The sequence below is a fragment of the Aphidius gifuensis genome, linkage group LG2 (genome assembly GCF_014905175.1).
Source record: "Aphidius gifuensis isolate YNYX2018 linkage group LG2, ASM1490517v1, whole genome shotgun sequence".
Lineage (NCBI taxonomy): Eukaryota > Metazoa > Arthropoda > Insecta > Hymenoptera > Braconidae > Aphidius > Aphidius gifuensis.
Window position 1 is genome coordinate 3,578,804 of NC_057789.1, and position 270,954 is coordinate 3,849,757.

Consider the following 270,954-nt stretch of genomic DNA (forward strand, 5'->3'; position numbering starts at 1 on the left):
CACGAATTTTTTTTTGTTTTCTTCATGAATATATTCGCGACTATAATTTGAAATTAAAATTCAACAGTAAAAATTTTAAAAAACTGTGTTAACATATAAATATAAACAAAATTAAATAAAAAATTACAAAATAAATTAGATAAACATATTAGAATATAAAATGAAATCACGAAAAAAAAAAAAAAAAAATTCATACAGGGAAATATTAAAATGTTAATTGAAAAAAAAATATATATATATATGCTAATCATTATTAAGACAAGTAGAATAAACAAATGAACTATATATTAAAAAATACATAAAAAAATATCTAGTGATTTTCAGAAAAATAAATAAACCAAAAATAAGGGTATTTTTTTTTTTTTTTGTAGAAAAAATTAATGAATAATTTTGTTTCATACGGAAACTAATAAACTTACTAATTATTATAAATAATATAAAATAATGTAAAACGAATTATAATGTAATTTATAGTCAGTGTTCAATGTTGAGATTATTTATCTTAAATAAAAAATGCATAACGTTGTTTACACGAAATAAAAATAATCTTTGTTGTCTTTTATTAAACAATTCATTATTAATAAATCCAAAAAAATATTTCTATCATAATTTTCATTTATCATTTGAATTGTTATGTATTATTTTATTATTTTTTTTCATTCATTTTTACAGTAGAAAAAAATTAAAAATAAAATCCACATGGGTTTATTTATATTTCCATTTTTTTCTAAAAATAAACTAAGAATAATGATAATAGTAATATGTAAATAAATAAAATATGCATACAACATATTTTTCTATTCAGTAAACAGAAAAAAAATTTTTTATCACTCAATATTGTGTCTATAAAAATTTTATTGAAGCAAAAAGACAGCATACTTTTATCGTTTGTAAAAAAAAAAAGAAAAAAAAAGTATTCCAGACAAAACAAATATCTTTTATAAATTCATAAAAAAAAGTAATAATAAACTTTATTTTTATTGTTATAAAAATATATACATATATTTTTTTTTTAGCTAAGGTAAAACTTGATGAAAAATTTTTTGATAATTGAAATTTAACTAAAACTTAAATAATTTTCTTTTATTATTTTATTTACAAGTATTTTTGTGTGTAAATATAATGATAAGCATTGAGCAAGGTCTGTCAATATTTGTTTGTTTATTAATTACATGTGCAATGCGTCATTTTGGTTTGGTGAGTAAATTAATTAATTTTTATTTACAGTTGAAGGACCAATAGATATTCATTTTATAATTCAAGTGTTCAAGTAGAGCTTAAATAATGAAAAACACAACTGATTGCACAATTTGTGGAGGACGACCCTTTATTTTTACTCGTATTCAAAATATATATACTCATTGGATTAATAACAATATGAAAAAATAAAAAAAATTATGTAATACATAGTGCATATGTTATTTTTATTATAAGTTATTTATAACATGTGCAAATTATAACTTATAATAAAAATCTTTGAATAAATTAATTGTACTTGTGTTATTGTGGTAAATTGAAATATTAAATTTTGAAATATTGTATACAGAATTTTAATGGGTATGTGCATTTCATTGACTCAATGTGATCTAATTATACAAGAATATTATTGTGAAGTGTATTTATGTAAATATCTGTATTCATGAATTATATAATGAAATTTATTCATTATAATTTCAGCAAATAACAAACAAGTATTATTTTAACAAGTGTATATTCTATAAATCAGAAATTAAATTTTTGCAATATTATTTTTAAATTATACTGAAAAATTAATAATTAAATTTTTTTTTAAATATTATTCATACACGTGGAGGAATATTTAAATACCCCGATAAATAATTTATTATAAAACACCATAAAATGAATAATTTTAAAATACATTTTCAAGATAATTTGTTTCTAAAAAAAACGTAACGATTTGACTTTAATTTGACGATTATAAAAATTTGGAAAACAAGAATAAAAATTGGCAATAGAATTTATTTATTCACATGAAAAATTAATTGAATTATTTATTTATAATAATTCTATTACAAATCGCTACGAGGCTAACTGCGATTATCTAAAACAAGTGAATTTTTGTTTTTATAAAATGAGCTTTTTTTAAAATAAACCAAGTTCCATGATGATAAAGTTTTTGCTCGGATTATTACAGAGATACTGTCTTAATACTTGAAAAATTAAATATGATGAAGTTTAATTTAAGTTTGTATGTGTTCGACACTTATTACATTTAACTTTTCTTATAATAGCTTGTAAAGCGATATGAATAGAAAAAAAAAGCTTTTGATGAAAATTTGCTTATAATCTTTAAAAGAGAATATGTGAAGCGTATAAAGTTGAAAGACAGTAATAAATAATAATAAATGGTAGTGAATTCACCAACCTATTTTGCATAACTATTTTATATTCTTTGTGTGACAAAAACATTTTTTTAAATATTATAAAACAGCTTGCATAAATGACAGATATAATACTTGTCTCTCATCGTCAAGTAGATTTTTTTCTCCTTCTTTTTTTTTACCTACATATTTTTTTTTAATCGTTGTCTTTTATTTTTTGTTATATTTGTAGATATAAAGCTTCAAAAAAAATATATAACAATAATTAAACGACAATTTAAATGTCAAAAAAATTGCTGTATCATTTTTTTTTACTTTGCAAAAAATAAAAAGGTAAATGAAATGCACAGATAAATCCATTTTTATTATTTTTATGGTTTATCTACTTTTCAAATAAAATGATTCAACAAAATATAATTCAAGTGGATTTATTCAATTCTGTTTTTATTTTCTATCTAGATACTTAAAATGATAATAATTTTTCTTTATTTTTTTTCTTTTTATAACGGATAGAAAAAATTTAAAAAAAAACAACTTTTTTTTTCTTATAAATGTCAGATATTGATGCTAGATAATTTTCGGTTAACATAAATTTCACTGAATATGTATCAATGAATTTTCCAACCTGTCAAATTCAGTTTATTTATTTATTGATGTCCAAAAAAAAAAAAAAATATAATCATTTTGTTTTTTCATTTATTTTTGATTGACTTTGCCACAAAAAAGCCGACTTGTTTGCTTTCTCCTTTTTTAAATTTGCATTTACAATAAAAGAGTTTGATTATTTTTTTTTTTTTATGTCTCGATTGTTTTATTTTTGGCATACCGCCCTTCTGACAGCGATAATATATTCAAAGTAATGTTTAGCTTTTTTTTTCTTGTATATATAAAAACTTGGTTACAGTGTCCCTGATTGAAATTGAATTGTCTATTGAGTATTTATGTTTGCTGAGCAACTGCCTCGAGCACTAGGCTAAATGGGCTTTTTATTTTTCTCCGCTCATTTCTCAAACTAGAAAAAAAAATACGACAAAAATCGAACCCACGATATTTTTTTACCAGATTGAACAATTTAGGAAATTTAGATGAAATTTTTTAAAGAATTCAAAAATTAATTTCAGAATTATCAGTATTTTTTGAAACTACAAAATATTTCAAAGAGAATTTACAGTATTTTCGAAAATTTCAGTCGTCATGTACACCAGAATTTATGAATGATTAAGTCCTCCACATGAAAAATTCAATTTTTTCCATTTATTTTCAACAAAAAAATTTCTGTAGGTACCTATACAAAATATTGAAAGAAAAAAAAAGAAAAAAATAATTATATTGCTCGAGCTTGAGTGCATCACTGTGCTTTTATTTTTTTTTCCGTCTCGTTAATTTGAATGTCAATAATAAGGTTCACTCATAATCATAACATAAAAAGCTTACACATTAAAGAACATGTAAATATAGTTTTTCAAAACATCAAGAAGAATAAAAAAAAAAATATAAAATTACATCTTGGATATCATTTTTTATCTTGAACTTTTTAATAAAGATCAAAGTCTTTATTATTTTTATACTTGGTGAAAAAAAGGATACATTTATTGATTAAAAAAAAAATATATATTTATAATTTATATAGAGCTCTACTCGTGATTCATTTTTATTATTATTATATTTTTTTTTTCTATTATAAATGTATTGTTAAATAAATTTTAATTTTAATGCTGACAATATTTTTTTTTTTATCAAATTGCGCGAATTTTTTTCTGTCGAATTCAACTAAATTTTTGTTTAAAAAATTAAATTTTTTCTTGAAATTTAAATTAAAAATAATGACAATTTATGAATAAACTATTTAATAAATAATAAAATAATAAATATAATAATTGAATGATGAGAGTTTATTAATCAGCATTGATTTTTGCATTTAGATAATTTTTTTTTTCGTTTTTTCTTTTTATTATGACAAGATGATGTAGTGGTTTTTTCAACCAAGCCTATACAGGCTAACGAGTACGATTAAGACTGGTATCGCAAATTTAAATTGAAATCAGTTGTATAACATAAATTCTCGTGTATTATATTTTTTTAATAAATATCGATTAATAGATGTCCTGATTTTCAATTTCTGATAGTTGATGATGATGATGATGATTATATTAATTTTTTTTTCGCCTGAAATTAATTAAAAAATAATAAATTAGTATTAGTTGATAAATTAAAAAAAAAAAAAACAGAAATAAATACATACCATTTACGGTCAAAAGTTGGAAAATCTTTTGGTGTTTTATTTGGATTAATACCTGAATATGCAAGTCCAATTTTTGCAATATTTCTGGCAGCGTTTATATCACGATGCCAGGTAATTTTACAATGTGGACAAAATGTGTATCTGTGTCCAGCTTGGCTTACAATTGCTTGTTGAAAACATAAACTACAATTTTGTGTTGTATAGTATTCATCAACACGTATTACAATAACATTTTCAAGCATTAATAATTTTTTTTCCAGTTGTCTCAATGGTGGTTTACGATAACCTTTCATTTTTTTCATTATTTTTGTTTGACCAATAAATACAATTGTCCATATTTTATTATTATTGGTATTGTCTTGTAGTTGTTGTTGTTGATAATTTGGATTTTCTTGATAAAATAATTTTTTTTGTTCCCTTGCTTCTCGATCTTCAAGCTGTTTTTTTAAGAATTCTTTTGATTTTTCAGCATATTTTTCAGCTCTCAATTTTTTATACATTTTTTTTTTAAGTTGTTCTTGTTTTCGATTTTCTGATCGTTGAAGTAATTCTTCTGGAGTAAATTTTTTTTTATATTCTTCAGCCAACTTTTGTTGTTTTATCACTTTATTTTCTTTTTTTTGTTGATGTTTTGTTATTTTAATTTTATTATTATCACTTTCACCAACAACAGCAGGAGCAAGAGGAGCAGGAACAGCAGAAACAACAAGAGCACCACCACCACCACCACCACCACCAGCACTATCACCACTAGCATCATTAGCATTAGCATCACCAACAGCAACATTTTTATTTTTTTTCATTTTTTTAATCTCTTTTTTTTTGATATTTTTAGATTTTTTTTCTTCATCCATAATTTTTCCTTTTTTAAAATGTTTTCTTGAACCAACTCCATATGCAACAAAATTTGCTTGACGATCAAGTGTTTTTCTTTTTTGAATTTTGATATTCCATCCAAGTTGAACTTTTTTTGATTGACCATAAATATGTTGCATATCATAATAACACAAAAGACGAAATTTTAAATTCATTTCATAGTTTAATGGATTTTTTAAATTTAGATTTTTAAATTCCTCCATTTTAACAATATTTTCAACACGTTTATCTGCAATTGATGTAATTTTTTTTCGTTTTTTTTCATTACGAAAGAAACTACATTTATAATTATATGTTGAATTTTTTTGACAATATCGTCTTTCTTCATTTTTATCATCAAGTTTATTAAAATCTTCAAATATTATTGCAGCTATTGGAGTACGTAATCCTGGATCAATAGATATATACCTTGAAGGTTTAATTTTTTTAATATCATTTATTTTGTAATTTGATAAAATAGTAATTTTTTCCAATTTATCTTCACTAATTTCTTGTTCAAAATTTTTATCAATTTCCATTACTGATATTTGCTGTGGTTTTTTTTTTTTATAACATAACAATGAAATTTCAGCTCCATTAGTGGTTGCTGATAACCCAAACTTTTTTCCTAATATTGTATTGGGATTTATATTAAACATTTCATGCCATAAATTGTCATTACTAATATTTGAAATTTCTTTTTTTGTCTTTTTATCTAATTTTTCTTTTATTTCACGAAGTGCTGAAGTACTCAATCGTATATGTTGCCACCCATAATTATACGTTGGAACAACAACAAAATCTAAAATTTTCTTTTGTATTTCAACAAAAAATTTTATAAATAAATACCATTCTTTTTTATTATTTAATAATTTATAGTTTAAATCATTAAATTTTTGGAATAATGGATCATCTGGAATTATTCCATTATTAATTAAATCATCCAAAATAATTTTACTTTCAGCATATGTTTTGTCCATCATAATTTTGATATATTTAATTAATCGTTGATACCAATGTGTTGTAATATTAGTTTGAAATATTGTACAATATGATTTACAAACATTAGCCACAATCCTAGATAAACCTTTTGTATCATGTTTACATGGTATTTTTTCAGTGTCTGCATTGATTGGAGTTGGTCGTAAGTTTGTATATTCTTTATGTAATTGTTTTAAATTTTCATCAAATTTAATCTTACAATCACTTCTCATTATATTGAAAGCATTTGTTAGACTTGTTAATGCTCCATTTTTAATTATATCATTTACCATCCAACCACCTTTATGGTTAATTAAAAATTCAATAAAATGACTCGAGGCAACACTCCAATTTGAAATTTTTCTAACACTATCAATTAATCTATTATAAAATTCTAATTTATAATTATTTTCTGGTGTTTTATTAATACCCAGTAAAGATTTCAGTCCCATTTGAATAACTTGTTCTTTCATATTTTTGATATCTGGAAATTTTAATTCAGCTGCTGACTTTTGTCTACCTCTTCTTGTAGTACTTGCAGTACTTGCAGTGCTTGCATTACTTTGAGAAAATTTAGATGAAGCAACTGATGAAGATCTTGTTGATGATGATGATGATGAATGTCGTGATGACGATGAACATTGTGATTTAGATCTTGAATGTGAAGGTGCACGTGGTTGTACTGGTACAACTGGTATTTTAAATGATTCATCAATACTATTTGCATCTGTTGTTGTCGTTGTTGTATTACAAGCAATCACATTAACATTTGAATCACTTGTTGTTAAATTTGTTGTGTTGTTTGCTTGTGTAGTATTTTCTTGTGATAAACAGACTTCAACCCATGATGTTTTACTAAAAAAATTTATTTTATTATTATAAAAAATTTATTATTATTTTTTTAATTATTTTATTATTATTATTATTATTATTATTATTATTATTATTATTATTTACCTTGCTTGACTTAATGATGTTGACAATTCACTTCTTTGTTTTTTGACAATAACATTATCAGCTGTACCAGTATCTTGTCTTTTTTCAATTTCATCAATTTCATGATATAATAATTCTATATCATCTTCATCATCACAATCCATTTTATTGGCAACTTCATCAGATTGACTGAGTTTTTTTAATTCTTGTGATAATTTATTGATTGTATGATTATCATGTAAATTTTGAGATAAAGCAGGACTTGTGATGGTATTATCATTTTCATCATCAGTATCTGGATCTACGATGTCCAAATATCTGGGTCGTTTTAGTGGTGGTGGTGGTGGTGATGGTGATGGCGATGATTTTCGTCTTGGTACTTTTTGTTGTTGCATACGACTTGATTGTCTGGTTGATCTTCTATTATTTGATTCTGACATTTTTAATGATTTTCTGATTTCCAGAAAAATTAATCTTTGGAATCTGTAATAACACAAAAAAAAAAAATTAATTTGAAAAATAATAATAATAATAAAAAGATAAAACAATTGTATATTTTAATTATCATATTTAAAATATAAAAAAAAAATTAAAATATTAATTGATTTGTGTAATAAAAATTAAAATGTTTTATCTTTTATTTTTTTATATTTTTTTTATTTTATAAATATTTGTATTAATAATTTTTTTTTTTTCAGTAATTAATTTCATTATTGATGCTTGTTGTGCATACAGAATGTAAAAAAAATAGGGAAAATTCCGACATTATATTCAGGTTTATTAAAAAAATTTATTCACCAAAAAAAAAAAAAAAATAAAATAGATAATAATTTTAATTTATTATGATGTTTTTGATTTTTAATTTCTTCAATTGTTTGCAATTTTATAAATTTAATGATTTAATTATTTTCTGAGGCAAAAAAATTAAAATATATATTACATTAATTATATTTTTTCTGCATAAGAGTGTTAGAAAAATGAGAAAAAAAAAATTAAGATAAAATAGAAAAAATCATTCAAACGTTTATAAAAAGAATAAAAAAAAAAAAAAAAAGAGTAAAATCAAGACATGTTCGTTGAAAAAAATGAGCATAAAAAACAAGTCACAATTCTTGGAATCTATAGGCAACGTTCGATAGTATATGAAATGAACAATGATAAAAAATCTAAAAAAAAAAAAAAAAAAAATTGCACTACCGAGTGTACAAAATATATTTATTTAAATTTATTTCACCGACATAAATAATATTTATCGCGAAACGAATCTTAATTTGTTTATGTTATCAAAAATAAAATTATAAATAAAACAGATAAAGACAGAGAATAATAAATACATACGTAGAAGCAGGACAAAAGATCAGATAAAAATTGCTCAATCACTTACTCAAAAAAAAAACAATTAATTGACTGAAACTCTTCACTTTTTACGCACTAAAATAATGTTTATGAATAAAAGTATCAGTTAATTATGTTTTTACAATATATTACGACTATAGTTATTGATAAATAACAGGATAAACACGGAGTAACTTTATACACGACTAACCCTTGCTTCATTAATTATTGCAATAATGATAAAATGGCGACTCAACCGTTGGCTGTTGTTTTTTTTTTTTTTTTTTTTTTTCGGAGCATTTTCAAGAAATGAGAAGAGAGAGAAAAAATATCAATATAAAGATTGACAAAAATATTAATAATTGATAGGTATATACCTATAAAATCAATTTATTCTTATATTATTATTTTTTTTTCAATTATTATTACTTACTCAATTAATTTTCAGCTTCATTTCAATAATAATGAGATAATAATAATGAGATGCACGGACGCTCAACTTTTTTTTTAAAACTAATGTCGCTATTGTCACCCTGTTGTTTTTTTTCTCAACTGATTTCGCGAATTTAGCAGGGCACAAGAGAGGGGAGGCCGAAAAATTCGTAAATTATCATTACATGAAAATAAAATTAATAATATAATTTAAGGAGTGTCGCGACAGTTTTCATGTAAACCATGATTACAATATAATTAAGCTAAACTGTCGCGGCGCTCTCCTGTCATGTGGGATTCCCAGAGACCTCAAAAAAAACAAAAAAATATAAACAGAGCCAGCAGATAAATGTAATCAAAACACGTGTTAGTAAACAAATGAGCCTTTGTTTGTATAAAAAAAAAAAAAAATACATATTGTTTATAATTATTGTTGAACAATAATTGTGTATAAAAAAAAATTTATTTATAAATTAAATTATTTTTATAGTGATATTTTTTGTGGATTAAAAATAACTGTTTATTGAAAATAAAAGACAGCAAGATGACACCAGAAATAAAAAAAATAAAGCTTCAGGTAAATTAAATTTCTAATTTTAATTGTAATTATTGTTGTTAAATTAAAATTAATTATTTTAATTGGTCCTTTGGCGTGTTGTTTAAATCGTGTATCTTGACTTGCATAAAACGCGACAAGAATAATGTTCATTTTGAAGATGAATAAATACCAAAAAATATATTTAATCTAACTTCAAAAATTAATTTATATTTTCATTAGTAAATACAGAAAATAGTGTCAATGAATAATTGAAAAATTGATTGCAATTTTGTTGACCCATTTAAAAATCAAAAAAAGAATTTATTTAAGAAAATTTACATAATGCAGATTTTTGAATGCACTTAATTGTCAATTTATTTTTAGAAAATAAATTTTTATAATAGTATTTTGATCGGTAGATAAATAAAAAATGAAAAAAATTGATTGACGCTGATTACTAAATTATACAAAGGTGGTTGTGTGTCAAGTCATTTTAAGCTCTGGCTTTGCCTTAATTTATATAAAATAATATTATATCAAAGATTTGGTAAATTTACAGTGTTGTTGTTTACTCTGTATGTTTATGTAAATAGAACAATTGTAAATTAATTTCACAATTAATCTCTTGGAAAAATAAATAAGTATATTAAAAATAAACAACGAAAAAAATAAATCTAAAATAAATATATTTAGATGCTTTACACAAATCAAAAAATGTTAGAAATGGTTAATAATTTCAAAAGGTTGAATATAAAGAATTTCAGAGGTCAAAAAACTTTAAAATTGTATTTTAAAATTTTTAATTTAGAAATAAGATTTTATTTTTTTTCATAAACACAATCTGCCACTCAAAGTCCATCACTTGTAACTGAAGGCAAAGATGTAGTGGTCAAACAATGTGGTCGGAAATGTGATACTGAATTTTTGATATAGTGTTGAGAATTTAACAATGTGAATAGATGGACAAGATGCTTTTCAAGGTATTTGAATGTATTGTGTATTGTTATGTATTGTATTCGAGCATTGATATACACAATGTAGCCTAACACTTACCAGCTAATTTAAACAACCATCAGTATGACAATTCTCCACTACTGTTTGCGAAGGGTTAAAGGTAAATACAAGCTTCAAAATAACAATCTTCAATAATGACCTATAGAAAATTGTCATATTTACATTTTATAATGATCAATTTTTAAATACACATATCGATAAATCATTTAAGAAATTTTTATAAATAATATAAAAATTTTACAAAGAACAAAGAAAAAAGAAAAAAAGAAATCATTGTTTTAACAATTCCAATTATTATTAATTTTAACTTTAATTACTAATTTTAATTTTAATTATTAATAAAAATTTTTTATATTACAAAAAACAAAAAAAAAGTGAAATATTAATTTTTTTTTTTTTTTCATTTTTGTCACCCTCGGAAAATTTACTCATGAATTATCGTTTGTTCTAAAAACTTTTTATTTTTAACAATATTCAATAACTCGAAAATATTGATGAAAAAATAAAAAAAAAATTCAAGAAGCACTCAACGTTATTTCCGTCAATATCCATCGACAAAATTGTTATTATTATTATTTTTTTTTTAAATGTTATATTTTTTTATTCACTCTGATATGTAAATTTACATTTTTTATTTTCGTTGATTTTAGCCCAAAGCATACACGAGGGACAAATATTTTTTTTATCCTGTAAAAGTAAAAATATATTTTTTTTCTTCAAAAAACATGAATATTCTTTTTTTTTTTTTTCTAAATTTCATTTTATTTGATATTTTTTTAATTTTATGAAGTTTATCGAGCGGTGTGTTTCGTATTTTAATGAGGTTTAAAAATTCCCTAGTAGAACGAAAAAAAAAATATATAAAAATGACAAGACAACGAGTCTTATCAGATACCATTATAATAAATTCTGGCTGGGTGATAACGATAAGTGACAAAAGATAAGCACAGCATAGAACTACAAAATAACCTTGACTTATTTCTATTTTTTGTTTATTTATTTTTTTTATTGTACTATTTATAAAAAAAGTAGTCAAAAAAATATCCACAAAGTTAAAAAAAGTCACAACGTTATCAATCGTTATCACTGTTGAACTTTTGTTCTTGATTTTATTTTTAACTTGTTTTTTTAACTTTCCATCATCAAAATTTATATATGTATATTTCTAAACAAAATCATAAACACAAAGCCATGTTTAGATTATTTTTCATATTATTTTTATTACAAATAAGTATTAATTTATCAGCTGCAAGATACTTGAACTGTGAAGATGAAAAATATTGGTGTCTCAATGAGAAAACTGCTCGACAATGTGAGGTAAATTATATTATTTTCTATATTTATTGAAGAGAAATTTATCAAAGATGTATTGAGTGAAATTTGTAAGAAGAAAATGATATAAAAAAGACAAAAATATTGAGTCTAACTAGTCGAATAAAATATAAGAATAAAAAAAATCCATCTATTATTTTTTATATTTCATTTTAACAGAAAATTGTATGCATATTTTTTATTTCTAGAAAATTAACTACTGTATGACAAAATGGCAGCTTTATCAGTCAGAGAATAATGTTGTTTTACTTGCTGAAGATGATAGTGTCACATTTACCGAAATGGAAGATGAACAATTGATAGAAAAAAGTGAATCTGGTTTTTTTTCTTATTATTTTTATTTGAGCTTGAATTATCTCTGTGATATTTAACTGAATATTTTTTTATTTATAGATTTTTCAATATATTTTAAATTAAATAAAAATGTATTTTAAAATTTTACATTAATTCTGTTTTTATTTGTTTGATTTAAAATTATAAAATTTATATTTTATCAATTTATTATTCGAATTTTTTATTGTTTAAATTATAAACCTTGAAAATATTCAACTACGTCATATGATAATTTTTGTTTTTTTTTTTTCAAGACAGCTTTATCAACTTGTCGAATATTTTTTTTTTTCAATGTCAAGTTTATCATGGCTGAATAGATAATCATATTTTTACGAAGGTAAGAAAGTCATAATATTAAAATAAAAAAAAAAAAAAGTTCTTTAACCTCAACAAAAAAGTTTTTCTCTGGTGATTGTGATGAGCTATAATTTTTTTTTTTTCTATACTAATTTTCGACTAGTCAATAGAAAAAATATGATAACATTATTTTTTTTTTTGCTTTGCTCTTTTGAAGGTCAATAACTTTTGAACTTTGACCCCAGACAAATTCATCGACTAATTTATTCTTCAGAATATCCTTCATAAAGCTCATATATGTTTTTTTTTTTATATAAACAATTTATTTTCTTATATTCATTTTTTTTTTTTTTTTCATTTTTGTCATTAAGATAATATTATACAGAATAGAAAAATTCTGGCGATAACCTTTTTCACTGTGATAAAAATATTTAATAATAGAGAAATTTGCATTGAGATATTTCAAGACTTTGATCGTGGATCAATTCTTTGTCACATCACTCATGTGAAAAAAAATCAAGCCCTTTATTTTTCATATTTTTTCATCTCATGTTTGATAATATTTTAAATAAATACAGTTTCCAATAAATAAATACAATAAATAAAATAAATGCAATACATACAATAAATACAATACATACAATAAATACAGTTGTCAAGGAAATTTCATTTTTTGTCTTACATATTATAAAATCATAAATAAATAATTATTTTCTTAATTCTACGTGGGGTGTGTCTTTTCCAAGCCACCCAGGAGGTAAGACGTTTGACTCGTTTTTTTTAAAGTGGTTTCTCCAATAGACCTATTCCACTATAAAATTACGCATTTCGCAAGTCCTAGCTGCAGCTATAACTATTTCGATTCGGTTTTTAAATATCTAGATTGCGCTCGTAGCAGCAAATCCTCGCACTGCGCTCTCAGCTGCAAGTATTCGTACTGCGCTTTTAGCTGCAAGTACACGCATGAAAAAATACGGGGAAAATAATACGGAATGTTTTTTTGAAGTAATCGTTTATATTATTTGATAGGACATTTTTTTTTCACTTTTAATTCACCATGCCACTATCAGTCACTACGATTACTTCACGCTAATTACGCACGTAGCTGCAAGTATTCAAACTGCGCTTATCACCGGAATTATTTGTACTGCGCTTATAGCTGCAAGTACTAAGGGTTTAAAAAAAAAAAAAAAAACGAAAAAATAAAAAAAACAAAAAAACAAAAAAATAATAATTAAACACAGCCACAGTTACCAATATTATCATTACCATATTACCAATCATCCAATGTACAACCTAGTCCCTCTGCACCTTCATCACTGACTGTCTGCTTCAGCAATCTGGTAGAAATCGTCCAGTGTCCTTCCTGCTCCTCCTTCATCGCCCATCTGCTTCAGCAATCATCTAGGAATTGTCCAATGTCCTCCCTGCATTTCCTACGTGAACCATTAGCTTCAGCAATCTCTAGAATCAGTTTTTGGAGCAGTATTTAAAAACTAAACAAAACAAATTTTTTTTTTTTGGAAAAGTGCGTAGAATGTCAAATAAAAAAATCTTAAATACTAACATACATCGCGATTGGAAAAGGGTAATAATTTATCTATTATAAATTATCACGATAGTTTATAATACATCCTAATCACCCTCGTCTACTCTGTTTGAGAAGACAAGGTTGATTCATTTTGACTTTCACACTACTACCATTTAAATATCTGGCATCAAAATTGAATATTGATCAGTCAAAATGAATCTAAAAAAAAATAATTTGGGAACGACGAGAAGTTTCAAAAAATATAAAAAACAATTTTTTGAAACTTCAAGGACATTAGAGCACTTTTCCGGGATGGGTTAATAATTACAACTAGTCAGTCGTGATCCTGGCTTTTATTCACACTTTGTGGATCCTGACTAGAGGGACTTAACTTATTACAGCAAACAGCAAATATATCCAGGTAACCTCCAATAATCCAATTAAAATATCCAGGTAATCTCCGATAATCCAAATGAAAATGTCCAGGTAAATTTCTCAGCAATAATCCATGAAGATACAACTCGTTCTAATCCAAAAAGGCACTTTTTACACTTAACACTTTTTTGAAGTAATCAATCACTATCGCGCACTATGATTACTTCACACTTGCAATTTTATTTTTTATAATTTTTTTTTAACCAACACTTTCACTATTCAATTTTTTACACACTTTTTTTTTCCTCTAATAAAAAACCACGAGGTTGTCTGCACGTGGCGGTTTCAAAAAAATTCTAACCCAACGAACGACCGGAAAAATTTAGAACGATTTCACTATGCAAAAATCAGACAAACTAACCAAAACCGGAAAAATTATTTTAAATACTTTTTATTTTTTTATATTGAAAAAACACGAGGTCATTTTAAAAACTTTTAAAAAAATTTAACCAACAAAACAATTTAAAACAATTGCAAAAACCAAGACAAACCGACGTAATAACTACGAATTTATTCTATTAATTGAACTCTTAAATTTTTTTTTCATCCCGAGCAACCACGAGGTAGTTTCCAAAAATTCTAACCAAACTCGACTAACCAAAACGTTTTAAAAGATGATCACACGACACGAACAGAAGAAAAACTGACTAGAAATCGTCTAGGACTGGCCTTTATATACCATAGACGAAGACTAGAAATTTCTATTTTCTATGTGCTTTACTGCGCCCTCTGCAGATGAGTCATAGGTTGCGAACATCAGGTAAAAACACGTTTGGCGAATCATGATGTCCAGATGGAAAAGCAAATTTGGAAAACACATGACATCCAAGTGAAAAAAAAATGTTCAGGACAACTTTCTTGTCCTTGAAAAATAAAATTATTTAATTCATATTTATTTTTTAAATAAAACAAAAAAACTACCCTTGGATTTTAGATTTCTTCATGATAGAATGATATTAATATTTTATTTAAATACCCAAACTTTAGCCATGAAAAATATTAAAATTTTATAAATTTGATAATAAATAAATTGCTTATTAATTATTAAATTTATATAATAAATACCTAAATGAAATAAAAAATAGTACTGGATATTATTTTTATTTTGAAAATTTTTTGATAATTGTTTAAAAAAAATTTGAAGAATTTAAAGATCACTTTCCTATTCTTTTGTTTTTTTGATAATTTTCATTTATTTATTTAACAACAAATGCAAAGCTAAAAAATTTGTGAATATATAAAACAAAACCCCCTGAATATTTTGTTGTTAAATAAATAAATATAGTACAGTTATTATTATCAATATATTATCATTGATAATAATAAAAAATTTTTCAATTAACCTTTACATTTTATTAATATTATTATCTGATCTACATTGAATAAAGAATGAAAAAAAAATTATTATCCGTTGGGTTATCAATAAAAAAAAAAAGATAAACTTGAAAATAAAAAAATGATGTGATAAGATTATTTTTGAAATTCAATTTTCCCTAAAAAAATATTCAATGGGTTATTTATGTTTTTTTTTTTTTTTGTTTATCACAATGTTAATATAACTATAATGATAAAAATATTGAATAATAAATAATAATTTGATAAAAAAATAATATCGAAATGATTAAAATATTTTTATTATAATTAATGTAACGAATATACAGAGAAAATAGAGTGTTCATTTATTTAATTTTATTCAAGTGTTTTTGGATTGAAAAGAGAAGAAAGGTAATAATAATAATAATAAAAATAATATCCGATAATTCGAGTAGAAGAAAATTTCAAGTGAGGGTGGCCAATTAATTGCTCGACATGAAGACGTGGTCGAGTGAGAATGGTTTTAGTATAGATTTGGCTTAAGGCCATCAATATTATTCACAAGAAATTTTCTCCATTAAACGTGACCTATTAATAATTTATTTTAACTTATTACCTAAGGGCTTGATTCATCTTAAACATTGTCAAGTACTTGGTAATAAAAACAAAATTAATATTTAATAAACTGTAATAATAAATTGATTTGAAATAATTTTAATTGACAAAAAAATTCCAATATAGATTTAAGATGAAATTTTTTTAAATAAGATAAATAAATATTAATAATATTTCAAGAAAATTATAGAAAAATAAAATATATATGAAAATCATTCAAGTGAAAAGTTATGAGAAAAAAAATGTTTTTCTTATTTTTATAATTAGATTGTTTTTTTTTATTTTTTATCTCATTTCACAAGTCATAAAAATGTTTCTTCACCTGTAAGATCAAATAATATGTAATATAGCTTCGAGATAAAATCTATAAAAATGGTAAGTTGGATATTATTATATCGATAGAATATAGAATAAAAATACCCCACAGCACAAGGCACTAGGGTGCAAATTATTTTATTTTTTTTTTTCATTTTGCCCTTCACAATCTACCCACCAATTTTTACTTTTTTTTATTCTTCTATTTTCTTGGAATATATACATATATAGATATTTTTTTTTTCATTGCAAAAGAAAAGTTTTCTCATTTATTTAACAAGAGTATAATACTCTTATATATATTTCGATCATAATAGTCGAGCTGTTTGATTTTCATTCACTCTGACGTAGCTATAAATAAGTAAAAAAAAAAAAGTATTTTTCCAATAAGAAAAATCAGTTTGCCTTGTTGAATGGTTTTTTAATCTAAAACTTTTTTTGAATAGACAAATTTTGCCAAATTTTCATAGTTATTGATTATGCAAATGGTAAGTGGTTAATAGATAAAATATATAATTTGAACGACATGGTTTAATTTGAATTTCATAGTTAATAGCAATGGGTCTTCAGGGACAAAACCACAGTGTGTGCCCAGTTTTACTTGAATAGAAATTAGAAATGGTCAAGTCATTTTAAGCTCTGGCTTTGCCTTAATTTATATAAAATAATATTATATCAAAGATTTGGTAAATTTACAGTGTTGTTGTTTACTCTGTATGTTTATGTAAATAGAACAATTGTAAATTAATTTTACAATTAATCTCTTGGAAAAATAAATAAGTATATTAAAAATAAACAACGAGAAAAATAAATCTAAAATAAATATATTTAGATGCTTTACACAAATCAAAAAATGTTAGAAATGGTTAATAATTTCAAAAGGTTGAATATAGAGAATTTCAGAGGTCAAAAGACTTTAAAATTGTATTTTAAAATTTTTAATTTAGAAATAAGATTTTATTTTTTTTCATAAACACAATCTGCCACTCAAAGTCCATCACTTGTAACTGAAGGCAAAAAAGTAATTATAAATTTTAAATTTACATCATTTCACTGATTTCAAATGATTTGAAATGGCGCAAGTAGAGTATCTCGGTTTTTGGTCAGACATGGAAATAGTATATTTCAAAATATGCGATTGAAAAAAGATCTAAAATTTAAAGTTGCATATTTAAATAATTTACACAAACTAAATAATATTCAGAAGTAATTATTAATAATTTTACTAGTTAATTACATAGCTAAATATAAAAATAACTAAGTGTGTCAAAAATAAATAAATAAATAACTGCTAGTAATTTTTATTATTTTTTTTTTAATAAAACTTTTTTTACGATGGATAAAAAAAGTTTCACTGATTATCATGATTTTTTTCTTAGTTGGCAATCTTGAATAATGCCTTGATTGGACAATTTTCGGGACTTGTCGAATCAAGAAAATAAGCTCGATAAAGTGATGAAAAAGAACCATCAAAAAGTCCAGAAAAAAAATGAAAAATAATAGACGACATGAGAAGATGAGATTCCAGTGGTATAATCAACTTTGATCAAAAAGTTTTTTTTTTTTTTTTTGATCTTTGGTTGAGTCAAATCTTTGATGTATAAAAAAAAAAAAATTGTAATGAAATATTATTGTAAACAAGCGCATTCATAACTCAATAATAAACTATTTTAAATTTCATAAAATTTGATTCAATATATTCTCATAATAATTTATTGAAAATAAAAAATAAACATATTACACAATAAAAAATTTGAAATGATGTAAAATTAATTTTTATTTTATTCAACAACAATTTCATATATAAACATTGAAAACAAAGTTAAAACAAATATACGAATAAATTTAAAATTGAGAAAAAAAAATACAATGAAAAAAACAAGTACAGAAAAGAAGACCTTTAAATTTCATGTGAATAAAAAATTTGAAATTGAGCTAAAAGACATGAAAAAAATTTTTAAAAATAAAAAGTAAAATAAATAAATAAAAGTTGATTAAATAATGAAAAATCTCAAACAGAATTATGTACACATAATTGCAATCAATTCAAAGAAACTTATAAAAACAAGTTAAATTTAAATAAATATTATCTTGCATTTGCTTGCATTGAAAATTGCAGATAAATAAATTATCAGAAATATAAGTTTTATATAAAACTTACGTATCTAAATATATAATTTAAATAAAAATCAATATTTGTTAAATGTTGAAGAGAAATTGAACAAATAATTCGTAACCCTAGATCATCAAAAGAAATTAATTAAAATTATTAAAACTATACTTTCAGAAGAAATAAAAAAACAAAAAAATTATTAATAATTTTTATAAATTACTATAAATAAATTTATTCAATGAAAACTTATTACTACTTTAGTTTGTCCAATATTGATGTATCAAAAAATTAATAAATAAATATAAGCATTTTTTTTCTTCATAGAAATATGATAAATAATATTTTGGATTTATGTTTTATCGCTTTTCGAATTATCAAGAAGTAAGAACAAGTTTAAAGTTCCTTTAACTAAGTGTATACATTAATCCAGGCTATATTTCTACTTTCCTGGCTAGTCCATCGAGGTAAATAAATCATAAATAAATATTAATTTATTAAAATAAAATAAAATATTAAATTAAAAATTTAATACATCCACTTTTATAATTTTAAATTGAAATAATTCATAAAAATACTTGATTATTATTTGTTTAGTGAATAGCGATATTTATTTTTTAAATATAATAAATATTTAATAATAAATGTTACTTTACACTTGGATGATAAAATTGAATTAAGCTCTCTTCATGTACTTTGTAACTTCTAAAAAGCGTTGTCAAGTTGAGTTTTACTTTACGACACGAATGTATATATTCAATGTAAAATGTTATGGGCATTTTTATTCATGTAAAAAAATGCGTTTACTAATTTTTTTAATTTACTTTTGTCAATAATATGTATAATAGCAGACATCAATATTAGTTTAGTAGTTACATAATTAATTGATAAATGACCAAGTAATAATTTGATTGACGCTGATTACTAAATTATACAAAGGTGGTTGTGTGTCAAGTTTGTTGTTTACTTTGCTTACGAGATTAACTGTATCTGCTTAATGTAAAATAGTGAAAGCTCTTTACAATAAAGTCAACCCCCTGAGACACACTGAGAGACTCACAGGTACTCATTTCCCCTTGGATATAAAATATATTTTTTTGTAAATAAAAAATCATTTTTTCGTAAATGAAAAATCATTTTTCCATGTAATAATAATTGAAAATTTTATATTAAATTTTTAAGTAATTCTTCAATTTCCGAGAATAACTGATGAAAATAATTTTTTTTTTTCAAAAATGAGATTGACTCAAATGAAATTGTGAAAAGCATCGGAAATAATTTCATGTAAATTACATTTTCATCGGAAATGTTTTGTTAAAAAAAAATAAATTAAAAATATTTTCATTTGATTTTATTATACTGACAACACATTTTGCCCTTTAGAATTTTTTTAAAAAATATTCTGCACATAGAATTTAAAGATTTAAAAAAAAAAATCAAAATACAAAAAAAAAGAGATAAATGGTTGTCGTTTGACAAGAAGCTTTTGCACGTTTATAAAATTTTTTTTACAGGGTTATTTTATTTTTTTATTTTTATTTTCATCTCAGCAAACGGATTCTTTTATATATTCCAACCATCTTACTCGATTTGCCGATGAGATATTGTCAATTCGTGAATCGCAGCCAAAAATCCGTTGATAATTTTTATTTTTTTTATTTAGTTTAAAAATTTTCACTCGATTTTATTTAGTACTACTTGATTTTTATTTTTTCACAAAGAAATTTTATATGTAAATTTATTTTTCATTGATGACATTTAAATAAATTATAAATATGATAAATATTCAATCAAATTGTGATTTATTTTCTATATTATTTTTACTTTTTTAAATTCACTGATGAAAATTTGATTTGGGAATTACATCGAGAATATTAAGAAAATTCACAGTAATTTTCATTAACATAATTTAGATGTAAAAGAAAAAAGTTTTAAGCCTTGTCATGATAAAAATTTTACTGAGAAAAATCAGCATCAAAAGGACGACTACCTGGAAGCTGAACTTATTCACCTTGATCTAATTAATTAATTTAATTATGATTTTTTTTTTTGAAAATAAAATGAGAAAAATTGTATGAATAAAATATGTGAATATTTTTTTTTACAATGAAAATATTTTCAAGATAAAAAGGAAAAAAAAAAAAAAAGAAAAATGGAGAAAATAATAGACTGACATGAGTCTTTTAAGGTTCGTTGATTTTCAAGGATCTTCGGTCTTATCCGCGAGAAATAAAATAATAAAAATCCCAAGAGGCATTCATGGCTATTCTTGAAATATTTCAAGATGTCCATGTCTATCTCAATATATAGCTATACAATCTTTCACTTTTATATATTTTTTTTTTCTTTAAATTTAAACATTTTTTTCTCGCAATTTTTTCATTTATAATAACTTTTTTTTTACATTGTATTTTATGATGGATTAATATCTGATATTGTTAAGACTTTGCTATATTAAATTTTAAATATTAAGAGTTTAAATTTTAACGTTGAAGAATGTTAAATTAACATTTCTCCTTAATGTTAAAATAAAAATATGAATTGAGAAAAATTTAGATTATCATTTTAAATTGTTATTTAAAGATGAAAAAAAATGGTAAATATTACTAGCTATTTGATAATTATTCTCTATGTTTTTTATATTAGTAATTTTATTTTAAATAACAGACATGAATAACCCTCGATAATATTAATAAATCGCCTAACTTTTTCAAATTATTCAAGACTTTTTCGAGCAATAATAAACAGAAATAAAAATTAGCTTAAATATTCAACGTTTAAATATTTCTACAGTTATAAATAAAGGTATTTTATTCAAAATTAGATAATGTAGTAATAGATTTGGAAATTAAAAAGAAAATGAGACTAATAAAAACGAAATCATGAGTTTCCGAATAAATATTTGTTTTGGCATTTTGCCAATTTAAAAATCCAAACTATGTTTCAATATTAAATCTGAATAAATTATAGAATTAAAATTAATGATATATATAAAATACAGATTTTAATTTTAAATATAGAACAAGTTAAATAGAGAGCCATGACCTGTGTCTATATCCTTTTTTTTTTTTTTATTTTTCTATTTACCTATTTTCTCAGTGTATAAGTGAAAAAAATTTATGATACATATGTCGTAAAAAAAAGTCACAGTGTGTTTGACATACACAACAAACAACCTATCAAACAAAAAAACAAAAAAAAAACCTACATAAATTTTTTAATAATGATTTTTTAAATATAATAAATATAAAATGTCAATTACAGGAGTAAAAAATATACAAAATTAATTGATAAATAATTTTTACACTCTATTGAAATATAAAAATGAAAAATTTACATCTACACTGAGAGAAATTTTAACTAAAAATTAAAATCATGGTTGAATAGAAATTACTATAGTACTTTGTAATTTTTGTTTTAATTCTGGGACTGGCCGCGAGAGTCGGAATTCTACAATAAAATTATGTAAAATGTGTAAAATGTCAAAAAATTGTTGGGTTACTTCAAGCCTCTATACATCGTTATCTATTGCAGATGGACATATTGAGTAGTTTATTATTGAAAATTCAATTCTAAACAATTTATAAAGAATTACTTTTGATTATTCTCTTAGATAATGAGTTATGAGTTAATTAAAATAAAGACATACATGTTTTGTGAAAAGAATAAAATTATTATATGGTTGAATAAAAATACTACAATTTAATATTCTTATATATATAATAAAATTTCATGTAGACATATAAAAGTTAGATAGACTTAAATTTTTTTACTATATAGCTTTGTAAAAATTCTGTTTGTGGGACGAAATAACACAAAGATGGCCGACCGATTGAACAAATGATTGAACTGTCATGTAATTTCAAGCATTTCTACAGCCTTATCTGTTGAAGCTAGATATGGGGTTAAGCGAGGTTTATTGTTGTTATTTATTTCTAAACAATTTATCAAGAATAACTTTTCTATTTAACAAATAGTTTCGAGTTTTGAGCGTGTAAACAGAAAAGAAAAAAATGTTGCCGGGAATTGATTGCTATTCTCCGTGAATCTAGCACAAACTGCCCAACTTAACACAAAATGTCCAACTTTTAAATAAAATTTGTAATAAAATTTAGTAAATTTAAAACTGGTAGTGGGTAAATTCTCAGTCTGCTAGAATTTACTTGTGAGTGAATTTAGTCATTTTTTAAACAGAAATTACAATAAAATTGTGTAAATTTTATGGCTTAGTAGTGTATATAGTCAATGGCCAGATTTTTTACATAATTTTATTGTAAAAATTATCTATCAATATACGAATAATTCTTATAAATGACGGGGGAACGCAGTTTTTACTATTTATTTTGTATTTTTTTCTTTTACGTTTGTAATTCTTAGTTAATATTTCTCTCAGTGTAATGAAATTAAAATTTCATAATAATAATATATCTATATTTTTTAATTATTATTTTCAAAGAAAGAAAATTAATTTTTGCTGATTGACTTTGTCCAAGTGTCATTAGAAAAGCATGAAAAAAAAAAAAAAATAGGAGATTTTTAAAAATTGTCAAGTGATGTATAAAAAATGCCAAGTGTTCTCCAATGTGTTTCACCTCAACTTTTCCCTACCCATTTTAATTTCTCCTCAAAAGATGGATCAGAACAAGCAACGCATGCGTTCCAAACATAAACTACTTGGATATTGTACTGAAAGCAACGAGCAATGATATTCTCATCGTCATTCTCCGTTAACATGCGGAGTTAGAAACAATGTTAACGAAAAAAAAAAAAAATACAATTAACATAATTTGTTCACCATTAAACACTAAACATCAAAATTAGTATTACATTTCAATTTTAAAAAACCACAAGTTACATTTAATTTAAAATTTTAAAATATATCCAACAAATAATTAGTGTTATGAGAAAAAAAAAAGAAAAATTCCTATTTTTAATAAATCATCATAAATATCAAAAAATAAATTTCCAAAAATAATAATTATTCAATCATTAAAGTGTTATGCATTTAAATAAAAGAAAAAAAAAAAATTCCACGCAACAGTTTGTTTTTACATGAAAAAAAAAAGGAAAAATAAAAGTGAAAAAATCGAATAAAATAAGTGTAATTTGTGTCAATAAAAAGTAAATATAATTTTTTTAAAATAACTAAAATTAAATAGAAAAAAAAAGTAGCAAGTAGTTGATGAAATACTAAATGTTTAAATATATATTTTCATCAAAATGAATATGACATGTGGTCCAGGTTTGGATTCATTCCATCAAGAATATGCAAAAGTTCATGGATATGCAAGTATTCTTGTTTGTATATTTGGTTCAATAGCAAATACTTTAAATATTGCTGTGTTATCACGTCGTGAAATGTCATCTCCAACAAATGCAATACTAACTGGTCTAGCTGTTGCTGATTTGCTTGTAATGCTTGAATACATGCCATATGCAAGTCACATGTATTTATATCATCGTTCAAGACGTGATACATATACATACGGTTGGTCAGTATTTGTTTTGGTACATTCATTGTTTACACAAGTATGTCATACAATATCAATATGCCTAACAGTAACACTTGCAATATGGCGTTATATTGCAATAGCACATCCACAAAAAAATCGTGAATGGTGTAGTTTTAATAGAACAATATTTGCAATAATTGGTGCATATGTTATATGTCCATTAATATGTTTACCAGTTTATTTTACAACAGCTGTTACATCAAAAACAGAATTATTAAATAGCCATGGTAATAGTATTAATTTAACAATATATAATGATACAATATATAATGAAACACTGTGGTTTGTTGATTTAAGTGAAACAATGAAAGATAATAATTTATTAGAACAATTAAATATATGGATGTACAGTGTTGTTATTAAATTAATTCCATGTTTTGCATTAACAATATTAAGTTTAAGATTAATACTTGCATTACTGGAAGCTAAAAAAAGACGTAAATTATTAACAGCATCAACTGTTATTAAATTATCAAATAATAAAACAATTGATAATGGATGTGATTTAAAAAAAAATTTAAATAAAAAAAAAACAACGAGATTATTGGATAAAGAAAGACAAACTGATAGAACAACGAGAATGTTACTTGCTGTATTATTACTATTTTTACTTACGGAATTTCCACAAGGTGTTCTTGGTTTACTTAGTGTTATTCTTGGTCCAAGTTTTTTCAGGACTTGTTACGTCAAGCTTGGTAAGATTATTTATTTAAATTTATATTATTTAATTATTGAAAGCTTATTTGATTATTTTTTTAAATTGAATTTAGTGGAAGGTGGTTTTTTTTTTTTTATTTTTTTGCTGTGTAAAAAATAAGTGATCAAGTATTTTTTGAGAAAAGAAAATAATAAAATATACATGTTAAATTTATGTGTATATTATAGATAAATATGAAAATTGCCTACGATGAATTTTAGTTTATCGTAGAGATATGTGGCTTGATAATGTTCGATTTTGACTTTATAAAAATAGGGTAGAATAATGTAATACTCAAGGTATACGTAAAATAGATCGTAAAAATTTGAAATAAAAAAAAATAGATGTGGGGAAGAATTGAGGGTCAGATATAAAACTTTGGATTTTCTTGGTTGTCTTTATTTCTTCATTTTCAGGTGATGCATGATCCAAGTTATATAACAGTAAAAAAATATAATACAAAAAAAACGTTGGTAAAGTTTTTTACTTTAGCAATGATCACGAATTATATATTCGATGAAAAAACTTTATCTGGTTTAGACAACTTCTTCAATATAGATATGTCATTATATCTACTTTTAACAAGAAAAAAAAAAAAAATACAGCAACTTTTAACCAAGGGTGAAGAGTATTTCTTATGAATAAATAATATCGTCAATTTTTTTTAGTTTAACACTATATTTTTATGTCGTTTGAATTTTAATTTATACATTTTCTTCTCAATATTTGTATAATTTTTTTTTCATTTAAATAAAATAGCTTAGTTTGAAAATTAAAAAAAAAATAAAAATAAAAATTCAGAGGTATTAAACCAATGCAACCATGAACAAAACAAAAAATAAAAAAAATATTTTCATAACAAGTACTGGTATATTTTCAATATTATTTGTATTGAAAAAAAAAAATTCTAAATTATTTATTTGGTGGCTTTTTCATCTTGAATTTATCCACAATATATTTACATGTATATTTTCAAGTTTATTGTGTTTTTTTTTTTTTTTGTTGTTTACAATTTTTACGAGTATTTGTTCCGACTAGTAAATACGAGAAGATACATGAGTTTACTTGAAAAAGAAAACACCCACAGCACAATTCTTATTATGAACAAACAAAAATGTGTAGAAAGACAAACCCAGTCATGAATATTTAAAAGCATTTAAATTTTTAATGCTCAATATCATTATTATTATTTGAAGTAAAAAATTGAATAAGTACACATAAAAATTTATTATACGTTTATAAATTTCATGAAAAATTTCAATGTTGTTTTAAATTATTATTTTGTTGTAATTAATTTTTTTTATTACAATATATGTAATATTATTTAAAAAATATATTATTTGACTCAATATTGAGAATGCAATTTAAAAAGTTGAACAATATACTAAAGGTAAAAAAAAAAAAAAATTAAATTAAGTTCTTGTAACTTGTTGAAGACAGCAAGTTGACAGGTTGAAAATAAAAAAATAAAATAAATATATATCTATAAATAAAAAGTGGTGGTATCCATCAGGGATTAACAAGTTATATTTTCAAAAACTTTATCCAGACGACACAGCAATCTACTGTAGAAAAATTTGAAATGAAAAAAAATTAAATTAAATAATTAAAAAAATAAAAAACTTTCAAAATGTAATAATAAATACATGATGAAATGAAAATATAAAACAAAAACCAGACATTTCCATTGGGACACAAACAGATATATATATTAAATAAATATACACACTGATAAACACAAACAAATGTTTTTCAATTATCCCCAGGGTTAAAAAAGGTAAAATAAGTTGAATTTTGTGTGCAACAAAGCTTGAAAGATGTCATCATTGAGTATAATATCCGGAAAATTCAAATATCACTGGGGAATATTAAACCACACCTATTTTTACTTGAAAAAAAGTACATAAATTTGATGAGATATTAAATTTCATATTTTCATTTGAATAAATAAATTATATATGTTTATTATTTAAATAAATTTAAGACAGCTTTTTTTTTTTAAATAAAAATATATGAATATTTGTTTAAATAATATGAAATATTTAAATGGAAAATTTCTTATTTTTTTTTCTCTTATTTTATGATATGTTATTTAATTTAAAATTAATTTTATTTTATTTTTTATTTTAATATCCATTTTTATGAATAATATAATAAATGTGATTTTTTTTTTTAAATGTGTCGTGTAAATATTTATTTTAAGTATAAAAATAATCAATTGGAAAATGTAGTTTATTTTTTCTCTTTTTGTTAATGGATTTCTGATATTTTTTATTAATTTATTTTACAATTATTTATTGAATTATATTTTTATTTGAATGTAAAATAAAACGAGGTGTATTTATAAATTGGATTGATTTTTATTGTACTTTGGCAAAATATGTTTTTAATATTTTATTAATTATTATATTTATTTTTCTTTTGAGCTAGACATGGATACTGTTGTGCTGAAAGATTTTGAGAATAATTTGCTTTGAATTTAATCTAAAACAACCACAAAATCTACCTCACGAGATATCGATTTTACCAATATATACAAGAGTATATTTTCATTAATACATCAACGACAAATATCCATAACCACCGGAAATATTGATAACAAGTATAATCGTATAAATTTTAAAAATATTAAATTTAAAATATATGATTTGAAAATTAATACATTACAATGAATTTTATCTTTTACAAGTTTATTGTTCACACTGCAAATTTCAATGATTTTTCATTTTGATTTATGATTCTTTTATTGTCAATAATTTATTATCAATAAAAATTAAAATTCAACAATTTTCGAGTTGTTATCTATAATTCATAGTACAAATTTTATTTGCATGTTTTTTTTTTTTAATTCTATTGAAGCTTTTTTATTTTATTCAGTGCACGAGTTTGAAAAAAATTCAAAAAATCTCTTGAAAAAGTTTGTTGGAAAATCAAGGACAAGTACACTTCTTGACATTTATATTATCTCGATATAAGTGGAGATAAATTTTCAAATCCCCAAACTTAATCTTCTTAAGAAGATTTTTTTTTTTTATGAGATATTAAAAGGCATTTGGAAAACTGCAGTAATTCAATATATATTATCTGTTTTTTATTTATTTTTTTTATATTTTTATTTCAAGTTTAATGTGTATTTTAAAAAAAATTTATTACCCAGTTTAATTATAGAAAAATTGCTGAACATAATCCTCTCTCATCATAACTCAAGTATGTTTTTAATTTTCATCAGTGAAAAATTCAGATAATAATAAAGAAAAAAAATAAAATTATTTAAAATTATTTGATAGTGTTATTCACATTTGATGTATTATAATAATTATTTAATTAAATTTATATTTTTATAAAAAATAGTTTGCGTGACAAATTTTAATAATCAATTATCTTAACAAGCAACAAAAAAATGAAAATAATACTAAAATATTTTTAAAAGTGACATAATTTATTAATGCTATCCGGGGATCTTAATTTTTGTTGTTTAAAATAATTACTAATGTGAAAAACATGAAGAATAATTATCTAAAAAAAAATGTAATTATTAATTTGTAATTTGTAATTAAGATTAGAAAACAAAAAAAATAATAATTGGCCTGAATTTACAGGAGATAATTAGGCGATTAGAATATTCATGTGAAGTAGATTTATAATAATTTACATTTGTTAATTAAACAGGAAAAAAAGTGTGTAATTTTGCTGAAAAATTAATACTAAAAAATGTTGAATTAACAAAATTTCAACTGTTCATTTTTTATTTTTAAATGAACAACATTTTTTTGTGTTAATTTCAAAATTAAATACAAAAAATGGTGAACATTGCTGTGCACATGGTTTTTTTTTTTTTCATTTATCATTATTATTTATTTATTTTATTTCACCTTATTTCTGTCACATTCAATTATTTGTGTATAACCCGGATGTTATTCTGTATCTCTAATTTCATTTGCTCGCTTAAGTCGAAGAAAAAAAAAATAAAACAACATTGTCTTAATGTCTTAAACATGTCAATTATCGTTATATCATAAAGTGAAATTACATATACAATAATATTTTTTATTTTTCCAAAAATACATCAATATAATTTAGAAAAATACCAGCTTTTTTTATCATTATTTTTTCTATATAACTGTCGTTGTAATTGTCGAATAATTGTATGTTATTTATCAAGCCAAATGTTGACTTATTAAATACCCTATAGTTTGTCGAAAAAAAAAAAAATGTTAATATCAAAAAAATTAACTATATAATTTGTTTTTTTTTAAATATAATTATTCATAAAAATTTTAATATATTTTTTCATATAAATTGATGATAAATTTTTTATTAAAATATTTGTTGAAAAAGTTTATTTTTTTATTTTCTTTTCTCTGTTTTTTGTGTGTTTATTCTTGGATAAATAATGATTAGATTTTCCACCCTTTTACCAAAGTACAATAAAGTATAAACCCTAATCTTGTAGTCAACTCTCATATACAAAAGCCAAGTTTTTTTTTTTTTATTTATTTTGATGTATATATAAAGTATTACACCACGAGAAAATCTAAAGAATTTACCAAGTAAATTAATCGATTTGATGTGAGTAAGACAAAAGAGAATAATAACAGTATTGAATTGACACGTGGTAAGAATTTCAAGTCACATGTTTTTCCATTTTATTTATTTTTTTTTATATTTTCTTATTTTTGTATATACCACTGGGACTACAACGTAAATAAGAAAATCGATATCCTTTTTTTTTTTCCCTGCATCAAGTATTATTATTGTGATAAATAATACATTTTAATAAAAAAAAAATAAAGTAATATCCAAGTTTTTAATTTAAAAATTGAAAATAATAAATATATTTTTCTTAAAACAATACTACATAAAATGATGATTCAACTGAATATTTAAATGTAAAAAGAAATATATAAATTCAATAAAATGAGTAAATTTTATTTAATCAAATTGAAAAAGCAACGAGAAATATTTTTTTCGATGACGATGCATAATTTTTTTATTTGAAAAGATGGCTCAAATAATAAAGGCTTGAATATATGACAAAGTGTTTGAAAAAAAGGGGTTAAATAAAAAAATAAAAATGTGGTAAAGTGATTTAAAAAATCTGTGACTCAATATAAATATAACTTTTTTTTTTTTTTCAAATATAATATAATAAAGTAATTAATTTTTTTATATAGATTCAATTTGTGATAAATTTGAAATATAAATTTTAATTTTTATAGGGTTAGTTCGTAATGGCTTACAAGGATGTTACGTGACCAGTGGTCAACTCATATATATAAGAAAATTATTTTCTTTATGGATGTGTGTGTGTGATAAATTAGATTTTTGTATGAGTGAATTTCCTAGTGTTTCGTTCACATGACAACCCACTGATGGCTCATTGAAATAGTCTTGGCAGTAGAGGAAACTTGTGAAATAAAAAATTATAAAGAAAAAAGTTTTAAAGAGAATATAACAGGAAAAAAAAAGGGTACTTTGGCACACTTGAGACGACGATCGATGTTTCCATTTGTCAATTTATATATTTTTTTTTTTTTTTTTTACCTTGAGTCTTTGTGGGATTTGAAAAATAAAAAAAAAAAAAAGACTACTTAAAACGATTAACGTGTTTCTACCATTTTTTAATGCTACAAAAAAACTTTTTTATTTAAAAAAGTAAAAAACTTTAAATCTTTGATTCTTTGAGGAACTTTAAATCTCAAAGTTTTAATAAAGTAAAATTATTAAATACAGTATAGAAAAATTAAATTTTCATTTTAAAATTAAAGTTGGAAAATATAATTTTTTGGCTGACAATGATTGACTTGTACTACTTAAATATGTAGCTTTATGATGAAGATTCTTGGATTTTTTTAAAGTTAAAATTATCATATTATATTGTGAAAAAACTGAGAGACGTATATGTATTTTTTGACTTTATTTTTTGGATTTGTTTGAGCATCTGTGAGTTGGTGAATTTTGAAAATATTTATGCATTTGTGAATGTCAAAAAGTAGGAATATAAATTTGAAAACATGAAGAATAAAAATATAAAATTTCACGTCTGACCCTGTCATTTACTCGTACTACTGACATATTCAAATCAAGAGTAGAATGAATTTTTGTTTTGCATGATTTTATTCAATTTCAAACAATTGGTATTATTGAGAATAAAAAATAAACGACCCTCGTTTTTATTTAAAACAAAAATAAAATTCTCCGGTGTTTAAAAATTTAAAATATTCAATAAAATTTTTTGTTTTTTCTCTATAAATCAAAGTACTTTTATAAATATATTGTAATTTTTTTTTACAAATAAAAATTCCTGTTATTTAAATGATTATTTTTAAAATACAAAATGATAAATATCTTTTTTTTGTTTCTATTGTTATCAGGCATAGAAAAATAAAAACAATATGGCAAATTTCCAAAATATTTGCTGAATGATATTTTTCATTATTTTGTATTTCACTTGGCATTTATAAATTATTTTTAAAAGCGTAAATTATTTTTCTCACTCCAAAATATTCAATACAAAAGTGTTTTTTTTTTTCCTTTTATAAATGTCAATTTAAATTAAAAATCAAAAATATAAATTTTATTTACATCAAATATTTTCAACAAAAGAAAAAAAAAAAAAAAATTTGAAGGATTTATATTTTAATCTTGTAAAATTGAATTGAGTTTTCCTGTTTTCATTAGTTAAACTTCCCCTCGTTCACACTGTCGACAAATAAAAAAATCCATATTATACATTGTTACGTCAAATACACATGACTATTTAAAAAAAAAAAAATATATAAAAGCATAATTCAAAATGAAAATAATAATTAAATATGATCAAGGTTATTTTTAAAATTTTATTTGAATATTTTTTCAAATATTTAAATAGTCCAATTATAAATTACAAATTAATAATTACATCAACCTAATTTTCTAATAATTATTACCTCTCGATCCTGTAAATTATTCATATTTTTGTGTTGATATTTATCGAAATAAAATAAATTGATCAAAAGTTAATTGACCATTTGAATGTTTAAAATTTACATTTTTAATATTTTCTAACTGTGTAATGGTTATCTGATTACAGGTGAGGTTATGGATATATTGGCCTTGATTAATTCAGCGATAAATTTTATACTCTACTGTGCAATGAGTCGACAATTTCGAACAACATTTCAACAACTATTTTGTAATTGGATGCCGATATCACATCATGATAATAATGGTCATACTATGACAGCAACTCACACAATGACACAAGTAACACAAGTCTAGCAAAGGAGAAACCGGCGTGAACATTGCTTTCCACTTTAAATTTTTTATCTATTATTACTTAATTAAATAATATATATTTATAAAGTGGAGTACAGTGGCCCATGACAAACAATAATATTATTATCATATACACGTTTACATGTCTTTTCCTTAATTAAATATATTTAAAATTTATTTAATTAATTGAATGCAGTGTCAATTGAAATATTTAACAACATAAATTTAATTTAAATAATATTTTATTAATTTATACTGCAATTGAAAAGCTAACTAATTTTTTTTACATTATAATTTTTATTTTAAACTTTTTTTCGGTAAAAAGTTTTTATATATTTTTTGTTTTTTTGACTAATTGGATATTCGATAGAATTAAAATGTCAAATTTAAAAATATCATGTTTTTTAACAATTAAATTTGTAATATTCAAAAATGAATTTTTTTTTTTTAACTAATAAATCAACACGAAATAAGTGCAAATAAATTTCGAAAAAATACAAGATTATATTAAATATTTTAATAAATCTGATAAAAAAATGAAAAATAATAATAAATTTATGATTATTAAGATCAAAATAATCAGCTTGATGTATTTATTCATTTTTTTCTTTTATTAAAGTCAGTTTTGATATCGTGCAATAAGCAAATCACAAGAAAAATTTACTTGCACGCAAGATTAAATGATTTATATCAGTAGAAAAAAAAAAAAAAAAAAAAAATGAAAACTCAATCGATTAAAATTTACTTCTGATGCTTTGATTAATATTACTTTTAAAAATAATAATAATCAATGAATAAAAAAATAAAAAGTAAATTTTTTAATTATTAAAAATTGCATTATTAATTTTAATTTTTTTCTTCAATCACAAAAATAAATAAAAAATATTATTTCAATCGATTGAATTTTTTTTTTTTCAATTAATTTATTATTATTATTATTTTAATTAATTATAAAAAAAAATATAATTTATAAAGCACTGTAAAATAGAGTTGAATTTTAATGTGAACAATGTCGCCTGCTACAGCCGAGTGGTGGGTGTTGATGAAGAAAATCGATTTGATATAATATATGTCAGAGAAAATGGTACAAGTGGAAAACGACAATGACATAATATAATACAGAAACAATAATACAAAGAAAATTTGATATTAACCTTAAATTAAATTGCACATACAATATGTTGAAAATTATTTCCATTTTGAATATTCACTTGTTAAATATCCAATGAATTGTAAATCACTGTATTCGAAACAGTGCATTTCATTTTTTTTAACAATCAATAATCAATTTACAAATTCAAAACCACATATTCATCATCTAACAATTCGATTAAATAATTTAATTTTATATTCAATTAAAATAATTAAACAATATTAAATTAAATATTTTTTTCTCAAATCAATGTCAATTGCAATAGAAAAACAAAACAAAAAAAATCGTGTTTAAAAATTACTTATTATTATTCTCTAATTAACCTACAAAATCTATTATTAAATTTTTTTTTATACATGAAAATAAAGTAAATTGGCACTGCAAAATTTTCCACAATATAAAAAAGTAATTTATAATTTTATAAAAATATACAACTGTGTAAATCATACACAAAAAAACAAAAAAAAAAAAAATATATCTGCAAATTGTTATTGACCTTGCGTGAGGGTGAATAACTGACAACCTAAATAAAAATTGATGTTTAGAAATAAATATGTACAACTAGATATATATGGAAAAGGAAAAGGAAAAAAAAAAAAACCAAAGTTAAGTGAAAAGACGTAAAATTCGTGACTGCCATAATACGTTCATGGTGTGTGTTGTTTGACCGGGGCAAATAGCAAACCGATCGCCGGTCTGCCTTAATTTGTGTGTTATATAAAAAATAAATAATAAAAATAAATAATCTATGAGGATAAATGATAAAGAAAAAACAGTTAGGTAATTTTTTTTTTTTTTATAAAATTCATGTTAAAAAATAACAATGAATTTACTGATAAAATGTAAAAAATAAGATATATATTTGTTTAATTTTAAATCATAAAATTTATGTATAAAAAAAAAAAAAAATTGTGAAGAGTTTTTATATAAAATTCATGTGTGAAAGATTTTATCAAACTCGATGTATATAAACTATATAGCAAAGTCAATTTTTCTTGCTCGTAGCTATCAACTAGAAATATATAGCAGTTCACAAGTCAGCCATTTCTATATGAGAGTTTGAACAGGTAATCCGAGAACGCTCCAACGAGGCGAGATCCTTTATTCAACTCGACGTATATAACGAGCTCTACTTGACTATGAAACAAAGAATTTAAAAATAGCCAAAAAAAAAGTATATTTTTTTTCAAAATTTAAAAAGAATTAAAAGTAAAAAAAAAACCAATAAAAATTACAGATGGATTATTCTTTTTTTTCTATTTCACTGAACAAAAAAACAAGTTTAATTCAATTTTTCATAACAAATATTATTACTAAACGAAAAAAAAAAAAAAGAAGAAAATGTTTGATAATTTGTAAACATTTTTATTTTTTTTTTTAATAATAATTTTGATTTATTGCATAAATGTATAGTTGTATAACATTAAGGATTATGTTTCTTTTTTTTTGTTTTTTAGGGGTTGTAATAGCGGGGGTGGTTTAGTGGCACATGGGGTGATAGACAGGTTTTGTGATTAAGGTTAACATTTCAGTAGGAAGTGCTTCAAACACCCTCTTGCACATATTTTTTTTTTCTCTCGATTATTATCCCAGTTGTGTTTGTTTATTTCGCTTCTTTTTTTTTCATATTTTTATTATATTTTTTTTGTCATGGATTTTGTTGAAACATTGAGGAAAAAGATAAAGTAAATGAAAGTTATTGAAGTTCAATCGTGTCAAAAACGTGACGTGTCCCATGTGACTATAATATATACACTGTATTATTTTTATGTCAATGATGGAGAAGACAATAATTCCCCTTTGATAGTTATTTATAACTTGATTTACCAACGACTCAATTTTGTTTATTTTTTTTATTTTTTTCCATTATTATTATATCACACTATTATTTTTATTTATAATAATAATTTATATATATATAGTTCTATTAAATACTCAATTTTTAAATTGATTCATTGCTTCATAAACATCAAATGAAAAAAAAGAAGAATTTATTCGATTGTCCAGGCAATTTGCTGATTGAATTTTTTACGATTAATTTAATATTGAATGTACAATATTTATTGACACATAAAAAAATTGTTTATTCAACAATGCTCGTATTTATTTGACATTTATGTAATATTTAATATTTTTTTTCATGAATATTTATCAACATTGTTTTGAAATTTCAGTAGAAACAGTCAGTCTTTAGTCGGACATGAAAGATTTTTATTTATTTTTTCCTTTTTTTTTTTCTCTAATGGTGTTGTCCGTTGATTCAAGGGTATTGCATTCAAAACAACTACAAACAAATTTTTATTCTCTTTATATATATAACAAAATAAGTAAATATATAAAAAAAAATATAGTATCACTCCACTTGAGGTTAATAGCACAGAGTGAAACCACATACTGCGAAAATTTCCTAAGGGATCTATTGAGTGTTGAGTAAATAGAAAGAATAAATAAATAAATAAATGAAATACAGTAGATGATAATAAATAATAAATAATAAATCAGTGTATAATTTGTAAAATTTATCAACGTTATGGTTATGAATATTTATTTGAAATTAAAAAGATAAATAATATTTAAATTGTTGGAAATAATAATGATATATGAGTATAATTTCTTCTTTTATTTTTTTAATTTATTTATTTATTAAAAAATAAAAATATTTATAGGATAATTTTAATTGAAATATAATAGATGAGTAGTTTATAAATTGAAATATACTAATAGATAAATAAAGAAATTAAAAACAAATAGAATAATTAAATTTTATAATCTAAAATTATAATAATAATTTTACGAGTTTTGATTATTTTATATCGTAAAGAACTTTATTATTTTATCAAGTTAAATAAACAACATTTGTTTTATAATTGTTTTGTAAAAGTAACTCTATTCAAATAAATTTAAAAAAAAAAAAAAAGTTTTGTAAGAATTTCTCGAGTTGAAATTACTTAAATCTTGTGTAAATTAAAGCTTTTGTGATTGGAGGTTACATTTTGTGTTTGAAATCGTGACAAGTTGCTTAATGGGTGTCTTTTAATTTTCATCAAGCCTTTTTTTTAAAAAAAATATTATAAAATAAACAAAAAAATAAATTACAAATCAAACTTCCCATATACATTTATATTATTTTTTCATTTTAAAATAAAAATATTCATCCTACTCAAACTTGGTATGTATTATACACTTGAAAATTTTAAAATTATATTAATTAATTTGTATAACAATTTAATAATCATAATATTTTCATTTTTCCTTGTTTCAGTTTAACAAGTACACAAAATTCTAGAAACTTGTTGACTGATTTTAATAGGAGGCTCAAAAAGAAATAAACTTGGAAAATAAATTTCAAAATATTTCACATAAATTTCATTAATTAATTCAATTTTAGAATATAAAAAAAATATGCAAAATACATGTTCATCAAAGCCCAAAGATGTAAAATCGAAATATTAATTTTATTGTTAATATTAAATACTAAAAATTAGCTTGATAAATATTACAATTTTATTTTATCACTGCATCCTCTAAAAATTAAAAACAAATTAATTTATAAATCATTGAATAACAGCAAATCATTACGCTAATTTTTCATAATATTATTAATAAAAGGTAAATGTGACATGAGTCATTTAACATACATAAAACCAATATTCAATAATGCTTACATCATCATTTGCTTAAACACAACCGTAAGCATCTTATTATACAACCGAGCTTTATCAAAGCGAAATGCGAATAACAATTATAATTATATAAAAGCTTGTTTATTTATGTACGCTAAGCTGGTCAATGCTTAGGCATGTTTAATATTTTATATATATTTATTAAATATCCATACAAATCTCAACTAATATTTGAGCAATAATAATTATTAATTTCACGAGATTAAACATTACTCCGCTAAAAGCTCACATGATGAATTATCACACGTATCAAAAAACTCTCTGGACAAATTGATTTGATTTATTTTTTTTTCTACTTGTAATTTTATTTTCAATAAATAATAATGATACACTTTTTTTTATTTCATATTATTCACGTTAATTATAATTAAATTCAAGTTGAAATTTTTAATTGCATTTAAGTTTAGTTGTTCTTTTAAATTTTCAATTAAAATACATCTCTAAATTTAAATCAAATTTAAGCAATTAAAATTTCGAAAGATACTTGTTGAAAGAAAAAAATTTAAACAAGAAAAACAAAAATTTTTTTGAACATAATTTTGCTATTTTACATTGATGCATATTTATTAAAATTCAAAATTAATTATTATTATGATATATAGCTTATAATAATAATTAAAATTTTTTGATTAATGTTATTCAAATGAATTTTTTATTTAATGAGTATCTTTCGAACGTAAAATACATTTTTCATTTGTGTTTACCTGACAGCATAAAGTCGAGGATAAAAAAAGAAAATAAATAAATGTACATAAAGAGAAAACATGAATATGTATCATCAGTTTTGCTTGTCATATTTTTTTTTTTGTTGCTGTCTTTTTTTATTTTTTTGTCTTTGTATTTTTTTTGTATTCATTTGCTAATTGCAGGAGGTCGTGTACACGCGAGTATCTCAACCACTTAAATATAATCTCCAGAGAAAAAGAAATAAAAAATTATTATTATTATACTGATAGAAAATTAGTTAAGAAATTTCTATTATATGCAACAAGGACAATGACAAATGATATCGTATCATTTTTCTATGATAAAAAATAGTTTGTCATTTTTCATTGTTGTAATATTTTTTTCTGAATTTCTGATAAAGTGTACATCATCTGATATGGCTTTAAATAAACCCCAAGAATAGACATCAAATATTTAATATAGTAAAATTATTTTTTTTTAAATTATACTCTAATTAATTTTTCATAAATCAATAATTATTATTATTGCTATTTATATTTATAATTGATTTATGAATTTTCTTGAAATTTAATTATTAGTTTATTTATTTATTGAAATTAATTTCGAAAAATTATTTAAAATTTAAGAATAATATTTTCTACATTTTAAATTATCCAATATAATTGAAAATTTTTAAAATAATTTTCTTAGATGTAAAACAATGAGAGTTGAATTTAGAAAGAATTTTTTTTTCTTTTTTTATTTTGTGTTAATAATTTATCATAATAGACAAGTACTAAAAAAATAGAAAAAGTTTAAATAAGGTCAAAAAATAAAATAGAATGAACAAGACAATTTTTTTTATAATATTTTTTTGTAAAAAATAAATAAAAAACATACGAGTTGTTCATGATGAAAATCAAAGTTGTCAGTGGTTTTTTTGGTGCATGTACATCTGCTATGAAAATTAAAAAGTCTCTTTACACTTGCAGAGACAATATTTTTATTTAATTTTTTATTTGTTTAAATGTATTTTATAAAATATATTTAAAATACATTTGCAATTAAAATACATGGTAAATGTTATTTTACATTAATCCAATAACATGGGTAACCCTCTTGAAAACTAACACGCACTGAGAATTAACAATAAATAAAAAACAATAAAAAAAACATAGTAGAATAACTTATCGATTTACATCGTCATTCGTCATATGCATTAAAAACTTTATATTATTTTTTTGAATTTTTTTTAATTACTCAAAGTTCAGTGAAACAGAAAAGAAAAAAAAAAAAAAAAAAAACTATAATGAAAAAATAAACAATTAAAAAAATTTTCATAATGTAAACTTTTTTTTAAAATAAAAATATACGAGGTCTCGTTGTTGGAAAAACATAGCGAAAAAAAAAATATATAAATATTTAAATATTATTATTAATTTATTAGTAATAGTAAAAAAAAATATATCGAGGAATGTGTTGATGTTTTTGCGTTATTAAAAAAATAATTAAATATAAAATTGATGTGAATGAAATTATTTTCTACTCGTCATATATAAAATAATAAATTAAAAAATATGAATAAATTTACATTAAAATTTTCATTTGTTAAAAAAAAAAAATAATGTAATTTTAATTTTTTTTATATTATAAAAATAAAATGTCAATAAAAATAAATAAACAATATTAATTAATAATGATAATAATTTTAAGGATTAAAAATAATTAATAAATAAAAAATTTCAAGTAAATAGGACCACAAATTATTTCAAATATGAAAAATATTTTTTTTTTTTATTTTCCATATTTTTTAATAAAAAATAGGGAATAACAAAATATAATTTCTTTAATTTGAAAATTTTCTTTATTCAATTTATATTTTTATAGAAAAAAATAAAATAATAATAATAATAAACGGTTTAATATAATTGAAAATAAAAATTATTAATTTTTAAATCGATCGATAAATATATTGACGATTATAGAACTAGTATTTAATAGTACAAAATAAATAAATAAATGTTTGAATTAATATAAATGATAAAGTAACAATGTACATAATGAAAAATAAAAATTTATAATATCGTTATCGAATGTAATAATATTTATAGTTAAAAATTATGCTGCGAAAATTAAAAAGTTTAATGAAAAATAAAAAAATTAAATTTAAAAATTATAGCATAGATTATATAAATATTTCAAATTTTGTTAAATGAAGAACATCAAAAATTAATTATGTAGATGTTCTTAGCATTTTAAATTTAATTATAAAAACATGTAACGTAAATATGACAAAAAAAAAAAAAGGAAATATACATATAAAATTTATGTTTTTTATGAAATTAGATATTATTTATATCAACGTCTTTTTTTAATTTCAAGATATTATTTATATCAACGTATAAGTTTTTGACAATGATTTGAAAAGTCAATATTTATTTATAAATTTCAAAAGACTTTTATCATTTTTTTAAAATTGTTTTGTCATATCTTTTGACCTACTAAAATTATTCTGTCTAGACAGTCCTAGATATTTATTTACAAATTTACAAAGACTGTTATCATTTTTTTAAAATAATTTTTTAGAAAATGATAACATTTTTTGTAGATTTTGTTTTGTCATTTTTTTTCTCCCACTAAAGCTGTCTAGACTGCAGTTCTAGATATTTATTAAATAAAAAGAGACTTATTATTTTTTAGAAAATTGTTTTGTCATATCTCTCCCTCCCCACTAAAGCTATTCTGTCTAATCAGTTCTAGATATTCATTAGTCAGTAAATGATCTTTCGATTCAAACGACGTAAAAAATATTCATCAATTTAGAAAAAAAAAAAAAATATTAAAACATGATTTGTAAGATTGTTTGTTCTACATTGTTGGTTTTCATATTTATTCAGGTAAATTATAAATTATTATTATTATTCAATTATTATATCATTAGTTATTATCAACAAATTTTATTCTTTTTTTTTTTTTTTATAGATAATTGTGGAGGCGAGGGTGCCTCTTAAAAATCTTTATGAACAACATGTAGACTTTTTAACAGAACATGAGAACAGAGCTATGTTAGACCTTGATGAGATTTATTTTAATGCTGTCGCACTGTCTGATATAAAATTGAACACTTTGAATATGAGTCGAGATGTTCTTTATCGTTGTGAAGATACAATTATGACAAGATTGATAGGTCTATATATTGAAGTTAGAGAAAACTCCATCGACTGCAAGGAGCCGGCACTGGATCATATTAATAGAAGATCTATCAAATACTGGCAGGTAAATAATTATTTTATTTAAAAAACCAACTAAATTTTTTTCTAATTTATTGAAAATATTTAAAATTATTTTATTTTTTCAGTATGAAGAAAGAAGAAGACAGTTCATGCTTTGTGTTGAAAGATTACGTGACAATTACAATACATCTTCGATTTCATCAATTCCAACCAACAGCCAATGTGACAATTTATAAAAATAGATCAACTTTTTATTTCGACAAATTAAAATCAAGCTGCCAATCATCATTTCTTTTTTTTTTTTTATTTTCGTAAATAACAATATATATTTCTGATAAAAATCAGGTTTATAATTATTGTCATTATTTTTCAATAATTAAAAATAAAAATTAATAAGTAAAAATTAAGTGGTTTTAACAAATCAAAAATTTAAAATTTAAAATAATATGTAAAATGTAACGAGGCATAAAAAAAAATATACAAATACAATTTATGCCTTTTATGAAATGAGATATTGTTTTTTTTTTTTTTTCAAATGAAATTTGAGATGTTTACACACTTACACACGAAAATAATAAAATATGTAAAAAAAAAAAAAACATTTTATTACTAAATTATTTCTAATCATCGTAGTTATTTATTTTTTTTTTGGTGCTTTCATAATAAATTAAATATTTTATTATAAATTCTTCAAATGTTATAAATTTATTATTAAATGAAAAATATTGTTTAATAAAAAAGAAAATTTACGAATTACAACAAAAAATATATAAATTCTTTAATAATAAATATATTAATCGACTTTAAATTTAAAAAAATAACATATCAAGATTGTGAACAACAAAAAATATACATATAAAATTCATTAGTGTTTTTAGATTATATAAATAATCACATTGACACAATTTCTTGGGTTTTACCCAGTCAAGTATCACGTGCATCAATTTTTTCAAAATTTATTTCTCGGATGATGAACATGTGGAGTATAAATTAGAAACTAATATTCGTCAGTCATTAAACAATCTTTCTATCTAAAAGACGTAAAAATTATTGGGTTAAAAAAACAATATATAAATAAAGACATCATGATTTATAAAATTGGATTTTTTATAATCCTAGTTGTCGTTTTGATCCAGGTAAAAAATTATTAAATAATTATAAATTATTAATTTAACTATTATCGTCTTACTTTATTTTACATAGACATTTGGTGAGACGCAAGGGGCACAGAAGAATATGTATGATGACTATGAAAAATTTGTGATGCAAGAAGAAAACAGAACTTTGTCAAAGATTAATGAAACTCGCTCCAATACTTATCGTAGACTTTACTTGGAATTGAATACTCGGGTTACAAGTGCGATAAACCGAAATAATTGTCTAAAAAGAATTGTAGAATTATTGGCAGAACAATATGTTTATGCTAAAAAAAATTCAAGCAATTGCATCTATCAGGCATTTAAAAATATGGACATAAAAAACACCCAAAATATGGAGGTAAAAATTAATCTATTTTTATTTTATTAATAAATATATATTCCCGGAAGTATTTATTAATAATTTTGTTTTTTTTTTCAGTATAAAAAAAGGACAGTACATGTAACAACTTGTATTGAAACCACTATCAATGATTTCAATAAATCCATGAATAGTTTAGTGCCAAACGACAACGAATGTAAATTTTAATGAAGCAAATAATTCGACACATTTATTTTCAACGTATCACCATTAAAATAAACTCAGTTAATATAAAAACAAATTAAATTTTGTTCAAATAATGATAGAACAGATTAAATATAAATATGTGAAAAGATATTTTTTTTTTTAATTATTTAAATGTGTATTTTTTATACAATGAAAGTTACAAAAGTTGTAATAGAAATTTCAAATAGCAACTTATTGTTTAAATAATTTCAAGTTATTTTTTTTTTTAAAGTCAAAAATGATAATTTCCAAAACAAAAAAATTGATTGATTAATGTGTATGTGTGTTAGCTCAAGTAACACTTAAACAACGTCATTGAAAAAAAATAAAATAATATAAAAAAAAAGGAGATTATGAAATAGTGTTTGTCACAGGTTGTCAACCAGCAATTTTTTTTTTAAATGCCAGATCCACCACGACCTTGTTAAAAAAATAAAAAAAGAATTAATTAATTAATTGTCAAAATTTATGTAGATTTTCTTTTTTAAATAATAAATGTTTTACCTCGTCCAATTGGTGACAATAGTTTCTTGTCTTTTGGAATAATACGTCCTCTTCCACCACCTCCTAAATTTTCAAATTTTATTTATTATAATAAATATTATTTTAAATTGACAATAATGAATAATACTCACCACCAATTGAAGGAAAATTTGCTTCATCAAGTGATGGAGAATTTAATGACATTCCACTCATTGTCTTTGACAATGAATTTGGTAGACGATGTGTTTTCTTCATCTATAAAATAAATTAATTAATCACAAACTAAATTTTTAATCAATCTTTTTCAATTCTTTTTATAACCAAGAGGTTTTTTTTTTTTTTTTTTCTTTTTTTTATTCTATGCTTTTATTCTTTAGATAAAGGATGATAAAAAAAAAAGATATGGCTAACCTGGATAAGATGTGGTAATTAATGATAAAATATCAACTTAAATATTACGAAGCTTAAAAAACCTTGGTACATTATCTTCAACGACTCAAAGTGATAATAAAAAATTTACACAAGCCAGAAATTTATAAAACATTCAATTATTAATAAATTTTAATAAAAAAAAATAATTTAAAATTCAATAACTCTATTGTTAATTCAACACAAAAAATTAAGTTGATAAAAAAATTTCGAATGAAAAAAATAATTAAAAGAATTTACAAAAATAAGTAGTTAAAAAAATAAATAAATTTAACTTACCATTTGTTCACCATGATCAATGATGGTTAATGGTGTTTTTGCTTCTCTTCGACGTCTGTCTTCCTCTGGTGTCAAATTGTAAGCTGGCTTGTAAGATTTCGAAACCTTGGGTAAACAAAAAAATTAAAATTATGTACAACCTTAAAAAAAATAAATAACATAATTAAAATATGTTATGTAATACCCCTGTTGCTGATTTACAACTCAATGAATGCATGCTTGATGTAATTGATGCCATTGATGAAGATCTTGACAATGGAGCTGTAGTTTGATTTTTATCTTTGGTATCTGGCAAATGAATACCAGGTTTCATGGTGATTTTAAATTCACCACAGCAAAAATCACAAACAGCAAAAACCCATTGACGAACAATTGACAAACTACAATGAATACTTGAATCAGCAATGGTCTTATGAAACTGTAATAAAATTCAAAAAGAAATAATTAATCAACAAATTCATTAATAAAAAAAGAAAGATTAAAATTATTTATTTTTAACTTACATCACACTCGAGATCTGGTGAGTATGAAAATGCACCTTTTTCAAGTTCACTTGAAGCAATGAGATGTGGATTAGTAATACCAGCAAATTTTGAACTAACATAAGTCATCATTGTACCAAAAAGATATTCAAGAGAATAAAGTGTAAGTGTATCTTCAGGAACACCTTCAAAAAAAATATATAAAAATGTATTGAGCATAAAATTAAATATTTCGTTTAGTGTAAATTATTTATTTTGTTTAATTAAATTACCTGCAGCTTGTGTCAGTCTTTCCAAAAGACATGGTACAATGTTAGCCATTTCTTTTGTTGTATAAATTGCTGGCAATTTACCACTCTTTTTATCATCATTACGTAAAAATTTAACAAGTTTATCATACATAACAGTAAAATCATCTTCACCTTGTTTCATATTTTCAGTTAATTTGTGTGATGCATCACTTATTTCAAGAGCTTCTCTTGTATAACCAAGCTCAAATTTGGTACGTATTATTTGATGAAAATAACGTATTTGACCTTCTTTTAATGAAAATTCAATAACAGCAAATTCTGCTGGAATATAATCAATGACTGAATCATCAGATGTCTTGGTGTAAAAGTAATTTGTATGAATCAAATAAAATGATAAGTCTGGAATTGCTGTAATTTAAAATATTCATTATTAATTAATTTACTGTTTTTACTGATTTTTTTTTTTTACATTTATATTATTTATTAACTTACTATTATGAGTATGAGCAATACTTAATTTTTCTTTTATTTCAATTCTCATGTTTTCTTCAAATTCTTTAATTTTTTGCAATTTTTCTTCCATCACTGATATTGGATCACCAAGTGACGTAAGTTTTACAGATGATCCTGAACCATTATATTTTTTAGCACGAGATTGATAATCCTGTTTCTTTTCTTCAGTTAATTCCTGAATAAATTAAAAAATTAAAACATTTTTATTCAACAATTTTGGCAGAAAATAAAATAAAATTAATTGACAATTTATGGCATTAAATCAGTTTGGAAAAAAAAAATAATCAACACAAACTGTTGATAAAAATTATCGCCAGTATAAAATAATAATCATGATAATAATAATCGAATGAAAGAAAAAAAAAAAAAAAAAGAACAAAGGGCCCACAATTTTCAAGGAAAAAAATTATCTTTTTGTTTACTTTGTTGGACGTTAAAAAAAATTTATTGAATAATTAGATTAATTTTTAATTGTTATTTAATTATTTATTATTATTTACTTACTTTCCACTCTTTTGAGCATCGTGGGTTTGCCATAATTTCCTTCAAACCTCCTGGAAATTGTACGCCTTTGGATTCTTCACGTTTTTGAAAATCACGCGAGAAATACCAAAATCCATTTCTTTTTTGATTTTTTGGTGGCATTGTTAATGGTTTATATTAATTTAATTTAATTAAACGATATGAATTATATGAATTAACGCAATGATAATTCGTTGCAACACGTGAAAAGAAAAAATATATAATATCACTTTGTATAAAAACGATCAACAAGATACACAACACGAGTCACGACTGGCCAAGAAAACACCCAACAACACTCAGACTTCTGAGGAAAAGAATAAAAGAAAAAAAAAAAAACATAAAACAACAACAAAGACAAACACACAGGCGAGAAAAAAAAAACGGTTTATTTTTTTTCTTTCTTTTTGTTCTCTCTTTCTCTCTCTATTTTTTCTTGGCGACAGAAAACTAATAAATACAAATTCAAAAACCACAAAATAATAAACATTATTAATTATTTGATAAACAAAAATTCTCAATATTAAAAATATTTTTAATATAAAAAATATATAATAATTAATTGACTAATTAAAAATTTAAAAATATTTTTGACAAGTAAATTTAATAATTATCTAAAATGTCACAATTAAATTCCAAAAAAATATAAATTTAAAAAATAGAATTAAATTGACACTTAAATAAACAAATGTTGATAAGATAAAAAATTTAAAAAAAAAAAATACTAACTGCAATTAAAACATCGTGAATTAAACAATTAATTTTTACCTAAAACCCTTTGTCTAAAAAAAAATTACAAAAATGAAAAAAAAAAATTAATAAAATAATCATAATAATATGTTTACATATATTTTATTATTACCAATTAATTGTTTACAATATAATTAAATTACAAAAATTTTTAAAATGTATAAAAAGCCTAAATATTCAATTGATTAATTTTTTTTTTTTTGGATTGGAATAATTTATAATTTCAATTTATCGACTTTGTAATAAATTAAAAAATACATTATTCATTAAGATAAATTATGACATGCAATAAAAAATAGTTTATCTAAAGACAATATATATTAAAAAAAAAAACTAAAAAAATCCATATAATTATTATATATTATTTAAGAATATTTCATCCAACGAAAAATCAAGATATACATATAATAATAAAAAAGCTTTTTAACAATGAAAAATTAGTGATTAGAATCTGGTGAAGAATCATGATAAAGATCCTGAAGTTCATCAAATAATTTACTTGATATTGAACGTCTGAGTGTTCTTTGTTTCAAAGGTGTATCATCAACAATAAGTGTTTTAAAACGATTAGCATCTGGTGTTTCTAAGAAATTCATACTTGCTTTCATTGCCAAATATTCACGAAGTGGTTTATCACTTTTAGCTGATGATTTACGTAAATTCATTTTAACTGGTGTCACTTGATTGACATTCTCATTAACATTTGTATTATCATCTTTTTTTGTATGTTGAATATTTAATTGTTTTTCTAAATTTGAAAAACTATCATTTTTCATTGATAAACGCAATGATCTACGTCTTTCACCAGTTGGATTAATTGATTTTGATCTTGATCGTCTATTTGAATTATCATTTTCCTTATTATTATCATTTATTTTAATTGTTGAATCATTTTTTTTGTCATTGTCAATTGATGCTTCATCTTTTGACTCTGTTGTCTTTGAATCTTCATCATTTGAAATTTTATTACCATCTGTTGAATTAATATTTATTGATGAAGCTTGACATAGTTTTACTAATAAATTTTCTATTATTTGAAATTTTGATAAAATTAAGTCTTGATTAGATTCAAGTTTCTTTTGATTTATTTTAATTTCATCCAAGTCATTTTCTACTTTTCGTAGCTGTTCAGTAACAACACACTTTATAACTGTTGGACGATTTAAATTATATTGATGATTAATCATATCACGTGGTGTACAAACATCAACAACATTTATTAACTCAATTTCTTTTTCATTTTGTGATTTATTTTGTTTTTCAAGTGTTGATTCATTATCTTCAGCTGGATCTTCAGTAACAATTGACATTTTTTTAGTTGATTTTAATTGTTCTTCTTGTTTTTTAATTAATTTATTGACAATTGTATTTGGCTGAGTAAGAAGACTTTTTCTTGGCAATTGTGTTTTTGTATTTTTTTTTATAATTTCAGATATTTTTGGTGGACATATTGATGTTTTTGATGTTGCTTGGTATACTGATTGACGTGTTGATGCTGTTGGATGATATGAATAACGTGATTCTTGTGCTGGTGAACCATCATACAATTGTCTACGAACTTTACGATTTGGTGGAATAAATTTTGTCTTTCTTAAACGTTCTAAAAAACAAAATAAATCATTTGTAAAATTTATATTTTTAATTTAATATTATATATATTTATTACCTCCAGTACGTGAACAAGATTTTGTGTTTGATTCCAATAAATCCTTAACTCTCAATGGTTGTAAATATTTTTTTTCAGACTCTGTAAAATTTGTTTATTTAAATTAGTAAATTTATTATTTTTTAAAAAAATAACAAATGTAAATTAATTACCAGGTTTTCTGCCACCACTTCTGGTGATTCCCATCATTTCAGATACCCTGATGGGCTGCATGACTGTAAAATTAAATAAACAATTTATTATAATAAATCAACAATTAACCTTCAACAAATTAACCATCAAATAAAACTTGAAATAATATTTAAGATCAAAAAAATACTTACGTTCTCTTGTTGCCATTTTGATAATTAATCAGAATCTTAATCAAAATTCAACAATAATTTATAATTATTGTATTATTTTTATATTAAATAAATAATTGTATTAAATATCTGGTATCCCGCCAAATTTTGTAAACAATATTTACTCAATTTTTTTTACATCAAAAGTTAAGTAAAACCTTTTTGTTTTTAAACTTGAAAGTCACTTTAATTCACGCAAATAATTATAGCTAATTATTTAATTAATAATAATAATATATTGTCTTAATATTTAATAAACAAAATAGCTTTTTAATGCTTTGCTCTAGCCTGACAATAATAAATAATAGTTGTTATTATTATTCAACGGATTTTTCAACAGTCAATTATTAAGTAATAGATGGCGTTATTAATATTTTGTTTGCTCGATTGATAAAATCATCTCTACTTTATCAACAAAGTAAAAAAAAAATCGCACATGGCTTGTTGACATTTTTTTTTTTTATTTATAAAAATGTTCTTTGTTGTGTTTAAACTATTTTTGTTATTTAAATAATGTAATTTATATTAATTATAAATGTCTTACGTGTTGTTTAACATACTTTAAATATTTTTAATTAGTGAAAGTTCATTAAGAACAATCTAAAAGTGGATTTATTTTTGGTTGTGTTGTTTTTTTTTTACAGAGGAATCAAGTTTCTGTTTATATATGAGACACCAATGACAGACAAAGAAAAACAAAGGTATTTTTAATATTATTTCAAGCATAATAGAGTAAATATAAAATAAAAAAATAAAATATTTAACATTAACAATAAATAAACAATTTGTAAACCTATCAAATGTCATAATAAATTATTTAAGTTTTTTTAAACAAGTGGTTTTTATTCAATTTACAATAATTATTTAATATTTAATTAAAAAATTAAATTTATATCCAGCAAAAACAATTAAATTTAATTGAAAAAATGATCAAGTATTGAAATAATAATATTTTTTTGTTCAGTAAAAATATATTGCAAATAGAATTGACAATTAAGAGTCAATAGAAAAATCCTTCAAAAGAAGGCGGGACCTGTTTTGTATGCATACATTATTTTTTTAAAAAAAGTATAAAAAAAAACCACGAGAAATTAATAAATAAATGTAAAAAAAAGAAATTAAAAAAAAATGATCTATAGATCAATTTCAAGGCTCAGTATCTATTTTTAATAAACATTTTCCTACAACTAAAATATTGTTAAAAATAATTTTACCTAACTCTCTTTCTCTTTTTCCATCGAGTTGAATTTTAGAAAGGATTTTATAATAATTTTTTTTTTTATTTTTTTATATATTCTTTTAATATAACACTTGCTCGATCCCTCCCTCCCACCCACCTCCCTTTTTCCACGATATCTTTCAGGAAGCCATCGAAGAAATACACACAGTGTGTGTTTGTTCGAGCAATCGTGAATTTCGAGCTAAAAAAAAATGTATTTTTGATATCACAATCTATATTTAAAAAATAATATATAAAATAAATTATTTAAACATTTATTAAAACAAAAGAACAATGCAAAAGTAATTTAAATCGTTTTTATATAAATTTTTTTAACCAATTAATTAAGTTATTTTTTGTCAAGTGGATTATTTAATTTTTTTTCCTCAAAATTATTGACTGTGGTTTATAGTGAATATATTTTTTTTCATGGATATTTAAAGTATGTGTTTGTATCAATTTATAAATTAATGACGCGTAAATCACAATGATAGAGGGGATTAAAATAGTAGGAGGTCAATTTTGATTAATTTAAGTCGGAGCAAGTCAGAGTGAGGTCGAGACCAAGATGACCCTTTTTGTTGTAATTTTTGTAAATGGATTAATCACTTTGCAGCTTGTTTTATAATTTTTTTTTGTAACTATAAATATGAAAAACATTTTTAAAATCAAAAAATGAAAATTGAATGCATAAAAAATAATAATATTTTATTCTATAAATAAATAAAAATATAAATTGATATTAAAAATATAAATAATTCTTGATAATTTATAAAATTTTTCAAGTACATTTAGAAATTATAAAAATGATTATCATAAATGTGAGTAATATTTGTGTTTAATTGGTTTTTAGTTGATGATTAAATTCGATGTTGGTGACATTTATTTGTGGCAACTTTAATTGACACGTTTTAATTAAACTCTCAACTGTTGTATACAAAAATATACATGCAGTTTTTTTTTTTTTTTTTTAATTGTTATTTAACAAATGGATAACACGTTGTTATTGGCTGAATTAAATTACTGACTAATCATTTTATGTGACCTTCCAAGATATTTTTAAAAATTTGAAAAATAAAGTCGAGGAAAGATAATACTTTTAAATATATAAAAAAAAAAATAAACGATAAGCAAGTTTTATAAAAATGCTTGATGATCAATTCTCACTGTGATAAATAAAAATAAATTTTATTTATAAAGTATTTTTTTTTTTATTTTAAAAACAAAACTTTCACACGTAGAGTGTTGAAAGATAAAAAAATAGTCTCCAAGCATTATGTCCTTGGGAATAGAAAAAAAAAATTATAAAAATATTTCTATGACACCAGTTGATATAGTGACAAATACCTTAATCATTAAAAATAATTAAAAACTAATTAATAATAATATATTGTCTTGGAAAAAATTTTAAAATCATGTATTTGAAATAAAAAAAAATAAAATATTTATTTTTATTATTCGAAGGAAATAAAAATGTAAATAGGTCGACTGTTTATGATAAGGCTTATCACTTGTAAAACTTGTCTTTATAAAAATACAAAAATTAAGTAAACTACATGATTTTTTAATTTAATTTTAGATGAAGTGGTTGATTGTAATCCTCTGCTTTTATGCAGGATTTGCAAGTGGACGAACTGAAGAAGATCAAACATTGTCAATACCACAAATTGTAAATCAAACAATTCTAGCACCAGATCAATGTTTTTACAAAACAAAAGATGAATGTCCAAAAGTCATTAATCCAGATGATTGTCCATGTAAAAGAATACCAATTTATTCACAAGATTCACCAGATGAACAAGCTGTTTATTGTTGTAATCTTGATTCAAAAAATTTTGAAAGTAGTCTTGCTTGTGCCAGTAAGTTAAAATTATTTTATTTGTGTTTTATTGACACTAATAATACTATTTTTTCTTTGTAGATTATTCAAACCATGTATCATATTTACACATTAGAAATGCAACACTTGAATCATTCAATGTAACTGGTGTAAAATGGAGAAGACTAAAGTCACTTGCGTTAACAGATGGTAAAATAAAACGTATAAAAGATCAATTTTTCATGATGACACCAACACATTGTTTAAATTTATCAAACAATGGACTATTAGAAATTGAAAATAATTCATTTACAAGATTAGCGTTATTAAAAAGTCTTGATCTTTCATATAACAATATAACACATTTACCAGCAATTAGTGGACGTGAATTGTGGATTGATATTTCAGGTAAATTAATCATTAATAAATAAATAAAATTAATTTTTAATATATTTTTATTATTTAAAGGTACTAATACATTGTGGTGTCATGATATTTCTGAATATATTAATAAAACTGGTGAAAAACAAATTAAATTTAACAGAGAAAATGAAACAGTTTGTTCAGCAAGCAAAACTTGGCATTGGTTTAATACAACTGAACGAGTACCATTAAAACAAGTACAATATTTAAGTCGAGTAAGTAAAAAATAATTTTTATATTTTTTTGTAATAGTAAAAATATATTTTTTTTATCAGTGATAAATTAAAAATCTAAATGATCTTTATCAAAATGTAAATATAACAAATTTATTTACACAAATGAAAAAATAAAACATTTTTTAAAATCTTTTTTGTTTTTTGAATTGAATATTAAATTTGTATTTTTTTTTTTCAGCTTGAAACTGAATGCCCAAGAGGTTTAAATTGGCAATGTCATTGTAAATTTCGTCGTATGGATATTGTTGAAGGAAAACAACCAACATTAGCTGTTGAAGTTGACTGCACTGGTAATCAATTAACTGAATTACCACAAACTCTACCACACCATACAATTGCTTTAAATGTTTCAAACAACAATGTAACTAGATCAATGATATTTATTAATTTCCAAGAATTAAATAACATCAGTTGACTTAAAAAAAAATTTAATTATTTACTTTCTTTTCTATTTTTAGATAACAATTCTTGATGATCTCAGCACAAACCCAACATACGCTGATATGAGAGAATTTTATGCAGATTATAATAATATTTCATCGATAAATAAATTAGAAGGTTCAAAATTTTTAGAAAATTATGCTATTTTGAGTCTTCGTTATAATAAAATAAGCACTGTGAGTTATTTTTTTTTTTGTTCATTTTTAATTTAATTAAGATATTAATTGGCATGTATTTTAATTTAATTAGCTACCAACTTATATTTTATCACCAACAATACAAGAAAATACAAGTTCATCAGCACGATCCATCAAAATTGGTGGAAATGAATTACACTGTGATTGTAATACTGCAAAATTTCTCAAAGTAAAAATAAAAAAATTAATTATAATAATTAAAATTTAGTATTATAGGAATTTTGATAATTAAATATTAATTAATTAAAGGTTTGGCTTCAATCAAGAATAATGGATGCTGATGAAGTACTATGTGAAAATGTTAAAGAAAAAGTTGTTGAACTTGAGCCACTTAAAATGTGTGTTTATCCTGGTGATTGGACTGATTATATTTATTATATTATTGCTGGTGAAATTATATTACTTGTTAGTTTAATAACAAAAGTAACATATGATTATTGGGTATTTAAATCAAAAGGATACTTGCCTTGGCCAGCAAATAAAATGCCAAAATTACCTTGTGATTGGCTGTGTGAAATGGATTAATTTACGTTAATTAAATCATTTTTTTTTTATACGTAACTATTAATTAATTTGACTGATTTTTTTAAATGTATACTCTGATAAAAAATAATCAAAAATTATTTTAATAATATAATAGTATAAATTTCATAAATAAAATTAATTTTTTGTTTTTATTATTCAAAATGTGTACATTTTTTTTTTTTTTCATCAGCTAAATTATAATTATAAAAAAAAATTTAAGATTTTTCAGTAGATGATTTAATTTTTTTATCTACTGTTTTTTTAATTTTTTTTGTTTTTTGAACCGATTCATTAGCTGTTTTTGTTTTACGATTTTTATCATTTAATTTATTTTTTAGTTTATTGCTTTTAACTTTATCTGTTTCACTTTTTTGTTTCCTGCAAATCAAAAATAATATTTAGTATTAAAAAAAAATATTTAATTAATTAATTTTTATATTGTAAAAGTACTTACATTGCATCAGCTATTCTTTGTCTTTTATTTTTGAACTTTACAATAGTAGATATTGAAGCACGTTTTGGTGTTTCAAGTTCTTTCTTTTTACGATCACGTTTATTCCATTTTTTCATTGCCAACATGTACTCTGGTACTTCACAGCCAGATGCCTTCATAATTGCAGCAATACTATTATTAGAAAAAATAAATAAATAAAATTATTATCATAAAAGAAACTATTACTATTTTATTATTTTTAAATTAATTTACCTTCGAAGATTAATAGTATCTTGTTCAGTAAAAAACGTTATAGCTTTTCCTTTGTGACCAGCTCTTCCAGTTCTACCAATTCTATGAACATACGAAATAGCTGATGGTGGAAAATCATAATTAATAACAAGATTAACACCTTTAAAATCAATACCACGAGCCATAACTTCAGAGCAAATTAAAACCCATATTTTTCCTTCACGAAAACATCGTACAACATTGTCTCTCTGTAAAGAAAATTTAAAATTAAAAAATATTACACAATAATTATTTAATAATTAATTTTTAAAAAATAAAAATATAAACTAACTTGAGTTGGTGTTCTTTCAGAATGAATAGTATCAACATTAATACCATCATAAATAAGTTCTTTAAATAATTCTTCAGCTCTTTCTGTGCTTTGTACAAATATTAAAACTGGTGGTGCCATTCCTTCATTAATAATATTTCTCATTGCAACCAATTTACCTCTTTCACTACCAACAAATAATATTTGTTGATCAACATCTTCAGCAGCAGCATTTCTCTGTCCAATTGTAACATTTATTAAACTTTTAAGGTTATGTCTACACCATTTAGCAACAACAGCTGTATTTGTTGCACTAAACATAACAGTACAAAGTTTTTCATTTGTACAAGCATTTATTATTTCATTAATTTGTTCACGAAAACTTCTTTTACCATCTTCAAAAAGTTTATCAGCTTCATCAATAACTAACCATTCAATATTTTTTAATGATATTGCTGGTGGATCATGATTTAATAAATCCAATAAACGTTTTGGTGGTGTTATTAATATATCAAATTTTTGTGAACTATTTGGTCCATATTTTGTCATTGCTTGATTTGGTTTACTTATTGTGTGAACACGAAAATCACGACCTTCTGATAAACGTATACATTCATGATATGTTTGTTTAGCAAGTTCACGACTTGGTGATATTATTAATGCACGAAAACCAAGTTTTTTTGGTTCTTTTAAATGATGAATTATTGGAATTAAAAATGATGCTGTTTTTCCTGATCCAGTTGGTGCACATGCCAGTGTTTGTCGTTTCTAAAAATAGACAAAAATATATCATTTGCTTGGAAATTGTTTAAGCTATTTTATTATTTTGTTTGTTTATTTACCTCTAATAAAATTGGAATTGCTTGCATTTGAATTGGAGTTGGTACTTTATATCCACAATTTTTTATATTTTCAATTAAATCATTTGAAACATTATAAGATTCTGACAATTTATCAAAACTATCAATTGGCTTTGGAACTTGTCTTCCAACAACAGATATTCTATTTTTATTTCTAAATTCATTTATCTAAAAAATTTAATAAACAAATTATTAATTATATTACAATTGTATTTCTACTTAAATTAAAAATATACCTTTTCTTTTTCTTGTTGAAGTATTTTAACTTCATTCATAATTTTTTTCTTTTTCTTTTTAATTTTACTTCCATCACTTGGTACTGTCATTCCATCAAGTAAAGTCAGGGTTGTTTGTTTATTTTTATTAAATGATTTATCATCATTTTCATCATTCGACTCATCTTCAACTTCTTGAATTTTTCTTTTTTTTGATGAAACAACATTTTCATTATCTGTTTTTTCAATTTTTATTTTAACATCATCAGTTGATTGTTTTTTTGATCCTAACTAAAATATAATCAATTAATTAATAACATTAATTAATATGATTTTTAATTAATAAATAAACATTTATTTTCAGGTTAATTATTTTTACAACTCACGTGAAATCTATCAGCATCTTTTTTATATTTATTTTTGTTAAATTTCACACCAGCTGATAGTGTGGCAAATATATCAAAACTATCCATGGCTAATTTTTTTAACAAACTGTTATTTAATCAACAAATAAATTAAATATTTATATATATTTTTGTTGAAAGACCAAAAGCACGTGTTAAATCTCTCTTCAACTTGTCAACAACTGCTCGAGAGAGAAAAACGACCAAATCCAAAGAAAATTAGGGCTTTTTTTATCCGATAGACGGCGACACGATATTTAACAATAACAAAAACAATTAAACAATAATTAATTTAATTAACAATTGTCTCTTATTTATACGAAATTTTAGGATTATCTATTTTTACATTGGATCGATAGAAATACAGTTAATTATCTGAATGATTAACTCTAATAGTTGACCTTGAAAATTAGCATAAAAAAGAAACGACTGCACCAGGTCCAATTTGCAGCTGATAAAAATACTTGATGATTGTTTTGATAAAGGAATCAACTTAAAATTTTTTTTTTTATGGAGAAAATAATCTAGAGGTTTTGAGTAATAATAAACAAAATAATCATGTAAATTGTAAAAATTGTTTTTACTTTTTTCAGTTATTGCAATTGTTTACAAAAGCAGATTGTTTTTTAATAAAGTAATATTTTTTATAAATACAAAAAATGATGAATTTTAAAGAACAAGTGTTTCTTGCATTTTCATTTGTTTAGTGCTCTTGGCTTTGACCTGAGCAGCAATACGATCAAGATCACGACGTCCAGCAGCAGTGAGTACACGTCCACCACCATGTTGTTCATCTTTTTCAATGAGTTTTACTGCTTCAAGACTTTGAAGTACTCTACGTGCAATACCACCTGATGATCTGCAAAAATGACTTGGTTGTGTTCCATTACGTTTACGACCACCAAATATTTTTGTTATTGCACCAACACCAACTGGACTGCGTAAGTAAATATGACGAATAACAGCAGCACAACGTGTGTAATACCAGTCTTGATCATATGGTGCCAATTCCTTGAAACGTGCTGTCTTGACAATGTCAGCCCATTCTGGGACAGGCATCTTACCAGTCCTACAAAACAATTATTATTATTATTATTATTATTTATGAATGATTAATTTTTCAAGTCAATTTAACAAATACATAAATTGTTCATCATTTTTTTTAATGAAAAAAAATGTATGCATTTCATGATTTTGCCTTGATTGAACACAATTTTTGAGGTTAAAAATTAATTAATTACTTACTTTTTCAAGAAGGCAGCAAATGCTACCACAAATTTTTGTTGATCAACGTCTTTAAGTGTTACTGAAGGCATCTAGAATAATACAAAATAATTATATTGATTAATATGAAATAAAAGTAATTGTTATTTATTATTAATCTTTGTTTAATTAAACTCACTGTTGATGTCCAATGGAAAGCAATGGGAAAGAACAATATTTTCTTTTTTTTTTTTTGATCTCACACCGGTAATCAGAGCTGTGTAAATTGAGCAATTTTTAAGTTTTTTACGAGACACTCAGTAAGCTACTTGTAAGTTACTGTAAATTCAAAAAAGTTATTTATTGTTTTTAATGATAAAAAACATAAATAATAACTATCCTGAATTAAAATTATTTAAATTAAATTTATCAAATAATTAGCAGCTATTAATTTAGTGGATTTATGAAGAAAATCAAAGAAAATTAGAGGCAAAATGTATTTTGATTTTTGATTGGTTATATTTAAAACTAGAACATCTAGTGTTTTTTTAGTTACAATTATAATTTGAGCTAGGGAAAATGGCTGCGTACTTATTAATCATGATTTAATGTTGTGTTGCAATATTGAGTATTTTTTTAATAAATTATAACAAACACTATTATTTATAAATATTTAAATTAAATTTTAAAAAATGGCTAAGCATCATCCTGATCTTATTTTCTGCAGGAAACAACCAGGTGTTGGTGAGTAATTAATAGCCTTAAAATTTTTGTTTTTATAATAATTGTACTTGTCAATTATTTGATATGTTGTATTTTTGTTTATGTATTATTAAATAATTTTTTGTTTATGCAGCAATTGGAAGACTATGTGAAAAATGCGATGGAAAATGTGTAATTTGTGATTCATATGTGAGACCTTGTACATTGGTGAGAATTTGTGATGAATGTAATTATGGATCTTATCAAGGAAGATGTGTAATTTGTGGTGGACCAGGTGTATCAGATGCTTATTACTGCAAAGAATGCACAATCCAAGAAAAAGACGTAAATATTATTACTAAATTAATACTAACAATTATAAAAAACAAATATTAAATGTTTATTTTATTTTTCAGAGAGATGGTTGTCCAAAGATTGTAAATCTTGGCAGCTCAAAAACTGATCTCTTTTACGAAAGAAAAAAATATGGTTTCAAAAGAAGATAAATATTTTATTTTATTAACTAAATAAAAAAAAAAAAACAATTGTATCAACACACACACAGACAAATAAATAAATAAATATAAGATTTCCAATTTTGTAATTTGAAGTTTAAGAGCAGATAGAATATTAGAAAAATAAAATAATTAAATTTAACGTGAGTATTATTTTATTTTAAATTTATTAACATAATTTTTATTATTAATAAAAATTAATTTAAACAGCTAAAGGAATGTAAAACAATTTTTTGACAGTATTTCTATTGAACTGTTTATACATATAATATATTTTCTCTTTTAATTTTAACATTTAATAAAGTTTCTAAAAAATATCATTTAAATGGAATACAGTGATAAACATTGATTTTAAAAATTTTCACAGCTACTCAACTATTTATTTATTTTTAAATTAATAAATGCATAGCTGTTTTTATTATTGTAATAATTTTAAACTGAGCATTAAATTTTTTTTCTTTTTTTTTCTTTTCGTTTAATTGAATCACTTGGTTTATTCCGATTGTAACATATTTGGTCGGCGTTATATTTTTTTTATTTTATTATTATTCAATAAAAGAAAAATTGATTTATTTTTATCGAGGGTTTTTTTAAAAAAATCTAATATAATTTTTGTCTTAATTCTATAATTCTAGTAATTTATTTAATTGAACTTGTTTCGAATATTAATTAACTATTTATTTGAATATATTTATCGTTGATATTTTATATTGACCAGAGATAAATTCTACAATAATTGAGTGAAAAGAAAATTTATCTAGTCATCTATTTGATTAATTAACAAAACATTACGTATATTTAAAAAATTTTAAAAACATGGAACAATCTACAAATTATTACGATAATAATTAATGCTATTAATTTATTATTAATTATTTTTTTGTTTACTTTCTAGACACAGGTTTTCGACTAACTCGACTAATTAATTCTATCATATGTATTTTTTTTTTGTCATCTTCTTTTATCTCAGAAAAAAAAAAGAAAACTTGACATTCTTATTGTTAAAAATTACGTTTGTTATTGAAAAAAGTATTTCATGATAAAAATTATATTTGTTAACATACCATCTACTGTTAAAAACATTTAAATAATTTTTTTTTTATTACTGGTTTATATTGTCACTGTGTCAATGTTATATTTGCATAAAAATTTAAATAAAAAAAATATTGCTTTTATGAAGAGAGCAAAATAAAATAATATATTTACAAATATTAATCACCCTCGATGGAAGAAATAATTGATCAACTTTTTAATTAATCTTTTTTTAAAATCTGTTTCAAAATAAAAATATATACTATATTTGTTTTCATCGTTTAAAACATGCACGGAATATTTTTTAATCTTTTCACTTTTTTTCTATCATTCAATGTTTTTTTTTTTTTTATGAAAATAACTTGTCACTCAATTGTGATGAAACATCTCAATAACAATTGTAAATCAATAATTAAATAACACTTGATATCTTTTTCATTTTAAATAAATTTTTCTCTCTCCTTTTCTTTTGATATATTTTTCATTAAATTCTGATAATTGACGAAATTAATATTGAAATTCAAAAATTATATTATCTTGCTGCCTATGATTGAGTTTTAATTTTGGTTCTTGTGTTCAAATATTTTTAAAATAATTTATCATTCAGTATTTTCTTGAAAGAATATTAAACTTGGATCGATACTGAAATTTTTTTTGGACCACTCTGCATCTCATCTGGACAGTGAAGAGCTTGCAAATGATTTTGAACTAACTGCTGATTGTAAACTCATCATTGATCCTCTAAATATAAACATCGAATCATTATTCTCATCTTGAAAATTTTTTTATTATTAATTTAAGTAAATAAATACCTATAGTGTGCAGATGGTAATACTTCATGGAAATACATAAGCTGTGCTTTATGTGCACTTATTGATGGAAGAAATTCACCCTCATCTGGATTTTTCCATTGAAGTACATAAGTACCTGGTTCTTGTACAATATGTGTTCCCTTTAAAAAATAAAAAAATAGTTAAATATCATCAACATCTCCTTAGCAATGTTACAAATAATATTTACCTGAATACTTTCACCATCATGACAAACAACACTTGGCTCAACTTTGACACAATTGACACCCTCTTTCCATTCTTTCAATAAAGTTTCTTTTCCATCAAAATCATTTATAGAAACTTCTGATGTTGTTGCTAGAAAAAATAACAATTATATTACTAAATTTATAAACAGATTGTTTTTTTGTTACATGGAATGTATATTTACCTTTTTCAGTGTCAATATTGTCTGTATTTTTTTCATGTAAAACAGTAAATATAACATTGTGTCTCATGACATCAAAATCCCAAGTTAAAACAGCTCCAACATCGTTTGTATTTATTGCAACATGATGCACCTGACCATGACTCAGACTAATTGAATTGTAAAGACTATGACCATTGTCACTTGTTGGATTTTCAAAGTCAATTTTATAAAGATTTTTTGGTACTGTTCCATTCTCTGTTAAATTTGTCTGAAAAATATAAATACATTATTAAATATATATTTTTTTTAATTAATTGTTTTAAAAACATCAATTTTTTTTCAAGTTTATTCAATTTTTATATGTTTTTTTTTTCATTAAAACATAAGACACATTGATTGTTTTGTGCCAACACACAGATAATGCTCATATCAATCACTAAAATACATAAAAAAAAATTAATCCAAATAAGTACAAATATAAATTATTATTATTATATTATTTTTGCTTTGGGTTAAGTGCAGTTAATTTTGTTATCAATGTGTTTATGATTAAAGTGGATTGTCACATAACATCACGATATACAATAAACATTAAATAATAATACGTCAAAAAATAATGATTTTTTTTCTACATTTGACTTGAATAAAATGCCAAATTAATTAACGATTTTTTATCTTTTTTTGTTCGTTCAAATTTTGCTCTTACACTGGTTATTGATACGTTGTCAGAATAAAATCTCGGCGGTACTGTTAGTTGTTCAACTGATATAATTTCCTATTTACCCAAAATTAATATTTTTAAAATTTTAAAATTAAAACTTATAAAATTGGGTAAATTATTTTAATTACTTGTTTTTTTTTTTTTTTGTTAAATTAATATTTATTTATGATTTATTTACCTCTGATGGACCACCCAAAAAATCAGGAATATATTCTGGATCAATGTAGTCAGTTAGACCACCTTCAACTTGTTCTTGATAATCCGTACCACAGTAAAATATAAATTTATTTCTTGTATTTTCATCTGAAATAGTAAAAATATTATCAAGTTAAAAATTAATTATTTAAATAATTTATCAGTAATTTTAATTTAATTAATTTATCTTACGAATAAAAGTACTGATAAGTGTCCAGAGAATTGGAAAACATCTTGGTGCTCTGATAATCAATACTCTGCCCATTGTTTCTGGATAATTTGCCTCGACAATTTCGATAATTCTCAACAGAGCCTAGTAAATAGAAAAAAAAATAAACAACAAATCAATACACTGAGATTCCATTTATACAAAAGATAAAAAAAAAAAAAAATAGTATTGACAAATGTACCTTGATACCAGGTCTCCACAAGTGTCTCATGTTAAGTCCCTCTAAATCAATAAGAAGACACCACTGTGATACAGGATGTCCCAACAAAGTTGTGGCTTCTTCCATCAGCAACAGGCCCTCCTCACAAATATGTAAAGCCTATAAATTTTTTAAATTAAAATAAAACACTCCTTTCCAATTTAGCCAATTATTTTCTATGCTTTTTTTTCTTTTGATAAATAATTAATTTGTACATACTAGTAGCAATAACTCATCCTCTCCAATCGATTTAAGTAGGCCTTTAACGTCCATTTGACCCAATCTTAAAATATAAAGTGGTCTACCATCTAAAATTAAAAAAATAATTAGTTTAGGATAATAAAGATGTTTATTATTTATTTTATTAAGACAAACCTTTATCAGAATGATGCCAACCACCAGGAAAATAATCTTTAACAACTTGTGGTGCTTCATATTCATCAAGCAATTTATCAATTTGATACTTTTTACGCCAATGTAATGACTGTGTTAACATATCTTTAGCTTTTTCAACAATAAATTCACGTCCACGTAAAAAACGTAATAATGTTGAATCATTTGGTACTGATGAACCACGTAATTCTTGCATACTTTGACGTAGCTGTACAAGTCTACTTTCTTGCATTAAATCAAGTTTTCCAAGATATCTTTCAATATAGTCTGATGATAATTGTTGAATTTTATTTATACTTGGTAATTTTGTTGTTGCTGATTCACTTTTAACATCTTTTGTTGTTTCATCTTTTTCCATTCTTTAAAATTAAAAATTAAATGTTTATCATAAAAAAAAAAATAAATGACGAATAAAGAAAAATTTTATTCAAGAACTAAAATGAATTTAAAAACTTTTAGCTTAATCTTTTGAAATATTTTTAATATTAAACAAGAGTATTTTAATAATCAAGCTTTTAAAAAAAATAAAAACTTTTAAAGTAGTAAATTTTATTATTTAAAAATAAAAAGAAAAAAATTATTAAAATATTTAAATAACTTACGTTTTTTCATCAACTGGGGATTGTGCTTTTTCTGGGTCAACCCAGGGAGCCACGTGTGTCACCCCTTCTTTTTTCAATTCATTAATAAAATACTCAATGATTTCCTTTCCCTGATGACCAGAAAAAAAAAAAACGTGTTAAATAAATAATCAACTCGTAATACAAGTCATTATTTTTAAATTAAAAAATTAATATTAATAGTAATTATTAAAATAGCAAATGAAATTTAAGACACTGCAGGTTGTTATTGATTTATTTAAATACCTTGGCGATATTTTGAGCATACTGTTTCATTGCTAACTTTTCCATTGAATTTTCGAAACCAAAAAAATTTTTAATATCAAGACTTGCTGTTTGTTCGAAACAAGTCCATTCTGGATTTTCTGGGTGAACCTGAAATATATTTTTTTATCATCATCATTATCATAGCTTATAAAATTTAATTTTATATTTTTTATTTATAATTTTTTACTTACAAAATATCGACATTTTTCTATGACAGAAACACGAGTTGCAAAACTTTCGTTCCATGCTTCAATTTCTAATTTACTATTGCGTCTATCCAGAATATTTTTTTGAATAAAATAAACATAATCAACTCCAATTATCTAAAAAAAAATTATAAAATTTTATATTAACGTAACAAAAAAATGATATTTAAATTTATAAATAAATATATAATTTTATTAATTTCGTAGATATTTTTTTAAATTAAATAATAAAAAATTACGAATAATACAAGCAAAGTAAATTAATAATTTATATCAAGATTGATTTATCAAAATTCACGATAACAACTGATATTTACACGAAAAAATTATGATAACATCGAGTATTTATTTTTATTTTTTACTCTGTTGCAAGTTTTGTGTGTTTACATGCTAAAAAAAAATGAATTATTTACAATAATTTAAAAGATGATTTACAAAGTCTAATATTCTGTATTCTTTGAGTCGTAAATTGAGATAAAAATTGAATAAACAAATAAACTCGTGATAAAAACAAATAAAATTATTGCGTAGACATTATTGTGTTATAAATTTTAATCTTTTCTTTTAATTTTTCTATCAAAAACCAGAATAATTTTGCAATAAAATTACATATATTATTTAAATAATTAAATGATAATGATTATTACTTTTTTGAGAATATAAGGTGCTTCAACATTTAGTTTACATTTACGTTCAGTTGTTCTTATTGATCCATCTTGTGATTCTTCATCAAGTGTCACATCACATCCAACAAAAACAGGTATTTGTGGACAAGTTGGAAATCGTCTTTCATAAGCCTGTAATAAAAAAATAAATAAATTCAATAACAATACTTGAGGTAAAAAAAAAAAACGAAATTTAAATAATAAAAGACTCGAATAAAAATAGACATTCAATAAAATACTTTTCCTTGAATTATTAATTAGTACTCATAAAACTTTTTTTATTTTTTATTTACCTTTTTTATCAATCAAATAAATAAATATATGTCTACATGTAAAACTAAGTTGAAGGTCTGTAATTGTAACTTCAATGACAAGGTATATTTTTTTTTTTTAAATTTAATATTTGACCATGAGACATATGTTATTTTCATAATTATCTATAATCACGTGATACACTAAAAATATCATCATTATCATCATCATCATTTGTCTGATTGATAAAAAAATAAACAAATAAATTTTAAAATAAAAAAATAGTTGTTTGTTAATAAATAAAATGAAAGCCTTAAATTAATTAATCATGATTTTTTTTCAAGTTTAATGTCCTTCATGAAAATTGAGGTAAAAAAAATAAAAAAAAATAATAAAATAAAAGTTCATTTAACATATTTTAATTGGTCCATAAATTATGAGTCATTTTTTTTTTATTATTAAATAACAATAGTTGATGTTTTTTGGAATAAAAATATATTTTTTTAAACTCGATTATTTTGTTGACAAGTTTTTTTTACTTCGTTATTTAATTAACGATTAATTGTTATTATTTTTCAATTGGATATAACATTTGTTTGACTTAGAAAATAACAATGTTAAAAAAAATAAAATATAGTTGATAGTGTAACTAGTGTAACGAGTGACATAGTAATTATTTTTTATTGGATGTTATGTGCATCCGGAGGGTTTCATACAATTTATTTTCCCCCTACAACATTCTGAGCTTTCATTAGCGTTTCAAAATATTTAAAAAAAAAAAAAAAAGATAAATCTAAAAACTATTTAATTGTTATTATAAATAATTATAAATAATTATAAATAATTATAAATAATTATAAATACTTTTTATTGGGTTGAATGAAGAAAAAAAAAAAGCTTTAAATTTTAAAAGGACAACTCACGTGCACGTCATTCATTAATAATGACGTATAAAATATTTATTTATTTTCTTGCAATAAAAAGAGAAAGAGAGAGAATACTTTGAATAACGCACAAGAGAAAGAAAAAAAAAATATTGAGCCTCTGTATGGCATACAAAAGGTTGTGCTATTTTTATTTTTACACTTGACTCCAAAAATATTCCAGTTGGAAATTTTTTTTTTAATCGATTATTATTTATGACGACAATGATGATAATGAATTAAAAGTTGAATGAAATTATTATTATCATTTATTAATTTATTAATAATTTATTTATCATTATTATTAAACTCAAATAATTATTTATTTAATGAATAATCTACAAAATATAAATGAAAATAATTATTTATAAAAAAGTGAAAGGAAACTTTACATTAATTTTGTTGCTAAGTTCAGTTTATTTAAATAAATTAATGAAAAAAAAATTAAAAAATGCGTCCTATTTGTTGTAGGTGAATATAAACTTTAAAAATTTATAATCAATTATTAATTTTATTGATAATTTGATTGTTAAACAAATTACTCCAAAAAAAAAATTTTTTTTGAGTAATCTCAATTTATTTCTTTGTCTCTAAGTGTGTACTTGCAGCTATTTAATTGTTTTTTTTTTCTAATGTAGACTATAACAATGACAATAAATAAAACAAATTTATATATCTATTAAGATAGTATTATATAAAAAATTAGTATTAAAATAACAAACCAGCATAACGAGTGCAAAAGGATGCTTGTAAACTCGAACTGGTGATTGATATTGTTGAACCATTTTGTCACTTTTTTTTTTTTAAATAATGATTATTATTTGTATATAAATATATTATTGTAAAATCGTATATTTTTTATTTTTTTGATAAACCACAATTTTCTACGTATTTTTATTAAAATTATTGCTCACTTTCACTAGGAAGTTTATTCACTAAAAAAAAAACAGTTTAAATTATCATTTAGAATTGTTTGTTTATTTTTTTTTTTGGAGTATCAGGGGTTTGTTATTTTTTTTTTGTTTATGGCTATTTGAGACGATTAAAATAATATTATTAATTTCTTGAATGAAATGTCAACTCGCGACGTCACGGAACTATGTAGTACGTGAGAACCCCAGCGAGAACTGCTGCTGAGAAAGGCGTCTCTTTTTTTTTTCTCCTTTTTTTTTGCCTGGGTCTTTAAACGTCAGGCCTTGTTTACAATTAATGACAAAACCTAGTCAAACCTGACAATTAATAACAATAAAAAAATCATCTTTGAAAAGTCATTTTTTATCAATAATAATTGTTATTATTTTTTTTTGTTATATACTATTTATTTTAATCATATTTTGATTAATTAAAAATACTCAAAGATGGCTTCTAAAAAAAATTGGACTCTTTCAACAATTAAAAAACTCAAATAATTTATTATTATTGCTATTTTTATTTATTTATTTATATCTTTAAAATGAATAAATTAATATGGTTTTTTTTATTAATATTTATTCATTTTTCAATTGCTTCAACTGGTGATAGATCACAATTTTATAGACAATGTCTTGTCGAGTGTTATTATGAATCCTGCAAACACAGTAAGAAATTATAGAAATAAAATTAATTAAATTTATAAAATTATGAATTAATTGTTTAATTATAATTATAGATGTTGAATTTGAGATATCAGTGTTCACTGAAGATGATAGTTTTTCATGGACATGTGAAGAAAATTGTAGATACTCTTGTATGTGGGATACTGTTGATTTTTTTACAAAACGTGGTTATCCAGTTCCACAATTTCATGGAAAGGTATTAATAATTCATAAATATATTTATTTATTTATTTATAAATTTATTAGATAATTTGTTAAATTTTTTATTTATTTATTTTTTCAGTGGCCTTTCTTGAGATTATTTGGTTTACAAGAACCAGCATCAGTGATATTTTCAATTTTTAATTTCTATGCACATTTTATGATGTATAGAAAATTTCGAAAAGAAATAAGACCATCATTTCCATTGTCATTTTTATGGAACTATTGTACACTAGTAAGATTTTAAAAAATTTTAAGTATTAATAATTATTAATTAGTTTTTTTGTTCTCTCATTTATCTATTTAAAAAATTGACAAACGTTTATCTAATTTATCCCATTAATTTATTTGTTATTAATTAATTCTTTTAGTAATTTTTATTTCAAGTATTGTCAAGATAACACTCAAGCTAACTATTTATTATAATTTGTTTAAATAATTAAAAACTCATTCAAGGTTTGTTTAAATGGCTGGTTTTGGTCAGCAATATTTCATGCAAGAGACAAACCATTTACAGAAAAAATGGACTATTCATGTGCATTTACAATTGTTGTAACATTATTATACTGCATATTGATAAGAATTTTTTATAAAAATAATAAAGTATATATTGTTACAACTTGTGGATATATTAGCATACTTTATACACATTTATCACATCTATGGTCGGGAAAAATTAATTATGGCTACAATATGAAGTTGAATATTTTTTTTGGTAAGTTTTTATAAAATTTTAGTTGATTAAAGTGATTATAATGTGTAAATAATTAATGTAACTTTTTTTTAATTAGGATTTTTAACTTTTATTATAACGTTAATATGGTGGTATAAAAATTTCAAGAGAATTAAACACGTTTATTTAATTGGATGGTTTAATGTGTTGACTGTTGTTGTAACTTTACTTGAAGTTGCTGATTTTCCACCTTTATTTTGGATTTTTGATGCTCATTCACTGTGGCATGCATCAACTGCTCCATTGACATATTTTTTATACAGGTATTTTTTTATATTTAATAACATTTATTAACTAAAAATTAAATTAAATGAATAATAATTTGATTGATTATTTTTTTTGTAGATTTATGATTTTAGATTGTCATTATTTGAGGAAAAAATATAGCCAGGTAATCATTGAAAATGGACACTTTGAGTAGAAATGAAAATTTTAGATTTTTTTTTCATTAAAATCATTCTTTATTTAACTAATTAATAGGCAATAGAAATTGAATTTCTTTTTTAGCTAGAACAAATTATAAAAATAAATTAGACATAGATTGTTTTTTTATTTTTCCTTTTTTATTTATTTAAAATTTATTAAATATCATGACAAAAAAACATGTAAAGAAAATAAAAATATATTTTCTGTTTATAATTAATCACCAGGTAATTTTCTAAAAACAATTTTTATATTTAAAAAAAAATTGTGGACATTTTCGACAAGTTACAAGTGAGTCAAATTAAAATTTTATTTATCAACTAATAAAATAGTTTTTAAAATTTTTCTATTGAATAGAATTTTTTTTTAAATTGTTGACAATAATAATTATTATAAAAATGATTTATATGATTTTTAATTTTATTTTTTTCTTTTATAATTTAATAAGTGAAACTGAAAGGAATGTATGACAATAATTATTATATTATTTAAATTTGTGATTTTAATAGTTTAATAATTTCAAAAAAAATATATATAATATGTAAATATATTTTTCATTTTAATATTATTTGACAGTAATTAAATAAGTACTTAATTTTTTTTTATCTTCATTTTTAAATTTCCTTATTAATATTTTAAGTAATTAATATATATTTTTTTTTGTTAACAAAGGCAATAATTAAGCCGACAATTATCAATAATCACAAAACTTAATTCGTATAAATTTAAAATTTAAATAATGTATAAGTTAAGAAAGAAAAAATAAGGCCTCTAATATATCATTAAAAATTGATAAAATTGTATGATTAAAAATAAAATAAATTTCATCAATTTAAATTAAATAATAAATATTAAAATGACATTATGATTTTTGTACAAAATTTTCTTTAAATAACTGTTTGTAGTTAAATAAATAAAAACCATAAGAATTTTCTAATAAATTGATTATTAAATAATCAAACAATTTTAAAATCAATGCCGATAATATACTTAAATTGCAAAAATTCTAATTTAAAAAAAGATAAATATTTCTATATAAATATATATTTTTAAAGTACCTTGAAATTGACTGTTAACGATGGTGCATTAATTTTTAGTGAATCAGTCTTGGATCGACATGGGTGCAATATTTTTTTTTTTAATTAAAAAATAACAATGAAAAAAATTTATCAAAAAATTAAGTCTCTTTAAATGGAAGCACCTTTTTTTTTTATCATTTTTGTAATTTAACAAATTTTTATATATGCCAAGACTAAACACTGATCCGACCAGCACACCAATTTAATAAAATACTGTAATTATTTATCTACCGATTATTATTCAATTTATTATTAAATTTTATAAATTTAATAAATGAGCTATTCACGTTTTAAATGCAATTCATCGTTGTCCATAATTGATAAAAAAAAAAAAACAATTTATCAATTATTATTTGTTAAAAAATAAAACCGAATTTTCATTTAAAAAAAAAAAACAATCTCAGTCTCAACTGATAGTTTAAGTAAATAATTTCTTTTTTTTTTATATAAATTAATTCTAAATAAATATAAATATAAAATTTTCTTTAAGCTGCTGATATAAAAATTAATAAAATTTTAAAAGCTCTAAAAGAAAAAGAAAAAAAAAAGCACTCTTGGAGTTAAAAAAAATTTTTTCTATAAAAAAGTTTCGATGTTTACCGAAATGATTTCGTTTGTCATTATTTAGTGTTTGAAGAGAGCCTCACTTTCAGGATTATCATCCCGATGTTTTTCTAAATTACCAGACAATGTTGGATCCGGTCTGCGTCGTTTGAAAAATCCAAGTTTCCATAATATTAATGTTAAAAGTATCAAAAGTAATAAGCCAGCAACAATAGCAACAATTATAATCCATATTGATACAGTCTCAACATCCTGTAGATAACTAGGATCTGGATAAGCAATTGTTTCAGCCTGAATAAAAAAATTATAATATAAAATTAATACAAAAATTAATGAATTATATAATAAAATCAATATACTTACAATTGAATAATCATTTTTTAAATTTTCTTGTTGAATTTCAATTGCTGATGGAATAACAATTCGTGCATTTGATCCAATTCTGACTTTATCAACTGTCGGATAATCTTCAGCGAGGGTAGAATTCCAAAGTCTAATAAAACATAAAAGAAAAGATAAAGATAAAAAAAAATATTCTCCATGAAAGAAATAAAATGATAAAATTATTTTTTTACCTTGCTTTTACTGTTATCGTAGCTTCCTGTTTTTTTTGTAGATTATAAATAATACATCTAATATCAAAACACTTGGCAGTTCCAGCTTTACAGTTCTATAAAAATAATAATAAAATTTATAATTAAAATAAATAAATAAATATTATAAATGTTTAAAAAATAATTTTGTTTTTTACCATAGAAACAACTTGACGTCGTGTACCATCTTTTTCAATAATTGTTTTGGTATTAACAACTTTTTCAGTATCTCTTCTTTCTCTGATATGATTAAAAGTTGTTGAATTTTTTTTATTATCAATAATTGTTGATGGTGATAAAGTTGTACTACCAAAAATTGGATCTAAATCATCATAATTAATACTTCCTAATAATTTTAATGGATTTGGTGTCTGTCCAGCTGGTAGATAACACTCACCACCACCAGAATGATTTATAATTGGCATATCTTCAAGATACAATAACCATTTACCATGTAATTTATCATTAGCAACTTCATAAGGCCATGATATAATAACTTCAATTTGTCGTACTTTCCATGGACCATCATTAAATATTTCATAAATATGTGATACTTTTGGTCCAATTTCATTTAAATTTTTAATAGCAGATTCACCAACAGTATCACCACCATAATATGCCCATTGTGTTTTGGCACTACCATTTATTGACAACTCAGCTCTTTTAACAACAATAACTTGTAAATTAATTTGTTTATTATTATTAATTTCATTTGATGTTGTATTACCAAATATAATAAATTTTAATTGTGGCTCATTATCTTCAACGTCTTTTGGATCAAATCTAATATTAATTTTAGCACTATTATTTGATCTTAATGGATTACCAATTGAACAAATAACCATTGTTGTATTAAATAAATTACATATTGCTGTATCATTACTTTTACTACCAATGTAACTTAAACTTTTTGCATGTATTATAAATAATTGTGCTTCATATGCTGATTCACCATTATTTTTAACATTAATTTCAATAATAATTTCATTAATTTCACCAAGTAATAATTCATAATAATTTTTATCAACACTTGATACAGATAAATTTAATTTAGTATCAATTATTAAATTACTTTCACATATATCATTATCACCACAATCTTTTTGAAATGTTGCATCAAATATTTTAGCTGATTCTTGTTGATTTAGAATTGGATAATTTTTAATATCAGTTAAATCATCACCCTCATTTGGCATTATTGGTGTATCTTGTATTAATGTATAATTTAATTTAAATTTAATTGGTGATTGTATATCACGTGTATTTTCTTTAACATATACAATTTCATTTTGACAATGACGTAATTTTTTATTATCAAGAATTATTGTTCTATTAATAATATTTGATTTATTTGCATCATTTAAAAACCATACACGTGAAAATTTTTTAATACCACTAAATGTTTCAGCTTCAATGTGATAATTTAGTTTTAAATTTTCATTATTTTCAAGTTTATCTGTTTGACAACATGCCTCAAATGAAAAGCATGTATAATTTGAATAAATATCATCAATACAACCATTTTTATTTGGATCAATTGATTCAATATTAAATTGATATTTATTATCTTTATTTTTAGATTGTATAAATGTTGTTATATCAATAATTTTACGTGAACGTAATAATACAACAGCATTATCATCATATGCACCAATTAATAAATCTGGATAACCATTTTTATCCATATCAATACCACCAGATAATGAATAACCAAATGTATTTAATGGCATTGGTAAATCATCAGAATGTATTATTTGACTTGGATTTATAATAATACCATTTTTAGAACCTAAATAAATATAAACACTACCTTTACCTTCATACGGTGCACCAATTGCAATATCCTCATAACCATCATGATTAATATCACCAATATTTGCTAATGAAAAACCAAAACGTGATTCTTCTTTACCAAATAACTTAATTGGTTTACATTTATTATTATCATGATCATTAATATTATTATCAGATAATTTACATAATTTTTTATAAATATAAACAGCACCACCTTTGTCTTTATCAAAATAAAATGGTGCTGATACAATAAGATCAGTTATATTATCACCATTAATATCAGCAGCAGCAATTTCATAACCAAATGATGATGCAAATTGTTCACCTTCAAGTGATAATACAACATTCATATCTGGTTGTTGTTTTTTACGTGAAAATATAATAACATTACCAGAACCATTTGATCTTGGTGCACCAGATGCATATAATATATCATTACCACCAAAAAATTTACCAGCAGTTACAGACATACCTAAATAACTATATTTTTCAACTGGTGATAATGAATCTTGTAATGGTGGACTATATATTGTACTATCTTGAGTTAAAAATGCATCTGATATTGATGATATATAAAATGTACCACGCCATGTATGTGGTCCAGGTGTACCAATAACAACATCATCATCTGATGTTAAGTAGCCACTTGTACCAGCTTGACAATAGCCATATTGTTCATGTGCTTTTTCTGTACGTTTTCCTGAACATGGTTTTTTTAAACCATCAAATTCTAAATTATTTGTCAGTATGTAACATTGACCTTGACCCCATTGGGAATTATCTGTTCTAACAATATGACGATGTGCACATACCATTACTTTTCCAGAACTATTTTGTGTTTGACTTTGGCTACGTACTGTTACACCCAACCATTGACCATTTTTTATTTCATCTAATCCTGGTGGTAATAAATCTTTCGTGTCAACCCCTGTCAATTGTTTTATTTATTATTAATTAAAAGATTCATTTTATTTTTGTTGCTATTACATTCAACAAATAAATATTTTAAAAATGTTATTAAAATTATTGCTTTGTTTTTTTTTTGTAAAGAATAAGTTGCAGATTTTTTTTTTTATTGTGGGATTAGTCAAGAAGCAGAAGCATTTTTTTTAATTATTCATTTCGAACACTTGACTCACACCAAGGAAATTTTTTTTCTTGATGATTTATCAAGCTTTATCTAGATGAATCATATTTAAAAAAAAAAATATATTTTGATAGTTTAAATATTGTTAATTAAATATACGTGCTATTAAGCAATATTGCAACATACACAGTTTTTTTTTTTTTGTTTTTTTACATGCCACATTGCATATGATTAATAAATTAAGAAAAAAATTAATAGTTATTTTTTTCATTCAATAATTATTATTTCTTTTACCTCAATAATTGATAAACTTACTTTTTTTGTCTTGACTCATATTTTTAACTGTTAAAGACAATAAAAGTTTTTTTTTATTTTTTATTATTATTTCTAATAATACATTTTATAAATAAATTTTAAATTAAATAATATTACACAATTAACATTTAAATTTTTATGTATCTTTTTTTTTTTTTTTTTGTCAACTCAATTAATTTATATTAATTTGTCATTTATCTACTTAAATATTTATTACGTAATATATTTGTTAAAATACCAATCATTCATAATTAAAGCCAATGTATTTTTTTATCTCTCCACCAGAATAAAATGTTACTTGAAAAAAAAATTGTTTTATATTTTTAAGAAAACTGTAGAGATCATTTTTTTATTTTTTTTTTAACAGATGAATAATATTTTGTTTTAAATTATCAATTTATTTATATATATGGGAGGATATATTGAGGGCTATTGTAAAATTTTTGAGATGTTTAATTTTAGTATGTATTACTTACGTGGACGACCATCAGTGATAACTTGTGTGCAGTCACGTGTTGATGTAGTCAGTGGACACTTCCATAAAGCGCCTGATCTGTTGGTACCTGGTTGTCTATTTTGATCCAGTGGTGCACCCACCAATATCCTAAAAAAAAAAACAAATTTTATATATTAAAATTGCTTTAAATATAATTCCCTGTATCTTTAAATAATTTTAGATAAATTATTTAGTAATACTTGAGTAATAAAATTGATAAATTTTTTTATTTCGCTTCCTGAATGATAATGAAAAACAGATGATCATCATCATCATCATCAAAAATAGATTATTTATATAATTTATTCATTTCTTTTTTTTTTTTCTCTGAAATACAGAAGATTAATTGTACCATGTGAAATAATTTTATGATTCAATCATGAGTAATACGAGAAGCTTAATATAAAAAAAAATATAAATTAAAAAAAAAAATTAAAATGTGGTGGTGAATAGTGTCGAGGTAGACGTGTTGTTTTTCTCAAGTAAATAAAAGGTCATAGTAAAATGATAAGAAAATAAATTTTTTAAAAATGATAAATTTTTTTTAATAGAAAACAGACTTGGGTGTGTACACACACAGGCATTTATCTTTTTCCCCTTTTTTGCATACATAAAATATATAAATAATAATAAAAAAAATATAATCGAAATGGAATTTCGAAAAAAGAAAAACTCATTTATTCAAGTGTTTTTATAGATTATTATTTTTTTGTTTAAATAAAAAAATATACAGTTAAATTTAGAGATTTTTAAATAATTAATTTTGTTAATTTAATTAATTTATTTATTAAAATTATTTACCAATTTTTATTATTAATTGATGATTCATCAATTTCCTCATGTTCAGCAACAGAATATCCAAAATATGATCCAACTTGTCCACGTTTAATAATTGGTATTCTTGCATCAAGATTAAAACAATTAATTTCACAAATAAATAATAAATAAATAAATAATTTATAATTTATATTCATTTTAATTATCAACATTTTTTTAAATAATTATAATTTTTTTAAATATTTATATATTCATAATGATTATTTATTTAATTTTTTTATAAACTTAATTATTATTTGCACTGTTTTATAATATTTATTTTTAATAAAAGACGCCAAGTATTATTATGATAATAAATTGTAAAAGATGCTGGATGCTGCCCACACAACAATTCGGCGTCAACTGACTTGTCTCTTTTTTACACGCCCACACCATGAAAGAGTTCATTCCTTTCGCCTTTGTTAAAAAAATTTATTAAAAAAATAAAATGTTCATTAATAAAAGGAATTTAATACATGTATTTGTTTTTATTTCATACAATCATCTAGTATTTAACAAATTAAAAATAATAATATCAAGTGTTATTATTTATTTTAATTGTTTTTTAACCTTTAACAATATATTGTTTACAAAAAAAATAAATATATACATTGACACATATATGTATATATTACAGGTATAAACAGGTAATTAATAATAACAACAAACAATTAAGTATGGCAATAAAGATATTTGTTTTATCGACTGATGATAATACAAAGTTTTAGCGGTGAATTTTAAAAAACAGAAGGTATTTTATATTTATAATTTTGTTTTTTTACAATAATTTTATTTTCTAAATTTATTTATCCCTCATTTAAATAGTTTAAAAAAAAACAAATGTGTACATTTGGTTTGGAAATTTTTTTTTGTTTCGATTACTTTGAAATAACACCTTGAATTTTTTTTTTTTTTTTTTAAATAAATGTTTGAAACAATGAAAAACCTTGATGATAAAAAAAAATAGCCGTTTTTAATTACTTTGTTTACTTGAGGATATTTTTTATAATATCGCAACAATTTAACAATAATTATTGTGATAAAAATAAAAATATCGCTGAAATATAGACAATAAAAAAAATTTTTTTATCAGTTTTTTATTTTTTATCACGAATAATTATCGAAATACGTGTATAAAAAAAAGCCATATAAACAAATATTATTCAAATAATTTATTTATTTTTGAGCAAGTATTATTATAAAATAAAATAATAAAAATTGAATTTTAAAAAAAGTTGTGTTAAAAAAATAAAATAAAAAAGTCATGTATTTATATGGTTTAAATATAATTTTGGTATTATTAACAATATGCCAAAATTCAATTGGTCAAAATTCGTCAATTGAAACAATGATATTAATTGATATAAATGCTGTTCATGAGTTGGCTGGTGAAATAATGATTGTAGATCGACTACATGATGATGATAATAACGAACTATATAAAAAATTACGAGAAAATTTTCTAACTTTGTCAGGTCGTTTGGAAAATATGGATCAAGACTTTACTGAAAAGCTAAAATTTATGAAAGAAGAAATGAATAAATATATTGTAGACAGTGTAGTTGATATAAATGCTTTTGGTGATTTTAGTGATGATGGAAATGATGATGACGATGATGATGATGATGATGACGATGATGATGATGGTGATAGCCTTGAGTATCATGATGATAACAGAAAACAATTTAAAAGAGCATCAGATGATGATGATGATGATGATGATGATGATGATGATGATGATGATGATGACGATGATGATGATGATGATGATAATGATGATGATGATGATGAAGATGATGATGAAGATGATGATGATGAAGACGATGATAAAGATAATGATGATGATGATGAGTTTAATTACGATGATGAAGATGATGAAAAAAGAGAAACAGCAATTGATAAAATGGTAGGATCGATTGAAACAATTCGTGAAATTTACAAAAAACTTAAAGAACTATTTAACAATGAAGAACTTGATGAAGATGAAGTTGAAAAATATCAAGAAAAATATGCGTCTGACGAAAGTGATGATACAGCTGATAATAAATTAATTTTATTCCATGAAATGATAATGGAATCTGATGAAGATATAGTAGCTATGATTGATAGAGCAACTAATGTAAGTAATTAAATTTTTATTATTGTATTAATTATATGTTTTTATTAATCTTACAAATTTAATTATTAACAATTATCATAGATTCTTTCAAAAGATCTTTGTACATATTCGGCTCAAGAAGCACTACTACAGATGTATTTAGTAATTGAATTGGCTGAAATATTTGGTTTTATAACATCAGTTTATGGTACTGTACTTCATAAAATTGTTGATTCAGGTAAATTATAAAAAAAAAATAATGATACTTCTATTTATTTTTATTATGCAAAATAATATGTTATTTTATTTAATTTTTTTTTTTTTTATATATTTAAGGATATGATGCCAGAACTGCATCGATTGGATTTGGAAGAAAATTTGCCGTTAGAACTAATGATTATGCTAAAAAAATTAATGAAGCTATGATTGGAAAATCACTTTCATTTCGTAATTGTGATCCAGTAGAAGGCGAGGAACATGTAAGAGGTAATTTTTCCAAATTATTTATATCTAATAAATATTAAAGATTTTATTATATAAAAAAATTAAATATTATAACAGTAAGTTTATACTTATATCATGCTAAAAAATAATAAGCTATATGTATATATAAAAAAAAAAATTTTTCAGATGAAACATATTTAGAAATGACTGGTCTATTTCAAAAAATATTATTAAATGCATGGCAATTAAAAGGTCCATCAACAACTTGTACTCGATGTGAAGATGGTTTTAGAACTTTTGTTCATAATGAAGCATGTCATGCATCATATCTTACAAATACCCCATGGGTTGAAGGTGGTAGACCAGCAAATTTTTCACTATGTACAACACCAAAAAATTGTTATGGTAGATTAGCTAATTGTCGTACAATGTTACGACCAGAATATTGCATGATGGTATAAATATAAATGAAAAAATTCAGTATATATTATTAAAAACTATTTTAAATTATTATTATTATTATTATTATTATTTTAAATTTAGACATCTGGTCCAAAACGTTATAAATGGATTAAAGAACGAGGAAAAAATATAACACTTGGAAAAGAAGATGATTGTCAAGATGGACTTCTTGATCATTGGGAATGGAGATGGGGTGATCCAAAAAAAAAGTATATAATTAATATTATATTATAATATTGATAAATAATAATTCATTAATAATATTATTAACTATTTTATTAATTTAAAAATAGGAGAGATTTATGCGCAAATTGTTTATGTGATTGTATAGATAATTCACGACTTTCAAATTCTGTTAATGTCATAAGTTTGATGCCAGTTAAAAGCAATACTAATGAAAACAAGTAACATTATTACCATTTAATTATTATTTAAAATAAGTATATTAATTAATTTATATTTTATATAGGGCTATTGTTGGTGTTAAATTTGTTGTTAAGGGTAATACACTTTTTATGCAAGCTAAAGAAGCTAAAATGAAACAACATTATGCTATTGATACTGAAAGTCAAGCATGGATTGATATACCTGACGACATAACAGATAAATTTAATGAATCACGTTACGAAACAAATGAGGAACTAAAAGAAAATAAAGATTATGTTATATGGCGAGAAGACGCAAATGCATTTAATTTAGATGATTTGGTTTTACCAAGTGGACGTGTTATGACTGGTAATATATAAAAATTTAAAAAACAAAAATTTAAATATATATAAATGAATGTATTTATTGTTTAACAGGTTTTCAATTCAAAATGAGTAATCTAGACGAAATTCCGAATAAGAAACGTCTTAATCTTCTTATATATTCAATGAAATATGATAGTGATAAAGGTGAATTAAATAAAGATAGTGAAGAAGAAATGACATCTCCTGATTTACATGAGTAAGTTTATTTATTTGCATAAATTAGTATATAAACATTTGATAAACATGTTGTTTTTATAGAGAAGAATTAGTATCTGGGAACAAAGTATCAACTGAAGTTTATGAAAAAACAATTGTTGATTCAACTAAAAATCAGTTTTCATTACTGAAAATTAGTGAAGCATGTAGTGATGCAGGACAAACCACTGTACCATTATTTGATGCACAACCAGTTCAATCAAAAAGTAACACTCCATTAGTTGGGCTTGGTTTGCATCATCGTTCAACTCCAGGATATTCTGGATTTTTTGGTTTAAATGGATACACAACTGATCTTCATGAAGTCTTCAGGAAAAGTTACGAATAATATATTCATTTATGAATATCCAATAATATTTTTTTCTTTTTATTTTTATTTTTTTTTTCGTTCTATTATATGTTATATAAAAGCATTGAAAAAAAAAGTATATTAATTTATCAAAGTATATTGCACACTTTTATTGTGAATAAAGAAAAATAATAATCATTAATAATTTGTTTGTTTATTCTATTTTTTTTTTTTTTCTTTTTGTTATCGAATTTTAATTATTGATAATTGTAGCGTAATTAAAAATATTCATAACGCTGTATATTACCTTGAAATAGAAAAAAAAAAAATAGAAATAATTTTGTTTTTTAAACAAAGAAAAAGTAGTTTATCTATCAATGTTTAAAAAAATTATTATTTTGTTATCACCAACAAGGCAACAGTTTAATTATTATCTTTACTTTTTTTTATTTGTTATCAATATTCAAATTTCAAAATAATAATGCCAATTGGGCAATTATATTTCTAGGGAATTTTCATTTTGTATACAGTTACTAGGCAGCCATATTTTTTTTTTTCTCTCATCTTTCTCTCTCTCTCAGCTGTTGGAATTGGTTGGAATTCCAGAAAGGAAAAAAAAAAAAAAAGAACATATAAAACAGGTTTTATGCACGCAGCAAGTGTTACATTAGATCTAATAAATTCTAACATGCAAATATTTTTTATAATTTTAATGATAAAAAAAATTTTAAAAAAATGTGAAGTTTAAGATTTTAGTGATCGTCAGTAAGACGTATCAAAATTTAATTAAAAACTATCAATTCAATGTAAACATAAATATTTTTTTTATTGTCATGTAAGTGTGTATATTGTATGTACATATAGAAATAATTATATAAAATTTATTTTTATTATTTGGGGTGATTTTTATATAAATAAAAATTACAATGACTCATTTATTTCATATATATTTTTCTAATGATTATTATTACATTTGGATCTAGGCCTTACAACATGATGAGAATTAATTTCAAAACAATTTTGTTAATATTAATGGTTGCTGTTGCTAGTTCAATATTAACATACTGGGGCAATTGTACTCGTTTATTATTTGTCAACAAGCCTGAAGTCCAATTACAACAAAAGGTAATTTATTTTATTTATTTTTCTATCTACTCTCTCCCTTTTTTTATCAACAAGATTATTGATTTTATTTAATCTTTATTTCAAATAACAAAAATAGATTAAATTAATTATTAGGGTAATTGTATTTTTCCTTTTTTTTAATTTTTTTTTAAATTGGATTTATTCAATATTTATTCTAAATAAAAAAAAAATTCTAAATTAAACATATCAAGCAGATATTGATGCTGCACTTGAAATTTAAAAATAAAATAAACATCTGGAGATGATAGCTGATAATTAGCATAGAAATTAAGCTGAATATTTATTTATAAATAATGTAAATTTAATTTTTTCATCAGCAGGAACAACATTTGGTTAATATCGAGCCAACTTATCAAGATATTGATTGTAATATAAATGGTGGTTATTTGATAAGTTGTAGAAAAGAAGGAGATGAAGTTTACATACCATTTTCATTTATCCACAAATATTTTGAGGTAGCTATAGATAATATATAGATTTTAATACATAACAGTAATTTTATTTTATGAAATTTCATTACAGATTTATGGTAAATTAGCAACATATGATGGTGTTGAACGTTTTGAATGGTTACACAGTTATTCAAAAATTTTATCACCAAAAAGTAAATATGATTCACGTGGTGTATTTATGACATTTGAAAATTATAATGTTGAAATACGTGAACGTGTTAAATGTATAACTGGTTATGATGGTGTACCAATGTCAACACAATGGGAAACACAAGGTTATTATTATCCAACTCAAATTGCACAATTTGGATTATCACATTATAGTAAAAATTTAACTGAACCAGAACCACATCGTAAAATAATTGAAGATGCTGAAAATTTAAAAAAAAATTGGCAAATATCACAAGGTTCAACATTAACACGTACATTTGATGAATATAAAAATACATATATTTATGAATTTACAACACCAGAATTAAGTAAACAAGGAATTTATTTACAACTCAATCATATACTATCATTTGTTATAAAATTTGATTTATATATTATTGATAATACAACAATAACAATAGTACTACAAAATCGTGAAAAAAAAGATTTATATTATCTTCATTATTCAACAATTGATACAGTATTAAGTACAAATAATAATCATATTTATTATGGTATTGGAAAACGTAAAAATACATGGCATCGTTTAACACGTGATTTAATAATTGATTTACAAAAAGGCATTAATATTAATGATAATACAAATAAAGTTAAAAAAATTAAATTAACAAAATTAAAATTGAAAATTATTAAAATAATATTAATTGGTAATGGTAAAATTGATAATATAACATTATCAACAAGTGAACATATTGAACAATTTTATGATTCAGCACGTTGGTTTGTTAATAATCAAAATAAAACAACTGGTGGCTGGTCAAATAATGTCAAAAGAAAATTAGCAATTGGTATGAATATTTTAGAGCCTGGATGGTATTCTGGTATGGGACAAGGACATGCATTATCTGTATTATCACGTGCATATTATCATTCTGGTGATGATAATTATTTAATTGCTGCAATAAATGGTCTTAAGCCATTTAAAACATTGTCAGAAAATGGTGGTGTATTGGCAAAATTTTTAGATAAATTTATATGGTATGAAGAGTATCCAACACAACCAGCAAGTTTTATATTAAATGGTTTTATATATGCTCTTATTGGATTGTATGATTTAAAGACAATTGCACATGGTTATGATGATGCTAATGATGCTGGTAAATTATTTGATGATGGTATGATATCATTGAAAAATATGCTCACACTTTTTGATACTGGATATCGTACAACTTATGATTTACGACATTTTACATTAAAAATTGCACCTAATATTGCTAGATGGGATTATCATGCCACACATATTAATCAATTATTACTCATCAATACCATTGATGATGATCCAATATTTAGTTTAACTGCTGAAAGATGGATTGGATATATGAACGGTAAAAGAGCAGCTCATAATTAAGGTTTTTTTTTTATAATTTTTAATCATTTTATTTATTTTTATTTTACTAACGCTGATAAGTCTATCGAGAACCAAAATTTTTTAATTAACAATTTTGTTTTGTATTATATTATGAATGAAAAAATTTTTAATCAACGACAATTTTTAAATTTTCTACTTCAATAATAATTTTAGTATTAGTTTTTTAGTTTTTTTAGATTTTTTTTTTTTTTTTTTTTTGTATCTACTAAATTAGAAACTACCTCTGAGCCTTTTCTATTCTTCTGATAATATTTTTATCAAGTCAATATTTTAAAAAATATTTAACATTGACATTTGGTATGATGAAAATAAATAGTTAGTGTAAATACATGTAAATCATAGTGCCAGATATAAAATATTGATTTGAAAAAAAAGAAAAAATAGATTGAAATATTTAGATAAAATTAAGCAAGTATTTTTATCTTAAAATACATATATAAATATATATAGTAACATTTTATTTTAAAATTTCATTCGAAAAAAAGATGAAAAAAAAATATATATGCTCACATTTATCATTTTTATCGAATGAAATTAATTGACATATTTTTAATATTTCGAATTGATAATTCAATAAAAGCTCAGTATATAATCGAAACTATTATTCAAAAGAAATTGATGAAATATTTTTTTATCAATCATCAATAAATGAGCTAAATTTTATCATTTAATTTATAATTTATTTCGAACTGATTTTTTTATACATTCCATTTATTTTAATTAATTATATTATTCATAATTTTTTTTGTTATTATAATTTAAATGTAAATAATATTTATAATAGTTAATAAGTAATATTAAAATATATATTTTCTCTCAGGATTTTATTGGTCTTTCGCTGAAATAAAAATAGTTTTTAAAAATAGATAACAACAGAAGAAAAACTGGTAGAAAAAAATCCTGAGAGAATTTTAAAAAAATATGTAGATTCATCTGCTTTTTAGAATCTGAACAAAAAAAAAAAAAATATTAGTGAATGGTGTACCTAATTGTGAATGACGTCAAATACTTTTCGTGAAAAAAATTTTTTATTTAAAAACAAAATGAGCTTCCCATCTATAAACTTATACATTTTGTAAGAAAAAAAAACGAAAAAGAATTGTATAATTGTTTATGTATTTTTAAGTTATTGAAAAAAAATTTTTATTTTTATTTTATCAAGTGTGAAAGTCCTGTAGAAAACGAGCTAAATTACGACTAGATTTAGATTAAATTAAAAAAAAAAAGGCGTTAGTGCTATCATATAAATATTATAAAATAAAAAATAACAATAATCAAGCCTTGTGAGAAATAATAAAAAATACGCTTAGAAAATATATTAAGAAAAAAAATGATCCATCGTGATGAAATGCCAATTAGTCGGATAATAAAAATGACACATTTTCAATCATAATTAATAATTATTATTATAATTTAGCTAAATATTATTTTACTTACTGGATAAATGTAAAATCACCGAGTAAATTGAAAAGTGTACTTCATAGGAAAAGAAAAAAAAATAATTGTAAAGAAAATGTATTGTGCAATCATAATGAAATTTGATTGTTATCTATTTAAAAAAAAAAAAAAAAAAATAGTCAATCGAATGTTATTAGTTTTTTAAATAAAAATTTATGAAAAATCATTTTTTTTTTCATCGAATTTATTTATTAACTATTGTTGTTTAATTCTAGCATTAATCTATTATATAAAAAAATTATTTTCAAGTAAGTTCAACTATAAAAATTATTTGTTATTTTTTTTTTTTTGATTGTACAGTTAAAATTTGACTATTTAAAAAATTATTTTAAATTGTATCAGTTATATTAAATATATCAATGATGATCTAGAAAATTATAATCTATTATCTTTTATTTGAATCATCAATTATTTTGTTATTAATGTTATCTAATTAAATTATTTCCATCTAAAATTTCATTTATCTAATTTATCTGACATTATCTTTTTCTCATTTTAAAATCCTAATTATTTTACATAATCTTACATTAAAAAAAATTATTTTAACGTAAAACGAAAAGTACTCAATTGAACCGAGTATCATGCCTCCATAGAAATCTTATTTTATAAATTTTAATTTTAAATTTATTTTAACATTTAATTCAATTTAAATCATCTTAATGATTTAAAAAAAAAATATTTTTGTTGATTAATAAATTAATAATGTAGTTTATTAATATATGATTTAAAATTTTATATAAATAGATTATTTTTTGCTTTTTATATTTCTAAAAATTTTAGATTTTTAATTCGATTTCAACTCTGGAGATAATTTTTCTTATTAATAAAGAATATAATAAAACAGAATAAAATTTTATTTACCATTTTTTACATTGTACAACTTACAGCAGTAGTGTGATAAATTTCTCTACAATAAATTAAATAAATTTTAATTTGTACATTTATGTTTTTTTTAAATTATTTTATTGTATCACATTGTTTGTCTATAGTCTATATTTTTTCTATGACCTTTTTCGTTATTAGTAATCATTTAATTACATCCTTTATATTGTCATTTAATTATCTAGTTTTAAATTTTATATTAGACCTCAATTTTAAGTTTTTAATTTCTATTTTAAAATATTAATCATTTACTAGACAGTAACTTGATTTATATATTTACAAATTAGATTTATTTTGAATTAATTAATTCAAATTATTAAAATAAATAATCACATTAAGACATCTGTCGTAAAATTATTATTTACAAATAATTTATTGTATAACTGAGAAAAAATACAGACATAAATGTTATTTTTGAATTTAAAAAAAAAAATCTGAATTGCTCAACCGTTTTGAAGTCATTAAATTTTATTACATTATTATTTGAATTATTTGACATATTTTCTATCTTTCAAGTCTAACTGTTTTAATACATGGACGTCCAAAACGTCTTTCTGTTTCATCAATAAACGCTTTTTCCATTTGTCTAACAATTTCATTGAAAAAAAAATTGGATAAACTTGAATGTAACAATGATTTAAATTCAAATGACAATGAAAAATCAATAACACATGTTTGTAAATTATTTTTAAGACCTGGACTAAATATCCATAGAGTATTTAAATGATTGAATAATTTACCATCAGTACATTCAGCTTTGACAAAATATGGCTTATGCATTGTTACATTTGATGTATAAGATTCATTTAATGGTGGAAAACCAATGCTCAAATTTGCACGTAAATTTTCATCTGTTTTTTTTAATATTTCTGATTTCTTACAGAATGGTACAAAATTTTTGTAATTACCAACATCAGCAACAACACCATAAATTTGTTCCATTGAAAATCTATCAAAATAATTATCTAAATTAACACTTTCTCAAATTGACAGGATTTTTTTATTTATATATTCTTTTAATAAACATACCCTATTAATTTTCGACCTTCATATTCTTTCATTTTGCTTTTATCAACAATTGAAGAAGTCAATAGCTTTCTTGAATTATTTCTAACGAAAGAAAAAATAAATAAATTGACAATATATTTAAAAAAATGATTAAAAAAAATTTGTATTACCTAATAGAATTTATTGATGGGTTTAAATTAATATCATTTTGTCCATGTTGATATCTAAAATTATTAAAAAATAAATATAATAATAATAAAGTAAAAAAATATAAAAATAAAATTGTCTAATTGATTTTTAATTACTATACCTGTTTATTTTTTGGCTTTCAATAATAAATTCCTGAATTGATGACACATGAAGACGTCGAAAATTCATGCAATAAGATTTTCCAGTTTGTAAATTTGTGCTTTTCAATAAATAAATAAATCTGTAACAATAAAACTTGAAAATTAAAAAAGATACATTCAAATTTCCCGCGCAAGTTGTACCTCTCAAAAAAAATTTATAACAAAATTATTTTAATACATAATTGACTTTAAATAAAAATAAAACAACACTTAATTTATATGACTAATTAATATATAAAAAATCACTATTTAATTTACCTGTACATTTTTAATAGAATCTAAAAATAGTTAATAAAAAAAAAAATAATCTTGTCATCTAAAAATCAAGTGACAAAATGTCAAATAATTAATTGAATTATTTATTCTCATACCAAGACAGTATAAACTTTTAAAAATATTCACAACTAAACATACAATTTTGACAAATATTGACAATAACAATTTAATAATAATATTATTATTTATTTATTTTAAACGACATACATTTATGAAAATATGACAATGAGAATAATAAGTCAACCATTATTTATTATTTATATTATGACATTTGTCTTTGCAGACGAGTTTCTGAAGTCTGCATAAAATGAGAATCCATTTTTCTTTTTGTTTCGCCAGGTTTCGCAGTTGGCAGCAGTTGATAATTCTTACTAAAAAAAAAAAAAAAAATTCCATTATATAACATTGAATCGTTTTTTTTTTTTTTTTTATAAAACATTAGGTGATCACGTAAATTGTTGGTTTATTATTTTATAAAAAATAATAATTAATTAATCATGGCTAGCATTGCTCCAGCTTGTAGAAATGCTCTTAAGCAGGTAAATACCATTTTCATAGTAATTTTTCTAAAAAAACAATTATCAAAATTACATAAACAAATTTGATTACTAAAATTAAACTCATTGTTGTCTGACAGGTGTATTGTTATCACCTTTAATCATTAAAAATAATCAATAACATTGTCACACATTTTAATAATTAAACAAAAATATTAAACATTTAATAAATAAATTTCTACTATTTTTCATTCATAAATATTTAATTTGAAATATACTTTTTTTTTGTTTGTTTAAAAATGATAATTTTATACATGTATTTTTTTTGTTTACATAATAATTAGATTGCAAAAATTCATGCAATGTTTGTTTAAAAAAAAAAAAAAGAAATTACGAAAAATTCTATTATTTTTCTTTTAAAAAATTTAAATTAATTTTAATATTTATAATTAATTATATAATAAAAATTTAGAAAATTAATGTATTTTTATTTTATTTTCAACAGGTAAGATCATTTCATGTATCTGCTGCACAAAATGCTGAAGCAAGATTAAAAACATTTTCAATTTATCGTTGGAATCCTGATAAACCAGATGACAAACCAACAATGCAAGAATATAAAGTTGATTTAAATAAATGTGGTCCAATGGTACTTGATGCATTGATTAAAATTAAAAATGAAATTGATCCATCATTAACATTTAGACGTTCATGTCGTGAAGGTATCTGTGGTTCTTGTGCAATGAATATTGGTGGTACAAATACACTTGCTTGTATTAGTAAAATTGATAATAATACATCTAAAAAAAGTAAAATATATCCATTACCACATATGTATATTGTCAAAGATCTTGTTCCTGATATGAGTAATTTTTATGCACAATATAAAAACATTCAGCCATGGTTACAACGTGATGATAATAAGAAAGTTGGTACTCAGCAGTACTTGCAAAGTGTTGAAGATCGTAAAAAATTGGTAAATTAATTATTTAAAAATATGAAATTTAATTTTCTTGATACTTTAAGTTATTGTTTAATTAATTTCTAAATGTTTTGTCAACTTAGGATGGTCTCTATGAGTGCATTCTATGTGCTTGCTGCAGTACATCTTGTCCATCATACTGGTGGAATGGTGACAAGTATCTTGGACCAGCTGTTCTCATGCAGGTAAATTACAAAATAAAATTATAAAGTTAATCTATTTAACAAAAGAATTCAATAATGTTAATAATAATCATTTAAAAATCTAGGCTTATAGATGGATCATTGATTCACGTGATACCAAAACAGCTGATCGTTTGGATAAATTACGTGATCCATTTTCAGTTTATCGTTGTCATACTATTATGAATTGTACACGTACATGTCCAAAAGGTCTAAATCCAGGTAAAGCTATTGCTGAAATTAAAAAATTACTTGGAAATGTTATTAATAAAGGTGAACCAGGACTTGATACAACAGCATTACACAAGTAAAATAATTAAAAATATTTTAAATTGATATTTCGATATAAAAATATTAATATTACAAGTTTTAATCTGATAGATGAGTTTTAAAATTATTGATAAAATTACAAGTTAAATTTAACTTAAAATTTTGGAGAAATAATCGTGATGTTTAATATGTTATGAGGTAATTGAATAAAATTTTGTAGACTATATTACAAATATTATCTGACTAATTTTTATTTATACTCAAAAATTCATTTCATTTTTATGTCAACAAGTTTATTGTATTGGTTTTCGTTTTTTATTTATTTATTTTTTTATTTATGCAATGGTTAAAGTGATATTTTATTTGATTCATATGCAATTCAAATAAATATTTTGCTTCATTTATACAATCATTATACAAAACATTGGTTCTTGCCTGAATTTTAATTTTTTCTTTTGTCTGAAAAATAATATTATTAGGTTATTTTGTTAATTAATATTTGTTATTATTTATTATCATTTATTACCTGTATATTTGAGTGTTTTTCTAATTCTATTTTCTTGCTCATCTCACAAGTTTCATAGTATATTTTAGCCTCACCTGTAATATCTTCTAATTTTTCAATTGATTCATCAAAACATTTTTTCTTTTTATTGTTGTTAATATTATTAAACGCATTTTTAAAACTTTCAGTTGTTTTATTTTTTGCAGCTATAATATTATCAATGTCTTGTGAGATTATTGAATCAATTGAATGACCCTGAAAGTAATTTATTTATTTATATTTTTAAATTTTATAATAACTAGAAAACAATTTCTTTTGCTTACATTGACAATTAAATATATTAATAAATTAAAAATTATTATATAATAATTCATCTTTGATAAGATAAGATAAACTGAATTAAATTGAACTGATGAATTTTTTTTTTTTCTAAATTCAAAGTAAATTATTTTTTAATTAATTTATAACAGCAAGTAATTTATTTAATATTTATTTTGTAAATTAATTTTATCAATGAACAATTAATTACAAGTGTGTAAAAATTATATAACATTTTAAATATTTATTTAATATATTTTTAAACATTTTTTTATTATCCTAAAATTCGAGGAATTTTTCTTGTACATATAACAAAATTTCTAATAGAATTTTTTAAATTTTCATTTGAGTTATTTTCAATTTCTCCAATGCAGTTAAGATATTTCATGTCAATTATTAATCTGGCTTTATAATATTGATAATAATCTTCATTCTAAAAGAAAAGAAAAATATATTTCATTAGATTAATTTGTTTATAATAATTTCTATAGAAAATATTACCTCAATATTTGATTTAGTCAATTCTTCATTTTCTTTAATGTCCACATCATCACAAATTTGATAAACCTTTTTAAATTTATCTAAGATATTTTCTATATTTTGGATCGTTTCCATCAAACATATATTTCTATTAACTGTAAACGTTACAGCAAAAATATTTTTAACTCTTAAAATCATTTCATTTTTTTTAATTTCAAATATATCAACTGGACTCTCATATGTATTTACCTAACATTGAAAAACAAATTTTAATTATTATTATCAACTGAATATTTAAAAAGTATACTAATTTAATATTACCTTGATGAAAAAATAGGTCGATAAAATGCAAATTAATAAAATTAAATTCTTCATTAATGACTGATTTTTAAAATTGAATATATATTTTATTTTTTTTGCTTCTTATTTTATACACATTTGAATAATCACTATGGATCATTTAACAATTTATTTTTCAATAAAATAATAATTATAATAAATATTATTGACAAATAAAAAAATTGGCTTAATCTGTTAAATAAATTAATTTAATTATAAATATATGATAATGAATCAACAAACATTGACAAACATCTTTTTTTTTTTTATTTTTTAATTTATTTATATATTTTTAATACACTCTTCAAATATATTTTCATTTACATTTAATTTTTTATCTGAATCTAGGATACTTTGCATCAGACAATTTTCCTGTTTATCACGAATATAAACAGAAAAATTGATAAAATCAATTGAATCGAAATTATCCTTTGTTTCAGTTAAATCGAAATTTATATCGTGACTTGATGATAATAAAATTCCTCTCTTCTCTTGGTTCTTAAATTGAAAAAAAGGTTAAAACATTAAATAAACAATTGATAATTTGATTTTTTTAAAATTTAAATATAAATAAAATTATTTAATACTTACTATTATATGCTCATCTCTGCAATTGTAATATTCATCAACATTTTCTCGAGTACATTTTGCAATTGTTTCAATACTTTCTTCAATAGTTCTCAATGTTTTATCAAAAAATATACTATAACAGTCTAATTGCAATTGTGAATCATTTGTTTTTTTAATTTCATATTCTTCTTTCGCACGTAACATATCATCATACAATTTATTTTGTAATTCAAATGATTCAATAACTAGCTTTTCAACATAGTGCTCAAAAAACTTATCAACTTTTTCAGTTATTATTATTTTTTCATTATCAAGATCTGGACATTTTATTTTATTTTCTCCATCAATAACATATGCCTGTGTAAAGAAAAAAAAAGCTTATAATTCAATAATAATATTATTAATATATATAAATTACCTTAACTGTAATAATTGTTGTTAAAATTATAAAATTACATAATAAACTCATTTTTAATATTTTTTTTTCAACTAAATTAACGTTGGATTTCTCTTGACTTATATACAAAATTAATTCTATCTTGTTTGACTTGAATTATCAAAAACAAATATTGAAAAAAATAAAATATATTTATATCTGTGTATTTCGATATAAAAGTTAAAAATTTAATTTAAAATATTTTTCAAGTTTTAATTTAAATCATCGTTCAATAAATTATGTAAGACAGGTGATTAAAAAAAAAAAAATTTTAATTTTTTTCACTGTTTCTTAACAGTTACAATCCTCTTTCAATAAATTATAATAATTTTAATTTTTACACATTTATGCTTTATTGTTTTCTACATTTATATTTAATTAAATTTTTAAATTTTAATTAAAAAAAATATATGAAACAAATTTAATTACATGTTAAATTTTTAAAATAATAATTCAATAAAATACAAGTATATTAATTATAATAATTTAATGTGGTATATCAGCATATGGTGGATTCCAGTGTGATAATGTTTTGATACAATCATTTAATATATTTTTTGCTAAATTAATTTTTTCATTAAAATTAGCAACAGCTTTAGTGAGACAATTTGTTTGGCTTTGGCTAACATCAGCACAAAAATTAACAAATTCTATTATTTTTTTATTCCATCCAGTTTTGTTAAATAATTTTTCTTCAATTATTGATATCTCAACTGATCTTGTTTGTCTTTTATCCTTACAAAAAATTAAATGATTATTATTTTTTCATAAATTAATAATTAATTTATATAGTACTTACAGGAAAATTAGTATTTTTGCAATGATGATATTTATTAAAATTCTTTTGAGTACAAATTTTGATAGTTGATTGACATTCTTCATGAATTGTTGTAATTTTATTTTCAAATGAATTGTAACAAATTAATTGTTTACTTTCAACATTATTATTTTCATTTTCATAACTTTTTTTTGTATTATTAATGTCGATTTCAACTGCTCTTTGTACAGTCATTGAATAATTAGCCATGTTCTCAAAAGACCAATCGAAAAATGTTAAAAAATCTTTAGTTATATTAATTTTATTGTTGTCTCCAATTTCTGGACATGGTATTTCTTCTCCAGTAACAATATTTGTCTTGAAAAAAAATGTTTTTTAGCTTACAATTTTTAATTTTATTATAATATTTTAATAGATCGATAATTACCTGAGAAATAATAATTAATTGAGCTAATAAATACAATTTTAAATTCATTTTGTCGAAAGGTTTAAATTTTTTTGTTTTGAAATAATACAGAATAGGTGTGGTGGACTTGTTTATATACGAAATTTTAAATCCCCTCTTTGAGATGGATTTGAAACAATAAAAATAAAATCTTATCATAAATTTAATTATCTGTAAGATTTAAATATTGAATTATGGAAAAAAAAAGATGGTAAACAATTTATAATCCAAGGTAAAATATATTTATTTAGAATTTATTTCATTGTTTGGGAAAAAAAACAAAAAAAATAAATGAAAAATTTAAAAATATTCCATAATTTTAGAAAAAAAAAATTATATTTGTTGAAATTTTTACATCAAATACATGTTTAATTAATTTTTAATAATAATTAACATTTAATTATGATTTTGAATAATGACGTTGTTTAAATTTTATAATTTTTAAATTATTAATTTTTTTTTCAACACATGTAATGCATATCACAATTTTTCTAAATGTTTTTAAATTTTTTTTCTACTTAAATTTTGTGCGATTGACATGAATAATAAATATTTGTAAATATGTATTATTTAAATAACAATACCATATAAAATATAGTGCAATAAAATTATTAATTATATAATATTTATCATTGAATAAATTGATATTATAATTTTTTTTTATTAAAGAAGATAAAAGTTTTATTAATTTATTATTTTGATTTAGAAGATATGTTTTTTTTTTTTAAATTTCAAGTTCAATCAGAAAAATAAAATAATTGTAATAATTTTTTTTTTTAATGATGAACAAGTAGATTAATTAATTTTAAAATATTTAATTTAAATTTGGCTCAATTGCAAGACGATTTCTTGCTGTTTCTCTGGAACGATTATGAACCTCTGCAGTTCTAAATGTTATTCCAAAAATATCTTCATGATATCGATTTTGATCCTGGGGATATAAATAATTTTTATAAGAAAAAATTACATCAATTTTTAATGTTTTAATAGACAGAAGTTTACCCGAAGTGATAACATGTATGCCTCAACCTCCTTATCATTCATTTGGCCATGTGTTTGAATAATTTGCTTTAATGTTTGATAAACATCTTCAGCCATCGTACAATCACCACAAACATAAAAATGTCCCATTTCATAAACCAGCATGTTAAATATTTGTGATGCCTCAGCGAGTATTAAATCTTGTACATACGTCTGGCAAAAAATAAAAAACAAATAAACACACAATTATTCACTTGAAAAAAATTAAAAACTAAATTTTATAAATTTATTTTGTTAATAATTAATAAGCTCACTTTTTTATGACCAACTTCACGTGATAACGCAAGAAATACTTTATCCAAAACACCAGCATCCATCATATCTTGTTTCTCTTTTCTATAAAGATCTAAATTTTTTTGTCGACATCCAAAAAATAGCCATATTTTACCAAACTCTTGAGCTGAAATAAAAATTTATTCATCAAAATTAAATTAATATAAATTAAAGATAAATATATATATATTTTAAAATAAATTACGTACAATTATCAAGTTGTTTTTGGGCATATCGATGATGCCAAAAGCCTCTAAATGGAGCAATACCAGTACCAGGTCCAACGAGTATCATTGGTGATGATAAATTTGGTGGCATATAAAAGCTCGATGCACTAGAAATAATTAATAATTTAATAAATAAATATTTAAACTAATTAAATTAATTTTAATTACCTGCGAACGAAAACATAAAGTGGCTCTCCATCATTAATTTCATTAAGATAATTTGAACAAACACCATAATGAATTGGCCCAGTTCCATCTGATAGAAAAAACAAATGAATTATTAAAATCAATTGTAATTTAAAGGCGAGTATAAATTAAATTAAATTAAATTTAAAATTAAACCTTGTGATTTATATTGAACAATGGCAACTGTTAGATGAATTTGTCCTTTGTGAATAAGTGGTGATGATGATATACTGTAAAATCTTGGTTGAAGTGTTGTTAAATGTAAAACGAAAAGTGGAGCAAATGGTTGAACTGATGGAAATTCTTGTAATACCTCCAATACATTTGGATATTTCCAGTGTTTCCAATCTTCATATGCTGCTGAGTCCTATTTTGAAAAAAGAAAAATAATTAAATAAAATGTAATAACTAATTTATGTATTTATTATTATTTACTGTTGCTAATAAATTAAGTTGAGCTTTTTCTTTTTGATTTGTTGCTATTGATGCAAAATAACGTAATAAATTTGGTGTTGGTGGTGTTGTTATGTCCAAAAATCTTGTCAACAACATTCTCAATGAATTTGGTGAAAATTTTTCATGTGGTACCCATGTTTTAACAGTTCCTTTAATTAAAAAAATATACATATAATTTTATTGTTGAAATGAAATAACTAGCTTTATTTACCATTTGGTGTGTGTGATTGTTTTTGAGTTTGAAGTTCCATTGGAGTATCAAAATTCATTGTTGGCTCAAGTCTTTCAAGAATACCCTCGACTAATTCAATTTTATTACAAGCAAATACTCCAAGATGATCACCAGGTTTGTATGGTATTTCCATACCTGCAAGATCATCCAATTCAAGCAATAAAGTTGTTGCTCTGTAAATTAAAAACATTAATACATATTAAGAGAAAAAAAAAATCAATTGCTTAAATATTTATTTACCCAGAATCATCACCACTTAGATCAGTTTTTTTCAGCATGTTGCATGTTGTAACATTTCTATTGTGACATTTATTCAAAGCTAAATGACAAATAGAATAAAATAAATATTATTTACAATTTTCATTGATGATGAATTTAAATAAAATAAAAAATACAATACATTTGGCAATTGGTTGTGGATCAGCTTCAATAAATCTAACAGTTGATGGTGTCAATGCTTCAGATCCAAGTGATAATGCAACTTCAAGTAATGTATCATCATCATCAAGACAAAATGTTTCACATGCAACAGTAAATGTATCAGCAGCCCATTTTCTAAATGCCTGTTCTTGACCACACATTTCATCACCCTGTGATAATCTTAATAATCTTTCACCACCCAATTCACCAAGTAAATTATCAACATAATGACCAAATGCACAAAAATTTGGATACGCTGATGAACCAAGTGCAAATACAGCAAATCTTTAATACAATATAAATTTATTTGAATATTTTTTTTTTTAAATTCAAATATAAATTTAATTACCTGACATTACTGAGTGGTCCAAATGTATCTTCATTTTGTGATTCAGTTGTTGAACCTCTCAATGAATCTAGTCTATCTAATTTTCTTGAATTACCAACTTCAGTTTGACTGTTTGCTTTGATGAATGATTTCGATGTTGCCAAACTTTTTTTGTAAAAAAAAAAATAATAATTTTTTATTATTTATAGTGTTTATTATAATGTATAATTAATTACCTTATTTTATTTTCATTATTAGTATATGTTTCATTCATTTTCATTGCATAAAGATTTTGTGCAAATGCTTCACCATTTTCTGGTGGATCACCATTACCAAATGTTGATGTTATTACAAGTAGTAATGCTTCATGTTCAATATTACTAATATCATATTCAGCCATACTTAATACTTGTGAATGAAATGCATGACCAAGTAATTCACCTAATTTTTCAGCATACATTTGTGATGTACCAGTTTCAGTTGCAAATAATACTGTTGCTTTTATTCTACGTGATAATGCACGTCCAAATAATTTTGATGTAAATTTAACTGCTCTAAAATAATAATTTAATTTTATTATTTATATATATTTTTTTATGATTATATTTATTTTGAATGTCATGATTAAAATCATAAATTTATAATAAAAAATCAAATGATCTTGAAATTAATTTTTCAATAATTTCGAAATTTAATATATAAATTTATATTAATTATTTATTTACCTTGCAATTTGTTTAAAATGAAATTTTCTTCTTGGTTTTTTACTTGTTGATTTTTTATCTCTCCCTTTTTTCCATATATGAGTTCGCCATGCTGGATCCTGTGCATCATATGATGGTTTTAAATGATAAAGTGCCATTTCTTGATGAAATACTGGTGTTGCTGAACCAGATAATGGTGGTACAATCCATAACCAATCAGCTGGACAACCTTTTCTAAGACGCATTTCATTTTCATAATGTTTCATAAATGATTCTGATGCTGTATGATGATCAACAATTGTCACATTTTTTATCTATGAATAAAATTAACATAAATGAATATAAATATATAAATTTTAATTATGTATATTATTAATTTAATAGTTTAAACGTGATAAAACCTGAAAGCTATACAATACAGCAACATTTGCTTCAATCATTGCTTTGTCTTTCCAAAGAGTCATTGATGTTCTTGTATCAAGACCCATTCTCGTTGCAATTTCCTGGATAATTAAAACACACATATTAACCCTCACATAATGGCTAATTTTAATAACAATAAAATTTTAATTTACTTGAAGTAGATTGTAACGATTAACATCACACAAATCACGTGCACCAATTTCAGTGCTCATGTACCATCCGTTAAATGGTGCTGCTGTAAATTCAATACCACCACAATCAAATACCATTGATGATACAGCTGGTACAGCAAACCATTTCAACTGCATACTTTCAAACCATTCATATCTAAAAATTAAATAATTAAATATATTAATTATAAACAGTTAATTGGTATTTCTATTTAACAACTTACGTTGGATGTTTTATTGGTATTTCAAGAACAAGCTCAGCTGGTATATCGAAATAATCTGGATCATGTCCATTTGCTGATAATACAAGTGGTAATATATCAAAACGTGTACGAATACCAGAACGTGGTCCTCGCCATCCCAATTTAAAACACATCTAAATTAAAAAATATCAAAATAACATTTTTATAAATCAAATTATACAAATTAATTTAATGATAGTAATAAAAAATTAATAGTTTATTAATTAGTAATAAATTGCTATATATTAAAATGTGTTTTTTTTTATTTTTAACTGACCTCGGTAAATTCAACACTTGCTGGATCACCAAGTATACTACCATCTTTATTTTTATATCCAGCATAGCCAATTAATTGTGTATTCCAAATTCTATAATCATGTTTACCATCAATACGTTGAGGAAATACAGTTATTGCTGATCTAAAATTAATAATATTAACATAAATAATTAAATTAAATTTATTAGTTATTTTTTTAGGGTTTTTATATACCTTATATTTCCTTTGTTTGTACCATATTTAATATGATTACATATTGCCTCAAACATTCCACTTGTTGTTGTTACATAACGACAATCAAATACTTGAAGTTTTGACCATTGTATACGACCAATACAACGTGCTGCATTTCTCCATGCTAATTTTGCACCAAATACTAATTCAGTTTCACTCAATTGATATGTACCAGTTGCTATAACTTCTTTTTGTACACTATCCCAACGTGATTGATGAGCTTCACTATTTAATCTTGTTTTTTTTTTTTTTTTTCATTAAAAAAAAAAGTATTATGATTAATTTTAGTCAAATAAATTATTATTATTTATTATATTTATTATTACCTTCGTATTGATGTAAAATATTGCTCCAAAAAATCTTTAGCATGAATTAGTAATTCTTCTTTTTTACGTGGCTCTGAACCGTGAAATGGAAGGGTCATTATACTTCCAAGACAAACTTGACTGGAACATTGTGTTTTCTGTATATATTTAAAAATAAAAAATTTATTCACATTAATAAAAATCAATAGATAAATTTTAAATAAAATTAAAAAATACATACCTCAGTACCCCTGGGATTTAATGAATCAAATGCCTCTGTTTTGTGAATTAAATTTCGCAATTTTGTTGGTTTTTTTTGTACAACTGTTGTCTCTTGTTGGTCCTTCATTATAATATTGAAATAATTAAGAAGACTATTTTAATAATTATATAAAAAAAAATACAATCAAAGAAAAATATTATATTTTTTTTTTTTTCTAATCAATAAATTATTATCTTTCTGGTTTTTCCATTCCGTTTTCATTGGAGTTTCGAAGATGACTGCGTTATTGTACAAGCTGTACAATAAAAGCTCCGGAAAATATATAATAATAAAATAAAGAATTTTCACACTGACAGATATTTCAAGTAACCAATAAGAAAATTATTCTCTGTATTGTTAAACCAATGATGGATTTTTCCGTGAGTATTTTCCACCAATTGGAAAATAATTCATCCCTACTGTTGCAAATTTCAACATTGGAAAAGCTTTGATTACTTCAAGTGGGGGTTGGATTATGTAAAAAAATATGTAAAAAAGATAAAATAAAAAAAAATTACAACCAAGAGGGAGAAGAAGAATACACAACTGAATCTCACATGCGCCAGATTGTCTCATTGATTTACTCTCCAGGATTGTAATACATTTTAGCCGGAAAAAAAAATAAAAAAAAATATATTTACATATAAAAATAAATAAATAAACATATGAAAGAAACTACATAATTATTTAATATTATTTAAATTTTTTAAAAACAATTAAGATAAAATTAAATAGAAAAAAAATTTTTAACTATTCAAATTTAAATGAATAATTAATTTCTGTTTCTTTTTTTTTTCATTTTTAAATCCTTTGTTATTTTATTTCTATTGTTTTATTTATATATTTTTTTTTTTCTATTATAAGCTTTTGAATGTAAATTGAAAAAAATAAATGAAACTATTATTATTTCTTTGTTTAAATAAAAAAAAATATTATGGATAATTTAAAGGAAAAAAAAATTCTGCTTGTGGATTAAAAAGGAAAAAAAAAATGAGATATAAATGTTTTAAAATAATCAAATATTTACTCTGTATTATCTTGGATGAATTTTAATATGATTATAATTAATTTTTAAGTAAATTATCAATATAAAAGATGTCATATAATTAGGTCATGTTAATTGAATAATCGTATTAAAAAATTAAATTTTTTAAATTAAATTTATCATATGTCAAGTGTGTCAAAATATAGTTTAAATTTATTTTTTCTTTCATCTAAAAAATAATGATATTATTCAAATTAATAATCATGCTATTATTAATTTATTGTGAGTTAATAATTAATTATTGCATTACCTAAAAATCCAAGCAAAAAAAAAATTCTATTTAATTTGAAAATTTTAATTAAACCTTTTTAATTTAAAGAAATTATTTTATTTTTTTGTTTTCAAACTAGCAAGTATTTGTAAATTACCAAAAAAAATAATCGGCGGTGAAAATGCACAAATTGGTGAATTTAAATTCATGGTATCAATTCGTTATAATAACATTCACATTTGCGGTGGAACAATAATCGAAAAAAATTATATTCTCACAGCAGCCCACTGTGTAAGATTAGACAACATAGAAATGAATCATAACATAAAAATATTAAGTGGTACAATTGATTCCATAAATGAAAATACAGGTGTTATTCATGAAATATCACTAATTATTTATCATTCAAAATTTGATTTGCATAAATCAAATACCAACGATATAGCTATTATCAAGGTAAAAAAATAAAACCAACAATATTTACTGAAAAAAAATTACAAGCTTTTATTTTATTTCAGTTAAAAAAACCAATAATTTTTAATTCATATGAAAAGCCAATAAATTTACCATCAAAAAATGATGCTCATCATTTGGATAAGCTAACTGTTGCTGGTTGGGGATTGACAAGTCATCCTTCAAATTATAATCATCCTCGTTATCTACAAAAATTAACAATGACCATTGTCGATAATAATTTATGTCAAATAAATCATACTAAAAAAATATATGATGATCATATTTGTGTTATTGGTGATGATAAACAAGGTCTTTGTATTGTAAGCTGTTTTATTAATTTTCATTTTGGCTGTGTCATTTAATCAGATTATTTTTTTTTTTGGCAGTACGACAGTGGTGGTCCATTGATACTTGATAATAAAATAATTGGAATTATATCTTGGGGTCGACCTTGTGCTCTTCATGGAGTTCCAGATGTTGGTGTATCATGTTGGTATCATTTATCATGGATTAATAATGTTCTTAAAAAATTTTCAAATAATTATTAACAAGCTCAACGAATAATTATTTTATTATAATTTAATTAATTGTAAAAAAAATTTTTACAAATTTAGGTAAAAGAAAAAAATTGTATAATTTAATGTTACCAAGAAAATATAAAATAGTTTTATATATACATGATGTAATATAGTAAATGTTTTTTTTTTTTTTTTCTATTAATTATTATTATTATTTTGTATATTTCCAAAAATCAAAGGAATGAATGAATTTATAAAAAGTTCATTCGCCTATTTTTTTATTTCCCACAATATCAATCTCATCATTAAATAGAAAAAAAAAAAATAAATAAAACTTGAAAAGGCGGTTTTTAAAAAATTCAAATGTATAATATAACTGGATCTTCCGGGCCCAATGAATCACTTTATTTTATTATCAAAAACTTATTCATTTTATTGACCTTGACTTTGTACATAGTGAATCTTCAAATAAAGCCTCCCATGAATATTATATATTTTCATAAATTATTATTCAAATATTACCATAAATTTGACATCATCTTGAAAAATAAAAATAAAAAAAATTAAATAATAAAAATTGTATCTGTTTTTTTGTTAAAATTTCAATTAATTAGAACAGTAATTAATAAAAAAAAAAAAAAAAAAATACATATATATTATTTTAGTTAAAAAAACAAAATCATTTTACTATACTGACAAACGATGATTTGTTTTTTTTACCATAAAAATTATCATGATAGTAAAAAAAAAAAAAAAAATAAATAAATTTACATTAGTCAACATGGAGAATGGTCAGGTATATAAGACGTCTTGAATGATCATTCACACCATCACACCATCACGATAACTACCTTTGGAAAGATCAAAATAATTGTTTTTTTTTTTTTAATTTTTTTTTCTAACATATTTAAAATGAATTTTTTAATTAAATTTTTAACTATAATTTTAGCACTGGTATTAATTGGTAAGTTAATCATTTTTTTTTTTTTTAATTTTCAATTAATGTATAGTATTGTAAATTAATTATTTTTTTTGATATTTAACAGTTGATTGTAAATCACCGAGAAAAATAAAATCAGGTTTAAGAGCTGGTTATAATGAATTTCCACATCAAGTGTCACTTCGTTTAAATGGTAAACATATTTGTGGTGGAAGTATAATTGATACATGGCATATATTAACAGCAGCACATTGTGTTGTTGGTGAACAATATACTGGTGATATTAAAATATTAAGTGGTACTGTTGATCAAGTCAATGCACATACTGGTCAAGTTCATGATGTCGCCAGGATTGTTTATCACAAGGATTTTAATGCAGCTTTTTATGAAAATGATATTGCTATTATAACGGTAATTAAAAAAAATTAAATTACATTTAATTGATAATTTAGTAAAAATTCAAACATATAATTGAATGATAAATTAAATTTACAGTTTAAAAGAAAATTTTTTTAATTAGTAAATTTACAGTTCAAAAGAAAATTAAATTAACTATTGAATGAAAAATTAAATTAAAAATTAATTAAAAAAATTAAGTTCACAATTGAATATAAATAATTAAATAAAAATCATTAATTCAATTAATGATAAATTATTTTTAATTAAATAAAAATTATTAATTTAATTTTTTTCATTTAATTTTAGTTGAAATCACGAATGGTATTTAATCAATATCAAAAACCAATAACATTATCACGTTATGATGTACCAATTGGTACACCAGTTGTTGTTAGTGGATGGGGTTCACAAAAAATAAATTCAGGTTTAAATTCTCAATATTTACAAAAATTACATACTAAAATAATAAGTAATGAAGAGTGTCAAAAACGTGATGGAAAATTTACAATTGGACATGAAATTATTTGTGCAAGAAAGAGTCAAGGTTACAGTATTTGTCAAGTAAGTTAAATTTATAAAAAATCAATTAATAAATAAAGAAATATATTTTTAAAATTATTAATTAAAATTTAATTAAAAATTAAAGGGTGACAGTGGAGGTCCATTAATTTACAAAGGAGTTCTCATTGGAATTGCAGCTAGAAGTTTTTGTGATGGTGTACATCCTGATATATTTACACGTGTTTCAAGTTATATCAAATGGATCTCATGGAATACATCAACACGTTAAATAAATAAATAAATAATAATAATAAATATTCATATAAAAATTGTATTTTCATATTAAATAAATGTAATTAACAAAAAAATTTTATTTTTATTTCACTCGAAAAATTATTTAAACTTTTTTCATTTCGAAATTTCTTTTTTTCTAATGACCAATGATGGTTGAGATAAAATTATTGTAATATTTTTATTGGTTAATTATATCACGTGACAAAAACAAATGATCTAATTCGGCTGTTTAAAAAAACGGACACATTACTGCCCCCCTTTGTTGTGAAAAAAAAAAAAAAAAAATACATGACCAACGGGCATTTTGCTCCAGTTTGCTCCATTTTTTATTAGCTGTTTTGGCAACACCATATACAGCTCTCATTATTGTTTATAAAATTAATATATTATCAATTAAAATTCATATTAAAATCATTGTCTTTAAGCATAGTAATCATCACGGATTCATCAGGGATCATAAAAAATAAATAACATACTGAAAAAATAATAAAAAAAAAGGTGAGTAAAATTGTTTTTTTTTTCTTGTCATTTTGAGTAATTAATTTGTTAATTATTATTATACAAATAAATGAATAATTGATTAACATTGATATTTATTATTAAAATTGTGTGGCCATTATTTATTTATGTGGGTTTTTCTTTGTTGACAAATATATCCAGATTCATCAACATCAACAGTCATGAATAAGACAACAGATGTTGATTCAGGAAAAAGAAAAGCATCACAAGAACAGCCTGAAGGCTTGAAAGATCCAAAACAACGTAAAAAAAATTCACAAGTATTATCTGCCAACCGTAACACAAGTAATACAATCGAAAAACTTGTGTCATTTTGGACAGCTGGTGGTAATGTTCATCCATTGTTAACCCAAGAGGTAAATATATATTTTTTTTAAATCTTTAATTATTATCAGGTTTTATTTTGGTTATTAATAAAATTATACAAATTACCAGGGAACAGATAATATGAAATTAAAAGAAGCTGAAGATAAATTTCGTGAAGCTGATAAAATTGTAAATGATCTTCAAAAAAAATTAGTTGCATCTGCTGGAAATGTTACTAATCTTCAAATTGCATTGAAGCAAGAAGAAACTGAAAAAGAAACACTTGTTCAAAAGTAATTTAATTTCATATTAATTTGATTGATAATTATAATATTAATGATTAATTTTATTTAATTAATTTTCTAGAATGAATTCAACATGGGAATTAATCAGAACAATTACTCAACATGTTACATATGCAACAGATACACTTCATGAATGTCAAAAACACACGACATATTTGACAACAACTTACAATGATGTTATATTAAAATTACGTGGTGATAATGAAGTTTTAAATAAAAAATTAACATCAATTGCATCTGATCGTAATGCAAATGGTATTGTATTTATTTTTATATTTTTAAAAAACAAATTAATTAATGTAATTGTTTGTTTATTTGTTGATTTTTAATTACAGCTGAAAATGCACTTAAAAAATTGGCAATAAGAGAAACTGAAATTGAAGAATTAAAAGCTAAATGTGAAATGATTGAATGTCATCTTTTAAGTCAAAAAGAATTAGCTCAAAATGCTATTAATGATACTGAAAAATATAAAAAAAAAATATATGAACTTGAAAATTCAGAAGAATTATTAAAACAAAAAGTTCAAGATCTTGAAATTAAAATATTAAATGAACAGAATAAAGTTGAATCAATTTGTGCATCACAAAAACAAAAATGGAGTCAAGTAATTATATAATACTTTTTTTTTAATTATAAATTTTATAGTATTGTTTTTAATTTTTATTATTTATTGTTTAGACACGACACAATTATGAATCTGAATTATCAGCATTGAAAGCTGAACTTGAAGAGACAAGATGTACCATCAGTAATGTTAGAGGAGAAAGAGAAGAAGTTTTTCATATTTTAGCTGAAAAAGAAAAAGAAATTGATTCATTGGAAAAGAAAAATAAAACATATAGGTATGTTGAATTTAAAATTAAGGGAAATTAATTATTTTTTTTGTATTTAAAAGTACTATTTTAATCAAATACATATTATTTTTTTAAACAGTAAAAAAATTGAGGAACTTCAGAGCAACATGAATGATACATGTAGCAATTTGGAACTTTTTAATAATCAAAAAAGTATATGGGAAGCACAATTGAAAGAGAAAAACGATGAGGTAAAAAAAAATATATACATTATAGATAAAAAATTAATTTTCTAAATGGCAAAACTTATTTATAAATTACAGATTTGTAAATTAATAAAAGATTTAAACTCAGCAACTGCTGAAAAAACAGAGCTACAAAATCAAATGACAAAATTGAATGAAAAATTTAAAAATCAAGCTGAAGAAAAATTAAATTTACAAACAACATTATCACAAAATTCAAATTTATTAAATGAATCATCAAAACGTGTTGAGGAATTAACAAAAAGTCTTGAAGAAAATGAAAAATTAAAAAAACAAACTGAAAATGCATTGACACAAAAAGAGACAATAATAATGGTAAAAAAAAAACTTTACAAATTAAAATTTGATATTAAAACGAAATAATTTTTGATTATAGGAATTGGAAAGAAAATTAAGTCGTTTAGAAGTTCAACATGAAGAACAACTTCACAAAGAAACAGTAAAATACGAAAAATGTATGAATGAATTGAAAAAGCTAAAATCAACATTAAAAACATCAGAGAAAACTGACACAACAATTCGTACTGAGAATGAAAAATTAAAAGAAAAAGTTGAAGAATATGAAGAAATATTAAAAAAAGAAAGATATGATATGGCTGAGCTGATTAAAGAATTGAAAAATTTACGATCAGAGTGTGATTCATACAAAATAATAGAAAAAGAAAATAATGTAACTGTTAATAAGACAAATGAATTACAAAGAAAAGTAAACGACATGATGAATTTATTAACAGAAGATAAAATTAAAACAAGATCTTCTGTCAAGGTAAATAAATAAAATTTCATCATCAAAATTAATTTACTAATAATATTTTAATTTTACAGATTCCATCGAGTCCAAATCCAAGTATTAAAAATACTCAAAACAAAACTTCATCTCCATCACGTGTTTTTCTTTCAGAGGTAAACTAAAATTAAATTTAAATTATATCAGTAACTAAATTTAAGGCAATTAATATTTTGATTGTTTAATTTTATTATTTAGGTGAAAAAAAATAGTCAAGAAGTTCAAGAAAAAAAATACAAGAAAAATGCTGAAGTAACAAAGGTAAATTATTATTTATGAATAGGTTTTTTTATATTTCATTTAACAATTATTTAATTTTTCAATAATAGAATCGATCAGCAGCTTCAAAACCAAAAGTGGTATCTGTTGAGGTAATTATCTGATTGAATATTAATTATATATTCAATTTGTTTACTTAATTTTTTTTGTTTCCATAGACTGTTACGACAAAGCCAATTTTAAGAAGTTATAAAAATTCAAAGTCACCAAAGTCACCTAAAAAAGCTAGCGTCACATGGAAAACACCAAAAGAAGATAAATCAATTGTTATTATTAAATTCATTTTTTATAATTATTATTGTATTTTTAGTCTTTAAATTTAATTAATCATTCGATTTTTTTTTTTGCAAATTTAGGCTTTGAACGATAGTGAAGATGAATTTGATAAAATTGTCACCTCAGTCAATATGGAATTGCCAAATTCTCAAATGGTATAAATAATTTTGTTAATTAATTAATTTTTTAATCAAATAATTTTGTTTAAAACATTTAAAATTTTTTTTTTTAAAGGGTACACCTGGAAGAAAGTTTTTCAAAAATCGTCTCTCCCAACATTAATATTTCGAAAAAAAAATATATTTTTCATTTACTATTTTCAACTTTTTATTTTTAATATTATTAATTCAATTTGAACAATTTAGAATAAATTCATAATTTTATTTTTAAATAATTAATTTTATCACAACTATGTGAATTGAAAAAGAAAAAAAAAAATTTTTAAATATTATTAAATTACTAATTTTAATATCATTTCCAAAATAAAATGTTAACAATTAATGTTATTAATAATTTAATATATCAACATTTGATGGATAAAATTTTCTGTTATCTAAGTACATTGTTAACTTTTTAAATATAATTATAATATATTGTTTTTATAAATTTATTTAACGTCTTTTTAACTTTCCAAATTTATCAATAAGTAACCTTAGTCAAATTGTCAATTGACTTGTATAATTATTCAAAAAAAAAAATAATTATCCTTCTAAACTTGATGATAAATCCCATTTCATGGATCTTTCCACAGCCATTTTCCATTTTGAATAACGAAGATCTTTTTCTGCAAAAAAAGAAAAGACAAATATTAAAAATTGATTATAAATTTTATTTATCAAATCAATTTACCATCTTCATTAATTTGAGGTGAAAATTTAGTCATTTGTGATGGTTCAACATCACTAATATCAATAAGACCAGCACCAACACCAGCAAGTATAGCAGCACCAAGAGCCGTTGATTCAACCATATATGGTCTCACTAAAATATAAAATGATTAAATTATTAAATCAAACTAACATAATTTCGTATTCAAAATTAAATACATACCAACATTAATACCAGTAAGATCAGCTTGAAGTTGCATTAATAAATCATTAATAGTCATTCCACCATCAACAAGAAGTGTTGATAACTTTGTACCAGAATCTTTAACCATTGCATCTAAAATATCTCTTGTTTGAAAACAAACAGCTTCAAGTGCTGCTCTAATAATATGATACTGTTGTGTATCCTCAGTTATACCACAAATAACACTAGAAAAAAAAAAAAAGATAGAAAAATCATAGACATATTATATTAATAGCCATAAGAAAGATCAAGATTTTAATATTGATTTATTTATGTTACGTACCCACGAGCATCTTGTTGCCAGTATGGTGCATAAAGACCAGAAAATGCTGGTACAAAATAAACATCACCAGAATTTTTAACACGTTCAGCAAGTTCTTGTGTCTGTGATATATTACTCATCATTTGCATATTGTCTCTCAGCCAACCAAGCGCTGCACCAGCAACAGCAACTGATCCTTCTAATGCATATACTGCTGGATTTTTACCAAATTTATATGCAACTGTTGTTATTAAACCATGAGTTGAATCAACTTTCTAAATGATATCAAATATTATTAATTCATATTTAATAATAAAATAATAGTAGAATCAATAAAATGATGTTATCTTACATTACTTCCAGTATTGTAAAGTAAAAAACAACCAGTTCCATATGTTGCTTTAGCTTGTCCAGGTTTTAAACATAACTGTCCTAATAATGCACCTTGTTGATCACCAACACAACCAGATATTGGAATTCCAGCTAAACAATTTGGTTGTTCAATATGACCATATACTTCAGAACTTGATTTAATATCTGGTAATATTGTTTGTGGTATTTTAAAAAATTTAAGTAATACTGGATCCCATTTAAGTGTTTCAATATTCATTAACATTGTTCTTGATGCATTTGATACATCAGTAATATGTAATTTTTTATTTGATAAATTATAAATAATCCATGTATCAATTGTACCAAATAAACATGTACCAGCATCAACTGATTGTTTTATTTTTGGTACATTATCAATTAACCAACGTATTTTAAGTGCACTAAAATATGGTGACAATGGAAGACCACAAAGTGGCTTTAAATAATTTTTATTACGTGTTTTATTTGGTACAGAATCTAGTACTTCATCCATTGTTGTTGTTGTTCTCATATCCAACCATACTATATACATTTAATTAATATTAATATTATTTTATTTATTTATTTAGGTAATTTTTTTTTTTATTTACCAATTGCATTGTGAAGTGGTTCACCAGTTTTTTTATCCCACATAATTGTTGTTTCACGTTGATTTGTAACACCAACAGCTTTAATATCTGAACTATCAATATTAAGTTCTTTTAATTTTTCAATAACTTTATTTATACATTCATAAACTGCTGTTAATATTTCCATTGGATCCTGTTCAACCCATCCTTCTTGTGGATATTTTTGTTTTATTTCAATTTGATGAGATGTTATTACTTTACGTTTTATCACATCAAATATCTTGATAACAAATATTATTTTATTTTAGTAATTAATATAAATATTTTTTTATAAATAAATTTAATTAATAACTTACGAGGAATCTGGTACTGCTGGTACCCTCATCAATAGCACCAATGTAAAATGGTTTTTTAATATTGTCTGGCATTGCTGATAATTAATAATTATTATTAATTTTTATTCAATTTTATAAATTCAATGACAGCCTATGCTCAGCAAACTTTGACCTACGATCAACCTTTCATTAAATTCTCTTATCATTTGGTTATATAATTTTTTTAAAAATAAAATAACAATCATATTTGAAAAGTTTATTATTAAATTCATTTAAAATTATACTTACTCATCAATTATATATATTTTCAATGTTTATTTGATCATCATTAAATGAGTAAAAAAAAATATTGTTGTTATTTTATTGACAGTTAAATCAATGACAATGACACTGACAATACAAACATGTGTCAGTTTTTATTATTTATTATTGACACATTTATTGACGAGAAAAAAAAACTTATAAATTTTGCAGAGAAGAAAAAAAAATATTTACTAAAATCGATTAAATTTACTGCCATTTTTTTGTTGCCAAATAATTTATTGTTTTTTTCTCTCGTCAAGTTTTCAAGACTGAATTTTAAATTTATATTTTAAATTATAAATTTTTCGATAAATTATTTAGATAAAACTATTACCTAATAGCTCAAATAACATTAATAATTTTTTAATTAATTTTTTTATCGTTTTATTGAGACAAAAATAAATTTAAATAAAAAAATCACAAAACAATATGGCGTTTTACTACCGCGGTAATTCGAAATATCCCTATACAATTTGTGTATAATTTTTTTTTTTATTGTTTATTATTATTATCATCATCTTGTTATAATAATCATCAATATAAAAAAAAAGAAAAATTAATCTACACACACACAAGCAGTCGCATAGTTGCATTTCACTTTGCGTTACCGGTAAGAAAAGTCGTGGTTTCTCTCGTTGTTGGTTTTCTCTCAACTTGGTGACTGTTGGTGACCAGAGAAATTAAACCAACCATTTTTCATTCATAAATAAAAAAAAATTACACATATATCATAATAATAATAATAAATCATTAATGCATTTGGCAATTGTGAGATTAAAAAATAAAAAAATCTTATCTAGTTTTTGAGTTAATCTGTGATTTTTTAATAATTTATTTACAGGATTATAGCAGTAAACTGGCGACGTAATAAGCATTCGTTGCTCCACCGGACTTCTCAAATACGGTAGAGTAAGTATCATCATTAATTTTTTCCTCATTCTTTAAATTTTTTTATTTTATCAATCTTCCCCGTCATCATTAACTGTAAATTAAAAAAATTCAAGCTACAAATTCTTATCACCATCAATTAGTTGTTGGAAAAATTTATTTAAAAATTTTCTCGTTGAAAATTAATTAAATCAAATCATTTTTTTATCGGGCTACTATTCCAAGGTACTTTTTTTTTCTTTTTTTTTTTTTTTTTTTTGGGAAGTTAAGGACGTGGCTCTGAAAGAGGTTACCATTCTTGTGACGTGCCAAAGCGTGATGTGAGAATACAGAATCAAGCACACCATTCCATATGGTGCTTCATTAAAATATTATTATTAATTTATCAATATCATTTTTATAATTAATGTTATTTAAAAATTCAACATGATAATTTTAAATATGTCAATGAATTAATTATCTTGTAGGTTTATTTTTTTATAAAAAAATATTGCAATTTTTTTTTTATTTTTCAATTATTCATAAGAGAAACAAAAAATAAATTATCATTGTTAATGACCTTTGTGTTGGTGGTATGAAATGTCATCGACATTTTTGACATTTATCCGTCAAATTGAACAAAAATTTATTTTTATTAAAATCAAATTTTTTTTTGAAATAATTTTTTATCAGTGAATTGTGATAGTGATACTGAGTGTTGAGGTCAAAGGCATTTATTTTTTTATTTATAATTTTTTTATAATATTATTTGTTCTTTCATTCATCGTTGTTATTTTTTTTAATTTTTTTTTTTTTTAATTTTTTATTTTATTTATTTGTCCCTTTAGAAAATTTTGGTGTTTTAACATTTGGGTGTGTCTAATCCCAGCTCTTATTATTATTTTTTTTTGGTTTAATTAAATTATTAATTTGAAGCTTGTTTATTCAAGATGAACAATAATAATATTTAAATCCAATCAAGTGAATTAAAAAAAAAAAAAACAGCGTATAATTAAAATTAATATATAAAAAAATTGAAATAATAATAAAATAAAGTTTAAACAGTTTGAAAAACAGACACAAATATTTATTGATAAAATAATTAATAATTTTTTTTTTCTTTTTAATTGATAATTTTCAGTTCTACTGTAAAGACAAAGACTCGGCTCGACCCCAGGTTTATTTCTCAATTGACAAGTAATAGGAAAAAAAAAAACTAGGAAAAAAGGAAAAAAATAAAATTAAAAAATGGAGGAAGAGCAGCAGCAGCAGCAGCAATTATCAATGGAAGAAGGAACTGCATATGAACCACCAACATATGACAAAACATTTCCTGAATTGCCTGGTTCAACAGCATCATCAACACCACCACGTCCATTTCAACCACAAAATACACCAATGAGAGTTGGTTCAACAATGGTTACACATGTATTTCATGTACCAGCTGAAGAATTAAATTCCGAACGTAATAATAAATTTGGTGGTGGTGAATCAATGCGTACGTGTCAGTCAATAATGAAAGAGACACATGCACATATTGAAATATCAGAATCTAAAAATCAAAGTTTAACATTTTTATTAACTGGAAAACAAAATGAAGTATTGGAAGCACGTCGTAGAATATTATCAACATTTCAAACACAAGCTAAAAAAGATATAACAATACCAAAAGAACATCATCGTTGGATACTTGGTAAACAACGTTTACGTTTAAATGAACTTGAAAAAAATACAGCAACAAAAATAATTGTACCATCATTTGATTCACAAAGTAATATTATAACAATAAATGGTACAAAAGAAGGTATTGAACGTGCTGAACATGAAATTAAAGTAATATCAGATGAACAATCAAGAAAAGCATTTGAACGTATTAATGTACCAAAAATATATCATCCATTTATACGTGGTGCATATGATGAAAATTTAACTAAAATGATAAATGATACTGGTGCTAGAATAAATATACCACCACCAAGTGTACAAAATGATGAAATAACAGTTGCTGGTGAAAAAGATGGTGTATTAACAGCTAAAAAAATAATTGAAGATATATATTGTGATATGGAAAAACGTTGTGCATCAGTATCAGTTGAAGTACCAAAATCACAACATAAATATGTTATTGGTCATCGTAATTCAACAATATCAGAAATATTACAATTAACTGGTGTATCTGTTGAAATGCCAAGTAGTGATTCAACAACTGGTACAATAACATTACGTGGACCACAAGATAAACTTGGTCAAGCACTTGATAAAGTATATGAAAAAGCAAATAGTGTTAAAACAGCATCAATTGAAGCACCATCATGGGTACATAAATATATTATTGGACGTAAAGGTATTAATATTAAAAAAATAACTCAAGATTTGCCAAAGGTTAATATTGATTTTACAGTTAATGTTGATAAAATTAAAATTGAAGGACCACCACAAGATGTTGAAAAAGCTAAAGAACAACTTGAAAATGTTGCACATGATTTAATTAATAAATTAACATTTGTTGAACTTAGAGTTGATCCACGTTTTTATAAACATATTATTGGTAAAAATGGTGCAAATGTTAATCGTTTAAAAGAAGAAACAAATGTTGTTATTAATTTTTTTGATAATGATGGACAAAATGTTATTAGAATTGAGGGTAATCAAGCTGGTGTTTATGAAGCTGAATTAAAATTAATGGATATGGTTAATAAATTAGAAAATGAAAAAGAAAAAGATATTATTATTGATCATCGTCATTTTGCATCAATAATTGGTAGTAAAGGTATGAATATTGGTAAAATACGTGATAAATTTAATTACGTACAAATAACAATACCAGGACCAGATGATAATGCTGATATTGTTAAAATACGTGGACCAAAATTAGATGTTGATCAATGTCATAAATATTTAATGAATCTTGTTAAACAACTTGATGAAGCATCATATTCAATACAAATTCCAATATTAAAACAATTTCATAAATTTGTCATTGGACGTGGTGGTAATAATTTACGTAAAATACGTGATGAAACAGATACAAGAATTGATTTTCCATCAGAAGGTGATGCTGATGAAGTTATAACAATAACTGGTAAAAAAGAAAATGTTACACTTGCACGTGATATGATACAAAAAATTCAAAATGAGCTATCAAATACAATTGCTGAAGAAGTACAAATATCACCAAAATATTATAATTCATTAATTGGTACTGGTGGTAAATTAATACATTCAATTATGGAAAATTGTGGTAGTGTTATTATTAAATTTCCACCAGCTGATTCAAATAGTGATAAAGTTATGATACGTGGTACAAAAGATGATGTTGAAAAAGCTAAAATACAATTACTTGATCAAATACATGAACGTGAAGTATCTAGTTTTACTGATACAATTAGAGCTAAAACAGAACATCATAAAATTATTATTGGTAGACAAGGTGTTAATATTAAAAAAATACGTGAATTAACTGGTGCACGTATTATATTTCCAAATGAAAAAGATAATGATAAAGAATTAATAACAATTATTGGTAAAAAAGATTCTGTTGAAATGGCTAAAAAACAATTAGAAGATACAATTAAAGAAATTGATAATCATATTGAAGATGATATTATTATTGATCAAAAACATCATCGTCATTTTGTTGCTAAAAGAGGTGCATTATTAAATAAAATAAGTGAAGATTGTGGTGGTGTACAAATATCATTTCCACGTGCTGGTATTGATTCATCACGTGTTACAATAAAAGGTACACGTGATGCTATTGATGCTGCTAAACAAAAACTCATTGATATTGTTAATGATTTAGAAAGTCAAATAACTATTGAATGTGTTATGCCACAAATATATCATCGTACTGTTATGGGTTCAAGAGGTTCAAAAGTACAAACAATAACATCTATGTTTGATGTACAAATTAAATTTCCAGAACGTGATACAACAGGCAATGATGATTCAAATCATAATCAACATCAACAACCACAACAAGAAGATGAACAACAACAACAACAACAAGAGGTAAGCATAACTTGTTTATTTATTTATTTATTTAATTATTTATAAAATTTATAAACATTATTACAGACTAATGGAGAAAATGAAAATGGTGAAATAAAAGAAACACCAGCATCAGATATTATTTATATAACTGGTAAACCAGAAAATGCTGAAAAAGCTAAACAAGCCTTACTTGATTTAGTACCAATAACTGAAGAATTATCAGTACCATTTGATTTACATCGTTTAATTATTGGTAAATCTGGTAAAGATGTTAAATCATTAATGTCAAGATATGATGTACATATATTTTTATCACCAGCTGAAGAAAAACTTGATTACATTAAAATATGTGGTCCACCATCAAATGTTAAAGAAGCTAAAGAAGCTATACTTGAACGTGTTGATGATCTTGAGGCAAAACGTATTGAACGTGAATTAAAATCATTTGAATTAAAATTCACAATTGATCCAGAATATCATCCAAAAATAATTGGACGTGGTGGTGCTGTTATTAAAAAAATACGTACTGATCATGATGTACAAATTAATTTTCCACGTATTGGTGATAATGATGAAAATACAATAACAATTATTGGCTTTGAAAAAAATGCAAATGATGCTAAAGATGAAATTATGAAAATTGTTAATGAACTCAATGATTTATGTAAAGAAGAAGTACAAATTGATTCAGCAGTACATTCACGTTTAATTGGTGCAAGAGGTAAAAATATACGTAGAATAATGGATACATATAAAGTTGAAATTAAATTTCCACGTAAAACTGATGCTGATTTGGATCTTGTTACAATTATTGGTGCTGAAGATAATGTTTTAGATGCTAAAGATCATTTATTAAATTTAGAACAAGAATATGTAAGTGTTGTTGTTTAAATTTATTTTTTTTTAATTGAAATTTATTATTTACTATATTATTATTTTATTATTTTAGCGTCAAGATTTGGATGACAGATCATCACGTTCATCAAGAATGAGCAGAAGTGGAAAAAGAGATTCAGATAATTCACTTCTTGGTGGTAATGGTGGTGGTAGTAGTAATGGTGCTGATAATGACAATGGTTTTGTCGTTAAAGGTGGACCCTGGGAACATGACAAGCCAAAAATTGCACCAGACACAGCAAGTGTTGCTGATTTTCCAACATTTGTTGGGCATGATTCAAATCAGATGCCAATGACTGCACCTGAAGGCCCATGGGGAAGACGTTAAAATTATCTTTTAACACATAACACACTCTCTCACATACACACACACACACACACAAACACAACACACAAGAAATAAAGAAAAAAGAAAAAAAAAAAAAAAGGTAACGTTCCTCTAACAATAAAATTGTTTGAGAACAATAATATTATTTGAAAGAAAAAGTTGATTTTTCTTTCAAATGTGAATCTATTGCTGATGCTGCTGCAAATTTGAAAATACGACCCTGGCTTATCTCACTGGACACTCATTTAACATATTTAAAATAATTAATATCTAAAAATAAAAATCTGGATGTATAAAATATGAAAGAAAAAAAAAAAACAATTAATCCGATTTTTAAATGTTAAATAACAATTTATTTATTTATTTATTTAATTGTTATTTAACTATTGTTTATAGTAAATTTTTTTTTTTTTTTTTATGTTCCATGTATCTGTAACTGCAATGCATTCCAGAAATACTCGAAATGTCAAATCGATTTTTATTTAATTTTTTAGTGACGGTTAAGAAAATGAGAATACATTTTTTTTTTTTTTTTTTAATTGTAATTATGTGTTGCTCTATATATACCTAAATATATATTTTTTTTTTTTTGTCATTTTATTTTTGTGTTTTTTTTTTTTTGTTAAATAAATCATGCCTTCCAGATACAGATATATTGTACTTAAGATTTCAAATAAGAATTGAATTGTTTTTGTGCAATTTGTGCTAATTAAATTTCTATTTTTTCATATCACCCAATTTTTAATGATCAAAACAAAATATGTTAATTTTTTTTCTTAATTGTACTATTTAACATTATCCCAGTGTCAAAAAAATTAACACACAAATTTTATTATGTTTTTTTTTTGTACATGAAAATCTAATTTTTTATTCAGCCTCCACATTTTTATTTTTTTATTTATTTATTTAACTTTTCAAAATTTCATGCCAATTTTGAGCTCAGGAATTTTAAATTTTTTTACCATTAACGAGCAAAAACGTGAGCCAATATAAATTGCCTCAAATTTTTTATATATAAAAATAATAATACTGTCATTTTCTAATAATCTTATTGAAAAAAAAAAAAACAAAAATTATATGAACAAGAACATAACGAATTGAATGAACAATAAATATTTTAATTGGATATAATATTTTAAATAATTTTATATATTTTAATACAATAGAATAATTTATATATTTGAATAAAAGCCAACAAAAATTAAAATAAACCTGAGCTAAAATACAGTTTGAAAGACATACAATTATAATATATATCTATAAATATATATCAGTGGAGGCCTTTGAAAATTCAAAATGAAAATAATATCCTCGAGCCAAAATAACATTTATCTTTTTGTTAAAAATAATTTTAAAAAAGGCACGACTGAGTCCACAAAAAATTATCTTAAAATTATAAATTAACTAATAGTTATTAATATCATTTTGTTTTTAAATGAAATATTAACTGATAATTTTACAAAATGCATAATAAATGAAAATAAAAAAAACCATAAAATCGAGGCCAACTTAGATAAGGAAAAAAATTAAAAAACAACCAGTTAATAATAAAAATTGTAGAACAAATATTCAATATAATTAACGAAAAATAATAATAATAATTAATTAATAATAATAGTAATGAAAAAAATTATTTTGTTAAAAGTGCCTTGTCTATTTTCTTTGGGGACAGCTCATTTTTCAATTGTTGGAGGAATGTGAATATAATAATAATTATGTATAATAAAATTATAAATATATTAATGAAAAAGAAAAAAAAACAAATAATCAATCGATTTAAATAATAATAATAATAATTGATTAAATTAAAAATAGTTAATAAAAAAAAAAAATGGTAAATGAATTTAAAATATTTATCTGTGTAATGGAAGATAAATTAAATTTAAAAAATAATAGAATATTGCCAACATAGTATGCCACGAATATATATTAGCAAAAAAAAAAAATTATAAATTAAATAATAAACAAAATACAATAAATAAATCAATGCATAAAAAAAAAAAAAAGAATAAAAAGACAAAAAAAAAAAACGAAAAAAAAGGGAGAAAAAAATTCACTTATATTTTTTAGATTTACAGGAATTTTTATAAGCCTACTTGTACGATCGACCTACATGTTTATCATCGCATTTTAAATTAAATAAAAAAAATTATATATTTAAATTGTAAGAATTTTTAATAATAATGAAAATTGAAAGAATTTTTTTTTTTTTTGCATCAAAATAAATAGACAAATAATATCAATAATTTTATTTTTCTTGTAATAATAAAATTTTGTGAAAAATAAATTTTTAATTAATTTTAAATATAATTTAATATAATTAAGTAAAAAAAAAAAAAATTTTGAATGGAAATTATAAATTATGCATGTATGTTATAATTATTATAAATAATTCTCGCATTAATTATTAAGCAAAAAAAAAAAAATAAATAAAAAACAATTATCACACGAAATTATTATGACTTTATTATTATATCATTTATATTTATTTAGGAATAATAAATAATAATCAGTGATGGTTTATAAATTGAATAGATGATTTAGATAGTTAACATAATTTTAAAACAAATTATTAGATAATTTCATAACAACTAATTGTACAACTATATAATTCATACAATGAATTGTCGTTTGATCAATACAACGGACCCTATTCTACACTGTTATCTAAGCCAGTTAGGATGATGGTCTACACTCTCATCTAAGAAAAAAAAAATAGACGGAGAAATTCAAAGTCTACGAAAAAAAAAAAAATAATCACGGAGAAATTATAAAGTAGACGGAGAATTTGTGGAGAATCACAGAGAAATAACGATAAAGTGACAAATGAATTACTGAATGGAAAAATAATTTGTTGGGAACATTGCTACGATAAAATTATTCTCTCTCATGGTTCCAGTTGGAAAGGTCACCAGTATCCCCTTTTTTCTGATTTTGAGTCAAAGCCCCCAATATTTATTTTTCCCCCGGCTCAATTGGTGCTGGTGGTGGTTGACTGGTTATTGATGATTCTTTAGTTATAGCAACTATTTTAAATAAAATAAAATGAATTTATGGGGGACGAAATAAATTTTACATATGAGAGAAAAAGAAAAAAAATATAAAAATAATAAGCTACTGCCAAGGACACCAATATCTAGCTGCACTTGTGACAGTCTACAAGTTATTGGTGACCTTGGTCTCCCAATATGTATTTAAAATAAAATAATGAATTTATGGGGAATTATAATTGAGTGCACAGACAATGAACTAATTGAACCAGGGTCCATGGCAGGTGGTCGCACCTCGATCGCTCACTCAGCCGAAACAAAGTTAATTTGATGGTATTATTCAAATTAATATGAATATATAGTTATTTAAAATAATTATTTAAATTTATATTGTACTTACATACAGGTAACCAAACTATAGCTATATCGCCTGCTTAACTCCCGCAGCGATTCGGATAGGATCTCTGAAGCCCTCACTGGTCCTCTGGTTGCGTTCTTCTTTTTGCCGCGCTCGAGGGGGCTATCTCAACGTTAATATGTTTGCGGGTTTCAGCCGTTATTGGATATTTAGTTTTGTTTCGTTAAGCCAGTTTCGTAAGTCTTGGTGATCTTCTTCTTGCAGGTCGTTCGGTCATGTCACTGGGAGCAATTGACTCTATTATAATTATCTCCTCGCTTGCACTCAAATTTCTAGTATTACTACTACTATCGCTATTGTTATTAGAATTACTACTATCTACCTCTTCAGACCCAGACCCTGGTTGTGCTCTTTTTTCGCAGCATTCGAGGAGGCTACCTCAACTTCCGGGTGTTCTTTGATTATGTGTTTGCGGGTGTCGGCCATCGGATATTTTGCCAACATACCCGCAAACACTACACTTACTAATGTTATATTCACCCGGATGAGAGAGTTTCAGGTGTTTCTACATATGAATCCACAAAAAATACGGAGAAATTCCGAGGGAAAAAAAAATCGGGAGAGAAATTAATCTACGGAGATTAAAAAACAAATTACGGAGAAATATCGATATTTCGCCAATTATCGCCCAATACTACACTCTGGTCTTAGCCAGGTGGCTGAGATCAGACGCGTGTGCTATATGTATAAATTATGAATATAATTACAAGTAAGATACAGGTAACTGACAGGTAAAATACAGATAATTTACAGGTATGAAAGTGGTTTGATTAAAATTTTTTTTTTTCTGATTTTGATTAATTGGATCCAATTAAACAATTCATCCCTTCGATTAAACAATTCGTTGTATTATGTTTTTAGAGAGTTATGTGGGCTGTTTCCGGTGGTACTGCAATACCGGATCAACCCGTGGTAGAGTCAGAGCAAGCCCCGACATCTACCTATTTCCAAAAATCAGTTTAATATTCTGGCCCCTCAATGAGGAGCGTATCAGATATTAAGCTGATAAGAACAGATACTACACTTTGATCTTAGCCAAAAGGCCGAGAAGCGATAACGTTAACTAATATTGAACCTCTTTTTAACGTGGAAACACTAATAAAACGCTTGCGAAAAACATGCGACATCATTCGGACACTTTTGTAACTTTATGAAATATACTCATTTTACTGCATTTTTGTACAGCTTACTCGAACACTATTAAAAAATGAATTGTTTAATTGAATACTGAATTGTTTAATCGAAAATTAATTGTTTAATTGAACCCTTAATTAATTAATCGAAAATTAATTTTTTTGATAATTAATTATTTTATCAAAAATCAATTATTTAATCGAAATGCTGATTTATTTAATCAAAAATGAATTATTTAATCGAAAAATGAATTGTTTAATTGAAAAATGAATAATTTAATCGAAAGCCAAATTTTTTAATTGAATTTTTAATTATTTATCGAAGTTTTTTTGTCAAATTTTTGAATTTTCAATAATTTAAATGAATTTCTTCGTCAGATTGTTTCATTGTCTAATTCTAATTTAATTTTTTTTTATTGTAATCCAGCTACATTAAATTATTAAAATAAATTATTCAATTAAAATTTAATATTTTTTTGATTTTTGTCAAAAAATGACAATAAAATTATTATAACAAATTTGATCAGAAGTTGAGAAATGGCAAGAGAAAAATGGTTGGAACTCTAAAAAAACCTCGACAAATTTAAATTTTTCAATTATTTTATTACATTTAATTACAATTAATTTATAGGTTTTTGACATTTTTATTAATTTACTTAATATTTATTTTATTTATAATTTTGTTGAATGGTTATTATTATTGTTTTTTTGCACACAAAGAATCTGGTAAATCCAGCCATCAATGTAATTAATTATTTCACCTATTATGTGACCAACATAACTCGATAATAATGACTAATAAATATATTTTTTTTCATCTGAAATTAGAAATTTATTTTGTCATAAATTTATTTATTTAATAGCCACTTGAAATAATGAATCATTGATATTTAAATTTTACTTTTACAAATGAGATGAATGAAAAGATGTATTATATAAAAAAAATACATTGCATAATAAAATAAGTTGAAAAATTTTTAAAGCAAAAATAAGTTAATTAGCTGTCCAGTAAATGAAAAGCTGTTTAAAATAAATAAATTTGTTTCTTCTAATTTATTCAGTTTTTTTTGCTTTTTTATCTTTCTTTGTTAATGGATTTTCTTTACATGTTTTGTAAACAGTATTTAAATCAAATGCTGCTTTAATATTATCCTGTAAAATGAAAAAATAAAAATTAATAAATTAAAATTAAATAATATTTAAATAATAAGTTAATATAAATTTAAACTTACTAATGAAAATAAAAATTTGACTAGCTTTCCTTTGCTATCACCATATGGACGACGTTCAACTTCTTTTCCATTTTGAAAGAGAATCAAAGTTGGTAATTGTCTGCTGGTACTGGCATCATTTATTTGATATTTAGCTGCTGCATCTGGATGTCTTCCAACATCAATTTTACCAAATTTAAAATTATCCAATGCATATCTAAATTATCAATTATCAATAGCATCATTAGTAACATGAAAAACATATTGTGTTTTATTTTTATTAAATATTATCACACTTACTCTGCTGAAATTTGTGAAAATACTGGAGCAAGAGTAACACATGGTGGACTCCATGCAGTATAAAATGCAATGAGCCAGGTAACTTTAGTATCACGTTGAAGTTCATCCTTCAAACCTCTTTCACCATGTATATAAGTTATATTTTCTGGTCCTTGATAAGTTGGCTCAGGCAACAATAATCCACAGACTAAAAACAAAGTAATAAAATTAATTACCTCATCATGTAGACCTATATACTCATTTACTATTAAATTAAAATTCAATCACTTACGTATAACAAGAATTCCAAATAATATTCCCAATCTAATATCAGCATAAAACCACAGGATAATATTTGTTAATTTAGTATAAAGAAAACTTGCTGATAAATAATTTATCATTGTTATACTTCCAGCTTTTCTTGTTCTAATCATTATGACAATCATCAAGAAAAATAATATTTCAGTTTCTTTCTAAAAAATAAATAAACAAAATTAGACATAATTTTTTTAATTTAATTGGTTTTGTTGTTTTTTTAAAATACTACTTACCCCATCAAGCTCACAGTCTCTTTTTGCAAATATATTTAAACAAACCCATGATATTTTTTTACCAATAATATATGAAACACTTAAAAAAATATTTATTAAATAATATGGTTTTATTAATAATCGAAGATCCTTTTTTATGGACATTTTGGCTTGATTTTTTTTGTGTTTACTTGTCAGGTGTCAAATAAAATGGAGTAACTTTATTTTGATTATAATTGTGTATTTATTTATTTAAGAAATTCAAAGTTATTGAACTATTGAAGCTTTTTATAAATTTAATTATCGAGCATTATTATCACTTGTTTAAAATAATTATTAAAGGCTTGACCTACTGGAAAATTGCAGGAAATAGCTGAGAGAAAAATTAGTTTGTCTATTTTATTTATTTTTTTTATTGACGTTTAACAATAGACAAATCCAGGGGGAGATGCTGTCGCTAATTGTCATCGTCATTTAGACATTTCACCTCAAAATTATAAACATTAAATTAAAATTCAAAGCAATTATTTAATTAATTAATAGCAATGAAAAATAAACAATGTTTACATCGCTCAATGATAATTTATAATTTGTTTATAATTTTTGTTGTTATTTTTATCGGTAAAATAAATATTTACATAGCCAATTGAGCAACAATGAGCGGTTGAATTTTCAAAAAATAATTTTTATCCTTTGCAGCTGTTTAGAATTTTTTTTTTTTTTTGGTAAATCATCTTTACGATGTTTACTCCATGTGGTCCATTGTGTTTTGAAAATAACACAATGGAATTAAATATTGTTAAATATTTAACACCTGTTTCAACGAAATTTTCAAGTCTTCAACAAACCACATAAAAAAATTGTGAAAAAAATATAACTCGACATAACCAACGAAAATGAATAATAAAAAATAATAATTTAAACAACAATTAAATTAAAATTAAAACAATGAAGTAAATATTTATCTCAGGAGTATCAAACACAAGCTTGTCCATTTTTTTTTCACGAGTAAGTACATTTATTATTATGTAAATTAAATACATAATAAATTTTTTTATATTTAAATTAAATAATAATTAATTAATGATCAATTACTTTGATGAATAAAATTTTTCTTTTAGTATTTTCCAGAGCTTGAATAAACAACAACATTACTAAAATGAATTGGCTAGAATGGTGGATTGTCCTAATCATCACCTTGTCATCAACAAATTGTTTACAATGTCCAAATACAACTGGTTGTATTAATTGCAATTTGAAAAACAATATGTACGAGCTTGATTGCATATCAGGGCCTGATTCTAGTTTTACTTTTGCTCTGTCACCAGCCAATAACATTCATATCACCTGTTATAATTCAACAAGTTGGCTTGATTTTAATTTTCAAACAATTGACAGCATTGAATTGACAAAAAAATTATCATTCGACTCATGTGATTTGCCAAAATTATCATCATTCAGTGAATTTATCAACAAATTAAATCTCATAAATCTTGATAAGCTGGAATTTAGATCTCATGATGGACATTTAAATTTAAATAGAACAATTTTTAAAGATTTAAAAAGCATCAAACGATTAAATTTTTTTGATAATACTAAAGTTAATTTAACAAGTGATTCATTTTATGATTTAGTAAATTTAACAACAATTTATTTAGTCAACAATGGTATAAAAAAACTACCAATTGATTTGTTTACAATGCCAAATTTAGAAGCTATTGAACTTGGTATGAATAACATTGAAATAATAAATCCTGGAGTATTTGGAAAACATCAAAATATTAAATTTCTCAATCTTTGGAGTAATGACATTAAAATTATACAACAACATGCATTTGATACACTTAAATCACTTGAAATACTTGGACTTCAAAATAATAATTTAGAATTACTCAATGAAGATATATTTGTTGAATTAATAAATCTTGAAATAATAAATTTATCTGGAAATAAATTCAATGAATTACCACAAAAATTATTTATAAAAAATAAAAAATTAAAACATTTTCAATTATCTGGTAATAAAATTAACATGGAAACATTAACAAGTAAATTATTTAACAATTTAAAAAGTCTTGTTAATATTGAATTGAATAGAAATGGTTTTACATGGCTACCAGAAGATTTACTAACTGGTACAGTTGGTCTTGAGTCACTCAGTATAATGAACAATCAATTAAAAAAATTGCCTGAAAAAATATTCAAAGATTGTGTTAATTTAAAGACACTTGATTTGATGTCCAATGAATTAATTGAACTACCAAATGGTGTATTTTTAAAACAACATAAACTTGAAGTATTAAATTTAAAAAAAAATAAAATTCAAATAATTGAGGATGGTGTTTTTGATGGACTGGTTCAATTAAAAATACTAAACATAGAAAATAATAATTTAAAAATAATTAATCCAAATAGTTTTGATGGATTGGGAAAATTAGAAATAGCTAATTTATCAAATAATTATTTGACACTTGGTGATTATATTCTTTCACCATTTAAATTTAATAATCAATTAAAAGAATTACATCTAGCAAATAATAATATTAATAAGATGTTTCCTGACTGGTTCGTAGCTCTCAAGCTAGAACATCTTGATCTATCATACAACAAATTTGGCATTATAACAGTAAGTTTTATAATTAAAAATATAAATTAAATTTCAACTAATTATTTTTAATTATTTTTTACAGAATAATGATTTTCAATTTATGTCTAATGGATTGAAGATAAATTTGGAGTACAACAACATAAGTCAAGTATTATTTCCAGATGGTATACAGTACATGGGAAATACAGAATATCTTGATGATTCACAAACATCAGTAACAGTATCAATTGATAATAATCCAATAATATGTGATTGCAATATTTACAATCTTCTTTGTTACATTGAAAAAGTTAAATATCAAATACAATTTCAATTTGATATAAAAAATCTAGCATGTAATGGACCAAATCATTTAAAAAACATCAACATAAAATCTCTAAACTCAACAACATTTAAATGTTTATCAAATGAAGCCAATAATGATGATAAATATTGTCCAGAAATTTGTGAATGTTGGATGGAACCTTACAGTCATAAATTTATCATTGATTGTTCATACAAAAATTTAACAACATCACCATTAATAAATCCACCAAGTGATTATTATTTGGAAATTAATTTGACTGGTAATTATCTCAAGCAAATTCCACGTGAAGATGGCTATAAAAATGCAACAGTATTGATACTTTCACACAATAACATAACAGATATTTCATTGTCATCATTGTCAAGAAGAATTAAAATATTAAAATTAGATAATAATATGATTCAATCAATTGATTCAAATACTTTGGAACATTTCGAAGTAGCAATGAATTTAAGTGAAATAACAATTCATGATAATCCATGGAAATGTGATTGTGATGGTATTTATTTATTGAAATTTTTGGAAAAAATGAAAGATAAAATACCCAAGATGATGAAGGTAACATGTGATGTTAATAATTTATCAGTTTTAACAATGACATCTGATGAATTGTGTCCAAGTTATGCTTATATTTATGTTGTATTGAGTTTATGTATTGTGGTACTTGTAATTATTTATACTATTTTGTGTAAATATATGAGAGATGTTAAAATATGGCTTCATTCAAGAAACATGTGTTTAAATTTTATAACTGAAAATGACATTGATCAAGAAAAATTGTACGATGCTTTTATCAGTTACTCACATAAAGATTCAAATTTTGTTCTTGATGAATTAATTCCAAGACTAGAAAATGGACCAGTACCATTTAAATTATGTGTTCATTATCGTGATTGGAAAGCTGGTGTATCAATAACACAACAAATTGTTGAATCAATTAATTCATCAAGAAGAACAATTATTATTTTATCAGCTAATTTTTTAGAAAGCATATGGGGTATTGTTGAATTTAGAACTGCATATCAGCTATCAGAAAAAGAAAATAAATCTAGAATAATTATGATTGTTTATGGTGATATACCTGATGTTGATAAACTTGATGATAATGATTTGAAACATTATATGAAAAAAACAACTTATCTCGAGTGGAAAGATCAAAGGTTTTGGAAAAAACTTATGTATGCTTTGCCTCATTCATCTCATTTAAAAAAACAAATTGATATTTGATAATTATAAGTATATTTTTTATTATTTTTATACTGTCTTATTTTTATTAACTTGTATATATTTTTTTAAATCATATAAATAAATTTTTTTTTTAGCTAAACATGGTATTTTGTTTTGTAAAAATGAAGAATATAAATAATAGAAAAATAATTATTTATTATTAGTAGTTAATTAATAAATTAATCCAAAAAAAATTTGAACGACCGTGGCAGGACTCGAACCTGCAATATTCAGATTCGAAGTCTGACGCCTTATCCATTAGGCCACACGGTCATGGAATTCCCATTTAAAGAGCCTATCAAATCTAGAATTATGCGCTCTACAAATTATTAATTACAACTAAATTATGCCCGTATTTTTCTAACAATATAAAAATATTTTCAAACAATTTTTTTAACACTCAAATTATCTGTAAAATAAAAAAAATGTTAAATTATTTCTACAGATATTAATCAATTAATTTAAACCCAATATAATTAAAATATTTTAATGATTAGAAAATCTAATAATAATTATTTAATATAACTAATATTGTAGCATATATTTACAATTTAATTAACCATATTCAAATAATTAAAAAAAAAATTCAGCCAATACGCGCATGCTCAATTATCATTGTCATTGGAAATAAAAAAGGTAAACAAATTGCTAAATACACAAGTTAAACAAAGACAGCTATATTAAATAACAGGAAATACAAGCGCCATGACAGTTGTAAATTTTCTAGAATGTTCCAGCAAATTCTCAGCCAATAGCAAAGCGTGGATGTCGCGTTGCTCCAGCTCTATGAGTGGTCAGTTTTTCATCGACAATCGACTGAATCAACCAACAAATAATAATCACATTTTGTGTGTAAAGCCCGTTGTACGAGCGGTATGTAAAATATATCAAAAAAAAAAATTAAATGTTATTAAATAAACTTAACTATTTTTTTAAAATATAAATATCCTAATAAATTTATATTATTATTTACAGCAATTACTACAAATATTACTCTAAACAAATCAAGACTCTTCTAGAAACTTTTTGACAAGAAAAAAAGTAAAAAAAAAAAGTAATTGGTGTTTGTGTGTGTGTGATTGAATTAATCATACAAATTATATTTCGTGACTTGATTATCTTGAATTAATTAAAAATAAATAATTGTAATCATGGCTGCAATGTCTGTGATTGGAATTGATTTTGGTAATGAAAGCTGCTATGTTGCTGTTGCAAGGGCCGGTGGCATCGAAACCATCGCCAACGACTATAGTCTCCGGGCCACGCCGTAAGTTAAAAAAATTTTTTTTTTTTTTAACATAAATTAAATTATGACCTGGATACTATTGTACTCAGTTGTTATTGATTAGTTTGTCTATCAATTACCGGCTTGATATGTCATACCATTGACATGCTTTTTTTTATTTTTTTTTATAAAAAAAAAAAAAGATGGTATCCAGGAAGAGAAAGAAAAATGTCGTTTTAATTTTTTTTTTTGTGGTTAATAATATCATCATACTTTTTACAAATTTTTGGTTATAATCTGATGGAAATTCACTTCTATCTCACCCACACATTTACGTTTTATATTCACTGATATTTTATATTGATTCCATCACATTTCTGACCAAAATCGGAAACTTGAACATCATGCTACAATAAAAAAAGAAAAAGATAATCTTTTTTTTTTTTTTTTTTTTATTTTGTCTGGCAGATTATCAATGGCGTAGAATTTTTTTTATTGACAAAAAAACAAAAATGTATTTTCCTCATATTTAAGCTGAATTGATGATGATTTTATTATAAATATTTGGAGTAGATTAATATTTGAATAATTAATCAACTAAATAAATGTTTTTTTGTTTTGTTTTAATGATTACAGAGCATGTGTGGCATTCAGTGGAAAAAATCGTATTCTTGGTGTTGCTGCCAAAAATCAAATGGTTACAAACATGAAGAATACAGTTTATGGTACCAAGAGATTATTAGGTAGAAAATACAATGATCCTCAGGTTAAGAGTGAACTTGCAACATTACCCTACAAGACAAGCCAACAACCAGATGGTGGAATTGGTATTCATGTACAATACTTGGGTGAGGAACATGTATTTACACCAGAACAAATAACAGCAATGTTATTTACAAAATTGAAAGAAATATCAGAGACAGCATTACAAACAGCAGTTAATGATTGTGTTATATCTGTACCATCATATTATACACAAAATGAAAGACATGCCTTGATGGATGCTGCTAAAATTGCTGGTTTAAATGTATTACGTTTATTTAATGAAACAACAGCAACAGCATTAACATATGGTATTTATAAACAAGATTTACCAGCACCAGAAGCACCACCACGTAATATTGTATTTGTTGATTGTGGTTATGCAAGTCTTCAAGTAAGTGTATGTGCATTTCATAAAGGTAAACTAAAGATGTTAGCAACTGGACATGATAGTAATTTGGGTGGACGTGATATTGATATTATTCTTGCAAATTATTTTTGTAAAGATTTTCAAGCACGTTATAAAATTGATGCACATTCAAATCCAAGAGCATATTTAAGATTATTAGCTGAAGTTGAAAAAATTAAAAAACAAATGTCAGCAAATTCAACAAAGCTACCATTAAATATTGAATGTTTTATGGAAGAAAAAGATGTTCATGGTGATATGAAACGTGAAGATATGGAATCAATGTGTCAACATTTATTTAAACGTGTTGAAATTGTATTGAGAAAATGTCTTGCTGATTCTGGATTAAAAAGTGATGAAATACATTCAGTAGAAATTGCTGGTGGTTCAAGTAGAATACCAGCAATTAAAAAATTAATTGAAGATGTATTTGGTAAATCAACATCAACAACATTAAATCAAGATGAAGCTGTTGCACGTGGTTGTGCATTACAATGTGCTATGCTTAGTCCAGCAGTTAGAGTACGTGAATTTTCAGTAACTGATATACAACCATATCCAATTAAAATACAATTTAAACCAATGGCTAATGAACAAGGTGAATTTGAGATATTCCCTTATAATCATCAATTTCCATTTTCAAAAAATTTGTCATTAATCAGATCAGAGCCATTTACAATAACAGCTGTTTATGGTTCAACACCATCATCATATCCATCTGATCTTATTGGTAAGTTTATTCATTTATTTTAAAAATTTAAAATTATAAATATACCTATATTTTTTTTTTTTTTGTTGATATTTTATTAATATTGTTGTTTAAAATTTACAGGTACATTTAACATCAAGAATGTCAAACCAACACCAGATGGTGAACCATCAAAAATTAAAATTAAATTGAGAATAAATATCAATGGAATATTTACAATTTCATCAGCATCAATGTCTGAAATTCGTGAATTATCACAACAAGAAATTGAAGAAGAAGAAAAACAACAAAAAACCATGGAAACTGATCCACAACCACAACCAGATCAAGAATCCCAAGCTAAAGAACCACCAGCACCAGAGGTTGGTACATTTTTTTTTTCTTTTTAAATTTATTTATTTATCTTTAATTATATATATTTTTTTATTATTTATTTATAATTAAAGTTTAGATTTAAATAAAAATATATTACGCGCGTTGCCATAAAATCATCGCAGACTTGTTAAATTTTGTTTTTAATAGTTAAATTGTTAATTAAAATAGAAAAAAAAATATATATGAAAATCAACGGGAACATGACAATGTAAGTCTGTTGTGATTTAGGTGCGCGCGGAACAGGGCCGTCAAGATTCAGATGCTGATGATGATGGAAGAAGTACAAAGGGCTCTGCCCCCTCCTACTCCTCCAGGATTCGCTCTTGGTTCAGTTCGGTACGCGACACATAAAATATCTACGTGGACCCATGCGCATACATCTTTCCTTCCTTGAATCTATCATCATCTTGATGGCATTTATATATCATAAATTTATATTTTTTTTTTTTTTATATTTCAATTCACTTGTTATTTATCACATTTTTTTTTTTTCACTTCATTTTATCACTATCAATTTTTTTCTTTTTAAGTTATTTATTTTTCAATAATTAAATTTTAAATTTAGTTTTTTTTTAATTTGTATCTTTTTGATGAATATTAAAGCTGAGAATTTTTTTAGAAATTAGAATGATGCGTACGGGTCCCGTAATTTTCAGCTGTGTCTCACGTCGTGTTTCTCTTTATTTTTTTTCTATTTTTTTTTGTTGTCGTTTTTTATTTTTTATTCGTAAAGTAAATGCAAAATAATTTTACCTATTCTCATACTCATTAGGTAGCTTATTAATTTTATTAACGCGAATTTATCATCAGCACACAAAACGCGTGATCTTACATAATTTTATTTTTATTTCATTATCATTGTTATTATTATAAATATTACTTAGTTATTTTTTATTGGTGTGGTTCATGCATCAATTGTTTTGTTGTATTATTTGATTATTATTTTTTATTTATTTTTTAATGTGTTAATTATCATAAACAAAATCATTATTACTTATTTTATAGTTAATATTATTTATTTTATTTTTCTTATTTTTGTTTATAATAATTAGGGTGGTGATGACAAGAATGAGGAAGGAAAAAATAAAAAAAAAGTACCTGTTCGTCAAGTTGATCTTCCAGTTGAGGCTAATGCTGGTGGACTTGCACAACATGAACTTGATGCTGCCATTGAAAGAGAAGTAAGTATCGTTGATATTATTATTGATAAATAATTTATTGATTATTGTTTCGTTTAATTAATTTTTTTGTTTATTTTTAAATAGTTTAAAATGATGGCTGAAGATCGTCAAGAAAAAGAACGTATTGATGCACGTAATGCACTTGAAGAATATGTTTATGATTTACGTTCAAAAATAAATGATGATTCTGAACTTGGTACATTTATAACTGATAGTGATAAAGAAGCACTAAGCAGAACACTTGATGAAACTGAAAATTGGTTATACGAAGAAGGTGAAGATTGTAACAGACAAGTTTATCAAGATCGTTTGAATGATCTTAAATCACAAGGTGAACCAATTAAACAAAAAAAACATGAACATGATGGAAGAACTCCAGCAATGAATGAACTTGCTGGTGCATTACAAATTGCTAAAAAAGGTCTTGAACAAATTAAAGTATCACAAGGTAAAGATGATAAATATTCACATCTAACTGATGAAGATATTAAGCTAGTTAATAAAACAATACAAGAAAAATCAGCGTGGTTAGATGATGCACGTAAAGTATTTGTTAATACACCACGTACACAAGCTGCAAGTATAACACTTGTTGAAATTCAATCAGCAAAACAAACACTTGATAGTACAGTCTTTCCAATATTGAATAAACCAAAACCAAAGGTTGAACCACCCAAGGAAGAGCCATCTAAAGATAATAAAAATACAGATGATCAAAAAAATCATCAAAATAATAATAATGCCAATCAAAAACCAGCTGAAGAAACAATGGATGTTGAATAAATAATTTTGCCTAAATAAACATTAAAACAACTCACGTTTTCCAAGCACTAAAAATAAAAAAATAATTCTTTGACATTTAAAATCACCATTATATTGACAAATACTTAATTTTAATTTTTAAAATCCATCAAAAATTAAAAAACAATTATATCCATCATTTACAGATTAATCTCAAATGTTTCATAGAAAAAAATAATAATTATTATAATTTTTAATACTTTGTTTAATTCTTCTTTCTGTGAAATAATTTTTCATGGCAATTTAATAATAATAATAATAATTGTCGTTTACATGGGTCTACTTAATTTCACGTAGAATCATTTTTTTCTTTTTTTTATTATTATTATTTCTACCTCATTCCTCTTTTTTTTTTTTTTATGCAAAAAATAATTTGTTAAGTTCACGAGATGTATCATTATCGCCATGCATATTTTTCACATGTTTAATTTTTTTTTTTGTTTTTTATATACAATCACGATGCCAGTGATGATTTATTATAATTTTTTTTCATCTAGTTTCACCTGAATGATTGTTATTTTCAAATGTCAAAGTTGATTATAAAATAATGTAAAAAATAATGCAAATTAATTGAGTGACCAAAAAACAAGTGATAAATTTCGCTGGCGATAAAATGAACTCAACAGTTGATCATTCATTCCAACAATTGATGGAAATTATTGTGTTGCATTTACAATTAATTTACGAAAATTATTCTCTTTGAATTTAATAGATAATTCATTATCATTCAATTTTTTTTTGCAATTATCATTTCGGGATTTATGTTGATGGAGGTAATAAGTATTTATTTAAAAAAAAAAAAGGTGTACATAATCATTGCTGGTTTAAAAAAAAAATACAAAAGAAAATTTAGATTAAAATTTACCACAGAAATTATAATAACATAAAACTTCACAATAATTATTATTATGCAATTTAAGTTTGACTGAAAGTTACATTGAATTTTGATAATTTCAAATTGTTAATTTTGTTTATTTATTATTTTTTTTTTTTTCATTTTTTGTCTGTGGTTATAGAGTGTAACAACTTTTCATTGTTTATGTTGTAATAAATATAATGAAAAATAAATTAATAAAATTTTATGAAATATTTGTGCTTTAATTTATTTTTTATCTTTTGGGCTATGGGGAGAGATGATATTTAAATTTTTAAAACATTTTTTTGGGAATAAAAAATAAATTATTAGAGTTTAGCAATGTAAAATTATCGTCATCATTTTCACGTTGAAAAATAACATAATAACTAAAAAATAAAATAGAAAAACACAATAAAAAATCAAATTTAATATTTTAACATTTTATTAATTAAGTAGTTTAATTATTTTTATACATATTTGATGGATTTTCATTATTTTATTTATATAAAAATGTGAATATAAATTATCCAAATGAAAAAACAAAACAAAAGCAGATTATCAAATAAAGTCAACTGTTTTATAGACAGTTTTATTACAATTAAATAAATAATGAATATAAAAAATTAATCTTTTTTTGCTGGTACTTTTTTACCAGTAAAGTATGCTTTGTATATAAATGCACCTAATGCAGCATGAAGTACAATTATTGCAATGACAGCTGCATACACGTTACTTGATGTTGGACTCATACCAAATAAACCTTTAACAATAATGAAATAAATATTATAATTGAACTATTAACAATCAAAAAATATTAATAAATATATTTTAAAAGTTGAATTACCATCTAGGAGGAATGTTTTTGAGCAGAAAAATGATAATATTGGCATTATAATAATGAGCAATGAGTGTTTAAGAACTGTTTTGAACACTTGATACTCTGACAACTCCTGTAAAATTTTAATTGTATTAATTAACAATTGAATTATATTGTTTTTTGTTTTTTTAAAATGACATTTGAAATATTTATACTCACTTTGATTTGCTCCATTTTTATTTTGTTGTTCAATTTTATTATTCACGTGACTTGATATATCTCTAAAATTTAAGCAACAGCTTTTTTTTTTTATAAAAAAAAATTACGTAGATATTTACCGAATAAATAACCTAAAAAAATAAAAAATAAGAATATTTGATATTATTAAATATGACATAACTAAAAATAAATAATAACAGAATCAAATTGACTTTATAAAAACAATTAGTATACTTGCTTGTAAATTAATTTCAAATTAAATTAATACTGTAATTTTTTTTATAATTAATAATTAATTGTTTACCTATATCTATGAGTTTTGTGACAATTGCTGTAATCCGTAAAATGTAAATTAATTGAAATTAATTGAATCAATCAAAAAATCTTCTTACAACAACGACAAACAATAAAAAAATCAGGAGAAAAAAAAAAATGGAGAGAGAGAAAATGAGAGAGGATCAAGACAGGAATCGTACTTGTCAACGGTAGCCATAAATAAATAAATATCTTATAAATTGTTATAAATATTTAAAAAATTTGTAAAATATTTTATTAAAATTCTTACAAAAATTATCGTAGAAATTTTTTTTTTGCTCGTTTAAAATGGATACATATATAAAAGCAATTATCAGTAAACAGGTTGATTTTTTAATTTATTTTATAATTGATATATGTGGGCAATTTTAATATTCAATAGTGACTGTTTTTGTTTTTAGATACTCATTGAGTGCCTCTTGTCCAAGATCTTTACCAAATCCAGATTGTTTAAATCCTCCAAATGGTGCAGCAACATCTGTTTTATTGTATGTATTAATAAAAACTGTTCCTGCATCAATTTTTTCAGCAAATTTAAGTGCACGACTAATGTCTTTTGTTAATACACCAGATGCAAGACCAAATTCTGTGCTATTTGCACGTTTAATTAAACCATCAATGTCTTTTGATGAAAATTTAGATATAATCATAATTGGTCCAAATGATTCTTCCTTGGCAATCCACATGTTGTCTTTGACATTTGTAAATATTGTTGGTTCAAAATAATAACCTGGTCTATCAAGACGTTTACCACCATAAACTAAAGTTGCACCTTCTTTTATTCCCATATCAACAAATTCAAGTAATTTATCAAGATGATTTTTATGATTTTGTGGTCCATGTGATGTTTTTCTATCCAATGGATTACCAATTGTTATTTTTTTAACTTCTTCAACAACACGTTTTACAAAATCATCATGTATTGTTTCTTCAACAAATAAACGTCCAGCTGCAATACAATTTTCTCCTTTATTAAAAAATACACTACCCATACCAAGTCTAACAGCTTGTTGTATATCAGCATCATCAAATATAACCAGCGGACTTTTACCACCAAGTTCAAGTGATACTTTTTTTAAATTACTATCAGCACAAGTTTTCATAATTGTTTGTCCAATTTCAGTTGAACCAGTAAAACCAAGTTTACGTATTAATGGATGACTAACAATAGCCATACCAGTTACACTTCCATTACCAGGTACAATATTAATAACACCTGGTGGTATACCAGCTTTAACTGCTAATTCAGCAAATTTAAGTGCAGTTAATGGTGATGCTTGAGCTGGTTTCATAACAACAGTATTACCAGCAGCTAAACATGCTGCCATTTTCCATGATAACATCATTAATGGATAATTCCATGGTGTTACAAGACCACATACACCAATTGGTTCTTTTTTAGTATATGTAAAATTACGATTTGGACGTGCATGTGATATTGGTATTGTTGAACCTTGTATTTTATCACACCAACCAGCATAATATCTCCATGTTTCAATAGACATACCAATATGAGTTTTTAATGCCAATGTATAAACAGCACCTGAATCAATACTTTCTAATGTTGCTAATTCTTCTTTATTTTTTTCCATTAAATCAGCCAATTTATATAATAAATTACCACGTTCACGTGCACTTATTTTACTCCATTCACCATCTTCAAATGCTTTTTTAGCTGCTTTAACAGCTTTATCAACATCTTCAACTGTTGCACATTCAACATGACATATAACATGCTCATCATGTGGATCAATTGTTGGTATTGGTTTACCATGTCCATTTACAAATTTACCATTTATAAATAATTGATGAGGAAATTTAAGATCAATATTATTTGCACGTACTTCAATTGCATCATATTTTACTTCTATACCAGCATCAGTTGTACCTCGACCAGCAAGAATAACAATTGATGCAAATTCAATAAATACTGGTGCCATAAATACATCAGTATTTTGTATATTTATATTAAATACATCTTTTATTTCTTCAACAAGTCGTACAACATCCATACTACCACCTCCACTAGCAAAAAAATCAGTATCATTATTAATATCAATATTTAAAATATTTTTCCACATTAATTTCATTAATTCAACTTGTGCCAATTCAGTTTCATTAAATTCAACATTAATTGTATCATCATCTTTGCCATATTTCATTGCATTCATTGTTTTATTACCAATTTTTATTTTATCAATATTAATATATTTATTATCAATTGTTTTTATTAATAAACCATCATCATGAATGAATCCTTGTCTTCCATCAATATCAACAGTCAAATCAATGTCATCAGGTTCATCTGACTCCCAAATTTTTGAGCCATATAAACGTACTTCTTCATTGTTGATCATTGTCCATGCACCTGGTGTACTATCAAGACCACGAATAAAATTATGTACTTGTTCAGCTGTTTTTGTCCAATCAATTTTTTGTAATTCTTTTTTATTCAACATTGGATCATATGTTGCTCCTTCAATTGGCTGTATTATTTTTGGTGCTGTGCCAGCAGCAACAAGATTAACTGCTTCACTCATTGATTTAATACCTTCTGGATACAAAAAATTATTATACAAACTATCTAATGTATCATTTTCATTAACTGGACATGATTTTTGTAGTAAAATTGGTCCAGTATCAAGTCCATCATCAGCCCAAAATATTGTAAAACCAGCTTCTTTATCACCTTCAAATAGAGTCCTACAAAATAATAATTATTAAAACTTGTTATTAATATTCAGAAAGCTTGTTGAAGCATGATAAATTTATTTGCCTTTCTCTCTGTACTTCAGCTTCAAGAGAAGGTAAATGTTATTTTTTTTTTATTTATTAAACTAGTTTTAAATGTTATACAAAATGAAGTGAAAAACTTACCAACTTATGGCACTTGCACCACGATGTCTTGGCAATATTGAAGGATGATAACAAATACTTTTGTATTTTGGATGATCAATAACTTCCATTGGTATAAATTGGGTACAATAAGGTAGCACATTGAGATCAACTTCTATGCTTTTATACAAATCAAGAATTTCAGGTATTGGTACACCTTTGCTTCGCCATGCTTTGATCTTGAAGACAGGAGTATTATCAGCCTTTGCTGTTGCAGCTAAATAAACAAATTAAATTATTAAAAATATTTGTAATCGAAGAAAGATATAATTTATTTATCCTTGAATTTATTTTCAAACAGACATGAAATTAATTAAGTCTTATCAAAGTTAAACATTTGTCATACGTGTTGATACAATAATTTTAATAAAATCTTTGAGTAATAACTTACCTAATGAATCTTCACGATTTAATTTATCAGGAATTGTGAATACACCAGTTATTTTATGTCCATTTTGCTTGAGTAATTTATAAACTTCAGCAGCAAAATTACTTTGTCCAATAATAGCAACCTTGAGCTGTGCCATTGCTGACTAAATAATTATAAAAAAATTTATTATTAATATGCATTTTTTAATTAAACAATATCAAAATTGAAATGAAATTTACAAAAATAAAATTGTAAATAATTATAAACTAAAAAAAAATATATAAACAATTATTTTTTACAATAATTGTTTTGTTATTTTTAAAATAATTCATACTGACTATTGTTACATACCTAATTAATTATTTAAAGTATACTGTGCAAATAATACTTCAGCTGTATCTCAAAAGTGCTGCAATGGAAATTAAATTGAAAAAAAAAAAAATTATAAAAATCAATATAACAATGATAATCAATGAATGAGAGTGTCAAGTAAATGATCAAGTGTTGATGTCTTGAAAACGACTGATAAAAAATCATCGAATTCAATCGTTTGCAATAATTATAAAGAAAGTTTAAAGGCAAAAAGAGAGGGATATTAATAAAACTGATTTTCATTGGTATATAAATAATTTTAAAATAAAAAAAGAGAGAGAAAGTTAATGATTAATTTGATTATTTTCTTATCATGTTTAAAAATATTAAATTTTATTTATTTATAAATATCAAACTCAAGGACAATATATATCATATTAAAAAATTTATTTTTAACAATAAAAATATTAATAATTAATAGCTAATAAACTATAAATATTATAGAAAAAAAATAATAATAAATATGTGAAAATAAATAAAATTATAATTTCGAAAATTTGATAAATAAATAAATAAATTTCGATTATAAAATTAGCATATAATTAATTATAAATAATTATTAATAATTTATTAAAATTAATAAAAAAATGAATTTAATAATAATATTACTCACTGCGTTGATGGCAAAGTAACGTTTTGGTTGACACGATGATAGAAATCTTGCAGCTAGCATTTGAGACGGAAGCACTGAGAATTGCTGAAAATGATTGGACAGTAACTTCTCGTATGTTATTTTATTTATTATTATTTTGTCTAGAATTTAACACTGCAGTGGTAGTGTCGTTTACAATATACTTTCTTTATTATTATTGTTGTTATTAATGAATTTAATACAGCTGGAAATTTCATAGAGTCATAGAGGTAGAGAGAGAGGCTGTAACAGGTACGATGGTTTTTAATCTATCGACCGGTTTTGTGTCTATGTGCCAAACTGAAAGTTTACTGAACCAACACAGAAGAGGGAGCTCTATTTTATATAATATTCTACTATCAATATTTTCTATTTTTTTTTTTTTTTTTTCATTTTAATGTGCAGGTCAGGAGTCAGGACCCAATACTCTCTTTTTTCATAGAAATTTTTTTTTTTTTTTTATAATTTTTTATTTGCTATTTAAATTTTAAATATTTATTCATAATTATTCCATTTGATTTTTCGTTATTTCGAAAATTTATTTATAATCAAATTATTTATTTAATACATCAGCAGGGGATTTATTTTATATTCACGCTTTCTTGTCATTCTTGGGTCAATTTATTTGATAAGAAATTTCAGTTTAAACTGGTTATTGAAATTTTTTTTTTAACATACAAGTCAAAGTTTAAATTTTCTTATCAATAACATTATGATTATTTTAATAAATATGAATACACAGTAACTTTTTTAATCAAATTTTATCAACTTGTTATATATTAATTGTATAAATATTTAAATAATAATTTAACAAATTTACAAAATTGATTTATAGAAAATTAATTTACTATGCCAATGATTTTCCTGTTGATATTTTTATTATTACTATAAAAATTTAAAGAATAATCTCTTATAGAAACAATGATGATAGTTATTTTGAATAATCTCTGTAACTTTTTATCATTATCTGTTATCATGAATGAGCAGATAAGCTGATGAAAACAATTGTTGAATTATTTTTTCTAACATTGTCTTGAACTCACTCAAGTCAACTAGACAAATTAAGTTTCGATAAATTTTCTTTGAGTTTAATTTCGAAATTTCGAATTTCGATAAGAAATAAATTGATTGTTCTATTGAAAATTAAAATCAAGGTAATTAATTAATAATTTTTGGTTGTTTTATTTTGTATTTTGTATTTCTGTGTGTAATTGTTTATTCAAGTTTTGCTAATTTGTTGATAAGTCATCCACAATATTTATTAAATAAATATTAATAATAATTTATAAAATTGTAGAGATCTGACAAATACATCTCTGCTATTCTCGATAAAGTTTGTATGACGTCAGAAGCGACGTTTCTCTTCCAATTCAATAACAACATGCTCACCATATTTTCCACTTGAAATATTCTAGACTTGTGGGGGTCTAATTTGAGCAATGCCTTGCTCTATTTGTGTATACAATAAAATTCTCAAATTAATTCAAAATATATATTTTTATATCAATAACAAAAATCTTTAAAAATAAAATTCATCTGAGAAAAAAAATATCAAATAAATATTGATTGAAATTTTTCACTCAATATTTTAATAATTTTTTAAACTCAATAAATTTATTATCTATTATTTTAAAAAATTCCATTTCAATTTTTTATATTTAAATTTAAATTTATGTATTTAAACTTTTTTAAATTTAAATTTTTTATTATTATCACGTTGTAAAAAATTAATTCTTCGATTAAATTTTCTCAAGGTTTTTAATACATATAAAAAAAAAAAAATAATACATATAAGCATTGAGGAAATTGCTAATACCCATAAAAAAGATTTTTTTTTATAAGTACATGCGCAAAAGTTACAATTGACAGATAAAAAGTTCGGAGAAAATCTTTGTAAAACTGCGTAAAATATTCGGGCATGTCGATTGAGTTTTTAGTTCATGCGCTTTGATTTTAAAATAATTACCATAAAGTCTCAAATTTTCTTAAAACCTACTGATTAGATTTGAACAAGTATAATAAATGCCTTTTAAAAAAGCGATGCATTTTAAAAGGATATTGTCATTTGTGTCTTAACAAGGCCCAATATGTCCATCACATAAATATTAAATATAAAATTATGATATAGTATTTTATGTTCACCTCTTTTGGAACTCACCAATCACTGATGACCTTGAAATTTATTTACTTTTTTCATGCCTTTAATAAGCCGCAATCGTCTAATGCTCGTTGTATATTTTTCTTCCTGGTATTTACTGGATCAGAATTCTTTAAATTAATTTGCCATAATTGCAGCATATCTTTGCCTTATCAGTATAAAGTATTTTCCAAAATAATCATTGACCACTGACAATAAATTTTTAAGTATAGCTAACGAGGATACTTGTGCATGTCGACTCGTCCAAGAAGTCAAGAAAGTATTTGAATAAAAAATGGCTAAGACCAAAAGTACCATTAGTTGACTCTGTGAAAACAAAGACATCAATTTTCTTTTTTTTTATTTAAACAAACCCCTTTTTTTTTCTTTATTTTTGATAGAAAAAAAAAAAAAATATTGCCACTAGGCCACCAACATTGTCACTGGGTCGTTGGGAGAAGATAAACGCGCATACTCGTTGCTAAATAATCGTAGTGATCAGCAGCCTTTGGATCCATACCACGGTTAGACGTCCGTGAGGTTGGTCCAGCAACCAAACTTAATAAAAAATAAATCAAAACGCAATAAAATTTATTTATCTATTTAATTTAAAAATATATTTATAATATTTTGTTTTCTTTTTTTGTTGTTAAGGTTTAAATAAAAAAAATTATCTGAAAGCTGAAGATGATTTCGATTGGAATTTCTTATCTTTGCATCGTTGGGGTGATTTTCTCAGCGAGGATAACTCTCCAGGTAATTAATATCAAAAAAAAAAATTACAATTTCAATTGAATTTAATTAATGAAAATATTTAATTTGCGTTCATTAGAAATTATTGATTAAAGGGGTAGTTTATGCTTCGATGAAACCTACATATCGGATGAGTACATTAAAAAAAAATCGATAGCTTTTAATATTAATCCGTTGACGAATCATCAAAACAATTATTTTATTTTACTGTGCTTGTTGAGATGTAAAATTCATCAAATTCAAATTAATTTAATCAATTGAATTTTAATCAATTGAAAGAAATTTTTTAATAAATAAATTTTATATATAAATTGCGAGAGAAATAGTTTTTTTTTAAAAAAAAAAAAAGAATCATTAGTTATTTTAATTTTTTAATTTTTTTTTTTGAAGGCCTCGACACCAGCTTCACCTTTCTATATCGGTGCAGCAGTTGAATATCATCCCGTTACAACTGGGGGAAATGGTACCTTTATTGCAAATAAAAATGCGCAGAATTACGTTAAATTTTTAAAGACAGCAAGTGAAAAAGTGAGTTTTTAAATTATTTTTTAAAAATTATAAAAATCTTTTTAAAAATAAAATAATGTCAAGTGCTATATAAAAATCGAAATAATTTCTTGAAAAATAATTGCAATTTTGTTTTATATTTTTTTACTATTATATTTATTATTATTATTTTTTTATTTATTTTTAAATACTTCAATAATGCTGATATTTTAAATTTTTTAATTTGATTTATTGAATTTTTTTTATCCACAAATAATAACAAACTTTTTCTTGTAAATTTTTTAAAACAATTAAATAAATTTGTTTGTCTATTTTTTCTAATTTCATTTAGGATGTTGATATTATTGTTTTTCCTGAAAATGGTTTGACAAGTGGTGAACCAGATCCACCGGGTGGTGCTGCTGGTTTAATAGCCAAAAGTTCATATATTCCAGATCCAAGAGAATCAAAAGTACCATGTCACGATGCTTCATCAACTGTCATGCAGGTAATAAAAACAAATCCACTATAAAGCCCTAATTTGTATAAAAATTTATGACTCATAAAACAAAGAAAAAGAAACAATAATAATATCTACTTTATAATGGATAGTTTTCTATCAAACCAGGTCAATAACTCGCGCACATATTTCATTAACGATTCTCCAGTAATTAAAAAAAATTCCTCAATATAAAAAACCACAAAAATAAAATAAACTAAAAACAAATTTTAAATCTAAAAACTCCCATACTCGTAGCTTAAATAATTTTAAATTAATTATTATTGTTTATTGTTTATCGAAACATAAAGCTATTAATTAACAAACAAGTTACCCTGAAAAGACACCATATATAACTTTGTGTCATAACACCAAGGTCTCCAACAATATCACCATGTTACGCATGACATAAATCCAATAAATATTTTTATCCTCAACAAAGCTAAAATAATAAAAAATCAATAGTTATTGTTTTTTATTTATTTTATATTTAAATTGTCGTTAAAAATAAAATAAAAAATAAAATTTTAATACAGGCGGTGAAGGACATATCATGTGCAGCTCATCGATATGGTCTTTATGTTGTGATAAATATTATTGAAAAAGTAAAATGTACTGGTGAACGTTGTGGTGCAAATAAAGATACTCATGATTTTTATAATACAAATATTGTATTTGATCGTGCTGGTACAATAATAGCACGTTATCGTAAATATAATTTATTTGATGAAAAATTTATGAATAAAACATCAAGACCAGAGTTATCAATATTTAAAACTGATTTTAATGTAACATTTGGTCAATTTATATGCTTTGATATATTATATGAAACACCAGCATTACAATTATTACGTGAAAAAAAAATAACAGATATAATATATTCAAGTCATTGGTTTTCTGAATTACCATTTTTAACATCAAGCCAAATACAAACATCATGGTCATTTGCAAATAATGTTAATTTTTTGTCATCTGGTTTAAATTCACCATCAAGTGGTTCTGGTGGTTCTGGTATTTATGCTGGTAAAGAGGGTCTTCTTGGTCGTGTATGGTCAGAAAAACGTACAAATGCAATTGTTATATCTAAAATATCAAAAGTTGTTAATTCACGTAGATCACAACCATCAAATCCAATTGATACATCAACAATACATTATTCACAAAATGAAATAACAACAATTAATGGTACTGAACCAGTAACACAACAAAAATTATTAAAAGATGATTTAGCACCATATAAAACAAGTGTATTTAAACCAAATAATGGTACACAAAATTTATTACTATGTGATGATGATTTTTGTTGTAATTTTACAACTAAAACAAGTCATAATGATGCTCTTATCAAAGATGCAAATGCTAAATATTACAGGTTTTTATAATCATTAATTTATCAAGTAAATAATTACTATGAAAAAAATGATACTAATATTTTTTTTCTTTTATTTAAACTAGATATCGATTTGCTGTTTTCAAAGGTGTACGTGGATATGGTAAAAAAGCAACAGCAGGTGTTGAAGTATGTGGTTTAATTGCATGTACAAATGATAATCAAAATAGTTGCAATGAACGTTTTGATATTAATACAATTGTCATTCAACCAACAATATTTAATTCAATTAAAATAACTGGTAATTTTACAATTGGATTAAATATCCTACGTCTTCCTGTAAGTTTGACAAATGATCTTCAACCATTAAACACACCAGATTATTCATTTATCTATGGACATATTAATAAAACACATGCAAGTTTAAAATACACATTGACAAAACCACATGGTGATTTAATGACATTTGCTATTTACGGTAGAAATTTTACAGCTGATGGACAACCAAAAACATCAACATCAACAATAGCTCAATCATCATTTTATTTGATGGCTATTATTGCCATTGGCGGTTTATTTATCAATCATAACTACGTGTGAATAAATTGAGCTTAAAAAACAAGAATCAAAATATTAATAATATTAATGAATAAATTTGAATAACAAATAGATAATCAGTAAAATATTTACTGTATCAGTTGTCATTAAAATGATAATTAAAAGCTGCTTTGGGTTGTCCATCACGTTTCAAGTTGCATTGACTCACATTTCTTTAAACAATATAATTGTCACAAGTATATTATTAAAAGATTTAAAAAACTGATCACTTGACCCATTAATAATAATAAAAAATAAATGGCATTATGCTTATTCACTTCAAGTAGAAAAAAACCACACACACACTTAATTATATATAACAATGCCAAATAAAAATATATAGAGTTCAAATAACGCTTTATTCTAGATCCAAGTGAACTCATGATGCTCATAGAAAAGTAAAAATAAAATAGAAAAATTATTTTTAAATTTCTTTGTAAAATTCTAGATGTTTATACCTACAAAAAGGTAATAAAAAAAAAAAATTATTAGATGATATATAAAAAATATAAAAGAAAAAAAAGAAAGTCAAATTAGACAAGTAAGTTGAAGGTTTAATTAAACCGTAGACCATTGTTGTGCCAATACTCGATATAAAAATTAATAAATCGAATTATTAAAATCCAGAGTCTTTCCCAAATAAAATATAGTTCCTTATGCTTGCTAATTATAAATAATTAAATATTAAATATAAATTTGTTCCCTAAGATATAAAGATGATTTAAAAAATTTTAAATTTATTTTAGTGATTAATTATATAGTTGTGTCATCAAAAATTAAATCAGGGCATATTACAATTAATTAATAATATTAATTAATTGTAATAATATTAATAATAAGAATTATATAATTAATAAATAATTTAAAAAAAAACAAGTCAATCGTTGAACGATTGTTGATAATAATAATTGAAGAAAAAAATTGACAAAAATTAAATTAAAAACGAGCAGAAAGCAAAATAAAGAAAAATAATAATTTAATTTTAATTAACAACGAAGTGAATAAATATTATTATTGATTATGTGTTGACAGAAATTAGAGCTTAAATTATGTGAAATCTGTTAATTAGTTGATTTAAATAAATGATTTATCTTGATGAATTCATTATTAATTTTTTATTGTATATATAAAAAATTCATTCCTACACTTCATTAAAATCAAATCGAAAAATTTAATTTTCAAATTATTATTATTTAATAATTTAATATCTTGGTACTTTAAATTCAGGTGCACCATCACCAGCACCAGCAGCACCACCTCCACCTCCACCAGCACTACCACTTGGTTTTCTTTTATTCATAATATTTTGTATTTTTTGCCATTCTCTGTCTAATTCAGCTTTTTCATTTTTTTCTTTATTAAATTTTCTTGTTCTTCTACCATCAGCTGTTTTAACACCATATTGAAATGCTGCTTTTGGTAATGCTTCTTTATTATTCATATAATCACTGTATTCTTCAGGTGTATCAAAATCCCATCGTCCAATTGGTCCTTTTTTATTTCCCAAATCCATTTTAGTATAATCAACTTCATCATCTGAATCATCAATTGCATCTTGCATTTCATCAAGACCCGGATAACATTCAGCATAACCTTCTGGTTCAGCAGCAAGTTTATTTAATAATGCACCTTTTTTAGCTCCTGCTGATGCACCAGCAATTGCTGTTAGTATTGCTGGTAATTGTGGTGTATTTAATTTATCATCATCAATTGATACTTCTGGTTTATCAAAATAAGATGATTTTTTTTTATCACGTATTATTACCGATGATGTATCTTTTTTAGATGAATTTGGCTGGTAATCACCAATGTCACCATAAATACTTTCATCTTGTGGTTTTCTTAATGGCACATCATTATCAACATCATCTGTTCTTGTTTTACCGTCTTTTGTTTTTTTAGTTTTCTTTCCACGACTACCCTGTCTCAGGTATGACAATATTTGAGCTAATTTATTAATAACAATGTCATTTGTTGTTAATGTTGGTGTTGTATCAATTGTTGGCACATCAGCTTTACTTCTAATTAAAGTTGTTGGTATATCTGCTTCAGCATTTTCATCATCTAGCTCAATGACATATGCCATTCTACCTGGTGTAAATAATTCATTTCTTTCAATGATTTTTGATTTCATAATCATTATTGTTTTATGTATATTACGTCCAATTTTTGTTTTAAATTGTGTTTCATCATTTTTTTTTTCTGGTTTTGGCTTTTCTTCTTTTGGTTTTTCTTTTGGTTTTACCAATTTTTCCATTTCTTGTTCACATTCAGTTTCTTTAGCTTCAATTTCACTACGTACTTTTTGTAATAATGCATAATCAAGACCTTTTACTAAATGTGTATGTTCCATATCACCACCCAAAAATTTTGATTGTTGTATCATTTGTCGTCTACGTTCAGCAGCATCCATACCTGATTTAACATCTGGTGCAACAGCACGATATGCATTTGTATTATTCATTGGATCTTCTGATTGAAATTCACCAGGACCACCATCTCTACGTTCACGTGCACGATCACGATATTTTTCAGCTAATTCAGCCATTTTATCTTCTTCTTGTTTTTTTAATTTTGCATAAAAACTTTTTTTTTTTCTACGTAATTCAGCTCGACTACCACTACCAATAATTGGTGTTTGTGCTGTTTTAGCAGCAGCATCACGTGCTGTACCTGGTACTGATGATGATGATGGTGTTGATGATGGTACTGATGATCTTGGTGTCATTAGTAATTTTCGAAAATCATCATTTGTCAAACGACCAGACATTCCCATATCATCATCCATTGTGTCTGGCATTTTTTATTCTTTATTTTTTTAATTTAAATTTCTAAAAGAAAAATCAATAATTAGAATTTTTTTATTTATAATAGGTATTAATTAAAGTATTTATTTATATTTACCTAAAACACTTGACAGGTAAACAAAATTTACAAATACACTTTATTGTTTAATTGAATTATTTTAAATCATCAGGAAGACACACTTTAGACATGCAAAATAAATATATTAATATTAATTAGTAAATAAATTTTTTTATTGCATTATTAGATAATTATTTATACAAAAAATAAACAGTCAATGTTTTTTTTTTAGTCAAGAAATTCTGACATGTGCAGCCATTAAATAAATGTAAATAAATAGAGAAAGAACTTGAAGCTTTTATATATTTTTATTTATTCCCGGTAGTGGCACCACTTGACTGTGCCACCAATTATTTGAATTTGTTTATAATAATAAAGTTTAAATTTTCAATAATCTTTAGCATATATAATTTGCAGCTTGTGAGTTATTTTTTTTTTCAATATTTTGTTGCTTACAGGTGTTAATTTTCAATTTTCCTTAATATTTTTTAAATGAAAAAAATTAATTTTTAATTGTCAACTAAATACTTATGTAATTTTTTTTTCATTATGCTGTTGCTTACAATAATAAATATTGGCTTAATAAATAATTATAGATATCTAAAAAATTAATTAGTTTATTTTTTATAAGAGCAGAATTTCTGTAAGATGTCACTGAAAACACAAAATTCACCGAGTAAATTACAAAGTCAAAGAAATTTTTTAATGATTCAAATAAGTGTTAAATTATAAGTGACTTATTTACTCAACACTGCATTAAATATTTTATATATAATAATTCAATTAATAAAAGAAAAAAAAAAACATTATCAATTAGAATATCCTCAATGTTATCAAATAATTTATGCATTCTATGTTTTTCTATAAATACTCGTTGAATAAAATTCAAATTAATTTAAATTTATCATAAATATTTTATTCATTAATTTTTTTTTATCCTACATTTTATAGATTTTTATTTATTTGTCTTTTGTTGATATATAAAAATATGTAAATAATTTTATGTTCTCGTATCGATGATCAATATTGAGACAAAAAATAAGCATCAATTTGAGACATAATTTCTATAAATATACATATATTTTTAACTTGTTTATTTAAAATAAAAAAAATTATCAGTATTAAATTTCATTTAAAATTTTTATTTATAGTTTAAATTAAAAAACAAAGTTTTTTTTTTTCTATAAATAATAATAATAATAATGATATTTAACAAGTTTAAAAATATTAAACAATGATGACCTCGATCATTATAAATGACAGACACAAGAAATCGACGACAACGTTTATCGAATGAATAACAAATGGCCCCAGACAGTTGTAACGACATCCATTTGTTGATTATATCCACGTTTTTTTAAAATATTTTTTTATTTAATTTTTTTAAACAATTAAAAAAAATATAAATAACAAGTAAATGTCTGATGAAGACTAAACATGTAGTTAGAATTTTATTGGCTCACTGCTCTTGATATATAATTGCATCACTCATGTGATTATTTTAATTTCCCAGCAATTTTTTTTTTCATTTTTAATCTTAATTACGTCTGCTTGATTATGTTGTATCGATTGTAGGAAATAATTTATTCATTTATTAATTTTTTTTACTTTATTTTTTGTGTGGAAAAAAAAATTATGAATTATAATTTTTCAGAAGGGGCTTTCTGGCATGGCCAGATTTAGTGGCACTATGATATATTTATTTATTTAATAACAAACGTTTTTGTTGGAAATTTATAATACGGATAATATTGAAGGGGTTTCGTACTATATATTCTCAAATTTTTAGAATTTTTCAGCTTTCCGTTTGTTGTTAAATAAATAAATGAAAAACTAGAAAAATATGCGTCTCGATTTATCATAATTATTATTCAAGGTAAATAAAAATTAATGTAAAAAAAAAATGAAAAAAAAAATACAATTTAATACAAAATCTCTTATGTTTATAATTTATCAATTAATTTGTTTTTTCATAAATTTTTTATTTCGAAAAATCGTTTCAATTATTAGCTGTTATTAGGAATTTTTTTTTTTTTTTTTTTATAAAACTTCAAGTTTTTTTATGATCACTTTTAAAATGGAAATTTCACAAGATTATAATTTTAATAAATTAATCATATCAATATTAAATTATTCTGTTAATTATATCAATTAATTTTAAATATTTTAATTTTCTTTTTATTTTATTCAAAGCAATCATTATATTTCTATTTTTTTTTTAAAATTATGCATTTTGTCCAGAGAAAAATTGAAAATAATAAAAAACAATTACGTGATTTGAATTAAATTTGAATTAATTAATTCAAACTATTGAATTTTTTTTATTTCACAGATAATAACGATGCTCAAAATTAACTGAATTAAATTTTTTTCTTAGTCAAATAATGTTTCTTTTTTACGTCTTGAACCTACCCAAAAAATTTAAAAATATATTTAATTTTATTGTGTGAACAATGTCATTTAGTCTCACAATATTTGTGACATTGACAGATGTTACTTGTCCAGCATTTTAATTTTGTTTCAAAATAAAATTGCAAAACAACCCAATGTTTTTTCAGCTATTGGCTAACACTGTAACATTCCATTTTTGCATCTTTAATAGATCAATTTAAAGAAAAAATTTCTACAACAAATGAGCAATAAATAAATAATAATTTAATTGAATGATATAATATTTTTTTATAGCTAGAAGATGAAGATTGCTATCAGTATAACCTTTTTTAAAATTCGTCAAAATACTTGACATTTACTTTTATATATTTTTCGCAAATTAATTACTAAACTCAAGTATTTTTAAATTAATATTTTATTTATTTTAAATATATTTTTTAGCCTGTGTATTTTATACTATCAAGAAATATTGAAAATCCACATGTCGTGTTGAATAACACATAATTGTAGCGTATAATTTAAAAAAATTATTATTACAATTTAAAGCTAATTTATAAATTTGCAAATTCACGTACATAAAATATTTATATTCATTAAATAACTATCAGGATATTTTTTTTCTCATCTTTAAATTATTAAAACAATCTAAATATTCCATCAAGACGTTAATTTATTTTTTATTTCAATTCAATTTTTTTTAAATCTCGAAATAAAATTAATAAAATGAAAGTGTTAAAACAATTAAATATATTGCAGTAGATATATTTATTTTACAATATTACATTACTTTTTATGTAATTTCCACAGACCTGTCTGATGTATTCCAATTACTCGTTATATCAATGAATTTTATGACGTAAAAATATTAAATCATTAACAGAAAATATGATTAAATAATAATTTTTTTTTATCATAACATTAATCAAGTTTATATTTATAGAGTATTTAAAATCGTAATCTACTTGTGGATGAAAAAAATAATATTGTAAATGTAAAAAAGAAACGAGATGATTTAACTGTGATTTTTTATTGTAAAAATTAGATTATTTTTTTCATTTACGAGAGTCAGTACGTAATACCACAGAAAAATTAAAAATATTATAAATTAATAATTACGTCCAGCGATTACAAATAGACTTTTTCGACTAATTTTTTTTGCATTGAGTCAGTTGAAATTCCAACTTATTTATGCAATTAATTTTGATAATTAAATTTGAAAATTAACGACAATTAATTAACAATTAACAATTACAAAAAAAAAAAAAATAGAATGTTTTAAGAGACGGACGTTTTCCATGTTAATTGTTAATATTTTATAAAATCAAATAATTAAAATTAATCGCAAAAATATATTTAAACATAGAAACAAATTTATAATTTATAATTTTTTATTTTTTCTGCTACCATAGTCCGCGATATGTGTCATTAGCCGCACTGACTCTCTACACTCACTAGACCGTGATAGCAAAAAAATAAAATAAAAATTATAAATTAAAAAATTCATTTCTACATTTACAAATATACTATTTCGTCTAATTTCATTTTACATTGACTCCATTCAAATGCCAATTCTATTGTGTGATAAATTTGAATAGCTAACCTTGTAAAATAACAAATAAAAAACCACAATTACCAATTAATAATTGACTTCATTTACATGTTTTATTTTTTCTTTTGATTGTTGATTATTTATTGTTAATTTTCAAGGTCAACTATATATTATATCAATCGAAAAAGTACGTATTCCAACTGACCCTATATGTGAAAAAAAATCAGTTGATAATTTCTAAATGTAAACGTGCATGATCCAATTGATAATTTGTAATTTTTTATTTTCTTTTTTGTCATCTCCCTGAATCAGACAAGTAAAGTTGTTTATTATTTTATTTATAACCGGAAATTACGTCAATTTATTTTTTCTTTCATGAAATTATGGGTGGTGCATTGACATACCAGCCATGTGTTACTCATGCTTTGGAAAAAAATGTATTGTCTGATGAATAAACAACATCATCGTTGTATTGATGACACATTTGAATATTTTATATATTTTTTTCTCATTTTTAATAAATATAAATATACAAAAATAAAATTATAAATGCATGTATGCAGTTATAGATTTTTTAAATAACATCATTACTAGAAAGTTCTTGACTTACAAGTATATTTTTTTAGCTTTTTTTTTAGATCGAAAAAAAAAAACGGATGTCTTGCCAACAATAATTTGTTTTTTCTCGTAAAACTAACGGATGATCTAAACCCATTGATCCTTCAAGTAAATTAAATTCATTAATTCAACCTTTATAATTTTTTTCTTCAATCGATTAACAAGATATTTTTATATCTTCATTTGTCCTTTATCGATCTGAAAAAAAAAAATCCTTATATAATTTTTTGTAATAATTATTATAAAATATCTACTCAATAAAAATTTTTATAAACATTTTTAAAATAGTCTTTTTAACCTCCAGATTATATCTTCATTTACATGTTTCTTTTTACAATTATAAAATACTCTAAATTATTATTTTTTTACTTTTGCAGAAGCTTTAAATTATCATTTTTATATTTTGTTAATATTGGGTTTTATAAAGATGACACGATATGATGTTTGAAAAATGAAATAAAATAAAATTGACATGCATGTGCATAATGCAACACTTAATAATTCTAGTCAATTGAACATCAAAAATTGAATAAATAAAAAATGATTCACACTGATGAATAATATGAATAATAATAGATAAATAAACAAATAGTTTTTATTATAATTCTACTAATTTCTTGTAAAACAATTTAAAAATAATTGTAGATACAAGAAAAAAAAGAAAAGTAGATTTATTTATTTGTCGAGTGTAAAATAATTCAGTCCGGATGAGTGCACTGATGATCCATGATGTGTGTCCAATCTGTCATGGTAATGACCCCTTTCCTAGACCCACTTTTCTTTCATAACAATTTAATTTTTTCCCTTGATAAAAATAAATATACATAATACGTATAATGTCAATTTTCATATATATCAACTTTATTTCCGTCCTATCATCCGTTTTAATTATATTCTTATTTTTTTTTTTATTCGCACGTTACATGTCGTGTTTAATTTTTTTTTTTCTTATTATTTTTAAAACTGCGTGTTTTTTATCATCACAATTTTCATCATTTGACTAAATACCGTAAAGTTTTTCATCGTTTTAAATAAACACTAGTTAGTGGTACGACTAAATTACGTATTATCAAAGTGAAAATTATTATTTATTTATTTTTTAATAAAGTAAATAGAAATTTATAAATATTTTTTTTTTCTAAATATATAGAACAATTTTTAAAATTTATTACACTAATTTAAAAACCAAAAATTCATATTTTAATCTAATCAACATGAAATTTCGGTTAAAAAATAAATGAATTTTAAATATTTCATCGTACAAAGTTGCTATTATTTTTTTTTATAAAAACATTATCAATATTTACATATAAAACAACCTAAATATTTTTTTTCCAAGGTAACATAATAACAAAAAAAAATTACGTAAATTATCATTATAAAAATTCAAATAAAATAGAAAAAAATAGAAGAAGAAAATTATACTTACAGAGGTGTGTAAAAAAATTATATTACATTTTGATATAAGTAAGAGGATAAAAGAAAAAAAATAAAAAAAAGAGTTAGAAAAAGAGAAGGTGGAGGTCGGATTATTTAAACAGGTGGGGGCAATAATAAATCGTTCACCTGGGCAATGCGCAACGCGGCTTTTGCCTGATGCACTGACTAAAGCAGGCTAAAGTCACATTTAGTGTTCGGACTGACATCGTCAAGATAGTCCGCACCTTATTTCGAAAAATCAAAAAAATTTAAAATACTAAAAAATAATTAGAAAAAAATATTTATAGAAAAAATTTTTTCACTATTTTATTACTCAATTAAAATCTAAAAAAAAAATAATTCAAGTAAAATTAAATAATGATTGGATTCTTTGTGAAGTGAAAAGTAAAAAAAATAAAAAACTCCTGATGGCCATTTATAATAATAAAATTTAAATGAATATTTTAAAAATTTTGTAATAATAATAATATAAATTATTATTATTATTTATTTCTTTGGTACGTTCCTCGTCACCAGCCAATGTAACTCGGCATACTTGGAAGTCAACTTTCTCCTCGTGTCGCCGCGAAATAATTGAAAAAATTTATTCAAGGAGATATCGTAACACTAAACGAATTTAATCATAATTTTGGCAAAAAAATTTTTCATATTATTATTTATTTATATTAATTCTTTATAATATTATTATTATTTTTAAATTAAAATTATTAACTCGAGTGACATAAAAGTATAATTTTATATAAAAAAATATAGGACACAAGAAACTTTGATATAATATTTTTATTTGTGGTTGAATGAATTAGGTAATAGACTAAATTTACAAGTGAATAATAGTGATTTAACCAAAGAACATACAATAGAAAAAAAAATTTAAAATGAGGGTTAACCGTGGAATTTGTGCTAAACTGCAGGGAGGATTTCTCAGGCGATGGTGTAAGTCTTTTTATGATGACATTTAATATTATTTTTTTTTAATTAATTTTTTATATTATTTAAATTATTATTAAATTTGTCAATGGTATTTTTTTAATAGCCAACAAGGTCTATTTCAAATTGAGAATGTGTCTTTCTTTTTTTGATTTTTAGTCGTTTAAAATGATCATTTACGTAACAAGTTGAATTTAAAAAAAAATAATTAATCGAATTTCAAAATAGTTATGTCAATAAATAAAATACATTTTAGATAACACTGTCTTCTAAATATAAGAAAAAAAAAAATAGTTTTTTTATTTACTAAAATGTTGAGCTGTGTTACATAATATCAGAAGAGAAAAAAATAAAAAAAAATTGATGAACAGTTAAATTGCTTTGTCAAGCATTGATGTCACTATGAATTTGAGTATCCACGTGTTTTAATTTGAACTATACAATACGACTGTTTGATTAAACATCATCATTACATATCCAATTGTCATAAATATATTTTTTTTGAATTTATTAAAAAATAATCACTTTGAAGCTATTAATCACATCAATTGATACGGATCTCCTGATTTTTTTTCTAAATCATATAAAAAAAAATGATTTCCTCATTGCAATGTCATCATTATAAATTGATATTCCAAAATTTATTAAATATTTTTTATTGAATTGTAAAAAAATATATACAATATAGTTATTTTTCTTTTGAATAATTTATATCGAAAAAACATGCTACCCTTGAATATTACACAAAACAAAAAAAAATTGAGTTAGAAAAAAAAATTCAATCACCTGATTAAAACAACAATGTTGTTAATTTATTTAATAATTATCATTATTTATTATATTTACAATTATAATATGATTGTCAACATACTTAGAGCTTTCTCATTTACATTTATTCACTTTTTTTTTTTCAACAATTATTGTAGTTTTTACAAATAAAATAATACATTAACTCGTTGTTTTTTTTTTTATAAACAAATTCAATTATTTAAATTCATGTATTATTAGTTTATATATCAAATAAATTTATTATTATTTAAATATATTATTTTCTTTTTACTGCAAAGTACATTTAGTAATTTTTTTTTTACAACTAATGCGGTGGTTATCTAATGTATTCGATCATTGATGTGACTAACTGATAATATTTTTTTTGATACTTTATTTTATTGCTAACATGAATATATTATTTCTGTATGGAAACACATTTTTTTTTTTTTATTCACCTAAATCGTAAATTTTTTTACCTGATAGTAACACACGAAAAAAAAAAAGAAAATAAAGAAGATGAAGTACCGTTCGTTGACTCCAAGTGTGTTATGTCTGCCTCAATATTTTTATCCACTATTTGTCAGAAAGTTTTTTTTATTCTTTGTATATGTTTGTTCTTGATTCTCCTACATAAAAATATATAGGTGAACTGAGTTTACTCAGTGAACTCAATTCCATAATAGCAAAGGTGTAAATGTTTATTTTTTATTTTTTTATCATTCAGCTATTTTATAAACATGATAATAAATTTTATCAAAATTTAAAAACAAATTTTAATCATTAAATAGCTGTATTAAAATATTATTTATTGATTATTCTGTACAATGTAATTATTTCCTTTTTATTTGATATAAATACTGAGTACTGGCTAATAAATTATATTATTTTTTACAATTTTTTTTTGAAGTTATTTAAATTATTTTTACAAGTCATTAAAATAAATATTTTGCTTTATTTATTATTAATATTTTACGTACTTTTTACATAAAAATAATTAGAAAAAAAAATTATAATAAAATTATTTTTACCTGTACTAACAAATTAGCTTTTATTATCTTTTTTTTTCAATTTTTTTTTTTTTTCAATTTTCTAATTATTTGTTTAATGCTTCTAACAGGAGAGTTTATTTGCCTCATTATTATATCCATAATGTCAAAATAAAATACTAAACAATAAAAAAAAAAAAAAAAAAAATGTTTGTATGGGTATTTCGATGAATAATTGGAGGCAGTTGGAGGTATTAATTGAATAAATTAAAAAATGTAATTTTTATTTTGTCATTGAGTACATTGACATGAATTCAAAAATAATATATAAATAATAAAAATATGGGCCTGTAAAAATTGATGTCATATCTTTCATTCATGTGTAAATAAAAAGAGCATTAAAAATGAAGAAAAAAAAATTAATTTTCAGTCAATGTCCCCTTTGAGCGTTACTAAAGATGCTAATGGATAAAATAAATTTCATTAAATTGCCTTTAAAAAATGCAAATAAAAATTATTTACTTGTATTCCGAAAAATTTATAAATCTATTGAATGTTTTTGAAATAATTTTTGAATATTTGAAATACTTTTTATTGATTTTATTGGTATTTAAAAAAAAAAATGCAGTTTGACTTCTCGCGCTATTTTCACACAGGTGACTTTTAAATGTATATACGGACTTTGATCGTAAATGTAAACATCATAAATAGTCAAGTGTATATGTATATATATTTATTTTACTTGTATTTTATATCCCTACTTGAAAAATAAAATAAAACACGCACCTTTTGCCCGTCAGTTTCAAAACCGTTACCGCGGAAACTTTCTATAGAGTAAATTCATCGCATGAACGAACGACTTATTCACTACTCAATTTCAATATTATACTGTATACTTTTTAAAAAAAATTTTTTTCTCATATAAACTTTATTGTTTTTTTCATATAAAAATAATATTATTATCAATATTCAAATTAATTTTTTATCTTAAAAAAAAAATTCGAAAACAAAAACTTATCGAAATTTTAATAAATCAATCAACTTTTTTCTATAGTTAAATTCATTAATTGACACTAAATATTCTATCGATGAAAATTATTATATAGGCTTGGTAAAATTTTTTTATTAACATATTATATCAGTTGTATCAAAAAATTACAATCAAAAAAAAAAAAATACACGACATTCCATTGGAACTTGTATCCATCGAGTTGCCATGGAATTGTACTCTGGCACAGCCAGTTTTTCCAGTTGCGATACATATGTATATATATATTATTTATAAATAAATAATAATAATAATTTTTTACATGGATAATATAGCTTACGCACGATGAGAGCCCCTGAACAAATTGCCAAAGGTATGAATATAAATGCATATATGGAATATAAAACTCTTTCTCAACTTTATACCAAATTGTATTTATTTAAAAAAAAAAATATTTAATAGTCAACTAAAGTAAAAATAATATTTAAAAGTCACTGTACACACTGGCACATCTTCAAAAAAAAAATATACAAAATTACCATAAAAATAAACCGAGAAATGAGATTTTATATTTTTCGAAAATTCAAATTGTTATAAAATTATTTTGATAATTATTTTTAATTATTATAATCAATTGAGTTGGGCTTTTACATTGCTGAATAATTTCTTTTTTTTTAACATTTGTCTTTAATGATGTTGACCTTAGAAAAAAATAATTATTGCTAGTTGATAATAGACTTTGTTGTTTTGTAGAAAATTCAAGTTTATTTTTATTTTCTATTGACATAAAATTAACAGGCATTTGTTTATTTTTCATGAATATATAAAAATAATTAAAAATCCCAAGAAAATTATTAGTTTTTTTTTTTTTTTGATGATCTATTTGCTATCATGAATTTACTAAAGAAAAAAAAAAATTATCATTCTGGGTATTTTAAATATTCATAGATTTAAAAAAAATAAATACAAATTCATGAATACTTGATTGTTTTTTTTGAATAACAAATAAAGACTTTGAACTTGACAATTTTGGAAAATTTAATTATTATCATACTTGCATGAATCATTTATTTAAATTATTACTTTTTTTTTTATTTTTTCCTCAATTTATGTCAGTCGACTGAGAATGTCATGAAAATATACATCGACTTTGTTAGTCTTTTGTATTTTTTTTTTTATATTTAAATATTGTTTGTTATTCTATTAATTATGCAAATTATAAATTTTTAATTATTCTTTTCAATTCAGTGTACTAAACATGGTGAAAATTGTGTTTAAATTTTGCTTACTATTTTTCATTTCTCCATCGAAATTATAATTTATATTGAGTATTATAAAAAAACTATATATAATTCAGTCACGTTATTCTAGAAGCTTTTTTTTTTACTTGACCATTATATGGTAAAATTTTTTGACCCTTTGAAATAATCCCTATTATATTTGAATTTTATATAAAACAAAGTATATATTTTTTAAAACTTTAGTCTCGTACAAGCTGCCAACTGAGAATAAAATAATTCATTGCTTTGAATTTTTTTTTATTCTCTTTATTTTTTATAATTTGTTATTTAAATATTGATAATTTTTATTAATAATAATAGTGAGCATACTTGTTGAGTATTTTAAAAATGCCAATGTTTTGGAAAACTGTCACGAGTAAGTTAAAAAATAATATTTATTATCTCTTGTAAAGATTGACATTTTTGACAGAAAAAAAACAAAAAATTATTCATTAATTCATCATCAAAATGATAATTCTTTTCAAGCAAACAAAATTGCTAATTAGATTTATACTATAGGTCACTTTTACGTTTCAAATTTTTTACCATTCACCTTACTAAATTTTTTTTACAAATAAAAATACCCAGTGAATATGTGTGTCTTTATAAAAAATTCAAACAGATGTGATAAATTTTTTACATTAGGATATTATATACTAGTCTCAAGTGTGGATTTTTTTTTGTAAATGTATGTGACACACATACAAATATGTATATAAGAAAAGCTTCTTAGTATTGATACTTGTTGCAAAAGTTTATTCTTTCGTAACGAGACAAATGTGCACACCTGTAACTCCTTCTTTTTCTAAGTTTCTGTAATCATGGATAACATGAGTAACAAGTTGACTAATGATACACACAATTATTTTTTCATCTTTATTCTATATTTTTTTTTTAAATCGTGTAATTTATTAAATGTCTATTAATCAGTTAATTCATATGTCATGAGTACCTGAGATTTATTCTTTTTTATAAAATTTAAGTTTTTCATTTTTTAAATAACTAGAAACTGATATTATAGAATTTTTTGAAAAATTATTTTTTTTTCCATTATCTTCATTTATCCCTTAACCTTTTCTCCATAAAAATATTATTCTGTAGAAAAACCAAGTTTATATCTGGACCTACCCCAATCTACCCCTTACTGATCGCGTAGAAAATTATTTAAAAAATTCTACATTATCTCAATTTATCCCTCAACCACCTCGCGTAAATATTTTTATATAATCGGCTCTTTATCTAATTTAAAAAAATTATTTCTTAAAAAATTCCCGGTAAAAATGAGTTTATGTCCAAACCTACCCCGATCTACCCCTTACCGATCGCGTAGAAAATTATTTAAAAAATTCTACATTATCTCCATTTATCCCTTAACCACCTCCCGTAAATATTTTTATATAGTCGGCTCTTTATCTAACTTAAAAAAAATTATTTCTTAAAAAATTCCCGGTAAAAATGAGTTTATGTCAAAACCTACCCCGATCTACCCCTTACCGATCGCGTAGAAAATTATGAAAAAAATCCTACATTATCTCCATTTATCCCTTAACCACCTCTCGTAATTATTTTTATATAATCGGCCTTTTATAATTTGTTTTCAGCCCAAGACCCCTTTTGATTTATTAATGCAACAAAAAAAAAAAATTCCCACTTAGCAACGGGTAAACATCATTAATAAAAAAATTAATTAATTAAACAAAAACAAATCAAACATAATTATTAATCATTGTTTAATGTGAGAATCATGTGTCTCGAAGAAAGGCCTAATTCTCCTTTTTATAGTAGGAGAATATTATTTTTAATAAATTAATAAATTTATTAATTATTTAAGCTTTTTCGTCATTTATTTATTAACATGTTTGAAACTTTTTAAATAATTTTTTTTTTTCATTTTAATTTCCAATGCAAATACGATGATGGCATACTTGCCTCAAAATTTCAATCACATATCTGAACTTTTTAAGAGTATATTTCTTGTGACGTACAAACGGATCTCATTTATTTAAACTGGCCTTTATAAATGTTTTTTTTATTTATTTTTCGATATTTTCTTGACTTTTAGAAAGCATATTTTAAAACTGGTCACATAAGGAAGATTCCTTTATCAAGTTGTTTTTTTTTTTTTTTTATTATTTCTTGGCTATCAAACGACTTTCGAGTTTATTTTTTTAAATAATTTTGACTTTAGTAATCAGGAAAGTTTTGTTAATTTTATTTTAAATATATACAAATGAGAAAATATCGGATAATAAAATAAATTTATGTGTTTTGAGGACTTTATTCTTCTAGAGAAAGAAAATTTACGATAGTTTAAAAAATTATATTTAGAAAGTATTTTAGACTTTGTTCTGTTGTTGATTCTTCATATTGTTTAAATTTTTTTTTATTATTTTAATGTATTTTCGTTCAGTGGGAATTTATCTAATTAATTAATTTTTTTTTTCGATTGAGACAGTGCAGAAAGGCTTCGTTCATTAATAAATAATAAATATTAAAAAAAATAATTTTGGTACTTTTTTAATTTGAATTTAAAAATTAAAAAAAACATTTACAAGGATGTTTTAATTTTTTTTTTACAAAATTATTCCATGTGCAACGAGCCACGTAAAATACTTGCATACATAGATTTCAAGATAAATAATTAAACCACATTTTCACTGTCAACGCATTTCAAATTGACATGATGAAATTAGCTGATTAATTTTATTTTTATTACACACTTTTTTTACATTCAATTATTTTTTCAATTCATTATGCTTTTCATTGATAATTACATTTTTAAAATATGTAAATATATATTATATATTTTTCGAAAAAAAAATCCTAGTATAATTGGTTTAAATTTTTTTTTAAATATTTAATTTAGATATATAATTTAATCTTGCAGTGCGATTGAAATTTGAATTATTATTTACAGTGACAACGAGCTTTGCTTAATTCTAGAATAAAAAAACTGTTGAAAGATTAAGTGCATGATTATTTAAATTTACAGGGTCATTCGTCTCATGTACACACAAATTTACTACATTAAAAATTATACCTTGCATTCTTATAAATTCAACTCACAATGAAAAAAAAAATACTCCCAATTATTCAACTTAAAAAAACATAGAATTATATTTTTTATTTTCATAATTTTACCTTGTTTAACGGTGATTTTTTTTTTTTTTTACAAGTGATTTGAGGTTTTTTTTTAGTACTTGGTCATTCATTGATGTTCATTTATCAAACTGTGGAAATATACAGGCACGTTATGTGTATGATTGATTCGAGCACTTTGCCCACAGAGAACGTGCTGACCTTGCTGGAAAATATCATGAAAATAAAATATTATAAAATAAGGAATTCGTTATTTTTATTTTAAATTGTCAGTTTTGTTAACTAAGCATTATTTATCAATAATTGTTTTTTTTTTTTTATATATTTTTTTTCTTGTTTTCTTTCTTGTATTATTTGAAGGCTTGAAATAATTTACAGTTGTCTTTTGTGATTTTAAATTATATGTAATTAAAGAAAAAAATAATTTATTATTAAAATATTATGCATCGAGATGATTGAAAATTTATTAGATATAAAATTCTAACAAATGAAAAAAGTAAAACTTGATTTTTCATTGAGAAATTTATTTTTTTTCTTTAAAATATTTTAATTAAATTTTATTTTTTATTATTTTCTATGCAAGTATTATTGTTTATTGAGAAATTTAAATTAATTTTAGTATTTTATTGGTCATCAATAATGACAATATATTGAGAAAGAATTATTTTATAAAATTAAAATTCTTGTAAATTCTTATGACAATATTTAAAAAGTTATGCTAAAATAAATTGGGGTTACGAGGTCATTCAAAAAGCTAAATAAAAAGTTTAATTGTGTTTGGTATAATTGATTAATTTTTATGATGACATTTATGGCTTACTTCCAGCCTGAGACATTGAAGAAGAAGAAAAAAAAAAAAAACATAACTGTGGTAATACGAAAAAAAGATTGCATTGTAAGAATTATTAGGAAACATTAACCACGATGCTCAAAGATTAACCAACAAGTGTCTCTTTATAATATTTTTTTATTTTTCTCTTTTGATGTCTGAGACTTTTCGAAATACAATTCACATTTTAACTTGCATCCCACGTCACAACAGTAAATCTTTTTTATTTTTTTCTTCAATTACATATTATTCATGACTATTTAAAATTTTTAAATAATCAATAAAACCCGATAATCAATTGAAAATAAAATTATCTAATCTCTACAAATATTGTTTAATTAAAGAAAAAGGTTTCTCGAATTTTTCTATGATAATTATGATTTCTATAACTTGAAAATTTCGAATAATATTAATATAACAATAATAAATAAATATAAAATAAATATTTCTTGAATATTAAAACGTCAAAGCAAGTGGAAAAATAAAAATCATTGTTTATTAAATATAATTACATGATAATAATTTTAACCAAGTCATTATAAAATGTTTTTTTTTTTTATTACAAACATTTATGACGTGTTTCATTTAAATGTTTATATTTAATTATTGTATTTTAATCATGACTATGTCAATCGTTTCGATCATTATTCATTCGATGATCTTTCAACCTCATCAAGAACTTTATTAGATTTATGAAATGTATTTAATATCAGCATATGAATATCGACAACTTTATTTCCTCAAAACAAATAGCAATTAAAATATAAAATTAATAGTTTTTTATTTTTATATTGTGATAGAATCAAGTCCAACAAATTGACTTGTTGTTTTGTCTTCGTTCTCTGTTGTTTGTCGATTAGTGTCAAATACAAGACCTTAATATAAAATTTGTATAATTATTACAAAATAATTAAATACATGTTAAAATAAAATGCAAGGACAAATATATAACTTTTGAAATAAATTTAAAAAATAAATAAATGAATTTTATAATATATATTTTAGAAATTTTTACATATTTTAATAAAATTGATAAGAAGAAAACAGAATATACAATTTCGATAATTTATTAAACTTATTTGCAATATAAAAATCGATGTTTCTTTTTTATTTAGTGAAAGTTAAAAGTGAAAATTTGATTATTGAAGCTATAAGTCGTAAGACGATGTACTTCAAAATATGTATTTAATTTTTTTTCTACAACTTGCCATGAGGTTCACTGCACCTTGAATTTTTATTTTTCCATTAATCATAATAATATATTCAGCTTGCCAAATATATTTTAATAAATAACCATCATTTCGAGGTCAAAAAAACCATGACATTCTTTTTGTCTAAGGTCATTGATTAAATAATAATTTGAAAAAAATAAAAATATTTACTCATTTAAATATCAACTCATTCAACCACAATAGAAATAAAATATTTTGTTCTTATTATAAATATTTTTTATTCAAATAAATCTCTAATTGCTATGAAATGTTGAGAAATAAATGAAAAAATAAATAATTTTTTCGAAAAATATCAACAGCTTATGGCGCGAAAAAAAAAAATATATAATAATTTCGAAATATTTCGGTATATATTTTAATATTTTATTTTACTTTATTTGTAAATAAAATAAATATATCTTGGTTGGAATAATATTGTTATCAATATGATTATACTATCAAATTTAAAAATATTTTTATAAATTTGATAATGATGTTGTTGTAAATTTTGTTTTAAATTAATTTATTTATGTAATTTTATTTTTATATTATTTTATCGCAATGAATATATGGGTAGAGTGAAAGTTTTGACTGAACTAATACGAGTGTTATGGTTGCTATCATTACCAAGATGTAACCACACATATAAAAATTTAAACTCACATATTGCACCTTTTGAGAAAGTATACTATTTGTTAAATTTTCTTAGAAATACGATGATCAATTTATCCACAAATATATCTGTGTTTTTACTATTGACATATCAATTGAAGATGAAAGCAAAAAACTCGAGTTACTTGTTTTCTGACTTGTTTGACTTTTAAACTAAATATTTTGCATACAATTTATTTTTTTTTTTTATTATATATTTTATTCTCTGCATGTTTTTTCTAACATTTTTTTTATTTTTCTCAGGATAACAATGATTCATTACAAGTATTATGTAATTTTTTTTTTTACAAAGTTTATATGTTATATTTATTCAAAAAATATATGATTAATCATTTGACGGGTAAAGTAAGCTAGTTTTTTTTTTAGATTAAATTTTTTTCTCCACTAAATGTATGAAGAACAAAAGAAAATAAATTTGATACTGAGTAATTATTTTTAAATGTTTGTTCTAGTCGAGAAATTTGAACTTCCGTATAATTTTAATATGATGTATATGGTATAAATAAAATGATGTTTTATATTTGTCTGTAGAAAGCTTTGTTACATGATGCGAATCGCTTAATTTTTACGATAAATAATTTCACAAAATTATTCTAAAAAAAATAATAAAACTACAATTTAACGCAATAATAAAAATAAATTTTAAATCAATAGAATAAATTTAAAATATATTTTAAAAAAATCATCACTCGTCAATTTACTACCTTGGACTTTTAAAAAATGACCATGAATCATCATTATTTTCTAACACTCTTTATGATGTAAGCCCTCTTAATTGACCTCAACATTCGTAAGAAAAAAAAAAAAAAAAAAAATTCCATTGTTACTTGCTCAATAATTAAATCAAAAAAGGGATGAAAAAAAGCTATTAAATTTATTCCATCGACCTTCGTGTCTATTTAAATATTTGACATCGTCTTGAAAATTATTATAATTTTTTTTTTTTTACTCAAAGAAAAATCAAGTTTTTATTTATTACTTTAAGAGGTTTTAAAAAAAATAAACAAACATTATTAATATCATCAACATTTATAAAACAAAAAAAAAAAAAACTTGTTAAGTGTTTTTTTTAAAACAAAAAAAACTAGTATAACATGAATTTTTAAAGAAAAAAACACATAAACGAGATTGGAAATTTTAATTTCGCTCGATTAGTCGTTAAATTTTTTTTTTTTAAATTTTTTTTATTATAATCGATCATATGAAGACTAGGCGAAGGTGATCTACAATCTGGACGCCCTTGTACCCAGTTTACTAAAATTAAAAAAAAAAAAAATTCAATTGAACCTCGTACCCAAGTTATTCCTCATATTTTTCCTTTAATTTATTTTTTATTTTTAATTATAAACAAATACGAGTCATCTAATTGTCGATTATAAATATCAATTTATTATTTTATATATAATTATTAATAGTTTAATAATAGATCATTTTCATTCACACTATTCTACGACAAATACAATATGCAAATTAATTTATAAATTTAATGATTCATACCTTTTGATAATAAATAGCTTTTTTTTTTTGTTAAAAATTATGCAATGTTTGTTTTTTTTCAAATACAATTTAAATGATGTAGTAATTAGATGACAAATATAAATGAAAAAACAACATGCACTTGTCAAAATAATTTTTTAAATTGGATTGAATTATTTTTCATATTTCTCAGTCGTTTTTTGTAACTAGTACGAGACAACAAGTTAATCGGGACATTTTTTATTATCAAATAAAATGATTGATAAAAAAAAAAGTGGTACATATTTTGTATTTTTTGTTGATAGATTACATTTTATATAATTTATTTGGACACTTGTTAGATATTCATTGTTAAAGTAATTAATTTGTTAATTTGTTTTGTTTTTTTGTTGATTTTTAGGGGCAGCTGTTGGTGCTGGTGTATTAATGATAATAATTGCAGCAGTTGTTGCAGCATTATTTCCAAATATAATGGAGTTAATAATAAATCATGAGGTTGTGTTGAAGGATGGTGGTCGTGCTTATGGATGGTGGCAAGCACCACCAGTTACACCACATATGAATATTTATATTTACAATGTTACAAATGCCGATGAATTTTTAAATAACGGTGATAAACCAATATTACAAGAACTTGGTCCATATGTTTATCTACAAAAATGGGATAAAACAAATATTACATTCAATGAAAATGGAACAGTTACTTATAATTTAAGAAAAAGATTTTATTTTTCTGAGGTAATTCATTTTTTTTTTTTATTTTTATAAAATTATTTTAAATTTAATTTTTCATATGTAACATTTTAAAATGGTTGAAGGACTCGTCTAACTAAATAATCACAAGAATATAAAAAAAAATAAAAAAATATTTTTTATTGTTACATATTCATATGTTAATTTGAAAAAAAAAAAAAATACATATCAAGAAAATTGACTTCCGCAATCGTGTATTTGTTTCAGCAAAAATCTTTAATTTTTTTTTCATTTTATTCTGATATTTAAAGTCAATTGTATTTTCCAAATAACAATATAAAAATCGTCTTGATAAAAAATTTAAACAATAAAAAAAAAAAATTATTATTAATCTATAATATTAAATAATGATTTGTGAAAGTATATGATCAACGAAGCGCGACAAATAAAATTACCTTTCATTTATCATGAAAGCTTAATTAAAGTTTAAAATGATTTTTATTATTATCAGGAACTTTCAGCTGGATCTGAAGATGATCTAGTTGTGGTACCAAATGTGCCAATGTTATCAGCGACCACTCAATCACGTCATGCTGCTAGATTTTTGCGTCTTGCAATGGCATCAATAATGGATATATTAAAAATAAAACCATTTGTTGAAGTATCAATTGGACAATTATTATGGGGTTATGATGATCCATTGTTAAAGCTAGCTAAAGATGTTGTACCTAAAGAACAAAAATTACCATATGATCAATTTGGTTTATTTTATGGTAAAAATGGTACACATCCAGATGTTTATACAATATTTACTGGTGTTGATGATATTACAAAATATGGTATGATGGATAGATGGAATGGTAAAGATGGTCTTGGACATTGGACAACAAAAGTTTGTGATAATATTCTTGGTGGTGATGGTAGTATATTTCCACCACATATTAACAAACAAAAAGTACTCAAGGTCTTTGACAAGGATCTTTGTAGAACTCTTCCACTTGTGTTCAAGGTAAACATATTCATCTATCCTATAAATGTATAAATTTTTTTATTATTTTTTAATAATGAAAAACCTATTAAAAAATCAAAAGATGATTACCTTCGAATTCAAGTCAAGTTTACAATTTTTTTATATATTTTTTTTCTGTATCATTAATTTGTTTTTTTTTTTATTTTTGTATTCTTTGACTTTGAAATGTTTTTTATTATTTTTTTTTTTTATCAACGTTTATCAATTCATTTTCACACAAGTATGTCAATTAAAAAAAATAATTACTTATCGTAAAAACAACTTTTTCATATTTATCAGTTTTTTTTATTTTAAAACTTCCTTGTATATTTTTTTTTTAGGAAGAAGTTATGACTGCAAATGATGTACCTGGTTGGAGATTTACACCACCAAGCGATGTATTTGCAAGTGTTGATGAAAAATCAGAACAAATTTGTTTCTGTCCAGCTGGTCCACCATGTGCACCATCCGGAACATTTAATGCATCAGCATGTCAATATGAATCTCCAATTTTACTAAGTTTTCCTCACTTTTATTTAGGTAAGTTATTATTTTTCTCATTCAACTTCCTGATAAATTAATCAACGAACGCAGTAAAGAAAAAAAAAACAAACCATCGTAATGATTCTTCAACTAGTCCTATTTATTATCATCATCATCATTTTATTTTTGCAAATTAATTCCCAGCTAAAGATATAAGACATGTGAATAATTAAAAAGATCTTCACACGATAATAGATTGTATTTTTTTTTTCGTGAGAAATTGAAAACAAATACACATATTTTTTTTTTTATTAAATTTTTTTCTATTATAACACTGATGTCCCATTCAATGTGACTTTTACTTTTCTCGAGATAAAAAAATATTTTCCTTCTTCCTTCTTGTTGTCAAGAAAAATAAAAAAAATATATTTATCAATGTAAAAAAAATTTCAGCTGATCCATCACTACGTGAAGCAGTGATTGGTATATCACCACCAGAAGCTGAAAAACATCAATTATTTATTGATATTCAACCATTAATGGGAACAGCATTGAGAGCTAGAGCAAGAGTCCAAATAAATTTAGCTGTTAGTCAAGTGAAGGACATCAAACAAGTTGCCTCATTTCCAGATATTGTTTTTCCCATAATGTGGTTTGAAGACGTAAGTTTATTTTTTTTTATCTCTTTGATCCTCCTAAACTTCAAAACAAACCAACAAAAAAATCTACAAATACAAAGTCATTAAATAAATTTAACTCTTTTCACCAATTTATTTGCTTCAATAATTTTTTTTTTCCTTTTTCTTTACATTTCCTGCTATTATTATTTTCCTGACTAACATCCACTCTAGTTATGTAAGATAATTTGACTTTTTTATTTCTTTTATTACTCTACAACTTTATGCACGATTTAATAAAGAAATTTAATAATGTTTCTTTCTAATAAATATATATATTTTTATGTATGTTTTATTACACTATTACTCGTCTCTTGGAATTGTTTATTTATTCATTTATTTATTTACAGGGTGTAGATGGTCTACCAGAAAAAATGACATCATTATTAAAGCTAGCTGTTGAGGTACCACCTGTTGCAAGAGTTGCAATATCAATTGGTCTTGGTGCTGGTGGACTTATTGTTCTCATTGGTGCACTATTTTGTCTTGCAAGAGCAGCAAGACGTCAAGAAAAACTTCATCTAAGCAATCCATTACCACCTGGTGCATCGAAAAAACAGGGAAATCTTAATCATGCTTTTCATGGCTCTGAAAAATAAATATTTAATTGTTGTTACTGTTTTTTTTTTTTTTTTGTTCTTTTTAATTATAATAATATCATCCAACTGTCGAAATTTTTTTGACTTCTAAAAAAGCTCCTAAAATTTAATAGAATGAATGACAAATTTAATTAGTTGAGCAAGTTTCTTAAGGTTAATTTTTTTTTTTGTATTATTTATTTATTTTTTTCTTTTCTAAATTTGAATTATTACGAGTGTTGCAGATGAGCCAATTGTTTTGCGAAATAATATTTGTAATAATCGTGGGAAAAGTGAGTGGCTTGTATAAAAATTATAGATGGACTCAAAGAGGGAAAAGTAAGGGGAAAAAAAAATATGAAAGCAAAAGAAAGGGAATAATAATTTTCATCCTCAATGGATTTTATTTCTTTATTTTTATTTTTTTTCAGCAAAAAATAAACAAAAATTAGTGAAGAAATATTTGCAAATAAGTTTCATCTTCTTTGATGGTAAGATCATTAATCGTAGTGGGTCGAGGTCGACAGATAAAACACATATCTACATAGGGAATATAATTTTTTATTTTTAATGATAATTATTATTATTTTTTTTGTCAACTTATTATTTTAATTTGGATGATTAAATTAAATTTTTAAATGTAAAAAAAAAAGGGATAAATATTATTCTTAAATTTAAAATCAAAAAATGAAATTTTCATTATATTATTTCATGATTTAGTATGTTTTTTAAAATGTCTTTGTAAAATATGTCTTTGTAGAAAATTTCATATAGAAATTATGATAAAAAATGGCATAATGAAAATAAAAAAAAAACTTGTATAGTCTACTTGATAAATTTTCAGAGTGAAGGAGGTAATTTATGTTGAATAAACGATAATTTTTATATAAATATAAAGCTCAAAAAAGATAATAACAATAATAATTTTAATGATTTTTAAAAATATTTAAGAGTTGATTGAAGATTAATGTTGGTAAAAATATAACCGTCCAAACAGAAGTTAAAATCAATTTTATAATTTTGATCTTGCTTTATTTTTCTGTTGCATATTAAATGTAATTATTATGTTTATTATTATGTATAAATTTTAAGAAATATTAAATAATATTTGTTATAATTTTTAAGTAATAATTGTTATAAGATAAACAAATTATGAAAAATAATAATTTTGTACAAATAAAAATCATGATATTGTCTTATCGAGTTATTATCTAAAAAAAAAGTTTTTGTATTTTAAAAACATTTTTGAAGTTGAAAAATAAATAATATATAATTTACGTTGATAAATAAATTAAATATTGAGACAAAAAATGATATGATTTATTAGCAAAACACTGGAAGGAAAGGTTGAAAATCATGACACTTGGGTTATCAACTTTCGAGCAGTCAATATTTTTAAAAATAATATACCAATGATGCATCAAACATCAAAAAAAAAATAACATTAAGATTGTGAATTAAAATTGATAACATAAAATATCAATGAATTATCATGATGATGATTTACTTGTCATCACTTTGAAATAACGTAATTCTATATTATTTTATTTTCATTGATTAAAAATTTATTTTCCGCTGTTAAATAGCATAAATATACAATCAATTTTTTTATTTTCTTTATTCTTTCAGTTTACGTCATTTTACTTACGTAAAAAAAAAATTCTGGATAACAAAAAAATACATTCAATGATTAATTATTTCTTACATATAATTTTTTTTTACTAATATTTTCTTCAACTGCTACATACGTATTTCTTTTACAAAATTTTTCATTTTCAATATTTTTATTATAATAATTATCAAGAAAAATATTCTTAAAGTTCATTAGCTGAAGTATCAATAAATTATGTTGTAGATTTCCTTTTAAATCTCAATTAAAGACGAGATTTTTAAACGAAAAAAAAATCTATCATAGCTGATAATAATGGCTAAACTTTGAGCTGTTTTTATTTCGTCATCAGACTTACCATCTTGTCATTGATAATTTTTTTTATCATTGTACAATGTACTACTATTTTGATTAACTCTTATTAATATTTTACTCACCAGCTTATTTAAATTTTCATTTATCAGTTTTACCACTTAAAAAATCCTTAACAATTTCCCAATTATTGAAATTGGATTGATTCAATTAAATTAATTAACATTTCACTGCATAAATTGATTCATATACTGATAAAAAAAACCTACCATAAAATTTTAGAAAAATCCAAAGCCGAATAAATTAGCAAACATCAAAAATGTTTTAAAATAAACTCAGTTCTATCATCGTTTTATTTTTTATACAAATAATAATGAATAAAAAAAATTGTTTACAATGAATATAAATTAAAAATAAATCAAAAGTATTTAAAAATATTATTTAAAATTCTTTTTTTCATGTCTCTTGTGATGCGAGCAATCGATTTTGTTCCATGACATCGACCTCATATAGCATTTCATGATTTTTATAATGATCATATTGACGTGAATTATGTATAAATATAATAATTGGTAATATAATACCTAAAATACTGCACCATTTAAATAAAGTTTCAATTAATTCAATAGTAAAATAACCATGCCACAAAACAGTTAGCATTGGTTCTGGAATTTCATCAACTGAAACATCAGCCCAAACTATTGGCATTATTTGTCCATCTTTAATTTTACCCAAAAAAGGAAAAGATGATGAACGTTTTGCCTCGATATTCATTTGAACTTTTGATGATCCACCAATCATAAATCCAAGTCGCTAAAATAAATGAAAATATATTTTAAAAAATTTTTAAAATCATATAAGCAAAGCAAAAAACTAACTGGATGAATTTCTATCTGTGAATTATGAAGTTCTTTTTTGGGATTAATTCCTTCAATGTCTTTCCACAAAATTGGATCACCTCCGTAGAAATGAGGTAATGATGTTACAATTGAAGTGCCAAAAGTACATTTTGGTGATCCAATAAATATTCCAGCTGGTGGACATGTTAGTTCATTATTTTTTTTCGAACAAAAACAGCTATGTTCTGTCGGTGTTGCTATAAAACTATCTGGCACTATTTGATAGCTTTGAAAAACATTTTAAAAAACATAATCAAACTAGTATTTTTAAAGAAACTGTATATTTTTTTTTGAGGTACTTACATTAATGTTGGCATTCCGAATGATGTACCAGTTCCTACTCTAGTAAGTTGTAATGTTCTGCACATTTCCATTATGTAAACGGTCATTAATGCATCTGGTTTTCTGAACATTATCGAAGGAAAAATTGTCCCATCAGTGCCATAAATAGTGTCACAAATTTTGTCATTGTACATATCGACATCATCCACTCCATCGATTTTTTCAATCAAGCCAAATTTTTGATAATTTATTTGACCAGTATTCATTGTTATTCGACGACTTGAAATTCCATTTTTCTACAATTATATTTATACAGATAAATTTTCAAGCTGACAAAAGTAAATTGAGAAATTTTTTTACTTACATAAGCAAGAACTCCAAATTTATCAAATGGTATACGCGTTGGAGAAAATGATTTAGCTGCAGAAAAAAGTGAATCATCATAACCCCACAAAAATTGACTAACAGTTAGATTTAAAAATGGTCCAGATGATTCATATCCAAAATCTCCAAAAATTGAAAAACCTAGAGATAGTCCAAATTTAAAAACAAACGGTGAATTACGAGCCATACTCATTGCTGATAATAATGGCACATTTGGTACTGTTACAATTTCATCAACAGATCTACCACCGAGAAATTGAAATTCTCTTTTTTCTCTAAATGATATTGTACCATTATCATGAAATTTTTGTTCAACTCTTGTTAATATTTCACGATAAATATATGGACCAACTTCTTCAACTTTTAATTTATCTGCTTTTCCATTTTTAAAATCTTCAAAATTTGTATAATTAAATATTTTTATTTTATAAAGTGCTTGAATTGGTGGTTTTGACCACCATTTATGGATAAATGTATTATTTTTAATTACAACTATTGATGATATTGTATTTTCAAATAAATTTGTACACCAAAAAATTAAAAATATTATCATTGATGTAAACATTACACTTATCAATGTTATTGTAAAACGTTTTTTAACATATTTATCTCTAATAATTGACGTACGTTTTTCAAATGTCTCAATCATTTTTAAAAATTGATAATAATTTTTTTTTTTAGAATAAATTAAATCTTTCACAATAACAAGTAAAACTATTTTAAATATTCACAATTTAAATTATTAAAAATTTATATACAAAAGTTCTCCAAATTGTTGTCGTTATTGTCTAAATTCAAAAGCAAATAGATAATTTGTATTGAAGACTTGTCTTTAAGTAGATAAAATATCATACCCGTTGACTTTGACACTGAATTTTTTACAAGCACAAACGTAATTGATCAATAAAGAATAAATAAATACAATGAACGATTCAATACATAATAATCAAACAACGAAAAAATTGTTGCTGTAGAAAAAAAATATAATTGAACTTAAATTATCATATGTTTATGTATTTTTTTTTTAATAATTTCAAAAAATTGTCATGGTTAATGTCAACCTTTTAACGTCATAAGGAAGTTTCTTAACACTGACTTGTAATTTTTTTGTTGCATTTGCGAAGAAAAAAAAATGAAAAGGATCAACAAAAAATAAATGAGCAATAACATTTTATTTATATATTCATGACACGTGTAATACGTACCTTTGTTTATTTGAATAAATTAATTTTTCGATTGATAAATAGAATTTTATTATCGATAAATTTATAATAAAATTAAATTGTCTTATTTTTTTTTTTTATACAAAAACATTATTCAAGTCAAGCAAAATAGTCATCAGTTTTGTCATCATCCTTTTTTTTTTTTTATTATACATATTTTAATCAAACGATCATCGTATTGTGTAATGTTTTTTTTATTAATTTCCAGGTATACTGGTTTTATTTTCTACCTGGATTTATATTTATTTAAAAATATTTTTTTATAGGCGAAGCATTGCGAGGACATTGATAAAATGAATCCTTGAGTAATGAACGTTTTAAATAATATTTAAATATCTGAAACAATTTCATATTGCATCAAGAAATATAACAAATTATACATTTAGAATAATTATTTTATTTTTTGCTTAATTGAGTGTTGGAATACTGAATGATTCACCTTTGCCCTCTCTGATTATTCTAAATGTTGGAAATATATTAACATACTGCATTGAGTCTTTAAATATACATATTTGACGGAAACATAAGTCCAAAATTTTATCGCACTCTTTAACATTCAAAATTTTTCGGTTTTCCGATTCCATCAATTTTTTAAATCATCTATATTTTTCTCCAGCTTACATAATCCTAATATAAAAAGGACAAACATCATCGGTCTTCCGGACATTTGATTGGTCATTGTTTTTTTCTCATTTACTCTCATACAAATTTCTTTCTGTTTGCCTTTTTCTATTATTTTTTTATTCATTTCGTTAGCAACGAAAAAACAACAAAAAAAAGCGAGTAAACAAAATTTTTTTTCATATTTTTTATATTTTTTTTTTTAAAATTGACATATTAAGCCAGCACAACTTTTTTAATAATCATCGGATCTCGATGCAATTGGGCTTAAAATTTTGTGCGAATTATGTGTTTTTTATGTGTGAAGAAATAAATTTGAAAGAAAATTTTTTTTAATATTTTTTATATTTTTTTTTAAAATTGACATATTAAGCTAGCACAACTTTTTCAATAATCATCGGATCTCGATGCAATTAGGCTCAAAATTTTGTGCGAATTATGTGTTTTTTATGTGTGAAGAAATAAATTTAAAAGAAAATTTTTTTTTTATTTTTTACATTTTTTTTAAAAATTCAAATATTAAGCTAGCACAACTTTCTCAATGATCATCGTATCTCGATGCAATTAGGCTTAAAATTTTGTGCAAATTATGTGTTTTTTATGTGTGAAGAAATAAATTTGAAAGAAAATTTTTTTAAATATTTTTTATATTTTTTTTAAAAATTGACATATTAAGCTAGCACAACTTTTTTAATAATCATCGGATCTCGATGCAATTGGGCTTAAAATTTTGTGCGAATTATGTGTTTTTTATGTGTGGAGAAATAAATTTGAAAGAAAATTTTTTTTTTATTTTTTACATTTTTTTAAAAAATTCAAATATTAAGCTAGCACAACTTTCTCAATAATCATCGAATCTCGATGCAATTGGGCTTGAAATTTTGTGCGAATTATGTGTTTTTTATGTGTGAAGAAATAAATTTGAAAGAAAATTTTTTTTAATATTTTTTATATTTTTTTTAAAAATTGGCGTATTAAGCTAGCACAACTTTTTTAATAATTATTAGATCTTGATGCGATTGGGCTTAAAATTTTGTGCGAATTATGTGTTTTTTATGTGTGAAGAAATAATTCAAAATAAAATTTTTTTTAATATTTTTTATATTTTTTTTAAAAATTGACATATTAAGGTAGCACAACTTTTTCAGTAAACATTCAATCTTGATGTTATTAGACTAAAAATTACGTGTGAATTATGTGTGATCTATGTGTAAATAAATAAATTAAAAAAATTTTTCGTCAATTTATTCATTCTTTTTCTTTTTTATGATAATTTTTGTGTTTATAAAATCAATGAACAATGAACCTTTTAGAAGGTATAGATACAGGCGCGCGTAGCGCGCCAATGTGCTCGTAAAAGAAAAACAAACTTTTGTTTTTTTTTTTTTTTTGTAATTTAAAAACTTGTATGATGTGAATTTAATTATTCATAAATAAAAAAAAAATAAATAAATACCTAAACAATAATTCCAAGTTTTTGAAGTGGTATATTTTTTTAGCTTTATAGTTGAAGATTATTAGTTGGTATAGACTTAAAACTTTCAAGCAATGATATAATATAGTATATGAAAATAATATAGTCGATGATAAGATATTTTTTATAAAAAAAAAAAAATAATTACTTAATACGCCAGATCATTATAAATTTAAACTCATTGAACTTGTTACTTTTTTGCTCGTCTGAAATCAATTGCAATAAATTATGGGTGTGTTTATTTATTTTTTCCCTGTTTTTTCCTGTCAACAATTTGTTGAGTAAAATAAAAAAAAACCTAATAAAGTCATTTAAAATTAAAGAAAAAAATTAAATGATTAAATAGCAATGATAATTAAGTCAATCAAATTATTATATTTATTGCAAATAAAATAGAAATATCTATTAATATATACTATAGCGCCACTTAATTTCTTCATATCACTTATTTATCACGTGATTCATTATCACATTGACATTTTAATTCACCCATGATTACAAAAATATATTACAAAGATTAAAAAAAAAAATAATAAAAATACATATACATTGAAATTTTTAACAACATTTTATTTAAACTCATTAATAATAACATTAAATAAACAATACAAAAAAATATACCCGTTATCAGTATAACTACAATATAATCTATTAAAAATAAATTTAATATTTTTTTTTAAACTATAAATTAAGAATAACAATTATTTTTTAAAAATACTAAAAAAAGTATTTTAAACTTTTAAATTTTAAATAATAATGAAAATTAATTTTGATAATATTTTAACTTAATAATTAAATTAGTATGTGAAATTTTTTAAAATTAACAGTCTTATCACCATTGATTAATATATTTATTGAATTTAAAAATAATCTATGAAAATTTTATCATACACCAGAGCCATCCTGAATTTTTTTTATACTTCCATCGAGAAATTTATTTTGCCTAGTTATATTTTTCTTATCAGCAAAGTCATGATATTTTCGATTTTTAATAAATATATTAATCATAATAAAAGTTGGTATAATAACACCCAAAACACTGATCCATTTGATAATAATTTCAGCAATAGTTATTGTAAAATAAGCATGCCACATAAGACTGAGTATTGGCTCTGGAATTTTATCAACAGTAACTTCAATCCATATTAGTGGTAATATTTGTCCATCTTTTATTTTTCCAAGAAATGGTACTGATGCTGCTCTTCTTGCTTCAATATTAATTTGTATTTTAGATGAACCTCCAATTAATATTCCAACTCGCTGAATAAACACAACAATGACATTATTAATTAATAACTATTATTTCTAAATTGAAAATATTTATCATGATTATATGATTAATAATTACCGGATGAACTTCAATATGAGTCTCGTGAAGTTCACTCGATGGATTTAAGCCATCAATATTTTCTCGTAACATTGGATCACCATTTAAAAAATGTGGAAATGATGATACTATTGGTAAACCAAATGTACATGCTGAACCATTAAATATTCCAGCTGGTGGACAACTAGTTTTTTTTTCACTTTCATTATTACTTATGGGACAAAAACATGAATTTTTTATTGGAGTTGATGTAAATGTATCTGCAGGTGGTGAAAATCTTTAAAAAAATAAAAAAAGATTTATAATAAATTAAAATTATAAATTCATAATTAATGATTATTTTGACTTACTTTAGTGTTGGTATATCAAATGATTTACCATTTCCATTTCTTTTTAATCTTAATGTTCGACACATTTCAACAGAATAAATATCAAGAGTTGAATTTGGATCATCATACATATTTGGAGGAAACATATAACCCTCTGTTCCATAAACTTGATCACACTCATCATCATTCCAAACATGTCTATTACTATTGCCTCCAACCCTTTCAATTAAACCAAGTTTTTTATGATCATCTTGTCCGGTATTCATGGTCAATGAATGTTCAGAAATGCCATTTTTCTGTTAGAAATAAATTAGAAATAGCTTAGCTGTTGATTATTTTTTGATCTTATTATCTTTATCAATAAAATTATTAATACTTACATATGCAAGTAAGCCAAATTTATCAAATGGTATATTTTTTTGTAGCTTAATAAATGGTTTAGCAGCATTAAATAAATTATCATCATAACCCCATAATAAACCACCAGCATGTACATTAACAAATGGACCAGTTGATTTCAGCTTAATTGTATCAAGAAATGATATTGCTGATGTTAATGCCATTTGAATGTAAAATGGTTGATCACGTGCCATTGCAATTGCTGATATTAATGGAACACTTGGTACCGTTACAATTTCATCATCTGGACTACCACCTTCCCATTGAAAATTTCTTTTTTCTCTAAATGATATTGTACCATTTGGATAAAATTTTTTATCAATTCTTGTCACTGTTTCACGATAAATATATGGACCAACTTCTTCAACTTTTAATTTATTTGCTTTACCACTTTCAAAATCTTCAACATTTGTATAATTAAATATTTTTATTTTATATAATGCACGTACTGGTGGTTTTGACCACCATTCAAACATTGGTGTATTATTACTAACAACAAGTTTTGATATTAAAGAACTTTGTAATACATCTGTACACCAAAATATTATAAATGTTACAATTGATGAAAATAATATTGTTGTTAATGTTGCTGTTAAATATTTTTTTGAACAAAAACTTTGTCTAACAATTGACATTGGTTTTTGATTTGTCGTTATACTTTGAGTCATTTTAAATATATTATAACAAAATATTTCATATAAAATTTAAATGTTATTTAAAATTCAACAAGTTTTTATTAACGGCGATGATCATCTGTCGAGTGTTATAACTCTAACTGGCATTTGTACAACAAAAATCTTCTCTTAACTCTTCAGCGTGTCCACTTATCTCATGGTACATATTTATTTTTTATTCAAAAAAAATTATTGATAACCTTGTTTAACAACATGATCCCATTCGTCGTTATTAAACACCTACGATATTATTTATGATTATGAAAAAAATAAAAATTTTATCATTTTTCATCCCCACATTTTTCGCATACATTCAAAATAACATTATGACGTTGATGATTATCCACGCTATCAATAATTATTACCACAAGTCACTTGTGATTATTTATAATAAATACCCAATTAATCATACTAATCGGTGCAATATTTTTTTCTTAAAACGAAAATCAACTGACAGTTGTTCTTTTTTTTTTTTCTTTGCCTCTGAAAATAACAAAATCAGTGCTGAGTTTTTTTTTTTTTTTTAAATTTTTAAGTGTGAAATATTTTTTCAATTATTAATTTAACTACATCATAAATTTTGATGACGTTTATTACATTTTATTGGGCAATGCATTGAGATGAACTTTTGAAAATTTTTAATTTTGATTGGTTAATAAATTTCATCGTATGATTTTGTCTCGTTCAATCATCGTTAACCGGATAAATCAAGCTTGTTTTTGGACCAGACAGTTGAAGATGAAAAAAAAAAAATTCAAGGGGAATAAAAAATTATAGATAATGTCTCGCCGTCTTGTTGCAATCATTACTACCATTACTATATTATTATTTATATAATATTATATATTATAATTAATTAAAATTATTATTATTTTATTTCCATTTTAATTGACATGCAAAAATACAGATAAATATTTAGTCTGTGACATTTTTTTTTATACTTGAATATTGTCGGTTATATTTTATTATATTTATTATTATTTTGATAAGAAAAAATTTGCTTTTCTGTCTATGTTTCTCGAGTGTTTTGTGTGTGCGAATTTTTTTTTTTATTTTATATTCATTTTTAAAAACAAAGTAGAACAAATTACGCGCTTTGTAAATTGGTACTGGCTCCATCTAGATATTTATCATTTCAATGTCAATGCCAATTTTTTTTTTTACGTTTGGTTTGAGTATCTTACATTGTGCAAATTCAATGTTTTAATAATATAATGATAACATGGAGTTTAACAAGGAGGGTAATCTGTGACGTCACACTGTGTATTGGCATAGGGAGCTGTTGAAGCTCACGGAATGGAGCAAGTCAGTACATTTTTTTGCCAGTGATGACGCTAGTGGGACGAGTGCCCAAAGTCACATGTTGTTTTTGTTTATATTTTTTTTTTTTTTTGTGTAGCTTAGTTAGAGTATTCCTTCATTATGTAAAAAAATAATACAACTACATAATACATTATTTATTTAACAAGTAAAATTAAAGCAATTTATTTTAATTTACAGTGTCTAAGAAAAAGATAAAGCTAAGGAATTAATGTTGCTTACCATATAATTTCTTTATAATCACATCAATTCTTTAGCTTCATCTAGCTACTGTTTTCATTTGGTATTTTTTTTATGATAATGAATTACTTTAATGTTAAATAAATAATTTTTTATTAAAAAGATCATTCCAAATAAATTTTATTTCAATTAGGTACATGTGATGCAAATGTTGACATAAAAAATAATAATATAGTCCAATTGAAGTATTGAAAAAAAAAAAAACAAAAATGTTCATGATGACATTAATGGATATGAACCAGGAAAACCAAGTCTTTTGGAGAAATTAGTTGGTAAAGAAAAAAGACAAAAAAATCACCAGAGGATTTGTATTTGTATGGTGATGGAAAAACCATGTTGATGGATCTCTTTTAGGATTGTTGTAAGCTAATTTATATCACAATTATTTTAATAATAATATAAATAAATAATTAATAAATATCATTGTTTACAGATTGAGAAAAAAGAACGTGTACATTTTTATTTATTTATGCTAGATGTACATAGTAAAATTCATCAAGTTAAAAAAACAATAAAACGTGTTAATAGTAGTACAAAACTTTAACCATTTGATCCAATACCACCAGTTGCTGATATGATTATTGAAAAATCATGGCTTTTATATTTTGATAGTTTTCAGATGATGTTGCTGATGCAACGATATTAAAACCATTATTTACTGAATTATTTGAACGTGTAATGATTGCAATCATTAACATGTTGTTACAACAAGTAATACAGCTCCTGATGATTTACATGAAAGTCGATTACAAAGAGAAAATTTTATTCCATTTATACAAGTGTTAAAAAATTATTGTTTAGTTGTATCACTTGATTCAGGAATTAATTAAAGATTAAAAATTGGACAAGGTAAAAATCGCTGTTATATTATCAAAATACAAGACCCAGATGATTTGGTTGGAAAATGGAAAATGCTACTATTAGACCAAAAGTTAAGGAATTGATGTGACCAAAGAAATTATGTGGTAAGCATCATTAATTTCTTAGCTCCATTTTTTCCTTGGCCGCTGCTTGCCCTTGGTATTTTTTTTATTAAGATATATTGCTATAATTTCATTTGTTTACTAAATAATAAATACCAAAGACAAGCAGTGGCCAAGGAAAAAATAGAGTTATAAAATTAATGCTGCTTATCCAATAATTTTTTTGGCTGCATTAATTCCTTTGCTCGATTTTTTCTTGGGCCACTGTTTGTCCTTGGAATTTTACTCATTTATCTAACAAATAAAATTAAATTAAAACATTATAATAAATTAAAATACCAAGAACAAGCAGTGGCCAAAGAACAAATGTAGCTATAAGAAATTGATGTGGCTTATACCACATAATTCCTTTTGCTGCAATAATTTCTTAGCTTCATCTTTTCTTTAGCCTCCTGCTTGTGCTTGGTATTTTTTTTTATTAAAATACCAGCAATATCAGTTACCTATGATTATCAAATATTAAATTTAATGCTTTTAATTCATCATGATTTTTTTAAATTTAATTTTGTCTTGTCTGAAATCTATTAAAACATAAAAGCCATGATTTTTCAATAATCATATCAGCAACTGGTGGTAATGGATCAAATAGTTGAAGTTTTGTACTACTATTAACACGTTTTATTGTTTTTTTAACTTGATGAATTTTACTATGTACATCTAGCATAAATAAAAAAAAAGTACATGTTCTTTTTTCTCAATCTGTAAACAATGATATTTATTAATTATTTATTTATATTATTATTAAAATAATTATGATATAAATTATTTCACAACAATCCTAAAAGAGATCCATCAACATGGTTTTTCCATCACCAACAGCACGATACAAATACAAACCCTTTGGTGTTTTTTGACTTTTTTTTATTCATTTATTTATTTATTTAGCATATAACTAATTTATCTAAAACTTGGTTTTCCTGGTTTTATGCATTAATGTCATCATAAACATTTTGTAAATTTTGTACAACACACACCTTGATATTCATCCTCAATAAGTTGTCTATTTTTATATTTTTTCAATACTTCAATTGACTATATTATTATTTTTATGTCAACATTTGCATCACATGTACCTAATTGAAATAAAATTTATTTGGAATGATCTTTTAATAAAAAATTATTTATTTAACATTAAAGCGCCATTATCATAAAAAATACCAAAATGAAAACAGTAGCTAAAAAAAGATGAAGCTAAAGAATTGATGTGATTATAAGAAATTATATGGTAAGCAACATTAATTTTAGTTTATGACATTTTTCTTAGACACTGTAAATTAAAATAAATTGCTTTAATTTTACTTGTTAATAAATAATGTATTATGTAGTTGTATTATTTTTTACATAATGAAGGAATACTCTTAATTTAAGCTACACAAAAAAAAAAAAAAATATAAACAAAAACAACATGTGACTTTGGGCACTCGTCTCACTAGCGTCATCACTGGCAGAAAAACGTACTGACTTGCTCCATTCTGTGAGCTTCAGTGAAATTCGAGAGATTACCCTCCTTATACACCTCCATGAATGATAATAATGTAATATAATAATCATATTTTTGTTATCATGTGTAAAAACAAAAACAAATGAAAAAAAAAAATTACATAGTGTTTTTTTAAATACGATATATTGTTGATTAAAATTAATAGTAATTTTAAAATTTGACTAAAATGTGTGTTACACGCATTTAAAATAAAACACTTTCAATTAATTAGAATGAAAAAAAAAAATTGTTATTGTTTTTAACAGAATGACGGTGATTCAACAATGAACAATAGAATCTGCAAAGTATGTTTAAAAAAAAAATAAGTATATATTTTTTTACTGTATAAGAACTAAAGAGGTATTTAAAAATTATTATAAATGAGTAATCAAATAACAACAACAACGTCAGCACACAATGTGTTGGCTACAGTATCAAATGAACAAAATTTTAATTATCATGACATTTGGATTGTCAATGATGATGACAATGTAAATTCAGAGATACAAATTTTCGAAGATATTGACACTTGGAATATAGTCTCATTTGATGATAACCAAATTGCAATTGATGATTTATCAATACCTCCAACAACTGCAGTAGCAAATCAATCTGAAAATTCAAATTCAATAGAAAATAACAAACCAGTTGAAGTAATTTTAAATGACAAAGATTTTAATACGTTTGTCGTTGATAATCCAAGAAAAAGATTAAATAATTTCGATAATGATGATTTTGTAACGAAAAAATTTGCATCAACAAGTACAGTTAGTATTAATGAAAATTCAATAAATAATAAAATAATTATTTTGCCATTAGATGAAGATTCACCAACATATCCAGCTGAGACAGAAAAACATAATGAACAATCAACAATTTCACTTGAAAATATTTGTCCTGTTGAAAGTGTAGATAATGATACATCACTCTTTCATCAAGAAAATTCATCAAATAACAATGAAAATTTTCAAGATAAATTGGATAAAATGTTATCACGTTTACAAGAATCAAAAAATCAATTTGATGAAAATAATAATCAAACAAAAATACATGATCCACTTGTAAAAAAAATGTACACAATGTTAAAACAAGACTATCATGATGCAATAAATTTTGATGCAAATGGATATTTAAATATTCACAATGCTGTTTTGAGTAATAATTTATTGACAGTTAAAAGACAATTGTTAGTACTTCGTGGTTGTAAATTACATGTTGATGTTGCTGCTAAAACTGGTGAAACTGCACTTGAATTGGCTATTAAATATGAAGTAATTGATGAAATTATTCATATGTTACTTGAAGCTGGTGCTGATCCATCATCGTCAAGGTTGGCTCATGATTCTTCATTGACAATTGCTTGTTATCAACAATCACCATTCATTTCATTACTCATCAAAAATATTAAAAATCCAAAGGATTTAGATCACATTGATTCATCAGGTAACATTTATAATTTTCATTGACAATTATTATCATTTTTAATTTATGATTTTATTATTTGTTTCTCAAAGGTATGGCAGCTATACATTATTGTACTCAAAATGGTAACAATGAAGCTGTTGAATTATTGATAAATAGTGGTGCTGATGTTAATTTACGTGATCATAAATCTGGCAAAACAGCTGTATTTCATTCATTGGAAAATGAACATATAGAAATAACAAAATTATTATTACTAAGTGGTGCTAAAACAACAATACAAAATTATTCTGGACATAATCTTTTGACATTATACAATGAAAATAAACATTATGTTTTAAAAAAATTTATTAACAAAGTTACTAAAAAAAAATTATGATTAATTATTGTTTTAATTTATATTAATTTTATTGAAAATTAATGTTTATTCATTTTTTTAATTTTAAAATCATTTTATTATGATTTTTTATATTATGATGTTGAATGTTTTTAATAAATTTATTTTTATTAAATTGTACTTGTATTTAAGATTACTTTCTCTAGATGATGATGATGATCACCATCATCATCATAAGTGCTGCACCCTGGTGCTGATTTATATTTTATGTTTCAGTCAGTCGTTCCAAGTCGTTCCAAAGTACACAAGAGCGTCAACAAATAATTTTCATTCCACGACAACAAATTGTTTTTATCTGATGATTTATGTTGTTTTGTTATTAAAAAAATTGAATAACATTATTTTGACATTCAAATTATTGTAATTATTGTAATGGCTCATTCAAGTCAACATTCAGATTCAGAAAGAAGGTACAGCTTTTAATAACATGCAAAAATATAACCTAAAAAAATATATTATTATTAAAAAATAATTATTCAGCTGTTTTATTATAAAATAAATAAAACCAATAGTGTTTTTATATATTAAAGTAATTAAATTATATTAATTGAATAGCTAATTATTATTATAAGCATTATTAATTTATAATTTGTTTATTTAGTTATAACGGTGATGATGATTATGGTCTGAAACCAATAAAAATGGAACCAGAAACACTTTTAACCCAGGATGATGATATTTTGTCAAGTCTTGATCATCAAAGTTCAGCTTTAGATATAGAAACAAATTATCCAGATGTTGATTCCATCATTGGTGATGACAACAGTAACGAAGGAGTTTTATCACAGCATATGGATATACGTGAACCTTTGTCAAAATTAAAAAATCTCTTACAAATCAGAACTAATTATGATATTAGTGATTTTAAATTTTGGCTACAAGATTCACAAGAGGTTTTTATTTTTTAAAAATAATTTTATCACTGTATTTAATTGTTGGACTGTTTTATAATTGTTTGTTTTATTACAGTTGGAGGGACACAAAAATTTAGTTGATCAATGTGTACAGGGTGAAGGACTGGTTCAAGTTAATGTTGAAATAAAATATCATCAAAAAAAAATTAATATTGTTGATGTTCTCAAACCAGCTGAGGATTATTCTGAAGAACCTGAAAATACTGGTAAATAGTTATTAAAATTTTTAATTTAGTAAAATGGATTTTATATTTGATTGTTTAATTAATAATTTATTTATTCAAAAGAACCAGTTGCTCCACAAGAACATGGAAAATCAAAGGTTCTTAGATGGATGATTGACACTCATTTCAAACAAGAACAGGTAAATAATTATTCATTATAATTAGTAAACTTATTTTTTTTTTCTAAGACATTAATGTATATATTTTTAAATTAAAGGATCGTTTAAAAATTCCATATGATCCAATGTTATGGGACCAAACACATGTAAAACATTGGATTCAGTGGGCAGTTAGACAGTTTAATTTAAAAAAAATTCACTTGTCCGATTGGAATATAACTGGAGCAGAATTGTGTGCACTTCAAATGACAGATTTTCATATCAAGGCTCCTGATGATCCTGGTGATGTTTTTTGGACACATCTTGAACTGTTAAAAAAGTGTAAATTTGTTGGTGAGTTAATTGTTTTATGAACTTATTAATTATCAAGAAATTTGAATGATTATTGAGTAATAAAAATGATTATTGTATTTTCGTTTTAGCTGTGGTACAACCAGATCCAGAACTGAATGAAAATCCAGTAGAAAATAATAAAAAAAAATCACATACAAGTAATAAAACAAAGTTAAATACAAATGTGAATAGTTCAACAAAAATAAATTCAATTCAGCATAATCAAATGAAAATGAATCCAACACAAAGTAATCAAACAAAAATAAATCCAATTCAAAGTAGTCAATCACAAGTACAATTACCAGGTCCATATCACAGGCCATTACAACCAAGACCACCATCAATTTATCATCAACCACCACCACCACCTCCAACACCACCACATTTAAATGGTAACACAAGTCAAGAATCATCAACAGCTGAATCAGGAACATCAACACAAACAGTACAATTAAATAAAACAACAAATACTGGTCAAATACAACTTTGGCAATTTTTATTAGAATTATTAACGTCAAAAGAACACAGAGGTATTATATTATGGGAAGGTACTGAAGGACAATTTAGATTACAACGTCCAGAAACAGTTGCACAATTATGGGGTAAAAGAAAAAATAAACCATCAATGAATTATGAAAAATTAAGTCGTGCATTACGTTATTATTATGAAGGTGATATGATATCAAAAGTATCTGGTAAAAGATTTGCTTATAAATTTGATTGTGATTTAAAAAGTATACTTGGTTATTCAGCTGCTGAATTAAGTAGGCTTGTTAATGGACAAAAAAGAAATGCAATTTCAGATGATGATTTAAGTGAATAAACAAATAAACAAAACAAACAAAATTCATATTTTTTTTTTTTAATTTTAAAATACGCTCAATATCACAAAATTTATAAAATGTTAATCAGAAAAGAAAAACAAAGTATTTAATAATTTAAAATATAAGTAAAACATTTTTTTTAATACAAAAAAATAGCGATAAATTAATTACAATTTTATATTATTAGTTTTTTTTTTATAATTAATATTGTTAAATTGTAATACAATGTTGCTTATTTAAAATTAAAAATAACAAACTTAATACTAAGCATTGTATCATAGTTAAAAATAAAATAAAAATATAATATAAATTGTTTATTTTAAATTTATTTATTGATTTGTTTTATTGATAATTAACAAATATTATTCTTATAATTTAAATTAAAAATATACATATATTTATGATTATTTATTTTGGAAAATTCACCATCACATAAATAATAAAAATAGGCTGAATTAATCGCCAATACCAGAGAATCTAGCCTGTGAGATATCGGACGCGACGTCACAAGTTAGGGTCTCAGGGAACCGGCGGAGCGGTGTAGGCTTTTTTATTTAAAAAAAAATAATTTTTTTTATTCAAAATGCCTCACCGCCAATGCCTTCTTTTTTCACCACTCTTTCTCATTTATTTTCTATTTCTAAGTATATTTTTTCTTTTCTTTTTTTTCATGCAAGATGATTTAAAAAAAAAATAAAAAAATTTTATAACTTGATTTTGTATTAATATATTATTAAATAATATTATATAATTAATGAAAATAATTATTTATTTTATATTCTGTAAAACTATAGCTATTTTTTATTTTTTTTTTCTAAATCTTTTCGTTCTTTCTCACCCAGCAGTTCTGTCTGCGCCCTTAAAAACTCCAGTCGAAACTCGAACGAAAGATGACCACAACAACTGCCCCACAGTCTGATGTATATTTTTTTTTTTTCTTTGATTTTTTTTTTTGTTTCGTTTTTGCTGGTATCTTCTTGACTGGTTACGGCTTTTTTTTATTTCTTCTATTTTGATTTTTTTTTCGTGTCCAACGCTGGGGCGCCGACAACTGGGAAAGTTAGCAAGTTGTACAGTGGATTTCATATATGCAAAATTAACTGCAATTTCCCTACTATACAACCTACTACCTCACCCAGGCATCGCCGCAAAATTATCACTATTTTATCATTCAAATTAATTACAAAAAAAAATTAATATCATCAGCAAACAACAATATAAATACAAACATACAGATTTTTTTTTTCTCTCACAATAACAATATGTTTAATTAATTATAAATATTAAATATACAATTAACAATATATACAACATAAAAAATTTTTTTAATATTATATTTTAACTCACTTTATATAATTTTTTTATTACTTAATTTTTCTGTTCTTTCCTCCTTGACAATGAATACTGCAATCCAAAAAAGTAACAAATAAAAAACTTTTATTCATTTATTATCTTTTTTCGTTTATAAAAATAAAAAAAAAAAATTTTTTTTTTTCCTAAAGCAATATTTATATCTTCTTCATTAAGTTAAATTAGCTATTTATTTTTTTTTTTACACTCCAAGATTTAAATTGTCGGTTGACTGTGCTCTGCTTTGAATGGCAAAAGTATAAACTTGAAGATCTTTTTAGCTAACTAATAAATAAATTAAAAAACAACAACAAAAAAAAAAAAAAAATGATATTAATTAAGAAAAATAAAATAAATAAATGAAATGAAATTCAAGTCGATCATGTTGGGATGACGGCAAAGTCACAAACGACGGCCTGACTACATGTACCGGTAGATAGGAGCTTGCGGTATGCATATTAAATAGCCCACAAGTTCGGATCTACGGGTTAGTGTCATCAAGTAAGCAGCATCACACTTATTATTTATTTTTTTTAAATTTATTATTATTTATAAATTTTATAATTTCTATAACCTGTGTTTATTTTTTAATATATATAAAAATATACTTTTTTTTTTTCTACATTTTTAAAAGAAAATTTTTTTTTCAACAAAGTTTAGTTGGTCTCATCCCAGATTGACAACTAGACTATATATCAAAGGCCTGTCTTTCATTCTCATATCTTCTGCTGCCATATATATTTTATATTTATGCATATTTCTTTCTTTTTTTTTTTTGTAATTTAATTGCAGAATAATACCTAAGTACAATTTTTTTTTTCTTATTATCCTGGCACTCGCTTGCTCGATCTTTCTCGCTCTTTCCTTGAAAATATTATTATCATAATTTTTTTATTACTCTTGATATTTAAGAGGGGCATTATACAGAAGAGCTCAAACCAGGTGGTGTGAATTCAGGTTCAACTGGAGACCCCCTGTAGGCAGTATAGGTCACCTGAAAGCAATAAAAATAAAAGAATTAAATTCACGATGACATTTCATGCTGCTTTTTAAGAATTATTATTATGTATATAAGACTATCGTGCAAATTTTTTTTTTTTTTATATTTTGCTTTCTCATTTCACTTTATGTCTTCTTTTTATATATCAAATTTTTTTTTTTCTTTCCTCGTTTTAAAAATAAATAGAATACCGGTCTGCTTTTTTTTCTGACAATTTATGTCATGTATCATCTTTATAATTTAATCCACAAAAAATAAAAAATATGATATGTGAAATATTATCACCCTTCAATTTTTAATACTCGATTAAAGAAGAATTTTATTTTTTTTATATAAAAAAATATCTTTAATAATTTGTTTTTATATCAATTGTTTTATTTTTATTTTTTATAACTTGTATGATATATAGTATTAAAAAAAAAATTGTATTTATTATTTTAATATGAAAATATAAAAATATATAAAATATTTCTTTAGAGTGTCCCTTTGAGCTGACGCCAATGTTGAATGTCGCGTCCTGGGTAAAAAATATTTTATGGCAAAAGAGAATATAAGGGAAGTGGAAGTCAGAGTGGTATACGAAGACAACGAATAAAAAAAAAAAAAAAGAGGAGAAGAAGAGAGGAGAGTAAAAAATAAAAAAGAAAATTAAAGAAAAAAAAAAACTGCTGATCTTGAGGGAAAGAAAAGGAAAGATATTTTGAAACAAGTAGTATGAGTCAATGTATGTGAGACAAGTAGTATATGTGTGGCAAACTCGAAGAGCATTTTGCAATGAAAAATAAAATAATAAAGAAAAAAAAAAAATATATACTCCTGAGTTCCCTTTTGCCTCTCATCCCAACATGATCCTTTGGAGCTGTAAAGTTTAATGGCCTCAGTCGTATATACTTCAACGATATACACCGCCATCAGACCCAGCCAGCATTGTGCTTTGATAAGGACCCATTTTCAATTGACCGATTAAACACATCATCAACTAACAATAAATTTTTTACTTTTATTTATATTTTTTTAATTTTTCCTTACATGTTTTTTGTGTGCATTATGTTTTTGCTAAAACCAATATGTGAGAGAATATCTCTCTTGGCAAGAAAAAAAATAAAAAGGGGAATGAAAAAAAAAATATATTCTTTTGACCAAAGGCCCCAAAATTATATGCATGCTCATCTTGCTCATTTTTTTTTTTTTTTTAAAGCTAAAATTGTTCCCTTTTTCATCATGATAATCAGCTTGTATACCAACCGTTGACTAGATAACAAATTATATTATTATTATTATTTTTTTTTTATTATAAGCTACCTCTAAATATTTTAATTTTTTTCGTTATAATATAGTTATGAATAAACAAGCTTAGTTATGAAAATTTTATTTTTTGTTTTTTATTTTTTGCCACGTTTTCATTGCTGATTTTTTTTTACACAATAATTTGGTATTTCATATATAACATATAATAAAAATTACACATATGTAGGTAATTTTTGCTGACATTTATGGCGTGTCAGAATAAAATTAATGATGATGGTCATCAAAATACATATATACTTGTGCAATAGCCTCGTAAATTAATTTGTTAAAATAAAAAAAACATCACCCTACTATATGTTTTATCTCAAATAAAATATTAAAGATTAAAATATAAATAAAATTGAAGGAAAATGACATTTTTATTGTCTTTAATTATAAAATGATAATTCACATACAACAGTATGAATAATAATATGTAAAAATAAACCAACAAACAGAGAAATAATCATGCAAAAAATAAAAACCAGTGTAAACAAAAAAAGCTTTATGATAAATTTAAATCTAACAATAAACACTGTGTTGAATAATATAAATTATCAGTTGAAAATTACAATTCATTATTAACGAGAAAAATAATTTAAAAAAAAAATTAAATAACTTTTATATTTAATGATAAATGAAGGCCATATTAATTTATTTAAAAAAATAATATTTAAATAAAATAATGTTATAAATACGGATGTATGAAAAAAAAAAAAAAAAACATTTAAATAAATGAGACAAAAAGAGAGAAAATTAAAGGGTTGTGTTGTACGCGAGTGAGAAAGGAAAGAGAATGTGTAATCACAGGGGCGTTGAATTTAGGGGTACAGAGAGGGGTGATAAGGGGGGAATTTATACATGTATATTGGTGTGTGTATGGTGAAACGAATGAGGGTACCAACCGCCATATTATATTTAGCGAGACATACTCGTGTGAATGAACTTGGCGCACATTCAGTAACGTATCAACTGTATTTTAAAACCTGTTCAATATTTAATTATATGAAAAACAATTTTTAATATATTATTAAGACACTAATAAATACCTGTAACCGATATATAAATTTAATTAAAAATTAAAATGCATTATATACTTAATTATTTATTTTTTTTAGAGAAAAAAAAAAATGTAAATTAATTTATTTTATAAAATTTTAATAATGAAAATATAGATTTGCAATAATTTATTTATTTATTCAACAAGTAGTTTTTAATATTGGAAAATTGATTATAGATTTTGTTTGAATTCGTCAAATTTATGGATGGAAAAAATATTTTAAAAATGGAAAAAATAAAAGATGTTGGATCCAAATTAAAGATTGAAAAAAATTAAAAAAATAAATTTATAATGATTATTAGATGGCATGAATCTATCTCCGCCCACTGACTAGACGAATAAGGCTGATGACCAATGACTGGTTGGTGCTTTGGTTGTTGTATGCCCATAGGCTTGTCCCGTCTCCTTGTTTGTTGGGATCACAAGAACTGATGGGGACAACTCCCCTCTTTTTTTTTTATATATTTTTTTTCAAATACTTTCATCACGAGGCCCAAAATTAAATTTCATAATTCATCATCAAGCGCATCAATGTACGATATAAATATTTATTTTTAAAAATGCACTCGAGTCAATGACCAATAAATTACCAAGAAATTTTTTCAATTTTTTTTTATCTCATAATTTATATAAATATTTTTATTAATTCGGGCTATTTAGTATTGAATTAATGCAAGTATTTAGTTGGAATTTTTTTTATGCACTTTATTGCGTGTGATTTTTAGGGGAATAAATGAATTTAAAAACAAAAAAAAAGAATTTAGATGATTCTACTTATTGGTGAACCTTGAAAATTATTTTGTAAATATTATTTAAACTTTTTTTATTTACTTTAATTTTATCTCTTTATAGAAAATTTAAAATTTTTTTTATATAAAACACATTTTGACATTCGAAATTCATATAAAAAAAATATTAAAAATTAAATTTAATTATTGCTTTTTTTTCTACAGTATAAAATTGATATTTTATTTTTTTTTTTCATATACGATTATCATTGTTTATGACTGAATACCGTAATTGAACATCTGGCAAAAAAACATGTCAAACTGAAACCACACAACCACTACCAGGTTGCAAATTAATCAATAATTAAACAGACGAGAAAAAAAAAAAAAAAAAAAGAGGTAACAAAAGTGCATAAAGAGTGACGAAAAAAAAAAAAATGTAATAATAAGGGGGTTAACAAAAAGTCAAAAAGAATGAAAAAAAAGATGTATGCAAAAAAATTTAAAAATGTGTTAAAAGTTGACGGTTGCATGTGCAAGTTTGTTCTGGTATTGATCTCAGCCGGAACTAGTTTCCGTTTCCGTGTTTCCGTCGGACGTTTTAATACATATATACACATAGTTTAGTACATATAGTAGTAAAATAATATATATATGTATATAATGCAGTCGCCCTTCGAAACGTGGCGCACACGGTCGCGCTTTAAGGTCGAGGACCTCAACGCTCGGGGTGTTTCACCTCGACTCAAGTGAGATAGATGCAATGGCGGGACTGCAAAAAGAGAGGTGAAGAGTGTAAAAAGGAAGGGCAAGATTCAACGACAGACAGTGGAGAAGGGGGGTGAATAATACAAGAACAAAAAAATTATCAAAAATATAAATGAAAAACAAAAAAAATTATTATATAAATTTAAAAAAAAAATAACAAAATTATACAACAAAAAATATATTTTTTATATATTTATTTATTGTATAATTAAATTAAACATAAAAAATATTTTTTAATAATATAATTAGTATTATTTTGATGTAAAGTTTCATTAAAGATTAAAAAATAATTATAAAATCAAATTGTAATTTTAATGACAATAGATGATGATGATGATGATGTAGGGTTAGGTGGGTGGGTCCAGTATATTATAAATGAATGATTAATGTTTGAGATAAATAAATTGATATAATTTATATATGTGGTTGGATAAAGAAATAAAAATGTCCCGGGTGTGCCACATTGGACATTGGGCACGACACAATGAAACAAAGGAAAATTCAATGCAGCTAAGCATGCCATCAGTGGACCATATCCACAATGATGATGATGATGATGTTGTTGATGATGACGATTATACTACGTCAATTTGACGATATTTTGACACACTGAAATAAACCATGCACTCACACAATCATGCATAATATACTTATTTATTTTTTTCTGTTAACAAGTCAACCAGCAAAATAGTCTCACCCCTCCTTTCCCTCTCTTTAATCAACCATGCTTATCGTTCAGTTTACAATGTCACTGGCCTGATATTATTATCCACTCGTGATATTGACAATGAGTAAAATGATAATAGTTATATTAACTTGAAATGTATATGGATTTATTTTTTTAAAAATATTTTATTATTCAAATTTATGGGTAAATTAATTTGTACTTTTTTTTTATAACACGTATATTGATAAAAATATATTCTAGCAATTTTTAGTAATATGAATCAAACCATCAAACAGTAGCAAAGAAAAGTTTAAAAAAATAAATATAAAGTCTTGTGTATTCTTGAAAGTTGACACACCGATAACAAGAGAGATCGTTAAATTTATTTGAAAAATGTAAAATCAATAGTTTTTTATTACCGAGCCACAAAAATATATATAAATATATTAAGTCAATATTTTTTGATATTGCGAGGAAATAAAATTTATTAATATTTGTTTTTTTTAAAACAAAAAATTAATTTTATCATTTAAAAAAAAAAAGCTCATTTTTTTACTTTTTTTTTTCTTTTAATGCAATTACAATTTGCTGTTATATAGTGAAATTGAAATCATATAATTAAGTTTTGCAAATAAAAAAATATTTAATTGAGGAAAATTAAAATAATATTAATAATAAAAAAATTAATAAAAACTGCACTGAATAATGCAATATAAACTGCCATCTATAGTACAAGATACACTGCACTGTATGCATATCACACACACACACATAGTATACACAAGCTATTTTGCCATCGGCCTTGAGGTCGTGTCCCTTCTTGGATCAGCCACAAGACAACGACAACGACGACGACGTTGGCAGCAGCACCTTGAAGCATTTTCCCTTTTTTTTTTTTTTCTTTTTTTATTTTCCCCTCGTTTTTAACATACACAACAAACCCCACAAATAAATAAATTATAAAACCAGTAATAAAAGCTTAAAAAAAAAAATTAAAATAAATAATTTTAAAATCTCAAAATATTCATCACTTTTAATCACAAATTTTTAATTAAAAAGAAAATAATATTCCACACTGAGTTATACGTTAAAATAAGAAAAAAATAAAACTCACTTTTAACAGTTTCTTAATAATAATTGAAAAATAAATTCATAATAAAAAAAATTGCACCACTTGAATGAAAAAAAAAAAAGAAAAAAAGAAAATACACTCTGTTTTTAATTAAATATTTATGTTCTTTTGATATTTTCATCAGCAAGGCCTTGCCAAAATTAATCCATGGCCAAATAATATAAAAATAAAAGCATCTTTCACTTATTTCCACGCCTCCTTCAGTTCATTCCACTCTACTCCAGCCAATCACAATTGTCGAACAGGTCTTTCACAATTTTTCGTTTAAAAAAACCCTTATAATTTTTTTCAATTTAAAAATATTATTTACTATAAATTTATATTATCATTACAATTAAATAATATCATAAATAAATAAAGATAATAAATTAATTTATTGAAAAAAAAAAAAAAAAGCAATATAGATGTAAAATCAAGTAGTAAAGTAGTTTTTTGTGGAGACAAGTAGTACAAACCAATAATAAATCAGCCATAAATTTTCTTTGTATATAAAATTCACAATTATATGGTATTACTAAAAAATGTTATGATGATATATATGAAAGTAAAATGAACCGAGGGCTACGTTGTTCAAGAACAGACTGCGTCCGCGACGACTCGTTGCATCGTGCAGGGACTGAGAAGAGAAAGAGAAGTGCAGTGCGCGATGTGTTGCCCGGGCGAAACGCGAACATACGATGGGTTATAATACACAAAATGCGAATGAGAAAAAAAAAAAAAATATAAAAAAAAATAATAAAATAAAATAAAGATAGAATGAATAAACTTACAATGAAAAAGAAAAAGATAGATAAATGTCGCAATGGTGGAGCCACCTTCACCTTGTTCACGTTACGCTTCAAGATATAAGCAAACAAGTAAAAATTTTATAAGATTTTGTCTGGAGCCAAGGGCCAGTATACTCAAATAAAAATATATCACATATATATAACAAAATAAGGCATGGCTTGATAAACATTTATAAATTTTATTAAGAAAAAAAAAAAAAAGAAAATTCAAAAAAAAATAATTCAGTAATACAAAGAAAGATATTGTTTTTTTAATTGAATTAAATTTTATTCTATATGTATAATAAATAATATATATATAAGAAATTAATTTATAATATTTTTCTTTTTATAAATAAATACTAATGCTAATTATGAAAAAAGAAAAAATTAAAAAATATAATTTATTTAACTTTTTTTTAATCATAATATATAATGTGGAATTTTCATTGTACTATTGTGATTATTAGGGCGTATGAGTAAATAAATTACGACAAAAAAAAAAAAATATATATATGCATATAAACATTGAGATATATGGTGATCCTTTATAGTAATCTCCATCTGACAGTACATCCGGACGAGTTTGAGACTTCTCACGCGGAAAAACCAAACGTCGGGGTCAAATGACGACAGGGGTTCAGTGACACGAAGTGAATCCACTTTTCCACCCATCGAGAGGGTAAAAACAATCGGGTTAAACAGCATAAAGAAGAGGAAATGAAAAGAGAAGGTTAGCCAAAGAAAATATGCACTTTTTTCTTCATCCCCAAAAAAAAGCACATGGTGCTTTCCTCATTTGTTATTTATTTTTCATGTCATTACTTCACTGCAAGCTCGTTCAAACAATCAAACAATTATCTATTACACTGTCGTCTGTAATTGTGTATTAAAATTTTGATAGAAAAAAATGAAAATAGTATAAATTTTGTGTATTAAATATAATAGTATGAAATTTTTGTTTGTGTGGGGTTGTTATTTTAAAGTTGAGCTTGTATATATATGTATATAATTTTGATCAAAAACGACTAGACAGCGTGGATAAAACAAACTGGAGGAGAAATAGAAGCCGTGAGAAAGGATTATATTAGTGTATGTGTATGTGTGTGTGACTGGAGCCAGATAGCCTCAGAGAGAACTTCTCTCCTCGAGAATTTAAAATACAGCGGCGACTGTATGACTCCTGGAGCCCTGGAGACAAGGGTATATAAATTCAAACAAAACAATTTTTGTTTTTAAAAACTTTTTAAATAAATTATTTATATATAAATTCTCCCTCTATTATTATTATTGTTATTATAAACTATATTTATTATTATATCGCTTTAGAAATATTTTTAAAATATAATTAAAATAAACTACTTGTTTTTTGGAAAAAAATATAATCTAATAATTTTATAAATTTGTATGTACTTTGTAAATGTCTTAATATTTTTTAAAAATTGATGAAAAAAAAAATAACATTATAAAGTATATGATTAAATATAAGGAATGTTGATAAATACTTATTTGTCAGACAATTATAATCTCTTCCATCAACAGAGTAATAAAAAAAATAAATATTATACATATAATTATTAAATTAAAAAAAGCTTTTTTTATTTTTCTTTAGAATATATGGAAAAATAAAATTATTATAACGATTAATTTTACGTGTTATTTATCAACAACACATGCTCTGTGTGTTACCATAGTTTCATGCAATTTTCATGTACATTTATTATGAAAATTAAAAATAAATTTTGTAAAAAAAAAGGGTGAGAATGCGTGTTTTGTTGACTTACATATGGCTTGTATAATATGGCAAATAATTTACAATTTATCACTCTAGAAATTTTTTATAGATAGATAGAAAAATAAATTTATAAAACAACTTGTTAATTTTGTTTATAAAATATATAATAATTATTGAGAGGTGAAAAAGTTTTTTGGATTTAAAATGAAGTTGAAGTTGTCTGGTGCCAGCTACCAGACGAGGGTCTATGTGAAGCTGAAAACCTCGAGTTTTATTTGAATGCTGCTGAGAAAGAGGAAAAGAGGAGAAGAAAGAGAATAAGGAGAAGAAGAAGAGGAAAAGGAGTTACAGAGGTTCGTTGGACGAATTATTTTCTCTGTGGCTTGTGCACTGGTATATGTTAATACATAGGTAAAATATATATATGTATGATCATGAAGAAGATCACGCACGCCCAAAAGGATCTTACTCTATCGTGGGATGTGTGCTTGTGTGTTGCATGCATGCACACCTCTCTCAACGGTTTCATCGATTTAATTTAATATAAAATACATTTTTTTTTACTATCAAATTTATGATAAATAGAAAAACATGTATGTTTTTATTAAATTTTAAATTTAATTCGACTTCAAATTCGGTCGAATTGAAATTTCTTTTTATTTATCTTATTGTTTTTTATTTTTCGTATATATACTTTAATTTTAATATTAAATTTCTTTTTCCTCTTTCTGTGGTTTTAATTTAAAATTATATCTGTATATGCTTTTTTATTTTTTTTTTATTTTTATGAATTCTCAAAGTTCATCGAGATGAATAAATAAAAGAAATTCTTGAGTCTGGAGAATTCAAGAGAGAGGTGAAAAGGAAGTGGTGAAGGATTTTTCATTTGTGTGAAAAGGGAATTATAAAAAAGGGATATGACAAGCCGAAATATAAAGTTGAAATATAAATAATGAACAATATATATAAAAAAAAAAAATGAATGAGAATAAAATTGATATACATAAAGATAATAAGTTTCAAAAAAATTAAATTTAACTGGAAAGTAGCCAACATTTTGGTGATAAAAATTTCCGAGCTTACATGAGTTTGAAAAATAATAAAAATTTATAACCCAAAAGTTAATTTTATCAAGAAAAAAAACCCAATACAATAAAATATAATATAAAAAAAAATTTTTTCAAATAATTTTGAATAAATAATCAGTATATAATTGGATCAAAATAGTTATAAAAAAATATCAACAAAAAAGAATATCACGTACGTTAATACTAGGTTGTTAACGTTGACTGCATGAACAATGAAGTATCAAAAAATAAAAAAATTAAAAGACTAATACAGAGAAAGAAAAAGACTAAAAGAAAAAAAAAAGCTCCATGGCGATCCGTCGAGGCGGTAAATCGAAAACCCATGTCCAGTATCAGCACAATGTACGTATACAAAGAGAATCAGATTCGATTCACGTTTGCAATTCTCATGTTATATATAAAAAAAAAAATTAAAAAAAACCAAAAATTAGTATAAAGAAATACATTTAAAGACGCGAAATAAAAATATATATAACCAAGTATAATATTATAATATATATTTTTAAATTTTAATTTCAAATTTCAAAGAAATAATTTTTTATATAAATGTAACATTAAATTGTGAATATACAAAAAGTCTGAAGAAGACAAGTAAAACATTTTAGTAATGTTAGTCAGGGTGCTTGGTGGTTTGTCTCCATCCCTCTTTATCATCCTCCCTAACATTTACCTCTCTCATTTTGTCTCTCTCTTAACCCTCAGCCATTTTATCCTCTCGTATTTTGTACTCTCGTGAATCTCCGTAGTAACTCGGTATTTCTATATCGATCACGTGGCTACACCAGCCACAATATTCATCAAAATAATAATAATAATATCAACAATTATTTTACAATATAATAATATTATTTATAATTTAAATAATATATTTTAATCTCTACTTATTTTTAATAATACCAAAGATATTTATAGAAAGCTTTTTTTGAAAAATAAATTTTTATTTTAGATTTAAACAAAGGGTTTATATAGAACTTGGTGGCTTTAAATATATTATTTATTTATCAATTGTTTTCATGGAAATTAACCATCCATTGGAATTGTATATAATAAATCTTTTAATACGTCGATCCATATATATATATTGCATTACAAATGTGATGCAGCTTCAACAGGATATCTATCTATAAATTGCAACGAGATAAATATCTTTTTCTTTTTTTTTTTTCAAATGAAAAAAACAAAAATAGTTTCAGACAAGAAGCACCATAGTTAAAGTCAGCAATGTTAAACTACATTGAGTTTGTTTCTGCACATGCATCCAACTGCACATGCACTCAACTGCACTGCATTTATGTATTTGCTAGCCGGAGGCTGCGCTCTTTCCTTGATACTCTATCGCACTATCTCTATATCTGTAAAACTATCCTTGAGCATGTTTATAGTATCATTTTTTTTTACTCTAACATATAGAATTTTAAAACCACCATGTGTATATGAGACGCGACGGATGGAAAAAGGACCTTTGGGAATGGAATCACAATTTATTTCATGCACAAAACCAACCAACCATATACAATTCCAGATATACACCACAAATGAATTTTTTATTTTTTTGCAAGTATATATATCATGTATTTTTTATATATAATAATTATTAAATTTTATTGAATTTATTTTGACAGACTAAATAAGGGATTTTAAAATTCAATTGTGGCTAAATATTATACTGTTGCATCGACCTTGGAGGTCAATAAACTTCACCAAGAATTTCTTTGTGGCTACATTTTATTTTTTTTTTTTATAAATAAATTAAAAGTTTTATTTTATTTTTTACAAAGGGTATAACAATGTATTACACACTGCATTTTGCTGATTAATGTTTGAAAATTAAGATTGACATTTATCGCATTATTCATGAGTATATATTATATAAAAAAAAAAAACACTTGACTCTTGACAAAAAGAATAAAAAGTTTTGTATTTGATTTTTCATGGTGGTTTATTTATCAATATTGTATTAGAAGATATATTTATTTATTTATTGAAAAAAAATTAATTTAGATATTTACATTGCGTGATAAAAAAAAAAAAAAAATGATGAGAATGAAGTGGCCAAATTATCGCGTGATAGCTACCGAAATTTTACGTTACTAACGATTAGATCTTACAAAATATTGCTATGTATTATATATATATCTATACTCAAGTAGGTAGGCTGTGTATATAGACAGACACAATAAGCACATAAACATCGCGTGATTCTAAAAATCATGGGAATAAAATTTACACAAAGCTCACTAAAATATCCTTTTATCCTAATTAAAAAAAAATATTAAAAACAAAAATAAAACCATCTATATTTGAGCGAAAAAAAAAGTGAATAAAAATAGTAATAGTTTTACAACTTGTAAATGATTATTTAACAAAAAAAAAAAAATATCTATATATAGAAAACAAAATCATTTCATATGGAAAAATAAATACACAAAATTGAAACCAATATTTTTTTGCAATACAGTGCGTATATATTCTCAGCGTCTATATCATTTTTTTTTTTTTTTTTTGTCATATATTTTTTCTTTTGTAGTCCCGGGTGAATTCGATCGCACGTATATATATATTGTGCAAGTTGAATAAATAGTATAGTCTACAGATAAAAAGAACCAAGAGAGGAGCAAGCTATAAGCTGAAGGAAAAAAAAAGTTATAGTAAAAGAGCTTGAGCCAGACAGTGCTAAGACAAGATGAGATGAAAAGAAGGATCTTTCTTCTTCATCTTTACTCTCTTCTTCATCATCAACATCATCATCAACATCGTCGTCATCATCATCATCACCACCACCATCATCATCATCATGGTTTTTTCTATTTTTTATTTTTAAATTATATTTCTAAGCAACCTAACGTCTTCGCCCTTTAGCCTTTCTTTCTTCTCTTTTACCCTCTCCAAAAAAAAAACTCAAAAACATCTCAGAATTTTAGCCAGTCGTTTCTCCTACCCTTTTATATATATACAGCCTGTTTTCCCATTCCTTTACCATCACCTATTTTATTTCAACCCCCCTCACCTCTTTCCACCACTTTTTGATCCTAGTCAAACGGGCTACAGCCCGACTTGGAGGGTAGACCTTTCTCAGCTTCACACAAACACATCCTTATATAAATACACACAGGCATATACTATCCAGACATGTATACATATATACGTCCTAAACATATCCCAGAGTAATGTCGATGGGATAAAGAGACTGTAAATACACTAACAGATAGTAAAAGATGAAAATGAAAATACAAGTCACTCTTTTTTTTTTTTTTTTTCTTACTGAGGTCATTCAACTCTTTCGATATTATTGGCATGGAAAAACAAAATTTATTTATTTATTTTTTATGATTTTTTATATATTGTTTATGTAATATTATTTTTTTGTTGGACACTGCTGTTTATGGATTTATTTTGTCAAGTTTTATACTGATGTTACATACAAAGTTGACTGTGTATTGTATACTTGAAGATGATAAATATTTATGTGTATTTAGAGTAAGTCGTATTATAAATTTTATATTCATTTATATATTTATTGTGAGCTCACATGCCAGGTGAAGTATAAGGGCTAAAATGAGGTCAATATGCAGAGGGTTTATGGCAATTCGTGCAGTTGGTGCATCAATATTCCAATATTATTTATGAAAACGAAGTTTGTATCACTTTATATAACGTCGTTTTATTTATTGGCTGAATGGATGTGATGGTAAAATTTATGAGGAGCCTCTTTGTAACTCATGAAGGAAATTTAAAATGTTAGTTTTTTAATTTAATTAATATTTAATTCTGGAGAAAAATATTTAGCGAGAAGATTTTTTGGAGCTTGGAGAATTTATCTTGTTGCTCATTTTATTTTTCTAATGTGAATTAATAATTTTTCAAATTTTTATATGAATAATTAATTTGTTAAATTTATTTTAATAAATTAACAAGTGTATTTATTTTGTTTTTTTATTTTAAGATAAATAATTCACCCTTATTTAAATTTTATGTTGAAATATCCAAAATTTTAAAATGTAAAATTATATATTAATATTTTATATTATAATAAAATGAAAATAAAGCAACATCTGGTATTTGCAAAAATAATTAAAATAAATTAAAATTTAATTGAAATTATTTTATTATATTTTTACTATTTTATAATTAAAAATTCCAGATAAAACCACTGAAGTCTAAAACTGTCAATATACTTTTAATACAAAATGAAATAAAAAAATTTAAACTAAATTTACAAAATTTTTTTTTTCACAAATAGCAAACATACCACAAAAATTTACCATGGAAAAATGTCTAAAAAAAAATTTTCTATTATTATATTTATTTAAAACTAAAATATAAAATTTATGCAATAACAAAAAATACTACAGAGGTAAAATAAAACTCATCAGACATAGGTGTGAAATTGCGAGTCTTTATTGACCATGCACAAATAATATTACGAAAAAAAAGAATTAAAAAAAAATCCAATGATTAGTGTATGTGTTAATATTTGCAAAAAAAAAAAAGAAAAAATCTCTGTGTATAGAGAAAAAATTTTTTTGTGTTGTAAATGTGTTAGAAGCCAGCGAGCAGCCCCCAAAGGATCGAATGGCTTGGCTAGACAGACGTGAGACGTGAAACGACCTTCGGGAAACGAGTTCCAGGGCATACACAATACATCTACCAAAAACCGGGGCGAAATGAGAAAAAAAAAGTTAAAAAAAACGTGAAAGAAATAAAAAAAATACATAAAATATAGACGGATAGATTCTTTTGGATGAAAAGAGAGGAAGAGAGGGAGAGAGGAAGAGAGAGATAATGATAATGTATTTTTTCATCTGAGGATTTTTAGTTGTTTCAGTAAGGGATGAGATAATATAAAAATAAAATAAAGCCAACATACACAGTCAATTGTGGGAGGAAAAATAGAGGGTTGAATGCTTGGCCCAAAGGCCTACCGCAACATTGTTACGTGTTCACGTGACCTGGCACACACCACCACGGTCACACCATGCTGAAGAAGGTTGTGACTGTCAAGAAGAAAAATTTAGTCTGGCTCTTGGAGAAAGCTAGACAGAGGGTGGAAAATTTATACACCCTCTCTTTTACCCCTCAAGCATCACGATCGGCATTACTTATTTTTAGACAACCCAGGCAAAATAAAAAAAGACAAATGAAAGAGAGCTGAATATTTTTTTTTTTTTTATTATTTAGCTGAACCCATTTACAAGTGAGAAAAGAAACGAAAAAATAAATATAACAAAAAAGTTGAGGCATAAAATGAGGGATGTGAAAAACAGTCGGCAAAGTTTTAGGGGTTGATGACCGAAACTCTTGACTTTGATCTCTTGACTTTTTAACGTTATGATTATTTTTAATTTTACTTTTTTGGTTTTTTTTGTGGGTGAGTGGGTATTTGAAAAAGTTATTTTATCATATAGCTTCAATTGTTAAATATAATTTAAGCAATTTATTATATATTTTTTTAAAATTCTGAAATATCGAGGAATCAAGATTAATGATAAGACTTTTTTATTCATTTGTATGTGTCTTGGATAAGATGAAATTCGAAGGGTGAATCGTTTAGACTATAGATAAGAATTGATTGAGAGCTTTGAAGACTCCAGACACGATGATATGTGCTAAGTTTTATAATTGAATAAAATGTGAATAAAACGACAATAATGATAACAAAAAATATATTTATTTTTAAATCACAAAGGACTATATTTATAAGCTATCTATATTTTTTTCTTAAATAAATTTTAATTATTTTTACTATTTTATTATATATATTTAAACCCTAAAAATAAATTTATTTTTAATTAATAAAATTTATAAGAAGATAAATCGACAAATCGAGTTTAAAAAAAAAATTAAATTAACCTCTTTTTAAAGTTGAAATTTTCTTAAATTTCAAATTTTTAAAATTTATTTTTTGGGTGTTTGAAAAACGAAAAAAAAGCAACGCCCTTTTCAAGGGTGCAAGAAAAAGGCGCGGTCTGTAGGGTTGCAGGACCAGCCTTAAAAATGCATTTGGAAAATTTTGTAATTCGTAACTTGAGTCAGCTAGACGAGGGTTACAGCTCCGCCCATATTTTTCTTATTTATAAATAAATAAGAAATGGAAAAAAAGGAAAAATAACAATTAATCCCTTCAAGTGTAAAAAAATTTAAATATTTATCATTATTTAATTATTTTATGTAAAATTAGAAAAAATTTAATAATCATTTTAAATCAAGTGTAAAAATTATGTTAATAATCAGCAATTAGTATTCGTGTCATAAATTTTAAACGAGTATTATCTTAATCGAATTGAAAGGTTGAATATTATAATATTATACTTGTCACCCCTAAAATAACTTGAAAATATTGTGATATTGTTTAGTCTCGAAGAAGACACTGAGAGACAACAACAAGTGTCATGATTATTATCAATAGACTCATCAGGCTCTTTCAAGCATACAAAAGAAAAAAATTTAAATATAATTATAATTTATAAAATCCAATTACATCCGGATAAAGGAAAAATTTGAATATATAAATTCGCAATTATTATCAACAAAATAATAATCGTGCTTACTTTTTTTTTCATTTTTTTCTAAGCTAAAAATAAAAAAGTAAATAAATTTGGATAAAAAATTAAACAAGACATCTTTTTTTTTTAAATATATACAAGTTGTGATTAAATAATTTTTTGGATTAAGAATGAAATAAATTAAGTGATTTCGAGCAGGTCAGTAAACTTTGCAAGTTTAAGAACGAGTGCACGTATGCGCCTACGCATGGGCGCAGAAATCAGTCGCGTTGTTCATCATCCAGCTCTGGTTTTTGTCGTTACACACATATAGATATCAATTTAATACAAATATATAGTACAAGACAAACTGTACATACATGTAAACATTAAATATATATATATATGACTTTATTTAACCTAACCTAGGCCATTGCCTTGACTCTAAATTCTTGCTGCGTAATAATACAAATATTTTTTGGAGTAAAATTTTAAATTTTTTTATGTTTTTTTTTCATTTAACGTATTCCTAAATATTTCATATATATTTGTGTATATACTGTACGTAATTGTACATAAATAATATATATTTTTTTTGTCTTTTTCTAGTGGCTTTACAGGCATCAATGTACAGCCACATATATAATTTTTATGAATGAAAGAGAGCAGGGTCTACACGACTCTCCATGCGTCACGGCTCACAAAAAAAAATTATATATATACATATCGCTAAAACATAATAATATATTCACGATAATGTCGAGATAACACTAAAATTTTTTTAGATATGTAAAAAAAAAAATGAATAAAAAGGAAAAGAAGAATTGAAATTCTCCAACGAATAATATTTAAAAAAATAAATGTGTTGCGAAAATAAAAATACATTAAACTTGATTTATATTTTTGATGAAATTTTAAACCATGACCCACGTGATAAGCCGTGTGTATTTAAAAAAAAAAAAAAGAAATAAAAAAATTTACTTATCATGTATACCTTACATGCGCAAAAGACAAAGATAGAAAAAAAAAATATAAAAAAAAAAAAAGCTGTGAAAAGAAAAAAAAAAAAAACATGAGCTAGGCGCGTGTTCACACTGAGATTCTTTGTAATATAATATTGAATAATAATAACAATATAATTATTAATAAACAATTAGCTAATTAATTAAAAATTTAATTTTTTTTCATTACCTGAATTTGAATTTCCAGAAGTCAATCTTGTGATGAATTTGCAGATCATATTTCGTTGTTTTGAAATTAATATAATATAATTAAATGAATTAAATAAATTAAATAAATAGAATAATATTAGCGAAGAGTAGTAAAAAAAAAGGATAAAGTTTAAAAAGCCAAAGTAAAGAATAAAAAAAAAATAAATAAGAAGAAGACTATAAGAAGAAGAAGAAGCGTCCTGGAATTTCGATTCGATCTGAGAAAGCATGGTGGATTTTTCGATGTAAGTATATGTGTATTTGTCTGTCGCGAGTAGTGAATAATATACGTACATATATATTTTATATATATATATAAATTTTATATGTCTTATAGCTATCGGTTGTTGGTGTCAGGTCGCCGCCCGAGAGATCACTGCCCTCTTGCGCGTACAACCCGGTCTATATCTTCTTCGTCTTCTTCTTCTTCTACTTGTTCTTATTATTTTACTACTTCATCATCATCATCATCATCAACATCATCATCACGTTTTTCGCTTCCATCATCCTCTCGGGTACTTCAATCCTCAACCTCAACATCAACCGCATTTATACACACAGACAAACACCCTCTCGCATTTTCTAAAATTCTCTTTTCAAAAATAACAACCACAATTGCAACGGCCATTCAAGCTTAATTATAAAAAAAATAAATAAATAACAGCATGAAATTCATATTGGGTGTGTGGCATGTAAGCTTAGTTAAATGTACAGAGAGAGGTATTACGTTTGAGAGGTAAAACGTGGGACTTTGGTGTGTGCTTGCCTTATTTCCGGCCGCTAGACTTGCTCGGCAACAGCGACCACGAAGAGAACAGTCGGCGCACGCAATTTAATACTATCGCTTTAAATTTTTTTTTTTTTTTTACACATAAATATATATTTTTTTTTATATATATATTGTAATTTTTCATTAAATTTAATTATAGATAAGTCATTTTAATTTTAATTTAATACAAAAAACAAGTATATATTTTTGAATTTTTTTTTTTTTCTAATTACTGCATATTAATTGTAATTAAAAAAAAAAAAAAATCATAAATATATTTTAAAATATTACTATTAAGATTTTTATAAAGAAAAAAAATAATGATAATAAATAAATTTCGATTTAAAAATTTTTTCATGTTACTTGGGCTATTTCGAAATCGAAATTTTCAAAATATTTCGATCAAGCAAAAAAGACAATTAAAATTTAGAAAAAAATTAAATTTTATAAATGCTTTTGTCTCTCTAAAATGCTCCAAAAGCTCACATTGCAAATAATATGTGTATATAAGATTTTTTTTTTAAATATTAATTTTTTTTTTTTCTTTTCTTTCCGCACGCAGGACCGTTGCGTTGTCGTTGTCGTGGTCTTTCGGTTCGGGGGGTTTTTTTTTTTTTTTATTATTTCAATACATACTCAAACGATTGCGCACGACACGCATATGTATATATACAATACACATACACATAGACAAAAGATTCACAATTCATCGTCTCGCTTCAGCACCAGAGCAAAACTCGTTGGTATTCTCTTCACCCTCCCACCTCTCACCCTACTTGTCTGACCAAACCTACACAATCACCCTTTTTTTTTTTTTCTATCTCAATTTTACATGTACTCACACACACACACATTCACACACAAACGTATGATTTTTACACATGATTATTTGATGATATTTTTGATAAGTATTTTATTTTCGAATTGAATCGAAAAAATATATATATTTTCTATAACTCTAAAGTCTTTATGAATTTTTTAAAAATATTTTTCTTTAAATATTTTAATTATCACGGTTTTTTTTTTTTTGGTTTTATATTAACTGTGTATTTGTGTGGTTATTAAATATCACTGAATTATTATTATATTTATTTAATTACTATTTAATCGGAGCACAAAATCACGATATATTGCAAATAAAAACCGGCGTGCTGTTAGTATGTCGTACTACACGCGGCCACGATAGCACACTAATACAGTCGAAATACACACTGAGCGTCTCTGCTCATGTGCGAATTTTTTTTATTTGTATTATATTTTTTTTTTCTTTTTATATTTATTTTTATTACCTCTTTTTTTTTTTTTTCTACTCTTTTTTTATTTGCACAAGCACGCCATCTGTACACCCGCCGGTTAAACTCTCAATTGCGAATTGACCGGGGAATATTTATATATATCAACTCAGCCACACACAAACACTCAATACAAGTTTGCAAATTTTCAGTGTGTATGGATTTATTTAATGTGTGGTAGTGCGTGTATATATTTGCAATTTACTAATACCGTGATAAGGCTATCAGTGTCACCACCAATCGCATTTCTTTGTGCGAATACTCGAAAAATTTATTTTCTTTTTTCAAAAAATTGTAAGACAAAAATTTTTTAGCAATTAAATTAATGTTATTGAATATTATTAATTTTTGAAATTTTAATTTAAATAAATAATTTATAATTTAATTGGGTTAAATAAAATTATAATTAAATTGACCAACAATTTTTTTTGTTTTTTTTTTTTCAAATTATTTTGTTTCGTTACTTTTATTTTTGTATTTTCTTTTTTTTTTTTATAATGTATAGTAATAATATATATTTAATATATTCATAGGTAAATATTGAATATATTTATTTATCATCTTTTATATCTAAATTAATTTTAAATCTTTCTCTCATAAATTAAATAAATTACTCTTTACCGTTTATTGGATTTTGTAATTATCAATTAATTAAAAGAAGAGAAGAATAATAGTATTTTACAAAAGTAAATATAGCCATAAGTTTTATTCGTATAATTCATTTTTTTTTTTAAATGAATTTTCTTTTCTATCATTCACATCGTTCTTCATGTAGCATAAAATTTATATTTTTAATATAACATTTTTTTAGTAAATAATATAACATTGACCAGAAATTGCTTGAGGAAATGTAAATTATTTAAATTAATACAACGCTTCATTGCTTCATCAAAAAGAAAAAAAAAAAAAAACTTATTAAACAATTAAACAATGATAACTTCACTAGAGATTCATAGTAACAATATTTCATAAAACAAAAAAATCAAACAACAAAATATAATATTAATATTTGACTTTTCTTCACAAGACAATCACTCAATTTAATAAATTAATTATAAATTTAAAATTCAAAATAATAATCACAATTTAAAACAAAACAATTCATTTATCGTTAAGTTAAAATTACGTAATTTTTCATAAACAAATATTTCGAAAATAAAATTTAAAATGACAACAAAAAAAAGAAATAAATAATTAAACATAAAAAATATCAAAAATTTTGAAATGCAGCCGTGCAATTGTATCATTTAAATAAGCTGCTTTTCCAATAACAAAAAAAAAAAATATATATTTAAATCTTCTTTGTATTTAAAATTTTTAAATGAAAAATTTTATTTATAAAATAATTTTTAAACTCGTCCGGCATCGAGAATATAATTTTAAAAAAATCATATAATTAAATCCACTAATATTATGACAAAACACCATGAGGCAAGATGTTGATTGTTATTATTTTTACTCTTTTTTTTTTTTAAATAAATCTTTTACATAAAACTATGAGTGGCGTTTTGTTACAAATGTGGTACAAGTGGTTGTTGTTGTTGTTGTTCATAGAATAATACATATGCTTCACTTGAAACAACCGAGCTACCAGAAACAGTTGTAACTCTGCTGTCATTGTACTCATGCCAATCACCCGAGTATGGATGTTTGCAGTATGCAGTATAGTGACCAGAATAAGGTGTACCAGAATGATTAGCAACACCATACAAATTATATGTACATCCTTGTACACCTGGAGCAGCAAAGGCACTAAAATCCAAACCAGTCAATGGAAAATCAACTAGTACACTGAGCTTTGAACGAAATCTTTCTGTTGGTGAAAATCTCTTTAGATCTGTTATTTTTTAAAATAAAATATATTCATTAAGGAAAATATTAAATATTAAAATAATAATTGTTTTGTTCTTTGTTTTTTTTTGTTGATAAAAAAGGATACGAATAACAAGAATTTTTGGAAATTTTTGAATTCTAAAACTCTTTGTACATTTACGTCTCATTTGACATTTAGAACATGTTGGTTTTTCATCACCATCAAGTGTTTCAACTTTAGTAAAATGCTCAAGACATTGATTAAGTTTAACAGTACCACTACGTGCTGGTATTGGTAAACTTAAATCCCAAAATGGATCAAGTGTTATTGATTCATGATCACATGATGTACAATGTAATGATGAACGTAATTGTCCAACAAAATCATCAACAACTGTACTGTCTTCACTACGAAGATATCTTTTCCAACCTTCAGCTGCTTTATGACTGTCCCTGTTAATTTGTAAAACAGAAAAATTAGCAAATTACATTTTTAAATATAAATATAAGAAAACATACGTGTAGTGATCAGGTATGTCAGTCAATATTGGCTGTGGTTTTATTGTAACTCTATTAACATCTTCATGAAGACCTTCCAATAAATAACGTAAAAATTCTTGAGCATCCTGTTGTGCATAACCCATAAATCTTGGTGCAAATTTTTGTATTTGTGTTTTTAATGCTGTTGTATTGACAACTCTTTCACCACTACTTTCCCAAAGTTCATGTATAACTTGAGCAAATGCTTTTATCAATGCACCTTTCATACTTGATGTTGTTGTATTAATGTCATTTAAATATTGTTCATTTAATAAGTATTCTAATAGTGGTCTTGTATTACTCAGGCATTGAATAACACTATTCATAAAACACTGAAAAATTAATTAAAAATTATTAGAAATTAATAACAGTTATAGTAATTAAATTTTTTATAATATTAACTCACTGTATTTCCAATATTTCTTAATCCATTTAGACCATAGTTATCATCTCGTCTTCCTGGAATTCTACTTCTAGCTGATCTTGCATTTCCACTTTCCTCCTGAAATATTGATAAATAATAATTTAATTTTGTTGATATCATAATTTTTTTTTATAAATTTATTCTTATGTCTGTCTGTTTGTAACGTCTGTATTGATTGAGTTGTTAATATACACTGACGTGTTGTTAATAAAAATAAAAAAAACAATATAAATTTTGCATTATTGTATTAAAGCCCGCAGATTATTAGTCAAAGTGTTGGGATATTTAAAAAATTAGAACAAAAAAAATCTCATACATAAAAAAAAATAATGTTATAAAAGCCCTCACTCAATGATAAAATGATACGTGAGTTGATCATTGATCAGAATGAATTAAAAGCACGAAAGAGCAGAAGATAGAGAAAGAAATAAAAATATTAAAAAAAATTTTAATTAACACGCGATGTACATACTACTCACCTTGACCCCTGACAATGGCCTATTATGAGGCTGATCCAATGAACAAAAGGATCGATAATAATTACTATGATATTTTTTTTTAGAATAATAATAATTATCATTGAATGGTACTGCGATACCAATGAAAAATGCTAAACCAATGCATAGACAAACTGTTGTCCATGCTGACCAAAGACACCAGTTTGCTATTTCAATGAGAGCCAGTTTACGCGATAAATAACGCAAAAAAATATTCAATTATATTTCATTCGACAAGCAAATGTAATCACTAGATGGCACTTTTAAATTATTATGAAATCATTTAATCCACTAACACATTGATTTTATAAATAAATAGATAGAAAAAAAAGCTAGTAAATTTAAATTATATAATTGATTATTAATCTATGCTTTTAAAAATTTATTTAATGAATATTTTAAAATGATATTTTGTAAATTAGTTCACGTGTATTTAAACGTAAAATCTTGACTTGTTTTACCCGGAACTCGGTTGTACAATTCTATTTATAAAAAAAGCTCCAACAAGCTTCGAAGACTAACTTGAAGATAATTTTTTAAACGCGTAGAAAATAATTAAATCAAATGAAATACATGTCTAGACATAATAAAATATAAATGTAAAAAAAAAAATAATAGCAATAATATTATCAATCAATGATGAGTGTATTTTTTTTTTTATGAAGAAAAGAAAATCTAAATTAATAAGTATATAATTTTATGTTGATTGTTCTTTTTCAATGATGAAAAAAAATACTCACAATTCGTTGAAAAACGTCATGAAACTTTGTCTAAATATAGATTGACAAATGTCGGTCATGGCTAATTGTCGATGGACTGTCAATGAGTTTCACCATGAATTTAAAAAAAACGATAAATCAAATATAAATTTAACAAATAAAAATACAATAAAATATTTTTTTATTTATTGTTTAACACTGTATTAATATGATATTTAGTTTTTTTAATTTTAATAATTTTGATAGATTGTTATTATTATTTAAAAATAAATATGTAAAATCAACAATTCACTGACCAGGAGTGTTGTACCAAGAGCAGATACCATTTTTTTAAAATACTATTTTTCCTCTTTTGAATTATTGTATGTAAAAAAAAATAACCGTTATTATGTTTGATTAAATATTTGATGTGTTTGGAGCTCGGTTAATCGTTTTACCAACGATTATCCGAGCTCTCACTGTCGACGATAGTCAACTTGGATTATTGCTCAATAACAAATATCATTGCTTGCCAAAATCTCAAGTAATTGGGCGCCCGCGCAATTTTTTTATTCTATTTTTTTATTTTAATAGACACGTGGTTTAATATTAACAATACATGAACGATTTATAAAAATATAAATAATGATGATAATTATTTTTTCAACTAATTTTTAACATCCCTGAAGAGTTGATTTATCTTAAAGTAAATTATAGTTTCACGAATAATTAAAAAATAATAATAATATATTTACACCAAGTAGAACAAATCGATTGGACAGAGTATTTAAAAAAAAAAAAAAAATTAGTTAAAAATAAGCCGACAAATGTATATCCTCAAAGTTCAAAGACTTATTTTCCCAGTCAGTTTGTGATTTAATAAAAAAAAAATTAAATAGTAATAACAAAAAAAAAAGAAAGAAATTAAATTGACAGTCCATAAACAATGACAATGTATCTCATGTGATATATACCCGATTGAGATATATTTACTCACAATCGAATCACTGATTCCCCGATAAACAGCCTGATGTACACCAACTGGTGTTGTTGAATTTGTTGAATCATCAATTTTATCATTCCATAAAAAATAATTATTATTTCTTGATGTTGATGGTTTTGTTGTATCATCACCATAATTAATAATTTTACAGTTATTATCATCTAATACATCATGATTATTGTTAGTAATATTTTTATCAACATCAGTGTCATCCAATGAAGCTTCAGTATCATCAATAACATTATTTTTTATATCAATTAACGTATTATCCTTATGCAAATCATTAGCTGTTGTTGTCGTAGTTGTTGTTATTATTTCTGTCGTTGTTGTTGTCATCCATTTGTTATCCTTACAATTATCAATATTTACATCATCCAAATCATTCAAACGTAAATTACATACTTGGGTATTAAAATTATTATTAATTATTAATTTATCAATGATATTATTATTAGTTGAGGATAAAAACCAAGCAGATTTATCATCAGCAATTGATGAATTAATGTTTTTTAATGATAATGATTTTTTAAGAAAATTTGATGATGATTTAAAAGTAATATTTGTCAATGAATTATTTGAAGGACAAGATGACGATGTTAATGATGAATTAGCAATATGTCGTGTCTCGTCAATAGTCGTATTTTTATAATATTGATTATATTTAAAATTATCAATATTATCAGTTATTAATTTATTGTCAATTGTATTTAAACAATTATTATTTTTATTGTTGGTATTATTATCATCAAAATTATTTATAATAATATTATCAACATTTAAAAAATTATTTTCTATACACTGTTGCTGTTTTTGTTGATGATTATTGTGATTGTTAATATTATTATTAATATGATGATTAGTTGACTGCTGAATTACCTCATTTGTATCGTCGTTATGTCCATTTCCAATGATTGATGTACTTCGACGTATTGTTTGTCTCAATGTTGATGTTGGTGATGTCCATCTATCACTGACACTTGTATCATTTGAGTATGAACGATCACGATAATCACGATTTATTGAATCACGTTCATCACCACCAGGTAATTCATTTAATAATGATGATGGTGTTGAATATAATTTTGAATGACCATTTATTGTTGTTGTATTATTACTACTGGTTTTATGTATATTTGGTTCATAATTTTTAGGTGAATATTTTTGATAAAATTCCTCAGAACTTAAATTTGATATTGGTGTTAATCCATTACGTTCACGATTATTATTTGATGATGATGAAGATGATATTGTTGATGAGGCTGATGATGTTGATAAATATTTTGATGAATTTATGTCGTTGTATGAAGAGACTGATCTGAAATTAAAACAAATTATTTATGTTATTTGATTTGAAAAAAATTTTATATATATATATATTTTTTTTTATGTTACTGTTGGGCTTGGATCCAAGAACTGTGTAACCTTGTAATATTTTTTTAAAACTTATTTATCAAACGCAAAAAAGAAAAAGATTGATCAAATAAAGTTGTGAAATTTATTTCAATTTATGAAAATAATGTTTTTTAAAAACATTTTATTCGATTTTATTGTTTATTTTATTTATAAATTAAAAAATTGAATAATGTTGAGTTTTTTGGTAGGAAATTTAGTTAAAATTACATTAAGCAGGCGCAATTAGTTGGAGCTTTTCTACTCTTTGCTGGTGGTGGTGGTGGTGGCCTACAATAGTATGAGGTATAGAACACTGCAGAGTTTCCATGACACACACTGGAGTACTTGGTTATTTTTTTTATTTAATACTATAAAATATATATACAGATATATGCTTTTTTTTTTACGAGAGTATTTGACCTTCTAAAAATAAATGACACGAGAAAATAATAAAAGAAAATTATTAAAATAACACAAAAGATTTACAATGAAACTAAAAAAAGTTTCTAGATTTTTACGATGTCTCTAGTAAATAAAAATAAAAATTATAATTGAAAATTACCAAGAAAATAAAATGACGTCTATATTTTTATAGCTGAATATCAGCATGAGCCATCTAATAAAAAATTCCATAAGAATTGAATAATAAATGAAAGAAAAAAAAATTGAATAACAAGATGAAGACCAAGTAAACAAGTTGTATGACATTTGGTCCTTTGACAGAATTGTTATTTGGTAAATTTAGGTATAGCTGTATGATATCTGGTGTGTTAAAGGGTTAAAAAATAAAAAAAAATAAAGGGCAGATGTTAAAATTATAATGATTATGCTAGCCACGAGTGACCTATCGTGTTTTGTGACCATTGCACGACCCTTATTCATCTCAACTTGCAGCCTTTGAACTCCAAAGTGAACAAACCACTAATCGTTTAATATACTGTTTTGACACACGAGGTTCTGTTCTTCAAATCAAGCAAACTAAACAAAGACACCAAAAAATATTTACAAGACAAAAATTCAAGCTTGCAAAAAATAAAAAAATAAAAAATCTAGTTGAACTTGAAACACGTCTGACTAGAGAGGGATGTTTGACCCTATTGATCATGCAAGTGTGACCTGACTACTCTTTATTCACACCAGAAATTTTGCACCTTAATATTTTTTTATAATTTTTATATATACCGTTTGAATTTTTTTTTTTTTTTTTGTCTTGAATTGAGGCGTGAATAACAATATAATTTATAATTAAATTCGTACAATAAAATTTTTATCAAATCTTTTTTTCATATAAAAAAAACAAAAAGAAAAAAAATAATAAACATTATTTTTTCTCACTGAGGGATTTTATTTTTATTTATTTTTTTTAATGACAAAGCCATTTCTCTGAAAGAAACAATGCTGAATCTACAAACAAATTATTGTTTCGACAGCTTTTTATTATTTTTTTTTCAACATTTATTTTTGCTTCAAAGGAAAACTAGCAGTAGAACAGTGAAATTATCGAGACAGAAAATTGATTATTGTTAAAAGGGTTGTAATTAATTTAAAGTTTTATTCAAAAAATAAATTTATACTATTCTTGTAAAAAGTTGAGTCTATTATTGAACAGGAAATGGAAAATAAAGTGAAAAAAAAAAAGCTCTTTTTATCATCATTTTATAAATAATTCCAAGCTCATTAATTTGACTCAAGTATTTTATGAAGTTATATAATATTAATAGGTCATTGAATATATAATGTAAAAAATTATTTGACAATTAAATGAAATTTTTTTCTTGAAAGTTAAATCAACATAAAAGTGAAAGTTTAAATATAAATTTACTGTTTTTTTTTTATTTAAAATCATTGACTAATATACATATTGGCAAATAATTTATTCAATGATTATTATTATTCAACAAGAATTGATGTATTATCTAGGCTGAGGTTTAGAAAAGAAATAACAAGTTAATCTTACCTTGCTGGTGAACAATGTATGCGTTTTGGTTGTAGTTGATAGGATGATGTTGTCGTTGTATAACTTGTACGTTCTAGGGTACTGGATGGTGATCGATAACTGTTGAATTTTGTTGTTGTTGTTGTACTACCAATACCAGATGTTGTTGTACTGGTACTACTTGAATATCTTCTACTTGGTGATAGTGGTGCCATATTCGTGCTGTATGATACTGCAACTGCACCTGGATGATCACCACGATGAAATGGCATTGCACTTGTCTTTTTAGTGCAATAATCCAGTTCAGTCTATTCTATAAATTAAAAAAAATAATTATTATAAATTTTTATTTCAATATAAACATGGTAAATTGAAGAAAAAAAATATCCAACAATTTTTATTAACAATTTTCAAATTGTTTTATATTTTTTTTTTTCTAAATTTATTTTCTTTTGCAAATTGAAAATTTATTTTATATTGTAATTAATTTAAAATATGTAAATTAATTTTTATAGTTTGAAAATTTTAAATTTTTATTTATATAAAAAATAAGATAATTAAAATTTAAAAAAACAATAAAAATCATGAAATTTCATCTCAGCTTCAGCTGGTAATGTAGATGCAAGGACATGGCATTGACAAACGACCCTGATATACACACAGTGTTTTCAAGGACTTTAAGGATTAATGGAGCAGTAGTTCAAGGCTCATAAAAAATGTCAATTTTCAAAAAATATTTTTTTTTTAAAATAATAATAATTATTATTGTTTTATAAAAGAAATTAACAAAAAAAAAAATTCAATCTATATGAGTATAAAGTTTTTCACTGGTTGACCTACATTTTACCTCTGTCAAACAAACGACTGGAATTATTTTTAAAAATAGCACGAATATAGAAGCTTCAGGTTTCTAATATCACACACGCGATCGTTGGAGAAATAATACAAAGAATGTACGAGACTTTACTCTGCAATGCTCTGCAAGTAAAAAAGCTCTGGTTATTTTATTTATTATTTTTTTTTTTTGTTCTTCAATTTTCTGTTATATTGTCATGACTAAAATAAAAAAAATAATATTTTATTTCAATTTTGAACAAGTAGTTTGATCAATTGATTGTAATATTATCTTGTATTTCGAAATCGAAATTTCCATTACATGATTAAATATCTCATCTTTTTTTTTTTCATTACAAAGAAGCACTTAAATTGATATTGTTTATTGAGACTTTTATCCGACATCGTAAATTCTGCGAATGTTATTTGTAAATATTTCGAATTGTTAATGACACATACTTCGATATGACAATGTATATCAAATTAATACAACACACATAAAAAAGATATATATATTTATTTTTCTGACGCTTGGAAATACGATCTGTAAAAGGCCATTACGAAGGTCGCTCTCATCTCTCTCTCTACATTATTATAAAATAATAATAATATCAAAAAAAAAGTGGGACATTATTTTTATTCTTCAGGTGAATAAATTTTTACAGTATTTAATTAATAATAATAATATTTTTCATAATGGAATTTCTGTTTGTCAACTTTCGTATTTTCTTTTAATTTAATTTTTTTTTTTCTTCATTTTAAAAGACAAAAGACGAAGAGTGTATAGTAACTTGACTTGTACTCACGTGTATTTAAAAAATAAAAATAAAAAAAAAAAAATGTCAAATACTTTTTTTAAGACACAGAAGAAGGTGGCTACTTTCCAAATCCCGTGGTGTCACATCAACGCACTTTTAAAATATACATGTATATACATAAAAGTGCTATTTTCTATTTATAAATATAAAAGACACTCGAAAATACGGAATCTACTAGAAAATATCATCGCATCATTTTTCTATATACTTTTATCGATGCAGTGTAAATTTAGCTACACGAATAAATATTTAATATATACACTTGCAATATTTTTTATAAATAAAATAAATTATTCCTTTTTTAATGTCATTTTATAATCTCTTGAATTTTTTTTTTTCTATCCTCATTAGTTTGATTAAAAAAAAAAAAAACGTTATTTGTACAATGGCCTTCGTGCTTTATCGTAATTACGTAATTTTACAAAACATGTTTATAAAATTAACAATCAATCAAACACTCAAATTACAATTCTATTGTTAAGTAGAAAAAAAAAAAAACAAAAATTTCGATCTATTGAAAATATTTGTACTATTAAATCATTGTTAAGATCAACAAATGTTTGTATTTTTTTTTTCGATTTGAATAAATGATGTTGTATTAATTTAACAATATTCATGTTTAATTTATATTTTATAATGTAGCAAATGACGCACCTAAATGATTTGACAAATAAATGTATTTTCAGATCAAGATGCCATAAGTAGTTGCAACTGTATACATTTGTGATCAAATACCAAAGACGTTATTCAACTTGATGAATTCAATGAAAGCATGCTCTTTGCATGCTATCATTAATAAAAATAAATAAATAAAATTAACACATTCACATATTTATTTTTTCATTTATTTTTACTACATATACTGTTGGCTATTACAAATTATTACGTCACTGAGGGATAAGCTTCGTTAAACCAACTGATACTACGCTCAGATATATTCTATATTTTTACGCAATGTTTTAAAAAAATTTATATATACTATGTGATTCATCAATTGATATAAATACTGATAAATATTATAGATAAAATCTACATGATAATATATTTTTTTAAATTACTTTTTTTCAAATATTTTAAATAAAAAATTTAAATCATATATCAAAGAGAGAAAAAGTAGGCTAATAATAAAAAATTTAATAAACTTATATTTATCATGATATTTTAAAATCAATATTATACCTACATATGATAAATAATATATTGTTTAAAAAAAATTATAAAAAACAACAAGTACTACCTATTTTTGTTAAATTTTTGTTTTGAAAAAATTTAAATAATATTGTTTTGAATTTATATATAAATAATTAATAAATTTTTGGAATAATCACATTAATCAATTAATAATAAATTTATCAATTTATTTAAATATAATTTTTGTCATTTTTTATATTTTCGTTCGTTTAATGATTATTTATTTCCGCGTGGTTCGAGTGCATTCGGCTGACTAGTAGTAGCCGTTACTACTTCCTACTCCGGCTTTTTAACCCACGCAAAAAAAAATACGTAGTAAGTTTTTTTTTATTGTAGTAGTAACGGATGAATTGTTCCGTAACATAAAAATCAATAAAAGCCATGCGTGCACATGAAACACCATGGTCATAAAATCAGATAAAATATTGTAGGGTAAAATTTAATCCCCTCTAAACGAAAAAATTCTAGTTTCGATTTTATTTTAACAGTAGAAAAACAAGAAATAAATATAAATAAATTAAATAAATAAATAAACAAATAGAAATTTAATTGTAATTAAAAAAAAAATTATTTATGCAATTAACAAAAAACAATAAATAAAAATTTAAAATGACAAAGTCATAATATAAATATAAAAACTTTTCTGATATTTGTCATTGAAAGAAAACTTTGAACTGCAACTTGATGTGATTCTCTTACACATTATATCATTTCTATGATGATTATTTATTTATTTTTTTATTAATTGTATATATTCATTGGCATCTAACCTCAGTAACCTAACCCGTTCATTTACGCCGGCTGGAAATTAATAATCCCACGCGTTAAGAAAAAAAAGCCCAAAAAAAATTTTAAAAAATAAATAACAGAATCATATTATATTTCATATTTTTTTGAGAATAAAAATATTGTTTATATTTATACGTATATACGCATTTAATTCAGCGACATTTTGGTTATAAAATTATATTTATTGGTGAAAAAAAAATAATTGTAAATGACGATGCAGCAAAAAAAATTTTACGAGACAAATTTTACCGTTTAATTTAAAATTATCAAAATAATTTAATTTTTTTATTTTTCATTAAAAAACACTAAATAATTTTTTAATAATTTTTTAATAATAATACGCCCACGATACACTAAATTATGTGACACATATACCAGATTAAAATACTCACAAAAATTCCTGTGGATTATTATTATTGTAACTTATTTTTGTTCGTTAATTTTTTTTTTTTTTTTTTGTTATTTTATCTTGAAACACAATTTTTATCTAGTAGTATTGAAAAACAAATAGGTTTTTTTTTTTTGTCTATATTTGGAGTAACCGGGAGTATTTTCAGACATTAATTTTAATTCATAATATATATTTTTTATTTAAATTTGTAACACCTGACAGTAAATTTACTTTTTTATTTTCTAATGAGACAATATTCACGTGATTATCTCACAGTGTATATATACATGTGTGGTATATATAAATGTATAAATTCCAAATAATGACGTCACCCTTCTCTCTTTTATTTCGCTAGTAAAGTCAGTCAGTAAGTCAGTAAATTTCAGGTCGATTCTACTGGATGTATCGAGTTTCTCACGGAAATAAATACTTGTAGATAAATTAATCTTCATACAATTATAATCCAAGCTTGTACAACATCATTATTATCAATTAAATAATATTATTTTACAGCAAATACGTATTTTATTTTACCCCTTTAAACTTGTTTCGATTTCGATATAGAAATTATAATTACTAACACTCGAATTTTACGAATATCTCTTGCAGTATTATTATCATAAAAAAAATATTGAAAAACATGAAAAACAAATTGAAAATTGAATTTAAAATATGAATATTATATATATATTACTTTAGAATATTTATTTATTAAATATAGTACATACTACGTTGACGAAACTTGCGCATGCATCGCGCACGACATTCACCGTCACACTAAAATTTTTTTATCCAGTGTTTGTGTGCGATGAAAATAGTGGGGAGTTAAAATAATATATTTAAAAAAAATTGATGATTATATTTAAAATATATACGCAAGTGTATATACATAAATAATGTAATGAAAAAAAAAAAAAATTGAAAGAAAAATTTATAAAAATAATAAGCCAAGGATTTTTCATATATATTAACAAGAAAATATTTACCTTTCTCTACTGGCGCTCCCTTTAGTTTGCAAACACTTTGATATTTATCCAGCAAACTTGCGACACAGTAGAAAAAAAAATTCAGCTAGTAGATACTTCCACCTTATACAGACACATTAATATGTATTTATACGTTAAATATATTATAAAATATATAGACACACACCAACACACAAAATGTGTACTTAATCAAGCAACGTGCGTTTTAAAAATATGGCGCTTAATCTATATATTTTGCGGTTTTTTAATTTTTGATGATTCATCTATGTCATATGACCTAACACCGGCCGGAATAAATTCAATAAATGAATCATAAACTAATACTAATTATTACTTTGTGTGTATATGTATTATTTTAAAAAATAAAACACTTTGTTAAAATATTTTTTAAAATATTATTAACTACCTTGACCAATGATGATGATGGTGATGGTGATCGTGTTGATGATGATTATAACTTCCTACAGCGACATTTTGTGTGACTGGATCTTCAACTATATGTCTATTCAACTATGCGCTTGCGTACATTATTACTCTATTAATTATATTTTTTTTTTCTTATTTCTTTTCTAGTTGTTTTTTAGATTTAAAACCTATTTATTTAAAAAAAAAAATTTTATATATGTATAATTTATTTGTCTATATTTTATTATTAATCTGTATTCGTATTGTTACATTTTTTTGTTACGTATTCTTGGGCAAGTTTTCTTGCATTTTGAATGTTATCTTTTGTACCATATTTTTCTTCAAATGATATGAATTTTTGAAACAGTGTTTTCATTTTACGTGGCTGGAGGTTTTGAACAACAGCTCGTTCCAAAACAGATCTAGAAATATAACAGAAAATATATTATTATTTATTTAATTTATAACTAGACAAGCAACTAGTTTGAATCATCAGCAATTTTATTGAATCAACAAAAAATAAATAAACAGATGAAAAATTGTTGAAAAATTTTCTCTTCAATTGTGCTGTTATTACTTTTAATTTTCAACATGTTTATCTATTCGTAGGATTTTTCTAGTTAGATCATAATTAACAAAAGTAAATTTAATTTATAATTTAATTTTTAATTACCTTGCTGCATCAATATCATTGTCTTTAATTAATAAATCAACAAACGACGTCCAAACATCAATTCTTTTTGGATATGATGTTAATATTTGTTCAAATAATGTTTTAAATCTTTCCTTATCACCATATTTATTTTCTAAAATTGCAAATTGAATGATAATATCAACATGTTTATTATCTGGTAATGATTGTAATGCTCTTTGCATTGTGTGTCTTGATTTATCTTTTGATCCTGATTTTAAAAATGCACATCCACAATCAATCCATACTTGTGGATCAGTTCTAAATTTAGCTGTTAATGTTTTAACAATTTTTTCAAGTTCAGTAATACATTTATTATTACTATAAATTGTTAACATATGTAAATATATTTTTTTTGCATCATTTGATCTGATAGCATCTTTTAATACATTTTCCAATGTCTCAGATGTACCAAATTTTGATTCTAAATTTAATAAACCTTGCCAAATATTTAGCTTTTCATCTTCTTCACGGAAATTTATTGTTTTTAATGCTCTTCTAGCAATAGAACGAGCTTTTTCGATTTCAGTTGCTTGAAGATGATAGGCCATGTATTTCAACCAAACTAGAGAATTATTTGGACTTGCCAATACAAGTCTGTCAAATTGATCAACTGAATTTGGTAATTCATTACTTGCCAGAGCTTCTTCACGTTGTCTAATTTCTCTTTCTTTAATTCTTTCTTGTTCTCGTCTTTCAGCTGCGCTTAACTTTTTTTTTTTTTTCGATGGCTCTTTATCAGCATCTTCATCCTCACTAGAACTTGAATCTTCTTTTTTAATTTCATCATCTTTATTATCCCAATTAAAACCACATGCTGGAATAGCTAATTTTTCAATTAAATCTTCATTATTTTTTTTTTTTTCAGATTCTATTTCTCTTTTTCTTTTTTTAGTCTTTTCTTTTTTCACTTTTACATCAACAGCAATATTTTTTTTCTCTTCTTCAGACTTTTTGATGATAGCTGTTGTTTCTTTTTCAACTTCAATATTTTTTTTCTCTTTTTTAGACTTTTTAATGATAGTTATTGTTTCTTTTTCATCTTCATTTTTAATTGTCTTATTTTTTTTCTTTATCATCTAAAAAAAAACACAAAAATATTAATTTTATTTTGTTGAAGCAGTTAATTAAACTACAATAAATTACTTACAGAATTTTTTAATTTTTTTGGAGCAGATTTTTTATCTACTGCAAGTGGATTTTTCATTGTCATCTGAAAAAAATTTCATCAATAAATTAGTAAGCATAACAATTGAGGTTAGAATTTTATTAAGAGCACCTATTTTTTAGACAATTAAACAATATTAAATCTTTTTATTTCTACCCTAAAATAATTAAACAATTTATTCATAAATTAAACAATATTTGGTTCAACAACAAATTGCAACAATTCATTGTTTAATATTTATATCAGTGTATTTTTTTGTTGAGTTTAACATCAACAAATAAATAATGTGATTGGTGGTATGATTGAACAACTATCACCATTTTACTGCACTATTAATATTATTACATAAAATAAATAAAAAATAAATTATTATTGTTAATTAAATTATTTAATTAAGCTTACCTCTATTAATTGTTATAAATATTTATTGACAAAGTTGTTTAATTTTCACGTGGTGGGATCAACAGTCAACAGTCACACACGCAACACACACACACGTACTTGAAATAGATAGCGTTGCTGCATGTAATGGAGGTGCAAGTAAAAAAAAAAGCGCGAAAAATTTGAATGATAAAATGAATAAAAATTGCAGTATTAATAAATTATAAGTAAATTATTATGAAAATGAAATTATAAAAATTTACAACTCAAAATAATTACTCTAAATTGAAAAAAAATTGATTTTTAGTAATTATGTGGTTTTATATTTTAATTTACTGTTTACAATGAAAAAAAAATTGAAATTCTATTATTTTTTAAAATTTATTGAATAAATTATTTACATTTTACAATTTAATATCGAAAATTATTTATGATCAATTGTAAATTCTTCACTATGAGGTCGATATGGACCATGAAGTGCACGATGAACAGCAGCTTCATCAATTTTCATTTGATCAAATGAAAATAAGTCAACTGGTGGCATAAATGCACCAACACAATATCTACTTTCAGCATTTAAAAAATTAAATGTTGTACATGCATGTCTAATTTGATTAATTTCATATTTAATATTATAACTTTTCATAATTCTTTCGAAATCTTTTAAAAATGGAGCATCACGTGGATACACTTGATCTAAACCTAAAATAACAATATCAGGTTTTGGCTCAAGAACTTTAAATATTGTCAATGATTTTTCATCAATATCACCAGCTTCACCAATATTCCAACCAATTACTGATCTTGGAAATATTAACATTGGACCAAGTATACTTATACCAAGATTTAAACGAAAACCAATCTGCAAAAAATATAAATAATCAATTACCAGTAGGTATAAATAAATAATATCTAAAAATTACTAAATTATTATTTTTATAGTTACTGGTGAAATTGAATCAATCATCATGCCATAATCAGCATCTTTATTGAGTATTGTCATTGTTGTTTTTCCTTCACCTTCATAAGCACCTTGTCCAACTTTGTGACGAATTGGTTGTAAATTTCTATGAATAAAAATACCAGCAATTAATTAAAATAAACAATAACATTTTTAATATTTATCAACACAATTGGAGTATTTATATGTTTAATATGTTAAATAACCTGATAAATCTTGTTGAGGTTGACCTCGCAAATTGACACAACAAATTCGACATTGTTGTTGTTTATTTGTTTATTTGTTTGTTTTATTTTCTTATTATGTTAACAACAATTGAAAAAGGTTATAGCACATTGACAATTGACATTGTTGTGAGCATCAATGGGTCAATGTTTTTGGAAAATAATTTATGGTAATAAAAGTTGACTCTCTACTTGCTCGACAAGATTGAAATTCAACACTAGAGTCACCTAGTCAGATAAAAAATAAATTACTAACAGATGTCTTTCTCTATTCTCTCCTCTCATTTCTCTCTCTTGCACACCACGTGAAGTACAAAGTGTTCTAACCTCAATAAATGTTGATAAATATTAATTTGGCGAGTTGTTTTTTTACATAAATAAAGTTAATTAATTAATATAAAATCATGGTTGAAGAAATGGATGTTGATTCTACTAAATCAACAAAAACTCCAGTTGCTGAGAATATAATTGTTCAGGGAAAACCAAAATCTGGAAGAATATGGAAAGAACCACGTAAAAGGTAAAATATTATTTGTAAAATAAAAAGAAACCATGCTTGAATTGATTTTTATATTAATTGTTTATGGTATATTTTATTAATTTAATTGTTTGTTTATATAGATTTTCATCAATAATAAAAACAAAAGGTATAAGATCATCATTTCAAAGTAAAGAAAAATTAAGACAAGACTTAAAAAGAGTGAAAGAAGCATCACGAGCAATTATTGAAGAAAAAAAAGCTGAAAAAGAAGCTAAAAAACAGAGAAGAGTTGAAAATCTTAAAAGAGCTGAAGAAAATGCAAGAAAAAGTGAAGTTGTACAAGTTGTAAGTAACAAAAAAACATATGAAAAATTAACTTTTGAAATTTGTATATTGTCATGAATTATATTTAATTAACATTTTTTATTTAACTTAATTTTACAGATTAAAAATACATCTAAAATTAAGCGAATGAAGAAAAAACAATTACGAAAACTTGAAAAAAGAGATACACTACCTGCTTCAACATAAACATTCGAATTATTTATTATTATTTTTCATTTATTGCATATTTTTTTTTTTTTTAAATCAATTTTTGCCACATGCATTATTTTTTAACCAACAACAAAATAAACAAAACAAAATAAAAAAATGAAAATGAAAATAAAAAAATATCAAGTGTCAAAATAATTATATTTTTAAACAAAATCAAAAAACATCATGTTAATTATAAAGTCTCATTTGTGTTAAGAAAGAAATGTCATTATTATAAATAAAAAAAAAAATTAAATTAAATACTCAATGATACTGTATTATTGTTTATACCTGAGAATACTTGGATGTGATTGGGCCATCACATTTGAGACGATAGAAAACTTATGACTATTAATAATAATACGAATATAAAAATAAAAAAAAAAAAAAAAGATAATCAATTTAAAGAGAAAAAGTACATTACATAGAATCTTCAAGTTCTTTTTGTTCGTAATATTGAATACGATCTTTAACAAATTCTTTTAATTTATATGGAAGATCATACATGTGTGATTTGTCTGTCCACATTTGAGTGATCCATCTTGGTAAATAACTTTGATTTTTTTCATACATAAAACGTGAATCTATCATAATAATTGCACCCCAATCTTCACGATGTCTTATGCATCTTCCAAGTGCTTGATTAAGTGCTCTATAAGCAGTAACAGTATACCAGTCTTGTCCTTTGAGTAAATTTTTTCTAGATGCATATTTATCATTGTACAATAATTTACATTCAATTGCTGCATCTGTTCTAACTCCATATGGTATACCAATTGTTATAACAGCTCTTGCTTCATTATCACTAAAATCAATTCCTTCAGCAACTTTACCACGAAATACAGCAAATAATAATGCACCTTTCTTTTGACAATCTTTACGATAATTATCCATAATTTCAGTCAATTCATCATTTGTTCTTGGTTCACTATATATTACTTTATGACTTGATACTTTTTGCATGGCTTTTGTCAGCGACATTCGTTCAGTTATTTTAGTCATAACAGTGTATGATGAAAAAAAACATAATACACCATATGGTACTGTTTGACAAACATCAATTATTGTTTGACCAACATCATCTTGAAATTTCCATGTTTGTACATTACTATAATTTGCTAATAAATCAGCACCATTTGGTCCTTTTGATATTGAACGAACATATACATTATCTTTTGGTGTAACATGATTTGTACTTATTGAATAAAATTTTGTTTGTAATTCACTTGCAAATGATGTTATTGGTGATAATGTACCAGATGCAAGAATAACTGATCTTGCTGTTTCTGATATTGGTTTAAATACAACACCTGGATTTAAACAAAGAAATTCAATAACACGAAGTGTTTCTTTTTTCGTTGATACAAATTCATCATCATCAGCATATTTTGGACTATTCCATTCAACAATTTCTTTAACATAAACAACATAATCAGCTGCATTTACTGATGTTACAGACATTAAACCAAATACAAATCTTTCAATGATACGTATTATACCACCTGATACACTTGGTTTAAAACCACTTTTTGGATCACGCATACTTTCTTTAGCATCTTTAGCATGTTCACATGCATCTTTACAATGATTTATAAAACTTTTTATTGTTTCAGTGCTCATTTTATTAACATGCATAACTTGTACAAGTTCTGGTCCAGTCCAATATTTACTAACTGGTGTTGAACTATTTACTTTTGTTTTTAAATCAACAAGCTTTAAAAAGTTCATAAATACTTGACAAAATTTAACAATTTCAGGTACAAATTGTGGACATGGCTCTGTGATAAAATGTTTATTTTCATCTTTAAAATTTTTAGCAAATGTATCCAAGTCTTGAATGATATCAGTTAATTCATTTATTTTTATAACTGCACTTCCAGAATTACGACAAATATCTTCAATATTATGTGCTTCATCTAATATAATAACATTATCTTTTAATGTTATTGACATACTTTGACGTATTGATGGATCAATAAGATAATTATAAGGACAAAAAATTATATCGGAAAATTGCATTAAATCTCTTGCTGCAAAGTATGGACAACAACCATTATCTTTACCAACTGTAACTAAATCTTCAATATCAAATGGTGTCTCAAGACCTACTTTATCAAAATCTTGATGACTTGATAGTGGACGACTGCTCGGATCAGATGCATAAAATGGACAACCCTTCTTTTTTATTGGATCAAGTAAATCATTACAAAATTCAGTCTTATTTTTTTTTGTTTCTTGAATACAAGTAAAGTCTCGACTGCTAAGTATTGTCATTCTGTAATAATCGAAAATCAATTAGTAAAATTATGAAGATTATTTAAATTATAAAAAAAACTTACTTGACATTTCTGTAAGCTGTTCTTTTCAATTCTTTAACGACCTGCGTTATTTGCCTGTGTGTTCTTGATCCATAAAAAATTTTTGCTGGTCTAAAAAATAAATAAATATAAACAATAATTTAATAAAAGCAAAAATAAATTATTTTTAAACAACATACCTATCAGGAGGCAATACTGATGGATCGATTGATTGTTGACCATTTTTTTTCTCTACATTTTCATCATAATCAGCCATACTGAGTTCTAAAAATAATTTTAATAATTTAAAAAAAATTTATAACAAAGTTTTATTAAGATAAAAAAAAATTTACCAAGTTCTTGTCTAACACTGTCTCTGTATTCTTTGAGTTGTCGTTGATAATTAACTGAAAAAATAAAATCATAAAAAAGCCATTAATAACAAGAACGAAAAATGGGAAAAAAATAAATATTATAAATAATAATTTATTGTTAAACTTTTTGAGTAAGAAAAATAAAAAGAAAAAAAAAAGGATAATGCTATTGTTTGGAAAAATAAATGTGGAGTATCACCAACTGCTGATCCATTTATTGGGACAATTACAAGAGAAACGATTGAAATCATAGAAATAAAAATAAAAAAAAAAAAAAAAGGTTTAAAATTTCATTGGATCCAAAGAATCTCACGTAGAGTGACACGAGCGTCAAAACACACTTGAGGTAGATTGAATGGACAGTTATGTACCGAATAATCCATTGAGCAATATCAATGACAACTGGCAAAGAGACCCAAGGGCCTAATCCCCAAAAGTAGTGGCCCATCAAGCTCAATTTCTTTTCTTCATGTCTTTCTCATGATAAACGTAACGCGTCGGGCGTCTGTCTCTTCAATCATTTGAAAAATAAAATATCTTAACCCTTTTTCTTTATGTTTATTTTTTCTTTTTATATTATGTTTTTTTATTTATTTATTTAATAAAAGTACATAATATAGCAGAGATGCTGGCGTGTGCCTTGAATCATTTTTTTATTTTATTTATTTTTTCATATTCCAAGACCAAAGTCAGACAAGCCCATGAAACATCCTCAATGACGCGTACTACCGTTTAAACGTTTGTGCTTTCTATTTGTCTATAATCGGATTTTGAGTGGGATGAGTGAGCACAAAGTATCCATCTGTATGTCAGAGTTAAATGATGTTATATATCACTCGATTGTTGTTTCTAGTTCAAGGAGGTTTATTTTCCGCAAGTAAATACATCAACAATAATATATACTTTGATTAATCAATTGTTCTGTTTTTTATAAAAAATATTTATTATCATTTATCAGCTTTTGTCATGTTATTTTTCGTCTACAACAATTGTACTAGTTTTTTTTTTAAATTTTTATAATAAAAGGTTTCTTTATTCAATTTGGACATTGAACATAAACTCACTTTAATGAGTAACAATTTATATTAAATATTAAATTACATGCTGTAATCTTAATAATACTGAATATGTTTTATTAATTTTAATATTTATATATTGTTGTCAATCATGATAATGTCAAGTTAAACATATTGATGATATAAAATTAATAAAACTATGTCAACAACAATTTTAAATAATTAATTTTCATCATTTTATATTAAAACTGGATAAAACTAGTAATTTTTATTTTTTCTTTTCATTTCTATGAAAATATTATTATCTTTCTCCGCATGTGACTCTTTTGATCAAAGAAAATATATTTGAATGACATAAATATTTAATTAATTTGTTGAACCCCTTTTTTATATTCACCTTTGAGCTGTGTGTAGAAAAAATGAGAACATCTCATCAATAAAAATAAAAGCAAAAAATAAATAAATATAAATAATGGATGTTGTTTAATATATGCACACATGTGTTCATAAGAGTTTAAAGTGCAGCTTTGGGTTGTTCAGTATGAGTTGATGATATTGCTAGAGTAAAAATAGAATGATTTAAAAAGGGTGTGGACAAAGTGACCTATGTTTGAAAATAAAATTGAAAAAGATGACAGACAAAATGATTAAGATACGAAGAGAATTTTTTTTATATTTTTTTTTTGTTAGCATCAGAATGAACATAGCCAATCAGAGTACGAACATTGAGGGTGTCAGTTGCCAGGCAACCAAATACACCCGACACACCCGAGGGGAGAAAACCCCCTTTGGGGAAAACTCATCCCGTCAGATACAGTCAGCTACGAAAGTTATCGCACCCTCGAGAGAACTCAAGATTAAACCACCTGACCTCAGCTATCATTTTCTTTTTTTTTTTTTTTTTTGTTTTTTTTTCTTTTTTATATTTTATTTTTCGTTATTATATTAATTTTTTTTTAGTTTTACTTTAATAATTTCTTTTAAATAACTTTTAGTATTATTTTTAAGTTTTTTTATTTATTTATTTATTAATATAAAAGTTTGTTTGTGGTATTAATTTATTTTGTGGATGATTATGATTTAGCTGAATTAATTTATTTGATTTTTATAGCTTGTTTCAACAATTACAATAAATTTTATTCATAGACTGTTTGTAGCAATCAAAATGCTTTTCATATACAAAGGAAACAACAAGCTTTTCAAGTATGTAATTAAATACAATACAGCTCATTTGTCTTCCATCTTGTGTAACACAAAACCACAATGAACTTGAAAATGAACTTTAATTTTTTATTGGATTCAAGAAACACTGTATTTATATTTTCATAATTATTATTAAATGATTAATATTTGTTTCTTCATTATATATAGAAAATAAAACATGAAAAATTATATTCAAATAATATTGATAAAAACAAAATTAAATGCTTTCAAATAAAGACTATGTAAAAAATATATAATAATATTAATTTTTCTATTTTACGTAAAATATAATATGAAAAAAAAAAAAAATCAAGTAGTACAAGTAGATGACTGTGGTTTAAATAAGCTTAACGAAGTTCCATTAGACACTGGGGTATTATAAAAAGTTGAATAAAAGCACTATAGTATATACTCAAAAACCCATTGACATTGACTGCATAAACAGATAATAATAATAATAATATTAATAAAACTTTTTTAGCAAGAAATAAAGAGCAATTTTCTCATCATGCATATTAAATATAAATAAAAATAAATAAACTAAAACAAAGTTAAGTAAAAAAAAAAAAAAAAAGAAGAAATAAAAAATGTTTGAGTATTAAATGAGTGAGTACAAGTCAAGAAAAGTAAAACTCTAATTATATTCACAAATGAAAAGACACTGATAAAAAATAGCAAAATGATGAGAAAAAAAAAAAATAAATAAAATAAAATAAATAATAAAAAGAAAGAAAAATTTAGTGAGTTATTTTTTTTCATTTACATTGAGGTAGTATTTTTTATCATTAAGGGTAGTATTTCTTTTTTTTTCAAAGGGTGTTTGCATTAGTTTAAAAATTGATAAATATTTTAAAAATAATAGAGACAAATAAAATAATAATAATAGTAATAAATAAAGTTCATAGTTGTACAAAGAGAGAGAGAGAGCAAGAGAATGATGAGGTGGATTGACTGGGTGTTATTGACATGATGGTGTCGAGTCGGCCATCTTGGGGTGCCCTATAAGTATAAGAGAGAAAGATATATATAGTTGAGTATTGCAAGCTCAACTCGAGTAAATCGAGACAAGAGAATCCCTGGAGAAGAAAGAGAGATAGTTATCAAAAGATAAATGTAATGAAAAAAGAGAATGAATGAATGGATGAATATATACTGGCAAAAGGGAGGTGGCAAAAAGTTCCCTTTGCGTGTGACACTCATTTCTATGCAGGGGTTGGTTAAAATAAGGGAAGAAAAAAGAGAGAGAGAGAGAGAAAGTGAGAGGAGAAAAGGGGGGTCACCAACCTAACCTGGTCCGACACCGCCCTGGGCTATCCATGTATATACAAAACCAAGCCCCAACTACATGCCAATGCAACACAAGAGGAGAAGAGAGTATATATATTCCCAGGGGGGTTATAGTTGCTCTGGGGTTGTCATGGTAACTTCAACCCCATTGCCCAACCCCTGTGGCCTCCAGGCGCCAATTCGTCTTTACGTTTTCACGTACGTTGAATTCTGACTTTACTATCTGTCTTTTTTATCATCAAAAAAAATATATATGACAAATATACATTTATATTTTGTTTTAATAATAGATATACATGCGTGTGTTTGTGTGGATATTGTTTTATATTTTTATAAAAGATTTATTATGATGAAATGTCTCAGGCAGATGCTGAGAATATTAGAAAATTTTAATACAATGTTAACATTTAAATACATTCTCAATTTTTTGCGCTCTAATGAATTGGAATATGTTACGCAATATTATTTTGTTACGTATGACTGCATCCCTTATTTGGATTATGAATCGTATCAACAATGGGTGCGGAAAACCGGAAATTTCATATTTCATATACTTGGTCTTTGTATGTACTTATGTGTATCTAATTTTTTTTTTCTTCTTTTTATCTTTATATAAAATATACAAGAAAAATATTTTATTTTTATTATGTGTGATAATAATGTGCTTTTTTATATTATTTTTTTTGTAAATTTTTATATTTATTTTATTATGAATTTTATGAGTTTATTTTTTTTATTATTTATCTGAGCATAAATCATTTGAAATAATATTTATTATTTTTAAATGAAATTTTATTTTTTCCTTCTTTCAAATGAAAGTGTATTTTCTTTCACCAACTCAAGTTTATAAAACTAATTTAATAAACTCTTAAAAATGAAAAAAAAAAAAAAAAACTGTTTGTATTATTTATAAAATATAAATATATTTTTTTTATTATTCAACACTTGAAATAACTTTTTGGCAGCTCAATATTTCCGTTATTCCAAAGGCGTATATAATTTTTTTTTTTTCTTTATAAAACGATTGGATTTGCTTTATTGAAAGGTTTCACATTATGCATCCCAGTAGTGTGCAAGTAAAAAAAAAAAAAAATGAAATAGAGCAATAGTGAGACAGAAAGAATAAAAATGAAAAAAAAAAATAATAAAACGTATTATATTTTATAACGAAGATTATAGGGCTGTCAGAGGGCTAATAACTGGTCTAGGTATATTTCTGATGAATCACGATCAACACATAATATAACATACACATGTTGATACGCCAAAAAATAAAAATGAAGAAAGGTGTTCTCAGTTTCTTTACAAAATACCGCATTAAATACTAATCGTAATGCTGAATACAATTCGCCTTTTTCTCATTTCTTATATTTCGATGTGTACACATAATAGTATACCGATTTCGTTGCTAATGTGTAATGCGGTATCATCAAAGGGTACTTGATTCAACAAGCCGACAAACATAAATATTCATCTTAAATGCACCAAAAAACAAAAAAAAAAAAAATATTAAAAAGCAAAAAAATGAATGAAAAACAAAAAACGAAATATGATTTAATAATTTTTTTTTTATCAGGATTAAAATACAATAGATAAGCTTTTGAATATTATTTTCAACTATTCTCATTACTTGATTAATTTTTATTTAATAATATTATTGTAATGGCGGATTATTTTATGGTAAAAAAAATAAAAAATATATGATTCTTTGTTGTGTGAATATATGGTAAAAAAGGGGGATGAAAAATTTAAGCGAATGAGCAGAAAATAAAAGAGGGATAAAATATGATGAGTTGGAAAAAAAAAAAATATATACCTATATAATATATTTATTATCCTCCCCATATATATTTTTCAACTGATACCCTGCTTATTTATTTCTCGTGGGAGTTTTGACGATACGAGTTTTAGGTATCCCTTTGGGACTTTCGTATAAATATATGCTGTTGGGTTATCATCATCCCTCGTGAGATTTACTAATGAAACTGTTCTTGCCACCCTTGTATCAGCAAGCTTATCACTTATCCCTACCCCCTTTCTCTTCGAACACACGTCCATCATCAACCACATCAAAGTTCTCACTAAATTCAATATTTAAAAATATTTTTTGAAATAGAAAAAATTCAAAATGGAAGCAATTAATAGAAGCTGTATAAAATTTATAAATAAATTGACTTTTAATACCGAATAAAATTAATTAATTTTATTTTTTTACTTGGAAATTTAATTATTTAAAAAAAAATAAAAAAGATGTAAAAAATGAAAATTTTAAGACAGCGATAATGTATGTTATGTTGACGATAAAAACAATAGAAAATATAAATTTAAAAAGAATGATTTTGTTGTAATTTTAAAGCAATTGCGGTCTCTATTTGCAAATGGCACGTGCACGCCGTTAAAAGGTTCTTTTCGTAAAGTTTTGACATGGTTAGAGTAGTCTCTCTCTTATTTTCTGTTGTAATATAAAATCATAAACAAACCCGCCACACAGATGAATTGTAAAAGCGGAAACCGGCTGTCGAGATACGGATCTGACCAATCATAAAGCCGCACATATAATGGCCGGCGCTTCCGCGCGGTTTGCTCTCACACACGTTTATATATTTTGCCCTCATCCACTTCAGGTCACCCTTTTTTTTTTTGGATGGGATCTCTTCATCCAGTAGTACTTCATGTACCAAATAAATATATATACCATCATCCCTCACAAAATTAAAATAATAATACTAATTTTACAAAAACAAAAAATGAAAAAAATAATATATAAATAATATATAAAAAAAAACAACAAGGGCGGAAATTATAGTCAGGTTCGTTATGCTTATTAATTGACTGACGTTTCCGTCATATTATTGTACGATGAATCGGGTCTACCGCACAGTTGGAACCTCCAAGCTATAAACGTATATTAATATTGTTATGACTTGTTTTCACTTTGTGTGATATACCGACTGTTTATTACAGCGTATTCATTCACAGGGTGAATTTTTTACTCAATTGTTAATACTCAATTTTTAATTTATTATATAAATAATTATAAATATTTTTTATTTTAAATATTTGTAGCTCAACTATCTCTGTTAGAATTATTTTTATTTTTTTTTTCAATTTTTAATTATCATATATATGTAATTTATTGTTCGAAATATAAATTTGTAATAATTTCTGGATTATATATGAAAAAGATTTCATTGTTTTTATTTTTAAATGTTTCAAGTTAATTATCTTTTGTAATTGTTGAAAAATATGCTGTTGTGAAAAATGAAAAAAATTATGTATTTTTGTATTTTTTTAATTAAAAATTTTAAGAGATAAGAACAATGCTAAATACGATGCATGATACAAGTACTAAAAGCTACGAAGAAAAATAAAAAATGATTATCTCAAATGAAGATTGAATGAATTTTATAAAACACATAATGCTGGAAAAAAAAAATGAAAACTTTTATATATAAAGAAAGGAAAAAGTATGAACGAAATAAAAAAAAAAAAAAAAAAAATGGGAGAGGTATTCAGAATATTTTTCAGGATAATTATACGCAAAGACTCTAATTACCGTACAGTGGTGCACCTCGGTTGTACTAACTGCAGGGTAGATATATATTTTTTTTCTTATTTTATATTTTATATTTTTTTTTTTTCATCCCCTATCTATTCTCTTGAGCTGGATCATCCTCAACGAGAGATGAGAACTGCAAAAATATGCTTCAAAGAGGATCGTCAAGAGAAAAAAAAGGAGATAAAAATATATAGCTGAACAAAAAAAAAAAAAACAAAACAAATCAAAAATGTAAAAAAAAAAAAAAAAAAAAAGTCGGAAATGGAGCGAGTTTTAAGGACTAGGACTTTATAAATAGCTTTAAGTATTTTAATAAAAAATTCTTGAAGATGATAAAGATTGCTTTTATCACTGCAGTTTATAGAAACCTTTTTTTTTTTTTTTTTGAATTATGAATATTATTAGGGAAAATTATGAACAAAAACTTGGCAATTTTATTCAGACAAATTTTATTTATCTTAAAAAATGCCACTTGAAATTAATTTATATGAAAAAAAATTATATACGTATATTTATTTCCACAATAATTGATTGAAATAATTTTTTTTTTTAAAAGCCAATTAATATATATCCACTTGATTCAAGCATCATCAGCTTGAACTGTTTTTTAAAACTATGCATTATGAGATTTGCAATAAAAAGAAATGGGAAAATGTAAAACAAGACAAAAATAAATTAGCGAATAATTTTTTTTTTTTCCAACCAATTGAAATTTAAAAAAAAAAAAAAAATCATCCCCTTATTTTGTGTATTTTCATGCGTCTTTTACGCACGAAAAAGCTCGCTAAATTTGCATAGAGAGTGAAAAATATAAAAAGGGATGAAAAAAATGTTAAATAAAAATGTTTAAAAGGACAAAAAGAAAAAAATAAATAAATAAAAAATAAAGTGAATATAGAAGCAATGGCGTCCTTGTAAAAGCTGCATCATGATTGGTTCTCAACGGGGGGAAATAAAACACGTATTTTGCCACTACTACCCTTCGTATTCAGCTCTTGTTGTCATTTTAATTTCAAAGTTCTCTCCCTTTAGGGCAGAACCGATGATGGGGCAGGACGATGAAGGGCTTGTACTCTGTATTTGTCGTATGACTGAATTTTATCCCTTTGAGATTTCTTTCTACCCTCTACTCCATCAATATACAACAACTAAAACTTTTACAGAAAATAAAATATAAAATTCAATTCACATATTCAACATTGTATATTTGTATTTACCCATTGACAATTTATCGCTATTTTTTTAATGAATTTTTTTCTTGAAATTTTTTCAATCAATTACTCAAGATTTTAGCTCTATTTTTTTAATTAAAATTATTTATGTTATTTATTTTTTTAAATGACATATTTTAGTGTTGAAAATAAATAAATAAATAAAAAATTATTCAATACAAATAAAACTTTGTATAAAAGATATAATCTTGATGAAAAATAAAATTAAAAAATAAAAATATTTATGATACTATGCAAAAAAAAAAAAAACATTTGCATCCCCTATTTTTCAGTAAAAAATATATATAATCCTCATGTCTGAAGATGGCGCAATGATAAGTACTGCTCTTTTTTAAATTCTATACAAACAACATGCCATTTTTCTTGTAAAAAATTGACATTCAGCAAAAAATAAAATAAAAGAAAAAAAAAAATATATTCACAACGACGAAATGGCGTCATGGATTATTCTCTCAGTTCGATAATATCTCTGGTACAATAAGAAGAAGCATAAAAAATGTGAAAGATAAGAGTAGAATTGAAAAAAAAAGCAAAAAAAAAAAATAAAATTCGAAATGGGCGACGACGACGAATAGAATGAATGAGAAGAGACGAGTGTATGTGCACAGAGAAAAGATAGATCTCGAGAGTGAAAAAGGCTCGTTCGACGTTATCATGGCAAGCACACAGAGGGTTCAGGAGGAATATAAAATAGGGGGAAGAGGAGGATATAAAGGTTATACCACCATATTTTATGAGGGGTTGAATATTGCATCGTCAGAGAAGAGCAATCTACTGGCTGCGTGTGACAGCCATTTTAATTTTCACTCATTTTTACCATTTCTCTTCAAAAAAAAAAAAAATAATAGTCAAAGAAATATATATCATTTTTTTTCATTTCAATTATAGATGACATATCGTACTCATCCTGGATATATTTTTTTTCTATTATTATTATCTATTCTTTTTACCCCATGTAGGTCTTTCAAAATAAAAAAAAAATGTTCAATGCACACATATAGACACTCGACATGTACGCAGAATAAAACTACCGCAAAAGAAAAAAAAAAATATATATATTTGAGTGCCTCTATCTCATCCGTCACATTTACAATCAAATAAAAGCCAACCCACCCTGGTGTGCGCTCCAATTTTCAACCCCCTCACTTGCCTGCTGGATAACTGACAGCATTTAATTTCAGGATAAGCTTCGGGTGGTAACGGCCGTTGCACATATTGTCTCTCGCAATGGGGAATATATACGACGCATATTTAAAAAAAGAAAATAATTCTTTGTCTTGACTTGGTTTTTATTTTTTATTATGATTTTTTTTTTTCATTAAAACACGCCTCTCTTCTCTAGTTTCTACCAGAGAAATGGAGTAATAACTGGCTATATGAAATGAGGAAGCTAGGGACTTGAAAAGAATGCTGAGACATGGATGCACAAGTGTGTTTCATGATACAAAAAAAAAAATAAATAAAAAAACTTGGAAAAGAAAAGAAGCAAAATAACCAGGAAAAAAAGAAAAAAAAAAAAACAGACCAGTAGTTATTACTGTTATTAGTATTTGCTTTTTTACTTTTTTTTTTTTTTTGTTCATCTCGAAGGTTTTAAATTCTTTTCATCTAAAAATCTCAGTACAGCAGTAAGAAGCCACTCAACCTCTGGGTATATGAAGAAAAAGCCACTCGATCATTCAATCCTTTATCATTTTTTTTTTCATTTTCATTATTTATTAAATAAATGTAAAGCAAAAAATTATGTCAACCATGAAAAATATATAAAAAAAAAAAAAATTAAATAACCAACAATTGTTCATTATTATTTTAATTTTTTTTTTCTTATTTTAATTTAGATTTAAGATATTAATTTTAAAAAAGAAAATTTATATAAAAGCTGAGGGTGAATGTATATAGTTATTATGTTATCATTGGAAAGAGAGCAGCCATCGGGACTCTTATCACTCCAGGCTTACCCTCTTTAAGTTCTTATAATACTGACAGCAAGTCGCTCACCAGGGGCGTCTAATAATGTCGCCAGTCAGGCATTCTATCAACCCTCCAACTCATTTTCTTTTTTTTCTTTTTTGCTGATGTACATTGAAGCTTACTCGGTGTGTATCGTTACACCCTTCTTCATCCTCCATCATGACTCTCATCTTATTTCATCCCTATATCTATATCACCTCCAGGCACATCTTCTCACCCTCTTCATGTAACTTCAATCTGTCTTTCTTTTTCTCTTGCTATATCCATCAACCACTGGCATATATACACAACCGACAAAATGAGCCTCGATTCGTCTATCTTCCTTTCTTACTCATCTACTTTTCATCATCATCATCATCATGCTTGTACAGTCCTTATTCTACATCTCAACCCTCAAGCATATTCACTATATACTACGGGAGATAGTTTTCTATCAAGTCTCTATTTTCATCGCCAACTAAAGTCTCTGCATATTATACTACATATTCATGATAATAAACTTCAATTTGGCTACACAGAATATCTTGTTGCACACATCAAAAATATACTCGTGATGTGCGTTTTTTCTTTTTCTTTTTTTTGAATTTTGAGGGTTTATTTTTTAAAGAAAAGTTGTTTTGTACACTTTATGTAAAAAACTTTATTGCTATGAGCAAAAAATAAATAAAAAAATGACTTCATCAGTCTTTGAAGTTGAAACTTTGAAAATGCAAAGTTCTTGGAAGATAAAAAAAATAAAAATTTTGTCTGATGTTTAAATTTGACGTGTAATTTAAGAAAAAAAAATAATTCAAAATAAAAAATTTACTCTAAATTTTCAGTTTAATATTTATTGATTGACATTAATAAATTTTAAAATGAAAAAATTAATAAATTGTGTTTATAATAAATATATAAAAAAAAAAAAATCCATGAGAAATATATGAATTCAATTTAAATCTTTTAAACAAATGTAAAATCTTGCATTTATCAAGATTAAAAATTAAGATAAATAATAATTGTGAAATATAATTTGCAATGAAATAATTCATCAAAAATTACTCTCTGAATTTATTTATACTATCAACAATTAATTTTATTCAACGAATTACAAATAAAAATCTCAACTTTATCATAATCGTTTGTACAAATGTCTCACGATAAAAATCTCAAGGATATTATATTATTTTTTTCACATCAGACACGTGTCCACTTGTACAAATTAAAAATACACAACTGATTGACTTGACATAAGTGAATATCATTCAATAAAATCAACATGTTCCCACAAATAAAATCAGCACAAAAAAAAAATCAAAAAATAAAATGAATATCAACAAAATACATAAATAAAAATATATAACAAAAAAATAAAAATAAAATAACAACAACAACAATACCAAAGCAGTAAACTAAAAAATGAAAATTCATGATAACAAAACTAAATAAAAAAAAAATAAAATAATAATGAAAATTGTAAATAAAATGAAAAATAAATAAATACATTTTCTGAAATGTACATAACCAAATTGCATCACCCGTTATAAATATATCTGTATATATATATATTATTTGAATTTATGGTGCGGGAAATATTCTGTGCCAATATGACGTAGAGGGCTTGTTCACAGCGAGGGTGGTGAGTAACCATGGTAACCATAGCACCCACGAGTGTCGGCTTCAACGCCACCCAAATCCCTCATCTCCCTCATCTTGTACTTCCCTCTTTGCTTCACTTACTCACTCACTATTTTATATGTGTATGTGTGTGTTGTTCTTGATCATACACTGCAGTATTGTTGCTCTTCATCCCCCAACAATTTCTATTCTTTTCAGTAGCTAACTCAACATAGATACACACATACACTCTATCAGAAGCAATAGGGTATACAGAAGATAAAGAGAGATAGAAATAAAGAAAATCAACCCCTAAATTATTTTCCATCCACATTGTATGGATATATATGTGTGTTTCTTTGTTAAATTCGTAGCTATTTTGTATAATTTCTCTCGTATCTTTTAGAGTGATATAGAGGGATAGAAATAGAGAGCAGCAAAGGGGGTGTTCGATACAACCAACCACCCATTCCCATAACTATGTATTTCGACAAGGGCCGAGAGGGTGTCTACGCCTCCACGATCAATATGGTGGACACAGACGCATGTACTCTCTCTCTTTCTCTTTCTCTCTTTAACCACTATAAACTGATTAAACGAGATGGCTCTTTACAAGAGACACACACATATTGACAACAATTTTAACTTGGATTTTTTTTTGTCAACTTTATTATTTGTTGGGTAATTTAATGTTATTAATATACTTTATTTTTTATATTATTTATTAATTTTTATATATTATAAATATTACTATTATTTTTTGTTTAATTTTTTTGATTTTTTCTCATTAATAATTCATGTCTCCACGTATATTGATTTTTACTACTTGCTGGATATTTTTTTTTTGTTGATTTTAGTGATTTTAAAAAATCAATATATTGCTTTAAAAAAATATTTTAAAAATAAGTGTTTTATTGACATAAAATTTCAACGCAATTTTTTTTTTTTTTTATAAATAAACCGTGTTAATACGTGTAGCACGATGCGCGTCGAGTTCAGGTGTGTAAACAGACCGCCGGTGATATATCATTTAAAAAAAAAATATATATAAATAATAAAAAAAAAAAAATAAAAAAATCAGTGTACACACTGGATGGAAGTTTAATCTTTTGCTTGAGGCTATTTTTGTATATTATACAGATCCTTTTTCTATGTACAAGGGTATCCTATATTTTTATTTCTCATTTGGGTTTTTTTTTTTTTTATTATTTTTGGTACTGCCGCATATATTGAGCAACGTTTTTTAAAATATATTTTAATTTATCGTAAAGAGGGTTAAAAACAAAAATGATAAAAATACAAAATGATGAGCATGGCGTTGATGAAATATAGATGAAAAAAAAAATAAAAGAGAGAATATTATATGGGTGAGAGGAAGATGACGATGATGATGATGATGATGATGAAGTCAATGATGAAGGTTAGTTCAAGCATGACACACGCTCGAATGTACACCTTATTTATAATCTTTTGAAATAATGGAATTGTTTGGTGAGAGCAGTGACTGAGCAAACATAAAATTAAAAAGAGAACTTGATATATTTCAGCAGCTTCTCCGATTTCAAGCGTCTAGCCGCCATTCAAGACGTCTCACTTTGTTTTCACAATTTTACTATGAAACCTATAACGCCATTACATAAAAAGAATAAAATTACCCATATGATTTTACATGGTTTTTACACCCATTGAACAATTAAATTTCATCAGTTAATAAGAGCTAAAAAAATTAATATATTATTTTTATATTTTTATGGAAAAGAAAATAAATATTCTTGGAAAAATTATACAAATGAAAATTGAAAGTAAAAATGCTATTGATTGTTTATTTTATATTTTGTAATTAAAAATTTAATTTATAGTCAATTGGAATTTATATTTAGTTGTTTATATTTTTTCTAGTTAAAATTTTGCCTATAGGCAAATTTTAAATTCTCGGCGAGCAATTTATTGAGTCAGTGTAAGCATGAGAGTGTTAAATGTTGGTAAAATTATAAACAGAGAGAATGTTATAGAACACAGCTTCAGGGGTTTTCATTGGCCATCGATACAGTTTATCAATAAATATATATATCTATGTTGGAGGATTTGTGTACATATATAGGTGTAAAATATATTCATAAATTGATTTTAAAAAAAAACTATTTTCCAGCGTTTAAAATAAATACAGTTTTTTAAAATTTAATTTAATAAATTTTCTAGAATTCTAGAAAATTTAAATTAATTTAAATTGATAAAGAAAAATGGAGTTTATGAAAAAATATGTATTCAATATAGTGATGTACATCAGCAAAAAAGAATCTCGGTTTTTTACCCGTCATGAGTTGACTAGTTGCTTTTTTTTTTTTCTTCATTTTTTTTTCTACGCTCGTTATACCTTTTCATTTCATTTGCAAAATGCAAGCCACGATTAATAATTCCTTTGACAGCAATAGACGAAAAAAGAAAAAAAAAATTTAAGACTTGAGGTTTTTTTATGGAGTCAATGTCTCGTCGGGGACAACGACACATTTTCAAGTAGAAAATTCACTTCATGTCAGACCATCATCACATTTTAAAAAACTCATAAAAGAAAAAAAAAAAAATGATTAATTTTTTTGAAAAGTATTATCAAAAGAAGAAAACAATATTCAAAAAATATTTTTAAATATGTCAAAATTATTATGGTTATTTTTTGATGTATGCCAATTAATTCAAGATGAAGACGAAAAATATAAATATCAAGTACCAACGCTTCCTCATTATTTTCTGCTTTCGAGGGAAGAAAAAAAATAATGAAAAATAAAAAAGAAGAGAAAAAGGCAAGGAGGTTCATTTCCCTGTGTTGTTTGTTTATTATTTTTTTTTTTCATATTTTATTTTTTCGTTTATATTTTTTCAAGACATATACCTATCAGAAGGACCTCTAGGGTATATGAGAGTCTCTCACGGCCTTGTACACGTACTGGATATACATGTAACCCAACAAGAAGGACCAAAATAATGAAACGAAGAAAGTAGATAAAAATAAAAAAAAAATATAGTTTGGGGGGATATTTCACTGAGTAAGTAGTTCGAGTTGTCTAGTTTTTTAAAGTAGCTGACTAACAAGTTACTTTTAAAAAATTCTTCTTTCTTTTTATACTTTTTTCTTACTTTATATTTATAGTTTTATTTTTTTCATGTATTGTTTTGTGTAATTATAAAATTTCTTGTGTTAACAATAGTTATGTGAATTACAAGTGCAAAAAAAATACAACTGAGTCTTGAGATAATTGTCCAAAAAAAAACACAAGAGTGTCGTTAAATTTTTTTTTCATTTTTCAACAGTAATAATAAATAAACATTAAACAAAAAAGCAATAAAAACGAGTAAAAAAAAAATTGAAAATTTTTACGTGTTATTTTGAAAAATATAAAAATTATAAATACAAAAAAAAAAAAATATATATAAGATATTGAATTATACAAGACTTTTTAGCATGATTGTACGTCACTAATAGTTCTTCGACAAGTACGTGGACATCATGGGGTAACCCCCCTCGAATTCTGACTCCCGCAGGGTAGTAAATATGGCGACTATATAATAATGGCGTCGTAAGCATCAAGTACCCGAGTGTTCATACATACATTGCTTGTTGTCGTGATAACAATCTTTTACATATGACAACAGCTTCGACAATTTTTTTTTTTTTTCTCATGTTTTATTGTTTATCAAACACATCAACATGAACTACGTATATTTACTAAATTAACCTTCCACCAGAAACATTATGATAAATTGATTTGCAAAATAAAAAAAAAAACCTAACAACGACTCAAATTATATATGAAATAAATTCACAAGTAATATCTTTTGTATCTTGTTAATAATAATTATAATAATTTATTTTGCCATTATTATATTAGTTTGAAAATTCATATTGTATGAAAAGTCTTTTGGGTTTACGAAAAGAGGATGTTACTGCGAGAATCCTTTAGTCGCAATGACTTCTTATCCTTCAGAGTCATTTCTGGGTCTTCTTCATTGCCATCGGCTCAAGCGAGATCGACGAAAACTTTGTGTACATATATATATATAATATTCTTGCATATACAACACAGAGAGAACAAAGAACAAAAGAAATATAAAAATGAAGAGAAAAAAAAAAAAAAAAAGTATATAGCACAGGAATATATATAGGCTCTTGTCTCTTTTTCTCATAAAGGCACAAAGTACAATCCAGCTTCTAGATGCTCGAGAAGTAGATCCCACGATCTATTCGGTAAATAGACAGACGGTAGCAAGAGACTCGAGCTAAACGAGCCACCATATAAGGTCTCTCTGTAATACATATATATACCCTCAACAGACAGACAGACAGACAGACAATACTGCTCATCGCTCGACGGACAAAGCATCTATTGCGTAAACACTCAGCGATATGCTATGGGGTGAAGACCTGGGGGCAAAGGAAATGAAAAAAAAGAGAATTTTAAGAGGTGCATATATATACACACACGACAATACACATCATGAGTAAAAATATAATACGAATGCTGCTGGCCAATTGTAGATTAAGTCCGATAACCCTCACGACCGCTTCTGTTTCCAATTCAACCGCGTGTAATTCTTATTTTTATTTATGTTTTTCGTTTTTATTTTTTTTCTTTTTTCTATTGTCACAATGTATATGTGTACATGTAGAGCGGATTTCTAGGATTGAATTTCCAGTGTGATCACAGTGATATTGTTTATCTCAAATTTGATCATACAGTTGTTCTGTGTTGCAATAAAAAATATATATAACAAAATTGTATCTACGAATTCAGCGCAGCTATTTGATCTGTACAGTTGCAATGTGGTCTCGAGAGACATGTCTTAACCATGGGTGGTTAAAATATATATTGTAAAGATTTATTTCTTTGAGATTATACTTGTCTATATCAAGCTCCAATTATCATGATATTCTATCATGTATCCATCACTCGGTATAAAAAATATCAAGCTTTTAATATTTTACTAAATTATCAAATTACATTTTCTCTATTATATAAAGTACAAAATAAAATAAAAAAAAAGAGCAAATTATTTGTTAATTTGAAACATTATTATTATTATTTTTATTCATTTATGAAAAATCAATTTTTTTTTTATCTTGTTTCATTTGGTGTACATCATGTGCAAAAAAAAAAAGAAGAAAAAAATTTGTAGGAAATTTTACTGTTCATATTGAGATGAAAATTTATATATAAAAAAGGGTTCGATATAGTAAAAAGAAAAAAAAAAAGATAGGGCGAGAACACGACAGTAGAAAATGAGAAACGCGCATAGGTGCGATTCTACAGAGGTCGTAGTTGGGCGTGGTCGTTGTGACGCTTTCGTCCAATCGTAATACTGGAAATATCTCACTGCAGAAGGACAATGTATACACGTTAGGTAGAAAAGCCCCTCTCATATATACTTAAAGCTCTGCTTATAACTATATATATATATTTCAAGCCAAAAGGGTTTTACGTATATATATGTGAGCCCCTTGTGTTGGAGTATAATATATATGTATGAAGTGAATGGAATATACAGATATATACACATGGGAACTCTAGCAGGCTACTCAACTCTCAACTGCAATCCTCTCATCCCTCTTTTGGTCACCGTATGTATGTACCTAGCCACAATGACAAAGAGTCGAAGTCGAATGTCCAGAGAAAACTAGACACACATATAGATATTTTACAATATAGGATGAATCGACGAACCGTGAAAGAGTTTGCTCTGTTCCAAATTGGTCTAGAGAGATATAGTCTGTATTTTTTTTTTTTTTTAATTTTGTTTTTTACTGAGTAAACAATATAAAAAAAAAAAATTCAACTCAAGAGTTCAATGTGAAATAGGTATAAAAGAAAATTTAGCGAGCTTTTTTTTTCTTTTAATTTTTTCAACAGTTTTAATGGAGAATTTTGTATATATAAATGAAAAATAAATTGACGTTATTTTTATTTTTTTTATTTACATGTAAATAAGTCTGCAGATATATGTGTTTTTATGTTTTTGTTGAAAATTGAAGGTAGAAAATTTTTATATCAATTTTTTTGGCGGATTTGTGGAGATAAAAATATTGAGCTTTTAATTGTTATTGAGGTTTTATGAAGTTTAGGTAGTATTATGTTGTAAATTAGTAGAAGAAAATTAGGAAGTTTATATTGTACGATGTGATTAACGTTTTATGCTGTATAGAAATTTTGTTTGATAAGCTAACATTGTGAAATGAAAACATAGAAAGCTTTAAATACACGTTGAAAATGTATTATGAAAATTTATCTTAATTTTGCTAGTTTACTGTGTACAATATATATCATAATTTGTACTAAATTAATATGTTACCAAATTTAACAATAGAAACTCTAATAATTATTCAAAAAATATTACAACATATCTTGAAAAAAAAAAAAAAACCAAGTACTTATAAAATTTGATCTAAAAAAGAAATTATTTTCCTAATAAAAAAAATTCTAATACAAACAGAATATTATCCATGTGTAAATAAAATTTTAGTTTGTTTAATTAACATGTTAAAATCAGTGTTATCAAACACATGTATTTTATATGTAAGTATATATTAACATAGCCAACAAACCAAACTGGTACATTACCAAATAAAATCGACTAAAAAAAAAAGTTAATTAATTAAAAAAAAAAAATAATAATACCACACAGTTGTAGTGCAATTCACGTAATGCCACAGCGTATCTCTATACACATAAAAGAGAATGGGTGTTGATGAGAAATCGATGTATTACACAATTAAAAAAAAAATTGATATATTCATCAAAATGTATACAATGATACAGACCAATCAGATTGATAAATAAAATACACCAAGGTGGTCTCATTAAATTTGCAAACTTTTCTATACACAATACAAATAATGGATAACATTTAATTAAAGTCATTTCTATAACACACCGAGTGAAAATAAACATACGTAGCCTATATAATAATCAATTTTATAAAAAAAATTGTAAAAAAAAATTATTTATATTTTTTCCCATTTTATTTTAGTAACCTGGATAAATTACTGTGTATATGGGTATGTAAATATGTAATATATATATAGCAATGTGTTTTAATTAATTAAATGCATATGGACTTGATGTTTAACACAGCGAATTGTGTGGTATACCATGTTTATTATTCACAAGTACATTTATGCGGATATAGAGAGATATAGATGGATATAAATGAGTCTATATATTCCATCAAGAACAGGATCAGACTGCTAATAACATGCGGGGCTCATTTTCACTATATTAATATTCATGATAATACCAGAGTTGTACATTACAACAATGAATAATCAACTTGGTGTTTATTTCACGTCTACAGTGCGATTATAATAATGATAACAAAAAAAATATATATATTTTAAAAAAAAAGTTAAAATAGTTTTCTGATGATTAAACTTTTAAGTTAAAATAGCCACGAAAAAAATGACTAAATAATAATGGTATTATGTTAAAAGTATAATTTATAAAAATAGAATAAAATTAATTATTAATAAATAAAGAAATGAAAAAAAATTAAATAGAAAAAAAGAGTATAGTATAATGATTGTTGAGATGAGAAAAGAAATTTGAAAAATTGCAAGAGTGAGAGTTGAAAAGAGAATGGTCGAGAGAATAATAAAAAAAATAAAAAAAAAAGAGAAAATATCGAAAAAAATAAAATTGACTTTTCTTTCGTGATTTTTTATTTTTTTATTTTTTCGTGTAGTGGTATATGTGTGTAGAGAGCTTTCAAGTAATGTCGTCGACGTCGTCGTTGTTGGAGTAATAATAAAAAGAGAAAAAAATAGCTCTTGCTTTTTTCTACTCTACTCCTCCTCTTTGAAACTGCTATCAACTACTTCTTTTACGCTTTTTATATCCTGTGACTTGGTATTTTTTTTCCGTCTCACTCTTCATTCTCATTTCAACATTTTACTACACTCGAGATACTGATGACTACCAAAAGAAAAGTTGGTAAAGAATTTTTCAGATAAAAAAAACGTAAAAAAAAAAAAAAGATACACATAGCATTGTTACAAGAAAAACTAAACGGGTCAAAGAATTGAAAAAAGCACCTAATAAAACCAATCGAAATTGGCTTTCATTTCACTGCTTTTTCAATTTATATATATATTTTTTATTTGTTCATCTTTGCTATTCTTATTTTGGAGGAAATGGATACTCTGCTTATATTGAAATTGAAAAGATCACTGTAGGAAGTATGCACGAATAAACTGCAGAAAAAATCAAATAAAAAAAATGAATTTGTAATTTTATTTTATCTAAAACAAAATCAATAAATAATGAATTTTAAAATTTATTTAAAAGACCTCAAATAGCTTTTTTTTATTGACGTTCATTAAATTTATAAAAATGTTGGAATTATTAAAAATTAAACTATATCCTAGTTACATGATTTTTATAATTTGCAAATGAATTATAAAATGATATTAATTTTCCAAAATGATCAATAGAAAATTCAAAATTCATTACTGTAAAATTGCATAATTAAAAAGTTATTTTGTTTGTCAATTTACAGTGACAAAATATTAATTTAAAGCATTAATTTGAATAAATATTTAATTATCTGATAAATAGTTTTAAAAAAATTAAAATTGAAAAAAAAAAAAGGACAACAACAGCTATACCGATAGAGAAGGACAAAGAAAAAAAAATAATTGCAATTTTTAAATTTTTTAAAAATTAATTATAAAGAGAATAAAAAAATATTCCCTAAAAAATATTAACGAGTAAATAATTATTAATAATTGCAGTATATTAAATTGCAAATATTTTTGAAAAATTATTAACATCATACACTCGGTACATGGTTTGTTTCTTGACTAAACCTCTGTCGGTGACAAATGGCTTGAACGCTTTACGTGCAGATGGCACCACAATTCTCAAAAAGCTCTCAAAAACATTTTATATATATTTTATAAAAAAATTCAACTCAACTAAAATTGAAAATAATCAATCATTAAACTAAAAAAAAAAAAAAATTAAATTAAAGAGCTCAAATAATTAATCAACAAACAATGAGTTATAATTGAAGAAATAAAAAATTATCGAAAGAGAAAAACACGGAAGTTTTATATTATTCGATTAATAATCCAATGAGTGCCCGTATGCACTCGTCTCGAAGAAATTCATTCACAAAGCATAGTTAATAAATTATAAAAAAAAAAAAAGTAAATAAATAAATTATATAAAACACATATACAAGCCGATTATAAAAGAGACGCGCTTCCGAAGCAATCGGCATATTTACAAAAGTAATTAAAAAAATTAAGAGTCATTAATTAGTATTCACTTATTTATTTATTTATTTATTTTTAGTTGATACGGATGTTGAATAGAGGACCGATAATTAAAACGTTGAAAATTCTTTTAGAAATTTTCAGTGAGTACATTATCCAAGCCGGTGGTCTGTTACTCATTTACATGATCTTACACATAGTAGATTTTTAATTTTTATTTATCCTGTCTTATTCACGTCTTGTTCTGCGTACTCAACTAACAAGACATGATCGCACTACATATCAAGACTTCCGCCGGTCTCAACTAATTTTAATCTAATTTGATAAATAATGAAAGAAAAAAAATATAATAATATGCATACATGATGTATTTTTTGATTGAACTATTTTTTTCTTTTTTATTTTCTCTACTGACAAGTTGTCAAATTTAATATTCAACGTATTTTATTTTTTTATTTATTGTCATTAATACATGTTAATATAAAAATTATATATATTTTTTTTCCTTCAACATAAGCTGTGTGTATTAATTATTAATCCCACTGTGTTTCACGCCACGTGGAAATCATTAAATTGTTAATTTCGACGGCTATCATTTATAGATGGAAACGTAAAAAAAAAAAATTTATATATAAATAAAAAAAAATATAATTTAACACACGCAAAGTATCGTGTCTCGAGAATTTTTATCGGTCAAGCAAGCTGATAAATTTCAACACTCGTCCACAAAACCAACATTTATCTGATTAATAAAAAAAAAAAAAATATAATAATTTTAATAGAGCTTTTTTTTCCATATACAATGCACAATATTTAATGTCAATGTATTGCTATTAAAATGAAAATTATATTCCACAACATTGTTGTTGTATTTAGTATAAAATAATAATTTTCATTCGACAGTTATAATTTCAAATGAAATAATTAAATTTTTATATTGATGTGGTGGTTATATAAATTAAACGTAAAAAATTTTTATCTGCATGGCTAGAGAAAGATTTGAAATAATGAAAAAAAAAAAAAATATATAAATCTAAGAATTGCAGAAAAAAAATAATACATAGAAGCTGAAAGAGAGGGAGGAAAGGGTGAAAGATGTCGGCAGTCTTTGATCTCTTGTATTACACATACACCTTCACATGCATATAATGTTTTCACGTGAAGTTTCTCGTGAAAGCGAGAACATGAGGGCGAGCAATAGAGACAGAATAAATAAAAAATTTATTAAAAAAAGAAATAAAAAAAATACGTGCCAGTGAGACTGAATTTCGCATTATACACGTTCGCATATCACGCACTCGCCAATTCGAAAGGACTCTATCATACCTTTCTCATGTGTCTCATGCATTCCATATATATACTTTTTTTTTAAATAGCCTCCCGAGAAGTATATTATTTTCTAACTTTAAAAATTAAAATTAATTATGCAAATATAAAAATTAAAACAATGCGTGAATCTATCAAACAATTATTCTACAGTAATTTTATTTGAAAAAAAAAATAATACTGCAAATTACTTGAAAAATTCTTCTCAGGTATCTACGTGAAATAATGCGTGTGTTTATGTGTAATAAATTTTTATGCTATTTGTAATTTAGTAAAATAAATAAAACCAGAAGTCTCTTAAGACGATACGCCATGTTAAATAATATTAAAAGCACACGATTCAATAGAATGCAGAATAAAAGTTTTTGCACTTAGTGCATATACACTTGCGGCTTTCGAGTTATCTCATTTGATAATTACATATATGCACAATGTTTGTTTGTTCATATACGCATAACTTTGACAAAATAGAATTTTTAATATGTCATTTGTAAAGATAAATTCAAAAAAAAAAAATTAATTATATATTTTTATTAATTAAAAAATTGGGAAATATATTAAATATTGAAATTTTTTTTTTTTATTAAAAGTTTTAACAAATTAATTATTAATTATAAATTTTCATATCATCTTGTGAAAGTTTTATGATAAAATTAAGATAAATTAATAAACAGTTTATTAATTAAAAAAAAAAAAGAAATATTAATTTCTATTAAATTGTTTTTTAATTATTTTTGATGGAAAAATTGATTTTATTTTGTTGTTTAATAAAACGTCGTTCTTATTGAAAAAAAAAATTTATTTGTGGACATAAATATTTGTAAAGATTACCTAAAAAAGAAAAAAAACCTGGATGATTTTAAATAGAGGCTACTACTGTATAACAAACTTGAAGATATAGTAAATTTGTTTATGTGAATAAATAGTGGTTCGGCCGTGTTGTCGTTCGACTGGGAAACAATTCGTGTTGTCGGTGTTTCGTACACGTACTACGAACGCGAATCTAGTTAACACGAACCGATAAAGATCTACACGCTTGCCACAGTGGCCCGATAAATACTTATGAGCCACCTTTTGTAATGATACGTGAACGTGTGCGAGCTAAAACGACAAAAAATAAACTATTTTTTTTTTCATCCGCATGTATACAGCTATTATAACAATTATATAGATTTACAATTCATTTCATGACCCAACAATTATATGATAAATATTCTATACACTTTAAATAAATAAAATAAACAATATACTATTATTTAATTTAATATTTATAAAATAAATTATAATCCGAAGTTTATTTTATATAAATATAAATATATTTATACAGCGAGGTAGTCGCAGAAGCCGTTGTCCAAGAGGCGCTCAGTGGAGTCTTGAAGTCGCACTCGCGACGACGAATTATGTAAGTAGCCAATGTGAAATATATATATAAAAAAAAAAAAAAGTCCCGAGAATTCGCGAGGCGCCCGCGTTTGCGTTGATCCTAGCGGTCTCAGCATAAACATATATATACTTGCGGCGCCTTTTTAAATCGTTTTGCTCTCGCTATGTATGCCCATGATTTTATTCTCAGAATAAGAAGAACGATGATCGCCAATGCGACGCGACTGGCCACTCTATAAAATCCTTCTTTATTTTTCTTTTGCAATGAATATAAGCCTCTCTTTCAGCATATATATCCAGCAAATAAAAAAAAAAATAAAAAAGACAATGTGAATACAAAAATAATAAAATAAATAAATAAAAAATATTCAATGAGAAAGAAGGTGAAATTAATGAAAAAGAACAGAGCCATTGGTAAGAAAGATAAGGGGGTAAGAGGATAGCTAGTAGTTGTAGTTGTTGTAGTTGTTGTTGTAGTAGTACCTGTAAGAGAAAAACCGCGAGGACACAAACCTCAGTGAGAGGATGAAAAAATGAGGAAAAAAAAACAAAAAAAATAGTGGAGTGTAGACGGCGGCATTGCTGAGGGGAAAAATAAAAGAGTAAAGAGGGAAGAGATGAACTGAAGAACGTTAAGGACCACCCGAGCGAGAAGTTCAGAACTACGAGGATATACAAACCGCCGGCGCCCAGTGAGAGGGCCTTTGGGGGGTCTCTTATCTTTCCCAGAGTCCATCCGGGATCTGCCTCACGCTCTTTTTTTTTTTTTTTCATCGTTTTATTTCTTATCCCACCCACACCACCCTCTTTCTTTCAATGTATTTCGTTGTCGCGACCTTACTTTTCTGCCGACTATCCGCCACTTACAGCTGTCCTTTGGAATACCATTATACAATATCAATCGATCGATCGATATTGTTATTATTATTTTTATTTTTTATTGTTATTAATGTTATTATTAAATAAAGTAGTTATAAATGTATATACGCGCAACTATTGTTTGTTCAATTTAAATCATCAAATTTAAAATTCAATGAAAATTTTTTATTTAAATTTTTGGTTTTTATGGTGATAATAAATTTTTTAAATATAAATAAAATTATTTTATTTAATTGTATCTTAAATATAACGTGATTAAATTTAAATTTTGTAATGTATATTTTAATGAAATGATGCTAAACAAAATCAAGCGAGAGCAGCTTTTTTATAAAATAAAATTTAACTAGTGTTTGTTGATATATAAATTTAAAAAAAAAAATATTTAAGTAAATTATCATTAATTATAGTAATATCAATAATTGACATACTAATTTTAAAAAATGATTGAGACATTTGCCTGTCAACAAGTCATCAGCCAATAAATTTCTACGAATCAATTTTTTTATTTTTTTTTTCAAACAAATATACACGAGTTGTTAAAAAAAAAAAAACAAATTATAACCACCCTGTCAAATTTTAGCATTGTCTATGTCATGCAAAGGCCTAGATGCATTAACAATACTGTCTGTACCCAAGTATAAAAAAAAAATAAATATAATAAAGAAACACGCGATGACGAAATTATCTTCCGAGATAACAAGGTGGTTTTTTTTATTTTAAAGTTTGTAAGAATTAGGAAGAAAAATAAAATAAATAAATAAACGAATCAACTACTAAAACAACTGTTTATAATCTCTAGGATAAAATCGTCTGGTTTGCACATGCATATAAAAAAAATTCAGTACAAAATACAAATATATTTAACAAATACATGTTAACACATAAAAACGGTCCCACGAATAAAAATAAATAAAATGATTTACCAAGAGATTCCAAAAATCAAAAGAAAAAAAAATATAAAAAATGAAAAAAAAAAGAATTAGTGGTGGCGCTTGTGCCGGAGGCCGTCGGAGAAGAAACCGTGTGTGTAAATCGCCTACATATGTTGATGAAGATTGAAGGGTAATTGGTAAGCGCGAAAACCAGATATAAATTTAGACACACTTTATCGTATGAACATGACAATTATACATACTGCATATACGACTAAAATCATAAGAGCAGTAAGTTGAGAAAAATGTTGTATAGGATGTGAGATCCGTTGGACCCGCATGCGTTTAAATCTCATTGTACCAAAGCGACAACTCCCTGACCCACCTTTTTATTTCTCCTCATAATTTTGCTTAGTATATTGGACTCTTGCAGTAAAACAAGCCAAGCATACATAGATATTTTTTTTAGATATATATATACAGACTCACAAAGAGCAAGAATACACAAGCATGGTACCTTATACGCACCAAATGTCGGCAGGATGAAAGAGTGAGCACGACCCTTTGTCTTCTTGCAAGTGGCAAGGGTATACACCCGGGGGCTACTGGGCTGCATCATCTAGTACCTTACTTTTTATTCAGATGCATCATACATTAACACAATATTTTTAACTAATAATTTGTAAAAATATATTTTTTAAATTTTATTGAATTAATTATAGTTTATATAAAAATAACTTTTTTGTATTTTAATTTATTTAATGTTTTAGCAGCTCAACGGGATCTCCCCATTTAGACCCACCCACCCAACAACCATATCAGAATTATTACAAAAAAAAAGGAGGATTATTAAAGTGAGCCTAATGTCAGGGAGAATGTCGTTTTGTACAACTATTACTATATATTCAACGCACACACAATTTTATTATAATTTATATATTAAAAAAAAAAAAAATGGAAAAAAATATATAATGAAAACTAAAACTCTGGCTGAGCTGGAATAATAAGTTTGTGTGAGACTTGCATGTCTCGGATATAAACCTGAGGAACAAAGTCCAACACGATATATAATTCACATTCGCCAATAATTATTATGAGTCGTGCAATGGCATTTCCTGTCGCATGACAATACACCCATGTCAACGAGCAACTCTACGCATCAATCAGAAAAATATTATTTATATTTTTAAAAAAATAAATTAAAATATAAACAAGAAAATAAATGTCATCAAGTTTATGAATTGATGAAAAACTTGTTATTCGCTATAATCAAAAATTCATATATAAAAATTTTATGCATTTATTTTTCAGCACATTTTTAAAAAATATTATTAAGAAAACGGCACGTTCTATACACTATATTGGTAATAAAATGACGTTATATTCAAGCATGCGATTTCACGATAAACTTTCAAAATTTATTCGTTGAAATATCATTTTTTTTTTCTATGTATTTTATTTTTGGTATTTTGTTTCATTTTTTCACTGCTCAATGCTTTGAATACTACGTCAAATTCTCGGTGCTTTTTTTTTCTCATATTTTCCTGTCTTTCTTTTTTATACTTACTTTTGATCGTTCTTTTCGTTTTTGATAATTTTTTTTGTCGCTTTTTTATTCTACCTCCCATATTCCCTCCTCCTCCTCCTCCTCTTTCTTCTCTATTTTATTCGTGACTATCTCGCCCTCCTCGGAAACGATTTCGCGACGCGACCGTGCCATCAGCGGCCATGCTTCTTCCTCCTCTTATTCTTCTTTTTTTTAAAATTTTTTTTATATTAGTTTGACTTGGTTTTTTGCCACATTTTCTAGCTGATATTGAAGCTTATTTTTTTGTTTTTATATCGAGTACACACTTAACCCGTCAATATATTTTTTTTTTTCAAATCCCTCAGGTATATAAAATAGAAGAAAAAAAAACCAACATGCCATTGCACAAATCATTCATCACTTGAGATTTTGTTATACGACTTGATTAACTATTTTATTTATTATTTTTTTTTCATGCTACTACATTCTTTGGTTAAATATAATCGATAGGTAAGACACCTGCTGCGAAAAACGGTGAAAGAAAATTTGTGATTATTCTTTATTGTTTTTTTTTTTTTTTTCAACCTGCCAAGGGTTGTAGAGGTAAGTCACACCTCAGGACATAAATTCTCGAGAGAAATAAAATACAAAAAAATAACAACCCGAGGAAAGCTCAAGTATCAAAAAGACAAAAGTAACAAATCAATGATTTTAATCTAAAAAAAAAAAAAAAAAATCCAAGTTACGTAAAGTCGAATCTACCTGTATATTTATTTGACCCAATGGACACGCCTTATATTTTTTTTTCCATTGTATATTATAATATATACAACTTGGAAAAACTTAAACTCACTTCTAACCAGTGATACATCAATACGATAAATGTAGAATTAAAAAAAAATATATAAATTTAATAAAAAAAAAAAAACTAACTTTACATTCTTTAAATATTTGATAACTCGCAGGCAGTAGTATAATAACTAAAATAAAATAATTATTTATGCCATGTATACTTTTAAAAATTTATATATAATTTCCATTTTTTTTTTTTTTCTATTTTATTTTTTTACTATAATTTATAATAGACTCTGAGAAATTATTGTAAAATATGCAATAATATATTATGTAAAAAAAAAAGGCTCAAAAGTTGCCAGACAATTTTACTTTTATTCGATGGTCTGGGCAGAGAATTAAAAAAATAAATAATAAAAAATATATAGACATCGAGCATGACAGTGCTTTGATATACATGAAGACATTCAGATTATAAATATGATATCGTGAGATTGGATGAAAATAGAACATGATTATTATTAAAATAAGAAAAAAATAATAAAATTAAAAAAAGTGGATGGGGTTGAAACTAAATGAAAAGACAAATGTAAAAAATAAAAAGCAGAATTAAGTATTGTTATTTTTTTTCTATTCTATGTTAAAAATTATCGTGTCGAGGCCACTTTTAAAAACTTCTTGACGTGGATAATTATTGTTAAAGAAATATAAGATTATTAAAAAATTGTTTGAGGACAGTTAAGTAGGATCATTATATCCTTCCGGATATTTCAACGACGACAAGTTGCTTAGGGTTGAATTTTAAATTATTGAAACAAGTTATACCAAGAAAAAGAAAATATGTCATGCGAATTTTATTTTTTGTATTTTTATTTACAACACGACATTTACGTAAATGTTGAAGATATTTTCATTAAAGTATTTTTGTATATTTCATTTGTAGTTGACATTGAGTTGAAGACACAGAGTGACACAATAATTTCACGAAATAACTATATTTGAATTAAGATATATACAAAATTACGACATTTTAATATATCAAAAAGAAACTTTTATCGATGACATATAAATTAAAAAAATATAAAAGGATAATTTTAAGTTTGTACACTAAATTATATTATACATCTTGCATACATATATATAAGACAATTGCGTGATGTTCTAGACACTGCTGACAATAAATTATGTCGTGACAAAGCATATACAGAGTACTGTGTTGTTGGCTTCCTCCTCACCCCTTTTCACCTGTCTCCTATCGTTACAATTGTCTATAGGAACCACACACTAACTCGACTGATGGAAGCCAACTCCCTAAACCTTTATATTATTTTTTATTTTTGTTGTTTTTGCAAATCCACCAAAGAAAAAATAATGATAGAAAAAATATAAAAAAATCGAAACCACAGAAAAATATTTAAAACAAAAAAAAAAAAAGGAAAAGAAAGGAATAACAAATAAATATGCAATGAGACAAATAGAGAAAAACATCAAAGTACAAAGACAAAAAAAATTTAGATAGGATACCACACGCAAATTCAACGTTAACGTTAAAAAAACGTTTAATTTGACGAGTTCCAAAAAATGACACGCGAACTTTTTAAAAAAAGTTAGCTACCCTTTACCTTGCAAATAATAAAAAAAAAAAAAAAAAAAAAACGAATCAAGTAGAAATAAAAATAATACTGTTTTCGATTTTAAACAAAAACTAATAAGCACAGCTGCCTCGTTAGCAAAAGACATTAACTGACTATGACAAATAACAGCTATTACCTAAATTTCCAAGACGTCTTGTAAAATAAACTTTGGATTGTACTAAAAAAAAAATTAAATAACAATATAACAAGGTGTTTTTTTTTGTTCAATGCTATTAAATAAATAAAATCTATATAATTAATTTTTATAACAAATCAGTGAGCTATATATTTTTGAGCTACCCTCTTTGGTGAATTAAAAAATAATAAGGGATAGTTTTATCAGTGGCAATTGGTCATCATATGATAAAAATATATATTTTTTTTTCAATATAATATTTAATTAAATAGACGATCCTTGTTGTCATCGATTTGACATGACTCAATTCTACGAACATATAAAGCAAAATAATAATAAAAAAATGAATGAATTTTGAGCAAACAATGCAATAAAAATGAGCCTAATTGTTTAATAACTGTAAGCAAATAAATGCCAAAGCAATTAGTAACATGCATACTTGTTATTTGTTGTTGATGGATATAGACAGGAAGACGGATTTTAACACAAACATATACATACGTAAATAATAATTTATATACGTAATAAGATACACAAGTTGAATTCATTAAGTTAAAATTAATTGTTAAATAATTTAAATTGATATGAAAGAATTGCTAATTGTCGGTTTTTTTTATTTTTTTATTGCCACGCTTTGTTAAAATTAATGGGAAGATCAATTGCCATATCCTGAATTTTTATAAAAAAAAAATTAAATAAATTTTAAAGTCTGTTTTATGAATGCACTTGGTACACAATTTTGATTTTATTTTTTTAAATATTTTTATAAGTATATGTAGGGGAAGTAAATGTGTACATGTGTAACGTGCCAATTTAATGTTCGTGCGAAAAAGTAACTTACAATGGGCACATCTTGTAATTAAACATCACTTTGTTAAATGTTATGTACGTGGATCATGGTAAGTATATTTTCACACATATTCAAGAGGCTAAATGTCTCATAAGAGGGCATGTTTATTCATTTATAATAAGTATAAGACAAACTTTATTCTATGAAATAAAATATGAGGGCTTAAAAGTATTTTAAAAATTTTAATATAATTTTTCTTGGTAAAGTTTTTGATTGGAATTGTTTTATAATTAGGTATATTAATTATACAGCCCACATATGAAGTCCATTATTTTACTCTTTCATTTTTTTAATTAAACAATGCAAGTGGAATTTTTTATATTTAATTATTTGCATTCATTGAATTGATGTGTTTGATTTTTTATTTTTATTTTTCATTTTTCATAATAATAAATATTAAAAAAGATGAATTTAATTAAATAATATTATTTATATTTTATTTAATTTGTTAAAAATATAAATAATATCATTTTATTTTTATAAAAAATGTAAAAAAATAAATAAATAAATTTTTAAACTTTAAAAATGTTCAATTTATTTGTCAGTTGTTTTTTGTATTTATTTTCATTTATTTGTTCTTTTTTTTTTGAATTTTAAATGCTATGTTGATTGGGATTTTTTTCGGTAGTTTCACGCGGTCTATTCTGACTGAATGGGTGACTTGTTAAGGAGGAAGAATGAGGTATAAAAAAAGAGGAAAAATAAGAAATAAAAAATAAAAAAAATCAAGCAAAAGGGATGAGAATTGGGTTTGAGGTAAAAAAAAAAAAAGAGCATCGAAAACACGACTCGGTAAGACGAGGACAAAAGACAGTGCTCTAACGACCCGATGTCACGAGACAATACCCAAAGAAAACGCGACGAGCCACACGAGTTGTATACTCGCACCGTAAAACCAAGTCTCACGAAACTTGGATATTTAACGAGACATCAGGGGTAGTACATACACCCTCTTTATATTCTATTTTTTATCACTCCTTCCATTTCACCTAACCACCCCATGTTCAAGCAAGACTTTGCTTGATACATTGAACAAAAAATTTATCAACAAAAATAATTTATAAATCATTAACTTGATGATTTTTTTCTTTTAAAATTAATTATTTAAATTAAAATTATAAAAATCATATTGTGATTGAAAATTTTTTCCAATATATGTATATAAAAAAATTATTTAACTCACCATTTTCCTGACGTTGCCATGCAAGTGCTGCACACAATAGAGCAAGAGTTTTTCCACTTCCAGTTGGACTTTCCAATAATGCATTTTCTCTTTTTTGACATGATTTTATTAGCTAAGAAAAAAAAATACATTTTGATAATTAGATTAATATTAATTTTCAAAGATAATAAGTAAAATACTTACAGCACACATAACAGCACTTTGTGATGGATATGGATTAAGTGGAAATTCAACATGGACTCCTGATATTTTTTTAACAATACCTCTAACTTTAACTGCACATGGTACAATTTCATCCATCATTATTTTTGATTTTTTACTCGTACTTTCCATTGGACTATGTGGTAGTCTTTTTAATGATTGATTTGTTGATGTAAGATTATTAATATCCCATTTAAACATTGATTCTGTTGGTCGTTTTGAATTATCAATTGGTACATCAACAATTTCCACATCGTCAGATGATTTTCCATCTCCAGCAAATGGTACATCAACAATTTTGTCATTGACTGATGATTTTCCACCTCCAGCAAATGGTACATCAACAATTTTATCATTTACTGATGATTTTATGTCTCCAGCATTTGATGTAACAGTGCTACATTTATTTGGCTGTGTTGTTTTTGTGTCAACATTATCATCATCATCACTCTCATCTGATGTTATAATGATAGTTGAATAATCAAGATGAGTTGATGGTGGTGGTGGTGGTGGATTAATTGGTCGACGTGCAGGTGTTGGTGGATCAAATGAATCATCATCTGATGAATCAACCATTGTTGCTGATAGACCTGTTAAATCTGGTACTGGACAGATTTCCATTGATGAATCTGTCATGTCATCTTCAACCAAACTAAAAAATACATTATTACATCAATAATTAATAAAACACTTTAAATAAAACAAATAATAATTATTTATAATTAAATAAATCAAGTAATAATAATGCCAATTAATGTTTATATTATTATTAACAAATTTATATACTTTGTTTTTGTTTAATATACAAGTTACATTATTAACCTCGAAAATGGCTTACCTTATGTCTGACATTTTTTGTTAATTTTTTTAAACAACAATTATGTAGCTGTTAACTTTGTTGAATTATTGACAATAATTAATTGATAATATTGACAAGTACTTTGTACATTACTTTATTAATAAAAATTGTAAAAAAAATGTAAACACTGATAACACAAGAGACATGCCTGTATACTGTTTGGCGCCTTAAATGTTTTCATCAAGTGTTTGGTCGGTAAAAGAGAGCATCAACAAATTTTTCTTCTCTCTTTTTTTTTCATCAAATACAAATTGTCATTAAGAAATAATTGATTTATTAAATTAAAAAAAAATTAATTAATTTAAAAAATAATTATAAAACTACTAGCTTGTTATTTTAATATTATTTTTAATTATAAAATATGAAATTAGTGATGTGCAAGAGAGACAACAAATAAATTGTGAAAAAAAAATTTGTCATCTGGTGGCGCCACTTTCATCTCTGTGGCGTCATCATGACATCATCATAGAAAAAAAAATAAACAAAAACAAGTCAGCTAGCCATAAGATCCTTTATAATTTATAATTATTAATTTTATTAAGCAACAATTGTCAATGGCATTGTTATTAATTTTAATTTGTTTTAAATTCATTTGACAATTATTCTAAAATTATTTTAAAAAAACATACAAATATTTTGGTGATTTATTTTGAGTAATAATCCAAATTGACGACTGTTTTTCAACTGTTTTTAATGAGGTAAGTAAAGTATTAATAAAAAAAAATAAAAAAAAGCTTTGATAGTGACGATAAACAAGATATTATTTTGTTTGTTCTATTGTTTTATTTATTTATATATTTTTTTTGTTTTATTACTTTATAAATTTTTTATATTTTCAATGACAATGTTGGAAGATTGACAAGTTTATACAATAAAACTCATCTTCAGCAATGTCCAGGCAACGAGGCATGAGTTATGTAGTCTCCATAACAATAGCCATAAAATATTTTCAAAGGGCGAAGAGATAGTAGAGTCGTGTCATTATTCTTAAATGCGTCAAATTGCGTGTAACACCCCTCGTTTCAAGAATATGAGATTAAATTTTCCTCATGACAACAATGTATTTACTGGTTCATATAAAAATACTGTCACATTGATACTGACTAATCTCATTTATTACATAAAATTTATGTTTATAAATATTTTTATCACCAAAAGAAAAAAATAATCATCAAAATTTTATTATCGAAATTCGAAACTAATCATTTTTATTATATTTTACAGAATTCAAATATTTTCTAATGACTTCAACGTCCTGGACAAATTCATCTGCACTTGCTGACTAAAAATATTGAACAAAAAAAAAAAGGTAAAATCTATTAACTAATTATTTATAATTAATAAATAATAATCAATATTAATTTTTTTCTCTTCTATTTTTAGTTATCAACAAAGAAAATTCATCAATTTCAAGTCACCAAACGTGAGTAAATACAAACAATAAAAAAATAAATATATATTTATAAAATAATAATTTAAAAATATATACTAATAACAATTCAAATTTGATTGTCGTATTTGTATAAAAATAAGTACATCAGTCAGTAGAAAAATTTAAAATACAGATAAGAAAATACGTGTGTTCTATTCAAAATATCTTAATCTTGAATATTTTTTTTATTTTATACCAACAAAATAGGGAGTATAAAATAGTAGCCTCATGAAGTTAAATAAAATTAGAAAATAATAATAATAATAAGACAAGTAGGGCTGTATAAAAGATAAAAAAAAATAAAAATGAATAAAAAAAAAAAAAAAGAGACAAGTGGACACGGTCCATTCTATTCGTCCAAGTTGCTTGGGACGTATACAAAATATGAAATATAAATAAAACATATTCTCTTCAACCACATGCAATAAAAACGCGGGGAGATAAAGTCTATGCGCAAGGAATACAAAATTTCGTGAATCTTTATATTCCAGGGTATATATTTTATATAAAAAAAAAAAAAAAAGATATATATATATAAAATAGTTTGCGTGTATAGAGAGATGGTAGTTGTCCCCTTTCATTTTTTATTTATTTTTCTAAATTTTTTTATTTTACTTGTCACATATTCAACAAGGATAAAAAATACATGTATGAAACTTTTGCAATTTCTGACCAAGACTCACTTTTCTTCTTTTCATTTTTATTATTATTTTTTTATATATGAAAAAACATTTGGCCTCGAAATACATATAGGAAAAAAAATAGCAGTGATTGCTCTATAGCAGTACTCTCTTTTTGCCTTTTGGTCAACTGGTCACAACATTAATGTATTATTTTTATTATTTCACTCTTGATATTTTTCGATGACATTTTCATATTTATGGTCTACCACCACGAATATCCTCATTCCCATTGATATACAACACTTGCAACTGGCACTTATATGAACGTGTATTTACAGTTGAATAATTTTTTGGCTCTCATTCATATAATTTGTCAAATTTCATATACCTTGGACACAACAACTTGTAATTTATTTTATTTTTTTCAATTTTTATATATATGTATTAATACAAAGTAATACAAAAATTATTCAAATAGCTTTTTCGTTTTTTTTTTTTTACTTGAAAAAAATAATACAACATGACAATAAAAATATAAAATATTACATCAATTTCATTTTCATATAACAAATTTTATCTCAAACGTACAATATATATTTATTTTTATTTTTGTCTGTTATTAAATATTTAAATTATATTAACAGGAAATTTATTAATCTATGCGCCCATCAACCATGCCGAAATATTTATCTTATTAGTTTTTAAAATTAAAAAACACAAAAACAGTAGTTTTGTTTTATCATCATGGTTATTTTATTGTGATAATTTTTGTAGAAATAGTATCGAATAAAGATTGCTATCTTGTCTATCAATATCCCCTATATAAAATTGGCTAGTTTCCGGTGTTTTATCCAGTAAATATAATATGACTAAGTCACCACAAGGGTCTTTAATTTAGGCGCGGTCACAACTGTTCATTCAAGCGTGACTTTAATTTCAAACATACTATTTCGCGTTATCAATTTTCTGCTATCTATCATCTCATTGATAAGATGAAAAGCGTTAAAATATAAGAAAATTGGTCATTTTCACGATAGTCATCCTCATCTTTTATACCACCAAAAAAAATAAATTTAATTTCCCTTCTTTCCAACTAAAAGGCTCGTGCCATATGTGATCAAATTTTATCAGACTATTTTACTATCTCTAGAACGAATGCAATGAAATCTATTCACTATAAAACATTCTTAAATAAGCTTCGATTTTACTCTTGGGAATTTTTGTATTTTTTCTTGTTTTTCGAATTTGTTGAAGCGACGAATGGGGGTTTATTTACTGAGGTGGTATAGGGTGGTAAACTTGGACATTACTGACAAAGTAAAACACAAGAAACATGCTGGCTGGGGTGACATTCAAGATTCACATTTAAAGCTATCAAAATATATTTAAAAAAAAAAAAAAAAGCGTGGAAAATTTATGAAAAGCTTGATTGATAATAAAATGACCCTGATTTATATATATATTTTTTTTTCCATATACAAAATAAATTTTAAATATTTAAAAAGAAAAAAAAACAAAAAATACTATTGATGATTTGTTTTAGACTTTAGTTGGTATTTTATTTAAGTTGGTGGAATGAGGGTCAAGGGATATCGATCAACTGTGATCATGCTGAAATAAACTGTCCTTTACAGACTTCTGTCTTATTTTAAACCCTCTTATTCTATTCGATATAATTTTGTCTCAAACTACCCTAAGCAACAAAAAAAAAAAAAAAAATACAAAGTTAAAAAATATAAATATATAGAGCCATTGAATTACTGTCAAAAAATATTTTAATATTATAAATAAAGTAAAATAAAATAAAGGGTTTACAAAATAAAATATTATTATCATTTTTTTTTTTTTCGCTCATAAAATTATTGTCATGGTAAATTAATCGTGCGTTTAAGCGTTAGCAGACGTGTGATTTAATAAAAAGTCTTGAAAAACCCTCTACTTGGTTATATATTTTATTATTATTATTTTATCTGAGTAAAAAATTCACGTAGGAGGGGTTGTGCCGAGACGTTACAACCCCCTGTCGCGTAATAAGTTTAGTTTCAACGTCGAAAACCATAAAACAGCGCGTCTCTCAGCATGATACCGTGTCGACTGTGGCGCGGCGGTTTTCTCTTTTATATATTTCTTCAATGCATTCATGATTTTCTTATAAGCACATATAAATATACACACAGTTGAATTGCAATCTTCCTACACACTACGTCCATATATCCACCCCCTCGTCACACCGTCATGCTCTTTGGCTCTTTCACCACAATCATTTTCATTTTTTCTTTTTTATTTCTCTTGCATCATATGTGTATGAGTTATATTGCCAAATTGATATCGTCTAGATGTCTTGGCTTCATCAATCTTTTACCCAGACATTTAAAAAACTTTTTATAAAAAAAAAAAAAAATTTATTTACATTGCCATTTGCTTTTTAATAGTTTATATATAAAAAATATATTTTATTTTTTTAGCTGAGAAAAAAAAGAAACAGAATTGTGGAAATTATTAGGGTGTCGTTTAGTTTTTACATTTTTTTTTTTTTTTTTTGTAAAAGAAAATACTATTGACGCGTGTTGGAGTAGGTTAAATGGTCGGTGCAAAAAAACTCATAAAATAAGTTATAATTTGGCATAGTCAGTGACACCCTGTTAAATGTCCTGTATGATCACTGTGCTGCTGCTTGAATGAACAATTATATTTTGTTCACATCCCTCTGCATCATTTCATGTATTCTTGGCTACAATTGAAATACGCGTATAACATTGTCCTTTTTTAATTTTTTCTTATTTATTTCTTATATTATTTATATATAACTTTTTTATGAGTTTGTATGTGTGATCCCTTCTCGACTGCAGGGAACAACCTCCAGCCCAATTTCTGATTAATTGCTGCTTCTCGAGAGCAGAAAAAAAAGAGAAAAAAAAATAAATATAAACGGAAGCTTTGGATTATAGACTTATATATGAAAAAAAAAAAAAAGGTTTTATAGTCTTTTTTTATTTATTTAAAATTTTTTTCAAACTATATTTTTGAATATTTGTTTTTTGATTAGTCTATCACTAATTTAATGGCTTATGAGAACCGATTAGACGTATTATCAACGACTTCCACTCAATTTTACAAGATAAACATCAAAATTATTAGAGCCCATCGACACTTGACCTTCGTCTATTGATGTTCCAGGTCAACTATCAGTCTGAAAGGCATATTAATCAACCATCTAGCTCTAAAGATATAAAAAAAAAATAAAAATAAATAAAAAGGAAATGTGAAACAAAACGCATGACTGAAACGACAAATTCTCTGGCTCTGATGGGGTGGCACATTGTTTGCCCCTAACAGGGATGAAATAATAATAAGAAAAAAAAAAAAAAATCATAAAGAAATAACAAGTCGCGGATCGTTAACAATGCTTGGTAAATTTCGTCGTAGTAATGGACACCTATAAACACCGGAAATAAGCAATAACTCCAAAACGCATCCGCGCGCGTATTTCGGTGAATAAGTTTCTTCACGCTGGCACGATTGCACATGTCGTTATTTTTTTCTTCAGACATATATCGTGAAAATAAATAAAATACATATACAGATAGCCGGAAGTTGACTGGACTCTGTGAAATAAATAAAAGAATAATTTCGAAAACTGGCAATCAAAGTAGAGTTATTTAAAAAAAAAAAAATCAAGTTGAATTCTCGCTGAATTTTTAATATGAAAATTCATTGAATTTGATTATCAACAGATGTGGTTTATTTGCGTATACCGGACAGTTACAGGATAAACATTGAGCCAAAATTGGTAAAACAAGCATGGACTAACAGCATTGAACTGTGTGTGATCAGTATGTCAGTGTGAGGTTGTCTGTGAGCAAGTATTTACTACTATAAATCTTTGACAAAACCGATTGAGGGTGTGGTCGAACCCAGCGTTACACCATATACACACAAGACCAATCGTGTTTCGAAACTTAATGTTGATATTTTTTTTTTTTTTGCTTTTTTTATCACAAACAAATGTGAAAAAAAAACAAGTAACCGAGTTAACTTTATAAGAGAAATTTACAATAATTTCGTGTGACTGTATGTCAACTGGAAAATATATTTTTTCGTTTATTCGATGATAATTTGATTTCGGACAATGGTCAAAGTGTTATCAATATGTTCGTGTCAATTCCAGTGATTTTTTTTCGTTTACTAAATTCTCATGGGGTCACATTTTTGATTTACCATTTGTCATTTATCTTTCAATTGGCTAGCTATAAATTCAAAGAGTTTATTTTTTTTTTATTTCAAAAAATTATAAATCAATTTTCTTAATTTTATTTTAAAAACCAAATAATTATAGATTAAATTTTAACATAGACTGTCATTTTAAAATACTCATTGAATATTTATTTTAATAATGATAATTAAAAATAATGAGTGATATTAAATTTGTCAAAATGAAAATATCAAATACCCATCAATTTAAAAAGAAGAAAAATAAAAAAATAATATTCCCACAGATTTATTCTATTCACATAATATTATCGCTATTATTATTTATTGAGATTAACCAAAATAAAAATAAAAAAACGAAAATGCATTCATGATTCTCCGACCATCTGACAAAGGACCTTGGCCAATCGAAAAAGATGTTAATAAACGGGTGAAATATGTATACAGAATAGAAGAATCGTTCCGATCAGCCGCAGGAAGTTGCATCCGGTCATGTTGTTTTGGTCTACACACCTCTTCGATATGACGGTTGCAAAAAAAAAATAAAATAATAATAATAAATAAATATACAAGCAAGCATCAGAAATATTTTTCTTCATAAATAATATATATACATTGACTTATTCAGTTTTTGTTCTCATCAAAAATTATATACACTCTTATTTTTATTTTTCGCAAGGTCATTTTGACTGAGTGCATAACGTAAAACTCATTGCACTCGGAAATAATAATACAACATGAAAAAGGCATATATATTTTTTTATTTTTTTTATTATTTTTACACGTGGTTGTTACAATTACTTGATGCGGGCCATAATTATTAATTTTTTTTTTATTTTTATTGTTCGTGAGAATTTTAGCACCAAGAAAAATTATTATACATGTACACTTCATCACTCAACACTTGAAATTAATTTTATCATTTGCAATTTAAAAGAGCTTCTTTATAATACAAATAAAAAAAAAATAATATGAATTTATATTTAAATTAAACACAAATATAAGACATTTTATTTTCAAATAAATTTGATAACTTTATTGATGGATTATTTATCAAGTATAAATAATTAATTGTCGTTAACGATTAAAATATATTAAATTTTCAATATGAACATTAACATGTTAATAATTTATAAATAATTTACACAGTAAATAAATATAAATATAATGTTAAAAGTTCATTGAACTAACACTGCATAAATAGAAATAAAAAAAAAAAAAAAAACAAACATCTTATAGTTTAAATTATCAGAAAATGTCACAACATATGTAAATCAAATATACTGTGAATTTAAAACGAGTAAATAGTTCTATATATGTATAGGATAGTTAATCATACAGCAACGAATCGGGTATAAATATTAGTCTACCAATAACCACTGTGACTACAGAACAAAGAGCATCACTAATTCTCTTTCTCGTTGTTTAAGTATTTCAACAAGATGACAAGAAAAATAAATAAATAATTTTAAAATGAAATAAATAAAATATTGCTAGGTACAAAATTGTGTCTTATACCCTATATCTATGTAACATACAATTTCAATTCATCGATTGCAAGTAAAACTTGGACATCAAGCATTAAATTACAAAGAGAATTGCATTCAACTTGAACAATATATGAAATGTTATTTATAACTATATATGTACATCCGTTGTTGTTGTTTTTTTATTATTTTATTTATATATAAATATATTTTATAACTTGTAATTTTAAATTTTTATATGATAAACTAAAAACAAACAAACAAAAAATAAGTATAGTATATATATAATAAAATAAAAAATAGTTTTGTTTTTGAAATATTCGTTACGCATTTTAAACTCAAGGAAATCCATAAACCACATGATTTTATTATTCTTCTTTTTTTATGTTAAAGTTAAAATTTAATTATAAATTTTTTAATCGAACGCACCCATCATGATAATCAGGTGACAAATATATCCGTTAAATTTCAAGCCACGTGTGACTATATTTGACTCAGATGATGTCTCGAGCGAGACAGATATTTAATTTTATTTATTTTATTTATTTTATTTATTTTATTTGATATTTATATTGTAGGATGTGCGTATGCCATCAAATGTGACGATAGACATTGACCGAGCCTTTCGAAAAAATATATCTATACACTGTCGTATACGCAATACGTATGCACACAAATAAAATGGATACATATACTTGCAAGTTAGCATTTAATACACATTTTAAAATTTAAAATAAAAAAGCAACAATCGCAACGGGAATCATTACCATATTGTAATGTCCCGTATCCTGTCGTCATGACAGTTCTCGTATCATTATGCACTAAACAAACCATTTTAACCAGGTGTTAAATTGTCTGTGACGCGTTGACTTAACATTGCGCTTTTATATAAATTTTTAACATAGATATATACATATAGAAGAACTTATATATATCATTTTGAGGGTGAGCAAAAAAAAATAATTTATACGCACATATTTAACATTTATTTTATTTTTTAATTATTTTTTTTTATGTTATTTTATGTGTGGGTTTGTTCGTGTTTTATAGATAAAACTTATATTCAGCAGACAGACGAACAAGTTGCTAAAAAAGTGACGAGTATATAGAAACACTGTGAATTAAATTTAAAAAAAAAAGTTTCGATCGGTATCACCGGATAAGACAAAATAAATTGGATTTTATCAAGTAAATTGAAAACTTTCAAGTTACTGCTCATTTCACAAATTTTATACTTTAAATATATCTTTTGAAAATTTTTTTTTTTTTTTTATTTTTTAAATTTTTGTATAGGTTTTAATTTTTTACCTCTAGAAAGTTAGCACACCACGATGGGCACAAATTGATATAGGTTAAACTGAAATTTGATGTTTTTTTTTGTGCTATTTTTGTGTGGGATTTGCGATTTTTGTGCTTTTATATATTTTTTTTATGAAATGTTGTGCTTGCTTAATATTAAGCTAGCACAACTTTTTTAATAATTAACTTATTCTGATGAACTCTTGGCCAAAATTATGTGCTTTTTATGTGTTTTTATTCTACATTTAAATAAATTTTTTTTTCTAATTACTTTTTAATTAAATAATTTTTTTTCTAACTATGTTGTGCTAGCTTAATATTAAGTTAACACAACTTGTTTAATAATTAACTTATTTTGATGAACTCTTGGCTAAAATTATGTGCTTTTTATGTGTTTTCATTCTATGTTTGAATTAATTTTTTTTTACCATTACTTTTTATTTAAATAATTTTTTTTTTTTTATTATCAGGAAAAAAAAAATTATGTAAGTAATGGTAAAATATTTCTAATTAGAAATTTCATGAGATTATGTTTCTAGTATTTAGACAAAATTTGAATCTAATTATCCTACAAGTTTCAAAATTAAATTCCAATTATTTTTATTTTTTTTTTAAATTTTATATTTTTCTAAAATTCTGTACTTTTTACTAAAAGTCATAATTGATGAAAAAAAAATATTTCTAAGCATAATTTTTATAAGATTATGCTCCCAGTATTTAGACAACGCCTAAATCTAATTATCTTAAAAGTTTTAGAATTTAATTTCAATTATTTTTATTTTTTTTATCAATTTTATATTTTTCCAAAATTCTGTACTATTTACTAAAAAGCATAATTGATGAAAAAAAATATTTCTAATCGAAAATTTCATGACATTATGCTTCTAGTATTTAGACAACACGTAATTCTGATTATCCTCAAAGTTTTAAAATTTAATTTCAATTATTAACACTTTTTATTCTTCAAATCAATGACTGATATTAAAAAAATTTTCACATGGCTGTTTTTAATTGATGAAGTAGTCCTCTAAAATTTTCTAAATAATTTTCAGTGTTGAGTAAAAATTTAGGACTCGAAAATGGTTTACGAAATCATCGGTTAGTTTCAAATGAAAAATTCAAATTCATTTATACATAAATTGATTAACATTGCGCTTTGATCTAAAGATGAGTTTTTATATATATACATATATTCATCGTAAAAATGTTAAGAATTTTTATTGACCTGATTAGTCATGCTAAGTGAACATATGTGTGATAATTTAAAATGTATTGTGGGTGCTTGATATATTTTAGCATTTTCATGCATAATTTAAAAAAAAAAGTGCATAAGGCAGAATGGAGCATCAGACTTTAGCGTTATATCGTCGGTACTAAAATGCGGGATCCCAGCTGCACTATAATGCATTTATCTTGT

General features: G+C 24.1%; 41 protein-coding genes, 1 long non-coding RNA gene and 2 other non-coding genes across 77 annotated transcripts; 17 read left to right on the plus strand and 27 right to left on the minus strand.

Annotated features, from left to right (window-relative positions):
* Positions 1 to 4,324: 4,324 nt before the first annotated feature.
* LOC122849381 (coiled-coil domain-containing protein 6-like) lies at positions 4,325 to 5,387 on the minus strand. The gene is made up of 2 exons (XM_044148075.1): positions 4,585 to 5,387; positions 4,325 to 4,508 (listed from the first exon to the last, which is right to left on the minus strand). Exons 1-2 carry the CDS (start codon positions 5,385 to 5,387, stop codon positions 4,493 to 4,495), a joined length of 819 nt encoding a protein of 272 aa, XP_044004010.1. The 3' UTR covers positions 4,325 to 4,492.
* Positions 5,388 to 5,967: 580 nt separating this feature from the next.
* LOC122849382 lies at positions 5,968 to 9,273 on the minus strand. Its single transcript, XM_044148077.1, has 4 exons — positions 9,125 to 9,273; positions 7,378 to 7,839; positions 6,398 to 7,275; positions 5,968 to 5,990 (listed from the first exon to the last, which is right to left on the minus strand). The coding sequence occupies exons 2-4, from the start codon at positions 7,794 to 7,796 to the stop codon at positions 5,968 to 5,970; spliced, it is 1,320 nt and encodes a 439-aa protein (XP_044004012.1). The 5' UTR covers positions 7,797 to 7,839; positions 9,125 to 9,273.
* A 14,414-nt stretch (positions 9,274 to 23,687) lies between these two features.
* LOC122848421 (G-protein coupled receptor dmsr-1-like) lies at positions 23,688 to 34,314 on the plus strand. Its single transcript, XM_044146492.1, has 2 exons — positions 23,688 to 25,165; positions 32,240 to 34,314. Exons 1-2 carry the CDS (start codon positions 24,178 to 24,180, stop codon positions 32,425 to 32,427), a joined length of 1,176 nt encoding a protein of 391 aa, XP_044002427.1. The 5' UTR covers positions 23,688 to 24,177; the 3' UTR covers positions 32,428 to 34,314.
* Positions 34,315 to 43,143: 8,829 nt separating this feature from the next.
* Positions 43,144 to 46,119, minus strand: LOC122848406 (protein maelstrom homolog). Its single transcript, XM_044146472.1, has 9 exons — positions 45,805 to 46,119; positions 45,280 to 45,475; positions 44,809 to 45,195; positions 44,558 to 44,721; positions 44,239 to 44,472; positions 44,055 to 44,159; positions 43,499 to 43,601; positions 43,368 to 43,430; positions 43,144 to 43,283 (listed from the first exon to the last, which is right to left on the minus strand). Exons 1-9 carry the CDS (start codon positions 45,943 to 45,945, stop codon positions 43,261 to 43,263), a joined length of 1,416 nt encoding a protein of 471 aa, XP_044002407.1. The 5' UTR covers positions 45,946 to 46,119; the 3' UTR covers positions 43,144 to 43,260.
* A 707-nt stretch (positions 46,120 to 46,826) lies between these two features.
* On the minus strand, positions 46,827 to 48,852 carry LOC122848414 (putative uncharacterized protein DDB_G0286901). The gene is made up of 4 exons (XM_044146483.1): positions 48,562 to 48,852; positions 48,391 to 48,453; positions 48,239 to 48,319; positions 46,827 to 48,172 (listed from the first exon to the last, which is right to left on the minus strand). Exons 1-4 carry the CDS (start codon positions 48,575 to 48,577, stop codon positions 47,010 to 47,012), a joined length of 1,323 nt encoding a protein of 440 aa, XP_044002418.1. The 5' UTR covers positions 48,578 to 48,852; the 3' UTR covers positions 46,827 to 47,009.
* Positions 48,853 to 49,015: 163 nt separating this feature from the next.
* On the plus strand, positions 49,016 to 53,817 carry LOC122848400 (protein halfway). 5 transcript variants are annotated; one of them, XM_044146460.1, is made up of 8 exons: positions 49,016 to 49,280; positions 51,378 to 51,657; positions 51,720 to 52,025; positions 52,086 to 52,255; positions 52,455 to 52,637; positions 52,735 to 52,893; positions 52,967 to 53,083; positions 53,164 to 53,653. In XM_044146460.1, the coding sequence occupies exons 2-8, from the start codon at positions 51,378 to 51,380 to the stop codon at positions 53,437 to 53,439; spliced, it is 1,491 nt and encodes a 496-aa protein (XP_044002395.1). In that variant the 5' UTR covers positions 49,016 to 49,280; the 3' UTR covers positions 53,440 to 53,653. The 5 variants fall into 5 exon arrangements, with proteins under 5 accessions (XP_044002395.1, XP_044002393.1, XP_044002394.1 ...); XM_044146458.1 differs by lacking the exon at positions 49,016 to 49,280 and adding an exon at positions 49,959 to 50,012 and having other exon boundaries at positions 53,164 to 53,530; XM_044146459.1 differs by lacking the exon at positions 49,016 to 49,280 and adding an exon at positions 49,962 to 50,100 and having other exon boundaries at positions 53,164 to 53,602.
* On the minus strand, positions 53,610 to 56,124 carry LOC122848383 (probable ATP-dependent RNA helicase DDX52). Its single transcript, XM_044146435.1, has 7 exons — positions 55,896 to 56,124; positions 55,531 to 55,800; positions 55,277 to 55,462; positions 54,456 to 55,202; positions 54,146 to 54,372; positions 53,894 to 54,064; positions 53,610 to 53,817 (listed from the first exon to the last, which is right to left on the minus strand). The coding sequence occupies exons 1-7, from the start codon at positions 55,980 to 55,982 to the stop codon at positions 53,655 to 53,657; spliced, it is 1,851 nt and encodes a 616-aa protein (XP_044002370.1). The 5' UTR covers positions 55,983 to 56,124; the 3' UTR covers positions 53,610 to 53,654.
* Positions 56,125 to 56,474: 350 nt separating this feature from the next.
* LOC122848458 (40S ribosomal protein S19-like) lies at positions 56,475 to 57,429 on the minus strand. Its single transcript, XM_044146540.1, has 3 exons — positions 57,316 to 57,429; positions 57,159 to 57,229; positions 56,475 to 56,982 (listed from the first exon to the last, which is right to left on the minus strand). Exons 2-3 carry the CDS (start codon positions 57,227 to 57,229, stop codon positions 56,583 to 56,585), a joined length of 471 nt encoding a protein of 156 aa, XP_044002475.1. The 5' UTR covers positions 57,316 to 57,429; the 3' UTR covers positions 56,475 to 56,582.
* Positions 57,430 to 57,685: 256 nt separating this feature from the next.
* On the plus strand, positions 57,686 to 58,466 carry LOC122848465 (PHD finger-like domain-containing protein 5A). Its single transcript, XM_044146546.1, has 3 exons — positions 57,686 to 57,860; positions 57,973 to 58,163; positions 58,235 to 58,466. The coding sequence occupies exons 1-3, from the start codon at positions 57,809 to 57,811 to the stop codon at positions 58,322 to 58,324; spliced, it is 333 nt and encodes a 110-aa protein (XP_044002481.1). The 5' UTR covers positions 57,686 to 57,808; the 3' UTR covers positions 58,325 to 58,466.
* Positions 58,467 to 59,070: 604 nt separating this feature from the next.
* Positions 59,071 to 66,364, minus strand: LOC122848377 (protein real-time). The gene is made up of 14 exons (XM_044146425.1): positions 65,958 to 66,364; positions 64,043 to 64,192; positions 63,381 to 63,512; positions 63,169 to 63,297; positions 62,905 to 63,014; positions 62,285 to 62,661; positions 62,129 to 62,217; positions 61,892 to 62,029; positions 61,674 to 61,794; positions 61,465 to 61,589; positions 60,587 to 60,833; positions 60,386 to 60,513; positions 60,178 to 60,317; positions 59,071 to 60,106 (listed from the first exon to the last, which is right to left on the minus strand). Exons 1-14 carry the CDS (start codon positions 66,018 to 66,020, stop codon positions 60,037 to 60,039), a joined length of 2,019 nt encoding a protein of 672 aa, XP_044002360.1. The 5' UTR covers positions 66,021 to 66,364; the 3' UTR covers positions 59,071 to 60,036.
* A 10-nt stretch (positions 66,365 to 66,374) lies between these two features.
* LOC122848436 (post-GPI attachment to proteins factor 3) lies at positions 66,375 to 69,128 on the plus strand. Its single transcript, XM_044146516.1, has 6 exons — positions 66,375 to 66,812; positions 66,884 to 67,026; positions 67,114 to 67,266; positions 67,488 to 67,746; positions 67,823 to 68,027; positions 68,110 to 69,128. Exons 1-6 carry the CDS (start codon positions 66,689 to 66,691, stop codon positions 68,183 to 68,185), a joined length of 960 nt encoding a protein of 319 aa, XP_044002451.1. The 5' UTR covers positions 66,375 to 66,688; the 3' UTR covers positions 68,186 to 69,128.
* A 306-nt stretch (positions 69,129 to 69,434) lies between these two features.
* On the minus strand, positions 69,435 to 75,122 carry LOC122848354 (integrin alpha-PS1). Of its 2 annotated transcripts, XM_044146367.1 has the most exons (7): positions 74,917 to 75,122; positions 74,096 to 74,223; positions 73,620 to 73,646; positions 70,582 to 73,145; positions 70,406 to 70,500; positions 70,194 to 70,323; positions 69,435 to 70,121 (listed from the first exon to the last, which is right to left on the minus strand). In XM_044146367.1, the coding sequence occupies exons 1-7, from the start codon at positions 75,102 to 75,104 to the stop codon at positions 69,891 to 69,893; spliced, it is 3,363 nt and encodes a 1,120-aa protein (XP_044002302.1). In that variant the 5' UTR covers positions 75,105 to 75,122; the 3' UTR covers positions 69,435 to 69,890. The 2 variants fall into 2 exon arrangements, with proteins under 2 accessions (XP_044002302.1, XP_044002303.1); XM_044146368.1 differs by lacking the exon at positions 73,620 to 73,646 and having other exon boundaries at positions 69,762 to 70,121.
* A 900-nt stretch (positions 75,123 to 76,022) lies between these two features.
* LOC122848373 lies at positions 76,023 to 79,434 on the plus strand. The gene is made up of 9 exons (XM_044146419.1): positions 76,023 to 77,050; positions 77,132 to 77,267; positions 77,366 to 77,515; positions 77,660 to 77,928; positions 78,017 to 78,144; positions 78,229 to 78,339; positions 78,405 to 78,670; positions 78,739 to 78,883; positions 78,946 to 79,434. The coding sequence occupies exons 1-9, from the start codon at positions 76,196 to 76,198 to the stop codon at positions 79,229 to 79,231; spliced, it is 2,346 nt and encodes a 781-aa protein (XP_044002354.1). The 5' UTR covers positions 76,023 to 76,195; the 3' UTR covers positions 79,232 to 79,434.
* Positions 79,435 to 79,833: 399 nt separating this feature from the next.
* Positions 79,834 to 83,598, plus strand: LOC122848386 (D-glucuronyl C5-epimerase B). 2 transcript variants are annotated; one of them, XM_044146437.1, is made up of 4 exons: positions 79,834 to 80,027; positions 80,176 to 80,317; positions 80,656 to 80,793; positions 80,861 to 83,598. In XM_044146437.1, coding segments are annotated over exons 1-4 (1,731 nt in total). In that variant the 5' UTR covers positions 79,834 to 80,025; the 3' UTR covers positions 82,310 to 83,598. The 2 variants fall into 2 exon arrangements, with proteins under 2 accessions (XP_044002372.1, XP_044002373.1); XM_044146438.1 differs by having other exon boundaries at positions 80,659 to 80,793.
* A 1,130-nt stretch (positions 83,599 to 84,728) lies between these two features.
* On the minus strand, positions 84,729 to 86,508 carry LOC122848447 (coenzyme Q-binding protein COQ10 homolog B, mitochondrial). 2 transcript variants are annotated; one of them, XM_044146528.1, is made up of 5 exons: positions 86,287 to 86,508; positions 85,989 to 86,108; positions 85,849 to 85,902; positions 85,700 to 85,780; positions 84,729 to 85,619 (listed from the first exon to the last, which is right to left on the minus strand). In XM_044146528.1, exons 1-5 carry the CDS (start codon positions 86,292 to 86,294, stop codon positions 85,175 to 85,177), a joined length of 708 nt encoding a protein of 235 aa, XP_044002463.1. In that variant the 5' UTR covers positions 86,295 to 86,508; the 3' UTR covers positions 84,729 to 85,174. The 2 variants fall into 2 exon arrangements, with proteins under 2 accessions (XP_044002463.1, XP_044002464.1); XM_044146529.1 differs by having other exon boundaries at positions 84,765 to 85,619; positions 85,989 to 86,122; positions 86,287 to 86,453.
* A 192-nt stretch (positions 86,509 to 86,700) lies between these two features.
* On the plus strand, positions 86,701 to 88,768 carry LOC122848439 (succinate dehydrogenase [ubiquinone] iron-sulfur subunit, mitochondrial). The gene is made up of 4 exons (XM_044146519.1): positions 86,701 to 86,843; positions 87,307 to 87,777; positions 87,867 to 87,968; positions 88,052 to 88,768. Exons 1-4 carry the CDS (start codon positions 86,802 to 86,804, stop codon positions 88,274 to 88,276), a joined length of 840 nt encoding a protein of 279 aa, XP_044002454.1. The 5' UTR covers positions 86,701 to 86,801; the 3' UTR covers positions 88,277 to 88,768.
* LOC122849383 lies at positions 88,335 to 89,127 on the minus strand. The gene is made up of 4 exons (XM_044148078.1): positions 89,064 to 89,127; positions 88,762 to 88,995; positions 88,643 to 88,694; positions 88,335 to 88,339 (listed from the first exon to the last, which is right to left on the minus strand). The coding sequence occupies exons 1-4, from the start codon at positions 89,112 to 89,114 to the stop codon at positions 88,335 to 88,337; spliced, it is 342 nt and encodes a 113-aa protein (XP_044004013.1). The 5' UTR covers positions 89,115 to 89,127.
* Positions 89,128 to 89,672: 545 nt separating this feature from the next.
* On the minus strand, positions 89,673 to 90,771 carry LOC122849384. The gene is made up of 3 exons (XM_044148079.1): positions 90,469 to 90,771; positions 90,202 to 90,375; positions 89,673 to 89,693 (listed from the first exon to the last, which is right to left on the minus strand). The coding sequence occupies exons 1-3, from the start codon at positions 90,649 to 90,651 to the stop codon at positions 89,673 to 89,675; spliced, it is 378 nt and encodes a 125-aa protein (XP_044004014.1). The 5' UTR covers positions 90,652 to 90,771.
* A 598-nt stretch (positions 90,772 to 91,369) lies between these two features.
* LOC122848457 lies at positions 91,370 to 92,025 on the minus strand. Its single transcript, XM_044146539.1, has 2 exons — positions 91,683 to 92,025; positions 91,370 to 91,618 (listed from the first exon to the last, which is right to left on the minus strand). The coding sequence occupies exons 1-2, from the start codon at positions 91,908 to 91,910 to the stop codon at positions 91,370 to 91,372; spliced, it is 477 nt and encodes a 158-aa protein (XP_044002474.1). The 5' UTR covers positions 91,911 to 92,025.
* Positions 92,026 to 92,332: 307 nt separating this feature from the next.
* Positions 92,333 to 98,416, minus strand: LOC122848352 (nitric oxide synthase, salivary gland). Its single transcript, XM_044146364.1, has 20 exons — positions 97,866 to 98,416; positions 97,646 to 97,782; positions 97,299 to 97,553; positions 97,086 to 97,227; positions 96,791 to 96,942; positions 96,549 to 96,723; positions 96,375 to 96,476; positions 95,995 to 96,287; positions 95,506 to 95,823; positions 95,291 to 95,434; positions 94,922 to 95,226; positions 94,762 to 94,840; positions 94,501 to 94,694; positions 94,269 to 94,438; positions 93,990 to 94,200; positions 93,816 to 93,903; positions 93,630 to 93,754; positions 93,402 to 93,547; positions 93,109 to 93,300; positions 92,333 to 93,037 (listed from the first exon to the last, which is right to left on the minus strand). Exons 1-20 carry the CDS (start codon positions 97,971 to 97,973, stop codon positions 92,921 to 92,923), a joined length of 3,453 nt encoding a protein of 1,150 aa, XP_044002299.1. The 5' UTR covers positions 97,974 to 98,416; the 3' UTR covers positions 92,333 to 92,920.
* A 2,585-nt stretch (positions 98,417 to 101,001) lies between these two features.
* LOC122849385 (chymotrypsin-1-like) lies at positions 101,002 to 102,245 on the plus strand. The gene is made up of 4 exons (XM_044148080.1): positions 101,002 to 101,080; positions 101,163 to 101,467; positions 101,762 to 102,016; positions 102,102 to 102,245. The coding sequence occupies exons 1-4, from the start codon at positions 101,029 to 101,031 to the stop codon at positions 102,243 to 102,245; spliced, it is 756 nt and encodes a 251-aa protein (XP_044004015.1). The 5' UTR covers positions 101,002 to 101,028.
* A 353-nt stretch (positions 102,246 to 102,598) lies between these two features.
* Positions 102,599 to 106,067, plus strand: LOC122848376 (uncharacterized protein PFB0765w-like). The gene is made up of 15 exons (XM_044146424.1): positions 102,599 to 102,748; positions 102,911 to 103,125; positions 103,205 to 103,368; positions 103,442 to 103,635; positions 103,716 to 103,987; positions 104,062 to 104,225; positions 104,317 to 104,428; positions 104,501 to 104,758; positions 104,820 to 105,209; positions 105,269 to 105,346; positions 105,429 to 105,491; positions 105,560 to 105,601; positions 105,668 to 105,775; positions 105,866 to 105,940; positions 106,020 to 106,067. The coding sequence occupies exons 2-15, from the start codon at positions 102,931 to 102,933 to the stop codon at positions 106,065 to 106,067; spliced, it is 2,163 nt and encodes a 720-aa protein (XP_044002359.1). The 5' UTR covers positions 102,599 to 102,748; positions 102,911 to 102,930.
* An 18-nt stretch (positions 106,068 to 106,085) lies between these two features.
* LOC122848398 (glycerol kinase) lies at positions 106,086 to 109,026 on the minus strand. 2 transcript variants are annotated; one of them, XM_044146455.1, is made up of 8 exons: positions 108,683 to 109,026; positions 108,416 to 108,566; positions 108,081 to 108,339; positions 107,471 to 108,012; positions 107,140 to 107,393; positions 106,836 to 107,041; positions 106,635 to 106,766; positions 106,086 to 106,569 (listed from the first exon to the last, which is right to left on the minus strand). In XM_044146455.1, the coding sequence occupies exons 2-8, from the start codon at positions 108,485 to 108,487 to the stop codon at positions 106,487 to 106,489; spliced, it is 1,548 nt and encodes a 515-aa protein (XP_044002390.1). In that variant the 5' UTR covers positions 108,488 to 108,566; positions 108,683 to 109,026; the 3' UTR covers positions 106,086 to 106,486. The 2 variants fall into 2 exon arrangements, with proteins under 2 accessions (XP_044002390.1, XP_044002389.1); XM_044146454.1 differs by having other exon boundaries at positions 108,416 to 108,577; positions 108,683 to 108,897.
* A 205-nt stretch (positions 109,027 to 109,231) lies between these two features.
* Positions 109,232 to 115,516, plus strand: LOC122848348 (vigilin). 3 transcript variants are annotated; one of them, XM_044146354.1, is made up of 5 exons: positions 109,232 to 109,307; positions 109,539 to 109,606; positions 110,706 to 113,575; positions 113,642 to 114,430; positions 114,507 to 115,516. In XM_044146354.1, exons 3-5 carry the CDS (start codon positions 110,813 to 110,815, stop codon positions 114,780 to 114,782), a joined length of 3,828 nt encoding a protein of 1,275 aa, XP_044002289.1. In that variant the 5' UTR covers positions 109,232 to 109,307; positions 109,539 to 109,606; positions 110,706 to 110,812; the 3' UTR covers positions 114,783 to 115,516. The 3 variants fall into 3 exon arrangements, with proteins under 3 accessions (XP_044002289.1, XP_044002291.1, XP_044002290.1); XM_044146356.1 differs by lacking the exon at positions 109,232 to 109,307 and adding an exon at positions 109,314 to 109,465; XM_044146355.1 differs by lacking the exon at positions 109,232 to 109,307 and having other exon boundaries at positions 109,314 to 109,606.
* Positions 115,517 to 119,054: 3,538 nt separating this feature from the next.
* Positions 119,055 to 119,245, minus strand: LOC122850735. The gene has a single exon (XR_006373643.1). It is a non-coding gene; the product is annotated as a U2 spliceosomal RNA (small nuclear RNA).
* Positions 119,246 to 119,905: 660 nt separating this feature from the next.
* On the minus strand, positions 119,906 to 121,849 carry LOC122848440 (thioredoxin-related transmembrane protein 2 homolog). Of its 2 annotated transcripts, XR_006373458.1 has the most exons (6): positions 121,365 to 121,849; positions 121,106 to 121,286; positions 120,835 to 121,021; positions 120,556 to 120,751; positions 120,225 to 120,475; positions 119,958 to 120,141 (listed from the first exon to the last, which is right to left on the minus strand). XR_006373458.1 is itself a non-coding variant. In XM_044146520.1 (5 exons), the coding sequence occupies exons 1-5, from the start codon at positions 121,506 to 121,508 to the stop codon at positions 120,377 to 120,379; spliced, it is 807 nt and encodes a 268-aa protein (XP_044002455.1). In that variant the 5' UTR covers positions 121,509 to 121,849; the 3' UTR covers positions 119,906 to 120,376. The 2 variants fall into 2 exon arrangements, 1 of the variants encoding a protein (XP_044002455.1); XM_044146520.1 differs by having other exon boundaries at positions 119,906 to 120,475.
* Positions 121,850 to 123,375: 1,526 nt separating this feature from the next.
* LOC122849386 (toll-like receptor Tollo) lies at positions 123,376 to 125,485 on the plus strand. Its single transcript, XM_044148081.1, has 4 exons — positions 123,376 to 123,705; positions 124,034 to 124,199; positions 124,284 to 124,517; positions 124,698 to 125,485. Exons 1-4 carry the CDS (start codon positions 123,376 to 123,378, stop codon positions 125,483 to 125,485), a joined length of 1,518 nt encoding a protein of 505 aa, XP_044004016.1.
* Positions 125,486 to 125,685: 200 nt separating this feature from the next.
* Positions 125,686 to 125,758, minus strand: Trnar-ucg. Its single transcript has one exon. It is a non-coding gene; the product is annotated as a tRNA-Arg (tRNA).
* Positions 125,759 to 126,227: 469 nt separating this feature from the next.
* Positions 126,228 to 131,727, plus strand: LOC122848369 (heat shock 70 kDa protein 4). 2 transcript variants are annotated; one of them, XM_044146412.1, is made up of 7 exons: positions 126,228 to 126,358; positions 126,461 to 126,752; positions 127,347 to 128,611; positions 128,714 to 128,952; positions 129,194 to 129,301; positions 130,018 to 130,146; positions 130,231 to 131,727. In XM_044146412.1, exons 2-7 carry the CDS (start codon positions 126,637 to 126,639, stop codon positions 130,927 to 130,929), a joined length of 2,556 nt encoding a protein of 851 aa, XP_044002347.1. In that variant the 5' UTR covers positions 126,228 to 126,358; positions 126,461 to 126,636; the 3' UTR covers positions 130,930 to 131,727. The 2 variants fall into 2 exon arrangements, with proteins under 2 accessions (XP_044002347.1, XP_044002348.1); XM_044146413.1 differs by lacking the exon at positions 129,194 to 129,301.
* Positions 131,728 to 132,376: 649 nt separating this feature from the next.
* Positions 132,377 to 133,274, minus strand: LOC122848469 (vacuolar ATPase assembly integral membrane protein VMA21 homolog). The gene is made up of 4 exons (XM_044146551.1): positions 133,144 to 133,274; positions 132,840 to 132,970; positions 132,648 to 132,753; positions 132,377 to 132,563 (listed from the first exon to the last, which is right to left on the minus strand). Exons 2-4 carry the CDS (start codon positions 132,852 to 132,854, stop codon positions 132,427 to 132,429), a joined length of 258 nt encoding a protein of 85 aa, XP_044002486.1. The 5' UTR covers positions 132,855 to 132,970; positions 133,144 to 133,274; the 3' UTR covers positions 132,377 to 132,426.
* An 83-nt stretch (positions 133,275 to 133,357) lies between these two features.
* Positions 133,358 to 137,730, minus strand: LOC122848362 (cytosolic 10-formyltetrahydrofolate dehydrogenase). 2 transcript variants are annotated; one of them, XM_044146380.1, is made up of 5 exons: positions 137,405 to 137,730; positions 136,771 to 136,828; positions 136,441 to 136,582; positions 136,032 to 136,266; positions 133,358 to 135,857 (listed from the first exon to the last, which is right to left on the minus strand). In XM_044146380.1, exons 3-5 carry the CDS (start codon positions 136,574 to 136,576, stop codon positions 133,523 to 133,525), a joined length of 2,706 nt encoding a protein of 901 aa, XP_044002315.1. In that variant the 5' UTR covers positions 136,577 to 136,582; positions 136,771 to 136,828; positions 137,405 to 137,730; the 3' UTR covers positions 133,358 to 133,522. The 2 variants fall into 2 exon arrangements, with proteins under 2 accessions (XP_044002315.1, XP_044002314.1); XM_044146379.1 differs by lacking the exon at positions 136,771 to 136,828.
* A 714-nt stretch (positions 137,731 to 138,444) lies between these two features.
* Positions 138,445 to 143,751, plus strand: LOC122848390 (vanin-like protein 3). Of its 2 annotated transcripts, none has more exons than XM_044146443.1 (6): positions 138,445 to 138,576; positions 140,214 to 140,315; positions 140,703 to 140,840; positions 141,151 to 141,306; positions 141,834 to 142,669; positions 142,753 to 143,751. In XM_044146443.1, exons 2-6 carry the CDS (start codon positions 140,247 to 140,249, stop codon positions 143,225 to 143,227), a joined length of 1,674 nt encoding a protein of 557 aa, XP_044002378.1. In that variant the 5' UTR covers positions 138,445 to 138,576; positions 140,214 to 140,246; the 3' UTR covers positions 143,228 to 143,751. The 2 variants fall into 2 exon arrangements, with proteins under 2 accessions (XP_044002378.1, XP_044002377.1); XM_044146442.1 differs by lacking the exon at positions 138,445 to 138,576 and adding an exon at positions 139,614 to 140,099.
* Positions 143,752 to 144,324: 573 nt separating this feature from the next.
* On the minus strand, positions 144,325 to 146,350 carry LOC122848392 (protein Red). The gene is made up of 2 exons (XM_044146448.1): positions 146,129 to 146,350; positions 144,325 to 146,055 (listed from the first exon to the last, which is right to left on the minus strand). Exon 2 carries the CDS (start codon positions 146,022 to 146,024, stop codon positions 144,426 to 144,428), a length of 1,599 nt encoding a protein of 532 aa, XP_044002383.1. The 5' UTR covers positions 146,025 to 146,055; positions 146,129 to 146,350; the 3' UTR covers positions 144,325 to 144,425.
* A 5,864-nt stretch (positions 146,351 to 152,214) lies between these two features.
* On the plus strand, positions 152,215 to 168,315 carry LOC122848396 (scavenger receptor class B member 1). Its single transcript, XM_044146451.1, has 6 exons — positions 152,215 to 153,020; positions 164,727 to 165,064; positions 165,531 to 166,028; positions 166,370 to 166,568; positions 166,965 to 167,173; positions 167,539 to 168,315. The coding sequence occupies exons 1-6, from the start codon at positions 152,963 to 152,965 to the stop codon at positions 167,785 to 167,787; spliced, it is 1,551 nt and encodes a 516-aa protein (XP_044002386.1). The 5' UTR covers positions 152,215 to 152,962; the 3' UTR covers positions 167,788 to 168,315.
* Positions 168,316 to 170,143: 1,828 nt separating this feature from the next.
* Positions 170,144 to 171,901, minus strand: LOC122849387 (scavenger receptor class B member 1-like). Its single transcript, XM_044148082.1, has 5 exons — positions 171,821 to 171,901; positions 171,233 to 171,772; positions 170,890 to 171,164; positions 170,566 to 170,812; positions 170,144 to 170,500 (listed from the first exon to the last, which is right to left on the minus strand). The coding sequence occupies exons 1-5, from the start codon at positions 171,899 to 171,901 to the stop codon at positions 170,144 to 170,146; spliced, it is 1,500 nt and encodes a 499-aa protein (XP_044004017.1).
* Positions 171,902 to 175,118: 3,217 nt separating this feature from the next.
* Positions 175,119 to 177,442, minus strand: LOC122848395 (scavenger receptor class B member 1-like). Its single transcript, XM_044146450.1, has 4 exons — positions 176,607 to 177,442; positions 176,248 to 176,522; positions 175,919 to 176,174; positions 175,119 to 175,830 (listed from the first exon to the last, which is right to left on the minus strand). The coding sequence occupies exons 1-4, from the start codon at positions 177,291 to 177,293 to the stop codon at positions 175,456 to 175,458; spliced, it is 1,593 nt and encodes a 530-aa protein (XP_044002385.1). The 5' UTR covers positions 177,294 to 177,442; the 3' UTR covers positions 175,119 to 175,455.
* Positions 177,443 to 181,325: 3,883 nt separating this feature from the next.
* On the plus strand, positions 181,326 to 183,258 carry LOC122848412 (nuclear factor NF-kappa-B p105 subunit-like). The gene is made up of 2 exons (XM_044146478.1): positions 181,326 to 182,765; positions 182,837 to 183,258. The coding sequence occupies exons 1-2, from the start codon at positions 181,703 to 181,705 to the stop codon at positions 183,121 to 183,123; spliced, it is 1,350 nt and encodes a 449-aa protein (XP_044002413.1). The 5' UTR covers positions 181,326 to 181,702; the 3' UTR covers positions 183,124 to 183,258.
* Positions 183,259 to 183,355: 97 nt separating this feature from the next.
* On the plus strand, positions 183,356 to 185,865 carry LOC122848399 (DNA-binding protein Ets97D). Its single transcript, XM_044146456.1, has 6 exons — positions 183,356 to 183,551; positions 183,743 to 184,034; positions 184,111 to 184,261; positions 184,343 to 184,419; positions 184,497 to 184,731; positions 184,821 to 185,865. The coding sequence occupies exons 1-6, from the start codon at positions 183,514 to 183,516 to the stop codon at positions 185,552 to 185,554; spliced, it is 1,527 nt and encodes a 508-aa protein (XP_044002391.1). The 5' UTR covers positions 183,356 to 183,513; the 3' UTR covers positions 185,555 to 185,865.
* Positions 185,866 to 187,132: 1,267 nt separating this feature from the next.
* Positions 187,133 to 205,708, minus strand: LOC122848470. Of its 2 annotated transcripts, none has more exons than XR_006373460.1 (2): positions 204,811 to 205,708; positions 187,133 to 187,899 (listed from the first exon to the last, which is right to left on the minus strand). It is a non-coding gene; the product is annotated as an uncharacterized LOC122848470 (long non-coding RNA). The 2 variants fall into 2 exon arrangements; XR_006373459.1 differs by lacking the exon at positions 204,811 to 205,708 and adding an exon at positions 194,003 to 194,233.
* A 2,567-nt stretch (positions 205,709 to 208,275) lies between these two features.
* On the minus strand, positions 208,276 to 220,724 carry LOC122848364 (ubiquitin carboxyl-terminal hydrolase 2-like). 19 transcript variants are annotated; one of them, XM_044146388.1, is made up of 8 exons: positions 220,609 to 220,724; positions 220,203 to 220,304; positions 215,215 to 215,506; positions 211,860 to 213,180; positions 209,650 to 209,745; positions 209,223 to 209,575; positions 208,831 to 209,156; positions 208,276 to 208,728 (listed from the first exon to the last, which is right to left on the minus strand). In XM_044146388.1, exons 3-8 carry the CDS (start codon positions 215,463 to 215,465, stop codon positions 208,403 to 208,405), a joined length of 2,673 nt encoding a protein of 890 aa, XP_044002323.1. In that variant the 5' UTR covers positions 215,466 to 215,506; positions 220,203 to 220,304; positions 220,609 to 220,724; the 3' UTR covers positions 208,276 to 208,402. The 19 variants fall into 19 exon arrangements, with proteins under 19 accessions (XP_044002323.1, XP_044002333.1, XP_044002332.1 ...); XM_044146398.1 differs by having other exon boundaries at positions 212,742 to 213,180; positions 220,609 to 220,697; XM_044146397.1 differs by lacking the exons at positions 220,203 to 220,304; positions 220,609 to 220,724 and adding exons at positions 216,034 to 216,171; positions 219,945 to 219,990 and having other exon boundaries at positions 212,742 to 213,180.
* Positions 220,725 to 220,821: 97 nt separating this feature from the next.
* Positions 220,822 to 222,959, minus strand: LOC122848413 (protein RRP5 homolog). The gene is made up of 4 exons (XM_044146479.1): positions 222,869 to 222,959; positions 222,449 to 222,511; positions 221,281 to 222,377; positions 220,822 to 221,029 (listed from the first exon to the last, which is right to left on the minus strand). The coding sequence occupies exons 2-4, from the start codon at positions 222,509 to 222,511 to the stop codon at positions 220,855 to 220,857; spliced, it is 1,335 nt and encodes a 444-aa protein (XP_044002414.1). The 5' UTR covers positions 222,869 to 222,959; the 3' UTR covers positions 220,822 to 220,854.
* Positions 222,960 to 223,209: 250 nt separating this feature from the next.
* On the minus strand, positions 223,210 to 224,168 carry LOC122848450 (NADH dehydrogenase [ubiquinone] 1 alpha subcomplex assembly factor 3). The gene is made up of 3 exons (XM_044146532.1): positions 224,015 to 224,168; positions 223,794 to 223,914; positions 223,210 to 223,709 (listed from the first exon to the last, which is right to left on the minus strand). Exons 1-3 carry the CDS (start codon positions 224,065 to 224,067, stop codon positions 223,272 to 223,274), a joined length of 612 nt encoding a protein of 203 aa, XP_044002467.1. The 5' UTR covers positions 224,068 to 224,168; the 3' UTR covers positions 223,210 to 223,271.
* Positions 224,169 to 224,318: 150 nt separating this feature from the next.
* On the plus strand, positions 224,319 to 225,142 carry LOC122848463 (coiled-coil domain-containing protein 86). Its single transcript, XM_044146544.1, has 3 exons — positions 224,319 to 224,552; positions 224,654 to 224,858; positions 224,958 to 225,142. The coding sequence occupies exons 1-3, from the start codon at positions 224,437 to 224,439 to the stop codon at positions 225,042 to 225,044; spliced, it is 408 nt and encodes a 135-aa protein (XP_044002479.1). The 5' UTR covers positions 224,319 to 224,436; the 3' UTR covers positions 225,045 to 225,142.
* A 195-nt stretch (positions 225,143 to 225,337) lies between these two features.
* Positions 225,338 to 260,640, minus strand: LOC122848361 (Fanconi anemia group J protein homolog). Its single transcript, XM_044146378.1, has 7 exons — positions 260,467 to 260,640; positions 259,611 to 260,280; positions 259,428 to 259,539; positions 227,698 to 227,751; positions 227,545 to 227,629; positions 227,387 to 227,476; positions 225,338 to 227,322 (listed from the first exon to the last, which is right to left on the minus strand). The coding sequence occupies exons 1-7, from the start codon at positions 260,478 to 260,480 to the stop codon at positions 225,468 to 225,470; spliced, it is 2,880 nt and encodes a 959-aa protein (XP_044002313.1). The 5' UTR covers positions 260,481 to 260,640; the 3' UTR covers positions 225,338 to 225,467.
* Positions 260,641 to 270,954: the final 10,314 nt, after the last annotated feature.

What these genes read in the sequence shown, in the direction of transcription:
- LOC122849381 (XM_044148075.1), bottom strand. Translation starts at nt 5,387, where the DNA reads ATGAAAAAAAATAAAAATGTTGCTGTTGGTGATGCTAATGCTAATGAT.
- LOC122849382 (XM_044148077.1), bottom strand. Translation starts at nt 7,796, where the DNA reads ATGTCAGAATCAAATAATAGAAGATCAACCAGACAATCAAGTCGTATG. An exon ending in ACATCATTAAGTCAAGCAAG is followed by an intron (nt 7,276 to 7,377) that starts GTAAATAATAAT and finishes AAATTTTTTTAG; the next exon opens with TAAAACATCATGGGTTGAAG. An exon ending in GGACAAAACATATGCTGAAA is followed by an intron (nt 5,991 to 6,397) that starts GTAAAATTATTT and finishes AAAAAACCACAG; the next exon opens with CAAATATCAGTAATGGAAAT.
- LOC122848421 (XM_044146492.1), top strand. Translation starts at nt 24,178, where the DNA reads ATGAATATGACATGTGGTCCAGGTTTGGATTCATTCCATCAAGAATAT. An exon ending in GACTTGTTACGTCAAGCTTG is followed by an intron (nt 25,166 to 32,239) that starts GTAAGATTATTT and finishes ATCTGATTACAG; the next exon opens with GTGAGGTTATGGATATATTG.
- LOC122848406 (XM_044146472.1), bottom strand. Translation starts at nt 45,945, where the DNA reads ATGCCACCAAAAAATCAAAAAAGAAATGGATTTTGGTATTTCTCGCGT. An exon ending in TATTGCTCATACTCATAATA is followed by an intron (nt 45,196 to 45,279) that starts GTAAGTTAATAA and finishes TTTAAATTACAG; the next exon opens with CAATTCCAGACTTATCATTT. An exon ending in AAGACTGACACAAGCTGCAG is followed by an intron (nt 44,722 to 44,808) that starts GTAATTTAATTA and finishes TTTTTTTTGAAG; the next exon opens with GTGTTCCTGAAGATACACTT.
- LOC122848414 (XM_044146483.1), bottom strand. An exon ending in AAGTGGTGGCAGAAAACCTG is followed by an intron (nt 48,320 to 48,390) that starts GTAATTAATTTA and finishes CAAATTTTACAG; the next exon opens with AGTCTGAAAAAAAATATTTA. An exon ending in ATCTTGTTCACGTACTGGAG is followed by an intron (nt 48,173 to 48,238) that starts GTAATAAATATA and finishes TTTGTTTTTTAG; the next exon opens with AACGTTTAAGAAAGACAAAA.
- LOC122848400 (XM_044146457.1), top strand. An exon ending in AAGTAGTCTTGCTTGTGCCA is followed by an intron (nt 51,658 to 51,719) that starts GTAAGTTAAAAT and finishes TTTTCTTTGTAG; the next exon opens with ATTATTCAAACCATGTATCA. An exon ending in ATACTGCAAAATTTCTCAAA is followed by an intron (nt 53,084 to 53,163) that starts GTAAAAATAAAA and finishes AATTAATTAAAG; the next exon opens with GTTTGGCTTCAATCAAGAAT.
- LOC122848383 (XM_044146435.1), bottom strand. Translation starts at nt 55,982, where the DNA reads ATGGATAGTTTTGATATATTTGCCACACTATCAGCTGGTGTGAAATTT. An exon ending in TTCAACAAGAAAAAGAAAAG is followed by an intron (nt 55,463 to 55,530) that starts GTATATTTTTAA and finishes TAAATTTTTTAG; the next exon opens with ATAAATGAATTTAGAAATAA. An exon ending in CAATTCCAATTTTATTAGAG is followed by an intron (nt 55,203 to 55,276) that starts GTAAATAAACAA and finishes GTCTATTTTTAG; the next exon opens with AAACGACAAACACTGGCATG.
- LOC122848458 (XM_044146540.1), bottom strand. Translation starts at nt 57,229, where the DNA reads ATGCCTTCAGTAACACTTAAAGACGTTGATCAACAAAAATTTGTGGTA. An exon ending in TTTGCTGCCTTCTTGAAAAA is followed by an intron (nt 56,983 to 57,158) that starts GTAAGTAATTAA and finishes ATTGTTTTGTAG; the next exon opens with GACTGGTAAGATGCCTGTCC.
- LOC122848465 (XM_044146546.1), top strand. Translation starts at nt 57,809, where the DNA reads ATGGCTAAGCATCATCCTGATCTTATTTTCTGCAGGAAACAACCAGGT. An exon ending in CAGGAAACAACCAGGTGTTG is followed by an intron (nt 57,861 to 57,972) that starts GTGAGTAATTAA and finishes TTGTTTATGCAG; the next exon opens with CAATTGGAAGACTATGTGAA. An exon ending in GCACAATCCAAGAAAAAGAC is followed by an intron (nt 58,164 to 58,234) that starts GTAAATATTATT and finishes TTTATTTTTCAG; the next exon opens with AGAGATGGTTGTCCAAAGAT.
- LOC122848377 (XM_044146425.1), bottom strand. Translation starts at nt 66,020, where the DNA reads ATGGTTCAACAATATCAATCACCAGTTCGAGTTTACAAGCATCCTTTT. An exon ending in AGGATGAGTTATTGCTACTA is followed by an intron (nt 62,030 to 62,128) that starts GTATGTACAAAT and finishes AAAAATTTATAG; the next exon opens with GCTTTACATATTTGTGAGGA. An exon ending in CAATATTGACACTGAAAAAG is followed by an intron (nt 60,514 to 60,586) that starts GTAAATATACAT and finishes TATTTTTTCTAG; the next exon opens with CAACAACATCAGAAGTTTCT.
- LOC122848436 (XM_044146516.1), top strand. Translation starts at nt 66,689, where the DNA reads ATGAATAAATTAATATGGTTTTTTTTATTAATATTTATTCATTTTTCA. An exon ending in TTATGAATCCTGCAAACACA is followed by an intron (nt 66,813 to 66,883) that starts GTAAGAAATTAT and finishes TTATAATTATAG; the next exon opens with ATGTTGAATTTGAGATATCA. An exon ending in GAAGTTGAATATTTTTTTTG is followed by an intron (nt 67,747 to 67,822) that starts GTAAGTTTTTAT and finishes TTTTTTAATTAG; the next exon opens with GATTTTTAACTTTTATTATA.
- LOC122848354 (XM_044146367.1), bottom strand. Translation starts at nt 75,104, where the DNA reads ATGTTGATAATTAAAATGAATATAAATTATAAATTATTTATTTATTTA. An exon ending in TATCACTGATGGTCGTCCAC is followed by an intron (nt 73,647 to 74,095) that starts GTAAGTAATACA and finishes TGTCTTTAACAG; the next exon opens with TTAAAAATATGAGTCAAGAC. An exon ending in GACGTCAAGTTGTTTCTATG is followed by an intron (nt 70,501 to 70,581) that starts GTAAAAAACAAA and finishes TTATTTTTATAG; the next exon opens with AACTGTAAAGCTGGAACTGC.
- LOC122848373 (XM_044146419.1), top strand. Translation starts at nt 76,196, where the DNA reads ATGTATTTATATGGTTTAAATATAATTTTGGTATTATTAACAATATGC. An exon ending in TGATTGATAGAGCAACTAAT is followed by an intron (nt 77,051 to 77,131) that starts GTAAGTAATTAA and finishes CAATTATCATAG; the next exon opens with ATTCTTTCAAAAGATCTTTG. An exon ending in ACATCTCCTGATTTACATGA is followed by an intron (nt 78,884 to 78,945) that starts GTAAGTTTATTT and finishes TTGTTTTTATAG; the next exon opens with AGAAGAATTAGTATCTGGGA.
- LOC122848386 (XM_044146437.1), top strand. An exon ending in AAGTCCAATTACAACAAAAG is followed by an intron (nt 80,318 to 80,655) that starts GTAATTTATTTT and finishes TTTTTTCATCAG; the next exon opens with CAGGAACAACATTTGGTTAA. An exon ending in TTATCCACAAATATTTTGAG is followed by an intron (nt 80,794 to 80,860) that starts GTAGCTATAGAT and finishes ATTTCATTACAG; the next exon opens with ATTTATGGTAAATTAGCAAC.
- LOC122848447 (XM_044146528.1), bottom strand. An exon ending in GAAAGCCAAAAAATAAACAG is followed by an intron (nt 85,903 to 85,988) that starts GTATAGTAATTA and finishes TAATAATTTTAG; the next exon opens with ATATCAACATGGACAAAATG. An exon ending in CCATCAATAAATTCTATTAG is followed by an intron (nt 85,781 to 85,848) that starts GTAATACAAATT and finishes TTCTTTCGTTAG; the next exon opens with AAATAATTCAAGAAAGCTAT.
- LOC122848439 (XM_044146519.1), top strand. Translation starts at nt 86,802, where the DNA reads ATGGCTAGCATTGCTCCAGCTTGTAGAAATGCTCTTAAGCAG. An exon ending in TTGAAGATCGTAAAAAATTG is followed by an intron (nt 87,778 to 87,866) that starts GTAAATTAATTA and finishes TTGTCAACTTAG; the next exon opens with GATGGTCTCTATGAGTGCAT. An exon ending in GACCAGCTGTTCTCATGCAG is followed by an intron (nt 87,969 to 88,051) that starts GTAAATTACAAA and finishes TTAAAAATCTAG; the next exon opens with GCTTATAGATGGATCATTGA.
- LOC122849383 (XM_044148078.1), bottom strand. Translation starts at nt 89,114, where the DNA reads ATGAATTATTATATAATAATTTTTAATTTATTAATATATTTAATTGTC. An exon ending in TAATATATTTAATTGTCAAT is followed by an intron (nt 88,996 to 89,063) that starts GTAAGCAAAAGA and finishes AATTACTTTCAG; the next exon opens with GGTCATTCAATTGATTCAAT. An exon ending in AAAAACACTCAAATATACAG is followed by an intron (nt 88,695 to 88,761) that starts GTAATAAATGAT and finishes ATTATTTTTCAG; the next exon opens with ACAAAAGAAAAAATTAAAAT.
- LOC122849384 (XM_044148079.1), bottom strand. Translation starts at nt 90,651, where the DNA reads ATGTTACGTGCGAAAGAAGAATATGAAATTAAAAAAACAAATGATTCA. An exon ending in GCAGAGATGAGCATATAATA is followed by an intron (nt 90,376 to 90,468) that starts GTAAGTATTAAA and finishes TTTCAATTTAAG; the next exon opens with AACCAAGAGAAGAGAGGAAT. An exon ending in ATTCAGATAAAAAATTAAAT is followed by an intron (nt 89,694 to 90,201) that starts GTAAATGAAAAT and finishes TAACGTTTACAG; the next exon opens with TTAATAGAAATATATGTTTG.
- LOC122848457 (XM_044146539.1), bottom strand. Translation starts at nt 91,910, where the DNA reads ATGGCTAATTATTCAATGACTGTACAAAGAGCAGTTGAAATCGACATT. An exon ending in GCAAAAATACTAATTTTCCT is followed by an intron (nt 91,619 to 91,682) that starts GTAAGTACTATA and finishes ATTTTTTGTAAG; the next exon opens with GATAAAAGACAAACAAGATC.
- LOC122848352 (XM_044146364.1), bottom strand. Translation starts at nt 97,973, where the DNA reads ATGAAGGACCAACAAGAGACAACAGTTGTACAAAAAAAACCAACAAAA. An exon ending in ATCGTTACAATCTACTTCAA is followed by an intron (nt 96,477 to 96,548) that starts GTAAATTAAAAT and finishes TTAATTATCCAG; the next exon opens with GAAATTGCAACGAGAATGGG. An exon ending in CTGTATTGTATAGCTTTCAG is followed by an intron (nt 96,288 to 96,374) that starts GTTTTATCACGT and finishes TTTTATTCATAG; the next exon opens with ATAAAAAATGTGACAATTGT.
- LOC122849385 (XM_044148080.1), top strand. Translation starts at nt 101,029, where the DNA reads ATGAATTTTTTAATTAAATTTTTAACTATAATTTTAGCACTGGTATTA. An exon ending in ATGATATTGCTATTATAACG is followed by an intron (nt 101,468 to 101,761) that starts GTAATTAAAAAA and finishes ATTTAATTTTAG; the next exon opens with TTGAAATCACGAATGGTATT. An exon ending in AAGGTTACAGTATTTGTCAA is followed by an intron (nt 102,017 to 102,101) that starts GTAAGTTAAATT and finishes TAAAAATTAAAG; the next exon opens with GGTGACAGTGGAGGTCCATT.
- LOC122848376 (XM_044146424.1), top strand. Translation starts at nt 102,931, where the DNA reads ATGAATAAGACAACAGATGTTGATTCAGGAAAAAGAAAAGCATCACAA. An exon ending in AAACAAGATCTTCTGTCAAG is followed by an intron (nt 105,210 to 105,268) that starts GTAAATAAATAA and finishes TTAATTTTACAG; the next exon opens with ATTCCATCGAGTCCAAATCC. An exon ending in CACGTGTTTTTCTTTCAGAG is followed by an intron (nt 105,347 to 105,428) that starts GTAAACTAAAAT and finishes TTTATTATTTAG; the next exon opens with GTGAAAAAAAATAGTCAAGA.
- LOC122848398 (XM_044146455.1), bottom strand. Translation starts at nt 108,487, where the DNA reads ATGCCAGACAATATTAAAAAACCATTTTACATTGGTGCTATTGATGAG. An exon ending in ACCACTTCACAATGCAATTG is followed by an intron (nt 108,013 to 108,080) that starts GTAAATAAAAAA and finishes AAATGTATATAG; the next exon opens with TATGGTTGGATATGAGAACA. An exon ending in ACCTCAAATTAATGAAGATG is followed by an intron (nt 106,570 to 106,634) that starts GTAAATTGATTT and finishes CTTTTTTTGCAG; the next exon opens with AAAAAGATCTTCGTTATTCA.
- LOC122848348 (XM_044146354.1), top strand. Translation starts at nt 110,813, where the DNA reads ATGGAGGAAGAGCAGCAGCAGCAGCAGCAATTATCAATGGAAGAAGGA. An exon ending in AACAACAACAACAACAAGAG is followed by an intron (nt 113,576 to 113,641) that starts GTAAGCATAACT and finishes ACATTATTACAG; the next exon opens with ACTAATGGAGAAAATGAAAA. An exon ending in TAAATTTAGAACAAGAATAT is followed by an intron (nt 114,431 to 114,506) that starts GTAAGTGTTGTT and finishes TTATTATTTTAG; the next exon opens with CGTCAAGATTTGGATGACAG.
- LOC122848440 (XM_044146520.1), bottom strand. Translation starts at nt 121,508, where the DNA reads ATGTCCATAAAAAAGGATCTTCGATTATTAATAAAACCATATTATTTA. An exon ending in ATTTGGAATTCTTGTTATAC is followed by an intron (nt 121,022 to 121,105) that starts GTAAGTGATTGA and finishes CTTTGTTTTTAG; the next exon opens with TCTGTGGATTATTGTTGCCT. An exon ending in TCAAATTTTTATTTTCATTA is followed by an intron (nt 120,476 to 120,555) that starts GTAAGTTTAAAT and finishes TTCATTTTACAG; the next exon opens with GATAATATTAAAGCAGCATT.
- LOC122849386 (XM_044148081.1), top strand. Translation starts at nt 123,376, where the DNA reads ATGGAAACATTAACAAGTAAATTATTTAACAATTTAAAAAGTCTTGTT. An exon ending in TTTTTGATGGACTGGTTCAA is followed by an intron (nt 123,706 to 124,033) that starts TTAAAAATACTA and finishes TATTTTTTACAG; the next exon opens with AATAATGATTTTCAATTTAT. An exon ending in TGATAATAATCCAATAATAT is followed by an intron (nt 124,200 to 124,283) that starts GTGATTGCAATA and finishes TAAAAAATCTAG; the next exon opens with CATGTAATGGACCAAATCAT.
- LOC122848369 (XM_044146412.1), top strand. Translation starts at nt 126,637, where the DNA reads ATGGCTGCAATGTCTGTGATTGGAATTGATTTTGGTAATGAAAGCTGC. An exon ending in ATATCCATCTGATCTTATTG is followed by an intron (nt 128,612 to 128,713) that starts GTAAGTTTATTC and finishes TAAAATTTACAG; the next exon opens with GTACATTTAACATCAAGAAT. An exon ending in TTCGCTCTTGGTTCAGTTCG is followed by an intron (nt 129,302 to 130,017) that starts GTACGCGACACA and finishes TATAATAATTAG; the next exon opens with GGTGGTGATGACAAGAATGA.
- LOC122848469 (XM_044146551.1), bottom strand. An exon ending in AAAAACATTCCTCCTAGATG is followed by an intron (nt 132,564 to 132,647) that starts GTAATTCAACTT and finishes TTATTGTTAAAG; the next exon opens with GTTTATTTGGTATGAGTCCA.
- LOC122848362 (XM_044146379.1), bottom strand. Translation starts at nt 137,464, where the DNA reads ATGCTAGCTGCAAGATTTCTATCATCGTGTCAACCAAAACGTTACTTT. An exon ending in GTTACTTTGCCATCAACGCA is followed by an intron (nt 136,583 to 137,404) that starts GTGAGTAATATT and finishes ATAATTATTTAG; the next exon opens with TCAGCAATGGCACAGCTCAA. An exon ending in GGTGCAAGTGCCATAAGTTG is followed by an intron (nt 135,858 to 136,031) that starts GTAAGTTTTTCA and finishes ATTATTTTGTAG; the next exon opens with GACTCTATTTGAAGGTGATA.
- LOC122848390 (XM_044146443.1), top strand. Translation starts at nt 140,247, where the DNA reads ATGATTTCGATTGGAATTTCTTATCTTTGCATCGTTGGGGTGATTTTC. An exon ending in TAAAGACAGCAAGTGAAAAA is followed by an intron (nt 140,841 to 141,150) that starts GTGAGTTTTTAA and finishes AATTTCATTTAG; the next exon opens with GATGTTGATATTATTGTTTT. An exon ending in GCAAATGCTAAATATTACAG is followed by an intron (nt 142,670 to 142,752) that starts GTTTTTATAATC and finishes TATTTAAACTAG; the next exon opens with ATATCGATTTGCTGTTTTCA.
- LOC122848392 (XM_044146448.1), bottom strand. Translation starts at nt 146,024, where the DNA reads ATGCCAGACACAATGGATGATGATATGGGAATGTCTGGTCGTTTGACA.
- LOC122848396 (XM_044146451.1), top strand. Translation starts at nt 152,963, where the DNA reads ATGAGGGTTAACCGTGGAATTTGTGCTAAACTGCAGGGAGGATTTCTC. An exon ending in AAAGATTTTATTTTTCTGAG is followed by an intron (nt 165,065 to 165,530) that starts GTAATTCATTTT and finishes TATTATTATCAG; the next exon opens with GAACTTTCAGCTGGATCTGA. An exon ending in CTCTTCCACTTGTGTTCAAG is followed by an intron (nt 166,029 to 166,369) that starts GTAAACATATTC and finishes TTTTTTTTTTAG; the next exon opens with GAAGAAGTTATGACTGCAAA.
- LOC122849387 (XM_044148082.1), bottom strand. Translation starts at nt 171,901, where the DNA reads ATGATTGAGACATTTGAAAAACGTACGTCAATTATTAGAGATAAATAT. An exon ending in TTACAATAACATTGATAAGT is followed by an intron (nt 171,773 to 171,820) that starts GTAATGTTTACA and finishes TGGTGTACAAAT; the next exon opens with TTATTTGAAAATACAATATC. An exon ending in AATTTGGAGTTCTTGCTTAT is followed by an intron (nt 171,165 to 171,232) that starts GTAAGTAAAAAA and finishes ATATAATTGTAG; the next exon opens with AAAAATGGAATTTCAAGTCG.
- LOC122848395 (XM_044146450.1), bottom strand. Translation starts at nt 177,293, where the DNA reads ATGACTCAAAGTATAACGACAAATCAAAAACCAATGTCAATTGTTAGA. An exon ending in TTTGATATACCAACACTAAA is followed by an intron (nt 176,175 to 176,247) that starts GTAAGTCAAAAT and finishes ATTTTTTTAAAG; the next exon opens with ATTTTCACCACCTGCAGATA. An exon ending in CTCATATTGAAGTTCATCCG is followed by an intron (nt 175,831 to 175,918) that starts GTAATTATTAAT and finishes GTGTTTATTCAG; the next exon opens with CGAGTTGGAATATTAATTGG.
- LOC122848412 (XM_044146478.1), top strand. Translation starts at nt 181,703, where the DNA reads ATGAGTAATCAAATAACAACAACAACGTCAGCACACAATGTGTTGGCT. An exon ending in AGATCACATTGATTCATCAG is followed by an intron (nt 182,766 to 182,836) that starts GTAACATTTATA and finishes TGTTTCTCAAAG; the next exon opens with GTATGGCAGCTATACATTAT.
- LOC122848399 (XM_044146456.1), top strand. Translation starts at nt 183,514, where the DNA reads ATGGCTCATTCAAGTCAACATTCAGATTCAGAAAGAAG. An exon ending in TGAAGAACCTGAAAATACTG is followed by an intron (nt 184,262 to 184,342) that starts GTAAATAGTTAT and finishes TTTATTCAAAAG; the next exon opens with AACCAGTTGCTCCACAAGAA. An exon ending in AAAAAAGTGTAAATTTGTTG is followed by an intron (nt 184,732 to 184,820) that starts GTGAGTTAATTG and finishes TTTTCGTTTTAG; the next exon opens with CTGTGGTACAACCAGATCCA.
- LOC122848364 (XM_044146384.1), bottom strand. Translation starts at nt 215,465, where the DNA reads ATGCCATTTCATCGTGGTGATCATCCAGGTGCAGTTGCAGTATCATAC. An exon ending in ATACATTGTTCACCAGCAAG is followed by an intron (nt 213,181 to 215,214) that starts GTAAGATTAACT and finishes TTTTAATTTCAG; the next exon opens with ATCAGTCTCTTCATACAACG. An exon ending in TCCAAAAATTCTTGTTATTC is followed by an intron (nt 208,729 to 208,830) that starts GTATCCTTTTTT and finishes AAAAAATAACAG; the next exon opens with ATCTAAAGAGATTTTCACCA.
- LOC122848413 (XM_044146479.1), bottom strand. Translation starts at nt 222,511, where the DNA reads ATGACAATGAAAAATCCACTTGCAGTAGATAAAAAATCTGCTCCAAAA. An exon ending in CAAAAAAATTAAAAAATTCT is followed by an intron (nt 222,378 to 222,448) that starts GTAAGTAATTTA and finishes GTTTTTTTTTAG; the next exon opens with ATGATAAAGAAAAAAAATAA. An exon ending in AATGATATTGATGCAGCAAG is followed by an intron (nt 221,030 to 221,280) that starts GTAATTAAAAAT and finishes TTATATTTCTAG; the next exon opens with ATCTGTTTTGGAACGAGCTG.
- LOC122848450 (XM_044146532.1), bottom strand. Translation starts at nt 224,067, where the DNA reads ATGTCGAATTTGTTGTGTCAATTTGCGAGGTCAACCTCAACAAGATTT. An exon ending in ACCTCAACAAGATTTATCAG is followed by an intron (nt 223,915 to 224,014) that starts GTTATTTAACAT and finishes TTTTATTCATAG; the next exon opens with AAATTTACAACCAATTCGTC. An exon ending in TGATTGATTCAATTTCACCA is followed by an intron (nt 223,710 to 223,793) that starts GTAACTATAAAA and finishes TATTTTTTGCAG; the next exon opens with ATTGGTTTTCGTTTAAATCT.
- LOC122848463 (XM_044146544.1), top strand. Translation starts at nt 224,437, where the DNA reads ATGGTTGAAGAAATGGATGTTGATTCTACTAAATCAACAAAAACTCCA. An exon ending in TGGAAAGAACCACGTAAAAG is followed by an intron (nt 224,553 to 224,653) that starts GTAAAATATTAT and finishes TTGTTTATATAG; the next exon opens with ATTTTCATCAATAATAAAAA. An exon ending in AAAGTGAAGTTGTACAAGTT is followed by an intron (nt 224,859 to 224,957) that starts GTAAGTAACAAA and finishes TTAATTTTACAG; the next exon opens with ATTAAAAATACATCTAAAAT.
- LOC122848361 (XM_044146378.1), bottom strand. An exon ending in CAGTGTTAGACAAGAACTTG is followed by an intron (nt 227,630 to 227,697) that starts GTAAATTTTTTT and finishes AATTATTTTTAG; the next exon opens with AACTCAGTATGGCTGATTAT. An exon ending in ACAGCTTACAGAAATGTCAA is followed by an intron (nt 227,323 to 227,386) that starts GTAAGTTTTTTT and finishes CGATTATTACAG; the next exon opens with AATGACAATACTTAGCAGTC.